At 37.4% G+C, this 210055-nt stretch overlaps 8 protein-coding genes and 2 long non-coding RNA genes across 15 annotated transcripts; 7 read left to right on the forward strand and 3 right to left on the reverse strand.

Annotated features, from left to right (window-relative positions):
* Positions 1-33676: 33676 nt before the first annotated feature.
* On the forward strand, positions 33677-40933 carry LOC115426264 (microfibril-associated glycoprotein 4-like). The gene is made up of 5 exons (XM_030144265.1): positions 33677-33702; positions 36232-36432; positions 39430-39526; positions 39603-39770; positions 40312-40933. Exons 1-5 carry the CDS (start codon positions 33694-33696, stop codon positions 40578-40580), a joined length of 744 nt encoding a protein of 247 aa, XP_030000125.1. The 5' UTR covers positions 33677-33693; the 3' UTR covers positions 40581-40933.
* Positions 40934-44265: 3332 nt separating this feature from the next.
* On the forward strand, positions 44266-84676 carry LOC115425851 (cdc42-interacting protein 4 homolog). Of its 2 annotated transcripts, XM_030143660.1 has the most exons (15): positions 44266-44580; positions 59171-59286; positions 59386-59439; positions 60736-60883; positions 61015-61077; positions 63335-63439; positions 63727-63855; positions 64069-64215; positions 66973-67134; positions 69420-69443; positions 74483-74592; positions 79373-79505; positions 81163-81230; positions 84061-84167; positions 84250-84676. In XM_030143660.1, exons 1-15 carry the CDS (start codon positions 44557-44559, stop codon positions 84393-84395), a joined length of 1536 nt encoding a protein of 511 aa, XP_029999520.1. In that variant the 5' UTR covers positions 44266-44556; the 3' UTR covers positions 84396-84676. The 2 variants fall into 2 exon arrangements, with proteins under 2 accessions (XP_029999520.1, XP_029999531.1); XM_030143671.1 differs by lacking the exon at positions 69420-69443 and having other exon boundaries at positions 44267-44580.
* A 925-nt stretch (positions 84677-85601) lies between these two features.
* On the reverse strand, positions 85602-111489 carry sh2d3a (SH2 domain containing 3A). Of its 4 annotated transcripts, XM_030143622.1 has the most exons (19): positions 111311-111489; positions 111044-111135; positions 110807-110924; positions 106451-106509; positions 106039-106196; positions 99937-99976; positions 99679-99795; positions 99426-99569; positions 97369-97640; positions 97186-97271; positions 95541-95660; positions 94597-94754; positions 94278-94475; positions 91983-92144; positions 89563-89678; positions 89278-89449; positions 89077-89188; positions 87245-87430; positions 86974-87161 (listed from the first exon to the last, which is right to left on the reverse strand). In XM_030143622.1, exons 2-19 carry the CDS (start codon positions 111131-111133, stop codon positions 86974-86976), a joined length of 2496 nt encoding a protein of 831 aa, XP_029999482.1. In that variant the 5' UTR covers positions 111134-111135; positions 111311-111489. The 4 variants fall into 4 exon arrangements, with proteins under 4 accessions (XP_029999491.1, XP_029999482.1, XP_029999499.1 ...); XM_030143631.1 differs by lacking the exon at positions 111311-111489 and having other exon boundaries at positions 85602-87161; positions 111044-111133; XM_030143639.1 differs by lacking the exons at positions 106039-106196; positions 106451-106509; positions 110807-110924; positions 111044-111135; positions 111311-111489 and adding an exon at positions 102588-102720.
* A 6595-nt stretch (positions 111490-118084) lies between these two features.
* On the forward strand, positions 118085-142688 carry vav1 (vav guanine nucleotide exchange factor 1). 2 transcript variants are annotated; one of them, XM_030138896.1, is made up of 29 exons: positions 118085-118257; positions 118752-118847; positions 118950-119066; positions 123349-123465; positions 124948-125006; positions 125167-125232; positions 125428-125536; positions 127231-127323; positions 127430-127498; positions 127589-127692; positions 127777-127876; positions 129365-129460; positions 130409-130477; positions 131340-131426; positions 131518-131603; positions 131694-131829; positions 131942-132051; positions 132878-132979; positions 133084-133178; positions 133284-133306; positions 133875-133908; positions 134985-135121; positions 137309-137374; positions 137657-137688; positions 138358-138468; positions 140567-140654; positions 140788-140917; positions 141444-141595; positions 142095-142688. In XM_030138896.1, the coding sequence occupies exons 2-29, from the start codon at positions 118761-118763 to the stop codon at positions 142146-142148; spliced, it is 2529 nt and encodes an 842-aa protein (XP_029994756.1). In that variant the 5' UTR covers positions 118085-118257; positions 118752-118760; the 3' UTR covers positions 142149-142688. The 2 variants fall into 2 exon arrangements, with proteins under 2 accessions (XP_029994756.1, XP_029994747.1); XM_030138887.1 differs by having other exon boundaries at positions 118086-118257; positions 127228-127323.
* On the reverse strand, positions 128619-150179 carry LOC115422545 (uncharacterized). The gene is made up of 3 exons (XR_003935852.1): positions 150169-150179; positions 149160-149169; positions 128619-128723 (listed from the first exon to the last, which is right to left on the reverse strand). It is a non-coding gene; the product is annotated as an uncharacterized LOC115422545 (long non-coding RNA).
* On the forward strand, positions 145380-150004 carry pin1 (peptidylprolyl cis/trans isomerase, NIMA-interacting 1). Its single transcript, XM_030138904.1, is given in 6 exon segments — positions 145380-145546; positions 146963-147045; positions 147448-147556; positions 147639-147713; positions 147716-147748; positions 149243-150004. Coding segments are annotated over 6 exon segments (465 nt in total). The 5' UTR covers positions 145380-145491; the 3' UTR covers positions 149353-150004.
* A 2159-nt stretch (positions 150180-152338) lies between the features above and the next one.
* Positions 152339-180808, forward strand: LOC115429786 (uncharacterized). Its single transcript, XM_030149508.1, has 11 exons — positions 152339-152600; positions 153533-153916; positions 156364-158181; positions 160407-160492; positions 161627-161685; positions 161806-161972; positions 167772-167943; positions 168032-168223; positions 177066-177287; positions 180408-180567; positions 180645-180808. Exons 1-11 carry the CDS (start codon positions 152558-152560, stop codon positions 180717-180719), a joined length of 3378 nt encoding a protein of 1125 aa, XP_030005368.1. The 5' UTR covers positions 152339-152557; the 3' UTR covers positions 180720-180808.
* Positions 180809-185573: 4765 nt separating this feature from the next.
* actb1 (actin, beta 1) lies at positions 185574-189842 on the forward strand. Its single transcript, XM_030129019.1, has 7 exons — positions 185574-185716; positions 186654-186779; positions 187206-187445; positions 187923-188169; positions 188261-188452; positions 188647-188828; positions 189157-189842. Exons 2-7 carry the CDS (start codon positions 186657-186659, stop codon positions 189298-189300), a joined length of 1128 nt encoding a protein of 375 aa, XP_029984879.1. The 5' UTR covers positions 185574-185716; positions 186654-186656; the 3' UTR covers positions 189301-189842.
* Positions 189843-192372: 2530 nt separating this feature from the next.
* On the forward strand, positions 192373-200883 carry fbxl18 (F-box and leucine-rich repeat protein 18). Its single transcript, XM_030146323.1, has 7 exons — positions 192373-192524; positions 194321-194515; positions 194648-194997; positions 195716-195851; positions 196433-197511; positions 198298-198516; positions 200305-200883. The coding sequence occupies exons 1-7, from the start codon at positions 192471-192473 to the stop codon at positions 200459-200461; spliced, it is 2190 nt and encodes a 729-aa protein (XP_030002183.1). The 5' UTR covers positions 192373-192470; the 3' UTR covers positions 200462-200883.
* Positions 200884-202973: 2090 nt separating this feature from the next.
* On the reverse strand, positions 202974-208974 carry LOC115426274 (uncharacterized). The gene is made up of 4 exons (XR_003936324.1): positions 208410-208974; positions 208029-208092; positions 205294-205344; positions 202974-203686 (listed from the first exon to the last, which is right to left on the reverse strand). It is a non-coding gene; the product is annotated as an uncharacterized LOC115426274 (long non-coding RNA).
* Positions 208975-210055: the final 1081 nt, after the last annotated feature.

Raw genomic sequence — 210055 nt, forward strand, 5'->3', positions numbered from 1 at the left:
TTGTACTCAGAGCAACAACCATCTGCATGTTTTATCAACATTATAAAAAGAAATCATGTTTTGGAGGCAAAATAAGGTCAGTATTTTCAGATCTGTCAGGCATTCTATTCATTCTGGCCACCACTTCATATGTAGAAACAGTTCTATAAAAGCAGCACGCCCCAAGAGAATTAATGATTTTAGTGAGGAAATAGCAATTTTGGTGCAACCAAGTGTTTTAGGCACTATTCTGAAATCACTATTAGTCCCAGCCTCATGGGATTTATTGCTTTAGTATTCCACAACTCCCCAACAATAAGAGGTAGAAATAATGCATCACTTTGTTGGTGCCAGTGATTTTATTCATGCAGAGAAGGGAAACTGAACAAAACCTTAATGACCTGCAGTTGTTGTTTTTTTTTTTCAAACTAGCAGATCCTTTCATGTGTGTTAAGGTTTTGTGATCTCCCATTAATCCAAAAGTGTCGATTGTGAAAGTTTCATCTCCTGTCGGCGCATCATCTCCCCCTTCACGTATCTTTCAGTGTTTTCCATCATGGGACTTAGTTGACTGAGCCGAGCTGTGACGAGGAGCTGCACTATCTCAGCTCCACTGGTTTTTCCATTACCTTCCTCACCTTGATCAGTGTGTAAGGGGTTTCTAACTGCTGATGTAATCAGAGCGATGCATTTCTCCATTGGGATTAGATCAGCTGATTGTGGGTCTATTTTAAAGCTTCCAAAATACACAAAGAAGGAAAGAAAGGGGAAAAAAATAGATCCCTGATACTTCTCTATGGTGTGGATAATAACACTTTTTTAAAACTTTATTTAGAACAGCACAGTTTACATTACAAATATAGATTTTTCATATCAAACATACAAAGGAATCAGTCGCAATAGAAGTCATTATGTAAATGCTTAATTATAATCATGTATAGAGAGAAAGGAGAGAAGAAAAAGAGGATAGGAAAGACAGGAAAAAGAGAAAAAAGTATGCCAACTTATACTAGGGGTGTCAAAGTTCAGATGAATATATTAAGGGAAGTACAAATTTCAACAGTTTTGACCGCCTCTCACTTTTCAGAGTACTTAATTGAGAGAATGTATTGTTTGAAATTATTATAGAATTGCTGAGTATTTACAACAATGAATGTGAAATTTCGACATTAAAGTTAAAGGATAATAACATATTGAGGCCATCTGCAGGCTGTGATGACATGGTTTGAGCTGAAACAAAACCATCACTCAGAATATGAAAAATGCTTTAAGTACTCGGTTGTTAAAATAAAACTAATTTTCCTAATGGCTTCCACGTTACAACTATAACTGCAATTAACCAGACAATCAGAGACCAAAGCCGAGCTGCTGTGGATCATATCCATCAGGCTGAATAATCCCTCTATGTTGTGAATCCCCTCAAACGTACAGTCCATTCATTGACCATTAAAATGTCAGACTGAAATGAACAGGACTTATGCTGCATTCCAGAGTGCTGGGAGATGAGAAGGTTCTGATGTTCAACTCGGTAAAATGCATTGGAACGCCTGTCTGAGCTGGAGGTCCTTGTTGCAAAATGGGGCCAGATAGAAGTGTGCAAGTACGCAATGAAAAAGAAATTCACAATGTATAATTAGCTCATCCGTCATTTCGCCTCTTCCGTCTCGTTTGTGTATATGACAACACTGTAGTGCTGACAGTTAAAATGCCTCTTCAGTAACAAAGCAAATAGGAGCTTAGATCTGCAGTCTCCATGTTTGTTGTTTATGTTCAGCATAGATCATCTGGAATACTTGGAGGTGGGATGTAGTTAACTCCAAGTGAGATATATTCTACCTCCCAGAACTCTGCAATGCAGCATAATATGACAGAAAAACACCTAAATACCGAATCTAAATGGCCTTGCACTTACATAGCACCTTCCTACCTTTAAAGGTGGGGTGTGAGATGTTTTCCAGGAGCATTTTTTACTATATTGCTTAAAATCCCCTTCAGACCCCGATTACAACCAATGAATTAAATGCTCTAACACAAAAATTTAAAAAATGTAGTCACCTGTGGAACGGACAGGACTAAAAAAACACCATCCAGTCATTTTGAGCGCCCAATCAAAATGACTGAACAGTGATATGTCTATCAAACTCAACTGCCATTTGTCCCTCCCCCTCCCCCCTCTGCTCATACCCCTCCTCATGCATGAATCATGTGTTCTCAGAGGTTTGGAGCAGTTGTACGGGAAACAAAGCCAGAGCCAGAGCCAGGCTATATTAGCTATATTAGGATGTTTTGTCACTGAGATAAATCACTAGGAAATGTAACGTTAGTCAGATAGGCATGAACTGGGGCTGTTCTGTAAGAGCGGGGGTGTTGGAGGAGACTGAATGAGGTATACATGGATCAGGGCCGGAGCTGGAGCTGGGCGAATTGTTGCTGTGCAGCACTCGTGAACCCTCGAGAACAAGCATTGCACGTGCCAGTACTCTGTAGGCGTGACTTCGGGGGGATGTCTGAAAAAAGGGGTTTGGACCTTTGAATTGAGTATTTTCAAAATGTAGCTTGCTCAAACCCTTTTTCTAAGATCTCCTAGCCCACCTTTAAGTACCCTGTCACACAACAGTAAAATAGTTCCAAAAACTCAGCATTCAGTGTCTTTGCACCAAGAACATTTCAATAAGGATCCAACCAACCGTCCTGTTTTTGGAAGCCCTTCTCTACCGAGTGAGCCACAGTCGCCTCGAAATCGGAAATGTGAAAAGACTGTATTCAGTACTGGGGTCAGGAACAGCCGCGCAATCTGGCAGATGTAGAAATTCAATTAAAATACTTTTTCACTTCTGAATCATCTTCAGGATCAGCAAGAAATCAATCATGCTGATAGATGTTGTTATGCATCATGTGTGAAATAGCTGCCTCCATTTCTGAGAAAATCATAAAACGTCAAAAAGTACCCCTATGTCCCAAAACCTCCATATGGTAAAGACTTATCACTTGTAACTTTCTGAGTTACGGCTGCAGATAGACAGACTAGACGCAAAAGCCCAGTGGGTCGAGGGTAGAAGAATTCATCTGAACCGTACTCTGCATGAATGTTGAGGAAGAGCAGAGCTGAGGCCACGCCACTGTTCACCCACTGGAAAAACCGACACAGAAAAGGGTGAAAATATTCACATGTGACAGATACCAAGAAAGGCACCATCTTAAAAAAAAAAAAGATGCACAAAAACAACAACAGAAGAAGAAATGAGAAGATGATGATGATGGAGAAGAGAAAGATGATGAAGATGGTGATGAAGAAGATGATGATTATGATAAAGAGGAAGATGATGATGATAAAGGTGAAATGAAGAAAAAGATGAAGAAGAAGAGGAGGAAGATGAAAATGATGAAGATGATAATGGAAGTGGAGAAGGTGAAGAAGAAATGGAAGATAGTGATGATGATGATGATAATGATGAAGAAAATGACGATGATGATAATGATGAAGAAGAACATACTAAAAAAAATTATGGAGAAAGTGATGATTATGATGGTGTGTGTGTGTGCGTGCGTGCGTGCATGTGTGTGTGTAAAATAAAACATCTCCATATAATGAAGTAAAAGTGAAGCTAAGAAAAGAAAGAAGGAGGAGAAAGGAATCATATAGAAAAGAATAAGTATATAAGAAAATACTGTAAAGACTCATAATATTAATCATAGCACATGTATCCTCTCACCCCATCACTAGCCCCGCCCCCTACGGCCTCTAACAGCACTGGCAGAACACGTCAGATACCTGAACTTCAACTACAGCGTTCATGAAATAATGCATTAAATAAACAGTAGCTGTGGACGTGTAACTGAGCTGTAGAGATGTCTGTCAATCAGAATCCATCTGGCAGATATGGACACTCACCTGTCAGTCACAGAGATCACAAACATAATTATAAATAAATTAAAACTCAGACTCAGTTTAAACTTTACTGTCTGTAGAGTTTCCATGAGCAGCAAAATTAACTCTTATGACTAAAACTGCTGATGTTGATCCACTGATATGAAGACAACTTTATTTTCAGATGACAGTACAGACGAGTTTATCCAAAGAGTCAAACAAAGTACTGCAGGTGCATCTATATATTCTATTATTTGTTGTTTTATTCTGTTTCCACCTTATTATATTTTTTTATCATCTTTGATTTTTTGCATTTGTGTATCTGGATTTTTTTTGGGGGGGGGCTTCTCAGTGTGTGTATACATATATACATATACATATATACATATATATATATATATATATATATATATATTTATTTATTTATTTTTTTTTTTTTTTTTTCTTCATGCACACACAAACACATGAAACATGCAGGGACACACTACACACTGCAGATGAGGAACAAATGGGGGGGAACAAGCTCCAGCCTTTGTGCTCCAACCTTCATGGTCCACCCTTCATGGATGCAGATTTTTATTTCATTTTAAAGGCATTTCTTTTTTTTTTCTTGTGGTTAGTTTGAATCCTGGAGGTTAAATCTGTGTTACAAGGGCGATGTTTTCACTGTGAGCCTGAGGGTTAATGACTTGGATTAGCTTTACCATAATAAAAACATCTGAACTTCTCCATTAAACACTATTTCACCAAAACAAACTGTTGGTGTTTGGTTTCACTATGCACCTCCTCACCTCATAACCGTTACTGTATTGCACTGCTGCTGCTACTGTAAATAGACTGACATGTGCACTTTATTTACACTATTTATTCCTATTCTTGTTCTATTTTACCTCTTTTTTTATGCATGGCATTTAACAGGATGAGGGAGAAACAGTATTTCAATTCTCTGTATGTTCTGTACATTTAGTGAACTGACAATAAAGAATCTTCGAATCTCTTGGATGAAAATAGGACCATTAATAGAATATTTATTACATATATTTAATATTTACTCGGACTCAATACAAAACTTCAAATCACTGCTCAAAACTCACCTGTTCAAACTTGCATTTTCTTGAGCCGCTTTGTTCTTTTTGTTTTGTTTGTTTGTGATGCGTTTTTGAGTGTCCAAAAAAGCGCTATATAAGAGTGATGTATTATTATTATTATTATTATTATTATTATTATTATTATTATTATTATTATTATTCATTTGGTGTCCAATTATTCTTAAAAAATTATTATTATTCTTAAAACAGTACAACTGCTAATATTTTCAATTAATTTTAATGCAGTTTATAACTAATATATTCTGTTTTAGTGACCCTGCTGCAGCCTGTTAAAGCTCATGTCTGTGTCTAGTCTTTCAGTTGGTGATGTTATCCGTGCAGACATGTTATATAACCACTTGGCTTTCATTTCAACTCTGCTATCTGACACAAGTGAGCATATTGTTGGATTTACTTTGAAAAGACTAAATGTTTAAAACCCATCATCCTATTTCCCTCCACTCTTTCTGAGCTTCTCTCTATATCTTTCTGTTTTTTTCTCCTTTTTTTTCCCTTTTTTTTTTGCCATCCTTTCTGCTGTCTTGGCGAAGTCCCAGTCTGTCTGGCATCGTCTCTGTTGTAAGCTTCCCTTCTCTCCATCTATCAGCAGCATTGGCCCTGGTTTTCTGCATCGTGGAAGTGCTCTTCCGGATGGCCCGCCGGAATTCCACACAGGGATACGGAGTCACGAACACTCCTTGGCACTTCGGAAAAACGCCACTCACTGAGAAGATACCGGCTATATCATTTTTACCTTTTTATTTATTCATCTCTATCTGTCCATCTATCCTTTGGCTTTCGTCTCCTGGGCAGATATCAGCCTGATGAATAATTTACTGTGGCTAACGGAGACCACCTGAGCGGAGAGGTAAAATGAGGAGGGGCAGATAAGGAATAAGATAAAGAGCTGAGGAAATAAAACCCAGATATGGAAGGATAAACGGAAGAGTGGGATGTCTTTCCTAAATGTCGACGTAGCGCTGAGGCCTGTGATCATGTTTAATTAATGACAGATGAAAGATCAGTCTATAAAACAAGGACACAGGCTGAAACCTGGGAGAAAAACACAGACGGGTGGAGGTGAAGGTCAGGCCATCGACAGTTTCAACTCCTTTGAGGGGAAAAAAAAGACGCCACAGAGAGAATAAAGAGGTCTGACTGAAAAAGAGAGGCTTCCGGTTTCATAGAGGCTCGCCGACTGTTCTATTAATAGCAGCCGGAGCACATTGGGGAGGGGAAACCAGCCAATTAGAATAAAGCTGCACTACCACACCGACACTCACTGAGCTGTCACACTCAATGTTGTCATTTATTGTCACCTGCATATTCTCTTTAGGCACCTTCAGGAGAAGTTGCACCAACCGCTGGTAACCACCCTCCCTCACCGCTGTTTGGTTGGCAAAGTCTTTACAACAGTTCACATCCTCTCAACGGGGCCCAAGGAGCTGTGAAGTGAAGCATTAGGGAATTCAGTGGCGCTATGGAATGTAATTCAGCAGCATTTTCAGGGGGTAAAAGACAAATTGGTACACAAGATATAAATCTAAATGTAAATGTGTAGGGTGGAGACAACATGTAGCAATCCAGCGGTGAGAAATCTACTCATATTCTTTACATAAATAATGGAAAAACTCTAAAAACCTGCACAGGCAAAGACTGAACCAGAATGTTTATGATTATGAGCTTATTCTATAAATGTAAAGCACATAACAGAGGTTTTCCTTCCCACTGTTACCTTGGGCTTGGATGATTTGTTCAGTTTCCTTATTGTATGGTGTTTTGGGGGTTTTTTTCTTGTTTTTTTTTACAGCCTTGTGTGTTAAAATAATCATGTGTTTACAATTAGCGCTATAGAAATACAACTGAATTGAACTGAATGGCCTGTGACCCTCTTGAGCACGGGTGTCAAACATATGACCCGCGGGCCAAAGCCGGCCGGCCAAGGGGTCCAAACCAGCCCGTGGGATGGATTTGTGAAATCCAAAAATTACACTGACTATATTAACAATCAAGGATGTCAAAATCATTTTAGTTCAGGTTCCATATTCAAACCGATATGATCTCAAGTGGGTTGAACCAGTAAAATAATAAAATAATAATCTAGAAATAATGTCAAATCCAAATTTTTCTCTTTTAGTGTAAAAAAAGTAAAATTCCATGAAAATGTTTATATTTATTAAATATATTTTCACAAAAAATGTGAAAAACTTGAAACATGAACAACCTGAAACACCTTAAGGGCAGTCAGTATAATTTAGTAATACTCTGCCTGTTACTAAATGTTTTGTGTATTTGTAAATGCACTGTGATCTGTAAGTTATAATCTACATGTAAATGATAAACTGAGGCATAGTATTGTTAAAATTGCAATGATTTTTCACAAGGTTTTTCATGTTATTTACATTTTAAAGACAACTCTGTAGATGTAAACATTTTCACAATGTAATTTAACTTTTATCACTCTTTTTACTAGTTTGGCCCATTTGAGATCATATTGGGCTGAATGTGGCCCCTGAACTAAAATAGGTGAATGAGTAGTTTTTCCTTGGAATTTATGAACAGACTGTTCACAATGCACCCCTCTGCTCTACACAACTAAAGAAAGCCATGAAACAGCAATAAAAAAATGGTATTTTCTGATAACTGTCATATTCTAAAGCAGGGGTGTCCAAATCCGATCCTCAAGGGCCGGTATCCTGCATGTTTTAGATACTTCCCTCTTCCATCACACCTGGAAGCCATTACATCGTTATCAGTCTTCTGCAGAGCTTGATGATGAGCTGATCATGAACTGAACCAGGTGTGTGTGAAGAGGAACATATCTAAAACATGCAGGATACCGGCCCTCGAGGACCGGATTTGGGCACACCTGTTCGACAGCAGGAATTAAAGGTAGGGTAGGGGATGATTTCCTGGGGCATTTTTTACTATATTGCTTAAAATCCCCTTCACACCCCGATTGCAACCAATTAATTAATTGCACTAACACAAAAATAAAAAAATTTAGTCACCTGTGGAACAGACAGGACTGAAAAAACACCATCCAATTATTTTTACTGACCCATCAAAATGATTGAATGGTGATATGTCTATCAAGTTCAACTGTCCCTCCCCCCTCTGCGCGTACCCCTCTATGTGCACGAATCTCGCATTCTCAGAGGCTTGGAGCTCTTGTACAGGAAATAAAGCCAGAGCCAGAGCTTGGCTAGCTGTATTAGCTAGTATACCAAATTAACCCTTTCATGCATAGTGGTCACTACAGTGGACAGTTATTCTACAGCTGTTCTCTTGTATATTCATGAATTTTATTGTTTTAGTTCCATATCAGCCAACACAGTGGACGCCTATGTATCATCCCATACACTGCAATTCATACCATTACTGTAACTTTGCTGTTCTGGATAAACCTGATCTGCAGGACAGCATGTTTGAGTGTAAATCAAGTGCTTGTTATTGTTATTAGACTGTAATTAACCATTTTTCTTAAAAAGTTTTAATTTTTTGCATATTATCTCCATAAACTGAGTAATAACTAATTTTAGAGTATGTTAAAATGTGACAAAAATCAGATTAGCAGCATTTTAAAAAATGTATTTCATAGTTTTCACACAATATATCAGTAAATGCGTTTCTTTGCTTCAAAAATTAAATGCATGGTGTCCAGCTGAGTGGACATTTTTGCAACTCCACAAAAAATAGGTTCATAAAAAAAATTCAATTGCATTGTTTTTTTGTTTTTTTTTTCATGCCTAAAGAGGAATAAAAACACTTAGGAAAAAAATCTTGATTAAGGTTCTCATAATTCATGCATGAAAGGGTTAAAATACAGTAGACACTTGTGCGTTAGGAACATTATGGCAGAAAAGGTGCCAACAACGGGTCGAAAAACAAAAAACTGTATTTGAGAAAGGCTACTGTTAAAAAAAAAGCTCCTATGTTAGTAATGCTGTAGCAATTTTTTACCTGGCTAATTCTGCGTTTTGTGGGGACGCGGATATTTCCTGAAACAAATCTGTGTTTATGAAGCACTTTTTTGGAAAACAAAGAAAAAGATCGGACAGGAAAAGCTGCAGTTTCGTGTGGACATGGCCTACCTGAGTCCAAGGAATTATGGTAGCTGGATGCAAAAAAACCAACAAAATTTAGTGAGCCGCTAGCCTAACATCAGTCGTACTGCCATCAGCTGTTCTTACTAGCCTGAGATGACTTAGAATATGTATCTAAATAACAAGTGTAAAGTCCAACTTCTAACCTAATATACCGATAAATGGAACTTGAAACAATAATCATGTTCGTTGTTTAGGTTCATTATGATGTTGTCAGTTATTTTCTTACCTGTAAATGAGCCATGAAAAAAAGTAAAAAAGTTAGCAAAGGTTAGCAAAGTGGTGATGCACACTCGTGAACCCTCAGGAACAAGCATTGCACATTCTGGTACTCCGGAGGCGTGGCTTCAGACGGAAGTCTGAAGAAAGGGGTTTTACTTTTGAATTGTGTATTTTCTAAATGTAACTTGCTTGAACCATTTTTTCCAGGATCTCCTAGCCTACCTTTAATACACTTAGACCTTCATACAGTACAAGCACAAATTATGATGAACTGAACATGTTTTGTCGATACTCAAAGAAAGTCTATTCATTGGTCATTTATTCAAGGTCAGGGTCGCTGTGAATTCATAAAGCACCTTTTCACCACATATTAAAATTTCAGATAATGACACAAGGACAGTGAATGCACCTGATAGGACTTCAAACTCTACTCAGTTCAGTTTTAGTCACACAACATCAATCATAATACACAAATTCAGGTCAGGACCGTGAAAATAAATCCTCCAGGAGCAAACCCAAGGTGACGTTTGGGATGACAGACTTCTTTTACTGGAAAAAAAAAAACAACCTTTGACACGGGGTTATGGTTCTTGTGTATTTCAAAGATCAACACCAGTGCAGGTTCTGAATATGAAGAGAAATAAAATCAGAACAACAAAAACCAGAATACACGATAAATTACTAAATATGACCTAAGATGACCTAATACACAGGTGTCAAACATGCGGACCGGGGGCCAAATCCGGCCCATCAAAGGGTCCAGTCCGGCCCTTGGGATGAATTTGTGAAATGCAAAAATTACACTAATATATTAACAATCTTTTCATTTCAGGTTCCTCATTCAGACCAATTTAATCTCAAGTGAGTCAGACCAGTGAAATACTATCATAATAACATAGAAATAAAATAAAAATAATGACAACTCCAATTTTTTTCTCTTTGTAAACGTAAATAACAAAGTTTAATTTTGCAAAAAATGTGAATAACCTGAACAAATATGAACAACCTGAAATGTCTTAAGAGAAGAAAGTACAATTTTAACAAAATTCTGCCTGTTATTACATGTTTTGTGTATTTGTAGATCCACTGTGATCTGTAAGTTATAATGAACATGTGGAAATGATACACTGAGGCAGAATATTGTTAAAATTACACTTATTTTTTTAGTTCATGTTATTCACATTGTTTGAAAGGATAGTTTGTAGATGTAAACCTTTTCATAACATTAATTTATTTTTTTCACTCTAAAACATAGAGAAAAGTTTGGAGTTGACATTATTTATATATTATTATGTTATTATTTTACTGGTTCGGCCCACTTCAGATCAAATTTAGTTGAATGTGGCCCTTGAACTAAAATGATTTTGACACCCCTGACCTAATACAACCTAAATAAGAACTCTGAATGTCACATTATATACAAAAAAGACAAACATACTCACAATAGTAGAAGGGCTTATAATTAAAATAAAAAGAGCAATGGAATTCTATGACTTTGAACAACATTGTAAACATCCCACTCACTATTTACTATGTTTGGCCAATGTTCATCCAATGCCCTTTTTCGCAACTTTTTAGTCAGTCATGGCTGCAATTGTCACATTTTGAGACACTGCTGTGTAGTAACATCTGTCAGTGTTTGTGTTTTTGCTTGCCTGATCACAAACGACACCTGTGAGTGATGTAAAATGCTGGAAATGTACTTAAATTTCCTTTGCACTGCCGCTTCAGTTTCCATAATGTTCATCTACTGAACCACATCGTAGTCCTGCTCCCGCCGTTAATTGTTCTTCCCCATTTTTCTAAAAGCTCACTTAAATATAAGATTAATTGTTTTATCTGCAAAGATTCAATTTTAAGGTAATAAAATTTGAATTACAGCACAAAGGATATGCATACATAAAATAAACCACACACAGCAAAACAAGCAAGGTACCAAACTTTATGTAGACAGCAGTAGCCTCTTTTCAGATGAGTGATGATGATGGACTTTCTATTACTGTGACCTGCATACAAATGCCCTCATACCTCATACTGAATATATCTGCATGGGCAAACAACATACGCAAATAAATTTCATGCACAATCAAAGCAGACTGCATATTGTCTGGTGATACTGCAGTCAATAAGAGAACATACCAGCTCATCACATATAATCACATTTCTAGATCTTAAAGGGCTGCGGTGGGCTTTTGCATACCACTTACCCATTAATAATTGTGTAAAACCATAACTGTTTTCCATGCTTTGAACATAATCTTTGCTTTTAAGTCCTACCACTTGAAAAACTGGCTATGAATGTCGAGATTACCCTGTTCTTATGTTACCTCTGGAGACAAACAGCAGAAGAATTTAACTTATTTTCCTTGATTTTTAAAGCTCTAGCTGTACAACACTGGCAGCGTAACCCATGGACCTCCTGTGATTTGGAAAGTAACCCCTGTGTGTGTTTCATGAGGTGCCTTCACACATGATAAGTAAATTCCTTTTTTTTTTTTTTTTAAATTTTCTAATATTATTCTCTGGTTCTGATGTCAAGGGCAGGTTCACCAGTGACAGAAAACTATTGAAAGACAGAAAAATGCTCTTTACTGTGGCTGGCATGCATGTCATTTTTCTAATTATCTTTTGAGACGTCACTTTTCTGAAAGATTTAAATGTACTCTTTCAGTGAATATCCATGCTATATCATGAAAACCTCCTGAATTAAAAAATTTTGTAAATCATTTATCAGTACCAGTGCATCCTCCATAATCCTTGACCAAAAGAAAGGCTGAATAAATGTGCAGAGGGAACGAAAACTGTTGCAAATCCCAACTCACTGAGTTGATGATTTTCACAGAACTAATATTATCACGGGGCATCTATGTTTACTGAAATAAGGTATGTCAGTTTTCTTTTTTTTTTTTTTTTTTTCTTTTTTTAAACCACTTTTACAGTTCAGTCACCAAAAAAAAAAGACAAAAACACAATACAACAAGGGGGGGATGCTGTTCTTTATGCACTCAACTACTTTTCCGTATCAGATCTGGTATAGAGAATTAGTGTCCTTGAATATGGTCCATTTCTCCCATCTTCGCTTAAAAGTTCCAACATTAATCCTGAGATGAAATGTTAATTTTTCCATGGTATATATTTCCTGTATGTCCAGCCATTGCTCTGGTCGAAGAGGGCCACTTTTTAACCAGTTCCTTGTTGACAACCTTCGCAGGCATGAATTAAAATTTTAAATAAGTAAGCTAATAATAATAATGGATTAGATTTATATAACACTTTTCTCTGAACGCATACTCAAAGTGCGTACAGAAGATCCATTATTCATTCGATGCACATTCTCCCTCTGGTGGTGGTAAACTACATTTGTAGCCACAGCTGCCCTGGGAGAGATTGATGGAATTGTGGTTGCCAATCCACACCTACGGCCCCTCCGATCACCACTGAACATTCATACACATTCATACACCTGTGTGAGTAGCAGCACTGGAGGCAAGGAGGGTGAAGTGTCTTGCCTAAGAACACAACGGTACATGGACAGAGCGGGATTTGAACCACCAACCTTTCAGTTATTGGATGACCTGCTCTACCATCTGAACCATGGCCGCCCCAAAGTAAGTGTTTTCTCTTTTAATTACATCATCAGGTATTAGACCCAGGTAGATAGTCTGGAGGTCCATTAAGATATGTCAGTTTGATGTAATTGTTCACTTTTTAAATTACACTCACGACCGATTGAGATCATAGTCAAACCCTGCAGCTGTTACAAATTACCTGAGGTCACCAGGTTATACTCGTTCCAAGCAAATAGGGATAAAGTTTCTCAAGCAGAACGAAAAATGGATAAACATAAAGCAAATGTGTAAAATGTCTCCCAGCCTAAAGTCCTGACCTCTGAAGCCAGGACAGGAATGTTAAAATCTGCAGTTCATTGAATACCCACTTGGAGTGACTCGAAAAGCAACCAAACTGCACCCTAAAAAGCGAAGTCAATGCAGCACAATCAAAATCTGTAGTAAAGTGGATGACCACTGGGGGGAATAGTTCCAAAAGGGGCTGAGTCCTCATAGACCCCAATGTTGAAATGTCATTTTTCTAGCCTGGTACAAAACAGTTTTGTTCTCTACAGCGTATTTCCTTTTGTGACAAATGTACAAGGGTGAATTTTGACATAATTCACTCATGTTTAGATTATCAAAAGCTAAGAGGTTCTGTATAATAAAGGGCTTTATGGGTTGCTAGTTTCTTCAATGCTGCGTAATCTGATGTTTGCATTAATCCATATTGAATTATACGGTCTGTTAGCTAGCCTGCTAATTAAAACAAGTAGCTGTAATTAGTACACATTTCTGCACCAAACACAATAGCATGTGCTAATGTTTCTTAAGTAGCTGATAATAGGTGATGGTGTTTCTCATTGCACAACATTCCAGTTTAATCCCTTGTTCTTCTTCAACTCCCTCCTCTTGTTTCCCAAAAAGCAACATGGCGGCACATTTCGCACATCTTTTGGCTTCATAATTGTAATTTACAAACCAAAAGGTGACACCATGGAGGGCTCGTCCATTATTTGTAGGAAAGCAGCTCAGTCAACCCCACAGACCACCATGTTAAACTGTCCAAGTTTACAGCCCAAACAAATATATTTACACTTGTGGACCCTGGAGCTAATTTCCCTGTTCCCTCTTTCCCAGAGTATGTCATAAATGTAGAATAGAATAGACTTTTATTTGCCATTTGCACAGATACATCACAGTTTAGGTACATTGGAATTCTTGTGCGTTTCCCTGAGTCACGGAGTTAGAAAAAAACATGAATAAAAAAAGAAAAAAAAACTATAAACACAGCTAAAACATTCAGTCGTTCATTATCTGAACCCACTTTATCCTCACTAGGGTCACGGGGGTCGCTTGGAGCCTATCCCAGCTACATAGGGGCGAAGGTGGGGTACACCCTGGACATTTCGCCAGTTCATCGCAAGGCTGACATATAGAGACAAACAATCACTCTCACATTCACAACTATGGGCAATTTTTTAGATTAACCAATTAATGCATGTCTTTGGATGGTGGGAGGAAGCCGGAGTACCTGGAGAGAACCCACGCAGACACGGGGAGAACATGCAAACTCCACACAGAAAGGTCCCACCCCCTGTCGACTGGTGTTGGAATCGAACCCAGGACCTTCTTGCTGTGAGGCACGAGTGCTAACCACTGCACCACCGTGTCGCCCCAGCTAAAACAACATTGTTTACTCCAAAAATGAATATGCAGCTAAAACATACATATTCATTTTTGGAGTAAACAAGTTTCAAGCTAGAACCTGCACGAAGAACCAAAAACAGTAAAGGGAATTCAGTTTAGTTCAGTTCAGTTGACTAATGTCGCTACAGTTAATGTCGGCCTCCCAGTCTAGTCTGATCTAAAGGAAGAAACCCAGTGGCCAGCTATGTATGTCATGTAAAAACAGCCTTTCTATAAGAACACATTTTGGACTGGGGGAGGACGTTATTGGTTTTATTCTCGACCCATAAAGACCCAAACATCCACTGGTGACCAAAACCCTCTACTGATCTAAGCTGTTTAATACCTGTTGATCCACTAATCCTATCCTTACATGTAAATAATTGGTGTAAAATACAGTTTGTCATCTTTTCGTGGTCATCAGATATGACCCATGTGGACGTTCAGAGGCTCCGTAGTGAACGTAGAAACACTGTCATCTTCTACAACATTGATTCACCGGTAAAACCCATGGTGTTCGATAAATGGCAGTGGATGGAGACACATGTTTTTACATTCAGTTATTGAAATCTTTGCTGAAAAAGTCACTTTTTCCTCAGTTTTCTCTGTTTTAATATAATCACCTTTGAATTTACTCAGTATTCATGAGCATCTAAATTAAGCATAGGAAATTAAATACAGGAAAAAACAGGATTTACAGCAAAAAATGCAAAATACAGAGGATAATGTTACAATAAATGGTGATACATCTTTTAAGTAAATATTAAATGCAGAGAAAATACATTTGAGAACTGACATAAAAACTTAGCACTGGGTCTTTAAGGGTTAATATGTCATTTTTTCCCTTGACAGCCGTTTGATGATCCCTAGATTATCTTGAGAGCCACTTTCTTACACAGTGTTGTACTCTCCACAGTAAGCATGCAAAATTGAATGTGTGAAATTGGCAGAATTCGCTGTTGCTCGTTTCCCACATAAACACTGTTTATGCACATGACTGACATTCAAGTAGCGTCCGCTGCTTTGTAGTGAGCATTTATCACAGGGCCCTGAGGTTCCCTTTCAGCCCACATTATTGATTCTCTGCATTACTCCATCTTCGATACCTTCCCCCTTGTTCCCTTTCATCCTCTAATTTGATCTTTCTCCCTCCCTCAGAGTCTCTCTTCATTGAGATGCCGTCCCCTTCCCCACATCCATCAGAGCATCGCCTCCTTCTCCCACTCCTCTTATCTCATTACTCTCTCTAATTAGCCCCAAACGAGCCCGTAGGAACCAATAACACGCCTTTGCTTTTGCATATCAATGAGATTCACACACATGCACATCTGTAAAGTCACATATGATTTGTGTGTGTGTGTGTGTGTGTGTGTGTGCGTGCGTGTGCGTGTGTTTTTGTTTGTTGAATTATTCTCTAATATGTGGATTTGTTAATATGGACATGACTTTTGGCAGACTTTACTTTGTTTGATTATGTAAGAGAAACCGAGTGTATTTATATGTACATATGTGTATGAATGTGTGTACTTGTGTGACCAGCTTGTATCTCAGTTGGAAATAGGAAATGTGTGTTTGGTCAGGAACAGATGATTGTGCAGCTCTCAGTCCCAGGCAGAATTATGTAGCAGGGGGTGGTCACTCTGCACACACACACACAAATAAACACACATGCACTGTTCGGAGAAAAAAAAAACAACAACTATACACACAAACAAACAGGCAGGCAAGCAAACAAGTGCAAGGCCATTCATGCAGAATAACTCTGAGCCTCAGCAAAGCTAATGAAATGTTTTGTTTTTGCACATTTGCACCTATAGACTCAATAATTGTGTTTTTCTTCACATGTGTAAGCGCATTTATTTGACACTGTAATTATATTTTTTACAGTTTTAACTAGTGTGTGAAGGGTCAGGCTTTTTATTACATGATGAGGACATAAATCTCCTCCCATAGTCGTATGTGGGGACTTGCCTCTAATGGAAACAAACTACACCATAACTAAATAATTAAAATGAGTTGAGGGTTTAATTCACAACATTCGCAGGTGTTCATGGGTAAAGCAAGGGTTAAGGTTGTTGACATTAGATAACTCCATTTTAACTGTCTCGCCGTCCCACATCTACAGGCGTATTTTAACGTGGTCTTAACTTATTTATCATTTATTTATTTATTGTCCCTTGAGTTGTTCATTTTATCATGTTTTTATGTTTTTATCATGCTTTTAACAGGTTTTATATTGACAGTTTAAGGAATATCTGGTGACTTTTATTTATTATTTATTTTTTTATTTTTTTATCCTTTTATTTTTAGCTTGTTTTAACCATGATCAGTGAGCTGCTGGGAGTACCTGTCCATGTCTTGTGTCTGTGCTGTTTTTAATCTGTACCTTGTATGTGTCCTGTGGTTTTAATGTTTTTTTGTGTATAATATTTGAGACGCCCTCTCCTATCAATAAAGTCACCTTCAACCTTGATAGGAAATTTTTTTTTTCTTCACAAACATCCTTATATTTGCTACATGTGAGATAGTTTGGGCGCTCTACACACTCAGTACTTAGTAGAAACCCCCCTTAGCAGATATCACAGCATGCAAACACTTCTTGAAACCAGCTAAAGGTCTTTGAACTCTTGTGTTTGGGATTTTCTCCTATTATTTCTTGCAAAAGGCCTATAGTTCTTCAGTATTCTGTTGTCATGCACAGCCCTTTCAAGATCTACCCAAAGATTTTCAGTGATGTTTAGGGTTGTGGACAGTGGGCGCCTTTCCAAAACCTTCAGCTCATGTCTCTGCAGGTAGTCCACAGTGGATGTTGAAGCATGTTTTATTTGCCATTTGTAGAATCCATCCTCTTTTAAGCATCACCTTTTTTACAGACTGTCTGAATGTTTTCCTCCATGATTTGCTGCTATATACTTGAATCCATTCTTCCCTCTATTCAAGCAATGTTTTTACTGCCACTGGCTTCAACATAACCCCACAGTTTGATAGATCCACTGTCATGCTTAACAGTTGCCAGGTTGTTCTTTTCATGAAAAACTGTTGTTGTTTTTCCCTAAATATACCTCCGCCTATTGTGGCCACAGTGTTCTATTTTAACATAATCATTCCACAGCACTTGTTCTCAAAACACACCAGGCTTTTATAGATGTTCTATTGCACACGTCTGATGTGATGAGGATGCAGTAAGATTTTCTCCTATAGATTCATTCCATGAAGGTCTTCTTTGTGCAAGAATGCTGCACTGCCATTCAAGTGGAGGATTTTATTTGTCCTTCTGACCAGCTTATGAATAGTTCTATTCAAGAGCTTTCTTGAGCAATCTCGTCACATAAAAGTAGGGGGCAATAACAAATATAAAAATAAAGCAAATGATAATTATGATTAAATCACATTGGGAACCTGTAAAAAATGTGATACTGGATTATTATTATTATTATTATTATTATTATTATTATTATTATTATTATTATTTAGACCCTTTTAATCTACTTTGATCCATCCACATGAGATTCTAAACACTTCACATAGGAGACAGAGGATGCACCATTTCATACCATTAGTGTTTATATGTAAATGTAAATGTACAGTGCATCATCTTTGACAATAGAGGATCTTTGGTACTGGTACCCTGCAACCTATTCTTGGGTGACTCCATACGTATATTCATGAGAACATGCAGGTTTTAACACACAGTCACCAAATAAACCTGTGTAGATTTACATCCAATCAAATGCAGATACATTGCCCCCTTCTGACAAAGAAAATTATTTGCCCATCATGTGTCAATTAAAGTGCTGTAGAGTTTTTAGTCAGTGACAGTGTAACACTGAGCAATGTCAGCAGGGTAGCAAACATGCAGCAGATTTGACATTAACTGCAACAGACAGGCCAATAAAAGGCAAAAAAATAAAAAATACTATTCTCATGTGGAATAGCAAATAAAGTTTCTTTTTGTGCAAGTAGGCCACACAGTGAAAGATGCAACACTGAGAACCATTTCACAGAATTCTGCAGCATCTTTACATTTAAACTTATTCAGTAGGTTAGAGGTCATCTATGTGAACAAATTTCACTGATAGAATAAACATGAATAAATGATGGCCACTTTTATTTTGTCAAATGGTTTCTGAGAGGAAAAACTGTTAGAGACCGTATTGAGTGTCAAACAAATCATAAAAATTGATTTCTATGTTTAATAGATTATGTGGAATTCAAAGCAAAAGCCTTCACACCTCAGCTATTTGTCCTGTTCATGTAAACTCTTACCATCCAGTTCAATTTTTCAACTGATGCTGTTATAAACTGAGAGGTAGAGGAGGAAGAGATGTAAGATGTAACTCTGTAAGTCCCATTACAGCATCATCCACTCCGTGTTCTTTGTATACAAACTGCAGGGGGTCCAGTGCATGTTGGACATGGGGTCTCCATGGCCACTCCAGGGTCTTCCTGATCTGTGATGTTAGGCCCAGTGTTGTGCAAATTACTTCCAAACTGTAACACATTACAGATTACTTGTTACTGTTATTTAAAACTAATGCCTTACCTTACAATATTACTGTCTCAGAATTGTAATGTATTACACAACTCCTATATTACTTTTAAGTTACATACAGACTCTCGTCATAAATGACACGTGAGCAGTAGAACCCAACCCCCCCAAAGTAAAATAGTAACCCCGGCCCCCAATCAAGGTTATAATAGTTTTGGATTTTTCATTATAGTTTAGTTTTATTTAGTTTTGACTTTTTTTCTGCTAATTCAGTTAGTTTTAATTAGTTTTTATAGCAGGTTTTCTACTTTTTATCAGTTTTTGTTATTTTCTAAATGCTTAGTTTTAGTTTAGTTTTAGGTTTTTTTTATATCTTTTATCTTCTTCAAATAAATCCCATACAGGACTCTGCTGCTTTCACCCAACTTTAGTCTCCATGTTTCCAGGTAGAGTGGGGATGAGAAGACGGCTCTGAACCACAAGTGACGAGAAGTGACGGACCGTTAAATATCATATGGTGCCACCAGCTAAAATTGCTTGAGGGAAATAAATCAATTTCATATCAATCCAACACTGACGAAGATGAAAACTAAGGGAATTTTATCCATAATTTTTATACGTTTTAGTTAGTTTTGTAAGCACACAATACAGTTTCAGATAGTTATCATTTTTTTCCTTTTAATTATAGTTTTTATATTTTTCAGTTAATGAAAATGTTTTTACAATTCTAGTTTTTGTCATTTTGTTAGTTTTCGTTAACAATAATAACCTTGCCCCCAATACAAGAGATAGGCATAAATTTGCACCCCTAACCCAAAGTACTTGTGGACAGATAGCTCAGTAAGTAATGCTACAGTCTATGATATTTGAATCCCAGCAGGAGCGCTTGCATTTTTGTCAACATTTTACATGTTCAAACAGGGGGCGTGGCCCTGAGCACGCCAGTGTTGAGCTGAATTTTACTCCCTGCCAAAAACTGCTCCTTCTTCCAAAGTCAGCCATGAAGAGGACAGTGTGCACCAAATTCACCCTGTCACAACTTGCTGAGAAATGCTCCCTGCTCACCCCAGCTCATTATTTTTTCTCCTTTCTGACTGCAGGCTATGAAATTAATTGTGAATAATTCAACCTCTTAACACCATCGTAGCTCTGTAGCAATTAGGTAATTAATACTATGGTAAGATATTGCAGTTATGTTTTGTATCTGTTTAATATTAAGCTGTAAGGTGATTAAACTTTCAAAAGTTAAATCTTAGATACACAACACACAAAATATACAACAATAAAAACAGATACTGCCGAAAACTACATCATCCGTGGCTAGGGATGCAGTTTTCGGTGCCAGGTACTGCCGAAAACAACATCCCCCATCAGAATAAGCTTGCGAAGCCAAAGGAGTGAAATGACTTTAGCAGCTCACATTTGGAGCTATTCTGGTGTGACAGGGTGAATTTGGTGCACATTGTCCTCTTCATGGCTGACTTAGGAAGGGGGAGCTGTTTTTGGCAGCTGCCTGGCGATGCAATTTTTGACATGGAGTAGAATTCGGCACAACAGCCGGTTGATAAATCTGCAATCTGAGATCATGCTAACTAGCTTTTTAAAACAGGGTAAGGGTTAGTATTGAGCATCCATGTGGCCAAAGTACTGTCTTCTGCCGTCTTCACCCAATGGCTGAACACCAACAGGAAATACAACTTTAGGTCTCACGGGCTTGCTGTTGTTGTTGGGATTTTTTTTTTCATTTGAGCAATTAAATGATGGGTGAAAAGTGTGTTGTAACGCAAGCACTACTGAACATGTACTGAGTAAAATATGACGGAAAATTGATTAGTAATGCCTTACACTACTGCGTTACAGCAAAAAGTAATCTGCTACTGTTTCTGTGACTGTGCTGCTGGGGGTGCTGGAGGTTGTGTGGGGGGTTGGTGTCCTCCCCTCCTCTGGCTCTGCATGCTCCACCCCCCCCCCCCCCACCCCCCCCCTATAGCCATATTAATTTAAATTAATTCATATAAACTCAAAACAGATAGTAACTGATACAAATACATTATTACAAATATTAAATCATTTAACTCATTGTTGTATTGTGACTGCCTCCACCGCTACCGCAGCCACAATAATGCTAGCAAATTAGACTACTGGTATTATTATTATATATTTTTGTATTATTATTACAATTATTATTTTCCCCCTCACTCTCCCCTCTCTCTTTCTCACTTTCATTCACACTCTCCTCTTCCCCTTTTCCCTATCGCCCCTAACCAAGCTATATTGTTTAGTTGCTCTTTACATTTAGGATCTTTTTCATTGTAATATGATGTTGTCGTTGTTGTTTGTCAATACTCTGTTGTTATTTTGTTTGTTTGTTTGTTTGTTTGTTTGATTTTCCCTTTGTTTTTGTTTATGTGTTGTTGTTTTCCTGTCCACAATGTCTTGTTAACTATCAATAATAATAATTATTATTATAAAATTAATCTGTTACTGCAATGCATTACTTTTGTAACATGTTACTCCCAACACTGGTTAGGGCAAACTGGATTCATTTTAGTTCAGCTGGACGTCCTGCTTTAGGAACTGGTATAATTTATGAAGTTTTCCAGAAAGCCAGAACTCTCCCCGACTATAGACTCAGGTTGAACAACATTTAAAGAGCTTCACACACTTAGTACAGTTTTTTAAGAGCTTTAAATATACATCAGCTGGGTCAGCTGATTTTACCCAGGACTCAGTTTCTGTAGTTGCATCCTCAATCCTGCTTCTGTTACGAACAGAGGTCTTGTTATGGAGTGAATATTGGTTCTGTTGAGATGTTAGAGGAGGCTGGTATAATCCCAATCTGGTGGAACAGTATGACGATGGAGCTGCTGCTGAAGTGGGTGTGGGCAGCTGTGGCAGTGACAAACCTGGTGAAGAACTGCTTGAGTTCATTGGCTCTGTCCACTGTTTCCTGGGTATTTTTGTCTTGTAGCCAGTGATGGTATTAAATCCTTCCAGTCCTCTCATGTTGTTGTGCTGTAGCTTCCTCTCCTTCTTTGCTTCCTTCAGTTTCCTCTTCACACATGCAAACCTTATGTATCAAACCATAACTAATTCATATTGATAAGGTAAGGTAATAATTCATATTGATGAGGTAGTTCATAAATTATATTGATAAAAAGGTTCTTTATAGTGAATATTTTAAATATTAATATTAAGGTTATATTGCATTTTGTTCCTCAGCTATTGTGCCAGATAATAATCACTTAAGAGAGTTATTAGAACAAGCTGAGGTGTTTGTGTATTCTTTTGAGGAAAACCGCACATTAGTTTGCATCTAAATTCTGCATAGATGAGAGTTTGGGCAGTTGTGATACTTAAGGTGAGGGTAAGGGGCTATGAGACGCAACATGAGTGTCCTCACTGTAGTATTTGGCACAAATGTGTGTGGATGTGTGTTTAATCGTTGTGAGACGGTTTATTAGTCAGCTGTGTGTGACTGAGATGGGAAGTAACCCAGGCACAGCTGCAAGTGCAGCTAAACAAACACTCATACATAAAACATGAGTTCCTCTCTCCTTCTCTATCACATTCATGCACACAGACACACACTGGCACACACATGCACCACTGCATCTATAAGTGTTTACTTGAGAGTATTGACGAATGTTCTTTTTGTAGGATTTCATTTAGCAGCTCTTTGTGTACTCATGAACTGGACAAACATGGCTCATAGGTTGTGTTCATTATTTTAAACACTGTGTGCACCTGTGAATATGCATCTGGATTTATTTCAGTCTTTTTTCGCTCTCCTCTCCTCACCCAAGGCCTGTGGATGTCTGAGAGGACACAAAATACCTCGAGGTGTTTTTTATCATTGCCACTCAGCTATGAATCTATGTTTGTGTATGAAATGGGTTATGTCGTCTCCCCGAGCCTCTGCTTAGCCAGTTTGCCGTTGTGTAATGAATTAAAAGCAATGCATATTTCCACTGCAAGCAGGTCACAGGAAAATCAATATTATCTGTGGAGTGAAAGAAAGGGAAATCTCCCATCTTTTTCTCATGGATGTATCTGCCTTTTCCTTTGTATTTGAGCATGAGTCTGTGTCTATCTGTCCACCTCCTCTCCCCTCTCTCTTTCCCCCATTTACCCCCAATGAGTGACTTGAAGGGCAGAGGGTGAAGACACAAATTAACCACAGAGCAGCAAGTGAATGACAGAGGCAGAGAGGAGAGGGAAATGAAGGGAAAGACCATGTAAAAGAAATAGGAGAAAGAGATTGTCTCCGATATTGATCTGGTAATCCTCGTCGTGCTCTGTGGCGATTCTAATCTTCCTCCTACACGAGATGAGGAGACGCAGGGAAAGGGCGAGAGAGGAAAGGAAGCATGGAGGGAGGGATGCCAATGCACAGGGGGAGGAGGAGCAGTGCCATCCAGTGGTGCAGTGGAATGCTGCAGCGCAGACTGGTTCATGTATTGTTTCAGAGATAACATCTGGTCCTGTGCTGTTCTGTGTTTGTGTGAACACACACAGCTGCTTATCCCTGATATGAGGAAGCAGAAAACGGCCGCTACTTTGAGCATTTGGATCAAAAGAGACAGAGATAAAACAGAACATATGTTCAATCTGACCTTGACCTCATTTATTAGGGTCATAGCTTCATAGACTCACACAAAACACACACAAAAACCCACAGATACCAATAATTGACACACGTATAAAACATATTTTCCATATTGTGTAAATGTCAGAGATGGATATACATCAAAATCATCATGTCTTCTTACAAACACTAATCAAAAAATTGTTTTATAAAATACCAAATACTGGTATTAAAATGCACTTCATTTAAAAAAAAGTAATTATTTAAGTATTCTGCCATTACAAAAATAAATTCCACACAAAATGATAATGTATGGCTGCACAAATAACCACTGAAGATGTACTATAATGGTTAATTATGGTTAATTCACAACAGTAATGTCCAACAGTGTATACTGACAGAATAGGCTGTATAAAATGTGCACAACTTGATCAGAAAAATGTAAGTCCTACACAAAATATTGTGCTGAGCCGTCTTAACTGTCATTGCCTTTTGCACTAAATACATAAGCATCCCAGCGTCCCAATAAATGTCACAACATTTATTTTCCATCCAGAGTGGCAGTATTTTTATTTCTTTATTTTTATTTGTCTACTTTTGCCAACTTACAGTATTAATGATGGGGGAGTCGGACCACTGTGTAAATTCTTCTCCATTACTTCCCTAAGGTTCTCAGCAGTGGGGTTCAGATCTGGATTCTGTGATGGCCAATCCATGTGTGAAAAAGATTTTCATGCACACTTTAGCAATTTTAACCAGATGAGTTCTTATGTTGTCATTGTGAAATATGTCTGTGTCATCAGCGAACAAAAAAAATGAAATGAAAATGAAAAAAAAAAAATTTCAAGTAGTCAGATGACCTCATTTTATGGACATTGTGCAACCCTATAGCATAACACTGCCCCCACTGGCTTGTACTATAGGCACTAGGCATGGTAAGATGGGTAATCACGTCATCCACCTTTCTTCTCACCCTGATGGACCATCACTCTGGAACAGGGTCAATCTGGACTCATCAGACCACATGACCTTTTTCCATTGAAACACAGTTCAGTCTTTATGATCTCTATAAACTGATGTTTGTTTAAGAAATGAGAAGCTCCTCACTGCATCAGTTAAAGGATTAAAAAACTGAAATATGTTAATCACTACAGTAATTACATCCCCGAAATCGAGTTTCAAGGATATAATGGTTTTACCCCGAACGCCGCTGCTGGATCCACCACCGGCAATCCTTCATGTGAATCCGATAACTAGGACAGATTTGGTTGGATTTTTTAATCCCTTGATAACCAGACTGATCTCATGAAATCGTGTCATATGTCACACCAGTTCTTATTGTCATATCAGTACTTGGACTCTTGTATGTTTTGTCTGTCTTGTGTGTCATTTCCTGTTTTATTTTGTTAATCCTCCTCTTGTGTCATGTCTGGTGTCTTTGCTTCCTCTCCCTGATTGTTTCACCTGTGTTGATTACCTGTCTCCGCCCTGATTTGTTCCACCTGTGTCTCATTGTCTTCCCTCCCTTCTGTGTATATAAGCCCTGTGTTTTCCCCTGTCCTGTGCCAGTTCGTATTCCTTCCTTGTGTTGTGTATACTTACCAGCGATTCTCTGAACCTGTTCGTCTGCCTGTCTGTTTGTTCCTGACCCAGTTTGTTCCTCGACTTCTGAGCCTGCCTGATCCCTGCCTGTACCTCTGCCTGATTCTGCCTCACTGGTTTTCGACTTTTGCCTGGACTCACAGTTAGTGCTTTGCTTTATCCCCATGTACCGTTGCCTGTTTTCTGGATCCTCTGTGTATGACCTGGTCTGTCCCCTGACTCTCCTCTGTTTCCTCCTAGTCGGGTTACCCTCGTGTGCTCCCGACCCGGGCAGAGAGTTTCCCTTGCTGGTCTCGGACGCCGTGACGAATTCACACAGTCTGACCTGCGAAGACTCCTTAACGAAACCTTTTTGTGAACTGTTAATTTTGTCCGTGTTTAATAAACACTCTTTAACTTTATTCCTGTCTGTTGGTTGTGCATTTGGGTCCAAGTCTTGTGTCACTGGTTCTAACACTTATGGCATTTAGCGTGCTATATGTAGGCATTTTCATCCTTTCACATGTTATTCAGCGCCACTTGATCGCATGCCAATGTGCGCCAAGATCTCCGGTTTACATATCCGTAACTGCTAACCCTAACCGCTAAACGCATGGTATTATAATGCGCAGAGATAACATGCCAATTAAAAGTGGCATGTTATCTGTACGCAATTCATGATATCACATTGTGATCACCACAAGAACCCTATCGATTTCAGCTTCTCTATGAGTATTATAAGTCATCCAAATGCTTCAGTTGAAACAGTTTTTTGGATATAAATCAAGCAATAATAGGCTGATTGAGATCAAATCTGGTTCATATTGGTCCATTTTCTGTCTACCGTCCAGAGTTCATATGGTGTCATTTTCATTCACTAGGTGGAGTTTTGTGGGGAAAAATTGGTTCTGGGGCCATTATTCTGCCACTATTAGGCTGATGTAGCTCAAACTGAGTTCATATCCATTGTCTTAACAATTAGCGTAGATAGATTTATACATAGCAGAGAACTGGGGGGATTTCGAAGATATGCCCTTGCTGTCGGCTCCCAACAGTATAAGCCTCGTTACCCAATGGAAGGCTCCTAAGTTGTGTGTTTCTTAATATATGGAACAATCATTAAGTGCAAAAAGATATGATTGGGTTAATTATTGTACAGTCTTTTCTGAAGCTTAAACCTCTGGAAATGTCATGCTGGTAGAGGTCTGGATGTGTGAATTGTTGGATTATCATATTGTAAATATTTACACAAAAGGACCTCATTCATCTGGATTGAGTCTGTGAATAAATGCATCTATAATATAAGTCATGAATAACTTTTATCCACTTTCAAATTGGATCTGAGAGGAAAAAGGTCAAGGACCCCAGCACTATCGTAAGTGATTATTTCCACTATGGACTGTGTTAACACATTTAACACATTAGTTGCTGTTTATTTTTGAAGCTGAATAACTAGCAACTAACAGGTTCTATGTGGTAAAACTACAGTTCTGTTGTTTGAATCTGGTAGAGGTGACGAAATCTATGTGCAAAGTCTGTGTTTTTGGTTTTATAATCAATAGCAAAGTAAATAGTACTATATACAGCATATATTTAAACTGATAATTACTGTGTTGTTGTAGGTGTCTAAATCATGTTACGCTGCTCTCTCCATCCACGTGCTTCTTTACCGTCACACCCCAGCACCTCAGAGCAGTGGATGTTATGAATGGGGACAGTCCTCATCAGCCGACCTTGCTAATAAATAAGAACAATTACCCAAAGCCAGATTCTATAATATCTGTTGTTGGCTTTTTAAGTCATATGCAGTGCCACATACTTCTGGTCACATAGCATCAGTGTACTCCTACTTGAACACTCATTTTCTCTCTCCTGCACTCACACCAAAACCCATTTTCTGCCTGCCTATCTATGTCCTACTTTTCCTCTGGCTATATTGTGATGAAGTGAAGAGTCAGTTATTAACATGGATTATATGTCAACAAACACAATGCTGAGCAGAAAACCAGCAGTAACACCCCTGTCTGAACCGACCACGGTGACCTGTCACAGCAATAGAGATAAAAGTACAGAAGGAGGGAAACGAGAGAAGTGAAGATAACATCAGCTCTCTCATGAACTTCTGTCTTGCTTTATTGTCAGAAGTCTTTTGATACAGAGACTTGTGTTGACAAGTTACATCAATACTTGTATTAAAATTGAACAGCTTCTGACTGTTTCTATTACCACACAGATTATATCGTTTTTGAGTGGAAGAAGTCTCCAAGATGCTGCCCGTTGTTTTGTTGAGTGGCGTGTGGAAGCCTTGAGTTTTGCATCTTGTTTCTGAAAATCAGTGTGACTATATTTGGACATGGCTGTGAAGCTGTGGCAGGAGATTTGGAAATCGCCAATGTAATGCTAACTTTGTAAAAACACAAAGTATGGTGCCACCTAAGGTTTGCATGTTAGTTAACTAAAGCTCCTTTTACACAGCACTTCTGTTCCGGGAATATTTCACCTTAATTCTGGAATGATGTCTGTGTAAATGAAATGGTGGGATCATTTGGCCCAAGGTTATAATCGTTAACAAAAACTAACGAAATAACGAAAACTAGAATTGGAAAAACATTTTCGTTAACTGAAATAAAAAAATACCATAATTAAAAGAAAAAAAACGATAACTAACTGAAACTGTATTGTGTGCTTAGAAAACTAACTAAAACGTATAAAAATTATGGATAAAATTCCCTTCATTTTCATCTTTTTCAATGTTGGATTGATACAAAAGCGATTTATTTCGCTCTAGCAATTTTAGCTGCTGGCACCATACGGTACTTCACGGTCCGTCACTTCTTGTCACTTGTCATTTAGAGCCGTCTTCTCGTCCCCACTCTACCTGGAAACATGGAGACTAAAGTTGGGTGAAAGCAGCAGAGTCCTGTATGGGATTTATTTGAATATGACAGCGAAGAAGATAAAAGATATGACAAAACTAAAATTAATACTAAAACTAAACTAAAACTAAGCATTTAGAAAAAAACAAAAACTAATAAACACTAGCAAACCTGCTTTAAAAACAAATCAAAACTAACTGAATAACAGAAAAAAAGTCCAAACTAAATAAAACTAAACTATAATGAAAAATCCAAAACTATTATAACTTTGATTTGGTCCCACCTGTCACAGCTCTGTAACACCTCTGGAGGTAGTAACAGAGCCATGATAAAGGCGGAATAATGATTCTGGAACGCGATGTAAAAGGAACACCTCCCATTCCGCAACCAAGGCGTGATGTTTTGATGACGTATTGCATATGCGATCTTCACACCGGGGGGGATTTAAAAATACCCTGTACAGTAAACAAATATATCAATGCAACCAGAAAGATGTCGAACTGGGGAGACGCCGAGATCCATGAGCTGTTGTCACTTCGAGGGGACAATTCTATCCATTTGCTGCGCTCAGTTCATCCTCATTTGTTGCTTTGAGAGCTAACACCACTATGCTCAGGGTGTTTCCAACGCACAAGTTATACATCACACTATACGCTGCGCTGCGTCACCGCCTTTTTGATTCTGGAATGCAGGTCTGCTGAGTAAAATTCCAGCCTGTCTCACCTCTGTTACTCCTTTGGCTTGGCTGTGGAAATCAGTCAATGTTGTCAAAATGTGGGATCATCATGTCATATTTTTTCTATGATCTCTGTGTAAAAGCAGCTTATCATTCAACCCCACTGCATTTACCAAACCAGATCTTAATGGATTCTGCTGAAATATAATATTAGGCATATCAGTGTATGCAATTTGAGTTTTGTTGGTCACCCTTTTATCTGTACTATCCAGTTCAGGGGAAGGTAAAGAAAGTAATGATTGACATACATTACATACATATACACACCAGTGATGCATCACTGAAAATGGACCAATAGCTTAAACAGTACTGCGTGCTTAAAATTTCAATCTACTGCAGGTAAAACACTTACCATGACAAACGGAACTAATCTTTGTACTTGATTGTCATTGTAAACAAGCACACAGCTGCCACCAGTGGTGAATGTTGGACCCGTAAAATGACTTTTACAGCACCATGACGTCAGACTGAAGAAGCACAATGTGATGTTAACCTTAGTACAACTGCAGCTACAAGTGAGGAAACAGTAAAAGAGGATGGAACTTAAAAATGTAGCTAATAATTCCCAAAATAAAATGTTATATTGACACTTTTCAGGAAAGAATATACTGGCACACTTACACTTCAAATTTATGGTCAATTTATCACGATAGAGCCAAGTTGAATGAAATTTTTGTATCATTTTATCTTGCTTGCAACCTCAATATAGCAGTAAAACCATAAATCACCTTGGTTTATGTTGTCAATAGCTGCACTAAAGATCTGTTTGATCTGTTATCCAACAAACAAGGGCAGAACTGTCACAGTTTAGTCTGAACTGTGGATCAACAAACAGCAACTTACCAGAGACGATAACATCACATAATAACTTTACACCTTCATAAGCCTCAGAATCAAACTCACCCATGTAGAAGAAACACTGACATTTCAGCATCAAATTCTATTCTTTTTATTTACAGTTGTGTCCAGTGGAGAAAACCAGTGTCACTTTCTTTGACTCTAAAAGTTGTTTCTTTGTGGTTCTCATCCCATCTGGTCACTTTCTGATGCTTTGGTCAAAGGCCCCATGGTGTTAGTTTTCGTCACCATGGGAGTGGAGTAACTCACTACTCCCTCTAGTGGACACATAAATCCCCCCAACCTGTTACTGTAAAATAAATTCATAAAATCCAGTACACTGACTTCTTTAGCAGAACTTCATAGCTCTTTATTCTAAATACTCTAATGACAATTTTGTAATATTTGCAAGTAGAAATGCTACATACAGCCCCTTTAATTAAAACAAGATGAGTGTTTAACAATGCTGACTTCCCCAAAAGTCACATCAAATGGAGAGCAGAGGCCTCAGTTGTATGTAAAACATGAAACAAAATAATGAGATAACAAGACAAAATACTTCAAATGTAAAACACAGAAACTGTGTAAAAGATGTATAAAAACTGAAATCATGCAAAAGAAACAAGAAGAAAACATGGGCATAAGAAAGACATTTTCAGGGACTGTTTTGACAGTGGAGGAGTCAGGAAAATTGTAGATCTATGGCAACTCATGACATATTTTTGTAAGTTTGGTTCCTGAGGAGACTCTCTTTAAGGTGTCAAGCTGAAAAGGTCTGGGAACCACAGTGGTAGAGGAAAGACGAGTATTTATTTATTATCTGACTAAAAAAGCCACATTGAAATATTAACTTTGAGTAATTGATACACCCCTGAAAACAGGGGAGATAGAATCATGAGACTGATTTATAGTTGTTTACCTCAGGGTGTAGTTGAATGCAATTCCAACAATATTTACATTTGAGAAATAATATTGCTGTCACAATGTCACATGACATCAGAAGAGCTTATGTAGCCTGTATAAACATCAGTGGCGGCTGCTCGTCTTTCAGACAGGGGAAGCTCATTGTCGGCTTACATCAAAAAAAAAAAAAAAAAAATTTGTCAAGTTATTTAAACATACATTCAGCCCTCCGTTCCTTTTTAAGAAAATGGTCAGTGATCTTATCATACCAAGTAGGCGTCTTTTCCAGGGACTGGACCAGTGTCCTCTCAATGTCCAGCAGAGCTAGGCTGCTTAGACGGCCTTGGCCCATTGTGTTGTGGGTGTAAGACTTCAGCCTTTTTAAACAAGAGATGCTCCTTTCACTCCGACCTAGCCGACAGTTTGATTGATTTAACTATCTACAAAACGATATTAAACTCGAACAAGAAATGATTAAATTATATAACTGAAACAAGAAAATGTTAAAATTATGTTAAATTGAAACAAGGAAGTCCAATGAGTGTGTTTTATTTACAGTGCAAGAAATGAACGAGTAATTTCATAGTGGTTTCTCTGATTTCACAGCAGAATGTGCGACGGTATTAAACTGAACTGTGTCAGTGAAGGAGTAGATCTGAAAACAGCTGTCAATCAAACGGGATTCAGCCTTTCGACTCATCCTCCAATCAGCACGTGGGGTTCTGGTGTCCAGCCCGGCCGAGCTCCGCCCACAGCTCCATTCACCCCCAGAGATGCCCGGCGTCCGGGGGCGGGACAACATCGTGGCATTTATCCAATTACTGTCCAGTTTTGAGGCAATGAAAAAAACTGTTCCACTCAGTCCCATTGAAGCCCAGAGACGCCCGTAGTCTACAGACAAATGCACTGAGCAGAGATCAAATGAGAAAACAGCGCAACGGGAATGGAGGAGAAGTGAACAACATTGCATCCATTGATTTGTGATAAAGCTGATTCTGAATGAACTCATCTATGAGATGAACGTGTTCTAACACATTTGTAGTCAATGAAATGTCAACACAACCGTACATACTTAACCATTTAATTTTCGTAATTTTAGGGGAAGCCGGGCTTCCCTTGCAGTCTATGAGAAATCGCAACTGATAAACGTGTAACTAAAATAAGCAACAAATGAATTGTGAATTAGCATCTTTTAGCCTCATACATTAGCTCCATAAACATGTACAGACACAAGATGATGGAGTGCACTCAAGACACGGTGCATGATAAAGTTCAGTTACTCAGTTAACAACAATAAAACTTATCTTAACCTTGCAAAACCCATGATAAACAAACAGTTTTATGTTTTAACAATATACATTCCACAATATAATCACGGTTGATCACAATTACCTGAAAACAAGGGAGATGGAATCACGAGAGCGATTTATGGTTGCTTCCCTCAGGGTGCAGTTTAAAACTGCGTACGACTTTTGTCACCGATTTTTCATTAAATCTGTAAAACTTGAATCATAGCCTAAGTATCACAAATCCGAAGTTTTTCCGTGATTACACACCCTATATCTCTTCGCTCATGGTGAACAATTTCGAAGTCTACTCCAACCATAAATGACCCATTTATTTACAAACAGAGCCGGCAGGTCACTTGGGCGTTTTCAGAAATTTGTCACGACATGCATTGAGGGAAGCGGAGCTCCACGCAGCTGCATTATGGCCACAGTGGAAAAAAAACACAGAAACGGCTTCATTGCCTCTTGTTACTGCAACTTCATGGAGTTCCGCTTCCTTCATTGCACGCCGTGACAAATTTCCGAAAATGCCCTTGTTCCCTGTCGGCTCTGTTTGTAAACAAATGGATTGTTTATGGTTAGGGATGGGAATGGAAAACCGGTTCTTCTTGAGAACCAGATCCCAGTAGTTTGATTCCTTGGAATCGTTTGCCTGCCTGCTTAACGATTCTGCTTATTGATTCCGCCTTCGTTTTGCATGTGCGATGACAACGTAGCCAACATGGCGTTGAGGCAGAAACGGTCTAAAAAGACGACACCAGGGCCACTGGAACACTGTCAAAGCTTCCATTTCTTCAAAATGGTGGAGTCCCTCCAATATGTTCAAACATTTGTCCACAGCATGTGATTCATTTACAGAAATGTCACGTATTTGATAAGCTACTTAGCGGTGCTTGTGAATCTAGTGGCAGAGTTAATACCAGCTCGTCATCCGGGCCCAGTTCTGGTTCTGGTTCCGGTGTGGGCAACAAACATTATACTCCCTCAAATACAAGTTTCTGAAGGTAGGGGAGAGGAAATGAGGTGCACAACAAGGAGAGACAGGCAGAGTCAAACTGGCTACACGTAGTGGAAATGTGGCATTAGAGGAATTAGTAAAGTGTCTTTAGTTTCACTTTCACTGTACGCCCCCCCCCCCCCCCCCCCCAAACCGGGCCCGGCGTCATCTGTTATTATTATTTGTACATATTGTATATGTTATATTTTCTGTGCAGAGATGGAAATATAAAAGACAGTTAATGCAAACACACCCGTTTGTACTCTTTTATTTTCTCACCCAATGAGAATCGATAAGGAATCGGATCAATAAACAAAACTGATAATGGAATCAGAATCGTTAAATTCTTAGCGATTCCCATCCCAATGTATGGTGGGGTACACTTCGGAATTGTTCACCTTGAGGGAAGAGATTCAGGCATACTAGTGGATTGGATTACCTTATATGAAATGGCAAAGATATTATTGTAACATGAATATTTTACCTGTATTTACATTGTTTTAAGGCTTATGTGAATTAATATGAATAAATATTTATTGCAAACATTTGAGCTGTTTTACTGTTCATAACTCTTAATGAATCTTGTAATGAACTGAATCACTGTAATCCTATGAAAGGCATGTAGTGTTATTACAACCAAACCTTTCACATAATCAGTCTAGAATGCTGACAATTTGTTTAAAGAATAAATCCACTCAGTGTCACTAAATATGAATATGGTATAAATATTGGCAATAAATGATGATTACAATCTTTATTCCAATGTTGACCTATTTAAGCATGGTGTTTTTCCATCATGGACTTCCCCGGACACGCTCTGTGTTTACAGTTTAAAAGGGCTTCCCTTGACACCAACATTTATTTCAACACACACAGCAGACAGAGTCCAACTCCAGGATGATAAAGGTAAGAGATAAAACACACCAGCAACCTGCAGGGACACAGAAAAACCTTCAAATGTTATATAAAAATCCAGATTATTTCATAGGACTAACACCTTTTTGTTACTGTGAAAATCCAGAATTACTGTATGATCTAATGACTCTTAAACCAGTACTAAACTGTAAAAATGATCATGATCATAATACATATAGTAGATGTGCATATAGTTTATTTTTCTGTTTTAGTTCACTCAAAACAACTACAACTTTGCTGGGCTGCAAGTAAATAATGACACTGTTTTCACTTGATATGTTAAAGTTTACAGTTTTTAATGAATGTTATTGAGGATACTTTTATGAATGTACTGTTTTGTTAATGTCAGTTACACAGTAACTCCAGTAACAGTGTTCCAGTGTGAGTAAACAAGTTGGGGTTTTTTTGTTCAAAATTTGTGTTTTTGTTCTAAAATGTGCTGCATTTCATCAACCAAACCTGAAAAATCAACCTCTGATTAGTAGTGACTAATTGTAAACACAGCACTGCTAGGATGTTGTAATCCAGTGAGATGTCACCGAGCAGGGAAAACCCAAATGTTGTAACTGTTGTGACAGCATTGTACACTGAATGTACAGGTTAATTATTTATTAAATAAGGTATCAGAAACCTGCCTTGGCTTTTATTGGCTTTGTTTTAAAACAAAGAAATCCACCAAAACTTTAACTTTGGAAAACTTTAGTGATTTTCTTAAATTTAAAAAATAAAATCAAATCAATGATTGACCACTAGAGCAACAGCCAAATCACAGCAGTTGATTTAGTAGTGACATGCATACGAAAAACTATTTACTTAACCCATAAAGACCTAAAAACATTAACCATCTACCGAAACTACCTACTGATCTAAACTGTTTAATACCTGTTGATCCCCTAATCCTATCTATACATGTAAATAATTGGTGTAAAATGCAGTTTGTCATCTTTTCATGGTCATCAGATATGATCCATTTGGACGTTCAGAGGGTCTGTAGTTACCATGGAAACACCATCATCTTCAACAGCATTGACTCACCAGTAAAACCCATAGAGTTGGATCAATGACAGTGGATGGAGACACTCGGTTTATGTTCAGTAAATGAGAGATTAGACTGAAAAAGTCACTTTCTCTTCAGTTTTCTCTGTTTCTGATATAATTACCCTGAACTTTAATCTGAGCTTTTATGAACATCTACATGATCAGTAAATTAAATGTAGGAAAATACCTGATTTACTTTGAAAAAACACAAAATACAAAAGCTAATATTACAATAAATGGTGATAAATCACTTAAGGAAGATTAAATATAGACAAAAAATTAATTTGGGAACAGCCAGAAAAGTAACACTTGGTCATGATGGGTTAAATATGTTCTATTACCTTCATGACAGTTTTTGTTTTTTGTTTTTTTTTGTAAATGGTATAAACAGAGTCAGCCTAGGCCTCAGCTGCACTAATTACCCTTAACTATTTTCTGTCTTTGAAGGAAATGTCTTTTATTTATGACAATGCCAAAGAGTCGAGGACTGTAAACTGATGTCTGATGTCCATAACAAGGCATCTAAACAAGTCAACAAGTCCATCTAAATGTAGAACAAATGTTGAGAAAATCTGCCAAAGAAATTTGTGAATTTATGTTTCCATTTACTACTTTAATGAAAATATTATGAGTTGATTGATCATAATCATCATCAACATAGTTTAACACATCATTGCCTTTTTTTCAACTAATATGATATTTATGTCTTGTTCTTGTATGAAATTATGTAATACTGCAGTCTTCTTATTTGTCTACATATGAAGATACATGCATATAATTACCTGTTTCCAATGCAGTTATTCATATTTAGCTTTTATAGACATCAGGGCTACATTATTATGTTATATAATAGCAAAGGTCACCAAAATGATACAGATATAGGAGGATTTTGATGCAAAACTTGAAAATTTAAAAAAAAAAAAAAAAAATCCCCTTGTCTGGCAATATTTTGTAATTAGTGATACTGAACAGAAAAACATTCTTCATAACACGCACAATCAAATTATGCAAGATCAGACTTCACTATTTTTAGCATTTTTAAAGAATCATACATTAAATTTGTATATGTGACTTGTAATTTCTAAATGAGTATTTTCCTCGATGACCAAGCAATTACATCAAAATGCCATATTTCCCCCAATAACTGCAGTATGACTTTTTCCCCAAACTGTGCAGCCCTAATTGAGACACCAGCTTTTCCACCTCACTTCAGCATAATAACTTTTCACATCATCACATTTCTGCATGATTACCACTGGCATAATAAATCACAAAAAATAAATAAAAATGGAAAATATGAAGCATTCTTGTTTCAAATTTCAAGGGCTCTGGGGGCCATGAAGTAAAGAGGCACTTCATATGACTGTGCCTCAGGTTGCCCGTGGGGAAAGAACAATTCTGCAAAAACACAACTGAAAACACTCAAAATACTAAATGAAGGAGGGGTCTGAGTTAGTGCTCTATTTTCATTTGTTTCTGTAGGAAACGCTGACTCTCGTGGTTCTAGTGGCTCTGGCCGCCTTAGTCCACTCCGACTCCCAGTTTTATCTTCCAATCGACTGTGACGACATCTTTCGCCATGACAACAGGAGTTCCAGTGGGATATACACCATTTATCCGGGGGGTCCGACCACACCCCTGAAAGTCTACTGTGACATGAACACTGATGGGGGCAGATGGACTGTAAGTACACATTAACCTTTAACATAATTTAGGCAACATTAGTGCTTTATTTAGACTTTATGAATGGACAAGATTGAGCCTGTTTACATGACTATAAGAATAACTGATGATAACGGTTAATAATCAGATAATCGCAATAATCAGACATGGAATTTTTCAAAAAGCAAAAGCTGTTGTTGCTGTGTTAATGGGTACACTGGTCAGGAGGTCCTCTAAAGTCTTTACCATAAAACTATACTAGAAGGTCTCACAGCATCTGTCTGTCTGTCTGTCTGTCTGTGTATGTATCTTCATGGTTCTGAGAAATTGAGACATTTTTAACTGGCCAATTTGGTACCTACAGTTGAAGAATAGTTCCATCTGGACATTAAATATCTTGTTGCTTTAAATTTTTTTAAAGTCAGGAGAGACTGATTTAATTCACGCTGCTAAACAGGTACCGTTATTTTACGGCAGATCAACTGTATGTCACGGAGGACAAAAGTAGTTACATACCTCCTTTTTGCTTTTTAAATTCTTAATTTTACTGTTATTATTATTTTTTAGTAATTATAATCTAGATTATAAAAAGGAAGTTGATGCTGTTTGTGTGGTTGGTGTGTGTGTGTGTGTGTGTGTGTGTGTGTGTGTGTGTGTGGGCATCACACAAAATCCAGAAAGAGCTGACCGCTGCAGTTTGGCATTGTTACAACCCAGCTCCGCTAAGGAGTTAGAGCAGTGGTTCCCAACCTTTTTTGGCTCGTGACCCCATTTTAACATCATGAATTTCTGGCAGCCCTAGACATTCTGAGACATTTTTTTATTTTATTAAAATTAATTTGTTTCTGATCATGTTTGCTATACTATGTTGCAAATAAAAATTAATTTTAGAAAACATTTTGTCTATATAATGTATATTATCATGGATGGAGGCAGAAAAGCCAGGTGTAGATTACTGCATAAAGTGAGAATTTTATTTTCCTTGGTCAGGATATGTACAGTCAGTCCAGCTTGGATTTACAAGGCTGACAATTAATACTGAACAAACAAGAACTCAAACTATGAATTATGAAAGAGCTGCAGCATCTGAAATGGACCGCAATGAGCATTTAAAGATAAACAGTACCACAGTGCTTCAGTGTCAGCTTCACAGTTTGTCATTTATGTATTGGGATTGTCTGCCTCAACTCATCATATAGTAGTTTTTATTTTTATCAATTACTAGAAATTCCAGGTGACCCCACATGGGGTCCCAACCCCAAGGTTGAAAGACACTGGGTTAGAGCAAGTAGAGGCAGTAACAAAAGAAACCAAGAGGTAGCAGGTGTAAAGTGCAATTTTCTTTTATTTGTAGCACTCAGTTTCAATACTCAGAAATAAACACAGAAGAGAAAGAGGGCTGAGCAGGCACTGCCAAAAGAAACCAAAACGAAGCTATCCTAACAGGCAAGTGGTGAGCCCAAAAGAAACATTCAGTAAGAAAAAGAGAACCACTTCTAACCAACCAAATAAAGAACTACAACAAAGAGGGGGCAGTACCTGGTGGCTAACCTATACTAGACAAAGGGAAACTTCAAACAAAACAAAACAGCTACTTCTTCTCTAGAAGGCCACTCTTGTTAAAGTTCCAAATTTACCAAGATTTACTATAACTATAACACAGGCCAGAAGGGCAAAACAAAACACTACACTCACGCTGTGTACCAGTGGGCACAATCTACAAACAAAAAGAAAGCTCATCAACCAAAACTCGCAGCAGCTGCTGGAACACATTCACTAGAATAGACAATCAACAAACTAGTCTTATCAATACAAGTCGAGCAATCGGAGTTCAGAACAAGACACAAGCAGAATGCACACACAAAGACTTCTAAGGTGAACTGAGCCATGAACACACTACAGGTGCCCAGAGCAGTCAGCTGGAGGTGGTTAAATATGATTAGCTGGTGGGCGGGGCTCAGGTGGGTGCTGGCATCTTCCAGTTGGCTTTCTCCCCATCAGAGGAAAGGCGGAAGGAGGAAGGAAGTTTGGAGAACCAGACTCAGCCTTTCACAATATAAGCATAGGTTAATGAAGACTTACAGGAGGAGATGAGGCAGGACAGCCCACCAGCTGTAACAGCCATACTTATGTATTTTTGGTCAAGGAAGAGACTAGCAAAAACAGCAAGTTGATAGGACCAATATTTTGGGAGATATTAATAATTTTGGAATACAATATCCTTACAATCACGTTGCTATGGCCAGAATGATGTGAATGCTTTGGCGGTGACTGCTGGATGAACGCAGGTCCCCAGGATACTGCCCCTTAGGGTCCTGAAGTGGATTTTAAAAACATTCCCCCTTCTCACATCCCACCTTCAGTATTGACAGTGATGAAGTCCAGGATCTAGAACCTGTGGTTCCCCCACGGGTCAGTGTGCTAGTATGGTTCTATTTCACCAGTAAAGACGACAATAGAACCATTTGTTCCAGAGCATCCACTATGACAAAGGTTTAAATTCCTCCAACATGTAGAAACATTTAAAGGTCCTGTACAGAGAATTTGTTTTAAGTGGATTGCAGCGACACCTTCGGCTGGAATTGGTGGTGTTTTTAAGGGACAAAGACTCAGTTTCCCATGAGCACTAGCACCTGCTGTTGTAAGGGCATATCTCTGGCCAAGGCGTGCATTCTTTCTGAAGCTAATGACTGAATGTCAACCTGCTTTACTATTGTTTATAAATAATCTCCATGTCCTATAATTATAGTTAGATGATGAGGCTCAGAGGCTGCAGCAGGTAGATCTAACACTCCTGTAACTACACCTTTAGAACCCTTTATGAAGTCTGTTCAGATCCAATACACAATATTAGTACATACTTCACATTAAAGAGTTAATACAAACAAAGCCATTTGTACCGTAGTTTATTCCCTAATACAATGAGAATTGATAAGAGCATCGAATCAATAAGTGGAACCAGAATCGCTAAACTCTTATCAATTCCAATTCATAACTTTAACCTTTTAACATTCTCAGGTATTTCTCAGGAGGTTGGATGGGAGTGAAAACTTCTTCAGACCCTGGAACAACTACAAATCTGGATTTGGAAACGTAGCTGGAGAATATTGGCTTGGTGAGTGTTTGATAGAGGTCTATATAAGGAACCACGACACACTGCTGTTTGGGTTAAAACCTGTGTGTGTGTTCAGGTTTGGAGAATATTTTCTTGCTGAGTATGAGGAAGAAGAATGAGATGAGGGTGGACATGGAGGACTGGAGTGGAACGACAGCCTCTGCAAACTACGACTCCTTCTCCATTGATTCAGAGTTGTCGGGTTATCAGCTTCACCTGGGCAGCTTCACCGGTGGATCAGCAGGTGAAGTTTTGCTTCAATGTTTGTAATATTTAAGTCTAAATATTTTTATATTAGTATGAACAATAGTTATGGGAGAGTTCAATGGTGGATCTGTACAAATTTTTGCCAAATATAGTTATTTTAAAATCATCAGTGTAATTAACTATGTGCTATACTATTTTCTTCTGTATTAAATATACTGCATAACGCAATAAGTTATAACCAAGGAAGGAGAGAGGATGGATCGGCTTACCAATACAAATAAAAAAGGGAAAAGAACAAATGTAGATTAGATTAGATTAGATTAGATTAGATTAGATTAGATTAGATTAGATTAGATTAGATTAGATTAGATTAGATTAGATAGAACTGCCCCTTTGGCTCCTCAACAACAGTAGAGTTACAGCCATTTTTCACTTAGAAATGGACTTAGCTACGGTCAACAACAAGTTCAACAAGGTCAACAACTAACACAAATTTCAAGTAAGCACACAAGCATGCATGAACCTCACATACTGAATATTAAAGATGCCCAAACAACATAAATGTTTTCTTTTCCTAGGGGACGGTTTGACTAGTGCAAAAGACATGAAGTTCACAACTTATGACAAGGACCAGGACACATGGGATTATAACTGTGCGCAGCATTTTATTGGAGGGTTCTGGTACGGTTCCTGCCATGGTGCAAATCCCACTGGCATGTATGCACCTAATGGCGCATTACCTTTTGATAATGTCCAAGCTCTCTGGTCCACGTTTAAGGCCCCAAACTACTCCCTGAAGAGGATTAACATGAAGATCAGATCAATCTCTAAATGTTACTGTAATTAGTAATTGTGATACTTAAACTTACTCGGATCATACTCATATGTTAATTGTGACACTCAAAAGCCAGTATCTAATGAGAAACACTGCACGGGGAATCTGTCAAATGGATGATGGAAATCTGTGGGGATATTGGACCATATTTCAAAGTAAGACAGCATACAACTAACATTAAAATTCAACTATTAATCATTCAACATTATCATTTGAGTGATATATTTATTGAGATATTATATATAAACATGTCTCCATCATTTTTCTAGATTATCCTTAATCTAGTTAAACAATTTTTAAAGAACTGATGATTGTGTGATTGTAATTGTACCTAATTTTTTTATTGTAATTTGCTGATGCACAATGACTATTCACTTATGAAACAATAAAGAAAATCATTTTAAGCTGTGGTTCTTGATAGTTTTTTTTGGTGTTGTTGGGGGGCTGGATGTTTTTTCTTTTTTTTTTTTTTTTTTTAATCAGTTTTGGATATGTCAAAGATTAGCCAAAATACACTGGACTACTGACTTTGGTGTGTGGCTGGTGACCATTCAGATTCAGGTCTCACCATGGTCACCCCCAGAGAGTCCAGCCCCTCTCAAGGACCCAACAGCCCAAGATAATGGTGGAGGTGAGTCTGATTGTATGTAGCCGGTGTCTCCCAACCTCCTGGACCAGCTCGGGCTCTTTCCCCAACGGAGAAATGATATTCCAAGTTCCGATGACCAGTTTCAGCAACTGGGGAGCCTTTGGTTGCCGTCCAATTCACAATGCACCGGACCCGTACCACCCCTCCTGCAGGTGGTGAGTCCAGGTGGTGAACCCTGCAGTTCACTCAGGTTTGGTGGTCACATGCAAGCTCCTCCCCAAGGTCTGGCTCCAGGGCAGGGCCCCAGTTTCCCTGATCTGGGAGAGGTGACAGGTTTCTTTGTTTTCTTCATCATGAGAGCTATTGAATCACTCTTGGTCTGGCCCCTCCCCTAGGACAAGTTTGCCATGGGAGACCTTACCAGGGGCTAGATGACCCCAACATAGGGGGCACACAAACCCCTCCACCACAATAAGGTGGTGATTGAAGGGGGGGGAATTATTTGTCAGTTATTAATTTGTTGTTGTTATTATTATTATTATTATTATTATTATTATTATTATTATTATTATTATTATTATTATTAATAATAATAATTAATAATTATTTTTTTCTTCCAATTTTTAGCCATTTTATTCAGTTTTCTTGTTCTGAATTTTGTATTAATATTTATTACATTTTATTTAGCAAATGCTTAATAACAAACCATTTCACTATCACCACTGCCCCATTTAACCCAAGTATAACTTCCTAAGATGGGAAAACATGATCAATACACACAATGATATTTACTGTTCAAAATTATTAATGATTTGTCTCCTCCTACACTCAGACAGTTTGTAAACACAAGAACAGCCTTGTACTGTATTACCTCGTACCTGCATAGTTCCTCTGAGAACACTGAAGAAGGGCATTTGGTCTGGTCTCATTTGCAGTTACAGCTGCACAGGAGTGGAACTCTATTCCAGTGGCAATCAGAGAACTGACATCTTATATTGAGTTCCAAATGCACCTAAAAAAGTGGTACACTGGGTAGCTGCCAACTTTAGAAATAAAATACCCTAGCCATAACACTTATGCAACATAACTAGTTTTTTTTTGTCTATATTTCATAAATAACAACTGTGACTTCAAGTAATCAAACTGGCATTTAAAGGCTTAAAATCCTTCAAACAATGTAATGTTTGGTAGTTTTGAGGTTTTTTTAAAGAGATTTATGCAGAAAAAAATATTAAAGTGTTTAATAGCGGTTTTTTGAAAGTGGACATTTTTGCCCAAGATGACTCAGGAGGGTGGTAATTTTTCTGATGATCTATTAGAAAAATTTAAATTAGAATTCTAAACTTTGTCTAAAGAGAGACTGTGTTTCAATAAATTGTGTCATATGCACTAATACAAACTAAATGATGCCAGATGAAGAGGAAAAACATGTCCAGATGGACAAAAACGCCTATAGTGACACATGAGGTTTTATTATTTTGCCAATTTTAGTTAACTCTTTCATGTATGAATTAGGGAAACAGAGACAATCTGACATGTTTAATTGGATTCAGTTCTTATTTTGAGTGAGATACACAACTGCATATGATGGTTTGCATGTAGTTTAATGTAAAATATCCTATTTTGTATAAACAAGTTCATAAACACAGTGGATTTATGACTGACTTGTCTCATCTGTAGCCACATTAATGACTTGATAATGTATTAAATAACTTAATTAATAGCAAACAGACTCTACTAGAATAACCACCACCCCTGGTCTAATGGACCATGCAGTCCTTACCCTATCCCAGTGCAATAACTGCAACCACTCATGCACCTTGTTATTAATTTGTACATATCCCATATTACCTGTATATATATGTATGTCTATACATATAAATATATGTATAAATTCTTTATCTGTAGTATAGAATTGGCTTTTTGTACAGGCCATTTTAGCATTTCTTAGTTCAGTTTAGTTTAATAAATTAGAAATAATGCAGATTGCAAGAAAACATGAAAAACGTCTTCTGAAAACAACATATGACTTCATTTGCATATTCGAAAAGGAGAGGGAGGAAGTATAACTTACAATACTTGCTTACAAAACTTTGTAGTTTTGTACAGCCTATTGTCAGTATATTTCAGTATAATTTTATGTGATGTTTTTATACAGTCTTTTTGCACTTTAACTGGTTTAAACTGATTCTCATTGTTCCTGTAACAGTGACAATAAAGACCTATTCTATTCTATTCTATTGTCTAAGTTGTGTTTATAAACTTATTTTTGTTCATTGATTTGGCTTTTACTTGATATATATTTATATCAGTTCTGCTTTTGTTAGATTATTTATTATTTCACTGGTCCTGGGTGACATTTTTCGTTCCTCTATGTTTTTTAAACATGTTTGAATGACAATGAAGGATTCTATTCTATTCTATTCTATTCTATTCTATTCTATTCTATTCTATATGTGTTAATAGTAGTGTGTATCGCATTACCTTACCATGTGTAAATGAAGGTATTTCAGTATACTGTACTATTAACACTATTTGTTTGGACTACATATTCTAAATAATGTGGTTTTAATGGAAGCTTGAATAACTGTTGAATATGCATGAAGGGCTTCACTGTCCTTTCTGTTGCTGTGGTAAATCTGTGTCTTTTTGGTTTCACTATGTACTTCCTCACCTCATAAATACCACTGTATTGCACTACTGCTGGTACTGTAAATAGACTGAAAATGTACACTTATTTATTCCTATTCTTATTCTATTTTACCTCTTTTTTTCTCTCTCTCTCTTTTGGTGATAGAGAACCAGTATGTCAATTCTCTGTATGTCTTGTACATGGAGTGAACTGACAATAAAGAGTCTTTGACTCTTTGAATTGTGTCATCAGACTAAATAAATATCCTAAACTCTGAAGTCTGTAAAAGTAGACTCAGGTACAGTGTGTCTAAAAGTCACCGCCTTCACTGGGTTTAACTCTTAGATAATCCATGCAGTTTATTGCATTGAATGTTCCTCTTTCTGATGAGTGAAACCTCCAGCTGCTTCTTTAAGATAAAACAAACACAACATACCTCTGGGAAGTCCTCCTCCTCCCTCCTCTCCCTCCCTCCCTCCTTCTCTCTGGGACCTAAACTTGTTTCAGGAAAAAGCGCCTGAACATATTTTTCTGTGGGAGAAACAGGACAGACGTCGGTGCCAAGGAGAAGGCGTAGACTTCCTCCAAACATTTCCTCCGCCATCTCCGCTTTTCAAGACTTCACGAGCCTTCGCCACGAGCGGACTTGGACTTTGTTTTCTTTCCACGCGCGAACACTAAACACACCTGGACTCTTGTTTGCGCTCGTGTCTCGGTTGGTGCCGCTCGGATCTGGGTCTGGATCTGGAGGTTTTTGTTGTGCAGACATGGACTGGGGATCGGACCTTTGGGTAAGTTGACAGCTCACTCACATGAACCCACGGCGCAGATTTTCGCCAAATACCTTCAACATCCCTGAAGAGCAGTGTGTCCTGCTATTGTTTCAGCCGATACAATGTACACTGTTGTTTTTCCACTGTGGGCCTGTGTGGATTAAGGAACTTAGAGCTGGATACAAGCAGCAGCAGGGGACTGTCTTAAAGCCAGAGGATTTCGCAACTTGTTCTGCATACCTTATCATAAGCACAGGCCACAGGCTGGTTTACTGCTGCTTCTTTCCACCTTAAGAACTCTTATCTACACACTGGGTTCTCCTGCATGCTTTTCCTCTGCCTTCCTCCCTCCATGTCCTCTTATAACTTTTGCCTTGCTGTGTTTTATCCTCTTCTGAGGCTCTCTGACGTCCATCCTCTGTTCTGTCACTGAGCTTTTTAGGTGAACACACACCTGACTCCACTGTGACCCTGTATGTGTTTGTTCTGTTCTGGTGTAAAACTGTCAGGAACATCAAAAATTAGCAGCTGATTACCTGTCATCGAAAGAACTGCAATGGATTCCCTGCAAAATCATTTTTATGCTTTTAATTTAAACCATAAAACCTCAGAACGACTTTTGTGTCAGTTCCCAAATGACTTTGTGTCTCTATTTAATCTTTCTTATGGGATTTATCACAAGTTATTATAATATTATCCTCTGTATTTTGCATTTTTTTCAGTCAAAATCAGGTATTTTCCATTATTTAATTTGCTGAACAACTGCAATTGATTCCCTGCAAAATCATTCGTATGGTTTTAATTTAACCCCTAAAGATCCAGTACTACTTTTGTGTCAGTTCCCAAATGACTTTTTGTTAATCTTTCACATGTGATTTATCACAATTAATCATAATATTAGCCTCTATATTTTGCATTTTTTCAGTCAAAATCAGGTATTTATCATTGTCAGATATCCATAAAAGATCAGAATAACCCATAAAGGCCCAAACATCCTCTGTCAACCAAAAGCATCTACTTATCTAAACTGTTGATCCATTAATCCTATCAATACATGTAAATAATTGGTGTAAAATGCAGTTTGTCATCTTTTCTTGGTCATCAGATATGACCCATTCGGACGCTCCGTAGTTACCATGGAAACACTGTCCTCTTCTACAACATTGATTCACCAGTAAAACCCATGGAGTTTGATCAGTGACAGTGGATGGAGACACTGGGTTTATGTTCAGTTAATGATATGTTTTACTGAAAAAGACACTTTTTCTTCAGTTTTTTTCTGTTTTGAAACAATAACCTTTGCCTATTCTTTGAGCTTTTATAAACATCTACATGATCAGTAAATTAACTATTGGAAAATAGATAATTTTCATTGGAAAAAATGCAAAATTCAGAGGATAATATTATAATAAATGGTGCTAAATTGCTTAAGGAAGGTTAAATAGAGAGAAAAAATCATTTCGGAACTGCCACCAAAGTCACACTGGATCCTTATGGATTAAAGTTGAGGGTTAATGTATGTGTGTGTGTGTGTGTGTGTGTATATATATATATGTATATATATAAAAGACTTATACAGTAAAATGTATCAATAACTGAACGTAAAAACAAGTGTCTCCATCCACTGTCATTTATCAAACCACTTTCGTTTTACTGGTGAATCAATGTTGTAGAAGATGATGGTGTTTCCACGGTAACTACAGTGCCTCTGAACGTCCAAATGGGTCATATCTGATGACCATGAAAAAATGACAAACTGCATTTTACACCAATTATTTATGTGTATAGAAAGGATTATGGGATCAATAGTTATTTAACTTTTTATATCAGTAAATGATTTTGGTTGCCAGCGGGTGTTTGGGTTTTTATGGGTTAAACAGGAAAAGTCTTTGAAAGAGTGTCCTGGACAGAGCAGCAGACGTTACAGATAATAGAGATTTCATCCATATGTCTGCACTAAAATTGTACATAAAACACATAAAACTCAGCTCTAAAACCACACATAAAATATTATACTTAAACACCATCAATAATTTAAAGGGTAAGAAAAGGATACAACAGTGTTCCTTAAAACATCTCAAAACAGAACCCGATTCAATCAATTAGAAAAACATCTATATCCAGATTTGTCCTTTTCCTGTTCATTTGCGAATAATCGGTTTTCCGTCCTTCTGTAGGTTGGTCCAGGCAGTGGAAGCAGAACATCTAAAAGCTTTTCCAAAAGTCAAAACACAACTAGGAAGGAAAACTTTTAAAGCCTGTGCATGTCAGTCTTCAGACTTCACAAACACAAAATACACTACAAACAAAAAGTTAAGGATATTTTAAATTTTTGGGCTATTTTTTTCAGTTGGGATTCTTGCACTCTTGCATTCTTTTTACTTTTTTGTGTGTGAATTGAGTTGAAACACATTTTTTTAATGACCAGACATAGTTTTCTTTACAAATGGCAAAAATGACACACAAAAAAAATGACAAAAGAAAAGAAATATCCTAAACTTTTTGTTTGTAGTGTATGCATTTTTTTCATTTTATGTTATTTGTGTTTGGGAAAATGTAGGTTTTATAGCAACTCGGCACAATTGTTGCCTGTGGGGAAAAGGCATTTTACACAAATTCTTCAATTTGACCTATTTACACATATAAAAATGAAGAATGACATGTAATTCTAATGTGTAACATATTATAAGCAGCTTTGGTCACAGCTGTATTAGATATATCCTCTTGAGACACTCCAATGTATTTTTGTCCTCTGTAGGGAAAACAAAACTGCTGTCCACTGCAAAGGACATTCTGTAAAAAAAATAAATAAATAAAATAAAAATGTATCTGAAAAATTACACAATTACTTAATGGGAAAAAAAAGCCAAAACTTTTACTTTCTTGCTTCTCAGGACAGTATACTGACACCACGGCGATGCAAACTGAAGGGAACTAACAGTGACAACAATGTAATTACTGTATTTCATAGTCTCATAAAATAACCATAGAGCAACTGTTACTGGTGGAATTAAATATGGTTAATGATGTCTATTAAGTTTTCTGTTCATTTTATGTCACAGAGTTTTGGGGGCACACCGAGGGGAGTTTGTATAGTACAATTATAACCCTGTAGAAAAAAAAAGTCAGAATATAATAGGAATAAAGTCAGTAAAATTCTGAGAGTAAAAATGTTTAAATCTTACAGGAGGAAAAAAAAAAAAAAAAAAAGTAAGAATATCATGAGAATAAGGTAATATTCTGACTTAAATTTTCACATTACAATTGCTGTAATGTTTTGAGGAAAAATAATAGATATATGATTTTATCTGAATGAATTTTCTTATTAGAACTTAAACCATTTAGCCTCACAGATCGCTGAGTTTGTTTCATTTGGGAATTTTCCAACTTTTTTTTCAATCATGATAGTCTTTTTCTTTTGTATAATTAAAAATATTTTTCATATGTGAAATTAACATGTTTCTCAAAATAGTCCAGCTTTATTCTTGTAATATGACTGAGAATATGGTGGTTTTTAATATTGATTTTGGTTAACCTCAGTGTGGCCTGAAGACTGGCATTGAACACAATAGCTAAAAAAAAAAACCCAAGGGTTTCTCTTTGCTTTTTAGGCTTTGCAAACCAAAATTGCACTAAAATATGCAAAGAATTGATGACAGGAACCAACTGATGTGAAAGGTCTGATCATGACATTATTGAAAGAGAATCAGTCAAAATTTTAAAGTAGAAAACGATCTGAAAATGAAGGTGAAATCTGATATTTATATTCGTTTCATCCGGCTGAATGGGAATGATTATCACGATTATGCAAAATAATTACAGTTAACTCAAATAATTGCGATAAAGTGGTTATGTAATAATTGTAATTGACTGTTGGATGTGCATAAAATATAAAAACACTTTAATTCCCTTGTGTATAATGAAGGCTTTGATTATCGTAGGGTAATTTGCTCCACAAAATGAGACAAGATGTAAAGTATTATCAGTTTGCATGAAACATTTCCAGAATGTAAACAGTTTTATTGAGCAAACTGTAGTGTAATGGAAACAGAACTAAACAATTCATAAATATGTTTTACAGCTTTAACATTGCTTAACATTGCTCTGAACATTGCAGAACAATATTTTAACAAAGTTCTGCAGTGACATTGACACCAGTGGCACCGTCTTTCTGAACCAGAGGGTCTGTAGTGGTACCACTGTAGTTGGAAGTGTAACATACTGCTGATGTTTCAGTCATGCTACAATAACTACATGAAAACTTCACATCATTAGTCATTCTGAAAGTGGTGACTGGTTCATCTGGTTAATCAGCCACCAATGAGTAGTTCCTGCCGCTTGTGCTATGTTTACTGGAATCAGATGGACAGTATATGATTGAAGTTCACTTTGGAGTGTTAAACCATGAAATAGGGACTGCATTTTACAATATTAAAAAAGAGTTAATGTGGTCCTTCAGACTGATGACTGCCTAAGAAACCCAGATCCTTTCATTTACAATCACAACATACGAAGAAAAGAAAGCAAGTTTTCAATTTAAGATTCATGATAAAAAATTGATGCCATTTTTAATCAGTACTAGAAGCACTCGGAGAGCACAGACCTCCGCCAAGGCTGATCAGTGGCCCCCCCCGTGGGCCCCCCCACCCCCGATCACCACCAAAATTTAATCATTTCTTCCTTATCCCATTTCCAACAAACCCTTAAAATTTCATCAAAATCTGTCCATATCTTTTTGAGTTATGTTGCACACTAACGGACAGACAAACAAACAAACAGACAGACAGACAGACAGACAAACCCTGGCAAAAACATAACCTCCTTGGCGGAGGTAACTAGAAAAGCAGATCAGTGCCCCCCCGATCACTGCCAAAACTGAATCATTTGTTCCTTGTGCCAGTATCAACATTTCCTGAAATTTTCATCCATATCCATCCATAACTTTTTGAGTTATCTTGCACATGGACAGACAGACAAACCAATGCTGGCAAAAACATAACCTCCTTGGTGGAGGTAATAATGAATATATCTGTAAATCAACACGATATTGACGTTCGTCGCCATGTTTATGGAAGAACTTCTCGTGTCATCTCGCAATAATAAACAAAATCATCAAACCGACATTACACACTTCTTTTTTTTGACATTTAGTAAATATTGGTAAAGTTTTGCGCATATGTCCACTGGAAAAGCAACCACTGTTATATAATTAACGAATGACTTTAAACCGTAACTGGCTTTGACATGACCTAGGTGCAGTGTAAATCATCATCAAATAAATGAATGATTAGTTGGGTCTTAACCACAACCCTGTCCTGACTTTGGTTTCTGTAACTGCTGCAACAAAATGCTCATAATGAAAAATCAAACATCCTCAAAGTGAGACATGATGAGATCAAATAGACAGCAAGTCAACTTTCAAGAGAAGAAAATGCATAAAACATAAAGTACAATGAAACATGCTGTATAATGTAAAAGATGAATCCATAAACTTGTGACATTTTATCAGAAACATTTACCCATGTTTTTCTTACATTTCACTTGAAACATATGCTGCTGTTCAACAATCTTTGACTGAATGACAGAACCACTGACTAGTAAAAGGTTAAACCCACTGTGTACATGACTGGAATGACCATCCCTCACCAGCAGAGGTGGTTGACGTCATCACCGATCAGCTACAATGCAGTGTCAGTGTCCTTCCCCCAGGCAGTGTAAGGGCTCATTTATGCTCTATGTTAAAGACACAGACGGATACGGATGGAGCGTTCTGTCTGTCCTCTGTGTACATTCCATAAGTAGTTCTGTCTATTTTCTGAGAGTTTGTGAATGCGTACCGAGGTGGAGAATACAGAGCAGTACCACCAGGAGCCGTGGAAGCAGTGTTGAGATTTAAAGAGAATAATTTCCATAAATAGCGGAACTTTTCAAAGAGCGACCGTGTGACTGTGTGCTTTTCTTTAAAATGGAATTATGTAGTTTAAAACATTTCCCTGTGGTCTACATAAAGTGTAAATGCTATGCTTGGGTCTAAATTCTTCATTAATTCAACTCCACAGGTCCATCCTCAACCCTATTTCTGAGTAATGACACCAAAAAGGTTGTTTTGAGCGCTGTCCCTTTAAATGCAAATGACCCCACCCCCTCCAGGTTGTTGATTGTGCTGCTCTGTCCCGTTCAGTCAACAACTGAACATTTTAGGTCATCAGCTCAAAGTTTGGACATTTTTTTCAGTACGGACTACAACCGCTGCTGCTGATAAACAGTTATGTCGTACTCTGAGAAATGTTCGTCGGAAGTCTTGACCTTATATGTGCAAATGTCGTGACGTAACTAGTTATAGATGTAACAGAATAAGGAGGAATTAAAACAGGTTGTAAAAATCCACTTGATTTTTGCCAAAATGAATAGAAAGATAGCTTTGGAGCACCTGGAGGTTTCAAATTCAAACTTTATGAACTATTAGGGTCCAAATACACAAATAAATGTACTAAAGACAAATAAAAGTGGGTTTAGCAAAATATGACCCCTTTAATGAAAAACTACCGACATATTTATGACAAGTACCCTTCTCAATATTAACATTATTGTCCACATTAGTAATACCTCCTTTGTCATTGCCATGTGTGTTATTATTGACTATCTTCTTCTCAAAAAACTTTATTGTTCTTCGTGGTATTTTTTTGTCCAGTATGTTAATTAAGAGTGGCGCCCTCTGGTGGACTGATTGAGAAACGCTCATTTCAACGCATTGGACACACAGAAGTATGAAGGCAGTGACGAACCTATTTACATATGTAAAGCGAGCATAAATGAGCCTTAACACTCGTGCACACCTTGACACATCACATGGTGGTTGTGTGGGAACTTGTCCCACACAATCAGACCACATGTGAGTTTCAGGAGTGTAACTACACACAAGTGACCTTCTGACCCTCTACACATTAACAACACCAGGCAGTCAGAGCCACACTGATGCCTCCAGGGCTGAAAAATGAAGTCATCACATAAGCATCAAAACCTGCAGGTCCTCAAATTGCTAGAGGAGGCGGATTGAAAGGCAAGTTAATACTTCAATATAGGCTTTCAAACAATTCTTGACTGCACAGGTGGTGAAATTTATAAAACTCACATACTGAAATTATATTAACAGGGTTCTTGCTGGGTCTTAAAAAGTCTTACAAGTCTTGAATTTACAAATCTGAATTCAATACCTTAAAAAAGTCTTTCAAAGGTATTAAATTTGAAATGGTATGTCTTAAGTTATGTTGCCATGAACGTGTTGGCTGTATTGTGTTTAAATGTGTCGAAGCTGCAAAGAATGTAACGTTAGTCGACTCAGTTCCACCCGCTCCAGCCCGACTACTTGTATTTGAAGTTAGGAACCAGTTATCGCTAACTTTGTAGCCCCCAGTGAGAATTAACTTGGAACGGTGGGAATCAAGGCACTGGAGTAGATAAATACATTTTCCTAAATTCTAGGAGTCATAAATTTTTGCCAGTATAGCCTTGAAATAGACTGTGAAATGAGCATTAAATTCTGTACCAAGTAGTCTTAAAAAGTCTTAAATTTAACTTGTAGAAACCTCCAGGAACCCTGATTAATGTTTAAAGCTGTGATTAATAAAGGGCGTGGTCACTGTGAGTGAAAGATGAATGTCATCTATATCAGCAGTGATTGACAGCCTGAACTAGACGTATGGAGCATCTGTGTGTTTATTAAAACATCCACCTACTGTAGTTGTGGACAAGATGTACACTAATGCTGGTTCCACACTGCTGGTCTGGTTCACTTTTTCCAATAATCTGTTGTTTTTTTTCTGATTTGATCTGTAAACTCCTCTCATAATCCAGTCCAAACAATGAGACCAACCAGCCTCAAATTAGAAAGGCCAACTTGGGGTGAGTCAGGACAGAGTTTTAGTTTTCAGATCGAGTCTTTGCTCTTCTGAAGTACTTGCAAACTGGTTGTAGCCACTTCAGTCATGTTTGATGTTTAGGAGAGAAGATGGTGAGGATTACCTCAGTATTTAACAAATGGAACCACAACTGCTGCTGTTATTGTCATATCTGCTGCTGCTTTATTCCATTATGCACGTCCTCATCTCATAACCGTTACTGTAATACATTACTGTTACTATTGGAAATAGGTTTGATTTATATCTTTTATTTTCTATAATACCACTTATTTAATATTATATTTTTACCTCTTTTTTTCTCAATTCTCTTCATGTGGCTACAGTTAGCTACTTTTTTTTTTTTTTTAACTACAGGAAATTTCTTGTAGCGGACCCAAGAAACTTAATATCCTGTAGTGTGTAATATGTCTGTATTGTCAAATCTTATTGTGTGTGAAGTTCTGACATTAAAGAAATGATTATTTGTGGAGATTCTCCTTAAAGCTGCAGAATCTAACATCAGACGAAAATCATGGATTAATCTGTGAAGTTACTTTTACAAGTTACTGTGTCAAGCTATGATGTTGAGTAGCAGAGGCAACAGGAATCCTTACTGCCGTCTAGAGGTAGACCGATCAGCCGGCCAATATATCGGGCCAATATGTAGATTTTTTTTAATGTCGGCCATCTGCCTTAATTATTTTTTAAGGCCAATACTTGATCAATAGTAAAAATATTATAAGATATTAGATCAGGCATCTGTGTGGGCAGCTTTTGAAGTTCAATAAATGTTAAAAGAGTACTATGTATACGTGTATTAATAGTTCCATTTATATTTGCAGCATAAAAATCTTTATCTGAGTGTTTCAATAGTATTTTACAGTCAATGTGCTTTTACAAAAAAAAAAAAAAAAGGGCCTTAAATATTGGCCTCAAAAATTGGCTGTGGATATTGGCTATCAGCTGACCAAATTTTTAAAAATCGGCATCAGCTTTCATCCCTAGAAAAACCCATATCGGTCGACCTCTACTGCTGTCAGTCAGGTATCTAATCGTAATAAATCCTGGGCCATTTGTTTCTAGTGGGAATCATTTCAATGTAACACAAAACAATGGAGTAACTGATAGCAGAAGCTTCATATTAAATTAAGGTATGATCAGAAAACATCAAGGATAAGACAAAACAATATTATTATGAGCATCTGAGTTGTGTGAAGGAGAAAACTTGATGATACCGTAATACAGATGTGTCTAAACCGTGGGCTTTATACTTTATTAAATGAGTGAAACAATAAATTCATATGTGTAATATTTATTTGTTATACTTGTACATGATGTCTGCCCGCTGAAGGTTGTTGGATTCTGTCATTAATAATTTATTTGTGGTGTTTAACAGTGTTTTGCAGCAGCGTGGTTGGTGTTTACCTTTAGTTAATGTTAGCATTAGCATTAGTTTCTGCCCTCGCACTTCCCCAGCTCCACCCTTTTGTCCAAATATGGGCTCTTCTGGCTGAAAATGTGAAACTCAAGGCTTCAGGCCAGGGAGCATCATCAGAGGTGAACCAGCTTCAATGATGAACATGACTTACAGTTTATTGTTGAGAAAACTTACACTGGACTCTAGACAGAAAGGACTTTTGTTGCTGCAGCTGAGATTATGATGAAGGAGAGTTCTAATCTGACCTCAGATGAGCCTGCTGTGTTTTGTCATGGTTTGGGGTGGGACTAGTCTGACTGGTTCCAGGATTTGGAGAGGCCCCTGGGACATCCGTCACAGGGCGGAGGTTCACACTGAGCTAATGATTATCTCATTCCTGAGCCTTTTCTGTCTCACTATCAGTATTTCCTCGTTTCAAACATGCGCTGCAGTAATGCAATGGGGCGTAGCAACAGAAGTGGGGAATGCAATGTATGCAGGAGTACAGTAACTCAATGATTCTTTTCAAACTTTACAATCTCCTCCTTGGTAAATAGCAACTATTCGTCTCTCAAAGATCTTATTTCCTCAATCTCTTCTCATCGTAGTTCAAATTTGTTCTTGGTAAACTGTTTCATTCAATCAACTGCTTATGTTTTCTCATTTCCTTCTTCCTCCTTCCCTTCTCTCCATCTTTCACGTATCCAGGACATTTCTAACTGTGTTACTGTGTGATCTCCATTTAGCTTCCTTACCCCTGGGGACCCACTATCTGCTTATGTAAAAGACCCTGCAGCCTCTACACATTCACACAAACCCACAAAGACAACTGAAAGGTGGAGTCTTTCTCTGGATTTGTCAAGGGACACAACAGAACCACCCTGTTACTGTGTTTGTCGATCAGTCTGTGTACACATGTGCATGTAATGAGTCCTTTTAGTTCAGTGGTTGCATTTGTCCTCTAGAGCTCTTTACTCGAAGTCATGACACGCTGTATTTATAAAGTGGTACAGAAAGGACAAATGTTACCTGTCCAACAGGTTTCAGCATGTGTTTTCAATTCATGGATGAATGTAGGAATGTTGAAAGGAGTGTATTGCTTGTGTTCATTTTTGTTCAAGTCACTGTTGTACTTCTATGTGAGAAAGAGCTCAATCATCAAATGGATGGCATTACTATTTTGAAGTTTCTGGTTTCTGTGTTCAGCAGTCATACAGCCTGATGTGTCGCCTGCTTTATTTGATATAGTTGATACTTAAGCCCCACATCTGCTGGAGTTTGAGCTTCATTGTGTGGTGTTTGTGGCACCCTCATTAGTTTGGGCAGTCAGTGAAATTAACCTGAATGTGAACTGTAAGTGAGTACACGTTGTGTTCACATACTAGTCACTTTTCCATTGACCCTCAAACTGTGCAAATATAACTTGTGCATAAAAATTTGCCTAATGGGAAAAATGACAGTTTTGCCAAAACTGTCATTTTTCAATGAGAAGTTTTTGCGCTTGCAAGAGATGGGTTTTTGGGCTTAGCGAAATTGGTATATCACGCAAAACTGCAATGGAAAGACATTTGTGTACAACTAGAATCACATGAACAAAGAAAATGTTGATGGATGTTACAGCAAGTGAAGAAGAAGAGTTTTAAAACAAACAGTGCGGTATGTATGGACACTCGAGGAAACCGAATAATTTTGGAATTTAGTACGGGATAGAGTACTGTAGAGTATAGAGTACTATATATCTATAAATCAACGTGATATTTATGTTTGTCGCCATGTTTATGGAATGAGTTCTCGTGACATCTCACAATAATAAATGAACAAATCATTGCATTTGTGATTTAATGGAAAAACCGACATTACACACTTCTGGTTTTTTGACTTTTAATAAATATCAGTAAAGTTTTGCACATATATCCAATTTTAAAGCAACTACTGTTGGCTGCAGATGTCTGTCAGTGCAATTAGCCTAAAGGTACACAGATTTTTACCACTTGATGTAAAATCCAGGTTAATGATCAACATATTATGTCTGAGTCTGTGCGTGGAAAGCCTCTGTAAGCTGTAGACAATAATAAATCTTTTGCACGTATCTTTTCATGCTAAACTGTTCTATGTACTGTCATGTCCACAGTTCACTTTTTTGCATCATGTGTTCTTTACCCTTATGTAGTATTAGCAATGCTGCAACACCATGAGTGTAGTGGATTAATTGGCTGAAAACAAACCCTTGTGTTGAAACTCATAAGATGTGAATGGATAAGCGATGCTCTGCTCACTGTTCAAAACAAAAACTTTTGTCTCCCTTTGACACAGTATTTTGTTAGATATGTGACAGCTGTAGGCCATCGCATAATAGGAAATTAAATTGAATATCTGGTTCTTTCCAGATATATGTCACCCAATTGTCCCTCACACTTGCACTGCTAACCCACATTGTCGAAAACAATCAAAACAAGATGCAAAGCAGAATGAATGTAATATTCAACATGTAATTGTGATCACAAACATTTGCTTACATTTGCCATTTTATTAGGTACATAATGCTTGTACCTAGTGTACCTAATGAAGTGGCCGGTGAGTGTATATGCCTCTGCTTTGGTCCATCTGCAAATAAATCGTGTTCAGAGATGGCCTGGCGTTGCTGTTTCCTTTTTGTCAACTCAAACCACTGAGGCCAGTCTCTTCTGACCTCTGGCATCAACACATGCATTTTTGCCCAGAGATGTGCCACTCGCTGGATATGTTCTCTTTTTCAGACCATTGTTTGTAAACCCAAGAGATGATTTTGTGTGAAAATCTCAGTAGATCAGCAGTTTCTGAAATACTCAGACCAGCTTATCTGGCATCAACAACTATGTCAAAGTCATTTCAGTCACCTTTCTTTCCCATTCTGTTGCTTAGTTTAAACTTCAACACATCATTTTGACCCTGTCCATGTGCCTAAATGCATTAAGTTGTTATTAAATATTTGCGTTAATATACAGTTGAACAGAAGTACCTAATAAAGTGACCGGTCAGTGTATATTCAGATTGAACTCCTTTGCACTTTAATTAGTAACTGTTTATACACTACAATTAATTTGTCAGTAACTGGAACAGATTTCAGTTATATTTATTATGTAATTAAATACATAAAATTTACATGTAACTACAGTAGTGACTCCTGTCTTTGATCTTATGTGACTACACTCAAATGAATCCAAAAAGACCCAAACAACAACGACAAAAACCATCTACTGATATAAACTGTTAAATACCTGTTGATCCACTAATCCTATCAATGCATATAAATAATTGTTGTAAAATACAGATTTTCATCTTTTTATGGTTATCAGATATGACCCATTTGGACGTTCAGAGGCTCCTTAGAGAACATGGAAACACTGTCATCTTGTACAACATTGATTTGCCAGTAAAACCCATGGAGTTGGATCAATGACAGTGGATGGAGACACTTGTTTTTATCTTTGCTGTAAAAGTCACGTTCTCTTCTGTTTTCTCTGTTTTTGATATTATAACCCTCAATTTTAATCTGACTTTTTTATGAACAGCTACATGATCAGTAAATTCAGTAATGGAAAATACATGATTTTCACAGAAAAAAAATGCAAAATACAGAGTGCACATATAGAAATGATGATAAATTGCTTCAGAAAGGTTGAATAGAGAGAAAAATTCATTTGGGAACTGGCACAAAAATAGCACTTGGTCTTTATGGATTAATATATCTGCTGTAATTGTATTAAATCAGTATCAGTCAAACATTGCCTCTGTAGCTGTTCTATGCATGTTAACATTAGCATTTAGCCTCAGACTGACAACCTTTAATAAATGGTTGCAAATAAATTCACACAGCCAGGCTAAAAAAGTCCCACGCTGTAACATTTAACCTTAGTCTTGTTTTCGTTAAGCTTATGCAATATAACATGTATTTCCATTATTTTACTTTATTTCCCATTTTGTGGACACATAACGTTGCTGAACCAACCTGACCAACTGAAGCAACTCCAGATCATAACATACCAGTACATAGATATATATATAGGTATACCAGGAATTCTGTCTGTCCTTGCATCCGTCTATCTGAGACTTTTGTCCATCCCATTTGTCAGACACCATTCACCCAAATCTTTTTAAACTGGACACACACGTGCATCATTTGGTGGCTAAATTTCAATTTTGGGATTTTTGTAAATAAATGTTTTAAAATTTCAGCTTAGACAATTTGTCCAACCAATTTCTCTGACATTATTCACCCAATTCTTTTCAAATTTCACAGACATGTTCTTTACATGTGCATTTCTCTCAAGTTTTGTACTTTTTTTTTTTTTTTTTTCAAATTTTTGAAATGTTGTTAAAAAGATCTAAAGTTAAGACTCAAAATTAATCCCTTGGTAGGCAGGGTATCAGTGATCAGGAGGGGCAAAGTGTTGTGTAACTGGGTAGGGGTATTAGTGAGCTTTGCTTACTTTTTCACTTGAAATATTTTAATCACTGCAGTAATTACCCAGTGGAAGGCTTCTATGCCATGTGTGTTTTAATATATGGTACAATCATTAAGTGCAAAAAGACATGATTTGGCTAACTGTTGTACAGTCTTTTCTGAAGCTTAAACCTCTAGAAATGTCATACTGGTAGAGGTCTAGATGTGTGAATTGTTGAATTATCATTTTGTACATGTGGAATTTCTCCTTGTGGGACTAATAAAGGAATATCTTATCTTATTTTACATATTCACATAAAAGGAGCTCAATCATCTGGTTTGAGTCTGTGAATCAATGTTACTGATATTATAAATCATGAATTGCTCTTGTCTACTTTCATTTTGTCAAACTGAATCTGAGAGGAAAAAGGTCAAGGACCCCAGCACGTTTGAATACTGGGCTGCATTTACATGTTTGACACATTAGTTCCTGTTTATTTTTGAAGCTGAATAACCACTATTGAAACACAGTCCAATCTTTGAGCTCTCTATCAAACTTATGGTTGTTTAAGAAATGAGAAGCTGTTCATTTCAACATGTGAAGTCAACAGCACATTTTCAGCAGTTGTTGGATTAATGTCAGCTAACTAAACTAAAACTGACTAAACCCTGACTGAGAGTAAGGAAATTTACACAGCTGTCATATTATCATAATGTAAATTCTCCTGAACTGAGACAGGTCACTGCCCCGACACCTGCAGCCTAAACTGGGGGAGTTTTTCTTTGACACATGTCAAAAGCCTTGTCTCATCATGTGTCTTCATGTGTTTATATGTAAATAAGTGTTTTTCTGTGTTGTTTCTCTCATAGGACCAATATGATGTCATTGACAAACATACGCAATCAGGTCTCGATCTGGTGGAGCGTTACATAAAGTTCGTGAAGGAAAGGACAGAAATAGAACAAAGCTATGCCAAACAACTCAGGTGTGTCTTCAGTGTCTGTGATTCTTTTTACTCTGTGATTGTCATATAATATACATGAGTCATAGTACTAGTGCAGGCTTTTGTCTGTCTGTCTTACAGGAGTCTAACAAAGAAGTACACCAAACGAGGGAGCAAGGATGAGCAAGACTGCAAGTGAGAGAACATTAAAATGTCCATCTTTTCTCACTTTAGTCTCTTTAGGGATGGGAATCAAGAGTAGTAGCTCAATCCCAGTAGCTCAATTCCTTAGAACCATTAGTCTGTTTGCTCAACAATTCCACTTATCCGCTCTGTGACGTGATCGTTTCATTTCTGTATTTTGTTTCAGAAGCCTCTAAAGCAGAGGTCTCAAACATGCAGCCCGAGGGACAAATCTGGCCCCCAAAGGGTCCAGTTTGGCCCCTGGGATGACTTTGTGAAATGAAAAAATTACACTGAAGATATTAATCATTTTAGTCCAGGTTTCACATACAGACCAATTTAATCTCAAGTGAGTTGGATCAGTAAAATACTATCATAATAACCTATAAATACTCACAACTCCAAATTTTTCTCTTTGTAAATGTCAACATTTTCAGTTCATTTTACTGTATTTACACTTAAACAAACAATCATTTCACAAAAAATGTGAATAACCTGAACAAATGTGAACATTTTGAAATGTCTCAAGTACAAGTTTACCAGTGTTCTGCCTGTTATTAAATGTTTTGTGTTTTTGTAGACCCACTGTGCTCTGTAAGTTATAATTTACATATTTAAATGATAAACTGAGACATAATATTGTTAAAATTGCACATAGTTTTCTTAAGAAATTTCAGTTTGTTCATGTTATTTACATCGTTTTAAAGGATGGTTGGTAGATGTAAACATTCTCATCGCATAATTTGACTTTTTTTGCTCTAAAACATAGAGGAAACTTTGGAGTTGTCATTACTTGTATATTATTATGTTATTATTTCACTGGTCCAGCCCACTTCAGATCAATTTTGGCTTAATGTGGCCCCTGAACTAAAATGAGACACCCCTGCTCTGAAGTATGGTTCTATTCCACCAGTAAAGATGACACTAGGGTCGTTGGTAACATTACATTTAGATGATGACAAGGCACAGAGGCTGCAGCAGGTAGATCTAACACTCCTTTAACTACACCTTTAGAACCCTTTATGAGGTTTGTTCATATCAAATACAAAATGTTAGTGGAGGTTTGACATTAAAGAGTTAATGCAAACAAAGCCATTTGTACCATAGTTTATTCTATAATCCATTGAGAATTGATTAGAAAATCGATAGGGAATCAAATCGATAACCGATATAATGATGGAACCAGAATCATTAAATTCTTATCAATTCCCATCCCTAATTTTCACAGTTTTATCAATGTAATAGCTAATGGATCTCCAGCTTTAATGAGTAGATGACTTGATAAATTGTCCCACTTTCTTACTGCAGATTCAGCAATCATGCATCATTCCAGGAAATCCTGAATGAGTTGAATGATTACGCCGGCCAACGGGAGCTCATCGCCGAAAACATGATTACTGGCATCTGTGTCGAACTCACCAAGTACCTTCAAGAACTTAAACAAGAACGCAAAACAGTGAGAAAAGGAAGAAAGAACATGAGGGATGGGAAAGGGAGTAGGCTATTGTGACAGGCTGCAAGTTGACACGGCGTATCATCTTCTTAACTGCAGCACATTTATGTAAACCTCTTTGTTTTCTTCCTCAGCACCTGTCTGACGTCAAGAAGGCCCAGCAGAATTTAGAGGCCAGCTTTAAACACCTAGAAAGTGTGAGTCACATGTTGCACCTGCTTAAAAGTGTTTTCATTTGGTACCATATCAAAATACACTGGTTGCACATTTTTTATGAATTGTAACAAGTGACTCCTTTAACCAGTCCTCACAAAGCAGAACCACATATCACCTATACTTCACAGTAAATAAACTGGACCTGAATGTGACGTTACTGTTACATATGCGCCTCATAATCTTCATAGTCTTGTTTGACGACGCGTCATCCTTCAGTTCCATGGCTTGGTCATTTATTTGTCCCTTTTTATACGAAACACTGTGAGGCTACAGGTCAACAGACCCATCATTGTTCTCACATGACATCTGTTTTACACAAATTATACAGGGTGGGGAAGCAAAATTTACAATGAACATTTAGTTGTTTTTTCTCAGCAGGCACTACGTCAATTGTTTTGAAACCAAACATATATTGATGTCATAATCATACCTAACACTATTATCCATACCTTTTCAGAAACTTTTGCCCATATGAGTAATCAGGAAAGCAAACGTCAAACAGTGTGTGATTTGCTGAATGCACTCGTCACACCAAAGGAGATTTCAAAAATAGTTGGAGTGTCCATAAAGACTGTTTATAATGTAAAGAAGAGAATGACTGTGAGCAAAACTATTACGAGAAAGTCTGGAAGATACTATTAAAGAAGAATGGGAGAAGTTGTCACCCGAATATTTGAGGAACACTTGCACAAGTTTCAGGAAGCGTGTGAAGGCAGTTATTGAGAAAGAAGGAGGACACATAGAATAAAAACATTTTCTATTATGTCAATTTTCTTGTGGCAAATAAATTCTCATGACTTTCAATAAACTAATTGGTCATACACTGTCTTTCAATCCCTGCCTCAAAATATTGTAAATTTTGCTTCCCCACCCTGTAGGTACTCATTGTACTCATTCATTCATGGTGCAAAATCAACCTTGAAAATAAATTAATCCCAGGACAAAATGCCCAGTGTGTAAAGACATGAACTGATGATTTATCATAAAATAATGTTTCAGAGAGCACAAAGGAAAAAGTGTCTACTGATCAGACAATATCATGTCCTGTTTTACCTGACATACAAAATCATAATGATTTAATGATTTTATTGAAAGTGAAACCTAAGGGCCATTTTAGATATAGGTAAATATGACTTGAAACAGCATCCAAGTACAAAAACATGTAGAATCTGTCCAAATGTACACATTTTTAAAAATATATATATTTAAATTTTTTCTCAATATTGGAAAAGACATTTAAGTTCAGACCACAAAAAACATGTCTGTGGTATTTTTACTGCTGTTAAAGGTATCAAAGCTTTTCAACATATTAACTTGAGCAACAAAATGTAAAGTGGACCACTGCAGCCTGTTTAAATGTTCAATATAGGAGAGTACAGTATATGTTGGAGTCCGGTCTGTCATTTTCTAATATCAGCTTAATCTGTTTCTAAACAAACAGCTCTCCTGGCTTATATAGATATCTATGTAGAGGACTTGACTGGCTTTTCCAAAAGCAATAATCTTTCTTCAGTGTCTCTCTTAAGCTCCTCTACAGTGGTAACATTGTGCAACACTAGCTAATGTAAACAACCAACTAACACAAACTGTATATAATCAAGCAAGCATATGTTCATGTGGTATTTTGAACCTTAAATATGGGCAAATATCTAATTTTCCTTCTCCTGTTGGACTTGAAATGACCTATGTGAAAAGGGGTTTCCATAAATTAGCTAATGTTAGCTATGGCAGAGAAATTACAGCTTGGAAATTAATGGTGAATTGGTGATTTTTATGGTTATATCTTGAGATGAGATTGAACTTTATTCCTCTCTCAGCAAATTATTGTGCCGTATGTTGCTTGAACTGACAATTAACTACAAGAGAATAAAAACAGTAAAACAAGAGCAAGAAAAGCATTTAAAAAGAAGAAATAGGAAGTATTGTGATGTTGACAGTGATAATTAAAAGTAAGTGAGGTGATAAAAGGTAAGATTGACTCCATTGTTAACATGTTTAGTAAAGCGTAAGCTCTCTGTTCTATATGATACACAATAACATTACGCACATAAACTTTTCTATCCTAAAATAAAATGCGAAAGAAAAACCCCCCACTAAAATAGCAATAACAACAAGCACAAAAACCCACTCTCCACTACAACTCATCCTGCAGTCCTGACAAATACAGATACAGATAGGCCTGTTCTGAATATGTTTATTGAAATGCATGTGTTTGTGTGTCTGTGTTCATGCCTGCAGACTAAGAAGCGCTTTGCCAAGGAGTGGGCGGAGGCTGAAAAAGCGACACAACAAGCAGAGAAAACGGAGAACGACCTCAATGCCACCAGACTCGATGTTGAAAAAGTAAACACGCATACAATAACACCAACATCTGAGCGATGATTTATGTCACCTTTGTTTTTTTTTACTTAAGTTATTTACAGCCTAAATAAATAAATGAATAAATCCCTGAACTGTCTGCTCGCCCTGCTTTCCCATCTCCCTCTGTTTTTATTATACATCCCATCCCTCCCCGCATCCCCTCCTACATTCCTCACACTTTGCATTTTTGTTTTGCATGTTTTTTATTTCTTCCTCTCCGAATCCTCTTATCTTTCCCCTTCTTCCATCTCCACTTCTGCATTCTCAAGGCCAAGCATAATGCCCATGCCCGCACACACACAGCAGAGGAGTGCAGGAGCGACTACGCTGCACAGCTCCAGAAATACAACAAGGAACAGAACTTCTTCTACTATACAGAGATACCGCAGATTTTCAATGTGAGACAATGACACACACAGATATATATATATATATAAACACTCTCCCAATGTAATATGACTGGGCAGGACTCATACACCTGCTAATGGGGCAGAATACAAAGCAAACCCTTGTATTGTCTCAGTGTAAACCTTCTCCAGTCTGTTATGCATTTAAAAGTATAATATGGATATAGTGTATAATTAAAGGTTAATTCATGTGTTTGTGAACAGCAATTGCAGGACATGGATGAGCGGCGAATCCGACGGCTGGCAGAGGGCTACTGCCAGTTTTCAGACATTGAGAAAAACGTGCTGCCCATCATCTCTAAATGTCTGGAGGGAATCTCTACAGCAGGGGGCAAAACTAATGAGAAACAGGCAAGTGTGAGACTTTTCTCAGATACTATGTTAATGAACATCTAATGCTGAATTTTATGCGAGATTCTTATATTTTTTTAACGCTCCCACAGAGTCGGGTGTACTGTGTGGGCACTCTCCACGAGCACTGTTATGACGTTTGAGGTTTCATAGTCAAGTGTACCAATTTCACATTTAAAACAGGTCGATGTGAAGACTTGCTGCTGAGCAGTCTATTGTGTGACACCAGGTACGCGTATGCAGAGTCTGCGTGGTTGTAGAAATTTAGCTTTGCACGGACGCATTCGTTGGACGTCCACATTGAGTCCACCCCGAGTGCTCGCAGATGTCTGCAGAGTCAAGTACACCCGACTCTGTGGAGGCTTTTACACATAGTATAAGGGAGCTAAATTTGTCTATCTGGGTAGAGACATAAAAAAATCAAAACCTGTATGAAAGAAGTGTACATGGTTTGTTGACTGATAATTTGGAAACCTGAGTTTCAACTAGGACATAGAGTAGCTTCAGGACACATCTAATACATGATACACCCATGAGATGGTTGGGTTTGCATTTAGTCACAGAGAGAAGCCTGACACAATTATTATATAATCCCCTTTGTGCTAGCAGTGGATAGCACTGTCGCCCTACAACAAGAATGGCCTGGGTTCGATTCCAGCACCAGTTGACATGGGTGGGACCTTTCTGTGTGGAGTTTGCATGTTCTCCCCGTGTTTGCGTGGGGTCTCTCCGGATACTCCGGCTTCCTCCCACCATCCAAAGACATGCACTGATTGGTTAAAACTGGTCAACCTAAAATTACCCATAGGTGTGAATGTGAGAGTGATTGGTTGTTTGTCTCAGTGTCAGCCCTGTGATGAACTGGTGACACATCCAGGCGGTCCCCTGCCTTCACCCATAGGTAGTTCGGATAGGCTCCAGCACCCCCATGACCCTCTCGAGGATAAAGCGGTTCAGGGGATGACTGACAGACTGACTGACCTTTGTGCTGACAGGAATTATTTTAGTCTCCATTAAGATACTGCAAAACACAAACATCGCATTTCATCACTAGTTCCATTTGAGAACCTGGATTGTACCGCCATTTTCTTTCTCTGTATTCCTGGTGATGGGGTTTCTGTTTTTAAGTTATTCAGAGCAGATAGGTCCTTGTGCAATGTATGTTATAAAGGCAGAAAGACAGTTTTAATTTGTTACAGTAAAAAAAAAAAAAAAAGGCTATTTGGTCACAGTTATCTGTATAATAAAAATGTTCTTAGTTGTAGTCTGTGAGACACCTAGATTCTTCTTCCAAGTCATTATATCTGTTGCCATATTGTTTTTTTTTTTTTTTGGAAGCACATAAAGAGGTTAAGTCCCGCCCATTCCATTTATTCCTCATACTTATTTTGTAAAAAAAACAATTGCATCACAATCAGTGGGGAGAACCAAGTACTTTTTTGATCTCATTTAAGTCATAGCATCATTTACACTTGTTTGTCAGTGTCCAATATAATTTTACAAGTGTGAAGGTCATTGATTTTCATCTTTTTTAATAGTGTTTCATCTGAGTCTCACATATGCCAGAGTACTGGTTGTTCTGGTGTTAGTTAGATGTTACAAAACTATATCTACCACAAACTGCATGTTTTTTGACTTATAAAATTATTTACATTGACAGAAATCATACTGTATCTGTAAATAGTTCACTTTTTATATTTTTCCCAAAGTTAAAACTAAGATATAAAACATAGACTGGAAATTGTCAAGCTAAAATTAACTTAGACTACATTGCTACCTAGCACTGTTACATTAGACACCACCAAGTAATTTCAGCTAGTTACCTGATAAATGTTAGCGCATACAGTTGTATTAATAACTGTAATGTGAGCTTTGCATAATAGAGTTTTAGACATGAGTAGACATGAGTTTTAAAAACACTAGAGAAAGACAATAGACATTAGCTTTAGCTGGTTTAGCAGCTTAGCTCCAAAACTGAATCAATGCTCATATCAGCTGTGAATTATGCTAACAGCACGATTATTGTGTTAAAGTACAAGTAAACTTTATTGGTCTTTTTAGTGTACTTTTTAACCAGAAATACATTAGCGCTGTCTGTCAGGAATAAAATACTTTTTAAGAAAGTAAACAGAAGGTAAACAAACAAACATCTGACTTAGCACGCAAGCTAGCTGTCAATCATAGCTATTAATTATGCAGAACTTTAAGGCTTAATGTAATTTAAAGGGGTGAGTTACATAAAAAATAACCTCCTTATTGTTGTCATAACAGGGAAATGAGCTATAATGAACAAGTTTTTTGTATCAGGCTGTAAATATGTTTTGTTTCTGGTGGGTCTATGTAGAGTCAGCCTCGAGTTGACATTAGTGAAGTTGTAGGTTTTGGCATAATTTTTCAGTCTCAGAGGTCGGAGCATGATAAAAATAGTTACTCGGACATGGACCGTGCTTAAAATTCAACATACGATGCTGATTATTAATAAATCTCTCGCAAAGGTGATTTCTGAATTGTATGGTAAATACTGTCATGCTTCTGTTAGACTTATGACAAAGTAATCCCTCTCATAAGCTTTTGTTCCATATGAAGGGCTTGTCCTAATTGAAAACTCCAGTGAATGATAAAGTCCATGTTCTTCGGTAATTATAGCATCATAGTTGCATCTTAATAAATGTATTTGTTGCTTCTGAAAAGTAATTGCATGAACCTCAACTTTGGTCCTTCCACAAAACCTAAAACCCCATGTTTTTCTCCCTGCAGGACTCAATGCTATTCATCGAGCAGCACAAATCTGGTTTCGAGCGACCTAGTGACGTAGAGTTTGAGGACTACTCCCAAGGAATCAAACCAGCAACCTCTGACTCCAGCCTCAACCCACCCAAAGTGCGCGCCAAGCTCTGGCCTTTCAGCAAGAAGCACAAGGTGAACTTAAAGTCTGTTGTCTTTGGACTTGACTTTGAAAAGGCATTGTCTTCTGGACTGGATTATTTTCAGCCTCTCCCTTCGCTGCTCCTCCTGCCTCTGTGCGTGACAACCTGAATTTCCTCTCTGGCCTGTTCTGCTTCCTGTTCATTAAATGTAGCTCTGCTAATCCTGTTGGTCTAAAATTATCATCTTACGGGTGATTTCACAGCCTTTAATCACTGCTGAAATTAAAGCAATGTGAATAGAGAACGAAAACCACAGTCAGAATTCCACTATTTGGATGAGTGTGAATCATGCACTGAAATATCCTGTGGCTTGTTACTTAAATATATTATCTTTAAAGTAGATTAAACATAATTTTAAAGTAAAGGACTGGAGTCATGATCAGTTGCCTTAGGTAAATATTTGCTACGTCAGAATATATATGAAAAATTTCCATCTCTTTTTCTGAAAAAGCCAAAAATCATTTCAAACATTTGGATACATTTTAAATGTTTTAGAATTTTAATATTTCCTTAACCTTTTTTCCATTGCCCTGAAGGCTTCTAAAGAGAAGCTGAGTGGAAGTAAATTAGGACAAGACATTTTTTTTGAGTCAGCAGTTTTTCAGTGGTTATGTAACATAACCATGTAATGGTAACTATGAGGAAGCCTGGATTGTTTCAAATTTGAGGTCTTGTAATACATCTTGTGTCAAACCATCAATTATCAACTTAAAGGCTCAGTGTGTGATATTTAGTGATATCTAATAGTGACTTTGCAGGTTGCAGCTAAATGTAAACCCCCGTATCCTCACCTACAGTGGCTACAAAAATGCAAAGGTTAATTATGAGGATATCAACTCCAATTTTAGCTACTGTTAAAAGATTGACGCTGCTACATAATGCACTGTATGAACAATGGTCAGCTATTTTTTTTTAATTTATGTAGTAGTTTATATAGTAGAGACAATGCACATTAATGAACACCTGTATTGAACAACATCCAATGTAAATGTGCCGGATTGAAAAAACATTACAATTAAAATGTACAAATACAACGACAAAAGTACAACACAATAAAAACACAACACATTAAAAGGTTAAAGGTTAAAAATGATCACATCACTTGTTCTACCTGAACAATGGCTTGACTTGGCTTTTTTCAGCACAGAAACTTAGGATTTGCATGAGACGTAAAGGCCTCAACTCTTATATGTTGTTTGCACACGTATGACTTATTCCCACCTCTGCATATCGCTGAATGAATGGGGAGTTTTCTAGCACCTAGCAGCTAACAGTCGTTCATTAATTTGGGTGAGAGAGCTGTCTTTATGATTGTTTTGCAGATTAATTGCATAATAAATGTCCACTTTATCCAACATCCAATTCAAACTCAATATCAGTCTTTTTTTCCTACTTTTTGATGCTTATATAAGATGCTAAACTGCATAATTAGTTGAAGACTATCGTATATTTAGGTTTTCAGAAACCTTAAGGCTATACAACGTAAAGAGCAGAGGCCAACGTCAGCCTTGGTTGAAGTGTTAAGTGAACCGTTTATGGATTCATCACAATGCAATAAAACAAACACAAATTCTTGAGACCGAGCACACATTCCTCTCATGTTTTAACCCACCGCCCTGTTGCCCTCGGGGGCTGATTCTAATTCCAGTCAGCTGCACAGACTTGCCCACAAACACCCCTCACTCTTTCTTTTTGTCTTTGCCTCCTTTAAAACAAACTGACGCTCTTTGACTGACTTTTCCTTCTTTTCCTCTTCTTTCCATTTTACACCAGAGTCGTTTCCTTCCCTCCCTGTTCCTACACTTTGTCTTTTTTTCAACCACTCTTTAGTTTGCCCGGCCTTCTTTCTCCCCTCCTTCTGCTCTCCCTCCCATCAGCCACCACCTCCCCCTCCACCTTTCCCTCCCCTCCTCCAAACTACAGTGCTCCCCCCTCTCTGTCTGTCTGAGGGAATTTAGTCGCTCTGTCAAACCCAGGATTTCCACCTTAAAGATTTTACACAAACCACACCTGGTGAGTGACGCTCCAGCTTCGACCCAGTTCTTGGCTCCACCTTCTCACAATTTGTGTTTTATTCCTCGCTCTTTAAGTGACTCCTCCCTCATTTTCTTGTCTTATTGATGATATTTACGTACCATAAATATGCTGTTTGGCCTCTGCATTCCTCACTGTCTGTGTGCTTTTGGACACTAAACCTACTTGTTTTAATATTTGGTTTCTTTGTGTTGTATTTGTTATGCACCTGTCTCATATGGTCTCTTGTTTCTTTCTGTCTAGACATCGCATGCTGAAAAACACATGGTAACATTCCTCATAGTTTCATAGAGACTACTTGAAAATTAATGTCACTTTAATCTGGTGCTGGATCGGTTTCTACGGGAAATGGTTGTTTAAGCATTAACTTCACTTTAGATCACTCTGCACTGATGTCTGTAGGTAGAAAAATGTGTTAAAGGTCATCAGAGGGTACTGCAGGCTTGGTGATGTTGGTATTATTTGTGTTTGATGAGGTAAACTGGCAGACTGGTAATTAGGAAGCTAACAAGTTGGGAAATTCAATCTCCAGTATTTGATTCTCAGGATGTAACATTTAATTTATTCAGAAGAGTAAGGGTGTATACCATCCAGGACAGAAAATCAAGTTTATCTTTATTCTCCGTCTGCCACTAAGTACAACCAACTCCAGGGTAAAAATGGCCAAAAATGTAAACATTTTACAGAATGAAGGGCAGTTACATTTTTTCCACCATATTTCATAAAGAGTTTTATTAAAGCTATATGCTTCATATATATTTGTGTACAGCAGTTCTTACAGGTTTCCTTAAAGTATATATATTCCTATATTACTTTAGTGACCTTGTTCATAGAAGCTCAGGTTATTATATCAAACAGACAAAAAAATATCATTAACTGAACATAAAAACAAGCATCTATATCAACTACATGGGTTTTATCCAAATGGGTCAAATCTGATGACCATGAAAAGCAGAGAAGCTCCATTTTACCTCAATTATATACATGTACTGATAGGATTAGTGGTTCAACAGTAATTAAACTATTTAGGCTCAGGAGAAGCTTTTGATTGCCAGTGACCACAAACATTTATCATCCATTTCTAGTACATTATCAGTGATGTTGTAGGAGAATTAACCAGTCGTACGTGTAATTGATGCATGCAAGTCAAAATGAGAACATCATGTCATACTTAGAATTTACAACTTGAGGCTCTTGCATGATTATGACTCAAGTTATCATTATAATGTGATAGATTTTTTTCTGATATTGACTCATCTTATAATACTGACCGTCAAGTTGATCATGATGACTTTTAGGCTCAGTCCACACTAATACCGCCATACAGGTTTTAGTGAAGTTTCAGAATTAATCTATTATAAGCTTGAATACATGACGTGAGCTGATGATGCTGCTGTACAAAGGAACTGTTGAAACGTGCTCAAATAACAGCTTGCCTGCTGTGAATGTAGCCGGTAAATAAACAAAACAGAATGTAATGGTACAACAGCTGCTGAAAGAGACGAAAAGGACAGAAACAGCTATGTTTCGGTTAAAGTGAAGTCTTTTTTTTTCTCTTGGAAGACATTGCTTTGTCTGCAAGGAATAAGAAAAGGACATCTGCCAATATGGGCTGTTATACTGTAGATACCACGAATAATTATTTATAATCAAAGAACCTGATATCTAATAAATGGAACCAGTATACATTTACATTTGCAACCCCAACATAAAATGTCGTTTAATTGTATTTAAAGATACAAAAAAAGTTCAACAATGTCAGCTTTCACAGTGAACTGATCGAATACTAAATAAAATTCTATTTGATACTTTAATACTCGTGATATGTAACCAATTAAATGACTGTAGACAGAAGTGGATGCATCAGAACCAAAGCAGAGCATTAAAAATAAAACTGATGATCAGGGGGAAAAAAATCTATAACATTAGTTACTGCCAATAATCAGTCTATACGGACTGATAAGATATTGTCAGGCAGTGAGTATGGATGTCTGTCATTGTTTTCAGAAGTCTCAGTTTCTGTCCACATTACAACACCATCCCAGAGTTAAAATGAATAAACCAGGGGCAGCTTAAGTAGTTTGGGCACTAGGTGTAATTATAGCACAAGTTCCCTATTTTAATTACAGCAGTCGATCATAGATTTAACTCTGTTACTTCCCTGAAAACACCATCACCAACTGGATTTTTTACAGAGTCTGAAGAAGGAAACATAATTCTTGTTTCCTCTTGTACAACTTGAATTACAATATGCTCAAAGATAATTATAGATTTTTTTTCTCAGTGATGCCAAAACACTGCGAAGTATTGGTTTAAATTTAATAATTACTATCTCATAATAATGAGATAATATAGAATAATAAGCCTTTACTACGACATAATAAGTCATATTTAGCTTTTTTTGTTAATATAACATACTATGTGACTATTTTTTTCAAGGCATAATTCAAAGAGTTACTAATAAAAAAGATAGTTGGTGCTAAAGTTGGTCATACTTTTAGTTGTTACCACAGAAAACGCAGCATTTTTCAGACATGTTAGAAGAGCAGACAGTACATCCTGCCATAATGTAAATACAAAATATGTTAGAGGGAACCTGACCTCAAGGTATTGCCTGGATTTATTACCTCCAACAAACACATCATAAACTGATGAACTGACCAAACCCTGCAGTCACCACTCATTTGCAGTGATCTGACCACACTATAGTTTAACTATAGTTCAACTTCTGGGAACTTATTTCTTCTGATGGTAAAAAAAGAACAGGGAACCAAGTCTTTCTTCTGTGATGCCATAACAATATACCACTTCTAAGGCAAATGCAAGTATTAACAGAATTATCATTTGAGTGATTTCCTCTTTATTTCCTATGTTGCCATGAAGTCAGAGAGGAGAGAGAGAGAGACTGTAATTCTTACTTGATAAGTTGTAAATAATATAAAAGGGAAGCTTAAAGGTTCAGTGTGTAAGATTTAAAGAGGTTTAAAAGGAAGTAATTTCTGAAATTGATTATTATATTCATAATTATGTTTCCATCACTGTATAATGTCCTGAATATAGGAGGTTTTATTACCTTAGAATGGGTCATTTTTGTCTCCAGTGGGATCCAGTTGCCTCTACAGAGTCCACCTCATTTCTACAGGAGCTCAGAGCAGAGCCCTTGCTTTTATTTTCCTGTTTTACAGGTGACATCCAGCATTAAGGACCATTACTGTCACCTACTATGTTTAACTGTGGACCCATTAATTAAAACTGGAAAAACAAACTCTGGTGCCTATCAAGGTTATAATAGTTTTGGATTTTTCATTATAGTTCATTTTTATTTAGTTCTGACTTTTTTTTCTGTAATTCATTTAGTTTTGATTAGGTTTTAGAGTAGGATTGCTAGTTTTTATTAGTTTTCAGTTTTTTCTAAATGCTTAGTTTTAGATTACTTTTAGTGTTAGTTTTAGTTTTTTTCAAATCTTTTATCTTTCTCGCCATCATATTCAAATAAATGCCATACAGGACTCTGCTGCTTTCTTCCAACTTTAGCTTGCATGTTGCCAGGTAGAGTGGGGATGAGAAGCCGACTCTAAACCACAAGTGACGAGAAGTGACGGACCGCAAAGTGTCGTATGGTGCAGCTAGCTAAAATTGTTTGAGCGAAATAAATGAAATTCATATCAGTCCAACATTGACAAAGATGAAAACGAAGGGAATTTTATCCAAAATTTTTTATAAATTTTAGTTAGTTTTTTAAGCACACAACACAGTTTCAGTTAGTTGTCATTTTCTCTTTTAATTATAGCTTTTATTTCAGTTCACAAAAATGTTTTTTCAGTTCTAGTTTTCGTCATTTAGTTAACAATAATAACCTTGGTGCTAATGAGAGCAATTGTTGTTTTTACCAGTCATTGTAGATGAGGGTCAGGGAAGTTTCCATTTGGCTGCAATTTACAAGTTCACCACTAGATGTCCTGAAATATTACACATTGAACCTTTAACAGAGAGAGGTCTGACTGCAGTGAGCTCAAATTATGTAGTTTTGAAGCTGCACAGAATTTAGTTGGATGGACATGGTCAGAATTTTACAGCATTTTCACAATAAGAAGAGAAGTTATGGTGGGTCCAAATGTGTTTCATGTATTATCTTGTAGGGCTCCTATATGGAATTTCATACCACAATAACAGTTTATAATGCAGTCATATTGTAAATTTAATTAACAAATAGTGTAAAAGCCTCATCCTTTATTTGGACCTTCTATGCAAACAGTTCCTATTCTGAATAACTGCATTCTGTGTCACCTTCACAGTCCTCCATGTTTGTTTGTGTTGCATTCATGCAAATTTCCTGACTGTATGTGTTACAGAATGCAAAATTGTCAAATGCCAAAAATATATCTGTAGTGAATATAACACACAATGAAATGATGGACTTTTTCCCCTCTATTGTCACATCATATTTACTCTTGTCTCACACATAGAGGTGAGGAATCTGACAATCATATACCCAGGATAACTTGTTATATAATCTGCTTTTCAGGGGGAATCATACAGATTGCATCATTAAATAAATACAGACATACTATAAATGCACTGGCCAGATTTGACTAATATTAATTTTAAAAGGACGTATTGCCTATAAAAGTGTTTCTGCTCACTATTGTAATAATATTTTTTGCTAAATGATGCAACAAGATAACAAGAGTGCCCTAACACCACATTGTGATTCAGACTATGCATTGTGTTTCTACCTCAGAGGATCCTCATATGATTATTCCGATCACCCATTGGTAATCACACAGTCCTATTCCTCTTGTGTGAAAGTCACATTTATCCCGGATTTACTGAGTTCAGTGTATGTTATTATGGCATCACAGTTGTTCCTGTCTCAGACTGGTTTGTAGAATATGCAGGAGTTCACACCATGGCACTGCTGAGACTCCTCTCCTCTGGATAATTCATGTCAGATAAACCTTCAGGAGTGTCATGGCTCTGAACAGTCCAGGTCATCACTTTATCTGTCCATACCCGTGTGAGTTGCTGTTTCCCTTCCACTCCTGTCATATCTTGCACACCTGTTCACTCTCAAGGCTTATTTCATTGACACAGAGAAATAATGTGGCTGTCATTTGTGAGGTGACTAACAAGGTCTAGTTACATTATTAATCTGTCACTCTGAGGATTGTGTGTTGTCATAGTGGCGCTGGGGAAGAACTGTAGACAGACAGGAGTGACATCTGGTGGTGAGTTTTGATAAGGTTATTACATGACCTTTAAAGATGTTCACTGTATGTGTGTGTTTTTGTGATTTGTGCATGTAGCTGCCGGCCGCAGAAGATTTCTCTCACCTTCCTCCGGAGCAGAGGAAGAAGAGGCTGCAGGGAAAGATTGATGACATCAACAAAGATCTGCAGAAGGCACAGGACCAAAGGTGACAACATTATTAACAGCTCAGCAGCTGTCCCTGGAAAAAAAAAAACACCCCAGACACTCGCACTTTTTATTACAGTCCAGACAAGAGTTACTCCACAAATTGACGGGGGCATTGGGGGGAATCTTAAAATATACTTGTTGTGCGTCCAGCATCGCCTCAGCATGCTAGGCTCAGTTCTGTCTGGTGATAGCTGTTCTCTTCCCACAGTCCTTTATTTCTATTTCAAATGAAGGCAAGGATGCCAAAAGCACTTAGCAGGGGATTTGTGAGAGCCATGAAGAAATGAATTGGTTAATTACCTGACAGTCTTGGACTCTATCCAACACCTTGGGCACTGATGAGAGAAGTAACCAGTGGTACCTTACACACTTTCTTCAGTAATATTTATTCAGAGATAGTGATGTCTATAAACTATATGGACAAAAATATTGGGACACATCATAGCAGCTCATAAGATGTCCTGTTTATGTAGATTTGAGATGTAACCATCAATATTTCCTCAAAGTTTGATGGAAGATTTTTATTCCTAAGTGAGGTATGAAGAAAGTAGATGGTTAGTTTTGGTAGAACATTATTATATTCCTGAAATCAAGTTTCAGGGATATAATGGTTTTACGCCAACCATCGCCACCAGATCCGATATCCTTCGTGTGAACGTGATAACTAGGACAGATTTGGTTGGATTTCTTCTCCCTTGGTAACCAACGTAGGGGACCCCTAGTGGAAGAACCCCATGGATTTCAGGTTCTCTATGAGTATTATAAGTCATCCAAATGGGGGCACTTTAGCTGAAAATCAGTTTTTTGGACATAAATCAAACAATAATAGGACCATTGAGATAAAATTTGGTTCATACTGATTGTCTTACAAATGTCCATTTTCTGGCTTCCATTCAGAGTTCATATGGTGTCATTTTCATTCATTAGGTGGAGTTTTTTATAGGGAAAAAATTGGTTCTCGGACCATTATTCTGCCACTATCAAGTCGATGTAGCTCAAATTGAGTTCATATCGATTGTCAAACAATTATTATGGATAGATTTATATATAGCAGAGGATTCGGGGGATTTCGGAGATATGCCCTTGCTGTCGGCCCCCGACAGCATAAGCCTCGTTACCCAGTGGAAGGCTCCTAAGTTGTGTGTTTCTTAATATACGGAACAATCATTAAGTACAAAAACACATGTAGGGTTAATTATTGTACAGTCTTTTCTGAAGCTTAAACCTCTGGAAATGTCATGCTGGTAGAGGTCTGGATGTGTGAATTGTTGGATTATCATTCAGTGAATATTTATACAAAAGGAGCTCATTCATCTGGTTTGAGTCTGTGAATAAATGCATTTGATAATATAAATCATGAATTATCTTTCTTTTTGCCACTACCTTGAGTTTACATGATGTCATATTTTGACACCAGGTGTTGTGTTTTGTCCAAGTAGTTGGGGGAGCAGAGGACTGGGGGGATTTTGGGGATATACACTTGCTGTCGACCCCTGACAGCGTAAGCTTCATTATTTACAGTCAGAGCATGAAAAATGTTGTTGAAATTTAGAGGTAGAACATTTAAAATCACAGTCATGGATAAAAAAAAATGTAAAAAAAAAATCAATGTTGAGAGAAATTAAGTAAAAACCATCTCTGAGGCATTTTGGAAGCAAAGGTAACAATTTAAACCAAACTAACCAATGCAATGCAATGATAGTTATCACAATATAAAGGTATTTTGCGACATTTATCATTATTGTTTTATATCCCAGACCCCTATTAGAAAAGAAACACCTGAATTCAACGTGTCCCAATTCTTTGTCCATATAGTGTAGATTTAAGTAAGAAAAAGCACTTGTACAGTGTGAAGAGATGGAAGCTCTGAAATGAACTCAAAGAATAAAAGTAGTATTATAAAGTAGGACTGTGGAGGACATTTCTGTTGACTGTTTCTTTGCAAAGCAAATTTAACCTCACATGGCTTTAATACAATTTGAAGGCTGTTACACCACTGTAGCTTCAAATAAAAGCAAAACCAACACACTGAAAATAATGAACACTATGTAAATTAGTTTTCAATGTCAGCAGCAGTACTCAAATCATTAGCACACCTTTTCTTTATGATCCAGCCTCATTTTACCGTCTGTTTTTTCTTTTATGTTGCTTTCATCTCATGTTTTATTGCCAAAGACCTGCCACTTGCTATCCTATGGGACTTTACTGTATTAGAGTCAAAGCAGAGAAAGAGCACATACACATATGATATCTATCAGTTTAAAAGCAGTCAAAGTTGTAGACTGTTGTAAAACTGTTGGAATATCGGACTGTGAAAATACGTAAATGTGAAGACTACGCACCCAGAAATCACGGAGGTGCTATCATCGTAACTGTTCAGAGTCGCTAAAAATGTCTCTGTGGTTTCAACATGACCACAGTTGTAGTGATTTTCACCTGTTTTATTATTCTTCATAGATATGTCCTTGGTCATTACCGATATTTAAAATGACATGTTGATCAATAGCTGATGTCACTTTCAATTTCTTTATTTTGTTGTAGCTGTTATTAATGCACCCTTAGCAAAGAAATTTTACTCATAAATATAAAAACTGTTTATCTTACAGCCTTCATCACTTTTTTTTTTAATTAACGCAGATTCAGACTTGCAAATTATTGAAAAAAACTTTTAATATTACAGGACAGATATCTATGAGTCCAGTCAAGCAGTAATACATGGACACATTTCATGTTCAACAGTCCCTGTCATGTAGGCAGAGTAACTTATATGCATGTATTAGACATATTTGAGTGGGTATATATACTGTATATGTACTTTAACATTATGTCTAACAAAATTTGGGGAGATAAAATTTCTAGGTGAAAAATGTCAAAGTACTGCTCTGTAACATGTGGACTGGAAACGAACATCAATTTTTTAAGTTTTACACAAACATTCAAAACATGCTGTTCTCCACAGAAATTCTTATCAAGTAGGACAAAACCTTTTAGATATTATGTTCAACGATGCTGAAAATAAATTTTGGAGTAAAATATTGAAAAGTCTCTGTTTTATTGACATAAGAATGTGGTAACATGTGGACAGGTTGCCATAGTAACATGTGGATGACTCTTTACCATTGGATGCATCACCCAAAATGTTGACTTATTTGTTAAAACAACAAACCAGATATAATCACACTCACAAATAAAGAGTAATTTCTCAGTAACAGTTCACAGATAGTGTTTTTAAAGGTGACCAGTGTATGAATTCACAAACTTCATCATTCAGAATTTGAATTTCTCAAAGTAATAGACAGTCTTTTGTCTTTTTGTTAATTTAATGCAGCCTAGCAGAAGGTTCAGAACTTCTCCTGTACTGTGTAAGAGGTATTTTAAAAAGGATAACAGTTTCATCAAATAGAGATCTTTAGCTAAAAAATGAGCCCACTCGATAAATGATGTGTGCAAATTTACTTTTTCATGCTGATGTTCACTTTTGCCTGATCGGACCCATATATGTCACTGCCATCTGTGAAAAGATGCCTTGTATATTGATACTGATACTGATCAATATCGGCAAATATCAATTGATAATGATGTCTGGCCAATATATTAGTGCATTCCTACTTTTATTATCTAATGCTGAAAGATCGAGGTGAACTATGGTTGTTTTTGTGCAGTCCACAGAGCCATTTCTCACTAAACTAGATGTTTCATTACTAACAATACCACAAACAGCATCTTTTATTGACCATAACACTCTTTTGACAAGCATCATATGTGTAAATGGTGGTTGTAAATTGTAAATTCTTCATATTTAAGCTTCCATGAGTCATACTGGAAAGGGCGGGACATCAGCTCTCTACAAGGCTTTTTATTTTGCTGATGTTGTTAATTTTGATTTAATGTTGCAAAAACCAGAATGGAATCAGCAAAATGAGTCACAAGGCATGAAATCAAAGGCTACACATGTGTTTTCATCTTGTGTCTTTTACATGGAGATTATATCTTAAGACTACTTTGTAAAATCCTCCCTATGGAGGTTACGAAGTACAAATTAAGTGTAAAAGCAACAGGGTGATGAAACTCTAATCACTGAAAAATAAGAGTGAAGCATCTATTTACAGAACGAGTTGGTCCAAAATGTTTCTACAGTTTATAAGAACAGAATCCCTTCTCTTTTTTATGTTTTATAGCATCTGGTATCCAGATTTAAGATGTGATGCTGTCAATATGGTGACAGTATGTTTTATCCACTTGAATAAAAAGCAATAACCAACAAATACTACCTATGACTCTTGAGGTTGTTTCACATTTTTATCAGCCACGATTATAATTTCACTACTACCGCTAAAGATTACATAATGAGCCTTTAAATATCAGAGCTTTTGTCCTTTTCATGTGCTTTGTATGGATGGATGTTAGCTGCATTTTGATGTAAAGTCACAGTTAGACAAATCACAGGCACAGTTCCTTCCTCTGCATAAATGGAAGAAGTGGTGAAAGAACTTTTAATGATTGACAATAGTCAATAGTTTCGATAGTGCCAATTCAGTGGGGATCAAATTAAGCCTGTGCTCTGAGAGTTGCTCATACCACTTGTCTTCCTACACTACTCAATATTTCTGTACTGTCTGATTTCAGATGAAGGCAGGCATTCCTAAAAAACACTTAAAAAGAGACATTGTGTCTGCACGTCATGTCTCTTTTGACAAGTCTTCACATGCAGAACACATCCTAATTGAGTGGTTGCATTTTAAAAACAATAACACTTTTCTCCCCGTGTCTCATTTCAGTGATGCACTGGAGAAGATGAAGGGCGTATATGAGCAGAATCCACAGATGGGAGACCCTTCCAGTCTGGAGCCACAAATCACAGAGACTGCCCAAAATATAGGACGCCTGAGGGGGGAGCTCGCCAAATACGAGGTTAAAGCGCTCAACACATGCACAAAGAACACTATATAACACCCAACATTTCATGTCATATTTAGCCTTTTATAGTTGCATAATATTTGCTTCCACTTTGGGAAAGCTGTTGTGTCAGTGTGTAGCTCACTGAAGTTTAATTTTTCATAATCACTCCAAGAACCATAAGTTTACTATTATTGCATCAGCAGCATCTCAGTGATGAAACCCACCCTGCTGAGTTTCAAATAAATCTGACTTGAAAATAGCTGAGAAAATCAAAATTTCCCTTTATCGTCTTCTGTGGGAAGCAGAACTGTTGAGTCTAAACTTGTCCAAAAGATAGGATATAAAACAGATGACTGGATTACCGGTTTAGAAGAGTGACTCATACAGGGGGATCTGTATACTTTATGTTTGCTGTGATGAGTCTATTTCAGTGGAGGTATTATAGTGTTTATGTGACTGTGGGAAGTTAAAGATACTCTGTAAATGCTGAGCACACTGAAAACAGCTGCAGGACAACAGAGGCTGGAAGTACTACAAGTACAAATACTTCAATCTAGTATTTAATCTTTATATGTTGTTCATTTTCTTTTCTTATTTTAAATTTTGTTTTTATTGAAGCATAAGAGACACATCTTCCAGTCTCATTAATCTGTTACATATTCCTCACAGTGTACATATTTAAAAACACATTCTCCATCAAACAAGGTACAGTGAGGCTAGTACGTTTCTGGTTGTCTCTGTCCCACTGTTTTAGGGATTAAAACTGATTCTCTCTTTTTTTTTTTTTTTTTCAAACATCCAGAGAAAGAACACCATGGACATATCTAGCTTTGTAACACATTCAATGAAAAATAAAGCTTACAAGCAATAATAATACAGAATAAAAATAAAAAGTAAAAAAAGGACATATTAAATCGAGTAGTCTCCTTTTATGTCACCAAAGTAACATTTGGCCTGTATTGTTTCACAGTTTACCATTTTCCCCAATGTTTGACAAATATTTTTAATTTTAAATGAACAGTGAAGGAGATTTTTTTTTTTTTTTTTTTTTTTTCATTTTTTTTAAATGTCACTGGTTATTTGAACCCGTTGCTGAATGTTGTTCATTTTCTATACGTTCATAGTGTGGTCCAGGTTTTGACTCAGCATAAGAATACACTTTTTTATATCAGTTGTTAAAAATCCACAGTGAGAAAACTAAATAAATAAATAAACTTTTTATGCCTGAGAGAGATGGAAAAATTGGGGTATTTTTAGAAGGTGGAATGCAAATAAGTGTGTGTGCATGTGTGGCCTAATAAGGAGACTAGTATTCCTCGATTTAATACAATAAACAAACATAAAAATACTAAATGGGAAATAGCCCTGTAAGACTATCGTGTATAGAGAGCTGCAGAAACAAACATTAGACAAAAGGTTTGACAAACCGATGGAGAGTGTGAAACAGTCTTTTATGATCCAGACCAGTGATCTGATTCATGCAAAAGCTAAAGCTTCAGGTTTCAGAACAAAATAGAGCTTATGCCCGTCAGCTCCTCAGTCAACAGCTCAAAAGAGTGATATTGTCCAGTTAGATGTAATATTTCATACAAGTGTTGAACCATGATGATGACTGACAAAATGGACATTTTCTAAAATCGTCTTAACCCATGTTACTTGTTCACAACAGTCATGGCTGTCAGAAGCAATAGGAGGAGAGGAATCATCCAACACCATCAACAATAACACACAACACAGGTAAAGTGTGTATTTTAATGTAATTTTTTTTTTTTTTTTTTTTTTTAATACACCTGTTTTAGTCTACATCAGGGATGTCAACCCGGACTACCAAAGGGTCCAATCTGTGTGATGAATTTATGAAATGTAAAAATTACATTGAAGATATTAACAATCAAGGATATCAAAATGATTTTAGTTCAGGGGCCACATACAGACCATTTCAAACAGTAGAATACATAATAACCTATCAATAATGGCAACCCCAAATTTTTCTCTTTCTTTTCATGTAAAACTAGAAGCACTCGGAGAGCGCAGACCTCCGCCAAGGCTGATCAGTGGGCCCCCCCGTGGGCCCCCCCACCCCCGATCACCAGCAAAATTTTATCATTTCTTCCTTATCCCATTTCCAACAAACCCTGAAAATTTCATCCAAATCTGTCCATAACTTTTTGAGTTATGTTGCACACTAACGGACAGACAAACAAACAGACAGACAAACAAACAAACAAACCCTGGCAAAAACATAACCTCCTTGGCGGAGGTAAAAAACAATGTGAATAACCTGAACAACCTTGAACAACCTAAAATTTCTGAAGAAACAAGTGAAATTTTAAGAATATTCTTCCTGTTATTACCTCCGCCAAGGAGGTTATGTTTTTGCCAGGGTTTGTTTGTCTGTCTGTCTGTTTGTTTGTCTGTCTGTTAGTGTGCAACATAACTCAAAAAGTTATGGACAGATTTTGATGAAATTTTCAGGGTTTGTTGGAAATGGGATAAGGAAGAAATGATTAACTTTTGGGGGTTATCTGGAAGAAATCCTGGATTCTGGATCACTTTGAAATTTTCGTTAACATTGTGGTAAATGGGGCCAAAATTTTCGTTTCCCAATATCTCGCTTAATTATTGACCAAAACTCATAAAATGTAACTCAGGAATTGACAATGGGGTCCTCTATCACATTTCAAAGGCTGATCCGGATCTGATCCAGAAGGCGGATTTTATCTCAATTTATTTAAAAAATGGGGGTGCCCTTACTTTTTGGCCTACTGTGCCTTTAATATTAAAGGTAGAAATTTCTGACAAGTGCCATTGTGTAGCTCAGTCAGTTCCGCATCGGGAGTATGCCACCGGATTTCATGTAGCTTTAATACTTAAGGAGCTAGATCCAGAAGAAAACCGCCATTACGAGAAATGTGATTTTCAAAAAGTTATGGATGGATTTGGATGAAAATTTCAGGAAACGTTGATACTGGCACAAGGAAGAAATGATGAAATTTTGGTGGTGATCGGGGGTCGGGGGGGGGGGGGGGGGGCACTGATCTGCCTTGGCGGAGGTCTGCGCTCTCCGAGTGCTTCTAGTTAAATATTTTGTGCCATTGTAGATCCACTGTGACCTGTAAATCCTAATGCTCATGTGTAAATGATAAGTTGAGGCACAATATTGGTAAAGTTACAGTTGCTTTTCTTCTTTCAGGTTGTAGATGTAAACATTTTCATCAAGTTATATTACTTTTTTCACTCTAAATCATAAAGTTTGTAGGAGACAAATACCTCTTTAAAATTCTTATAATGGCTTCCAAAAAGGCCATTACAAGGAACTGGCTCAAAACTGATGCACTCTGTTAGGATCGGTGGCTATATTAGAGGAAATCTACTCTATGGAAAGATTGACTTATTACCTAAGGCTCACGGAGCATACCTTCATAAAGTGCTGGAGAAAATGGATGGACTATGAACAAAACAAAGCATAATTACTACTGTCTGTCATTTAAATATTTTGTGTTCAACCAGTGACCTGTAGTTTCTGTGTTGTATTGTCTGTTGATAAAACAAATAAAAATACAAAAAGTACAAAAAAAAAAGACAAAAAAACATGAAGTTTGTTGATGTCATTTATAGGCTATTTTGTTATTATTTTACTGGTCCAGCCCATTTGGGATCATATTGGACTGTATGTGACCCTAAACTAAAGTGAGTTTGACACCCCTGGTCTACATAGGGGGAGTTACATGTGTCTTTTGTTGTACGTGTGGGTTAACCCCATAAACGTAATAACTCCCACAAATGTAATAAACCGCATACGTAATAAAAATTTGCAGTTTTTAAAGTAATAATCCCGCAAATGTAATACCAGTCGCCTACCACAAATGTAATACCTCATTTTCCCACAGTGTGCTCCTACTCTTTCCACTGTTTTCATAATCATATCCAGACATTTTATTTACATGGTTCAAACATTGGCTTCTGTTATACTTAATGAGAATAAATAATACCCAGTTCATACTGAAGTTTTTACAATAAAACCTTTACAACATCTGTTTTGTTCCTCCACTTGTATTTGTAATTAAACACCTGTTAAACCTAATGAATGATGAATAAATATTCATGCATGCATTACTTAAATGTATGTATGTACTAATTTCTTGTATTTGTGGGAAGTTATTACAGTTTTGGAAACTAAAGATTTTTACCATCCCACAAACGTAATAAATCCGCACAAAAGAAATAATTATTATGTTTGTGGGAAATGAGGTATTACGTTTGTGGTAGGCAACTGTTATTATGTTTGTGGGAAAGCTTTGTTTCTGTGGGATTATAATAATAATAATAATAATAATAATAATAATAATACATTTGGTGGCACCTTTCAAGTCACCCAAGATCACCTCACAGACAATAAAAAGCATAAAATAACAACATCAAACATAATTAAAATAAAACATCAACCTAAAAACAAGTGTAGTGTACAGTGTCCAGTCAAAGTGAATTATTATATTAAAAGCTGAACATTTTTATTACGTTTGCGGTTTACTACATTTGTGAGGTTAACATGTGCGCATATCTCCAGTGGTGTAGCTGCTGACCCGACTCAGAATATCTACACGGAGTTTGACGACGAGTTCGACGACATAGAAACTCCCATTGGCCAGTGCACGGCTCTGTACACCTTTGAAGGTACGTTTTAACACCCTCACTCGTCACAGTCACAAACCGATCTCTTGTTGGTCTTGTGGGTAAATGTGTCGTGTATTTACAGGCAACAGTGAAGGCACCATTTCCATTACGGAGGGAGAGCTGTTGAGTATAATGGAAGAGGATAAAGGAGACGGATGGATGAGAGTCCTTAGAGCCAGTGGAGAGGAGGGTTATATACCTTCCTCTTATGTCAAACTCACCCCATAATACTCACTCAAATACACACACCTTCAGAGCCTGTGATGGAAAACAAGTTAAGAGCCAAAGGTGAAAACAAAGTCAACCACGATAATTGGAGCTGTTCTCTACATCTTTTATCTCAGCCAGTGCCGTGTATGATGAGATGAGAGGGAGTGATTATAAAACTTGTTATCGAGGCTGATTCTCATATCATGCAGTTCCTGTTTCTGCTCGCTCTGCCTTAACAGATTGCCTCTGAGAACAGGCTGTCTGATCTTCATAGATTTCAGTACTTTTAAAAAAACAAACTTTTGAATGTATACCTGAGCATTTTTGTCACAGTGTTTAGTGACGACCTGTGTATACTCAGCATCATAGTAGCCTTCTGCTACACTTCGCTGCATCACTATATCCATCCACTTGACTTTCTCATAGCCGTTTTTAATAACCTGCTGAACTTTTCCTTTGTGTTACTGGGCTTGGGATGATGATAGAACGGATCAGCCTGCTGTGATTGGTTTTTATGTGGTTAGGTAATTAGAGGGACAGCCCGCTCAAAGGTATTCTGACTAAAGACGAAAGATTCTAAATATGAGTAAAACACGTCCAGACCACAGGCTCTTCTGGTAGAATGGAGTCCTATGGGAGAAGAGGCTCAGGTCAGGGAACAGAAAACTGTGGGTATGTAACAGTCAGATGACTTCTGTGATGAGCTTTGACATTTCATCTATTCACAAATTGTGATTCTGTGTGATAAGGATAATTTTGAGAGTCATTGAAGTGTTTTGAAGCCCATTTATGGCAGCTCTGTCTGCAGAACAGAGACATTTGTTTTCCCAAAATTACATAATTTTGTTCTGGAAGCTTGTTTAGAACATCCGAGCAGAACTTTCTTTTTTTCTTGTGTCGAGTTGAGAATTATTGTGTGATTGGTCAGAAATTTTGAACTGGGCATGGTTACTAAAGGTTAAAGGTTAACTTGCTTTATTATCCCAGGAAATTGCCCAAACTAACTTTGCTCTTGTTCTTGCCACCTCAAAAAACAAAAAAAAAAAATTGCTGTTCCTGTGGAGTATGAAATAGTCTTAAGTCATAGTACCACATACTTTGTTAGTAGTTAATGGAATAATCACAGCTGAACAGTAACCAGTCACAGCAGAATCTAGCATCATCCCAACCCATGCATTTTAGCATCACCTTTGAGTCCCTGTCCTGATAGGATAATGTGAGTTTTTTATTTTTTTTAACCATAGAGATGTGATGTTTTATGACTTAAAAACTGGATGAAAACCACTACTCTATGTAGAGTGCACAAAATATAATATCCCTAAGTGGACTGTTAATGTACTCAATGTGTAATAGCTTTTCTACTACAGCGAATACTTGCAAGAAAACTTGCTTTCAAAATTTCCTTTAGGTTTTTAACAGGATGGACAACAGAAAGCACAAATGACCAAAGCTTTTGGAATATGAAAATACAAATGCAGTTTTCTCACTGGGACAAATAGCCTACTTGTCCGTGTTATGAAGCCAGTGAATAACTTTCACTTTTGACCTCCAACTTGGGACAAAAGTGGCAGAGCTGTAAGTGTATCTACAGTTTACATCTGTTATAACTGGTCTTCTTCCTTTGTTTCTTGTTTGAATTTTTTTTATATGGTTTACTCATGTTTCCACTTTCCAAGTATCAGAGCTTCTGAATCTTGCTGATGTATTCCTCAAATCTTATGAAATTATAGCTGTTTTAAATTTTTATTGGTTTCTCTTGAAATCTTAAATGAGGAGCTCATCAAAATAAACCACAACAGAACAGTTTAGAACCATCAGAAATGTGTTTTGAGTTCGCTCCTCACTGCAGTATTTCATGTTATAAAAAAAAAAGGTAAAATGTGATAGTTTGTCTCACTCTGCATAGAGCCAAATAAGGTTTACCCATGTATTTTTCTACCCTTCTGTCCTGCACTAGTCAATTTTTTCTTTAAAGGGTATTAATGTATTTTCCATTTTGTTTTTAAAATGTCTGTATTTACATGTATAATTTGAGTCATAAATGTTAAAAAATACAATTTCCTGTCTACATTGTTTCTTCAAGATAGTGATTAGAAGAGAAACTGCAAACACAAAACAAACACATTTATTTATTTATTACATCAGAAACACTGAAAGGAAACACAGTTTCCAGTGTGGCCCAACAGCAGTAGTTTATGGAACAAAAATGTTTTTGCCGGATTTGGAATGTCAAGTATAAATGATGTGGATTTACAAAACAATGTCAACAATGCACATATGGAGAAGTAAACAGATGCAAACAAAGGTTTAAGGTAAACAATTCCTAATTTCCTGAAGACGGAAAATGTATGACAGTCCTTTTCACAGTCAAGGACACCTACACGTTCAAGATGTAATTCCATTTTGTGTATGTGTTGTCTGTTGACTTCTGGGAACAGTCACTGAAATCTCTGCTAATACAGAGAAGCACAACTTCTCCCTTTATGTTTGAGGCCACCACAACACACCACATCCTACTTCTTAGTTTTGCATTTTCCTCTCACAGAAAGTGCTGATTTCACTGTTCTCTAAGCAGAACATGCCCTGAGGCTCAGGTTCAAGGGTCAGGTTGTTGTGGGGTTATTTCAACAGGTTCCAGTTTATCTGACAGGACACAAAGAATCTTGTCGAACTTCTCGTAGCGCTCCTTCTGGTCCGCCTCTGCCCCAGATTGACCCCAGAAGAGCCGCAGTGCAAACTCTGTCCGGAAAGCCTCGAGCAGCTCAGGAATCGGCTCCCAGCCTCCTGTTGAAGTCGGGGTCATGATGTGAATATACTACTAATGGACCCACAGGTGGACGGAAGGTTAGAATGTACAGAGTGCGTACCTGTGAGCAGAGAGTGTGCATGCTGCTGATATTCTTTGGCGTGGAGTGCAACACTGCGAGCTGATTGGAGGACATTGTAGAGGAGCTGACAGCCTCGCTCACTGTTCTCCACCGGGTCCTCGCCCTCCATCACCATCAGCAGAGGCACCAGATGTGGGATGGTTATGGGACCCTGGATCACAGAGTCTATGGTAAAACAATTAACAAACCTTGGAATTAGAATTTTAGGTTGATTTTTATATTGACACCCCCCCAATAACAACATTTTGTTCTGCACACTTGCAACACAGTTTTTTTAAATCTGTTTTTGCCATGATTTGTATTCTTTCATAATACTATTATTATTCTACAGTAAAATTAGTGCAAAGGTGTGAGTTTAATATGTAAAGACCAGAACTCTTCACAAGATTTCAAGACATTCAGGCTGAACAACTTGTGAATACATTATACATTCAAATATGCCATATAGTAAATTGTGTCTTCATTTTTTCCATATACTCCCAAAATATGCAAAGCAGTTTTTTCAAATGACTGCATGGGCACTTGACAAACAGTGACAAATCTGGTGTTAAACAAGTGGTGTTAGGCACAACAAACCCCGCCCTTCACACGTAGCTTATTTTGGTATCGATCCAGCTGATGTCATCATGTCTATGGGTGTGCTGATGTAAGCATATCAGTTGCCTCTATATATGTGCCGAATTTGATGTAAATTGAAACAAAATTTATGTTTTTATAGACATTCGAAATTTCACCCATAAGGGGAGAAAATTTTTTTTTTAAAAATTCATAAAAAATTTAACTTTGTCCTCCTTTTCCCAAAATGTAAACACATCTATTCTGGGTCACTGGCAATCTATAAACCCAATTTGGTATGAATTCAACCAATAGTTCTGCTGCTACAGACATGTGAAATTTCAAGCATTATGAGTAAATGGGGAAAAAAAATAATACAAATTAAATTCATAAAAAAAATTTAACTTTGACCTACTTTTTCCAAAATGTAATCACATCTATTGTGGTGACCCGGCAATCTATAAACCTAATTCAGTGTGAATTCAACCAATAGTTTTGCTGCTAGAGTGTTAACAAACAAACCGAAGCAAAAACAATACCCCTTGCCTCTCCTTTGGGGGGCAGGGTAATAATTCTTTGGAACCTTAAAAATAGCTATTGTGCCCTTTTTTTTTATTTTATTTTTTTTATTTTCTATTTTATCTGTGGCTGTACATGATGTTTCATTGTTTTGTTTCCCTTTTAACTTCAGATAATCTCTAACTGACATGAGAACAGAATAAGCATGTCAAGTATGTGATTACATTGGTAGACAAAATTTGGTTAAATGCATACTTTTCAGATACTTATGACAATGTTCAAATTTTATATATGCAGTATCTGGAGATCCATAGTATCCAATTCAATATAAACTGGTGCAACTGTTAAGTTTTTACAATGAAACCTCGTTTAGCAAAGTTTTGGTGCCAAAAGTAGCGGGTTTGATCTGAACCTGTATTGCCATTAAATTGGTTTTATATATGTTTTTCCAAACAGTTTTGATGAATAATTCACAAACTGTACATTGCAGATCCCAATACTCCATGTGTTCCTTGTTTGAAGCTGCATCTGTTGCTGTAGGTCACACCCTCATCGGTCTATAATTTACTCACAACCAGCCTGCAGATGTCCAAACTTGACAAACGTGACAAGCTCTCTTGCATGAGGATTCTTTACTCAGATCAGCTTAAGGTCTGAGTTGTGTGGGGATGCCTGGACTCCTTTATAGCATCTTACAATCCCAGTTTCATACTCATTTTTTTATGAGCAGTACTCACCATCTCCCTCATTGAGTGAGTTCATAAAGGGTTTAAGTGTCTTCTCAAACAAAACTGCACTCTCGGTGTGGTTCCTCCTAAGGGCTCTCCACGTCATCTCCAGCCGCGTTATCTGCACACACAAACATACCTGAATACCAGTTTCTGCTTGGCATAATTGTGCAGAAAGCGACCGTATTTTTTAAATTATTTTTACACCACCTGAGGCATTTCTAGAGCTTTCATCATGGCGGAGAAGGAGAACAGGTTGTGGGCATGTTCTTTAAGAGCCTGAGCCAATAAGATTAATTTATGTACACAAGTCGCCCTCTGGCTGACAGTCCCTGTGCAGCCCAGGATGTCCACGGCAACTCCCAGAGCTAAGAGATGATGCCTAGAAAATGAAGGATTAAAGACTTGGATGTGTGTGAATGGGCGCATGATTACAAAATAAATTTGATAAAGGAGTTCATAATCACACCATCCATCTATGTCAGCTGCACATACCTCTCCAACAGATCCTGTCGTAACTGGTGCCCGTGTGGCAGAGTGATAAGCTCCAGCCCAGATCCAACTCCCATCATCCTCTTTTGCTCAGGTGTAACTCCAATGACACGTGCCACCTTCAGGACCACATCAGTAATAGTAAGTCAGGATTCGCATCATGTTCATTATCAGTTTATGAAACATGAAAAACAAGTCATTCTACTTTTTCTCTGCGTGAACTCAAAACACAATACAAAGCTATCGCACACTGAAGTGCTGGAGAATCAACATTTAATGATTATAATTGTTTTTAATGTTCTATCTTTAATTTCTGAAATATCCCATGGGTTGGCAAGTGTTTGTCACATTCTGACAATGAAGAATATTGTAAAACACAAAATTTGGTATTTGTTGTGGTAAATATCAAGTCACATGTACATTTTGAACATGATTACATTTTCTGCCCAGCCCTCATATAGATGCAAAAGTTGCTGCAATCTCCAAATTAAAGATAATTTAATACATACTCGTTTATAGGGTCACCTTGATTTAAATATTAACATAAAATAAATGAGTAGTGTGCAGACTGCGGTATGGTTTCTGACATCCAAAATACCACAGATCTCCTTAGTTAAACCTGCAGTCCTGGATAGTTTTTTGCCATTATTGAGCAATCCATAATTTCCTTTCAGCATCTTATAATTTAAATGGTTAATAAACAAGAACTCTACCCACCACTGTGTACTAGTGAGCTGCAGAGAATTTACCCCATGACACAGACCTTAGCTGATCACAGGTGCTCTTAGGCAGGTAAAGGGTTAAATATGTGATGAATAGTTAATATAAACGCCCCACGTACAGTATTTGTGTAACATGAGACGCGCGGCCCAAAATTAACTCATGATGTCTTATAATTGTAAAAGATGGTTATTCTCTTGATTTGTAAACAAACTTTGTGTCCTTCTCTGCGGGTGAGCACTTGTTTAGTGATCCAGTGATTCTACCCATAACATAGGTGTGGCCTGTCCAGACACTGCTCCAACAGTGTTACCAGTATTCAGGCACTCCTTATACTGGGGACAGTAAAAGGACACCTCAAAATGTCAAATTTCATCAGACGTCACCATGTCACAGATGTCATAAATCATTCGGGAACGTGCCATTGGCATGCTTGATGCAGACACACATTCCACAGCCCTCGAAGAGGAGTGGAATGACATTCCACAGGCTACAGCTGACAGCAGTGTCAACTTGATAAGAAGACGATGTGTCACTCTACGGCAGGGGTCACTAACCCTGGTCCTCGAGAGCTACTATCCTGCATGTTTTAGATGTTTCCCTCTTCCAGCACACCTGACGGGTCGTTATCAAGCTTCTGCAGAGCTTGGTGACAGGCTTATCATTTGAATCAGGTGTGTTGGAAGAGGGATACATCTAAAACAAGCAGGATAGTAGCTCTTGAGGACCAGGGTTGGTGACCCAATGGTGGACACACAAGACAGGGTACTTGCGCAGGTCTTGAGTCTTAAAAAGTATGGAATTTTGAAATGCTGTTTTCCAGACCTTGAAAAGTCTGGAATTTGTGTTCAAGTCTTAAGGATGTAAGTATGAAAAAAAGTTTCTCTCATAGTCGACTTTTGTAATATGCTCAAAGGCACATAATCTTGTGACATAAGAAAAACATGAGGAAAGTATATAAAAAATTTGATATGATTTGGCTCACTGGTCGGTACTGGAATGATTCTAATCTAGTGAAACTTGTTTGTGTGATACTCATGCACTTTTGACATTTTGTTTGTCAGTAAAACAGAATTTACTGCAAATAATCCATTCATTCATTCATAGATTTATTAAAATGAACTTTTCTACTACACACAACAGGTGCAATCTCAACCAGAAATGTAGGCATGCCAGTATAAAAGTACTAGCACTAAAATGGCAGTTTTGGAAAAGTCTGGAATTTGTATTTGGATAAAGACCAAGAACCCTGCAAGATCCCCAAGTGGTGAATTCTTTCAACCGGCCCCCATCGTGTCCACATGAATGTCCCTGAATGCCAGACGCCGCTATCTTTTCTAACAGATAGTTATCTGTACCACATTGATCAACAAAATAGACTGAGTGTGATTTAATATATTGTACAAAACGTAACACTAATAAAATTTTAAGTGTCACATGGGGTGTTTATATTTTTGCTCAGTGCATAATTAGTAGTCACTTATCAGATGAAATTAGATGTGTCTGTGCTGCTTCACTATGATTTGACACAGACGCTTGGAGAAGCAGCTTCTCTTTTCCACAGCAACATTAAAGAGTGTCAGGTCATCTGCACTTATATTTTATCCTTTAATTTGGACTAAGAAGAGAGAGCTGCAGGAATGTGTTTTTTCTGGTGCAAATTCTAGAGTTTTTTTTTTCAGGTTCTGCAGCTTTAGACTCACCTGGCAGTCAACACTGAGCATGTGCAGAGCAGTAGTGTTGGCATCAGCACGGTTGAAGAGCTCTTTGAGTGACAACAGGACGCTGGATTCCAGAGGTCGGTTGTTCTCCGGTAAAAGCAGCGACTCAAACTGATCCAACTGGAAGCAGGAGGACGACTCCACCTGGTGAGAGATGAGCATCAGCACCTGTTGCCCTGCTGCAGCAAACATCAACAGAACTGCCACAACAAGTTCGCTCTATGTGGTGCATCCTGGGGTTGGTATTTTTGAGTAAATAACCTTTACATACAGATGCTAAGGATTGTCTTGGTGCTTTTTTTTTTTTTTTTTGCAAAATCCTTATGCTCACTCCTAAACTTTTCAGTCCCTCTATATTTCTACTCCACAATGGAGACACTGTACACTAGTATCTACTGTTGTCTTAGAGCAGGGGTGTTGAACTCATTTTAGTTCAGGGGCCACATACAGCCTAATATGATCTAAAGTGGGCCGGACCAGTAAAATAATATAAATAAGAGGATAAGAACTTAGAAATAATGTCAACTCCAGAATTTTTAGCTAAGTTTTTGAGTGAAAAAAAGTCAAATTCCGTAATGAAAATGTTTACATCTACGAACCATACTTGAACATAACATGAACAAATATGAACCTGAAAATTCTGAAGAAAAATAAGTGCAATTTTAAGAATATTACGTCTTAGTTTATCATTTATACATGTTCAACACAACTTACAGATCACAGTGGATCTACAAATACACAAAACATTTAGTAACAGGCAGAATATTGGTACAAGTCCACATATTTCTCTTACGAAATTTCAGGTTATTAACATTTTTTGTAAAAGGTTAGTCTGTAAATGGAAACATTTTTGTTTAATTTAAGGGTTTCTTTACACTGCAACAAAGAGAAAAAATTGTAGTTTTCATTATTTTTAGGTTATTATGACAGTATTTCACTGGTTCTGACACACTTGAGATTGAATTGACCTAAAATGATTCTAAGATCCTTGATTGTTAATATCTTCAGTGTAATTTCTGCATTTCACAAATTCATCCCAGGGGCCAGATTGGAACCTTTGACAGGCCGGATTTGGCCCCCGGGCCGCATGTTTGACATCTATGTCTTAGAGACACAGTTACCCAATGTCAACCAACTACTGGCAACTTCACACACAAATCATGCACATTTATCATTTCAATGTAACACAAAAAAATGTAGCAGCTGATAGCCAAAGTCTCATTCATATGAAACCAGCAAAGGAAATTCATAACAATGGCATCATAAGGCATTTGCATTTATTTTCGCTGTTTTTTTTAGCTTATTCAATGAAGTTTAGAGGTAGGGAAATAATACTTGTTGTGTTGGATCTGCTTATTACCTCACCCCCCAAAGGGTTGTTTCTGGTTCAGTTTGTTTGTTTGTTTAACACTCTAGCAGCAAAACTATTGGTTGAATTCACACCAAATTTGGTTTACAGATTGCCAGTGACCCAGAATAGATCTCATTACATTTTGGGAAAAGTAGGTCAAAGCTTAAATTTCTTATGAATTTTTAAAATCTTTTTTTTCCCCTTTATGAGTGAAATTTCACATGTCTATAGCAGCAAAACTATTAGTTGGATTCATACCAAACTGACTTTATAGATTGCCAGTGACCCAGAATGGATCTCATTATGTTTTGGGAACAGTAAGTAAAAGTTTAAATTTTTTATGAATTTTTCAAATCTTCCCATTTATTTATGATGGGCGAAATGCATGAGGGGCAGGGTGTGTTGTGCCTGGGACCACTTATTGTTAGCTTAAAGTGCAAAGTTTGTCTCATTGTTCTGTTTTATGAAATCATCCATGACATAGGCAGGTCTCAGACTGTTCGCTTGTCTTAGATATTTGACCAGTTAAGTGCTTGTTGTTTGAGTTGTGTTCTGTTGTTTTGTTGAGGTGTTAACTGACACTTGTGGATACGTGGATGTATAGAATGTGTATATTTCAACAAGCATCACATAGCATTACCATGGTGACACGGACCAGTACCTCAGTAAAAGTGCATTTTACCACTTAAAGTTATACTCCAGCAGTGTTGCATACTACATTTTACATTATACAAACCAATGCGTGAGTGGAAAATCACAGAAAACACACACTGAAACTGTATAGTGTGCACTTTTAAGTTAAAATGAAGTTGAAATTAAATTAAGTTGAACACGTGAGAAGTAAACCTGGTTTGTTTATACGTCTTGAGTACTTGCAGAAACAGTAGTGTCGCAATTATTTATATTATTGAAATATTTATACAAACATGTGGTCGCTCAAAATGCCAGTCGTCCTCTTCCTCTGCTGCCTTTAGGAGATGTTTCTCAAACGGCAGCTGGGACGACGCCTCATTGCTCTGCGCCTCCAGGAAGCCAAAGGAAGTCTCTGTGAGGCGTGCCCGACTCTGCCACTTCTCTTCTGCACGCAGTCGATCCACGTGACCCCTTCGCTGGGTCTGTGGCACCTGGACAAAAAAAACCAAACAAAAAACAAGCACCTTTAAACTCTGAAGAGGATTTGGAGAGAACAACCCCTATGATGAAAGCTTGTCTGGGTTAAAATCGAAACAGTGATTGATTTTCTACCTGAATGACCAGCTCATCATAGAACGAGGAGGGGTCGTCATCTCGGTCTGTGGGTGGAGGGGGGACCGCATTGGGGAAGACAGCAGAGACTCTGAGAGGTTTAGGAGGAGCTCTGGAGTGTAGTTGTCCATCTGAACCTCGCAAAGTCACACCACCTCCTGTAGGGGACACACAGGGAAGTTGTAAGTGAGTCAGAGTTTAGCTGCAGATTTGAAGTTTGGAATACACTCTTGATGACACCAGTCTAGTGTGAATAGTTCAGTTCAGTCGAGTTTATTTATCCCACGGGCATTTTGTCTGTGGCCTCTTAGTCCAACGGGATACTTGAGTAGCAGGCTGTGGAGTGTCCACAGAAGTTTGACTTGTTTAACTAGTTTGACCTGGAAACAAATTCTCTATTTTTCAACTCACAGGGCACTACCCAGGATTTTAGGAAAGCTAAGGTCAGAAGTGAAAGTCCCTCAGCTATACTTATTATCAGGACATGTGTTAGAAAAACATTAGGAAATCATATAACTTTTAAAGCAGCCTTTTTATTTTATTTCCCTTTAAGATTTAAACAATTGCAAACCACTTTTCACACACCAACACACACATTCTGGTGGAAAAAGCAGAATTGAATCTTTCCTAAAAAAGGAAGATTTGGTTGCAAAAAGAAAAGTGCCAATGAGTTGTTTGGAATTATTTCAGTGACAGAAGGGATGATGTTGCACAAAAACAGGTATTTTGTTAACAGTACCTTCATAGTGAGTCAATGAGTGTATTAAATTATCCACTGAATAAAACTTATAAAGGTGATATTTTCTGTACAGATAAACTTTCATCCATAAGATGGAGGTGGAAGTGAAAACAGCTGCTATGATCCCACACTACCTCACGATACCGTGTATAACTTTTGATAGTGTTTTGTGACAGAAATCCATTGAAAATGTGTGTGAGGTTACCTGGAGGCAATGGCCGTGTATGCCGTGGCCGTGGGCTCAGCAAGGGTTCGCTACCTGTACGAAATACTGGGGAGATGGGAGCGGGGCCAATGTCCTCTGATGGACTGTTCTGTGGAATACCTGGATGATGATAAGAAGCATGATTATTATTATCAGTATTTTTTATTGTATTGTTATGATCTATATTTCAAGGATTCCAGGGTTTTGTCCATTGTTTGACAGTGCACTTTTCCTATAATTCTTTTTCTTTTTTATTCAAATTTTTATTCAAAACAGTCTCACAATATGTTTCTCAGGATATCATGTATACAAAGTAAACTGTTCTCTAAAAAAAAGGGGTGTCAACATTGCTTACAAAAAGAAAGAAAAAACAAAAAAGTAATTTGTAAATCTTTGTTGCATGTATATCATCATACAAATATAGACTTTCCAGTGCAATACAAAACAGAGGGCTAATTTGTGAAACATCAATGCTTCTCATGGCCATCCTACTTTTGCCAAACAATAACTAGAATAGTAATAAAGATTAGCTATATATGTAAACAAACATATATATATTTACTTACCTGCACACACACGTATAGCTACTACTTTTCCTAGAATTCTATATATCAAACAACCTAAAAATGAATCAGTGGAGGCCGAAGACCATTGACCTAATGACTATATTTATAGTTGTCTTTATTCTGATAAAGACAAAAATTCCAGTTTTTCATTTTCACTGTGTGTGTGTGTATGTATGTATGTATGTATGTATGTATATATATATATATATATATATATATATATATATATATATATATATATGTGTGTGTGTGTGTGTGTGTATGTATGTATGTATGTATGTATATATATATATATATATATATATATATATATATATATATATATATATATATATATATATATATATATATATATATATATATATGTGTGTGTGTATGTATGTATATATATATATATATATATATATATATATATATATATATATATATATATGTATGTATGTATGTATGTATGTATGTATGTATGTATGTATGTATGTATGTATAGCTAAAGAAAAGTTGCATTAATATTCCCAGTTATGTGCAACTGTGTACAAGCTTACTAGAAAAATTGTATTTTTTCCAGTTTTCCATTACTGTTGGATGTTCCACTGGGTGAACTCATTCATTCAACAGCTTTTTGACAACAGATTTTGAATATTTTTTTCAGATCCAAAAACCCCCTGCCCCGTCTTTAATAATATGGACTTTCGTTGAAGTATTTTTGCCACATTTGTCTCTATTCCAACTGACTGTAAACAGGGGTTGTCACCACCTGTGGTAAAACCCACAATTTAGATGCATATTTCATATGCACCTTGTAAAAAGTTTCCCATAAAATCTGAATAATATGAGCATACCCCACATGTCTGAGTTGAGAGAGGCACAAAATGCTCCACTGGGAAAATGGCCTTATTCAGACGTGAAGTAGGTAATAGAGCAGAGGTAGGTTTACAGCTGCAGAATAGATGTTAACTTCACTGTCATGAATAATGTTGAATTATAGTACATAACCTGAATTATTTACTATGCTAGCAGCCTCCCAGGTACAACAAAACCCTTTCTTCCCACTGTTTAAAAAAGAGGAAACCCTTTAATACCTGCTCGTAGATTGCTGTCAGATTGTGCTGACTGAAGTGACGGCCTACGACCCACATTCTCCAAGTTCGCAGGCTGACTTCCACACCTGTCACACAGTAAAAAAAGGTCTTGAGCATGTTCATTGATATTTGTCTGACTAGAGTGAATGTGTTTTAGCATTGCACACCTACATACACACTCACCTTAGCAGTGGATTGATGACCTGCAGTGTGTCAACATGTGTAGAGCTGAAGCTGAGTCTTTTGTTGCGCTCAGATTGTGTCTCCCTGTTACTTTTGCTGTTTGCCTGTCGCTCAGTGATGACACGAAGAGGAAGAGTCCGTGTGATTGGGTGGAAGATCACAGCACGGGAGGCCTGGGAGATGGGCCGACGCCCGCCAACATAGTACCGGATCAGAGCAGGAACATTGTCAAAGCGATCCTCCTCAAACTGGAACAGCTCCCGCGAGTAGCCCTGTCACAAAGATGGAAGCACAAGAACAGAATTACACACCAAGCACAGCCTTTAAAGGAATAGTACAACAAAAATCTATCTTCATATCAAAAACACAGCCCTGGAGGACAGAAATTAGGCTTATGTAGGTCTGTGCATAAGGTTTGGTGGCTAAATTCATATGGTAAATGGTAAATAGTAAATGGACTGCACTTATGTAGCACATTTTCTACACCTTCATGGTGCCCAAAGTGCTTAACAAAGCCTCACATTTACCCATTCACACCCACATTTATACACCAGTTCATAGAGATTCGTTAATTTATGATAGTAACTGATTTTCAATTTTTGTAGATATTTTTGAGGCGGTGTTTATAAAAATCTAAATAATTAATTCCTTCAGTCATTTTAAAAGGCATATTAAAAATACTTTGCATAAAACAAAAAATTCACTTAATAAATTCAAAGAATCTTGTTACAAAACTGTTGAAATAACATCTTCTCATCAGTGGTTTTTATGCTGGACACTAGATGTTTTCTCCTTCCATAAAAAAGTTTGTGCATTGGTGGCCTTAGGTTTCCATACTAGAATGACCCTAAAATATCTATACTATCACAAATCCTGCTGGTAGATCCATGGTTTTAAAACTGATTGCGGTGAGGACTTTCCTGTGTCAGGAAATTCATGTAAGAAAAACCATCGATTTGGCAAATTCTGCAGAGTGGAAGTCAAAGATTACACCAAATGAATGATCCACATTATTCATTTAAAAACAGACATGCTCGTTTTGAGTGCAGAGGGTTTTTATGGAAGAGTATGTTCACTGATTATTCACTAAATTCCTTATTTCAGGCAGAACTTTAGAATTTGTTAAAGTATCAATATTGTGACTTTGGATTATCATTGTAAGTCATCTGCATCTGCTGTGAATCCAAGCTTTTCAAGTCTACATGAGTTAAATGTTTAATAAAATAGATTTTCAGTCTGATGATCTGCTCAGGAACTGTATTTCCACTTTTAGCCTTCTTTAAAGGTCAGAGCAGTGGATCACTTGATAGATAGGATGGTGATAAAGTATCAATCCCATCATTTAAATCTTAAGCCTTTAACCACAATTATATGATTTAATTTTCTTGGTAGGTGATAAAAAAGGTGATAAAATTAACCAGTGGAAAATAGATTTCTGGGCCACATGCCTGAAATCAGTTTTATCACTGTTTTATCCCCATTGTTCTCAAACTTGGGATAAATTGTACAATAAGAGCTAAAGTTTTGTCTACACCATCTAATGCAACCCAAGAAAACTTTTCTTAACAAACTGAAATGGTCCTTCATCTCAACCTGCTGGCATTTTGTTGCAAGTTCAAGAGAGGGAAAAAAATAACTAGCAGGCTGACAGATTATCAGATCTGATAAATATACACTAATATTATTTTGCTCTGATACAGCTGTCTTTCTGTATGTTGTCACATCACTAGGGTCTTGAGCAATGTCCCACCAACACCACCATCTGACAGGATATACAAGTAATAACTTCTCGACACTGAAATGAGAAAATGACATATCTAATACTAGTATTTATTATTTGTAATCCCCCCAGTTCAGTGTGAAAATGAAAAGTATTCTTGAAATATTATTGAACTGTACTTACTTTGTGTTATATACTTTATTTAAAGGTAATTCAACCAAGATTTGTGATGGAATCGCTGACACAAAACTTGACATCAACACTTCCAAATATTGGCAATCTGTATCTGTCTCTACCCTGAGGAAATCAATGCATCCCCAGTAACACACAGACGTACCTTTTTGGGCCGAAGAACTACTCGTATGATCTTAAAGTGCATTGGATCGTTCTTCCAAAAACAGCTCAAAACGTAGTCACCAGGAGCAGAACTTGACTCACGGACCAGGAAGTCTCCTTCTTTCTCCAACAGAGCCTCTGCAGACTGGACACAGGTCAGCAGGTTAAATCTGTCAGTTGTTACGGAGGTGTGGATGTGCACTGCTTGTATTATGTAATTTACAGAATCTAAATAAGATCAATCAGTTAAGCACCTCTCTGCTGATTGGTCCATGGAACCATGCATGGCTCCTCACATCATCAGTGCTGAGCTTCAGCTCCTCCTCCAGCTCTTTCTTCATTGAATCCATCTCTCTGCGACCACCAAACACCTAACACAGCAGCAGTAACTCTGTATTAAGTCCTCTATGCTCATATTTTGTGAGTGTGGGTGGGAAGGGAAAATATTCAGAAATGAACTGCAGCTTTGGACAGTGAGTGAGATACAGAGGGCAGTTTGCTTAACCTCTTACCTTCAGCTGGCTGAGGTATGCGCTGACACTCCTTCTCTTGCTGAAAAACAAGAACAGAGAGGTGATTTGGAGCTGCTAAACTAAACCCCCAGGAGCCGCAGATGATGGTGTTGTGTTTTCCCTCTAAACAAGGACAGGACAAAGATGGAAGTCCACTGCCAAGGTCTAGGTCGGTCATTAAAACCAAAGAAAACTAACAGACTTTTAATAGCTTGCCTCGTCGCTTTCCTCCTTCCTTCCTCTTAGCGTCCACCTTCCTGCCTCTCTAAACACACGTATCCCAAATGAACGGCTCAGGGAGTGAACAACAGGCCAGCAGCAGAAAACTCCCCACCATCACATGAACTACAACCTCTAGCAACATTGGAACCCGTCTTTTTCTGAGTAGGCATGTGGAACAAATCACATGCACAAGGACTGCTCGAGGGGAATGTTTTCCCTAACTACCCAGAGCATCCACTGAATGAAAGAATTGCATTTTATAACTGGGTAAAATAAAACTATTCTGTGGAGCTCTTACTCTTCCAAAAGATTCTGTGTTTCGGGTAACCCCTCCAATGTTAGCAATTTCATTTTTCTACTCAATATCTGCAGTTTAAATGATTTACTGTGATGCATAGTTATGAAAACTTTATCAGCATTTGGACAACTATCTCACAACCTTGTATCTAATCTCCAATTGGTAATACATCTTCATTACCTTTTTTGATTGAATCTTTCAGTTTGGTTTAGGTGTAGTTCTGCAACTGCTAACTGCTTTTACAATAATAAGGAATTGGTTAGTTTTAGTTTAATCTGCAGATGATGATAAATTAGGATGAAAGAACATGACATCAAATGTGTTGATGTCCATTTTACTGTATTTTGGACATTATGAGCCATTAACAACCTGTTTTGTCTCTGTAGAGTCCATCATAGTCCTTTTATTCTTTTCCGATTTTTGTAAACTTAATATTTGATTTCAGTTCAAAACTTTACTCTTAACTGTTACTGACTGCATCAGTTAGAGTTAAATAACCTGTTACCGCTAAAACACTATTAACCACTGCAGTACTTACCGATGGAAGGATCTGAACTATTTGCTTAGTTAAATCCAGGCAGTTACTTTTTTTGGCCAGGCTGTTTATTTAACTCTAACTGCAGTAAGTAGCCTCTCATTTCTTTAACATCAAAAACATTAGACAATGCCAGGATTGATCAGGATCATCAGGCTTGTGACAGAATGGTTCAGGGAAAATGAGACATCATTTTCACACATGGGTTAGCCTCCATAAAGTCCAAACTCTAATTTGGGATGTCTGATTTTTCATCTTCAATAATCAAAAATTAATGCAACTATGGATGGAAAAAATATTATGAACCTTATTGTGACACTACATAAGCATTATGTGGCAAAAAAGATGTGACGGTGAATGTCTCCTGTAATCAAAACCAAAGGTGGTGCAGTCAAATATTGCATGTGCGACTTTTTTTTTTTTTTGGTATAATGTAAACTCCAAACTTTTCTCTTTTAGACTGAAAGAAGTAAGATTACATTATGAAAATGTTTACATCTACAAGCTCTACTTTAATAAATGTGAATAACGTGAACCTGAAATTTCTTATGAAATATAAGTTTAGCAATTTTAACAATATTATGCCTTAGTTTATCATGCACACGTGTGCATTACAACTTACAGATCACAGTGGATCTACAAAGGCCCAAAATATTTAGTAGGCATATTGTTGTCAAATTTTGACATCCTTGATTGTTAATATCTTCAGTATAATTTTTGCATTTCACAAATTCATCTCACAGGCCAGATTGGACCCTTTGGTGGGCCGTGTTGGCCCATAGGCTGCATGTTTGACACCCCTGGTATAGGTAATCATCTGGTCTATAAAACACTGGAAAAACAGTGAGAATACTATCACAGTTTTCTAAAGCACATTTAGGAAACTTATTTCTTGTTTGATGCTAAGAGGTTAAAACATATTAAGTCCAGTTAAAACTCCAGATGACACTGCATAGGTAAGTCTGAAAAGCTTGAGCAAGGCTCCTAAATAACCTGAAGCAATATCCTGTGAGACAGACGCACAATAATACACAAATCACAGTTGTGTTATGAGTAAAGCAGCAGAGAGCAAAGGGTGTCACATCCTGTTGAAGGGGCGTTGGCCCAGACAGCTCAGCACAAACACCTGTGCAATGAGCCGGACAGACACTATTGTGAAATGCAACCTGACACCATGTAATAACCATATTTTTAACAGTTTAACTACATTTTCGCCAGGCCACTGGTGTCCCTCTGTTTAACACGATCATGTAAACTTCAGAGACACAAGCTAATAACTCTGCAAAGTCGTCAAACTAGCTTACAAGTCTGAGTCAAAACTTGTAAGAGCCGCAGAATTGTGCAACAGGTAACTTGTCTGGCAGGGTTACAGGTAGTTAGTTAGCGACAAGGAACAACCGTCGACATTTTTGAACCTGCTCCATTTAATTCTTACCGTTAAGTCAGAACAATAGGCAGACGTTAGTGAGAAATAATCAGAAAACCGCAAAACTTCGAAGTACAGCCATTAAAACCACAACAACATCGGAAATCTCGCGTTAACTCACAAAAATAGGCGTTATTTGGATAAATTAAGCGCGACCCCCGCAGTCCTACCTGTCACCGCTGGTCACAGTTGGGGTTTGTCCGACATGTTGGACGGTTTGTGGTCCAAACTAACGCCACCAGATAACAGCTGGAAGTGGAGCTGTTCGCCGCGGTCCCTCCCAGCCCCCCTGCTCCCTCTCTTCCATCTCCTCACCCTCCTCCCTGACGTCTAGGACGAGTTCCCACAAGTTGTTCCGAGCTCTCCTTCCCGTTCCCCTTCTCCCCGCCCCGGGCCCCGGTGCTGGAACACCGCTATCTGCCTGGCATTCCTCGGATACCGACACAGGCCGAGCTGACACATCACCCAGCCCAGTCCAAATGACATGGTAGGTGTTCATACAGAGTGGAATATGACGAAGAATCCCACATATGGGGTTGGTTTTTGTTAGAATAGACTATATCATCTCTCTCCAATATTTTATTACAAAAAATAGGGTTATGCCAGGGGTGTCAAATACACGGCCCGCGGCCCCAACCCGACCTCCAAAGGCCCACCTGATGAATTTACAAAGATAACAGAGAAGACACTGACAATCAAATAGTATTGATCATTAAGTTAAATCTGTAAAGTGTAACACACGTGTGCATATAAAAAGCTGAGGCATAATATTGTTAAAATTGCTCTTATTTTTCGTAAGAAATTTCAGGTTCAAATTTTTGTTTAACGATTTAATTACTTTCATACTGTAATTTTACTTACTCTAATCTTTACTTGTACTAAAACAAAGAAAAATTTATAAATAGTCAAGAATGCAACAAATCTGAGTTATTTATTGAACAAGTAAAAATATGTAAAAGGCAAAGTAAGAAAAAATATTATATAGAAGAGGAAACAAGTTGAATCAAGAAGAAACAACCTAACTAAAGAAAACAGTAATGTAACAACACAAAATACCTGTAGTCTCTGATTTAGTGATTATTTAGTTCATTCTGATTAAATGAACATATTGGGAATGGTTACATGATGTCTTTTAAACCCGATTTATTTTTCCAGAAGAAATTAATTCAGAACTAAAGTATTTTCTCTTCTGTTTACATGGAAATGTTAAACCCAAATAAAGGTTTACATGAGGTGTTAATGAGGTAGATAAGTGAGCAAAAGGGTTTGCGCTGCAGTGCTCACATTGCCTTGTTCTCACAGCCCTTCTGTTAGCTTAGCTTAGCATAGTCACTGCATTTCCATGGTCACACATAGCCAGTTTATTAAAGGTGATTTGTTGTCTTTTGTAATCGATTTTGTGAAATCCGATCCTCCCTAATTATTTCTTTAGATCTGCGACTTACTGCACTCATACAATCTTGGGACTGTTGTGTTGACGGAAGTTGGAAAATGTTTTTGTTGGAAGGGATGCATGCGCTAATTTACCTTTGCTTTACCATTTTAGCTTTGCATTAGTTTTTATTTCCCAAGATTTTATTACTGCAGTAAGTCACATCGTCATGATTTGAGCCTCAATTTATGATCATGTTGACCCCACTGGACTAAAGTAATGATTAGGGAGAACTGAATTTCACAAAATCACTCATAAAATACTACGGATCACCCATGAAAGCCTGGCTACATCTGACCAGAGGAATGAAGCCATTATGCTAAACTAGGCTTAGCTAAGCTAACGGAAGGGCTGCGAGAACAAGGCAATCAGTGCACTGCAGTGCAAACTGATTTGCCCACTTATCGAACTCATTAGTACATGACAAATTAATTAATAACAAAACAGGTGATGAACTCTTCTCTCAGGGTTTTAGAAGCTGGTAGATCCCATCAGAATAGCCCACTGGAACGGTTTGGTAATACTATACTGCATTGCATATTCTTCCGCCAGCGCAGAATGTGTGCGTCATCGCGACAGGACAAGACAACGAGCATGCGCAGAATGGCAGGAATAAAGTCCAAACAGAATAAGGGCTTACATGTCCAAGGAATAATTCAGATCGGAATGAAAAGTGGATTAAACCAGTGACCTTATTCGGATTTAAATTTATTCCGAACTATTCTTTTTCAACTGGAATAAGGTGTTTACATGGTCATCTTAAATAGGATCTAATGTTTATTCAGATTAAACCAGGAATAAAAATTGTCATGTAAACACACGGATTGAGTGTAATCTGAGTTCCCATCGAAGAAGATGAAAATGAGGTAACAGACAAAACAAGATAAAGGCTACATACAATGTAAGAGGGGATTCTTTTATACTTCTGTTCTTTGAGTAGATTTCACTGCATGAGTTTTTTCACGGAAAGTAAAGTTAAGTAAACTGAATCAACAGGGGTTTTTTTTGTTTTGTTTTTTTTTTAACACATGTACTTCTGCTGGAGTAAAAAAAGGTGTGTACTGTTATCATCTCTGTTAGTTGTTACCTGTTATATACATTCATATGTGTTACATTCATGTATAATATTTTCTGCGTACATCTGAGTCACCCAGAGCAAGGGGCTGGGATTATCTGCTTCTTTGAAACACATTTGGTTTACAACGAGTTTAACATTTAGCACTTCACAGCTGGTGAACACAGACATGCCTCAACATATCAGTCTCCAATTATGCATTTAGATTTTTCCATTAGTGGATAGAATTTCCCATTCTCCCTGACTATAGCTAAAAAGAGGTTTCACAAGTCAGTCCACCTGAAGCACACACTTATAAACAAATAAAAGCAAAATGTCACTTACCACGAGTGATAGTTTAGATTTTATGTTTCAGATTTTGAGATGTCCCTCTCTGAGATTTCTGCTACAAACCAACACAATTGAAGTCAACTTTGTGTATGGCACACGCCTACTGAAGCCACACTGACCCACTCTCCCATGAAAATGCACATCACAGACATCTGAGTGTTCCAAAGCAAGTGTTTCTTGGAAAACAGGTTGCGGTTGTAGTTTTCAAAAGTTAATTTACACAGCCTTCAGCACCACATATAGAATTCATTTCACACCTGTCTCATTGATGGAGGAGCAGCTCTTTTAGATCCAGATCTTAAAGCCAAGAGGATTCCCTCAAGGCTTGAAACTACTGATTATGTCTTTGTTACGGATAAATTGCCCTCGTAATGCTGACTTAACTTTGACACAAACAAAAGGAGCCTCAGTCAGTGGTTGACCTCTTGGTCAGAAGCATGAAGGAAGTGTAGTCATATCATCAAAGAACTAAAGTGTGTTTCATATGTGAGTCAGAAAAGTCGTTGTTTTCCTGGATAATGTTGGTTCATTACATCAAACTACTTTTCTTTCTTGTCATCTGTTTAGCTTCTACAAATACCTGATTTTCTTGTTTACCTTCTTTGTCCAACAACCAATGGCATTTTATGAGGCTGTGGTTAATTATAAACCAAAGTTGAGTAGAGTGCTTGGGAGAAAGTTGGCCTTTTTCCTGCAGTTTTACACAACTACACTTCACACACATAGACAGAACTATTGCACACACTTTCACAGACACACAATGCCAGTGTGGGGGTCTGCCTACCTGCGCTTGCTGTCCTGGTGGTGGTCTATGTCACTGATAGCGTTGTCCTCTGTCAGGGGGCGGAGCTGGGAGCAGGAGGCAGAGAGGCGGTGCTTTTTGTCCGCACGCTGGAGGCGGGGAAGAACGCTCTGGCGAAACAGATCCTTTCCTGGCTTCACCTGCAGGAAATGGTACAGACTTGTTTAGATGCTGTTTGCGTGGTCTTAAAGATAGAGTCAAAATATTTCAGATAAATCCTAAAGCAATGTTTAACTTATTGTATGCACTCTAATCATTGTAATCATTGTTCCTTTTCCTTTTAGGGTTTTAAATCAATGGAGTATGTGGTTTAGATATTGGTCCTTCTACTGGAGTAACTGAGTGTTTCCTCTACCACTAGAATAACAGCCGTTCTGTGCCAAATAGTCCTCACCAGGTCCATTGATGACCCCAGGGAATATTTTCGGCTCACTCTGCGCTCCTTTTTAACACCTAAAGAGAACAAAATGGTGTCAAAGAGTAGGGCTGCACAATATTGGAAAAAACTGACATTTCAATTTTTTTAACCCAACAATATATATTGTGATATGAAAAAATACTCAGGAGGATATAATAGCTGTTTGATGCCGATGTAAACGGTCAAACAAATTAGTTATGTTTCTTCTCGTTGTGCCAACACAGAACACATGTTTTAATATCATTCTTCTTGTGGCTGAAATAATTGCAGATAACTGAAGTTGTTTTTCTTTTTGGCACCAAGTCTTCATTTTCAGTGATTTTCTCTTGTTCGTTGCTCATTTTTCAATGTTGTGACCAACGACTCACTCCATGTGCAGGGGCGTGGTCTGCCTCCTCGAACTGATTAAGAACACTTGTGATTGGTGGATCGCTGTGCGCAGAGTGTGTCAGGTACCCAAGTTGAAATTAGATGAGAACATGTTGAGTTCATTTGCCTCCTACATTGCAGTACTTGCGATGTGACTACTGCGCACACATATATTATGATGACGATTTTCAAACGATATATTGTGCAGCTCTAATAAACAGTGTGTCCTGTCGGTGTATCTTTTGATATTTGGATTTACTTTTCAGAAACAAAAGAAAAACTAGTGGTCAATTGATTTTCATCTTAAAATAGAAGAATTAAAATTGAATTTCAAGGCATTTTTCTTTTTCAGTGTCAAAACAGATAAATGAAATTTAAAAAACAGATTGATTTTTCTTTTCTCGTTCCAATAATAAAAATAAAGTTACTACCTGACAGAAATTGAAAAATGGACCAAAAACACTTTTTTTCCATTTTCTGAGACTAGATGTTGTCATTTTGAAGGAAAAAGCGCTAATTCCTAGGTCACAGAGATTCTTACAATGTGTTTGTACATCTCAAGCAGAAACTTTCTGCGTCACACACCTGAGAATATTTGTAAGAGACGCGCAGACAATGTGGCCGACATTCAGGAGCTCCTGGTGGTAGAAGTACAGAAGTACAGGCACTTGTATAATTTGTCACACCAGGACCACCGCAACAGCCGTGTGGTGAACAATTCATGGAGGGAAATTGCAGCGACAGTCAGCAAAGAGGAGGAATGAGCAAAAAAAAAACCTGGAAAAACATTCGGGACAGATATGTGAAAACAAAAAAGACAGCCTAAGGGAGAAGTGGAGACCCAGGGGGGAGCCCAAACGTCCCACGGATTCTGAGAGTTGAGCTGGCTCTTGAATTTTATTAAACACAGGGAAACAGACACAAATTTCCCTCCGGAGGAGGTAAATTTATTAATAACTATGTGAAAACAGAAAACTTTTCTTCTTCTCTGGTTTTTAACTGTGATAGACGTGCATTTGTGGCACACCGCCCCCTGTAGTTGGGGAATAGACGTCACGCGGAGCCACCCGGAGTATAAAAGCACCACGCATACTCTCATGCCAACTCCCCGCGTCTATTTTCCACACGTCACGTTCGTGCAGCAAGCATAACCCAGCCTTAATATGGCCGTAAGAAACTAATGTTCCCTCCACGAATGTCTATGAACTCCAGATTTCCTACAAACTGGAAGATTCACACAAACTCACTGTCCGCAAGAATCTCTGTGACCTAGGCATGAGTGTTCTTTCCTTGAAAATGTCAACATCCGGTCTCAGAAAATGAAAAAAACAGGGCGTTTTTGGTTCATTTTTCCATGTCTGTCAGGTAGTAACTTTAGAAAGAGAAAATGAAAATCAATCCATTTTTTTTAAATTTGGTTTGTCTGTTTTGACAGTGAATAAGAAAAATGCCTTGAAATTCAATTTTAATTCTTCTATATTAAAACAAAAATCAAATAACCACTAGTTTTTCTTTTGTTTCTGAAAAGAAAATCCAATTACCAAAAGATACACTGACCGGGTACAACATCAGACTTTGTTCAGGCTGTTCAACACACATTATGTAATTTCTACCTCAAGGGATCTGACAATGACAACAGTAACAAAAGCTGTAGTATTTAACAACAATATGAAGTAACATGGGGTATTGTGAGTGTGTGTATTGTCCAACAAATTAAGTAATGAAAGTGAGGCAGAAGTGGTGTTTACAGAGGGGAGAAATCAGACACTATACTGAAACATCACATTAAAGTGTATTTAGCAATGACAGTAGACATTTTTAGTAATTTTCTTTTTTTTTTTTTTTTTTTGGTCAAATTATTGGTTGGTTTTAAAGGGGTTATATCTAGTATTGATATCTTATCTTATCCTAGGGTTGATGAGTTGAAATCACTTTAGGGACATGGTGGAGCGAAACCGCACCCCCGACTAAATGCGCTCACATATGCGGGTTGGTATCGGTCCGGTCCTGGATGGAGTGTTTTCCCTGGAGGTTGGTCTAATCCACAGTCATCTGGATTATCTGGTCAGTGAGACAGAAGTTGAACATCCTCCAGGCTCCTGATCCAGGCCACAGTATATAAGGTGTGTCACAGGTGTGCACAGCATTTCCCCGCCAAAATCTCGCTCCATCATGTCAGGTACTGATGTAAAGTCAGAAATGCCCATGTCTTCTAAACTGCCCCTCTTCAGATCCATTTTTTTTTTTTAATTTCTCTGCAGAATTTATTTTGTTACACTACATAAATGTCATGGCTTGTACTGTATCCCTAACGGTACAATAAATCAGTCATTAAGGAATATGACATGCTTTTTTCATGAATTACATAAACAGTATTTAGCTTTTATTCTTATAGATCCTGTTGAAATAGAAACTCAGGTTCTCAGGAAAATTGCCGCTTATCAATTAATTGTTTATCGATCGATAAGGTCAGTCAACTAATGATTAATGAATTAATCAATAATTTGCATCCGAAGTCCTTTTTTTTTATATTTTAAAGAAGAAATAAACACTACATACACTTTCTTAAGATAAATGTGTTATTTGAGTGTTATGTCATGTGTTAGAGATACAGCAATACTACTGTGTGACCAAATGCTACATACCAATACACTGACTAAAATTACAGAGTTCTGTGATTGTCAGTGCTGTTGGCAACATTTAATACTGTGCACAAGTCAACCAAAAGGTAGCGCTCGCAACATAACTTTTAAGTCAAAGCTTTTCATTAATGATCTTGTGCAGCATCACATTGATCTTGGATGATTTCAGCAGGAGATAGAAATTGGCTTCTAACCTTGAGGGAAAATAATTGCTCGAATGCTAAAAATCATTCCATATAGATTTGTCCATGGTTAGTTTAATATTTAGCTCCACAATTATTGATTAAATATTTTGAGTTTAACGTTCAGCTCACTATTTTCCAAGTTATAATGAAGTTAAAGATACTTTTTTGATACATGCATAATGCATTTTAGTGTCAAATGTAGGCGTTGTCCAAATCATCTGGTACAATTCTAACTCTAACCTTATGAAACCAAATTCCTCTATGTTTACTGCAGTACAACAAGGTGCTACATGTGACGTCTGTCTTTATGTTATTTTGCACATTGGATGCAGCTCATGACTGTGACAATTTCATGCTGCAATCTGATATTTTAAATGATTATGTTTGAAAAAAAATGTGACATAAGGGCTTAGACATAGCCACTTATTTCTCAAATTGATTGAATTCTGATTCTCAAGGTTCCAGTTTGACTTGATATCCAGTTCAGTTTGATTTAATATCAGTTCATTTAGGGATATTTTATCTACAGAGCCAGTTTTAATTGAATATGAAAGACACACAAAAAATTCCCCCTGGGATTAATAAAGCATTCTGATTGTGACATTCTCATGCAAATAATGCTGTTAATTTTATATACAACCTCCGAACCAGGTTTGTGATTAAAATGATTAATTTGTGCATTAAAATTGACCCCAAAGCAGCTCTAATAATGTAGTGTAGAATGATAAAGAAGTGCCAATAAATGCTTTCTTTTGTGCAAAAGTAAATGATGGAGTTACACCTCAGGCTTTACATAAGAAAAAGCAAAAAAATTACAAATTAGCATAAGTATATTATGTCTGGCTGTATATAAATTCAACAAAAGTCCAGTACTTGAGGTGGGTGGGAAGGCAGTTGGATAGGAACTGGATACAACAGTTTCATGTTTAAGTTGTATGTTTCTTGTTGTAGATTTGAAAATTTAAAATAAAAAAGACCTTGATCAAAAAAATTACAAATCAATCTCGGGATTCTTGTGGACAGCCTAGCATTAAAAAACCAGGTCTGAGCAGTATATCTGAATCAAGCTCTTGGGCTTACAGTGGGATGTGTAGTCTCAGTGTGAATGTGTTGTTGTAGTGTCCAGTTTGTGTGACCTGAGCGTGGGTCGAGTGTCTGTCGATGTCTTGCAAGCTGGCTGAGCATAGTGTCTCTGTGAGCTGGATCCTCTATCCCTGCGTCCTTCAGTTCTTCATCTGTTACATTCAACAAACCCTGGAGAGGAAAAAAGGAATAAAGAATCTGTTGCTTGTGAAACACTGTGACAATGTGATTAAACCACAGAACATAAAAGAAAACAGTTATCACACGTATACATGCACTCATACACATACCTCCAGACCATAATATTCACTCTCCAGGGTCTTTGTGTACTGGGGGAGGCCGATTTGTCTCAGCCACCAAGCGATGGAGCGATTATTCATGTCTGAACAACAGAGAAAAGATAAAGATTACATAAAAGCAAATGCACACAGGCTTGTACATGCTCCAGTGAAAAATAGTTAGTAAGAAAAGCAAATAAAAAGTAAGTCCTGCTTTTCAGCCAAGCTGTGAGGCCTTGGGTTGTTTGCCATGCAGGAGTAATAGTATGTAACACTTACCTGCTTATACACCACACCACACAAGGCACTGTGGGATATCACTTCTCTCTTTCCCCTCGTTATATTTCTATCTCATTGCGTCCTTCTCACACCTTGCTTTGCTACTGCTCCCGTCTAATTTACAAACTGTCATTAAGTCTTTCTCTGTTACTCACTTTCTCTTTGTGGTTGCAGTGGAAACCCGCTCCCCCTCAAACCTGCAGGGTCACTCGCAAAACCAATCAGATTGTACAGAGGGCACACAGTACCCCACTCATGTCGGCAAATCACAGAGCAGGAATTAGCATGAGCTCCCAGGAGGTGGAGAGCGCAAGTCCAAGCAGATCCCAGTATGTCATGAGTGAGACACGGAGTTCAGAAAAACAAGGAAAAGGGAGGATGAAAATGTGAGACAGTTGGGCAAATGTCAACATGTCAGTTCAGAGATAGGTATGCATCCACAGTATTCTCTGTCAGTTGGGTTCAGTATCTGTAGGAGACATGATGCTGTGTATAGCACTGACCCCTAGTGATAATTTAGAGCAGTACCATATGTTTTAACACAGATGGTTTATGTATTGTTTAACTGTAACCTCCTATTTTTTAGGTTGCTTTCTGAGACTTCAAAAGCCTGGTGTCAGGATGTCACATCTGCTGAGATGAGTCCTGCCAAGCCTTGTCTTGTTATAAGATAAATCTTCATGGACCAGTGGTTCAAAAACCTTAATCCAGAATGATTGGGATTTGGAGATCCCATGTTTTGATCTCCAGGATCAGGTAATTCATTTCATTTTTGTGCTGTTTTTCTAAACATAACCCCTGATACATAGACAGTCTTTTTTGATCCCCAAATTCAGATTAGTAGTGCTTTAAAGTTGCAGTGGTGAATAGTTTTTTTGGTGTTTTTTTTTAGCTTCATTCCGCAAAAATTCCATAATTACCCTTCAACAAATTTTTATACAATGATCTTAGAGGACACATGGCTTCTGCATCTACTCCTTGTCTGTGTTTTCAAGCTGTAGAAAATTTACCCTGTGACATCTGGATTTTGTGTAATCACTGGTGTTTTAAGACCGGTAGGAGGGTTTTGATAGATGATTGACAGCTGTAATTACTGGTCCCTGATCAGTTTCTGTCACATGCAACCTGGACATAACTCTACAGCTCTAATCTGTGTCTCAGCACAGAAACGGAAGAGAAGGAAGTCGGCTCATTTTTCAATAACAGTATCACAGGATTAGGTGATCTGTATTTACTAGTGTGTTGACATGTGGGGATCCACGCTTTTATAATTTTGGCTTTTATAATATAAATACATAGTCTTTGCATTTGGACTAAGAGGAGAGAGCTGCAAAAAGAACATATGTATTTCTGGGGTTTTTACCCCCTGATTTTTGCTCCTGCAGCTGTAAATTGGACTTCATATCATAATGCAAGTTACTCCCTCTGTAAGGGACTACAGACCGAATAGGCAGCATGAACTCAGCTCAAGTGTTTTTATGAGAGGAGACACAAAACAGCACAAAAACATCCCATTCTTTTTTCTGTTGAATTGTCAAACACTTGTTTGATCCACAATAACAGTCAAGTATTGACACTAATTTTGTCTCTGTACACCACCACAGTGGAGTTGGAATCCGACAATCAAGATGTATTGAAGTGTTCCTATTTGACGCACCAAGGTGCGTCACCAAGCTCATCTTACGGTCTTAAAAACGGAGATAGCTTTTCTAACTGAGGCCCACATGCGCAGGTCACATCATAACAGTCTAAAGCAGGGGTCTCAAACTCCGGTCCTCGACGGCCACTATCCTGCATGTTTTAGATGTATCCCTCTTCCAACACACCTGATTCAAATGATAAGCCTACCATCAAGCTCTGCAGAAGCCTGATAACAACCGTCAGGTGTGCTGGAAGAGGGAAACAACTAAAACATGCAGGATACCAGCCCTCGAGGATCTGAGTTTGAGACCCCTGGTCTAAAGAGAGGTTGGCTTGGACAAGACTCCTACTCAACTTTTCAGAGTAGGACCAGGGGAGCTAGCTGCATTCTGGTCTTCAATATTTGAAACATATTCAGCAATTTCAGGTCTGACCATTGACCCCTGCCCTTTTATCAGACTTTTATCAGACCATTAGAAGATCTCCCTCTACAAAAGCCACAATTAAATAGTATAGCCTACTCCTCCCTTTTAGCATGGCAACTCATTCTTTTAAATTGGAAGAATGACTAACCCCCCTCCTTTGGCAGATGGATATGTGATGTCATGTTTTTCCTTAAAATTGAAAAGATTAGACACACATTGAATGGATCAATGGGAAAGTTTAATGTGGTATGGCATCCTTTTATTTCTTATGTAAAACAGCTGACAATCCACCTTGACTCTGGATAATGTGTGCTGTGTACAAAGTGATTGAGTAATTAGAAGTGCACAATATATCATTTGAGCATCGTCATCACAATGTGCGTGTGCGCAAAAGTCACATTGCAGGTACTGCAATGTAGGAGGCAAATGAACTCAACATGTTCTCATCTAATTTCAACTTGGGTACCTGACACACACTGCGCACAGCGATCCACCAATCACAAGTGTTCTTAATCAGTTCGAGGAGGCAGACCATGCCCCTGCACATGGAGTGAGTCGTTGGTCACAACATTGAAAAATACTCAGGATATTATACCCTCCTGAGTATTTTTTCATATCGCAGTATATATCACAGGGTTAAAAGAAGTCGCAATGCCAGTTTTTTCCAATATCGTGCAGCCTTAAACTACATAGTGGACCCCTTTAAATTTTTTTGTTAGCTTGTTTTTTTTTGTTTGTTTTGTTTTGTGGCATCTTATACCTCTGTTATATGTCTCAGTGTTTGTCTTATTTTTTTTTGTATGTTTGAAAGACTTAATAAAAATACGTTGATCAAAAAAAGATGTATTGAGGTGTGGACTTTGAGCTTTATTTCAAGGGGCTAACTTTTTTTTTTTTTTTTTTTTTTGCATTAATCATTTAGGAATTGAAACCATTTTAAACATAGTCCCTCCATTTTAGGAGGCTCACAAATAATTGGACAACTGACTGACTCATTCATGTCCAGATGTGTCCTGTTTCCTGGTTATTCTATGACAAATGAAGCAGATAAAAGGTCTGCCGTTGAAGCCAAATGTTTAATTTGCATTTGGTGGAAAAAATAAAACAAACTAAACCTCATTCCTCTAGAGGTCTTAGTCAGTAAAAAGTATAAATGTAGCCTGTTTACTTCTTGCACAATATTAATATTGAACATGTTTTTCCAGTCATATATAGCATACAGTTTTAGTGTTGTCTTCTGTTGTTTGTGTAGGCAGAAAACTATGGATCTAAATCATGAATTGTCCCTGACAATGAAAAAATCTAGATTTGTTTTTGGCCAAATTGACTAACTCTTGCTGATATGATAACAGTTGCTAACAGGAAAAACAGATAGCCGATACACTGACTTATATCAAAAATCTGTTGAAACAAATGTACAGTTTTTGATTTTATTTGAAACTGGAAGATGTGAGTCAAATTAAGGGGAAAATGTGAAATAACACTTAACACTAATAATAATTAATCTGGAACTGAAAAGGCTAACCACCAAAAATCTAGTCAGTTGGCAATTCCAGTTGAGCTTAATATTAGCTACTGGTCACTGTTGAAGCCAAATTCTGCAGATAATGAATAAGTTACAACAATTAATTTATCTATCTATCTCCATGCAAAAGGTAATTTATTCATTCAGTCATTAATTCATTTATTTTCTGAACCACTTAACCCTCCGGAGGGTCATAGGGATGCTGCAACCTATTCCGGCTACCAACAGGCAAAGGCTGGGTACACCATGGACATGTCGCCACTACATTTCAGGACTGACATACCTCATATTCACACCTCTAAGCCAAAGTTCCGTCCCTAAAATCCACCCTTTATGCAACTTTTTTTCTTATTTTTTCTTTTAGCTCCCAGGTATCCCAAGCCTAACTTCAACAACAATTAGTGTTTCAATTAGATTTCAGGCTCCCTTTTTATTTAGAACAACCAGTTTTCAAGATCTGATCCAGTCAACAGGGCCCTGAGGCAACAACCTGAAAATATGGTGTGAAAGTAGCCTCTGAGTATTGACTGAAATGCTGTATCAGTAGAGAGCTCAGGGATGGTGGTATACTAGTGAGTATAGCTGCCTTCCAAGCAGTTTATCTTGATTTGATTCCCAGCCATCACAGTGCTGTTCTTCTCTGGTAATGAACATAACTCTGACAGTGGAGTTGGACTAGTAAAGGACTGTCTCATGTAGTGATGTAACAGTTTTTAATTAGTCCTTATGGTAATTACATTCTGCACATTACAGCATATTTTCTTCTTCCAAATGAAAAGTTTCAGTTATCTATACCCTTGTATCCTCATACCCTTTCTATTAGTCTGATGTTTGACCAGACAGAAGTGGCTGATACTGACAGTTCTCTGTGTCTGCTGTTACTTTTATAATGTTTTTGTAGCCACAGTTACTGGACCTCAAGGTGTGCAGACGTTTTGAAACCTGGTGTGCAGACGTTTTGAAACCTGCTTTCTCCTTGATACAGCCACAAACAGCATTTAGAGACCCTTACAGCCATCATACATTTAATGATGGTAGACGAGTCTGGGGCATTGGTATGCAGGAGAAATCTCAAAGCTGTCAAAATGATCAGATCAGGGATGTGCATGAGTGTCCGAGCAGCTGCTTCATTATTCATGGACCAGCTCCAAGATTTGTGTTTAAATGTTATCAAGGCAACGGCAGAGGTGGCAAAAGTACGCACAGTCTTTACTCAAGGAGAAGTACAGATACTTGAGACAACAAAGAAGAACTGATTCAACTCCTTTAGTGCAATAAAATTTAACAAGAGCAGGCACTGAAATGTACTAGGCCTTTGATTTACATTTATTCCTGCTTTTTGTTTGCAAAGATAAGTGAACATCACATTTCAAATCATTCTAACTTCAAACTAAAGGAAGCTATGCTCTTAAAATAAGTTAAATAACTTAAAATGCAAATCAATTTTCTCTGTCAGAACTAGTGCTGTCAAACAATTAAAATGTTTTATGCGATTAATCACAGGGTTGCTGTGGATTAATTTTGATTAATCCCGATTAAATATTATTAATTTTTAATCTATATTAATTGCATTTCATTTTACATGAGCAAACTAGAAGCACTCGGAGAGCGCAGACCTCCGCCAAGGCTGATCAGTGCCCCCCCCCCCCCCCCCCCCCCGTGGGCCCCCCCATGCCAAGGAGGTTATGTTTTTGCCAGGGTTTGTTTGTTTGTCTGTCTGTCTGTTTGTCTGTCCGTTAGTGTGCAACATAAGTCAAAAAGTTATGGACAGATTTTGATGAAATTTTCTGGTCTGCGCCCCGTGGGCCCCCCCACCCCCGATCACCACCAAAATTTAATCATTTCTTCCTTATCCTATTTCCAACAAACCCTGAAAATTTCATCCAAATCTGTCCATAACTTTTTGAGTTATGTTGCACACTAACGGACAGACAAACAAACAGACAGACAAACAAACAAACCCTGGCAAAAACATAACCTCCTTGGCGGAGGTAACAAACTCAAGAAAGAAGGGAATAAATATGCACTTAACGTGTTTATTCAACATGTTCATCAGTTTCAACAAAACAACTTGAAACAACTGTTCCATCTAGTTTTTTTTGTCCTCATATTTCCATCCAGAGGGCCAATGTGCTGTTTAACATCTTCCATCTTTATGGGTTGGTTCTACTGCCTGTCACTACCGGATCAACTGCCCATTTGTTCATGCGTGACAGTAACTCTACTTGGACAAACTGCCCCAAATGTGTTACCAGAGATGTTCATAGTCATTTTGTGCTGCAGATGGGTCAATTGCATTAAAGTTTTTATTCAGATAAATCATGATGATGGATTAATCTTCGTTAATGCTTTAATTTTAACAGCCCTAGTCAGAACACTATTCAAAACATTCTGACATCTTTTCTCTTTAATGCTTCTTTCATCTTTTAAGTCATTTTCATCTTATTTAATTTATTATCTGTGATACACAACAATCTGTTTACACAGGGATGGCCTTCTCTATATTTTTCAATTCTTTTGGGTTCAAATTAGTCTTTGTGGACAAGTCATGCAGTTATATAAAAAATATGCTATGACGAGTTTGTTTTGGACATGGAAGTTGTATTAAGTACAGATATTTTTGTTAAAATATATGGAGTAAAAGTAAAAAGTAGAGTGCCAGGAAACTCAATTTTACTGAAATGAATGTTATTTACTATGTCTTGATGACAGACAGATTCCTCAGTCTGTGTGTAGGAGAAACATTACAAAAATGTTGTACAACATTTTAATCTGAGAATTAGATTTTTTTAACTAAGTCACTGAAACAGTAATCTTTGCTTCTTTCTAATCTGTCTCATATTGTTTCATTAAAACTACTTTTAAAAGACCTAAAAGTGAAAGTAATCAAACACTGAGCTGCATATCTTTGCTACATTTGCAGTTGCATCCAGAAACTTTAATAGAGCCAATCAATAGAATGCTACCGTCCTCAAACAAGATAATTAGCATGTGGTCTGGCCTAAATAATGCTGTGGTTGACCTCACATTGCAAAAATGATGTGAAGAGACGCTCACCCTCACTCCATTTCAGAAAACAGATCTCACAGTTATTATCAACTTGCAGCAGCAGCTTTGTGTGTGTGTGTGTGTGTGTGTGTGTACGCATCTGTGAGTGCAACTATGTGAGGGTGCGTCAGAGAAAAAAGGAAGTTGCGGGATGAAGTTAAAAGCCTTCGACACACTGCAGCTTTGCAGACACCCACCACGGAAGAAAAGGCAGAACAAGAGCACAAGTTTGACAATGAGACTATGAGAAGAAGGCAGAGAGGTGAACATCAAGAAAGAAGACATAACCAAGCCAAGACAAACTGAAGGTAAGAGCTTGAATTTTTTAATCCTCATCCCATTCTGACATGCTGTCAAAAAATTTTCAAGTATCACTATATGACACTGAGTTTTTATGTTTAGTTTTGTTTACTGCGTTTAAAGAAGTCTGTCCTAAGAACTATATTTGTGAAGGAACTATGTAACAAAGAGCATCGTGTCATTGTTGAAAGTCAGCTTAGATGTAAAAGTCAACTATGATATGATTTTAGATCCAATAAATAATCTTTGAAAGTCTGTGTTTCCAGATTCTGTGAGGAGTAATGAGAAAGGGGGTTTTACTATGTGAAAAGTGACTCCGGGTTGGGGAACCGAGGGAAGAAAAGACCACATTTTTTGAGAAGTTTTTTTTTAAAATGTAATCAATTTTAAACAGAGTAACAGTGGTGAATGTTGCAAGAAAGGTTACAGCAATATATACACAACACATATAAATCTATTGTACATACAAAAATATTTCTTTGACTTAATGATCTATTTACAGAACTCAAACATGGAGTTGTGGCGTCAGTGTGCGATGTGGCTGATTGATTGCAGAGTTCTTCCTGAGAACCACCGAGTGACGTGGGACAGTGCACAGGTAAGTCAGCTGTGTCACATACACTCACATTCATGCATTTACACCAGCACTGTTGGTTCTGCTTTAATCTGTGTGTGTTTGTGTGTGTATGTTGCCTGCCAGGTGTGCGACTTGGCTCAGGCTCTAAGAGATGGCGTACTGCTCTGCCAGTTGCTTAACAACCTGCTGCCTCAGGCCGTCAACCTCAGAGAGATCAACCTACGGCCGCAAATGTCCCAGGTAACACACACAAAACTAATCCTGCTCCATTTTCATAAAGCTATTTCCATAGAGACCAGCAGACTGAACAAGAGCCCGAGGCAGTCTGATAGGAAAATACTGATCTGTATCTGTTCACATTCGGGAGCATGTCTATTGACCTGAGGGGCAGAGGAGACAAAGATGAAAAATTACATAACAAAACATGCAATACAAAAAAGCTTTTCAAGTACATTATGTGTGTTACTGAACTCTAAAAGTCCCAGAAGCCCCTAGATAGTATATGTACAAATACTATAGATACTGAGTAAGACAGATACAACAGAACTCATTTTAAGTAACACATGAAGTTTGTGTTAGAGTCTGTGATGTGCAAAGTTATTTGTTGATGTTAGCATTTGTTAACTCCATCATTATGCCGATGACTGTTTCGATTGCCTTCATCCGTGATAATGATAGCAGCCTATGCAGTGATTTTTATGTACAGCTCTCAGGTCATTTTTTTCCCTCTCCTCTGGTATAACGATGTGCAACACTAAGCCCCATTAGCATAATGGAGCCTGCTAACATCAACACATGACCATCCCCCAGCATAACACACTTCACACAAATCTTTTTTTTTTTTTTAGCAGATTAGAAAAGCACATCTTTGCTCAACACTACAGGAAGGTTCTTAACAAACCCTGAAATCCTGAAAAAATTGGATGTGATGCGTGCATGTTTCATAAAATAGATTCAAAAGGTGATTGATGAAATGCATCATGATTCACTGAAATACATGTGAAAAAGGCAAAGGTCACTATGGGATATTTCATTCCTCCCTTTTTCAATTACAGTTGTTGACTACCACTTGTGTTTTAAAGGTTCTATTGTAAAAGATTCATGCATGCTCATGTATTAATAGGAAGTTTGTGTTGGAACCTATATGGTGTTGAGAGCAGGTTTGTCTTTTACATTAGCTTACTGAATTTCTAAGCGAAGGAGAAGCAGAAGAGAGACGGTGACAAACTGCATTTTTGCAAAAACTCTAACCTAATTCCTCTGTATAAAATAAGCCTATTGTGGCTGTTATGATGGATCCTACAGAAACATGTCTGAGCTTAGTAATAAAGTGAGCTATTGTAAAAATGACCAGGTCCCAGCACCAAACAGACAACACAAACTTCATATAAGTTGACAAGCAGGTGTGAATCATACATATTGAAATATGGCCCTGTAGAGGTTTTGTTGATATTGGCTTATTGACTTGAAAAATGTAAATGACCATTAGGGCAGGGGAATAATTTACAATGAAACCCAAAAGTTCAAGTTTTCAAATGGTTTTTATTTCATATTTCAGTGCATGGGAAATTGATTTATACAGAATCTTAGGTCTTTATGGGTTAAATTGTTTTTGAAGTACATTTTCAACTAAAAATACAAAAATAGTGTAACAGTTCCAAGCCACAGACAGCAGCAAGAACCACATGAAGATAGAAAACATGAGATAATCTGTCAGAGAGGGAATCAGGCTGTCACGTGGCAGAACTTCTTCAGGGAAGTCCTCTTCACATCATATCTCACAGAACTCACCGTGATGTCTAAAACGCGTGAGCTCTGACTTGTGTGTGTGAAACTCTGGGAAATCCTGTGAGGTCAAGGAGATTGGTTCAGACACATCCGGTGTTTGACAGAAAGATCAGAGTCCACTCTGACATAAATAACACACACACACACACACACACACACCTGATGACATTACTCAAGTAGAGGATCTTCCCAGTAGGGATTACTACACTGGGAGTTACAGTGTGTGTGTGTGTGTGTGTGTGTGGGGTGTGTGTGTGTGTGTGTGTGTGTGTGTGTGTGTGTGTGTGCGTGTGTGTGTGTGTGTGTGTGTGTGTTAAGAGTAAGTCCTGACAGAGTGATGTGTGCAGCAGTATCAGTCAGAACTCAACATTTCCTCTTTTCTCAAATTAGAGTTCCTCATTTTCCACTGCTGATCAGACACAGACAGAAACAGACAGCAAGAGAAAGAGCAAGCAACTCGGAAGCAACAGGAAGTTATGTCAAACTGCAAATGTCTGACCAACGTGCAGTACGCTGCATTGAACTCTGTGGTTTCTTTTGCTGTCAGATTTAGTTAGAAAACTTACTCCCTCTTTTAGAATCAAACATTCTGGTATCCATTTATTACTCTTCATCGCCTGCATAGCTGATTATCTACATCAGCTTATTTATCTGCTGCTGTTACAGTTACAGTATACAATACCAGAAAGTTACAGGAAGTACAGCCCTGGTCACAGCCTGTGCGGTTTGAAATTAATACTTCACCAAATAGAATTGATGTAAGAAAGTAAAAATAGTCTCTGAATTGTTTGCTTTGTCTTCCCCTTCAAAATTTGCACCTGACATCAGATCGCATTTTATCTTTTTTTTTTTTTTTTTATTCAATGCAGTGGTGGAAACTAAGAACATTAAATCAAATGCAGCTCCTAAGCAGAGATGTGAGGTGTTTGTACTTAACTTTTTCCATTTTGTGCTGCTTTGTACAACATTTAATTTCAGGGGTAATGTTTCCACTTACAATAAATTGTTACTTTTATAACATTAAAAATATCTGTTTAGAAGACACATTCACATACTACATAAAAATGCTTTTATATGTATTGGTAAAAGTTCAGTGATTAATGTTCTGTGATGATGTAGTACTTTAAAATACACAATGATTGCTGATAATACCCCTGTACTTTTACTTGTAATATATTATTAATGCACTGTGGGATTTCTAGTGTTACTGAAGTACAGGATCCGAGTTCTTTCACCTCTGATGGATTGTGTTTCACAGTGAACCAGGGCTGGGCACCGAAACTTGTTGCCTAAATGTAAGATGCATTAAATGTTTAAAGATAAATGTGTGTAAAAGGCGAATACATGAAATATGAGGAAGTATCTGGAAAAACATGGAATACATTTAATTGCGTAGTTAGGTTTTATCTCTAATATGTTAAATTCAAGTTACAATATCTTTCCTGGACTGGGACTATTTAATATTTCTCCTGACTCCTGTACATATCAGACATTCCTTAAAATGTCCAAATTCTATGTAATCCATAACTCATACACAGCTAATGACAGTTTATGTGGTTGCCTGTTTCATATTCCCTTTGTTTTGTTTTCCACATAATGAATATGTGTATATCATTTCATAAATATGACATAAATATGTCCTTGTGCAGATATAATACCTGATTACTTTCAAATATAAATATGTATGTAATAAGTTTTACACAAAGACAATCTAATCTAAATTATAGGGCAGTAACTTTCAACACAATCTTACACTATATTTGGCCAAAGGGTATTAGAAGTGTGCAGCACGTTATGTTTTATACTTCTTTAAGTATTGTTAGTACTGATGTGGGAGCTAGATTGACTCAAGGCTCTACATTTACACATTGTATGACATTATCATTGACTGTGCATCAGAGAGTTTGCAGTAGGCGAAGAGTCAGAATACATCCTTCCATTTTATTATCCAGTTGACTTTGAAGTGACAGTTATGACGAGCTACTGGCACCCCAGAGAATCTTGATATATGCATCTGGCATATACCAAGTAAAAGTTTGTTTTATGTGATCTTATCATCTTAAGTATTTCAACTTTTTTCAATCTAAAACAATAAACGTTGACCTGTATGTAAAGCTCAATAGCTAGTGCTGGCACTGATTTGTCTTGACATTAGATAATATATTATTATCGATTAAATCACTGTCATTTAAAATGACATCAGCATATTTGGCCACAGCTGCCGAGAAAGGAAATTCAGTTGGTTAAAGTCATAGGCTTTCCTCAGTCAGCTGTGACCTCCAAAGTCAAGTGTCCAGTGGAAAGGCAGGATGTATCCACTGTCCAGTGTCAGATTTACAGCCAATCAGAACATGTATAGTAATTGGTAAACACAGAATCTCAAGCTGATCTGGTACCTACACCTGTATCAGAAACAACTCGAATGATCTTGATTGTCTGGACCATTGACTGTCCACATGTTAATATCAGCTCCAATGTTCACCATTTTAATTCACTGCATTAGGTTTGACTAGTTAGTGTTACTAGTAATTACAAAGTACAACTGAAGTAGATGGAAATCTCATAGGTTTTGGGGTATTTAGTCATAAAAAAACAATAGAAATATAGAGTTTGACATTACATGATAATAACAGCAGATAAAAACAATAGCTTCATCAACAAGTATTATATGAAGTGGCTCAGTTTCCATGACTGAGCTACTTCATATAATACTCATTTTTCTGTTTGTGCTCAGTTCCTGTGTCTGAAGAATATCCGGACATTTCTGGGAGTCTGTCAGGAGAAGTTTCATCTGAAGAAGAGTGAACTGTTTGAAGCCTTTGACCTGTTTGATGTACGAGACTTCGCCAAGGTAATTTGTTTCACTGTACTGATAATTCTTCTCTGTGAGAGAAACACTGCATGCATGTTCGCTACCCTCATGATGGTGCAAATCAGAAGTGTGACTTGACTTGAGTGCAACTTCCAGACACCTACATACCCCCAACAGGAAGCAGCTTGGTGATTTTCTAATTGAAGAGGCTGAGTGAGCACATGAATTTATTGTTTCACAGTTCCCTTTCACTTTCGGTGTAGTGCATGCACTGCACTTTGGTGTGAACAGGAGGGTGATCTGAATGTGCCCTTGTTTGATTTTTATGCACCGAGTAAGAGGAAGCAACAAGTTAGAGACGAGGAGTTGGAATTAAACCACATCTCTGACTCTGAGGTCTTTGTACAGTTTGTTCAACAGTCATTGAGTTTCTCATTTTAAGTTATTGCTTCTACTCACTTATTCAGTACCTTTTTACCTGTATTTATTAGTTTTAAAACCAGGGAGTGTTTTCAGAAAAAAATATGTATCGGTGTAGTTAAATGTTAAAGCACTGAAGTTGAAAATATTCAGGTTATAAAATTGCTGTGAACATATTTACTGTATGTGTATCAGTCCATTCTAGGGCTTTGAACTTCTCCTGCAGTGTAGACTTTCACTTCTTGTTTTGTATTTCCTTCTCTCTCTGTTTTAATGTAAGCAGAAATCAGACTCAGCAATACTGTACACAGAAACTGTTAAACTTAACAATAAAGTTATTTTAATTTGTTTTAGTTATTGCAGTCATAATAATGAAAGGAATAATTGTTATTAATAATTAATCACTAACCAACATGTTCAGTAATGATTTCCTTAGACTGGACACCTAGGTAACTACCTGTTAATTAAATAATAGATAACTGGTAAATAATGGAAATAATGTACAAAGCAATACCTTGTTTAACTTGAGCAGCATCACGAAATGATTTGTACTCACATTAGTAGCTTTAGTAACCATCAGTTAATGTTTATTACTGCATAGATTGATATTTTTAGAAGTTGTTTAAGTTCTATTGTGAGGATTTTGACTAATTTCTTTCTTGTAGTATTTATCTAGTATTAGTGTTAATTTATGTTTTTGAATTCTACTTGTTTATTGTACCTTTGTTATGTTTTTTTTTTTGTTTTTTTTTGTTAGCAGCAGCAAGAAAAAATACTAAAGGTGAATCCAAAAACTCAGATTCCTTACAATTTTAAACCTAGCATACATGATACTAAGAGAAGCAGGGATATGAACATATACTGAGATAGGGTGTTGCTTAATCAGAACAACCATCAGTTTCATTTGCCACATCTGCGAGGGTTTCTGGTCTAACATGAAATTGGCTATCTGAGATGGCGCATGATGAAACAGCAGTTCTCAGACGCTCAAACAGTGCGGGAACAGTAGTGAAACCATGTCACAAGGCAATTCTTCAGTGCGGTGTAGGTCTTACTGTTTATTTAGTGGATATTCTTTGCCTCTGTTTGTTTGTGTGTCAGGTCATAGAAACCTTGTCCATCCTGTCTCATTCATCCATCGCTCTACAAAGAGGTCTCCAGTAAGTTTTTATCCTCCACTACGTGTTTGAAGTGTTAAAGCAGCTTTTTAATTTCACAGCTCTTGCCACAGTTAATGTTTAATTGAGTCACATATTATTGTACAAACCCATTTTCCCTGCTTGTCTTCCTCTTACACCCTACATTATTTCCTGCCTCAAGGCCTTTTCCTTTAGAAGGATGCACTCCTGATGAAGAAATCTACAGCGGCCTGTCTGACCAGATAGAGTAAGGCTTTTACTCAGGAATGTTATCATGATAAAGTTGCAGAGGAGGTAGTAAAAATGTGCAATAATTCTTGAAGAAAGCAATGCAGTCCAGATCTTCATGTGAACAAAAGACACCCCTAAATGTTTTTTTTTAATCTACAGTTTTAGCAACCAAGGTTATGAAGGTAACAGTGTGTTTTATTATGTGTATTAGTGACACTGTGGATGAGGATGATGACTTATACGACTGTGTGGAGGACGAGGAGAATGAAGGAGATGAAATATACGAGGATTTGATGAGGACTGATGAACAACCTGAAGCTGTGAGTGGAAAATGCAGAACTTTAGCATCCTGTCACATGTATAGTGGACCACAATTTAACATATAATCGAATCAACAATCTAAAGTCAGTGGTCAACAGTCTAACCATATGTGTGCAATTAAAAAAGAACACTTACAGAACATTAAACAACCATGGCTTGAAAGTGCAAGCAGTGTGGAAGTATTTGAAAGTATAAAACCACTAGGTACTGGCTTCAAAAAACCCCTCAGATTTACATTGAACCAAACTTGGGCTTTTTCTTTTCCAATTCTCGTTCTGGTCTCCACTAGTAGGTTTACTGATGGTCTGTTTGTATAATATTATTCCGTTGACAAGATTTTAGGTCTAATAGAAGATTATGATATCTGCCGTGTTGGTCTTTGACAGATCTCGCATTAGCATTAGCACACCATCACTCTTCACACTTCTTCACTTTTGGTTTTTATCCTCGGCCATACTGGCCGCAGGGTATTGTCATCAGTTGGTCGTCCGTCCGTCTGCCTGTCCATCTGTCTGTCTATCTGTCCATGTATGTGCAAAAACTTTGGCATGCACCAGTGGTTCTCAACCACAGGGGACAGCACATAGTCAGCAACAATGATCAGGTGAGGGGAGCTCACTTTCACTGTCTCACAGCTTTATTGACCCGTTGTCCACATACATGTCCAGATTGAGGACGGATTGAGCTCCGTGAGGCGCGGGGGGGGAGTCCGGCATGTCGTCCATCCGTCCACCTGTCTGTATGTGCAAAAACTTTGGCAAAGACTGAAGGCCAAGGGTTTTCAAGTGCCCGCACGTTAGGTTTATTATAACTTATGGCCAAAAAGCCAAGATAGGAGTTGGCCACTACGAAAACCCAAGGCTTCAAAGTAGCAGTCTAAAAACCGGTGGGTGCCATCATGATTGCTGTGTCCACTTCTTTTATAAAGCCTGTGTGCTGAACACAAGCAACAGAATAAGAATTAAATTAAGAAAGCAAAAACACATTTGGTGCAAATCAGAACTTATATGATGCTAAAGTAAGCCAGCATGATAATAAGCCTGACCTTGTATTATTCAGAAAATATAGCTGAAACTAAGAGACAAAGTGAAACAAATACAAGAAATCTCTTTTAAAACCAACTACAAATACAGCCCGAATGAAATGAATGAATGGAATGGCAGAGTTTAGATAATTAGTGCTGAGATTATGCTGCACATATACAGTTATGGAAAAAATTCAAGGTTCTGTACATAATGTTCCTGCATAAAATGTGCAGTATTATTTATTCATAAAACTCCTAACATTTATCCTCAATTTCAGGTAAACGAATTGTCATTTAGAGAATTTATTTGTAGATGATCTCAAATAATGCAAAGAAACATTCATATTCATTGTAAAACAGCATAATAATAATGTTTGAATTTAGAAAGAGTCAATAAATCAGTATTTTGTGCAATAGCCATTATTTTATGTTGGTGCTTGTAGTGGTTATTGCTGTAAGCTGCTTTATATCACCCATGGAGCAAAAGGACAAGAAACTGGCCTTGGTTCAATGGCTGTGACTACCCATCTTTTAGAGAATCATTTTTCACAGTTTTCAGCCGGGATTAAGTCTGCATATTTTGAGTGGGATCCTAATTTTTTTTCTTCAGTGTCTTTGAGTGTTGATTCTTTACACATCATCAGTCTTTTTTTACTCTCCATGCAGCAGCAGAAGACTGGTGTAGATAAACGAGAGTGCTGCCTGCAGGAAATCAGGCAAACAGAAGAAAAATACTCAGAAACACTGCAATCTATATTACAGGTGTGTGCATCATGTTCGTCATTGAAATCACACGGAACACAAGTGAGCAAACTGACATTTGCATGCACTTAAAAAAATAAATAACACTGCGTTTATGTTCATACAGCACTTTATGAGGCCTCTTGAACGGTTTCTTCAGGCACAAGATATTGAGAGTATCTTCATCAACATAGAGGTATGAATAAGAAATGATCTGTACTCCTGCTCACATCCACAGGTTTTGTATATCAGCCTGGTTTACATGTTTTATGTTGTTTTTCTGGAGGATTTGGCCAACACCCATCGGAAATTGTTGGAGGAGGTCCGTATGTCTATCCTAAACTTTGGAGCGAAGACCCTCTATCAGGTGTTTTTGGACTACAAGGAGAGGTATACCACACCACATGACTGTTTTTACTATAGGATGTATACTAATTATCTTCTAATGTGGTTTTACTCTCTCCCTCCCATCAGGCTCTTATTATATGGTCGTTACTGTAGTCAGGTGGAAGCAGCAACAAAGCACCTCGACAAGCTTTCCAATGTGAGGGAGGATATCAGGATGAAACTGGAGGTGAGAAACATCACAGCAGCACAAAGCAGCACCAATGTATGATAGACGAAGACCTGTTGAAAAGTGTTGCCACTGTATGGTAAAAATGCGTCTTGTATATAAGTTTGAATGAATAGTAAGTGAAGTCAGTCCCTGGTAGCTGTAGCAGTCCAGACTGGAGGTAACAACACAAAGGCTGTTGTTTTGGCATCGCTCAAGGACAGGATGCTTCTGATTTTTTTGAAATACTTCTTTATGTAAGTGAATGAAGGCCGCCCTAGAGATTTATCTACAGATGTATGCTATTTGTGAGTTACAATATGATACACTTTATTGTCCCCTTAGGGAAATTTGTCTTGGACTCCAAGAGCTGCACATGGGAAACTGCCAATTAATAACACAGAAATATTAGACTAGAACAAAGATGCAACCACATAACCCACATACAGTATATTGCATATACCAGCCCCACGACTGTGGAATGAGTTACTTTTGTACATCAAATAGGCCAGCTCCTTAAATGTGTTCAAATCCAAATTAAAAACCCATTTTTTCTGTTTGTCTTTTAACCATGTATGAGATGTGGATTGTATTGTTGTCTTGTCCTTGTTTTTATTGAATATGTTATTGCTCTGCTTCTTAGTAATATCTATATTTATTTATTGCAAATGTGTACAGGACTTTGGCCAACCTTGCTGTTATTTTAAAGTGCTTTACAAATAAAATTGGAATGGATTGGATTGGATTGGATACCCATATCGCACAAGACTCTCATAGATACTTAAAAAAGAAACATGCTAGCAATAAATAACAATGACAAGAAATAAAATACAGCAAGATAAGATGAGGTAAAAGATAAGAGATAACACTGACAAACAAACAAAGATGCGATGGAAAATTTTTGTTTGTTCATGGGCTTATGTGGCATTTGTGTTAGACTCTGTTTTTTGCTGTGAGCCGGTTATTTTTTAACATTAGCTAATTCCATTTCTAACCTAACTATAGCAACTGTTCCTGCTGTAGAAGAATAAAAGAGGCACTGATGATTTTGGGAGCAAATATAAGGATGTTAATAGACAAAAACAACCTTAACCCTCAACATAGAAATCAGCGTCCAGACTGTTACGAATGTAGGTAACCAAGATAGTCAGTAGTTTAGTAATGAAGTTAGCTAATTAGCACAAAACAGAAAGCAATGCAAGGAACATGGAAATTACAGGTCAGGCTTTTGTGTTTTTGAGACATGCTCAAAGTTTCACTGTTTTTTGGGGTTTTTTGGGGGGTTTTTTGGTCATATTGTTTACATAAATATACTTGGGTGTCATCAGCATAACAGTAGAAACTTGTGCCATATTTCCAATTAATATTGCCAAACAGAAGCATGTATAAAGTATTGCTCCTACTCTGTAGAACTGTAACTCTGTAGAAATTCCACTAGCTGTCTTCGGTTGAACACAATATTCAGTATTCATGGGTGGGTTCATAATTTACTGCACTGTGTTCCCTCAGGAATGTTCAAACAGAGCCAATAGTGGACGTTTTTCCCTCAGAGATTTACTCATGGTCCCGATGCAGAGAGTCCTTAAGTATCACCTGCTGTTACAGGTATGTCTGTAAAAATCTGCATTTTCAACAGTATATTGTCAAAAACTTAAGCACACTGCCATTGTCAGTTTTTTAAAGGTGTAATATGTAACATTTCCACATTAAAATATATAAAAACAGTTAGGCTCACTGGCATCTTCTATATTTTGCTGACTTGTGTACGTATATGTGTCACCTGAAATAATGTTCAGATTTAGAGAAATTCCTATTTCTACCCAAAGTCTGATTCATTTGGTTACCTGTACATGGATGTACATCTCTTCACCATCTGTTATTATGCTTAAAGAGGCAACAGAAATTGACTGCTGCAGTAGTATTACTGGACATCATGTTTTGTTTTTGTATATAACCACTGACATTGTATATCACAAAGAAAAGCTTAATTAGGGAATATTTCAAGGGCTCTTGGGGGCCATGTGATCCCTTAGTTCGCTCATGACACCTCTGTTAATGCTTAAGTTGCTATAAAATAAGTTGTCTCATCTAATGTTAGTTTTGTGTTTAGTATTACATCACATCATTGGTTGCAGATATAACTTGAACATGTTTGAATATGTGTATATATATATATATATATATATATATATATATACACACACACACACATTACTTATCACAGAATGACTAAAACTTAAAGACATTATCTGATCTGTACATGTGATTTTTGCCTAAGTTGTGGCAGATACCGTCTTACTGACAGTGGAGGTGAAAACAACAGCTCCCTTCTTCTCACACAAATTCACAGTATCATCACACCACATCGTTTGTCATTTTCTGATTCAGAGACCCCTACGGGCAGTCATTATGTACTGTGTGTGATTGAGATTTACACTTTAATTTAGAGACTCAGTGGGGTTGTTAATCTTTTGACCAATATTGTTTGTACGTGTAGTTTTCCAGCTCATTACATCCAATAAATATAATTTAATGTGGTTTGTTTGTGTGTAGGAGCTGGTGAAGCATACCACTGACCCAACAGACAAGGACAATCTCCGCACAGCTCTGGATGCCATGAGAGTATGTGGATTACACATTTTCACTTTTTTTAATATCTGACTTGAGTGATTAAATGTTTCACATATATTGAACTTTTTTGTTGCAGATTTATATATTATTGTATTATATATTCCATTCTATTACATATAATATATCATGAACCATGCAGATGTATGCTTTGAACACAACAAATATCAGATGAAGTGAGTCCTACTGTTTTTATCAACATTTAACTTTAATATTGCCTTAATGAACAGGGTAGGCCTTGTACATTCAACAGAAACACAGCTGTGTCCTAAAACTCACCATCAGCATTAATTTAAAGCAGTGTATGACTTTCATCACAATTTTTTTTTCAAATTTGTAAAACCCCAGTGATAGCCTAATTATCACTAATCCATTAGTCTTTCTGTGCCTACGCACGTGAATCACTTCCCTTCCCCTTGAGCCCTGCAAAAAGGGCAGGGCTCAAGCCCCCTTTGGGCCCTATGTGTGTACGTACCTGTTTTATACGACTGTATACAAGCAGTCAAGGAATAAGAAAGGCTTATATTGTTCAAAACAGAAAGTGTTATTGTTTTCAGTACAGTGATAAAATTTGCTCCTACTGTGAAATTGAGATTTGCTGACAAGCAAAATAAAAATATAATTTGGGGAGAAAAAAAAAAACAGTTCTCTTTACACACAAAACACATTCTGAAACCATGGCCCAAAAACCACAGTACTGACCATACGTTGGGCTACCTGTACTGTTGCACCCCAAGTAGATGCGCCATATATTTTCCTGCTTTTTTGTCCTTCACCAATCACACCTATGGTATAGCAGGTCATACAGTATGTTAAACTGTAATAAAGATTGTTTCTGTCTTTGTGTGTGTGTTAGGACCTGGCACAGTGTGTGAATGAAGTGAAACGAGACAATGAGATCATCAGACAGATCACCTCTTTCCAGCTGTCCATAGAAAACATGGTACATTTACATCTTTGACTTTTTGCTTCTCTGCAACGGTCTTTCTTATTTTCCTCTTTGGCCCATCTCACCCTCTTCCTCTTCTCTTCAGACTCATTCGCTGGCACACTATGGTCGACCCAAGATCGATGGTGAACTGAAGATCTGCAGCTCAGAGAAAAAGTCAAAACAGGACAGGTGCTTGTCGTACAGTGTTTATACGCTCTACTCTTTTTATGTTCATCATCCACGTCTGGTGAAACTTGTATACATTTTGTTGTCTGTCAGGTATGCATTTCTCTTCGATAAGGCCATGTTTGTGTGTAAGAAGAAGAGTGGAGAGACATTTGAGCTAAAGGAGATCATTGAACTGCAGCACTACCAGATACGAGATGAATCTGCTGGAGAAAAAGATAATAAAAAGGTCCTCTCGCCATTTCACTTTGCCTTTTCTTCACCTACTCCTACTTGTCTAATTACACTTGACATAACTATAATAATGCTAATGCTTTATGTGTGTCTATTTGTGTGAACAGTGGTCCTATTTGTTCCTTCTCCTGGACTGCTACGGGAGATGTGGGTATGATTTATTCTTCAAAACCAGAGAGCTAAAGAAGAAATGGCTGGAACAGTTTGAGATGGCTCTGTGAGTTTTCATAGATGAACAGACACAAAATTTTAGATAAACAGAAGATCTGTGGTGAACTCAGCTACAACATTTAAGCTATGCTACTAGTTTAGAAGAGTTACTTATTGATAGCACAGTTATTAATAATAATAATGATAATAAAAATAAGAATATGATATATCCACATAATAAAAACTTCATTTTTGAGATGTTGATTCCAGTCGTCTTCAAACAAATGGTCACATATGTCTATAGTTTAGTCATCTTTTAAAACTGGTTGACAGTCAGTGACTAGTAAAATACTCAGTTATAGTTTCTTATCTTTTAGTTCATGTTGCAGTGACGCTTTTTGCTCAGGAAACCATCAGACTTCCCTTGATTTGTAGATTATTTTACTTGCAATCTCCATGAACCTCTTAAATGAGAATGGACTTTGAGTAGAAAACGTACCTTTAGTTTATTGAAATTCTGAGTACATTGTTATAGATTTACTCATTCACAAACAAGTAGTGCCAGGCACAACAAAAACTGCCCTCGCACATATTTCGCCCATTGTAAGTAAATGGGAAGATTTTAAAAATTCATAAAAAAATCTTAACTTTGACATACTTCTCCCAAAATGTAATGACATCTATTCTGGCTCACTGGCAATCTATAAAGTCAACATCATCAAACTACATATTTGTATTACTTTGTGACAGAAATGATATATAGTGCATTTAAGATTAAAGTCCCTGTTGTAGAGAAAGATGTTGATTTGCTTTCATCGCAGTGGTACATATTAAAATTGTAGAAGTGTGAGCTGTGAGCACATCTCAAAACAGTTGTACTTCATGGTTTCTAGGTCAAATATGTGTCCAGAGAACTCTACAGCCAACAACCATGACTTCCAGATGCACAACTTTGAGGAAACCACCTCCTGCAAGGCCTGCTCCATGCTCTTAAGGTCATTTTGTCTCCTTTGATCTCTTGTTCAGCTTCTTTCACATCTTCAGTTAAGACAAAAAACAACCAAACTTGAGGCTGAATATTTCCATCTGTCCTCTGCAGAGGGATATTTTTTCAGGGATATCGCTGCACGCGGTGTAAAATGGCTGCACATAAAGAGTGTTTAGGCAGAGTCCCTGCCTGCGGACGGAACTCAGGTCTGTACAAGTATATTTGTCTGGTATCGACTCGAATTAATTAAACCATCATTCAATTACAGTTATTGTAAATCTTCATTTTATTATTGTCCTGTCAAATTTCAGATCATTCAGCCACTATAAGGAAGGTAAGACCTGCTATAGTTTGATATATCTTGTTTAAATAGGTTGCTTAAATAAATCCCTATAAGTGTTTTACCAGTAAGTGTTAATATTACCAAACAAATTCAGATAAAAACAGTGCTGGATGAAGATTTGTGGAAGATTTGTGGATGAAGCAATCTGAACAGGAACTAAAGCTTCAGACAAATGTAGTGGAGTAAAAAGTACAACAGTGCTCGTGTTAAGCTGCAGAAAAAGGAAATACTCATGTTAAGAATAAGTATCTCAAATGTAAGGGTATAAATGTGTCGTGAAGTACACCACTGCAGTAAAAGATAAGATGAAATGTTACTGATCCCACAACTGGGAAATTCACTGGTCAAGGCAGCAACTAGTGCAAGAAATGTGCACATATACGGTAGTGTAAAAAATACTAATAGTAATAAGTCATAAAAGTCTATAGGTTATATACATATTTACATAAGAGGTACAACTGCAGTATGTCAGACAGTAAAGACATTACATAGCTACATTCCACCGCACTTCATCAGGATGAATCACTTGACGTATGACCACCTTTCTTCTTTTCTCTAGAATAAGACGAGGTCGTCTGGACATGCAAGTGTTGGTAAGAAATAATGTACACCATCAAACTGCACATTTTCATGTATGGGTCCAATCAAACGAAAGTGAACATCAGCATGAAAAAGTAGATTTGCACACATCATTTATCAAGTGGGCTCATTTTTTAGCTAAAGTTCTCTATATTATGGAACTGTTATCCTTTTTAAAATACCACTTACACAGTACAGGAGAGGTTCCAAACCTTCTGCTAGGCTGCAGTGAATTAACGAAAGACGTGCAACAGACTGTCTATTCATAACTTTGAGAATTTAAAATTCTGAATGATGAAGTTTGTGAACTCATACACTGGTCACATTTAAAAATACTATCTGTGAACTGTTACCGAGAAATTCCTCTTTATTTGTATTTTACCTATATCAGTATGGACCACCACAAGTTGTAAATAACAATGTGTTAGTATTAAATACATTAAATAAAACATTGTGATTATATCTGGTTTGTTGTTTTAAAAAATAAGTCAACATTTTGGGTGATGCAAACAATGGTTAAGAGTCGTCCACGTGTTACCACATTCTCATGTCAATAAAACAGAGACTTTTCGATATTTTACAAATAATAATAATAATAATAATAATAATGATAATGATACATAATAAATCAGAATAATTGAACATATCTACTTCATATCAATTTCTCTCGTGAACCGCATGTTTTAAATGTTTGCATAAAGCTTAAAAAATGTATATCCTTTTCAAGTCCACGTGTTACTGAGCAGTAATTTGACATTTTTCCCCTAAAACTTTTATCTCCCCAAATTTTGTTATACAAAATGTTAAAGTGCATATAAATACCTACTCAAATATGTATAATACATGCATGTAAGTTGCTCTGCTTACATGACAGAGACTGTTGAACACCAAATGTGTCCACGTGTTACCGCTTGATCAGACTAGTAAGTAGTTTAGGATTTTGGAGCATTTACTTAATTTGTCTGCATTTGTTCTTTTAAATGACAATCTAAATGTCTAAAGTGATTTTAAAAGTGCCATCAGAGCTCCTCCTCTGCATCTCAGCATCTTCTTTTTCTTTTCTTTTTCTCTATACTCATCCCTCTCTCAGGCTTTCCTAAGATGGAGGTCTGCCAGGAGTATTATGGTCTGCCTCCACCTCCCGTGGGCTTCGGCCAACCACTTCACCTCTCCAAAGGCGATATCATTGAGTTGACCAAGGCTGAGGTTGACCTGCCGTGGTGGGAGGTAAAGCTGAATCTAAATCATACAGATTCCACTCAGAGCCGAGTGGGCCACATATTTTTTCATAGCAAACATAAGCCCTGTTCCTGTGGTTAATGTGTGGGTGTGAAAAGCTTGTTTTACTTACATTTCCCTCTCTGTGTTTCTTTCTCCACTGTCTTGAACTTCCTCTCTCACATTTGATGTGCATGTCTGTCTGTCTTCCTTGTCTTGTACAATGCAGCTCCTGTTACAATTTTTTCAAGCCTTTGTATCTCACTAAAACAATCTAGCACAGCAACTATTCCTCCATGAAACACCTCTTTTTAATGTTTTGACCATTAATTAGGTTTTTACCACAAAAAACAGTGCTACAATTATCACTTTCATATTGAGTTTACATGTAGTTCTTTGTATAGAGCTAGATTTGCTGAATAGACCACTCACTTTTCACTTAATTTTACTGGCAAAAGCTAAAGAGGACAATTTCATTTTTTACCTCTAGATAAATTGAAGGCGTTGTAGTTGGGGCTGAGTGACGAAATGAAAATGACAGTGATTGCAATATAATTTTAGATCATATCTCAATTTAATTCCTATATTGTTTTGATTTTCCTCATAAATCAGTGGTCAAGATTTTCATAAAATACTATTATAGTGTGATGATTTTTATTACAGTGATGTATATTTATTTTTGTTACCCCACCCCCCAAAGGGGAGGCCAGGGGTATTGTTTTTGGTTTGGTTTGTTTGTTAACACTTCATCGGCAAAACTATCAGTTGAATTCATACCAAATTGGGTTTATAGAGTCCCAGTGACCCAGAATAGATCTCATTACATGTTCAGAAAAGTAGGTCAAAGTTAAAAATTTTTTTGATTTTTTAAAATCTTCCCATTTATTTATAATGGGTGAAAAACGGGCAGGGTTTGTTGTGTCTGGCACCACTTGTTTAGGGTTTATTTTGTGTCCGTTAACAAATAAAACATAAAATGTTTCAAGGTTTTGTTATTTTGCTTAATTTTGCTTCACTTCGCTACTTTTGTTCATACATTTTATATTTTTACCCCACTATTTGGTCACCATAATTTTTTTATGCTAAAAATATGTGAAATCTTCCGACCATAACAAGACTTTAAAACCCTTTAAGAACTAGAACTATTTTTGTGGCAAATTCTAAATTATTTTTTCTCAATATCTACCCTTTCCAAAGCAGTTTGTTACCACTAATTTTGACAGATATATTATTATATTATATCAAATAGGAAAAACTGAAGAAAAAGTGACATTTGCAGCAAAATATACCATTAACTAAATGTGAAACAGGTGTCTTCAACCACTGTCATCAGTCAAACTACATGACTTTTAGTGGTTAATCAATGTTGTAGAAGATGACCTTGTTTCCATGTTCACTACGGAGCCTCTGAATGCCAAAATGAGTCATATCTGATGATGATGAAAAACTGACAACACAATTTACCACTATTGTTTTGTTAGGATTAGTGGTTGAAAAGTTATTAAACATATTAGATGAGGAGATGCTTTTGGTCACTGGTGGCTGTTTAGGTCTTAAAACTACAATAACCATCTTCTATGCAGTTTTCATCTGGTCTGTGGCTTTTATAAATAATTTAGAAATACACTTAACTCATTCCAGCATAAAGGCTGATCTACCATTTTTTTTGCCATGTCGCTCAGCCCTACTGTAAGATCACTCTGAATGTGGGTCTATATTTCATGAGGCTGCTTCACTTGGCTCAGCGTGGCTTTGGATTTGAATTGCGCTTGGCTGCTTGGTCCATGTTTGTGCAGCTTCTTTCTCATTTAATGATGCTGGTGTTAAAATGGCTAAAACATGCAAAATACTGATAAACACTGAACAGGAGCTCTATGTTTGGTTAATAATTACACATCTTGTTTTTATAATGTTTTTAGTGTGGGATTATAAACTGTTCACACGACTTCTTGTTCATTTTATTTATAAATCCCATAAATCCTCACTTGTCATCAGCACATATTAGTTCCTGTTTTTCCAGGTTATAAAGTCCTGTCCTTGCAAACAGTTCTGGCATAAAGACTAGACTCCATAATATGACAAATTTGTTTTAGGGTGGTGTTTGTGTACAAGTAACCTGATGAGTCATTTTTGTGTTACAATGACCACTTGGATCAGCCAATTCAGCCTTGGATTTGCTTTTGTGTTTGTCACCAGGGCAGAAACCTGACTGTTGGTCAAATAGGGTGGTTCCCCTGCAACAAAGTCCAGCCCTATGTTTCTGTGAGTAAATCCAGCAGCTAAAATGATGATTCACCTGAAGTTTATCTTAGAATGAACCCACTACAGACAACTGTAGTGGAATTTTGGTATTTGTGCAAAATGTTAGAAGAGTAAGAACATGCATCATAACTAAAGGGTCCCATTGTATGTCAGGTTGAGAAAGTTAACAGCTGTTCAGTGAAGTGAAACCCAGATAAACATTGCCCGGAAGCAACCACCATAACCACAGGGTTTTGCAAAGTTTTACATCTAATACCTTAATGTGATTTCACCTTTTCCCAGAGGCAGACTTCTGACCTGTCTGGCTACAGCTGGTGAGTATAAACAGGAACTAAGTTAAACCACTCAGTCACCACACCACCATTTCTTCAGAGATTAATTACACTGAGCCCTGCAGAAGGGATCACTGAATGTAGCATAAGTACTATCATGTTAACAACACTGCACTGCTATGGCTCGTTGGAGTATAAGCACAATGCACATTTTGTTTAGGAATGACTGTACAGATGATATAATAATGATTCATACTCTCATAATGACAGAGCTTAAAAATAGTCTGAGTTGCCTGATGAGAAACATTGGAATTGTTGCAAATGTTGTGGTTTGGCACCATCTGGTGGTAGAAATAAATATAACAAGGACTTACCCCAAGGTTACCAGTACGTAAAAAGATATAGGACTAAACAAAAATCTATCAAGCTGTAAATGTAAGAAGTAAAAAAAAAAAAAAAAAAAAAGTCCTGATCACTGATATTTTGTTCCACATTGTTTCTGTGGTTGTTTGAGGTTTCAGCTACAATGGGACTTCTTCATATGGGAAGAGTTTTTACTAAAAACAGGAACCAAATAACAATGTGCAAGTATGTCAGCATTTGCGCAATTTATTGTGATCCAGGATGTGTGCCTACAACAGATTCTACAGCAGTCACACAAAAACTTTATTCAGAGCAACTTTGAAGCAACTTCTCTCACTGTAATTTAAGGTTTGCAGGGACCATGGATCGAACTGCTGCCAAGAACCTCCTAATGTCACGGTCTGATGGGACCTTCCTTGTTCGACAGAAGGATGGAGGAGAGTTTGCCATCAGCATCAAGTAAGATTACTCCTATTTTTCTACAGTGGGATATTATTCAAGGTGCTTCTTGTTAGTTAGACAGTATTCCATTAGTGCGAGTGTGTGACTTTGGTGTTACAACACATTAGTCTGGATGAAAACTTACAGGTCAATACAGTCGTAAACCATCAACTCCCATGTTCAAGGACAAAATACTACTTTTGTCCATGGAGACTGGTGGCTTTGGGGTGATGTGGTTGGCTCACTTTTAAGCAATATCCTAACACCATTTTTAACACAGGTGTCAAACTCCGGTCCTTGAGGGCCGGTATCCTGCATGTTTTAGATATTTCCCTCTTCTATCACACCTGGAAGCCATTACGTCATTATCAGGCTTCTGCAGAGCATAATGATGAGCTGATCATTAATTGACCCAGGTGTGCTGGAAGAGGGAAATGTCTAAAACATGCAGGATACCGGCCCTCGAGGACCGGAGTTTGACACCCCTGATTTATAATGTTAAAACAGACATATCACATCCTGCAGAAGCTAAATGCCTCTGTATTTACTCTATGTTAGCCATGTGGTTTTTGTTACTTTCTTCTTCAAGTATGTTAAAGTAATTATACAGTATGTGATTGCAGTATTCGCACATATTCAAATGCAGTCACAGAGCAAATCACAACCATGAAATGAAACAACCAGCAGAGGGTTCTTCCTGCAGATCCAATTAAGTCCCAACTGTGGATGTGTTATTTCTCCAATTACATCCATGAACCCAATGTAAATAATTGCACTACATCTTCTACTATGTGTTATTGCTCAGTTGTCTCCGTGGCATAATTGGTCAGTGTATTTGGCTGTTAACCGAAAGGTTGGTGGTTCAAGCCTCTCCAGGGATGATGGGACTTAACAATATCTGTTTTACTATGCATAAGACAGATGAACTGGTTTGATGAAATAGGGTGAGGTGCTTATGCTCATGTATGCATATCAGAATCAGAATTGCCTTTATTGTCATTTGACTGCACAGTAGTACATCAAACGAAATTAAGATCAATGATTAGGGACATTGAGCCACTGCAACTCCAGTCGCGCCACCACAGAACCCTTTTCTTTGAAATTTGTAGTTAGGAAGAGAGAGGATAATGCAAGCACATACATAAGACATCGTACAGTTTTCACACATTACACGTGGACACATGCTGGAACTTTTTCAATGGATTGAAAAAAAAAAAAACTCACCTCACCTGGAGGTAACTACAGCCCACCTCAAAGTATTCCAGGTGATCCATGTTGAACATAAACAACAAATATGGAGATCACAAGTCTAAGCTCCTATTTGCTTTGTAACTGAAGAGGCATTTTAACTGTCGACAGTACAGTGTTCTTATATACGCAAACAGGATGGAAGAAGCAAAATGAAGGATGAGCTAAATATACAATGTGAAGTTGTTGTTTTTTTGTTTTTTTTTTTATTTCGAACTTGCACACTGTGCGCCACCGCTGTTGTGTTGACGTCATGTTGTTGTTCATGGTGAGGTTGGGGTACTTCGATCTGGCCCCACTTTGCAACTAGGACCTCCTGCTTCGACAGACATTCCAATACATTTAACCTAGTTGGACGTCGGAAACTTCCCACCTCCCAGCACTTTGGAATGCAGCATTAGTATGCTGACTGGTGTGGACGTTTGCAGTAACTACATGTGTGTCTTTAATGCTGACACCAAAATTGCTTGACAAAACTGATAAATTTACTTCATTTTTCATTTGTTTTAAAGTAAATGATTTCATATTGTCTCTATCAAGCAATTTTAGGGATGAGAGGATGAAGCAAGAACATATTCTGCATATTGATTTAAAAAGTCTAAAAAAAAAAATAAAAGAAGTCTTTACAATATATAACCCAGGTGTTTTCAGCCAAATTCAGCCTTAGTTTAACTCCAGCTGTGATTATTGAGTTGTGATTTTCATCCCGTTATGAGCTCAGGTGTTGATAGTTACTGACAAATAAAGGACGTTTATCTTTGGCAAAAAGTCGATTTGTAAATTCTGTAGTTTCTCTTTATCATCATTCATATCAAAGCATTGCCTCATGTTTACTCTGTTTAACCTGTAACCCTCTCTGATCCTACAGATTCAACATGGACATCAGACACATTAAAATCACCTCCGCCGAAGGCCTGTACCGCATCAACGACAAGAAGGCGTTCAGGGGTTTAGTGGTATGTCTCACAACCTCATCTGGTCAAAACATAATAGCATCAACCAGAGGAAACATCTCACACCATATCCAGCTTCTATCACACTTCATTCACATTTCCTCTAAACTGTCAATATTTTCACATTGTCTTTTAGGAAATGATTCAGTTTTACCAACAGAACTCTTTGAAGGAATATTTCAAGGATGTGGACACCACTCTGCGCATACCATATAAGCAACCAGAGCAAAGCAACTCACCTAACAACACACCAAACTCCACACCAGGTAGGGCCAAAGAATGTTTAAGACAGCGTTTTGGTCAAATGTGGATGAAGTAAAGCACAGTTCAATATACAGTTCAATATGAAACATTTCCACATTTGTTTGCTTACATGAAGTTTATACTGGAGAGTGTGTTGTGCTAGGAGTCTGTGTTAACTAATTTCAGTTCCAAGCTAAGAAGAGAAGCACTGAAGCACTTGTGAGCAAACTTAAGGATTTTTGAGAAACTAGACTGAGGCCTCAAGCTACAAATAATTATGTTGTGGCTGTTTTGAATGAAGGTAACAGTGAGTATCAGTAGTTCAGTAATAAAGTTCTAGTTTTTCACCTGGTATGTTGGATCCATGTCATTTCAGCAAGCTGTAGTTTGGCAAATAGATAACTGTAGTTCATCAGGACACAAATGAAAAAAGTGCATTTTTTCAGTGAGTATATCTTTCATGATAAGTTGTATGACACTTGTTGATAAATGAGTGGTATCAGTACTTTTGATTAAGTCAAACTAACACTTGATGTTTTTCTCTGACAGGTGGCAGCATGCGCAGTTTTGGAGTAGCTCGGGCCAGGTACGATTTCTCTGCCAGGGACCGATCAGAACTGTCACTGCGGGAAGGAGACACCATCAAGATCCTCTCTAGGAAAGGTCACAGCGGCTGGTGGAAAGGGGAGGTGTATGGCCGGGTGAGGACTTCATTTAAGCTACAAACAAGTGGTGCCAGGCACAACAAACCCCGCCCCTCATACATATCATAGCTTATGTTGGCATTGATCCAGCTGATGTCATCATGTCTATGTGTGTGCTGATGTCAGCATATCAATTGCCTCTATATATGTGCCAAGTTTCAAGTAAATTTAAACAAAATTCATGTTTTTATAGACATTTGAAATTTTGCCCATTATAAGTAAATGGGAGAAAAAAAGATTTTAAAAATTCATAATAAAAATGTAACTTTGACAAACTTTTCCCAAAATGTAATATCTATTCTGGGTCACTGGCAATCTATAAACCCAATTTGGTATGACTTCAATCAATAGTTTTGCTGCTAGAGTGTCAAACAAATCAAACCAAAAATAATACCCCTTGCCTCCCCTTCAGGGGTGGGGTACTTAAAAAAAGAAAAAAAAACACAAGGTTTGAGGTATGTGTCTCACTTTTAACTTGTTGTTCTTATGTTTCCAGGTTGGTTTATTTCCTGCCAACTACGTAGAGGAGGATTATTCTGACTACTGCTGACTTGACCCACAGAAGAGACACGTAGACCCTTACAATCCCAGTCTAGGTCTGCACAATATGTGGATTCCTCTGACTGCATTAAACTCATATGCATGTGTGACTGAGATGCTGTTACTTTTGGTCTAATGACTGTGTAGTGATGTGAATAAAACTTGTGTTCAGTTGAATTCTGCACCTCTGGATTATGTTAGTACACCAACCAACATCCACAGTATGGCCTAAAATATGTAAACAACAAAATATTCAAGTGTTGTCTCACTTTACTTTGTCTACATAATGGAGACAAAATGTAAGAATATTAAAAGTTATGCTTGACAAAAATAGCTGCTGAAGTAACCAGTGAAAAATTACAGCATAGTACAAGTGTAAAATTAAACTCCAGTGTAGTGAGGGACCAGCCAATAAAGCAGAATAAAACTTTTGAGAGAACATAAAATCTGTACTTGAATATGGTGGAGCAGAACACTTGAAATCTGTATTTTTAACATTTGTATGAGGAATATACACACAAATGTATTTTAGGCTCATTCTGTTTAAGAAAAGAAAGAATAGCAACTAAAACTCATTCTTATGGTTACGTAAATATCAGCTTTAATTCCAAAATATCAAAACAAAAATAAACGGTAAAACAACAACACATCTTCATTTAATTTGAGCAAAAATTACCAGTTAAAACTGATGTCTTTGTAACATCAGTCCTGAAAAATGTGTGTGTAAAATAACAAAAAGGTTCATCTGTGTAGCATTGTGGTCTTTGTGAGGTCTACTGGTAATACAGCTCCAAGTTCATCCCGTCGTGGATTTCATCTGTATGCATCAGGTTAAGGACATCACATCAGCATAGACCAGTTCTGCACCACTAACACTCATCAGAAGACACAAACTTACTTCACTGTTTTCAAAGGTTACAGTCCCATGGGCAAATCAACTAGAAAACAGATGAAGACTGAACTAAGGAGGGTTTCAACACTATGTTCAGAAGCACACTAATGATCAACTATTACTCTGAATTTTATAGTTGTATGCAGAGCATTCCATTTGAATATTCTTGCTTATATGGAAGAACTGATATTCCTGTATTAGGAGCAAATTTGGCCAATCAGAGTATGTCTCCATTGCGGTTTTTAATCACAGGTTGATACACAGCCCCCAGTAAAATTTTGATTAATTTAAACAAATGTTTGGAGATTAAGCATGTGTTGCTCTTCTTTATCACATCAGAGAAATATTTATTCTCTTCCTTGAGAGTACAGACATCAAACATTATCTGATCATCAGTATTTTCAGATATACAGATCATTACTTAATGCAACAACACTCACATTGTTCATGTTCACTGACTTGCTGCTCTATTTGGTTCTTTAGCTCTGTTTTTTATTGTCATGACATACTGCTGATGTTTCTCCATCTGATTTCAGTCCCTACATGTCTTTCTAAATTAACACAGAGCTAAAATAAATAAAAGGGTACCTGCACATACAATCTTAGATTGTGGTATGATGAGAGTTATCCATTTGCCTCCATCACGTATTTAGAATTTGTTTACTCCCCCAACCTACAAAAATAGAAAGGTATAAAATCATCACTGAAATGCTGACAAAAGGATACAATCACCCAGGGTTACCTGGTCCTTGAATATGGTGTACCTGTGAAGACAGAAAAGGAACACTTGTTGTCAAATACGACAAACAACCAGATTAACCCATAAAGACCCAAACAGCCAATGGTGACAAAAACCATCTAGTGATGTAAAAGTAACTTCTGCACCATTAAACCAGTCAATACATGTAAATAATTGGTGTAAAATGCAGTTTGTCATCTTTTCATGGTCATCAGTTATGACCCATTTGGACATTCAGTGGCTCCGTAGTGAACGTGGAAACAGTCATCTTCTACAACACCGATTCATCAGTAAAACCCATGGAGTTGGATCAATGACAGTGGATGGACACACTTGGTTGATGTTCAGTTGATTATATATTTTACGGTAAACATCACTTTTTCCTCACTTTTCGTCACTATTTTTGATATAATGACCCTCAACTTTAATCTGAGGTTTTACGGACACCTACATGATCAGTAAATTAAAAATATAAAAATACCAAATTTTTTAGATAAAATTGCAAAAAAAAAAAAAAAAAAAACTTTGCATAATATTAGAATAAATGGGGATAAATCACTTAATACAGGTTAAAAATAGAGAAAATTTCATTTGGGAACTGACACAGAAGAAGCACTGGGTCTTTATGGGTGAAGTCAGAGTCCTACAGGTGCAACTTACCATTTCTTTAATACAATCTTGTCGTATCGTGTGCCGGTCTGTGCAGCTATTAGCTTCTTCAGATCTCCAATCGTGTCATCTGAGCTGAAAGATGGAGTTAAGGACGGAGCAGGACAACAGAAGGGACATTTTACAATGATCTTAATAAAAGTGTTCTCGTTTTGGAAGGTGAGAAAGTACATATTAACAGCGTAGAAGGTTTTAAATAGAAGATCACAAAGTTGACGAAAGAAGTGTTTTGGTGAAACAAAATCAACTTTGTTTCACCAGTTCAGGTTGAATTCACATACATTAAAGGTAACATTACATCCACAGCTTTCCTAATGCTTCAGTGAAGGATACTTGCATTTGACACGGACTTTCTTGCCCAGACGATCGTTACAAACCACCTCAATCATCTTCGCTTCCTGGCATATGAGGGGAATTAGTTCACGTTAGCAAAACATGACACATATCACGGTTTTATTGATTTACATCTCTACTTTAAAAGACAATAACACATATAACATTCAAAGGCATTGCTAAATTCACGTGGTTAACTCATATTAACACCGGAAAGCACATCCATTCAGGTTATCTAGTTGTTTTGTTTAGCCAACGCTAGCTTAAATTGGCAACAGGCACCACTATCCAATGTGCGTAATATTACACAGCATATGTGTACACCAACTCGATGCGCTAAAAATATATCAAACGTGTTACATCTTTAGTTATAATGAGTTACATCTAACTTTCTTACCTGTAAATTATAAGATAAGAAAGATAACAAATATTCTCTTTTCCCAGGTATTTTCTAGAGCGCTCACAACACTGCTTACCGTAAACCGGATTTAACTACCGTTTACCTCTACGCCAATCAAAACGGCGTATTGAAGATTGACATTTACTTTCCGCCTATAACCGGGTAGATAAACCAATGCGAGGCGGGCCTGACTCTGAAAACAACTCACAGCGTAAACCCGTTGCTCACTGTCGTAATACATCAGGCGGCACTTGAGACTTTAACACGGTGGTTACGGGTCTGAAACAACATTTGAAAAAGCGTTTGCAGCAGAAACAGTCATGGCAGACGAGGAGCTACCGCCAGGATGGGAAAAAAGAATGAGCCGCAGTTCAAGTAAGAAAGCAGAAAAACCCAAAGGCTAAACTATGCTAACGAATCCAGTAGTAAGGTTACTTAGCTTTCTAGCTAGCAGGTCCAGCATCGTGCTTTACGGTGAGAATGGGGCAGGGGAGTTTGAGCTAAGTGAGAGCAGTAGGCGGTCACACCTTAATTAAACGGTGTACAATGTGTGTTTCAGTAAATGTAATGGTTTTGTGTTAATCTAGCATCATGCTCGCGCCAGAGCTGCTGCAGGGGCCTGCATGACGTCATCTGGCTCAGCCCTTTACCTGCAGAGACGCATGCAATGAAATGTGCCAAAAAGCAGGAAGAAAACTATGTAAACTGGTTTTACGCGGTAACAGTGTAGGTTTTTGTCAGCTGTCCACACAGACGTTTACAATGCAGTATGGTTAAGAAAAAAAAAAGACTGGGGTAGGTTTAGTTGTTTTACCTAAGATCAGCCTTTTATTGAGCTCACTGTTTGGTCACCACCACCTTTACAGAAGAATCCAGAACAGTCCTATCCTAGTGACCAACTTGTTCTCTTTATTTGTTGATATGGACAGTGTTTTAGAGGACAATATATTGTACTGCAGTGTGGGCAAACTGACTGTACATAAAGATAGACACCATGACAACTCCTTAAAAGTGAATCCAACATGTCTTGATCTCCCCTTGTGGCCAGTTGTGTTGTAAGTCATAAACGGGGGCATCAGATCAGAGTTTATAGTTTAGATTAGATTCACGTTCACAAGCATTTAAGCTGTCTCAAAGATTATGTTTTAATGTATGTCACACTAATTTATGTTGAAACCATCATCGTTTCGATAAGTTTTGTTTTTAAAAAGGTATTTCATTGTATAACATGGGTGACTGTCAGCCGCAGTGACCAATCATGCTTCCAAATTCATTGGATATGGAGAATCCAATCAGGCTATAGAAAAACAGACAGATCTCCACTGCCTCTTCTCAGTTCCATTTTTCCCCCTTCTCACCTTCTTGGCTTTTTAACTCCTTGATGCTCAATTGTAACCCAGGAAAATCTCTCTCAATTCTCTAAAATGTACATCGAGGTCTGAGGAGGATGGCTAAAGGAGCTGTAGTGGGAGGGCTGAAGAGTCAAAGCAAGGAGCTACAACTTGAGAATTGAGAGGGGGGCTTGGCTCCTAATTGCATAATACAGAAGTGCCATGGCAGCTCTTGTGATCACAGGATTTTGGCATCATTATTACCCAGTGTGTGGAAAGAAACGGTGTGGCAGTGTTCATCTTTGCAAATAGTGTGTGCATCATTAAATTAAAAAAAAAAAAAAACATTTCACTGCATGTATTTCTGGAAACAAGTTGCCACTGTAATCTTTTCTATTGTCTCAAAGTGGCCAAAGATGTTTGAGTTCAGTTTTAATTTCTCTGTATCTTTACCCTCCAGACAGGGTGTATTTCTTCAACCACATCACCAACTGCAGCCAATGGGAGCGTCCAGTAGGGGATGGCCGTGGAGAGCCAGAGAAGGTGAATATGTATTATTGGAAAAAAGGTGACGCTGCAATATTTTTAGGTGGTCTATAAGTGTATTTACTGTTGGTGGTCCTAGTCACGATTTAAAGCCGCGGGTACTGTGACCTGTCACTTCAGAAATGAGGCAGTTTAGCTGACTTTCTGATCTTATAGTTAATTTTTCTTTATTATTAAAGCTTCAGGAAACGAGAAAGGCTCAGGTTTGGTCTTGTTTTTTATGAAACTAGTACTAAACACAGACATTCACACAGAGGATGTAACTTAATTTTATTTTATAACAACCTCAGCTGTCATAGTGGGTAAATCAATGTATGGGGGCGAAATGACTAGTTACTGATCTTCATTTATTTCATGATATTTTGATACTGATTAGTTTGTGTTTTCTGCCTCATTCAGGTTCGCTGCTCTCACCTCCTGGTCAAGCATAATCAGTCACGTCGTCCATCCTCCTGGCGAGAACAAAATATCACAAGAAGTAAAGATGAAGCCCTAGAATTCATTCAGAGTAAGTTGAGGAAGACAGGAGGTGATTTTGACAACATCTGATTAGTATGTTAATGTGGTTTTAATTCTCTCTTTCTATGTAGAATATATAGAACAGATCAAGTCTGGAGAGGAGAAGTTTGAGTCTCTGGCTTCTCAGTTCAGTGACTGCAGTTCAGCTAAAACGGTGGAGACCTGGGACTGTTTGGCAGAGGTACACCATGATAAACAACCCTTTCTTTATTGTTTTATTATCAGTTTACTCAATAATAAAAGAATTATAGGCTTTAAAATTTATTATGTATATATATATATATATATATATATATATATATATATATATATGTGTGTGTGTGTGTGTATGTGTATATATATATATATATATATATATATATATATATATATGTGTGTGTGTGTGTATGTGTATATATATATATATATATATATATATATATATATATATATATATATATATGTGTGTGTGTGTATAATAGATTATAAAGTTAGACTTGTGTTGATCAATAAAAAAAATGAGTGTTTGATTCCAACATGGAACCAGTTGCAGCTAACACAAACTGTCCAGTCTGATCAGAAATTTTCCGAACACAGTTTTCATCAGCAAAACCCTAGCTCACTCCAGAGGTATTGCAGTAAAATAGATCTGTCAAAATTGTGGAAAAATAAAGTTCTCTGTAGAGGTGTAAAAACTGTGCTAAGTCTTTTCTAATATAATATTTACTTTTGAAGTATCAACATTCTTGTAATTTCTTGAAATGTTTCCCAAAATATTAACTTCATTCTTCTAATAACATTTTTCTCCAAATATTGCAGCTTTATACTCATAATATTAAAACTTTATTCTTGTAGTAATAATTTAGCATTTAGATCTATTTCTCATAATATTAAGACTTTAGGTGGCAGTGGCGGGTTGGCAGTTCGAATCCCGCTCTGTCCTAGTTGTGTGCTGTCATGTCACCCACCTTGCCTCCAGCACTACTCACACTAGTGTATGAATGTGTATGTCTGTTTGGTGGTGGGAGTCATGCTTCTGTCCGTTTGCCCTGTTGCAGCTGTGGATACAGATGTAGTTGGCCACCACCACTGTGTGAAAAGCACTTTGAGTGTGCAAAAGAGAAAAGTGCTATATAAATTTAATTCATTACCCTGCCTCCCGAAGGGGAGGCAAGGGGTGTTGTTTTTGGTTAGATTTGTTTTCTTTTTTTGTTAACATTCTAGCAGCAATACTATTGGTTGAATTCATACCAAATTGGGTTTATAGATTGCCAGTGACCCGGACTAGATCTGGTTACATTTTGGAAAAAGTAGGTCAAAGTAAAACATTTTTATGAATTTTTAAAATCTTTTTCTTCTCCCATTTACTTATAATGGGCAAAATTTCAAATGTCTATAAAAACAAGTTTTGTTTCAATTTACTTCAAACTTGGCACATATATAGAGGCAATTGATATGTTGACATCAGCACATGCATAGACATGATTACATCATTTGGATTGATGCCAAAATATGCTACAATACATGTGAGGGGTGGGGTTTGTTGTGCCTGGCACTACTTGTTATTTTTATTATTAGTTTTCTCGATTTGTTTTATTCTCTTGAGTATGAACCCCATTTCATCTGTGGCTTTTTATTTGTCCATGTTAAATCATGTGTCAGATTGTCATCAAGAGTGTGTGTGTTTCTGTTTCAGGTCAAATGCAGAAGCCTTTCGAGGATGCCTCGTTTGCTCTCAAAGTGGGTGACATGAGCGGCCCTGTTTTTACGGACTCTGGGGTCCACATCATCCTACGTACCGGTTAAAAGAACAAAAGCCTGTATAACCTGCTCTCCTTTTCTTTGTCTACACACACATACAAACACAAAACAACCGATGACACATACCACTCAGTAAACAAAGCTTATGGGCTGAAGCATGATGTTTAAGATTGATCGTAACACGTATGAATGATTGAACATCTCAGTGTTGGATTATTCTTCTTAGGTCTGTATTAATCATGTTGATGCTTTTTTATCAGAATGAGTGCCTGTGGAAGTGATTATTTTTTCCACACGTGTCTATAAAAGTTTGTGTTTTTGTCTGCATGTGTCTTCAAAAGGACCATTTACTGTATTTAACATCTTCCCTTTTCTACTTTGTGCCAACAGTTCCTATGTGTTACTGTTCCAGAAAGCAGATTCATGACACGTTCAAGGTGTTATTCTTAGTTTCTACATTTTGCATCGACTCAGTTGTTTTGTTTCTTGCAGATAGCCAGATCCAGTCATTTCTTTTCATCATCCATTTGGCAAAGTGCATGTTTTCTCCTCTGCAGGACATGCAAAGATGGCACAGCAATGAATTTACAGATTTTAACAATCAGCTCTGCAGCTTTTAATGCATTATAGTTAAGGTCAACTCTAACACTGTTGTCATTGGGGCTCTTCCATCAATAAAAACCTCTTTTTTTTTGTATGTTTGTTTGTTGTAAATTTCTCAACATGTAGATAAACATCTGTAAAAGAGATACTGAGATGGAAATAGAGGGTTTCTACTGTCATTAAAAAACTGTCAAAGGCATTAATATCTCTTTCCAGGTCTGAGACCACTATCATGGGATTAGGGTTAGGATAAATAACGATTGCACAATTAACAAGATAATTCTATTTATCCCACCGTGGGGAAATTTCAGTTTAACAGCACCATTATACAACACAAAAGTACAGAAAAAAAAAAAGCAACTGAAAAATGAAATACGAAGAGACAAATAATAAATATGGTATTTATATGAATTTAAATATTTACACTGCGGTTGCACATGTGAAGGGGGGGTTGTTACTGGGAATGTATTTTTTGTTGCATTTTGTGATGGGAGTTTTCTAAATTATCCACTTTGGCTGGAGTTTAAAGAAATAATGGTTCTCGATGATATAAAGCAGAGTTTTTATGTAGATGAAGGACAAAAATACCTGTTTTTCTGGATAGTGAGCCATATGGAAGAGGATTAGGGCACTGGGGGAAAAATAAATAAACTGGAAAAGCAGTAGGAGAGCGCAGACCTCCGCCAAGGCAGATCAGTCCCCCCCCCCCCCCCAAACACCACCAAAATTTTATCAGTTGTTTCTTATGCCAGAATCAACATTTCCTGACAATTTATTGAAAATCCGTCCATAACTTTTTGAGTTATCTTGCTAACAGACAGACAAACCCTGATGAAAACATTACCTCCGCCATTTCACTTGGAGGAGGTAATAAGGTCCTATATATTTATATATATATATATATATATATATATATATATATATATATATATATATATATATATATATTATGAGATTAAAGTCAGAATTCTGAGAAAAAAATAATTCTGCCTTTTCTTTCTCAGAATAATAATGAAAAACTAGAAGCACTCGAAGAGCGCAGACCTCCGCCAAGGCTGATCAGTGCCCCCCCCACCCCCGATCACCACCAAAATTTAATCATTTCTTCCTTATCCCATTTCCAACAAACCCTGAAAATTTCATCCAAATCTATCCATAACTTTTTGAGTTATGTTGCACAGTAACGGACAGACAAACAAACAAACAGACAGACAAACAAACCCTGGCAAAAAACATAACCTCCTTGGCGGAGGTAAATATAAACTGGACCTTTATTTATTTATTTATTTTTCCCAAGTGGCCCTAATCCTCTTCCGTAGAGAGCCCCTAGTGGTCGTCAGCGGTATTACACCTTCACATACTTCACTTGGAGCTGCGGTTCCTGACCTTTGACTTGAGCCCATTTCTGTTGCACTTCTGCCGTCATGTGGACATGAACAGCCATCATGTCTCAGCAGCAAATGACAGGAGCTGAGTTATGCTGAAGAAATCCAGAATCGGAGTGGTTGGAGGTCTGAGCCCGGGCGCAGTGGGGTGTGCATGTGGACGCACTAATGAAGCGCCTCCACCCTCTGCTGTCCTCAGACCTCCTGCGGTAGAAGGCTTCCTGTGCAGGTTCAGTGTGTTCAAACCTCCGCCCCCTGGTCTGAGGACATGTGTCAGAGGTGGAGGAGCTGCACACCTGTCCTGTCTCTGTGCGTCCTCCAGGGCACACGTGCGTCTCATTTAGGTGTCTGTGTGTGTCTGTCTGTCTGCCTGCCTGCCTGTCTGTCTGTCTGCCTGTCTGTCTGTCTGCCTGTCTGTCTGCCTATCTGCCTGTCTGTCTGCCTGTCTGTCTGTCTGTATGCCTGCCTATCTGCCTGTCTGTCTGCCTGTCTGTCTGTCTGCCTATCTGCCTGTCTGCCTGTCTGTCTGCCTGTCTGTCTGCCTGTCTGTCTGCCTGTCTGTCTGTCTGCCTGCCTATCTGCCTGTCTGTCTGCCTGTCTGTCTGTCTGTATGCCTGCCTATCTGCCTGTCTGTCTGCCTGTCTGTCTGTCTGCCTATCTGCCTGTCTGCCTGTCTGTATGCCTGCCTATCTGCCTGTCTGTCTGCCTGTCTGTCTGTCTGCCTATCTGCCTGTCTGCCTGTCTGTCTGCCTGTCTGTCTGCCTGTCTGTCTGTCTGCCTGTCTGTCTGCCTGTCTGCCTGTCTGTCTGTCTGTCTGCCTGCCTATCTGCCTGTCTGTCTGCCTGTCTGTCTGTCTGTCTGCCTGCCTATCTGCCTGTCTGTCTGCCTGTCTGTCTGCCTGTCTGTCTGTCTGCCTGCCTATCTGCCTGTCTGTCTGCCTGTCTGTCTGTCTGTCTGCCTATCTGCCTGTCTGCCTGTCTGTCTGTCTGTCTGCCTGTCTGTCTGTCTGTCTGCCTGTCTGTGCGGCTGCTGCTCTGTCAGCGCAGCAGTTTCCGTTCGAAGGAAATGATGGAGGAGGAAAGTTTCTGACGCCTCTCTCTCAGTTCGGCTGGGACTGTCCGCAGGAAAACTAGAGGACATTTCAGCTCTGCGGTTTGCTTTCTTTTTCCTCTTGACATCGCACAGATAAAATAAATTTGAAAAAATCTGCATGGATTTAGGATTAACAGGGTTTTTGTCAGTGAAATGTCTCAGAAGTGGAAATGCTGCTCCACGTTTGTGTGTTGCTTTACCTTATCACAACAGGTAAGGGCATTTTCTATTGGACTGTCACACTTTAGTTGACACATAAATGATCATACTCGTCTAGCTTCATAAGAACTGAATTTGTATTTGTTATTTTTTGGTTGAAACTGTCCTAGATCTTGTATGTGATCATATACCAGACTTTTCAAAATCCTTGTATTTAATAACCTGGGCTCATTTCTAGCTCATTTTTAATCTTAAACTTTTTTTTTTTCTTAAAGTCTAGTCACACAGTAGAAATAAGGGGCCATTAAAAGATTACAGTGAAAACGGCAAAGTTAACCACTGTTATCAATAATAATAATGATATGAAGAGGATGAATATACTTGTTTTCTGACTCTAAACTACTGTATATTATGAAAAATAAGGTTCTGAAAACATTGGAATTCCTGTTTTAATTTTTGGTGCAGGCCTTTTTTATAATCACTTATGTATTTGACGTATTTTTCAGTTAACACTGCCACAGATCCTGTTTTCTGTTCATCATGCTGTTATTTTTCAGTTAAATACTCCTGTGCTTCTGTGGTGTGATGGGAAATAAGTTTAGGTGTAGCTTATATTTCTAAACTTCATAATTTGTGGTCAGTTTTTTTTTATTTTTATTTTTTTTTACCTCTTATACCTTTAGCTTGGTGATAAGTGGTCATGAAATACAAGGGAAAAGAAAGAAAGAACTGTTATTTTAACTTTAATAAGAAAATTTTTCCTCCCCACTGTCACTGCTTAAAAATTTATGGAAAAAATGTTTTCCTCTTCTTTCTGTGCCTCAAGATCATAAACATGTGCTTATCTGTTAATGAGAAAACCTCTTCTGGTTTGACAGAAGTTTTTTGAAATGTTTCTGTGTTTTTACACCATATCTCACATCTCTCAGAGGATTTTCACCCCACTTTAATGCCTTTTTCCATCAATGTCTTTTTTCTTTCCTCAGATAAAACACTGGCTTTGTTTCACCACCAGTTTGGTGGAAATGTCAACCAGGATCAAGAACCGGCAGCTCACATCAGTCTCAGCTTACAGGGCCTTTTTACTCATACCAACAGGCCAGAACCCATGAAATATCAGACCGACAACACCCTGCCAGTTGGAGTTTACACTAAGACAGTAGATGTTCCTGAAGGTCGGACGGTACTTCTACAGTTAGTGCGGCGAGAAAGTGGATCGAGCATATCTGTGAACTGTGTTTGGGATAAGAAAGACCAGGTCCTGGAAGTCGGGGAGGTTGTCCTTCTCTCTGACTGCAACCAAAACAAAGCCACCCTCACATGGACAGGAGAGGGACATTCCACAAATGCAATTCAGCTCTCCTACCATGGTGAGAAACTGTTTCAATTATCCACTTGGATTTATTAGCCCCACATGTCCCTGGTCACGAGAGTGTGATGTTAAACACTGAATCAGATTATATTAGTGCTTGTTTTCTTTTATGTGTCATGTTGTGGTTCCCATGGGTGTCGGTTGAGGATGTACGTCATAAAAGGACACATGAAACCGTTGTCTTAAGACATTTTGAGCCTCACACACTGCAGTTCTTACATTTTGATGAATTTGTACACAATGTCTGCATACTGGTATTCTGTGAGTCATTTAGGTGTATTGTTTGGGAGTTTAAGAAAGTTTAGCATTTTTCAATGAAAAAAATATGCAATTTAGTGTAATTTTGGACCATTTTAAAGTCGCACATGTGTACAAAAATATAGAAAAGCCTCCAAAACATCCAAAAAGCTTAGCACTAAATGGTCATTAGATCTGGGAAAAGTAATTTCAACTAGTTTTTATGCTCCTGCACGTTGATTCTACATAAATTTGGTTTAGGTGGTGCCAAAAATGGCCTGGGTGCTGCACCTAAGCATTATAATCTCTTATAGTTGTGCTTTTCAAAAAATGTTTTTGTTACCTCCGCCTAGGAGGTTACGTTTTGCCAGCGTTGGTTGGTTTGTCTGTCTGTCTGTCTGTGTGCAAGATAACTCAAAAAGATATGGATGGATTTGGATGAAAACTTCAGGAAATGTTGATACTGGCACAAGGAACAAATGATTAAATTTTGGTGGTGATCCAAGTGCTTTTCTAGTTTGGAAAAAAGACAAAGGCAGCAGCTAACACTTTAAATATAAGTGAATATAAGCCAAAAAGACTTAATTCCCCACTGTTTTCAGATAATTACTCTCCTGTAGATCTGCTTTTGTCACTTAATATTATCCTGATGTACTCTACTCTTTTTTTTTGTCTCATCACATCAATGATAAATAAACTGATTTTAGTTAAAGAAAAAAGATTAAAGATTTGTGCATACAGTTCCACAAAATAGGGCCACTGAGTGCAAGGTTTTTTGTGGAAAAATGAAGCTAATTCCTTTACACAAAATGCAGAATACATGATCATAGATGTAGACAATGAGACTCCAACAAAACTTCACATAAACATATGACCATGAATGATTGTCACGTATTGTAGCATAATTCATAAACCCCTGAACTTTAATAATACACTGTGTTTCAACAAGAATCTGTTCATGTTCAAACCACACTGCTCATCATCACTTAAAAGAAGTTTGTGACTCAGTTTAGCTACATGGATGTACAGACCTACATCCATGATATCAGCCTGTGCACTGATTTCCACATGAAGGACTCCAGTCAGTTTGTCACCAAAAGGCCTGTTCCTCTACCAGGACACCAACACAAACTTCATGGCACAAATCTTATATACTGAAGATTTAGAGCAAGGATACAATCCATCAGAGAATGAGACATTGTTTTCCACAATGAAACAATGTTTGTATAAGCTCATAATTCATATTCAAATGTTCAAAGTGGGAAAAAAAACCCTGTGTTGAAGAAAAAGACGTCTCTCTGTTGGACTGATTGTTTTGTTTCAGGTTCCTAAAAATAAAAGTCCTCTACTTCGTTCATGTCTTAACCCATAACGACCCAAATATACAACGTCGACCAAAATCAGATACTGATGTAAATGTTTAATACCTGTTGATCCACTAATCCTATCAATACATGGAAATAACTGGTGTAAAATGCAGTTTGTCATCTTTTCACGGTCATCAGATATGACCCATTTGGACGTTCAGAGGCTCCGTAGTTACCGTGGAAACACTGTCATCTTCTACAACATTGATTCACCAGTAAAACCCATGGAGTTGGATCAGTGACAGTGGATGGAGACAATTGGATTATGTTCAGTTAATGATAGATTTGGCTGAAAAAGTCACTTTTTCTACAGTTTTCTCTCTTTTTCTTATAATAACCCTCAAATGTAATCTCAGCATGATGATCACAGTATATGATCAGTAAATTAGATATCAGAAAATACCAGATTTTCACTGAAAAGATGCAAAATACAGATGATAATATTTTCATAAATCACTTAAGAAAGGTTAAATAGAGAGAAAAAAGAATTTGGGAACTGACACAAAAGTAGCACTGGGTCTTTATGGGTTAATTGAGAGGGGCAACCCCCCCCCGAAACCTATGCCTATGTTTATGTGCCATGTTGTGGTCCATGTGAATACTTTGGTGGGGTGGTGAGAGTATATTTTTGTTTATAATAGAACAGGAATGCTTTGGCTACATTGACCACACAGTGTGGAAATATGTTGGAAATGTCCCATGAGCTGTAAATGTGTCAGTTGGAAAGTTTTTATCACATTCACCACAGTGTGAGAATCATAGAGATGGGATATTGTTGTGGTTTCCACTTTATCTCTCCTCACCCCTCTGTCTGTTTTTGTGTTTGTTCCTGGTAATCCAGTTCAGGAAGATCAGAGGAATTCCTCAGACACCAGCCCACACTGGAACCAGTACCTCTTAGGATGGTCTCCAACAGGAACCAGCTTTACAAGCAATGGGCAAGATGTGGTGACAGCGACTGAAGGAGGCACAGGTCACCGTTCTGAAGGCATGGAGTGGACTACTGGGTCCTCCACTCAGGACCAAGGGGCAACGCACCACTCCTCAGCCCCCCCAGGACTCAGCGTGGCTGGGACGACCGATAGGGAAACTCTCCCTCTTCCTGAGGAAAGACAGAACAATGGAGCGGATACATCTGGATCTGATGGTTCCACTTCTGCCAGAGCGAGAACACACCCCTCTTTTCAAACATTTAATACAGACGCAACATTTCACACATCACACACAACAATCACAGAAACAAACTCTCACCATCCACTCACGTCATGGACAGATCACCCCCCCACAGCCCACATGGCTTCAACACAAATGGCCAACAGCAGCTCCAGCTCCACTCTAAAAACACATAAACATGAACCTACAGTCAGTCACTCATCTGAACATACAGAAAAACATGAAACAACACAAACTCACCCCACATCATCCAGCTCAGAGGTCTTCCCTCTTGCCTCATCTCCATCTCAGCAACCCTCCTCTCCAACCTGGGAAACTGGAACCATTCTGATCCCACATGATGGAGGGGAAAGTGGGACACCCGTGGAGAAACATCCTGATTCATGGAGGAGCCAGAGAAGCACAGACAGACGTGTCTATGACCCTGTCACCCTTGACCCTTTGAAATCTCCCACTGAGTCCGAACAGGAAGACTTTAACAGCAAAAACACGAATACCGATCTGTCACTTTCATCGCGGGGCGCCATCAGCACAGGACAGTCATCCACCTCTGCTGATGGAACAACTGTGGCTCCAACATTTCATCCAGACATCAGTAAAAATGACTCATTTCCATCTGCTGCACCAGAAATTCCCATTCAGAATGTGACGCTTCATACAACTTTCACTTCTGAGCCAAGTTCGACAAGCTCTCCGCCTTCTTATACATTAACTACAGACACTAACAGAAAAGAAACAACTGAAATAACACAAAGAATTAATACTTCCATTACAACACACACTGTTTCTTACTCTCCTGGCATCACTGACGATCAGACTTTCACTTCCTTGGGTTATGATTTTACAACTAGATCAACACTGACGTCAGGAGATGTAGTCCAGAATTCAGCAACGACAGAAACATATTCGCCACCTCCTACATCTACACCCTCACGTGACATTTCATCTACACACATGACCTTCCCAGGGGGTTTGTCAACTGATCTACCACTGAGTAAAACCACATTCACAGTCCAAACACACGATAGTTATCTCTCAACAGCACTAACCACTCATACACCCCTGGCTTTAACTTCATCTAACACCGTATCCACTGTCGTCAAATTCATGACCGTACCTACACCTGAAATCACCTCTCCGCACACATCTCCACCCTCTAACCACCCCCCCCCCTCATCGGCTTCTACACACAGACAACCACATAACTACATGACTACCACACGTGGTCCTCTACCATCATCCACAACAACTGGACATAATGATGTGGAAGCAGAAAAGGCCAGTGAGTCTTGGCAGCGGTCAAACACAAACACTCCCACAACTGGACTGGCACCACAACAAACACCGTCCTGGACTCCTGGACCATCTGTGGGCCAGGAGAGCACCCGGACCACCACACCATCTGCTCTGACCTCTGCACCCAGTTGGAGCTCCACGAAGAAACCCAAGTTCTACATTGTACCCGACCAACCTGCAGCCATTAGAGGTACACACCATCTTTTCCAGAGTAAATCATTAGCATGTGCATATCTATAGGGCCGCAACTTATTATTTTCAGTGTTTGTTAATTTGATAAATTTTTTGTAATCGTCTTGTCGTCCATCACTGTCTGTCTGTCTGTCTGTCTGTCTGTCTTTTCAACGACATAATTGCATTATCTGAAGAATGCATTGAGATATCTGCACCAAATTTATACAGTGGATGCATCTTGGCATGGAGCAGCAGCCTATTGAAAATATATGACCTTGACCTACTTTTTCAAGGTCAAATGGCATTGTGCCTTGTGCAGATGTAGTATCTGAGTACTTTCAAATATAAATATGTGTGTAGTAATTTTTATACATTTACTCCCCTATAATCTACAGTCACTGAAAAAATGATGAGACCACCCCTTGTTTTCTTCAATTTCTTAGTCATTTTAATGCCTGGTACAACTAAAGGTACATTTGTTTGGGCAAATATAATGATAACAACAAAAATAGCTCAGAAGAGTTTAATTTAAGAGCTGATATCTAACTATTTTCCATGGTTTTCTTGATAATAACCAAAATCAATTCAGTTCTTGCATCAATAACAATGGCATTGCACTACCAAAAACAGTGCTTTTAGGAATTCCATGTTTTCTTTTCTGTCTGTTTTAGTCACATGATACACACAGGAGTTAGTACTTGATTGCATAACCATTGTTTTTGATGACTTTTGATGGTCTATTAATTTTTTTTCTGTGACTGTAAATTACAGGGCAGTAACTTTTAACAGAATTTTACACTATATTTGGCCAAGGGTTTTAAAAGTTTGCAGCATGTTATGTTTTTTAATCTAATACATTTCTTGATTGGTCTTTTACTTGTCAAAAAACGGTGAAAAATATTGAGACTATATCCTCAAATGTTTTGGTCCACAAGCCAAACATAATCCATTAATGGCCAAAGTGCACACAGTATTCTGATTTAAGAAGGTAGATTATTTGGAAATTACTCACACATTGAATGCTGTTCAGCTCTCTTTCCCATTTTGTTTTTTCGTATGGTACTGATTCTCCACTTCCTCTGAGAAGCTGGGTAAAAAACGGAGATATCCCTAATCTTCTTCTGTTTGTGTGCATCCACCTTCATGCCAGTCACATGATTAAGCATTTCTCCTGGTTTTAACTCCATCATCTGGGAATTAGTTTCTTAATTGCAAGGATCTAGAAAGAAATATATTTTGGAGGCCATACTTTGCCTTGAGATCCCTGAAGCTCACTATTTCTGAAACTACACAGCACTATAAAACTTTTTTTTTTTTTTTTTACCCAATCTTTGAACTTTAAACCTTGAGTCATTTGTAAACCCTGTCAGTTGCGTTTTCTAAAGATAACAATAACAATTCATGTAAAACACTTGATGTGGGAAATATTGAGTTAAAAGAAGACTAGATGGTATATTGGAATATTTAATATGTGAAATAATAAGTTTATTAGGTGAATAATCAAGACAATTTAGGTCAGTTAGTTGTGATGTCAATATGGGCCTTCCACCCAAACCATAACAACAATAACTAGAAGCACTCGGAGAGCGCAGACCTCCGCCAAGGCTGATCAGTGGCCCCCCCCGTGGGCCCCCCCACCCCCGATCACCACCAAAATTTAATCATTTCTTCCTTATCCCATTTCCAACAAACCCTGAAAATTTCATCCAAATCTGTCCAGAACTTTTTGAGTTATGTTGCACACTAACGGACAGACAAACAAACAAACAAACAAACAAACTAGAAGCACTCGGAGAGCGCAGACCTCCGCCAAGGCTGATCAGTGGCCCCCCCTGTGGGCCCCCCCACCCCCGATCACCACCAAAATTTAATCATTTCTTCCTTATCCCATTTCCAACAAACCCTGAAAATTTCATCCAAATCTGTCCAGAACTTTTTGAGTTATGTTGCACACTAACGGACAGACAAACAAACAAACAAACAAACAGACAAACAAACAAACAAACAAACAAACCCTGGCAAAAACATAACCTCCTTGGCGGAGGTAATAAAAATAGGACATTTGGACATAAAATACTCCAGTACAAGTAAATGCTCAACATCCATACCTTAAAAAGAAAGTATAGTGCAGGAAATCTGTAGAAAAAAGTGTTCTCTAAAAACGGTTTTTAAGGGCATACCTAAAAGCTGAATAATTAAAAGTAATGAGTTTTTCCTCTGAATTAATTTGCTTCTGTCTAGTGGAGTCCATTGAGCTGCTGCTGCAGATTGTTGTTGAAGAGTCTATGTCAGACATTACTGGTTTAGAGGAGGACACTGCTAAATGGGTAAGTGGTAACTTGTACACACCAGCACAATCCAAAATGACAGGAGTATTTTCATTATTCATTGCAATCTTTGACTTTAATTGTGAAAAGTGTGAGGGTTTATCTCATGTTCAGAGCCTTCTCAAGCCTTCAGAGCATAAATACTGGACATCCACAATAGCAGAGGAACTTTAGAAATTAATGCAATATTTAGAGAGTTTAGATTTCCATTTATGATGATGGACATGATGTCAACTTAAGTTCCTTTGTGTAAGATGTTGGAGGATTTTTTGGAATCACTTTGTGGAAATTAAATGTATGTAATGTTTATAATTATGTTTCTTTAGTTTAGAATGGAGCAGTTCCCAATGTGGTGCTGCCATGCTTTTGTAGTGGCTCTGGATAGACTTCCCCTTCTTCATTTTTTTTTTTTTTTTTTTTAAGTTTTACAGCAAGGGGCATCAGCATTAAGGTCAAGTGTGAATTAGAGTTAATATCTCCTTAACCAGAAAAACTAGAATTGACTAAAACACGAGGGTATAAGGGACTTGTATTTTTTTTCCAACTTATTTAACTTCAGCACTAGATGTCAGTGTTTCTGGAAAAAAAAAAATATATGCAACACTCGAATTACACTGTTTGTTTTTTGTTTTTTTTTTTAAATAAATGTTCCAGTATAAAGAACCAGTAAAGTGAATGTATTGTAATGTGCAGACAGTGTTTTGAAGTAGATGTGGTAGATCTGAGACAAACATTCCCTTTGAGTAAAATCAATTAAATTAATTGGAAATGAGAATCAGCTCTGAAATAACTTACCTGGTTAGATAACAGTTAAGTAAATAAATTCTTGTTAATTCACAGAATTTCACATTTTGACCCAAGACTCTAACCTAGAAACTACAGCCAACCAGCATTTGGTCTTAATATTTAAGTTTTTAATATTATGTCTGAACAATGTGACTGAAGAGGGAATCTTAGCCAAGTATAAGCTAGTTTTGCAAATAGTTAAAAACTTCCAAAAGAGTAATATCTGACAATGTTGGGTCTTAATACATTGACAATGTGCACACTTTGGAATGCATATAATCACTTCTAAACATGGTATCATACAGTCATGTTAGCGGCTGCAGAGTTATGATTCTTGACTTGTTTCAGGTGGAGCCCTACCTTCTGAGGGCTCCGGGGTTCAACAGGCTGCTGGGAGTCTGGAGCAGGTGAGGTGATAGACTGTTGTGATGGTCAAATGTTGGCGTCTTTTGTTATTGTTTGTTGGATACAGAAATGACATGGTATGACATACTGTATGTTTAATAGATGTTTCTGTTGTTCTTTAGCGGCCATGCAGTGCAGAGCCTTATGGAGTTTAAGACCAGCGAGGCTCTGAAGTGGCTCAGTGACACAGGATCATCGTCTTCTCTGTTTGAACAAACTGGACTGGCTCAGGCTGTTCGTGAAGGAAGGAGCTTCAGATCATCTCGTATCACTAACATCACACTGGGAGGTGAGTCTGGACTAAATAAGTAAATACAGTATGTCTGCTGTCAGCTCTCTTTACTGTTGACATTTTAACTCAGACATTCAGTAACACAATAATTTAGATGCCAGTGTAGCGGTCAGCCACATTCGATATATTTACTTGAGGGAATTCCATTCTAAACCCAGCAACTCAATTAACCCAGTTAGAGGCACATTCATGTAAACACCCTAATTCACTTAGAGTCATTCAGTTAAATTCAGTTTTGTCAAATGTGATTAAGATGCCATATAATGTGTCATTCGGGTATATAATCATCTAACTTGTTTTGCTTCCACTTATTGTCACATGCATGTTTTCAAACTGTTTAAAGGTTTTTCTTATGCCTAAAAATGTGCTACAGTCAGAGGGAGGAGCGGCTGTTTTTTGTGATGTTTTGATGTGGTAAAGAGGCATAACAGATTCTGTTGGAACTTAATTTTTATATTTTCCTTTTTCTACATAAGTTTTATTACATTTCCACAAGAATATATAAACAATATACAATGCAACAAGTTGTGTGGAATTTATGCTGAACATTTTGGTGTAGTATATACATCCAATTAGAGAGTTTCTGTATCAGTTGTCATAAATATTACATTTTTTCAAGTTTTTGTTGAAAGTCCTTTTTGGTTCCCAGCATATAAAGCAATTTGTCCTTAACAAAATATCTGGGACAATTTCCAGCCTGATCTGGCTTTAGAGTGTTCACATTGAGCCGTTTCCTAGTAACATCATTTTTATTATTGAGAGTCAAGTCAAATAAATACCTTCCTTTGTCATAATGTCCACAGTGTTCTCAAGATATGGGTCAATAACTAATTGAAGGACTTTTGAAGTCCATGGGTTATATCTCGCATACATCTTTATAAAAAGAAAAAAAAAGTAATATTTTTTATGTTCATTAAGATCATGTCTTTAAAAATTCTATAATTATCTAATTACAGAAACAATCACTTACGAATAAATGACTAACAAATAATTAATAAATGACTAGATATACTAAAATGCCAACTAAATAACCATCCAGTTAATGTATATAAATAGCCACCTTCTAATTTGCTACATAATAATAAAATGAGCAAATTCCCAAAAGGTTTTGATTGTGTTCTTTTATTAAGTTGAGATAATCATGACAGATACTTCTTTTTGGCAATAAATCAAATTTTATATGGAAAATGATAAACTGTATCTGTGTCCAAGAAATCACATTCAACTAAGTTACCCGTTACAAAAACAACTCTGAAGGAAGTGGATTGATTCTAAATCACATGACCTGCTCCACGTGATGTCATTTCCTCCTAAAGAAAACACTGGCAAGACTCCAAGATATGTTCTTTCTCCTCTTTCTTAGTTATTTAATATAGTGTGTGAGTCAAGTGTGTATTCATCACACTCCTATATCAACAGTGTTACTACAATGTCTTTATAAATAGCTTTCAATTTAAATTTTACTCAGTAGTATGTATGATATTTAGAAAAATCTTTCTGTAAAAATCCCATGTGGTGTTATGGTTATGTTGATTTTAGGCCCAAAAAAAGCAAAAATATCAACTATACCTGTCAACTACATTGCCCTGTAAAGGTAACTCAAAAAGTCCTTCAATTATATATTGACCCAAACATCACCGAGCAGGTATTTGGAATTTCATAAACCAAAATGATTTTAATAGTCACATTTACATTTTGCCAATGTGGTCGTATAGTTGTACAGTTCAAGATAATATGTGAATAAGGAACAAAGAAAATGGGGGACTATCATTCCTAACTTTCAATATTACTACTGGGCAGCCAATACATGCATAATGCTGTATTGGCTTAAGGTTCCTCTTATCAATTGCCCCAAATTGTTGACCCTTGAGAATCTATCATGCCGATTTGGTACTTATGCTCTTTGCTTTGCTTAAAATTACCTCTGTCTCGACCTATATCTGAACTGTCTTTAAACCCAGTGGTCAAACATTCATTAAAGATATGGAGGCAGTTTAGAAGAAGTTTATCACTGAATGATTTATTAGTTTACTCTCCTATTGTAAAAGATGTTGTGTTTATTCCATCTGTTATTGATCATTCTTTTGATATTTGGGCAGCAATAGGACTGAGAACACTGAAGGACAGGTGTGTTTTTATTTTAGGCATTTATTAACTCTTTCCCCGCCAGAGCATTTTCCAGTGAGTTGGTAGCCAGCGCCAGCCGTTTTGGTCATTTTCACTAATCTTTGGAGGGTCACTGAAAATGTTGTGTTAGGAGTATGTGAACACTGAATACATCAAAAGAAAGAACAGAACTTCAACTTTTAAACACAAAAAACTATTTTATTCTATCTTTATTCATTCGTGAGATATAAACATTTGAATATTGGTCATTTTCAGGAAAAAACTGAATTTTGAGCAAAAAGCTGTGAAAATTGCATTTTTTTCAAAGATATTGATTTTCAAGAGAAAACTGATTTCCTATTTACATTTTTGACTCTTTCTTATTTACCAACAGAAACACTGTCTTCAAAATCACAAAATAAAATAATAATAACAGCAATAATAGTAACAAACAGCTCTAAGATATCCCATCATTCCACAAAATGTTAGGGGAATCCACACCAAACTTTAGACCAAACATCTTCTAAAGCACCAGGTTCCTTCTACACTTTGCACATTTACATACATCAGTTATAAGTCTAACACATAGTAGTTTAGCTTTTGGATATAAACACCTCAATATTCCTCATTTTCAAGAAAAAAAGAAACAAATGCACTAAATACTGTAGATTTCTGGCCTTTGGCTGCACCAGGTCCTCCTGTTGGACCAGCTGCTGTGTTTGATCTGGAAATAATTCTATGGACATCTAGTTATTTATCTCTGTATGAATATATGTATTTATTTATTTCATACAAAAGCCAAATCCAACAGTGTCTTCCCTGTGTCCTGCTGACATTCTACAGCTGAATCTGTTCCATGTCCTCAGTCTGAATCTGAACTCACTCTAACAGATGCAGACTAGCTTTCCTTTGTCTTGTCCCATGTCTGTATGTCTGTCTTCTCCTTGAATGTCCTCTACAAATGTCTCTTTTCTCTTCCTCCTGTCTGTCATTTTCTCCGTGTTGCTCTGTGCCCCCGCCCCCCCCACCCGCACCTCCGTGTCGGACCTGAGCCGCTCCTTGTTTCCCGTGTTCCGTGTCCTTCACCTTCTATTTCTCCGTTCCTGTCTCTAAATGGTTCTTCTGTAGCTCCATCATATATTGAATTGTCAGACTCTGTCTCCATAATCATCTTTAAGGCTTTTGAAACTGCGCGCGGTTCCTGCACAGTCTGCATTTCCTCATTCAGTGACTGCCGCTGGATGCGTTGCCATGGGATACGGAGACTCCAGTGCAAAAACGTTAAACCCGGCCCGTCATTTTTCCGAAAAAGCTGCTTAATTGTTTGTTTTTGGACTAAGGAAAGTAATTCACATGATCCACAACACCTCCAACTACGGTATAACAGTGAAAACACGGATTGACGGAAAATCTCGTCATTGGCGGGGAAGCGTTGGGAAGCAATTGACGGAATATCTCGTCAATGGCGGGGAAAGAGTTAAGAAGCACGTTACATACTTCCAATAGAATTCCCTCTGTTTTGTCGTTTGTAGGTGTAGATTGTGGCTCACACACTGAATGCCATTCTTCGTCTGTAATGTGGAGGTTCAGCTGTTTCCCATTTAGATTTTTTACATATTAAATTGATTCACCTCCACTTTCTCCCACAGCCTGGTTTCAGCCTCATCTTTTGTGAAATAGCCTCTTAATTGCAAGCATTTAAAAAAAACAAAAAACTTTATTTTCTAGGCAATACTTTGCCTTGAGATCCTGATTACACACAATTTGACCATTTTCTGAAACTGTACAGAGGACTATAAAGCAAAATGGCACCCAGACCTGTTCTTATTGGGTCATCATTTGGTAATGTCATCAGCATAGAGACAAGGCAAAAAAAAAAAAAACAGTCTGGGAGGTTTTCAGTAGACCGTGTTTTGATGCAGAGCAGTGTCAGTCATGCGTTTATGTATGCTGATGTTTCATTTGTTTGTATAATGTGTCTGTCAGTTGGTGACTAACTTGGTGCTAACACATCATGTCAGTGTTTGAAGAGGTTGCTTATGTTATCCCTCCATTGTTGGAATTCCAACCCTCTGTCTCTGACTCACCTGCTCCTTCCTAATGTAGAGCAGGGAACAAAGGCCCTTTACTCAGCAGTAAATGTAGATGTTGCAATTGATCATGTATTTTTGTAAGTTTGACAAAGGGGTATGCATCAAATTTCAGTTTTTGGGGTTTGTTTGGGTGTTCGACTGACCAGGGCAGATCCTTCATAGTATTGGGGACGCTTGGTAGCAGTTTATTTGATAATTCAATATGAAATTTGCCAATTTTGTTGGTAAAATTAGTCATTTAATTCAGTTCAATAGATAAAGCATGGATATGTATAACCTTATTTTGTTACTTTGTGACACAGATTATATCATCTGTAACATACAAACCAAATAGACACTCTATTTAAACCATATTTTACACACTGACATGCAAGAAAAAGCAATGGATGGATGATCCTGTTGGTGTTTTATAGTCTTTATTGTTTTTAACAATGGCAAAAATAATAAATTCTTCAAAAATTCATGGTTCATATTTGTTGTTTTCAGAATAGGTGTAAGTACTGTATATTAGTTATAACAAATAGTACTGTATAAAAGTCTTATGCTTTAAACTTTGTTGTTTTTGGACTAGATATATTTATTTCTCATTCTCTTTTCTTCAGATATAACAAGAACATTTAGGAGATATATGCACAGCTGTAAATGACACATGAAACTGAATGAGTTCGTTGCTATTTAGTGTGACCCCTGACCCCATGACAAGAACCCCATGGCAAACAGAAACATCTGACATGTGTTGAATAAAACCTGGTATAAAACATCAGAAAATAATGCAATAATACTAATATTATTTTGAAGAAAAGGTTAAAGACATGTTAAGTGCAAAGGGAGGTCACATTAAACATGACCACTTTGATTTACAGAAGCTGTTTTTACCCTGAAACTTTTGTTTTTCCTGCTGTACATATTTAACATAGATTTGGATTGGCTCTAAACACAGAGACAAATGCATGTACAGTATGTGGACGTTAGAACTTTACTAAACCAATAAACATAATGTTGGACGAGGACTTTTGCACAAGACTGTATAGTTTCTGTATATACTTAACATGGATATAGTTTGTGTTGAGTTTTACTTCATTAAGGTTTAGGTTCTCTTTTTTTTCTTTGTTCATTAGGTGTCATTTTTGTTTTTTGTCTTTGCACTCAAAGCTATGTACATGTACTCATTTATGTATTTACAAAAAAATCTGACTTTGACATCCATACATATCGACGTTTCATTCTTTTATTTATTTTATCTTTTTATTGTCACTTATTTGTATCTCCTTCAGTTATTTGCTTGCTGTTTATACCTATTTAGGTGAGATAATTTTATAAACCTCTTGTGGTTTTTGTCTGACCTCCACAACTGATTATATTTTGATCGTTTTTCTTTCTAGAATTTTTTCCATTGTGCAAAGAAAGGGGGAAAAAAAGTATTAATTAATTAATTAATTTATTTATTTATTTGAATTCTTCTTACTCCAAAAAGTATTGCAGTTTAATGTGAGGCAATTCCACATATATTGTCCTTCATGGCATATAGTAACAAATTCCCAATTCAAGTAAACATTTTTTTAATTGACAGAAAGTTGTGTTTGCACACGTCTTGCAGGTGTACAGGGGGATGTGTGCGGCTGGCTGCTGGAGTGTCCATCAGGCTTTAAATGTGTGTCTCATCCTCATCCTCACGCTGGAAACTACAGCTGCTCCTCCGTCTGCCGCTCTGACCACTGCCACAACCACGGCATCTGCACCCACCACCCAGGACAACCCCCAGTTTGCCGGTAAAGATGCACCGGACATGTGTTTTGTGGGTCTCTATCAATCCAAAACAGTTTTCCACAATGAAATGTATTATTTCTTGTGCAATAGCTGCCTTGTTGGAGAAGACTTCTGGTACATGGGCCAGAGGTGTGATGTGAGGATGACCAGAGCCCGGCTCGTGGGGGCGTGTCTCGCTATATTACTCATCATAGTGACGGTTATTGGTGTTTTGGCATTTGTGGCAGTGAGGCGCTACCGAGCTCTTCTGATTCAAGCCAAAGTCGATCAAACTCGGAGCAGGTAAACACTGCACACAAAGATCATCATCCTCAAACATCTCATTTAAGAGCAAGAACTATTCAAGTTTCAGGGTTGGACATTTTTTGGTGCCAAAAAGAGCATAATTTATTTTTTAGTATTGCGATTTAAATTGTGATTCAGGGGTGTTTTCAGACAGGTCGTGCTGACAGACTTGGACATTACTCTGCTACTCCAGTTCATGGCTCAATATGGATGCTCAAAAAGTGTACTCTCTTTTTTCCAACAACATGAAACATCGTCCATATTTTTATTTAGTCTTTTGATTTGAGCAGACAGTTGAAGAAGGAAGGCATATTAAGTTTTGTTTCTTCCTGATGATGGCTCCTGAAGTTTTAACGGGATGGTCTGATGTAAGGGTGTCAGACTCCTTTTAGTTCAGAGGTCACATACAGTCCAAGTCGATCTCAAGTGGGTCAGACGAGTAAAATAATAGAATAATTACCTAGAAATAATCATTCAAATTCTTTTTGTTTTCATGTGAAAAAAGTAAAATTGCATTATGAAAATGTGAATAACCTGAACAACAATGAACTACCTGAAATTTACTAAGGAAAATAAGTGCAATTTCAACAATATTATGGCTCAGCTTATTATTAACACAACTTACAGATCACAGTGGATTTATGCACAAAACATTTAATAACAGGCATTATATTGTTAAAATTGCACTTATTTCAGGTTCATGTTTGTTCAAGTTATTCACATTTTATTGTGAAAGGTTAGTTTCTAAATGTGTGTGTTTTCATAATGTCATTTTCCATTTTTCACCATAAACCAAGAACAAAATTTGGAGTTGCCATTACATGTAGGTTATTATGGTCTTTTATTTTTTATTTTTATTTATTTTTTTATTTTTTTAACCTGTGATCACATTTGGCTGTATGTAACCCTTGAACTAAAACAAGTTCAACATCCTTCATATTTAACGTCTTCAGTGTAATTTTCACACTTCACAAGTATGTTTGACACCCCTGGTCTAATGAATGATAGAGGGTACACTGTTTGGACCTTAAAATAATACTGTGAGATCACAGTACATAGACAAACAATACTTATTTCATCAAAATGCATTTGAGTTAACCCATAAAGACCCAGTGCAGCTTTTATGGCAGCTTTTAAATTGATTTTTCTTTCTTTTTTAACCTTTTTTAAGTGATTTATCACCATTTATTGTGATATTATCCAATGTATTTTTCCTTATTCAGTGTAAATAGTGTATTTTCCCCTATGTTTAATTAACTGATCATTTAGATGTTCATGAAAACTCAGAGCAGATTCAAAAGTTATTGTATAAAAATAGAAAAAACATGAACATGAAAAGACGACAAACTGCATTTTACACCGATTTACATGTATTGATAGGATTAGTGGATCAACAGTTATTAAATATTAGAGATAAGTAGACGCTTTTGGTCACCGGTGGCTTTGTGGGTTTTTATGGGTTAACATAACTCAAAGCCATATTACTGTCTTCAGATGAACAACATGACAGTAACACTGTCATCACCAGGGCTTTATTTCAGGAAATAGATTGTAACTTCAGTTCAACCTCACTTTGAACTTACTTTGAGTTGATGAATGATGTATGTTATTACTGAGTTAAGTGCATGCCTGGCAAATGGAAAAAGTTAAAATAAATAATGATGGGATGATAATTCATGGCAACAACTAATTGAAAGAGACAGCTGTCATGTTAACTCAGTGGAGGTAAAAATATGATGACTCTGTCCATGTGTCCTCAAGTTCAATAAGCAGCTCTAGAGCAAAGGCCATCATTAATTTTTATTTATTTAACCTTTATTTACCCAGACAAGCAATTAAGAACAGATTCTTATTACAAATGCAACCTGATCAAAGAGCAATGGCTCCTTTGGGGGTGGGGGGGCTAAAAGTAAAAGTAGAAAAAATCTGTATATTAACATTAGTAACTTAGTTAAAGCTGGTTATATCCTTAACTGATTATGAATCGGTCGGAGCTGTGTTCATTCAGCTCTAACCTGACAGAAACAACATTCACCAAAAGGCAACAAAAGGCTGTAGAACAAGAACACTGCAAACAACAGACATGATTTTGGACTCTATTGTTGACTCTATTTTACACAATCAATTTACACATACTAATTTAAGCTGTGTAGGTGGTTAATTTCAACCTGTTAAACTGAATTTTCCCTCACCTGTAATTCTGCCCATCATGACACATGATTATTCAATGACCACACAACAGATATTCACAGTAGGTTCAGTAACAGTACATAATCATGACATTGTTAAAGCATAAAAATGGTAAAACCAGGATGAAAACTCATAGATTTCATTACAAGTTCAGAGTGAATGTTTGCAGTGTAATGCGTTATTGTACTTACCACACTATAACAGTAACATAAAACTAATGTAAAACACTGTGATCTCCCTGAATGTGTTTGTAGCTATATTGACCACGATATGGGTGCTTTTATGAAACTGGGTTCATTTTGGTATCTGGCACTTTGCCAGCTTTTTAGACCCAAAAATAAAAGAGAAATTTAGACATATTTCCCACCAGGATGTACCCAATGATGACCTCAGATAAATGCATAAAAAGTATACTCTTGCTCTGAGCCATCCCAAAATTAATGAATTTTTAATAAAATATGGGGCCAAAAACAGGATCAAAATTGGGACTTGAAAAACTACCTAGGTGTCAGTGCATTTGATCTGGAACACATGGCTGTAAATGGTTTTATATACCGCTACAAATAAACACACTGTTAAATGTGAAAATCCTAGTGGTTTTTCTAACCCAGACATGTGGGTTTTTCATGAATCTCAGTCTCATTCCAGGTTTCGCGCGTAACCCATCATGTCCACTTGTGTTACATGCGGAACCTGCCCATTTAAACACAAATAAATCGTGAGTGATTTTGCAACAGCAGTCATTTTTGTGAAACACTCTGCCTTTTGCATAATTACTTCAATTCCCAAAATGTACCTGTGAGAGAATAAAAAGATATTCAAAAAATAGTAGTATATATATATATATATATATATATATATATATATATATATATATATATATATATATATATATAAAATATATATATAATAGTATATATATATATATATATTGTATGAATGACGAAATGAAGCAGCGTATCAAACACAAAAACACTACAAGGTCTATAATTCCAGACTATGCACTACATACTCAGTATCTATACTAACAGTCGAGATACTGGTGAAATAAAAAGTATGATGTATCTTTGCAGCACATGGCTCACGGTGTGAATTCATGTCAGACTTTCTTCCCAGTCGGTATCATGTAACCTTGGAAACCAGCCAGTGTTCTTTCTACAAGCATCTGTGTAATACTACCAAGGATGTATTATTTTTGTTATTATACAACCCTGAATACTGCTGACTATCAGCTACTAGGCTCTGTTCACCTTCCACCATTGTCTGATTGTTGTTGTCATCTCGAGTGCATTATATTGTGGGATGTTTTTGTGAGTGAAGTATCCAGTTCTTGCATCCTGCCATGAAAATAGTATGACATTCACAAACTGTTGGTTTCATGCTTCAGTTTTGGACATAGACAAAACATACATACTCTCAGTCTACTTAGTGCCTTGTTAGTGTGGAATTGGAAAGTTGTCATGGTAACAGAGTGGTGCTGAATTCATTTTGTGGCACTGAAAACTATGAATTTCACCTCTAGGTTATGAGTAAAACCACTAGAAACAGAACCCAGGGATGAGATCTTGCATGTTGTGCAGCGATGGGTAGTAACAAAATAGTAATACTTATTGTTACTGTACTTTACTTTTTTTTCTTGAAACTTACGTTCTACTACTTGCAATTTCCAAACAAGCTCATCATTTTAGTTTTAATGCATTTGAGTGGACTTATTGATTATTTTATATTTTGCATAAAAATGAATTCTCACAACATTAAGAGACGAGGCAAGGCAGATTTATTTGTATAGCAAAATTCATACACAGGGCAATTCACGGTGCTTTACAAAAATGGAAAAGAGACAGATTAAAAACACACAATTACAATTAAAACATAATCAATAAAACATAAATAATAATCAATTAAAACAAAGTAAAAGAGAAGAGTGCAGATAGAATCCTTTCAGTTGTTCTATGCACAGTTGAACAGAGCTGTTTTCAGCCTGGACTTAAACATTGTCACAGTAAGAGTAATTACATTACATTACACATTAAGAGTGATTACAACCTAAATGGAGGAAAAAGAATCTGTTTACATCACAAATGAGAGGACATAAACAGTGTAAAAGAAGCAAATAGTAAATGGACAATAGATGATTGAGAGAAAGCATTTCTGACCATGAAAGCAAATTTGCATATTGGAGCAAAGTAAAAATATACTAATATGACATAAAATTGAGTTGATCTTTGCACGGAAAAACCTGGTAATGTCTTTCAAATGTCTGCTTTTTGCTTTTATAAATTTCAGGTCAATTTCAGAGCCTGTACTCTTATAATAGTCTAATAATTTTAGCTATGTAATAGTTTAAAAAAGAGCCGTTTACAAATCAGCAGACAAAGCAAAAACCTGAGCTTCAGAGATAATTCAATAATCCAAAGCACAGGTTTTGGATTATTGAATTAAAAGGTTTGAAATGAAGAAATGCTGACACAAGACGAGAAATGATGCTAAACAAGCAGTAGCAGTAATTTTAGATATCAGCTAGAAAAAAAGGAGAATAAAGAGAAAATGAAAATATTTAGATTTTTACTGCAGCAATGAAGCTGAATCTGTACTTATAGATTCAAGATTCAAGAAGTTTATTATCATATTCACAGCAGAAAAGCAGTGGTAATACACTTACTAATGAAATTCTTATTTTGCAAGTTCCTGTCACAAAACTGAGATAACAACTAAACTAGACTAAAATAAAGGAATAAGACTTTTTCAAAGGATTCAACTATCAAAAAACTACAGGCTTGGAAGCACGACTTAAACTTAGATATTCAGAAAACAGATTGGGAAATTGCTTGTTTTAAAGCTCAGAAACAATCTGTTAACACAAAATAGAGATTGTTACAATACAAATGGCTTATGTGAACTTACAGTATATCACACCAAGCAGGTTTAGTCAGATGTTCTTGAATATTTCAGAATTCTGTGTGAAATATATAGAGAAAAAATGGTACTTTATATCATTGTCAATGGGAGCGTACAACGCTACAGCGATTCTGAAAATCTGTGATAGATTGTATTAGCCTTGTAGTTGATATGGAAGTCCCATCATTTGCTGAACTTTGTGTGCTGGGCATATATCCTAAAGATGTTGCTGTAATGTTGCAGCAGTCGCTACTCATTGACTTTGGACAAGTTAGACGGATAATTGGACTTTTATGGAAAAGTATGGACATACCTTCTATTGGCTTGTGGATAAAAGAACTGTCTGCTAGTCTTGCCTTGGAAAAGCTAACAAATATTGTTAAAAAGGACAAGAAATTTGTTCTGTTTATGGGGTCCGTATATGGCTTTCTTGAAAAACCACAGTTCTGTATCATTTGCTTTCCTATTCTGAGCTACAATTGTACACTAGTATGGTCTGATTTTATAATTCTATTATTGTATTGTCATTTTATTTTATTTCATTTATTTATTTACTATTTCTATTTATGTAGAAAACCCTCAATTTTATGGTAATTACTTTTCGGTATGTATTTTCTGTATGTGCAGATTTGTATTTTTCAGCCAGGATTGGGGTAATGGTATTTCTTTTATTTGTTAAAGAAAAATAAAGGCGGGGGGCGGGTTATAGGAATAAACTTAAATCTAAGCATAGAAAATAACTTTTAAAAAAACTGTACTGTGTACCAAGGGGTAGAGTGCAGTCAACAATATAACATTCTAATATTTGTGTAGAAAACTGTTTGTGTCACAGTGGTAAGACATCAAGAATGTGCAAATTATACTTTTATTTCGGATTTTATTTAATTTTTTTTAACACATATGTCTGTATTTCTACTGGAGCAAAATGTGTGTTTATCTTCACCACCTTTTATTTTGCTAACAGGGAAGTGATAGACAGATGGTGTTAAAAAGAAAAAAAAAAAAAAAATAGAGCAGCATGTATCATAATTGTAAGTTCATTAATGTCCACTAGGTGTCATAGTTTGATAGTGAAACCACCATCTCTAGTCAGAACTCCAAACTGAAATACTGAAGGGATGAAAGCTGCCTCACAGCCTCTAAATCAGCCAACACAGGGAAGATCTTGTCTTCCTCTGCAAAGGGGCTATAATTCATCCTCCAGCTTTGATGAAAGTCTAATACTGGACGTGGACGCAGAGAGAGGTCAGAGAGGAAAATATGTTTGAAGTTGAGCCTTAGATCCACAGTGTCTCTTAAACAGCGGGGAGTGGGCTTCTGTCCATAGAGAGTCGAATCCTGAGCATTTCTTTCTTCAGCTGGTTTGATCATAGGAGATTCAGTAATAAAATATTAGTATGTGATCAATCATCATGTAGTTTCAACAAACTGTGAATGGATTATCTCCTCCTTCCTTAACCCTTTATAGTTCACTCATAGAAATACTCAAAATTTCAACCTTAGTATTAGTGTTATTACAGGACATACCAAGACTTTATTACGTTAGTGAAATTAAAAAAAAATAAAAAAAATGAAACGAAAATAAAGGTCAGTGAAGTTACCATTTTTAGTTCCTTGCCCATAAGTGGCAAACAAATAATAATAATAATTCCAAGGAGTAAATGTTTAAAAAAAAAAAGAAAAGAAAAATATAAGAAAGTCACTTTTAGAACATTACAACAACATTTTTATAACATTAGACCAACATAAGTGCTGGTAAAATCTGAATATTACTGTGAACGTAACAGCAGTCAGTGTATGTGTCTTTGCATTGTATTAACCCTTTATAGGACAATCATAAAAATACTCTGAAATTCAAAATTTTACTCTTAGTGAGTTATCGAAAGTCATAACAAGACTTTATTACTTTTGTAAAATTTTTCCTTTTTTTTTTTTTTTTTTTTTTTATTGCTGTGTAGAAAATCAAAGTCATTGAACTTATCATATTTGGTTCTTTGCTCCTAAGTGGCAAAACAAAAAAACACAAGAAGTGAACATAAAAAAAATACAAGATAAACGCCTATAATATGTACAGGAACATGTATGTTAGGACATTAGAACATCACTTTTAGAACAATAGACCAACGTAAGTGCTGATCCAGACACCAAAACTACAAAAACAAACAAACAAACATACAAACAAACAAACAAAAAACTGTCCACATCCACATTATGTCTTTGAACATCATTCCTTACATTAGTACCATTACTTCATGAACCTAACAAAGCAGGTACACTCACTGTTCATACAGAGGTGGACCTTACAGACCCTGTAGACCACATTGGACCTGAGACTGTTGACTCACTGTCCTCACAGAAACTGTTGCTGTCACTGTCTTGTAATTTGTGTGGAAATGACCAAAAATAGTCACTTACCATATAAAGGATTAAGTAAGCCTGTTTACTGAAGTTTATTAAGGCTTTAAAGAAATCAGACATTGGAAGCTAATTTTGTTTAGTTTTGATGTATTTGAGATAAATTACACTGGGTTACAAAAAAATGTTTTTTGCAAGTTGTCTAGGTTTTTTCAACTGAATTAGGACCATTTTGCACCGCTAAATCCAAAAATGACATCTGTTTTTCTCAATCAGGTCAGGTTTTTTTGCTAATTTGATTTTGAAAAATTTGATCTTCTCACAAAATTGATTTCATTTTTGTGACTTTATCAGTTGATTTTTTTTTATATAGTTTTCACCCAAAATAGGTTTTAAGAGAAAAAAAAATCATTTTCTAACAGGATTCCTGTCAGGTACAATGGTGTATTCACCGCAGATGTAGCAGAATACATCAGGCTTATTTTTGCAAGATCTTCTAGTTGAAGCCATTTCATTCACCTGTAATATTAAAAAAAAAACATTAATCATAAATTGGCAAAAGTAAAATCTTCAGAACTCGTTTATTGCAAGAAATATGAAAGAATTTTGTATCATATGATGTGAAAATGCCCATAAATGTAAGCAAAAATGTAAAAAAAACAATATGTAGCATAGTTCAGAAAGTTGACCTGATTGAGCAAAATTAATGTGATTTTTGGATTCAGCACACCAAAATGATCCTAAATCAGCTCAAAAAACTTAAACAATAAATTTGTTGTTGCCCAGTGTTATCAATTATTATCTATTATATATCACTGTTTAAAAATAAACGAGGCCATAGCACAATGGTAACATGATGAAAACTACATGAAAAGGAATGCAATGTAGAAGACAAAATGAGATGAGAATGGCATGCAAGACAGAACAAGACATATCAAACAGACACAGTGGTGACCTGGTTATCACAGCATTAAATTTAAATGAACAAAATGAGTGCAATCTGAAAACAGAGCATGACAAAAAGATGCAACAGAAAAAACAAACAGTAAAGGGAGACTGGAGAGGGAGAGAGTTCTTAATGGTTAAAGTTCTGTTCTGATATTGAAAACTCAATTGTGATGTGATGTTCATTTAATTTTGCACAGAAACGGACAGTAGAGATGTCCTTCAAAGGGCTTTTACACATTTCAGAGCCTGTACTTTTTTATTTTTACTGCAGGGAGGAAGTTGAATCACTCATTACTTGTACTCATCTCACACTAGTATCTGTTCTTTCACCTGTGTCAATAATGCTAACTAGAGTAAAACTGCAAAAGGCACTAGAGGAGCAGCTCCAACTCATCATTGTGTTTTGAAAAAAAAAACACATTGACTTGAATTGTCTTCTTCTGTGCAGCTATCGCAGGTTCAACCATTTCGATGAGCTGTCTGGTCGCTTCTGGTTGCGTTCTTGGGCGGGGTCTGCAGACTCTCTGGATAATCCCGCCTTCACACGCTCCGACGAGTTACTGCACCTGCGGGCACTCGACCGTCCCTGCTGTTACCATGACGACACGCTGTCACTGCCGTCTACTTGCCCCAGCCACGGCACACGCATTAATACCATCTACCCCCACAGGTACTGATGCACACAAACTGGTAAAAGGCTGAACATTTGTGGTCTTGTGTTTGTTATCTGATCTTTCACATTGCATAGATGGTTTTCCCCTCCGAGTCAGTTCTGCAAAAAAAAACATTCTACATAACCTGCCCCAGTTTTCTGTCAGAAGTTGTTAGTTTTCCTAAATTTAAAGTGATACTAAAGACTAAAACACAAGTATATATGACTTACTCGTGATGAAACATATCAATACTAGTAATAATGCACCTGAAAACTGTGAACATGATGAAGCAGAGACAGTCATTTCACTTCAATCTGAGTCATAAATTTTATATTTTAAAAAATCTCTTTTAAAGGGGTCATATTTTGCTAAACCCACTTTTATTAGTCTTTACATTTATTTGTGTATTTGGACCCTTATAGTTCAAAAAGTTAGAATTTGAACCCTCCAGGTGCTGCAAAGCTATCTTTATATTTATTTTGGCAAAGATCAAGTGGATTTCTACAATCTGTTTTAATTCCTGCTTAATTTGTTATGTTTTATAACTAGTTACATCACGACATTTGCACATATAAGGTGAAGACTTCCGACGAACATTTCTCCAAGTATGACATAATTTTTTGTCAGCAGCAACGGTTGTAGTAAAAAGTGAAAATATGCCCAAACTTCGAGCCGATTACCTAAAATGTTCAGTTGTTGGTTGTATTAATGAACACAAATGGCTGAACGGGACAGAAAGAACGGTCAACGACCTTGGGGGGGGGGGGGGGGGGGGGGGGGGCGGCATGAAGTGGCTCATGTGCATTTAAAGGGCCAGCGCTCAAAACAACCGTTCTGGTGTCATTACTCAGGAATAGGGTTGAAGATGGACCTGTGGAGTTACATTAATGAAGAATTCAGACCCAAGCAGAGTATTTACCGTTTATGTAGACCACAGGGAAATGTTTTAAAATGCATAAGTCCCTTTTCCAAAAAAAAAAGCAAAATATCAGTCCTTTAACATCTCTAATCAGATGTGTTCAGCCCATCTGTCCTTAAATCAGACTCTCCTAAACCTTGTTCATTTTCCAGTGAATGGAACTGAAGCCATTTTATTGTTCTATTCTAAACCACCAGACACTCAGGAGGGAAATGATGTTGCTTTGTAGAACTGGTGTCCTGATCATTAATAACATATTACAACATCACCCTGATACAACCACACAGACTGCAGAACTGCACTTTTTGTCAGAGAGCAGTTCCCCCATGACAAAGGATTGTACAATAGACAGAAAAAGCAGCAAAAATATGACAAATGCAGCCTTCACAGGGATAATTATTTGTATTTTTTATGTAACGTTTGCTTAGAGCTTCATATGCCTCATTCTTAGATGTTTTGTGATTGTTTGTGATGTTCGTCTGTGGACTGCTTTTTTCTCTCACGTCCACACCTGTACATTCAGACACTATCCACCACCGTCTCAGGTTCTTTTCAACTTTGTACCAGTTTCCAGAATCATGTAGTAGGTGGAGTTCTCAGGGAGTAAAGTTACACTCAGTGTCTTTTTTTAACCCATAAAGACCCAGTGCAACTTTTATGGCAGCTCCTAAATGGAGTTTTCTCACTTTTTAATCTTTCTTAAGTGATTCGTCACCATTTATTATGATATTATCCGATGCATTTTGCATTATTCAGTGTAAATAATGTATTTTTTCCTATGTTTAATTAACTGATGATGTAGATGTTCATGAAAACTCAGAGAAGATTCAAAAGGTATTATATGAAAACAGAGAAAACTGAATAAAAAGTGACTTTTTCAGTAAAATTTAGCATTAACTGAACATAAAAACAAGCCTCAAAAACCACTGTCATTTGTCAAACTCCATGTGTTTTACTGGTGAATCAATGTTACAGAAGATGACGGTGTTACCACGTTCACTACGGGGCCTCTGAACATCCACATGGGTCATATCTGATGATCATGAAAAGATGACAGACTGCATTGTACACCAATTTTCTACACATATTGATAGGATTAATGGATCAACAGGTATTAAACATTAGATATGAGTAGATGCTTTTGATCAGCAGCTTTGTGGGTTAAAGGGTTGAGAAAATTATACTCTCGTTCAATGTGACTGCTTCTAAAATTGCACTGGAATCATTTCTGGACTTGGTCCTTATTTGATTATTGCGACCAAATATGGCATTTATTCATTTGTGCTGTCTGAAAGTTGTTCGTTCTGTCTTTATTTATTGTTGTAATGATGTTGTTGCCACCAGCTAACTCTTGGAAAATAATTTTTTAACCTCAGCCAGCATTTTATCTGGTTAAAAACAGGGACTAATTGGTTATTTACCCTTTAGTTTATGTAGCATTCTGCTGTAATAATCTGTCATTATGTTCCCATTTCAGTCTTCTTTCCCTTCTCTTCTAATGTCTGTTCAATCCCCTTCAGTATGTAGAAGAGTAACATTAACCTCTGAACAGCAGCTACTAAGACTGACAAAGACACACATCTTTTAATGTGCCGTTTTCTTTTGCAGAGATTAGATCATTTTAATACCATGGCTCACTTCCCCACATGCAAACGTTCCACCAGAACAACTTCTCTTCTGATGTAGTGTAGCTGCAGCCTAAGCTTAGTACAGGTGTAATTAATTTAAAGAAATAATAGATAAACAACCTAGAGTATTTCAAGAACAAATAGCTTCCATGTCTTGTGACTCACAGTAGATAAACAAGACACAGAAAGTTTTATTGGATTTTCATGATTCTTAAATTCAACATTAATATTTTTATGTGAAATTTCTTTTTTTTTTCCCATTCTAGAATGATAATGGATGGATCTCTGGCACTGGTATGACATTAATAAAGTGTGAATGTAGGTTCTGTGAGACTAGTACAGCTATATGAGGTGCTAATCCATAATTGGTGTATTATCTAAAGCAAATGGCACTTGGAGAAACAGGAAAAGGCCCCAGTGTAGGTCCCAGCTCTGCCAGATTGTCTCCGGGTCCTGCTGTTACAGAATATGTCACACATTATGTTTGACTTGACTCATCAGACTAGTCACTTGTAAATGTAAAATACTAAACATGAATCATTACCACAAAAACAAAGACGATGTCTGTGGTGTTCCCTGTCTCCCTGCAGCTCTCAGTACGGTTGGAGGGGGAGCGAGATGAGCATGGGGGACGGCGTGCTGGACTCGGGTAAGGCCAGTGACCTCTCTGTGTGTAGCTGGCCTGTGGAACCAATTCAGTGGACTCCATTCCCACTTCTGCAACAACTGTCCTTACACCGGACACCCACGGTGAGTGTTTGACTGTGTGTGTGCGGTAGAGGTCCGGTTACATGATGTGATTATGTGTTCTTCTTTTCTGAAACCAGGTGAGGGTGACGAGGCCGCGGTCCTATTGTGAAGGCATGGAGCTGGTAGACCTGGGGAAAAGCTGGACCGCCTGAATCAAACCTGTTGTTACACTGATATTTACAGCTTCCTTTTGATTTCAAATGCACAGATATTCTTGTTTTGTTAATAAAACATTGTAAAACCTCCGATACAGGTGTATGTAATATTTTTTGTTGCAATAGTGTAAAAATTAATGATATCACTTGTAGGTGATATATCACATTTTCTGGTCATATATAATAGCTCATAAAAATCAGTCTCAACCTCAATCATGGGGAGGATGAGAATTCTCTTGTGTTTTAATAAGAAAATAAATGTCCTCCAAGTAAAATGTACCTCGGAAGTCAGAGCTTTGCAAAGATATTAAATTTATGTACCACTTCCCAAGCACAAAGGTATAAACTGTATTACATTTTACAAACACTGCTTTATGGTTGTAGGTCTCTGTGAGTTAACATCCATGTCTGAGATGCATAAAATATGTAGTGAAGACTGTGAATAAATTTAATAAACTGTGTTCAGTATATTTTTAGTTAAGTGGGAGATGCCGCTATATATTGGTATGTATGACTCTGACACAGGAGTAAAGTTTAATGCACACTGAAGTTTTTTTTTATCTTTAAATATTATGTTACAATGCAGATGACATTTGGCCCTTTCGATATGAAACTGAAATTTCAGAGTGATTTTTCCCTTTTACACATTTATGTAGAAATTTTTTAGATGATCAGGGTTACATTACTGTAAACAGTAGGTTTATGGCTGAAGATCTGTTCTGTGAAGTCTGTGAATGACCCTTGACCTCTAAAATCTGATCAGTCCATCCTTGAATCAGAGTGAATTTTTGTGCCAAGTTTAAGAAAAACCTCTCAGATAGACCACTCACAAAAAATGAAGTTGTATTGTGACCTTTGGATGAAAAATTTGATTATCTCATCATGTTACCCCGTTAAACATTTGTGCGGTTGACTTTCAGGGACATGAGTTGTTCCCTGACAGACAATCACAAGATGCAGAGCTATTAAAGCATCTGAAAGGATTTGGAATCATATCAGGATATAATGTGGGGGAGATATAGCGATCAGCGAGTCCATCTGTCTGTCACAACAGAAAAACCAAGATTTTTCAACCAAACTTGCTGCAATTTATCAGCTGTGTGTTGAAGTTGTGTCTTTCTTTCATCTGTCTGTCTTGTACCTGTGTCATTGAATGATTTAAGGCCTATTTTCTATTCCTAGGCAACAACTCAATTCCACCAATGTCTGTGGCGAACATCAGTAACAAATACCACTTTTCTTTTTTTTTATTATTAAAATGTTTATTGCGAACAGTCTTATAAGATATTATACAAGACATCAATGATACAAAGTACACTGTTGTCTTTTTTTTTTTTTTTTTAAGAAAAAAAGGGTATCAATAATGATCATTAAAAGGAAGAGTGAAAGAGAAAAAATAAATAAATAAATATATGTATAAATAAATAAAAAGAAAGAAAGAAAAAGGTAGTATAAGTAAATTAAATAAGTATGTAAAAAAATGGATAGTAAAAATGATATTAACAAGCCTGTACATTTGGCCAACCGCACTTTCAGGAAACAAGACAAAAAAAAAAAAGAGATGCATAAATACATTTATATGTACACACACAAGGCAAGGCATCATTCATAGTCATAATACAAAGAGAGAAAAAAAAGAGAAAAAAAGAGCCTAACAAACAAATACCACTTTTCAATTCTTACATTGTTTGGTTGTTGTATTAGTTTTCCACCTAAAAAGGCCGACTTATAAGAAAAATATCAGGTTAAGCGTGCACTCTTTTCCTGTTGTTTTCCCCTCTTTACCTCACCATCAGCAAGCTCTTTTTGGCAGTGATTTGAGGCCCTGAAGTGCTCTTCAAACCCACCACACTACCTTAACAAAATGGCAATTTTGCTTTGCGGAATGTGTGCCTTGAATGGCTAGTCTATTTTCTGTCTTTTGTACTTTTTGTCCAGACACATTTGAGCCTAACATTTGAGCCAGCTGTTTTGTCCAAGGTCTGGACAAAACAGCTGGTCTTTGGTCCAACCAAAAGAGGTGGTCTTGGGCCAGATCAAACTAAACCATTGTTTAATTCAAGTACAGCATGGAAACATTTTTGGAAAGTTTGGACATTTGGGGCAGATACAGGAGTTGAATTAGTTATGGTGTCACATTTGCGTTAACGTGAGTTTATATCCCAATAATAAATTGTCCGATCAATCCAGGAGGCTATTTAGTCAAATTAACATTTTGTTCCAAAGTAGTGGCATTGATGAGAACAATATAACACTTTTATTTCACTCTATTGAATAATAAGGTGATGTAAAGTAAATTTTTTACAACTTAGTAGAGAAAGCAGACCCACACATTTGGTGGGTCTGCATCAGCATCAGATTAGACAGGATCAAGATAAGGTTGAAACAGAAGGTGGTAGGTTGAGCCAGTTCCACCCATAAAATATACACATAAATATAAATAAAGCTGCAACTTCATATTCATTTGGGACTCTGGTATGAGGAGTCATGTAACAGTTGAAGATGTATTATGACATTATTATGACAGAGAGATTCATAGCCAAAAAAATAGTTGCTGAATTTCCTAATATATGACACACTAGAAAACCACTCAGACCTGAAAACTACCTTTTTCAATTTTACCCACTTCCTGTTTATTGCATTCAACGTACTTCACATTCTGCACCCTCTTCCCCTTTCTTTGTCATTTGAGTACAAAGCAGCCACACCTCTTCTCCACTGGCCATGAAACTCAACTTGAATGTGATGTGCCTGCTTCACCAGACAGAAGATCTTATATCACACTCCTGTATTTCTCCCTACAAGCTTTGTAAATGAATTAGGGGATGATGGATTCTGAAAGGGAGGAACTGTGTCAAAGAGTGGAAGAGAGGAAGAGTGAATATATATTTAAGAAAGAGGGAGAGATGGGGAAGGGGATGAGTGAAAAGTGGACAGAGGCTACCTGCTAGCTTTTTCCATATACGGTCTTAGTCAGAGCTGTGAGCCAGGCTTGCGAGTTTCTCTGACTGTGTGAGTGAGCAATGCAGGGAGGGAATTTGTATGTGTGTGTGTGTGTGCTGTAATGCATGCATGAGTCATGCACGCTGAGTTTTGAAATGGCTTGAGAAATGGCATGAGTGTCCTGGGGAAATTCTGAGAAATCTCTTTTGGGGAGGAGTTGGTGAAGCAGAAGTTACTTTTTCTTTCCCAACATCTGTGCCCATCTTTACATGTGGGGTGAAAGATGCAGAAACCAAGGTGAAAAGTACACTAACCAGGAGCAACACATATGCACACACATACTCAGCCTTAAAAAGGGAGATTCATTCATTTCCTCAGACTGGTCACATGACCTTAGCAGTGCATTCTTCCCCCCCATGTGACTTGCTCTGATATCTCCTTATATGGATGTCATCCAAAGGAACTCTTAAAGGGATGGATGTCCTGCCCTGGGTCTATACTTGGTGTATGTGTATGTGTGTGTGTGTGTGTGTGTGTGTGTGTGTGTGTGTGTGTATTTAGTGTCCATCCAGAGCAAGAATTACCAGTCGGGAGGAAAAGCCAATTCCATGATCGGCTCATTCACCTCCCTCCCCCTCTAAGTTGTCCTTAACTGCTCTATACCTGCTAACATGTGGTCACTTCCTGCGTGCATGTACAGAGGTCAGGCTGTGTAAAAACCTACTTCCTGTCTTTTACGGTGAGCTGGCTCCTATATATCCTTATTAGGAACACATAGAGCCACTGAGATCTCCTAGTGTAAGTTTATGAGTTTTCATCCGGTGCCCTTATTGAGTTAAAGCAGCGCTGTGACCCACCCACTTAGCCTTTGGTCAGGTTAAAGGATGAGCTTATGAAATCTATTACTATCAAAAAAAGCCTCTGATAGGTGCAGTGACACTGGGGTGTGCACAGGTATGTAACAAAATGACTCACATCTCTGCAAAATGATTTCATAATATCAGCCTTGCTGTTTAACTGTCACACCAAATATAGGTATGTAGTCACCTTTGTCTCCACTGGGGTCACAAAGGTTAATCTGCACCATGCACCTATTTACACAACACCAGGCAACTGATGAAAGGTAAAAGATTTACAGCTTGTAGTAGATACCTGAGCTTGACCACATGTATGAGTGTCACTTATCCCAGAATGTGTGTGTGTGTGTGTGTGTATGTGTGTGTGCACTAGTGTGAGACACTGGTATGCAGGGCAGACATGTCAGTCATGGTGTTAACAGCGCTGTCAGTGAGTCTTAAGATCCACCCATGTGTCTTGGCACTGCAATGAGTAATAATGATCCACTAGTAGTAATGACATCAACTGTCTCATTATAATCCTTGGAGTTTCTCCTTTCAAAGCAATTAATAATTTGAGTATGTCAATTTTGCACTTGTATACACCATTCCTAAAAGCAGAGACAAGATATAAGCAAATCTGGAGAGTGGTTGTATTACGGATTGAAGGCTTTGTTCTAGTTGAATCATCATAAATTACAGGGCTGTTTTCAAATGCACACATGATACTACTGTAACTGATGCACCATCCAAAACTAGCTAAAAACTACTGATGCTAAATGTCTTTGAACATAGCATTATACCTCTGCTGTAGTCTTTAAAGACCCGGCTGTTTTGGGGTCATGAATGTTGCGTACTTACGTATCATCACCATTATGATGAGGATAATTAAGAGTGAAATGCTAAATGTGATAAATGAATAAATATACAGATAACTGTACATTTCCGTGCTGTCGGTTACTTTTCGTGTCGCTTGTCCCCTCTGTCTTGTCAAAGCTCAACTATCTGCATGCGCCACACCCAGTGGATGCGGCAGAACCAATCAGAAGGCGCCGTGCGGAAAGTTCTCCTTTTATGGAAAGGGGTTGCAGCACGAGCTCTGATAAAACCCTGCAATTTACTGGCCTCCATTGCAGTCAAGTGCAGACACTAAACCCTACCGGAGTGTAGCGTCTCAGTCAGTCATCCTTAAAGCGATAACCCTCCCTCACACAGGTAAGAAAAACACTGAATTAAGGCAAAAGTTTCTGTCACATTTAACATGCATGCATCTGTGTCTGTGGTTTATATTTGAGTCAATAAGCTGAGGTGACGTTATTATTATTATTATTATTTTTTGGTGGGTTACTTGCCTCTGAAGTTGGCTGGACCGTTATTCGTTCATTGTATTTTGCTCTAATGATGCTGCCGTTAATGTTTCTATGCCGGCAAGTTTTGCTTTGGAGTTGACGACTGGTTCAACGAGGTGTGGAATAACCCGGCTGTTCTAGGTTGTCATCACTTCATCAGTTTAACAAATCAGACTGATGGTAAAGAGCTTGACCTTCTCGTTTACATGTAAGCATCTGCTCTGGCTCCGGTGTCCGGTGTCCGGAGCTCCCACGCAGACACATGTATGCAGATTAGGCGGATTACAGTTAAAATAATGAACTAAAATTGCAGCATTGGCTTCGAAACGTTATTTATGTGGCAGTATATCTATGCAGTCCTCTATCATAAAGTTAATGTTAGGAAGTTGGTGTTTCTTTGAAGTGCATAACCTTGTAAAGTGGTCACGACCTGATGAATGACAGGATGGGAGTTAATTCATTTAAAGACCCGCTGTGACAGGGGTTTTTGAGGCTGTAGGTTCAGTTCTGCTCGTCCCTGTAGATGGGAGTGGCCGTCAGTGGCTGTCATTTGAGGTTTAAACGACACACAGGGCGGCTTCCCGGGCCGGGCTGCCGCTGTCTGAGCTGCTCTCACTTTTGCCTTATATGGCCATGGCCAGACGAAGGAGAAACTGCCTTTGTTTCTCCGGGTTTGGGCTGGAACCTGCGCCGTGGCGACATCCCGTGTCCAGTGGCCGGAATGACAAGGATGGAGTTGAAGATGACAACGGGTATTTTACAGTTCGTGGGGTTTTAACATCCTGTCTTTTCTTTTTCATCAGAAAATGGAAGACGAAATTGCCGCCCTCGTTGTTGACAACGGATCTGGAATGTGCAAAGCTGGCTTTGCAGGAGATGATGCTCCCCGTGCTGTGTTCCCCTCCATTGTTGGACGCCCCAGACATCAGGTAATTATTTTTTTCTACTTCTGTTTTTTTTTTTTTTTTTCCTTAAATACAAGGTTTGAGTTTAAATTATTCATTGTAGTCTTGCTTATTTTTAGTAAGAACTTCACATTTATCATGATGCTTAACTTCATGGGTTAAATGCTAAACTATTGAGTCATTTACAAATAAGTATAGGTTGTGTTTCTACATTCCTCATTACCTGTTTTAAAAGCCCAGCTTCAGCACTCTCACTAATGCAAAACTTACCTCAAATCAGAATGATAGACCATAGAACCTACAAGATCAGTGCAAAGATGGGGAATTGTAGGAAAATACAAAGACCCTTTTAATTTTAAAGGGTGGCATTATTCTAGTGCTATAATGTTGCTTTGTTACAGATTGTTCTAGAGCCTTGTGTCAAAATGTCACTTCCTCTTTTCTCCCCAGGGTGTCATGGTTGGTATGGGCCAGAAAGACAGCTATGTTGGAGATGAGGCACAGAGCAAGAGAGGAATCCTGACCCTGAAGTATCCCATTGAGCACGGTATCGTCACTAACTGGGACGATATGGAGAAGATCTGGCATCACACTTTCTACAATGAGCTGCGAGTCGCCCCCGAGGAGCACCCAGTCCTGCTCACAGAAGCCCCCCTGAATCCCAAGGCCAACAGGGAAAAGATGACCCAGGTAACAAGAAATGACACACTCAGAAAAATAATCTGAATCTACTTACAGCAGGGTCCTGAAATGGGAAACTGTCAGGCGTTTCTCCTCTTGCTCAATCTGTCCATTTCCCTCCTGTACTGTCTTCATCCTGCAGGTTTCCTCTGTCTTGAGCTGATCTTTGAACTCTGGACATTTCAGGTTTCTATCCGTCTGCACTGTCTCAGGAATGATGGTTGCAGCATGATGACTGATGTTTTCAGTGTCCAACTAAAATGTCTAACTGAACTGTCTGCATGATGCAACAGTTTGACAGTAGTGTAGGATGCTACACATTGAACATGAGGACTAAACTGCAACTTATTGCAGTGACTAATTACCTCAGTGTTTCAAAACAAACCAATGTGTTCTTCAATTTGACTGTACTAATTGATAGTTTATTACTAGTTTTTGTTTTTCCCACTCCTGATTTGGTAACGTCTCTTGTTCTCCTTCCTCTAGATCATGTTCGAGACCTTCAACACCCCTGCCATGTATGTGGCCATCCAGGCTGTGCTGTCCCTGTACGCCTCTGGTCGTACCACTGGTATTGTCATGGACTCCGGTGATGGTGTCACCCACACAGTACCCATCTATGAGGGGTACGCCCTTCCTCATGCCATCCTCAGGTTGGACCTGGCTGGCAGAGATCTCACAGACTACCTCATGAAGATCTTGACTGAGAGGGGCTACAGCTTCACCACCACAGGTAAAGACTTTAAACAAAGTTCAACCTGAGCAAATGCATAAAAATGGGGAAAATTATGACAAGCTAAAGATGAAACATTGTTTCTTTACAGCCGAGCGTGAGATTGTCCGTGACATTAAGGAGAAGCTGTGTTACACTGCACTGGACTTTGAACAGGAGATGGGCACTGCTGCCTCCTCCTCTTCCCTCGAGAAGAGCTATGAGCTGCCTGACGGACAGGTCATCACCATTGGTAATGAGAGGTTCCGTTGCCCCGAGGCCCTCTTCCAGCCCTCTTTCCTTGGTAAGTTATAGAACTATGGATTTTTCATTGCATAACTTGTAGCAGAAAAGGCTTGGCTAATGTCATCCCTGAAAATAGGAAATTCAACACTGACATTGGATTACACCTTCCAGAAATTGGAAGGAGGGGGGCAGAAGTTAATGTAATTTTTAAATTCAGATTATTTATTGTTAATTTTACTTTTTTGTTTACAGGTATGGAGTCTTGTGGTATCCATGAAACTACATTCAATAGCATCATGAAGTGTGACGTCGACATCCGTAAGGACCTGTATGCCAACACTGTGCTGTCTGGAGGTACCACCATGTACCCCGGCATCGCTGACCGTATGCAGAAGGAAATCACTGCCCTGGCACCTACCACCATGAAGATCAAGGTAAGCAAACAAAGCTGCATTTCTATTGTGCAGAAGTTTGGTGTTCAACAAATCATACAACCTTGTTAAAACAACTGAATTGATGTATGTAAATTCAACAGAGCAGTGAGTTAAAGCTTTAAGAATGAACCTTAAAAAGGCTAGGTACCACTCCATATTAGCAGTGCAATGACTGATCTAGAAGTTTCTATCTCTTCTGCCACCTAGTGGTTGACCAGGATTAAACAGTTGAACTTTAAGTAAAGCTGTTGTTGCATTTCAACTTCAGATGTGGAAGTATAGGCTGTTGGTGCAGTCATTAACAACTCGTTCATGTGTTGTCCTGTAGATCATTGCCCCTCCTGAGAGGAAATACTCTGTATGGATTGGAGGCTCCATCCTGGCCTCCCTGTCAACCTTCCAGCAGATGTGGATCAGCAAGCAGGAGTATGATGAGTCCGGCCCCAGCATCGTCCACAGGAAGTGCTTCTAAACAGACTGTCAAATTCCCCCTCCCTCCCCCAAAACACACTGCTACAACCCAAACGACTGGCTCTGCATACATACCTACACCAACACACTGGTGTGTGCTGAGCCCACAACACCTTCCAATTTCCCCTCATCACTATGGCTAATGGCACCATGCGCCCTGATGGGGAGAAACTCTGCAGGAAGTCCAGAGCGTCCCAGGCGGTGTGAATGTGTGAAGGAACATGATGTCCATTGTCGTGTTTGTGTAGGTCATTCCAGATGTCTTTGTTCACCACCTTATTTGCCTCTATGAAGGTTTATTCTCTGGTGGGCCCACTGCCCAACAGACCTGTAGTATTGCTTAATATGTAAATTATGTAATCTGAATCTTGTTTTGTTTTTTGTACTTTCAGCCTTAAATGATACTTGGTCCAGTATGTTTGTCATTATGCAAAAGACAAAGCTTCCGCCTTGTATTGAGGTATATGAAGGTTTGTGCATAGGGCGTCATGCCTCTGGTGTACACAAGAATCCAATAAAGCGCACATGTCTGAGTCCACTTTATGTACTTGGTCTTATTGATCATCAACATACCAGACTTAAATCTTTCCAACTCTCATAACTACTGGTCATCAGGCTTTTTGTTTACGATGGAAGAACTACAACTTAACATTTAACTGATGTTGATGCTTTCAGATACAGGTGACTTGAATTTTAGGTGAAAAGGGGGGGTAGAACTTAAATACTGTATCACTGCCGCTAAGTGTGAAAATCCATACCACTAAGGTTTAAATCTTGGTTCACTTTTTAAATGACCTGGATGCAGAATTGTTTTTATTTGTTAATGCAGCCATGATTTTAATTAAATACTTTGTCATTGTGTAAAAACGAGTGATTCAAGCATCTTTCTAACTGGCAGAGCAAGTTCAAAAGCGCAAAGAATTGGCATCAAATCATAAGGACACTGAATGTAATCATTCTACTAGAACTCCACACAGTCACCTGTAAAAGTTCTGATGACACCACCATTGTTGGCTGTACATGAAGGGAACCAACATGTTGGGGGCGTCATACACTTTGTGGACTGGTGAGCAATAACACCAGCAAAACCAAGGAGATTCTGATTGATTTCTGCAGGTCACCCCCACAACACGCACAGGTGAACATCTGGGGCTTGGACACTGAAATTGTTTACTTCATTAAGTACCTGGGTGTCCAGTTCAATAAACTGGACTACACAAACAATACAGACGCAATGTTCAAGAAGGGCCAGAGTCACCTCCACCTGTTGAAACTGAGGTCCTTCAAAGTGGACAGGGCTCTTCTCTGGACATTTTATGATACTGTGGTAGTCTCTGCAGTACTCTCAGGTATCATGTGCTGGGGAGGGGGCGGTACAGGAAGAGACTGAACAAACTGGTTAAGTCTTAGGCTGCCCGCTGGACTCCATCAAGGAGGTGGTGGACAAAAGGATGTTGGCCAAGCTGACATCCATCATGAACAACCCCTCCCACCCCCTGCATCAAACTGTAGAGGCCCTGAGTAACTCCTTCAGCACCAGACTTTTACATCCCCAGTGCAAGAAGGAGCGATACCACAGGTCATTCCTCCCCACAGCTGTCAGACTATACAACAGTTCAGTAACCCACCCCCCCCCCCCCCCTTCACACCATGTGCATGTGCAACCACAATGTACATATGTAAATATTTAAATTAAATTCTAATTCTATATTCATATAAATATTTATACAAACACAAAATTTCTTATTTTTCTCTCTATATTTAAATTTCTACCTGTCTTTTTCTCTGCAGTTGTTGTATGTTGCTGCTGTTAACTGTGAAATTTCCCCCAAGTGCAGTGGTTCCAACCTTTTTTGACTCGTGACCCCATTTTACCATCACAAATTTCTGGTGACCCCAGACATTCAAAATGAAGACATTTTTTGCTCAGATTAATTTGTTTTTGATCATGTAATAGTTTGCTATACTATGTTGCAAATAAAAGTTAATTTTAGATGACATTTAGTCTATATAATGTATATTATTATGGACGGAGGCAGGAAAGTCAGGTGTAGATTACTGCACAAAGTAAGAATTTTATTTTCCTTGATCAGGATATGTACAGTCAGTCCAGTTTGTATTTACAAGGCTGACAATACTGAACAAACAATAACTCAAACTATTAATTATGAAAGAGCTGCAGCATCTGAAACTGACCACAATGAACATTTAAAGATAAACAGTACCACAGTGCTTCAGCTTCAGACTTTGTCATGTCTTTTATGTTTGTGATTGTCTCTCTCAACTCACCATATATTTTTTATTAGTTTTTTTGTTTGTTTGTTTTTGTTTTGTTTTTTTTAAATCAATTACTCGAAATTTCATTCGACTCCATTTAAATTCCAGGCAACTCCACGTGGGGTCCCGACCCCAAGGTTGAAAATTACTGCTCCAGTGGGATAAATAAAGTCATATTATCTTATCTAATGGTATGCCATTAGTATTTTCTGTCAGTTAAGTAACATAACACGATCATCTTGTAAAATCATAACTTAAGGGTATTGTAAAATAACTTTTCAGAAATACCTTAATTCATAGTTTTAATAAGACTTGTTTTGGAATTTGGTGTTTTTCAGACTACAGTACCATACATGTTTTCATAATGTACATTACACTCAACACATTACTTCACACCTGTTATCCACTTATTTGTGTACTTTAAAACAATTGTTTTCTCCATGTGCTGCTTTAAAAATTTTGCAATACGAGCAACAGGAACAGTGATGTCTTTGTATACTACATTAAACATGCAAAGTTGATTGTGAAATTACTGTTGCTTTTATATTAAATGCGTTCATTGTCTGATGTGAGATCAGAAATTAGACAGTTTGAAGTTTGTTACTAATCTTATCTGGGACGCTTTTGTCACATGTCTGTAATATCAGTTTTTAATTCTGTAAAATAACGTTCAAACTGGGGATAAAAAAAACTTTAAAAAGAAAAAGTTTAACATGCTGAGAATTAGCTGCCAACACCGGAAGTCCGTCACTTAAACACTTCCGACTTTGTGCAGCAGCAAACTGTATCCGCCGAGTCGACGATTGGGTATCGAACAGTCTGTGGTTCAGTGTAAACCCGGTTCACTGGACCATGAAGGGCTGACTGCATGAACCCTTCACAGTCCTACGAACCATGAGTGGGGTTTCGTGGGAGATTTCAGAGGACATGGATGGACAAGTTGTACAGGTGAGTCGCGAGGTAAACTCACCTTAGTTTGGAAATGGTAACGCAGATCAGCTGAACTAGCAAATACTGTTAGCTAATAAGGAGTTATGTTTGACTAGCAAATATAATACATTTGGCTTCGTTATGCTAGCCTTCAACCTGAGACATGGTGGACAGTCGTGCGTTTGGACCTTTTTTCTCATTAAAAATTACACAATAAATAGATAAAGGGAATTTTTTAATATCGAAAATATCTCTTTGGTTTGCTGGTACTCAGATTCATGTTAATACTATAATTTTGTGGTTTTAAAAATTCCACACTGTCTGTCGACAACAGAAATGTCTATGTACTATAAAAGAACTGAGCTAGATGTAAATATATATTTTAGTTAAGTATAAATGTAGGTTGTCCATCACAGAGCTCTCATACACTTATTGAATTTAGCCCCAGGTTAAAATCGTGTAAAGTATGTATAAAAATTTAAAAAAGAAGAAGAAGAAGACAGACTCCTTTGCAATGCTGCATGATGCAACCAAAATGTGTGATGTGGTATAATCAAGGTTTTCTGTGTACAATCTGTATTCAAAAGTTTGAGCTTAAGTTGTTAATAAATAAACATCCAATAAACTTGAAAACAAAACGTGGTTAACGTGTCCACTGGAGACCAAATTCAACATTTAAATTTAGGGAAAGTAATTTTGTTTGTTTGGGTGTTCTTTGCAATAATTTCACATTAATTTGACATAGATGATACAGTTCCCATAATGGCTCGGGGGTGCACAGCCTGTTAATGGTACGGAAAATACTGACCTAACATTGCTCAGTACAGATGGTACTGAATTGCAATAAATAAAAAGCCTAAAAAGCAAGTTTGTACACCTCTAGGCACTGGAGTTTTAAGAGCCATATAATTAATGTGGTTTTTCCTACCATTGTAGAAGTAGATAATAAAAATGATTTTTCCCAGATTTAATGTTTGTAGTTGGTCTCCAGTTGATTTACTTAGCAATTGTATCATCTGGCCTATCTTTACAGTATGTTTAATGTATATTACTTTACATGTACGGTAAGTGTCAGTAAGATAAATTACTCATATCAAAAATATAGTTGTTTAGACAGGATGGAGATAATAAATGACAGCAGAACATGGGAGAGAATTCTTGGAATAGCTTTTAGTTACTGAAATGGTATATGTACTTGTAGCTATGTAACTGTTGGGTTAGGTCAGGTTTCCCTTATCCTATTCCGTATGCAGTAATTTATTAGCTTATTACTGTGATGCATAATAAATGCTTGTATTAAAAATATTTGACTTGTTTTCTAGACACATTGGTCCTTACATCATAATAGGATCAAGAATTAAAACCATGTCACTATGCCCATATAAACCATGTTACTTTAAATCTGTGTCAATAAGGCCAAATGTTTCCAACACATTTCCCTAAACTTTGATGTCAGTGTACCTTAATATGTTATTTAACACATCATAGGCAAATTAAAGTGACTTTCCAGTGGGAACCACATGTTAGGCACTTTGGTGTAAACTTTGTCAAAATCAGTGACATTTTGATGAAACCGTGTTACTGAGCACATTTTAAAAAATATATTTGGTCAAAAATTTTATTTTATGCAATCATCATCCTTACTATGTTTAAATACTTACAAATACCTACTGAAATATGTAATATACATAGATATAGGTTATATATGTACAAAGTTAGAGCCCATTGAACATGAAACATGTAACCATGTCACTGCTTGACCTGACCCTGTTAACAAAACATGTAATACTGACATTGTTTGATATCCATCTCAGACTATTGGTGGTGAGGAGAGGACCTCTTATTCTGTGGGAATATCAGATTTGTCTGATGAAATCCTGCTCTGCATCCTCCGTCATGTTCCAGTGTGTGACCTGCTGCTAAACGTGGCAAACGTCTGCCAAAAGTTACGCATGCTTTGCTACGACAAGACCCTACTCACTCAAGTCAGCCTTTCTGAGGATTATATGGTATATTGTATTTCAGGATAATTTTATAGATTTTCTGTTAATATTCAAATGTATGAATGAGTGTGGATATATTTCAAGAACATTTCTTTATTATTACAGTTAATGAAAACCTTTGATATGATTTCTCTACAGGCTGATGATTTCATGGTGGTGCATGCAATAGAGAAGCTGGCCAGTCATGTGCAGTCTCTGAGCTTGAATGGCTGTTACTGGCTCTCTGGCTCTGTCCTGAAGTATCTCACCTGCTGCAGAGCGGTGACGCATCTCGATGTCACCGGTTGTCGCCTCACATCCCTTCGCCTCTCACGCCTCCTGTCCTCGCTCACTCTGCTCCAGTCACTTGCTTTTGATGTGGTGTCGACCTTCAATGCTGCTCAGCTCAGTTCAGAGGCGGTGGACACGCTGAGCCGCTTGTCCGAGCTCAGACAGACCCTGTTGACACCTAGTTATGGTGTGGTACCGTGTTGCGCCAAGCTTCGGAAGTAAGGACCTTGTTATGATGTGGTAATGCCACTAATTAGCAAGAGTTGTAGTTTTTAATCACTGGATATATGTACTTATGGAAGATGTCTTTAATATAGATCTTTCTGCAAAATATACTATACAAGTAATTAAGTAATCTAAATATCTTCATTTTGAGTTGTATAATTGCTAGTGGGAATGTTATTGTTGATGTCTTCAATTCCCCTTCTAACTAGTAAGAACACACCTTTTGACTAAAATGCTATCATGAATATCGACAGCGGTGGAAAAAGTTTTTGGATACCCCATGTATTTGTGATGTATTGCATCAAGAATCACTCTAAAATCATTGAACTCTGTCAAGTATTGTTACATTGTCCAAACCCACATGCTCTGTTCTGTTGGGTTAAAACCGGATATTTCGGCAAATAATTAAACACACCCAGGACAAGGCATGTTGAAACTCATAAGAATTTAGTTGTTTTTTTTCTTATTAACATTAAAAAAATGCATTGTTTGTGTCTGATGCAGCCACAACTTTTGAAACACAAACAAGATTTTTTCTGCAAATATTTAACAATAATATTTTAGATTGTGTAAAATTTTGAGGGTGTCTGAAAACTTTTCCAATGCATTTACAGATAGGAGTGTGGATAATTAAATACTACTACAGTTATACTGTTGTGCGGGCCAGATAGATTGAAACTGATTTCTTCTGTATGTGTTCAAACACTGTAGATTGATGCTGCAGTTTGACATCTCAGATGTAACCAGAGAGGGTGTTGGTGTTTGCTGTCAGTTAATGGTGGGTCAGAGCAGTGTGCCTCACTACCAACAGCTGGAGGAGTTCACTGCCAGACTGGCCCCAGGAGAGGTCAGTGGGAAATGAATCAGGGGCCTATGCTACAAAACAACTTCAACAAACTGTGTGACCAAATAAACGTAGACAGGTTTAGGGTCGCATATGTCTCCCACAAGATGAACAAACTATTATAGTTTACCAGATGTACGGAACTGAAAAAATATAATGCAGGTTAATTGCAACAGAACTGAAGGAAACTGTCAAAAATGTTTAAAATATTTTTATCAATATCACATCATTAAGGCACCAGTACATCAATGTTTAGACATAATCTTCTTGTGTGTGAGACCATTGCAATCATAGTATATCATCTGACATGCAAATGGTAACACACCACATAGTTATTTTACTAGTATGAGCCCAGAATGTGAGAATCGGTGCATCCTCACCGTTCAGCATAAGTTGCCATGAATTTACCCTTCAGTAAAAAACTGAAAAGCCATGACACTGAAAACTCTGTTAAATCTGAATTGACTTCACCGTACCTAATTCCTGCTTTCATAGTATAAGCCCCTGTCTTCATAAAGAATCAGTGCATACATTGTAGTGATGTGTGGCCTGTATTGAGTGTTTCTCTCTATTTATGTTTTCAGGTAAACCAGACCTTGCTTCTTCTTTACCTCGCAGTCTTCAGTGTTCATGTTCCAGACCGTCTCCGAGTTTTCCTCGTGTCAATTCCTGGTCCAAATCCAGCTCACTGGCCTGCTGCGAAGCCCCTGGCCCAGAGTCTAGGTCAGCGGGGGGACCTGGAGGCCATGCAGCTTCCCCGGTCTTGGCTGGATTCCTTTTCTCTAAAGCGAGCCCTAGAAGGAAACAGCCCCAAGCACCTGAGCTTCAGCCGATGCCCGGCTTTATGGCCTCAAGTGTTCCAGTCTCTGCTGGAGGGAGGGGTCAAAGATGCCACACAACTGACTACTCTGAACCTCAGTGGTATTAACCATGTTCTTTACACAGACTGTAGGAATGTGGAAGATCAGCTGGTGGCATCCACAATGAGTCGGTTGGCAATTGGCTGCTCCAACCTGAAGCATCTGAACCTCATGCACACTCACTATCACCATGAAAAGACTCTGGGGTTTGGAGGCGAGACTCACCTCTGTGCCAGCTTGGCCAAACTCAAAAGTTTGCGTTCGCTCACTCTGCCTGCCTGTGCTCTGTCAGATGGCTTAAACACAAATCAGAACTCTTCAAACAACACCTCTCCCTCGTCACTGCTCCTGGGTCTAAAGAAATCTGCCCGTGTCGGCCTCCAGAATTACAAGCCTGACTCAGAGCCTTCCCTGTTGGGTGACAGCACCTCAGGGCTCACTCAGCTTTTAGCTGGCTGCCCTTTTTTAGAAACCTTAGAGCTCATTGGTCCTGGTTTTGTCTCTGTACTGCCTCGGCTTGAGCCTTGCACTCGTGCCAGCGTGGAGCCTCGTGGTATGTGTGCTTGGGCACGAGGAGTTGGAGATGCACATTTGGCTGTGCTTGAAGCATTGCCTCGATTACGTTGTTTGACTCTGGCTGGGCTTCCTGGGGTTCTTAGGGGGACCGGGCTGGTACAACTGGCCAAACAATGCAAGGACCTGCAGGTTTTATCTCTGGCCAACATTGGATCATTAAAAACCATGAACTACACCCCTATGTTGCTGGACACGCTTAAACACTGCACACAGCTACAGGAACTCAGGTTAGAATACTTGAACCCTTACAATTCAAACCCAACATTCTTTATTAAAGGTTTAAGTTTGAATATTTGTGTGTGACTGTGTGCTTAGAGTCTGTGTTGAGATACTAGCGGCTTGTTTGTTGATGATAGAGATCTGCATTTGTAAGCTAATAGATCTATACAGTGTTAATGCTGGAGAGAAATTGTGAAGAATTAAAGATTTCAGAACTGAGTTTAAAGATGTTAATGATAATAAGCACTCAAGCCTACACAGATTCTTCATATAAACCTTTATTTTGCTTTTATGCAAGGAGTCAAGGTGGATGGTGCAGTAGGTCTATTGCAGAAAAATGAGAGCAGTCATTTTAAAAGCAAAACAATCTGATATTCTCTGAGATTATGAAGTCGTGTAAAACAAAGCTCAGATATTAGTTTTATTCAACCAGTCAGGGACATTTTCTTTGGAGTCTGTAATTCTACAACCAAACCTGACCCATAACACTATAAAATTTTACCAAACATACAGTACATGCTAGAAATCTACTTTAATATTTCTCAACTAATCGGAGTTGGTCTGTTTCTGTTTTTTGTTTTTCTTTTCACACATTTATGACTTGGAGAATATCAGTTATTTTCTTGTAAATTGAACTTTTTCTCATGGAATATTATCCCCCTGGCTCTTTAATTCTGTTTTTTTTTCTAATACATCATCCTAGAAGCTTAATCCCACTGCTCTGAACTAATTTTAGGCAATGAGTGTGCGTCGTTGTCTTCCATTGGATCTGATGTTGTGTTTTTTTCCCCCAGGTTAGAACAGCCCTACCTAAATGCCAATGCGTCATTCTTCGAGGCTCTGTCTTTCTGCACTTGTCTGCAGCGTGTCTGCCTTATCTCACGTAGCGGCACCTTTGACCCATCAGCCACAGAAACCTTCATGGAGCGATGCTACCACGTCATGATGTGTCATATGTTCATGGGAGGCACTTTGGTGGCCTGTCGCACTCTGCAGAAAACACTAATGGAGAGGTCAGTGATTGTGTGTGTAACATTAAAAGTCAAAAATTTTGTTGTTCAGCAATATAAGACAAAAATCTGGCAGACAGGAATGTACTGCTTGACAAATTCTACCGTATAAGGAAATAAAATAAACTATTTTAGTTCACGGCAACAGCAACCAGATTTTCCAACTACTAAGTAGGCTAATATATCAATTAAGAACATCTGATGTTGAAAAATAATTGAGACACAATTTAGAATCTCAGAATGTGATGTCGAAGGACACAGAAAATTGCAGGTGATTTAATAATTATTCCCAAATAATTTTTGTGGTGAAATGAAAAAAATGAATTGAGCATTTAATTAGAATGTTATGGCGTTGGTGTTTACTGCCAAAGTTTGTTAATATGAAGACAGCCTTTTGTGACGGGAACTGAAGCCCACATACAGAATTGGGACATTACTAAAATAAAATCTGTCATAATGCATAAGTAGGTTGCAGGTATCAACATAGCTTTGCTTACAACCCCAAACTCCAAAGATGCTGGGAAAAACAGAATGCAGTGATGCAGGAAATTACTTAAACTCATATTCTATTCACAATAGAACATAGGAAATGTATCAAATGTTAAAACCAAGGAAATTTTTTTAAAATTTGATGGCAGCAACAGGTTTCCATAAAGTTGTTACTAGGCCATGTTTCCCATTGCGTAGCATCCTCTCTCTTTTTTTTTTTTTTTAACCAACAGTTCGGAAACATCTGAAACTAAGGAGTTGCTTGAGTTTGGTGGGATGTTCTTGTCTTGCATTCTAGCTGCTCAACAGTTTGTAGTTTTCTTTGTCATATTTTCCGTTTCATAATGTGCAGAATGTAAACTTTTGAAAGGTCTGGACTGCAGACGGGCCAGTTCAGGTCCCGGACTCCTCCACTACAAAGCGATACTCATTTAATAAAAACAGAATGTGGTTTAATCTTTCTACACTTTCCTGGAAAAGGTGTTGTCGGGATGGGAACATATGTTGCTCTAAAGCATGTTTATATCTTTCACTACTGATGGTGCCTTTCCAGATGTGCAAGCAACTCATTCCGCACAGATTAATGCACCCCCGTACCTTCACAGATGCAGGTTTTTCATTTGGTAACAAACTGGATGGTCCCTCACCTCTTGAGTCCAGAGGATGTAATGTCCATGGATTCCAAAAAAGATTTCCACATTATTTAAATTTAACATTATTCTGAAGTTGTGTCACAATTTTAAGATACAGCTTTTTGCAGATCAGTGAACCTCTGCCCATCTTTCCCGTCATGCTACAGACTTGTTGTCAGTTAACTCGATTAATTGCTAAATGTTCCACCAGCTGTTTCTGTTTAGTACCACTTAACTTATCCAGCCTTTTGTTTTCCTTGTATCAGGTTTTGGAAGCTCTCTTAATGCCATCAATTGAAAATTCACCTTATTTCTTTCTTAAAATGGCTCATTTTCTCATCTTAAACATGTGATTTGTTTTATTGTGAATAAAATATGGGTATAAAAGATTTGCAAATCACTGCATTCTGTTTTTATTTACATTTTAAACATTACAAATTTGTTGGAATTAGGTTTCACTTTTACAAAATATAATTACTTTGGTCTGTGATAATACTGAAGATTTTTTTTTAACTTGTGAGTTAAAGGTTCAAAAGAATTTACAAAACAAATTTTATTTCTTACTGTAGTTCAGTTTTAGAATGTAGGAGTGTAAGTTCATCAATCAACTTGCCAACGTTTATATTGTGACGAGTAATGTGTGAATCCTGTTTTGTTTGTGGTGTTTTAGGTTTTCAGGGGAGCGCTCGGCCCTCAGTGTGGTCATCTATCCTTTACAACACGAGGACCTGCCTTCAGTCATCAGAGACATCCCACTAACGCTGCTGGATCGAATCACTTTGTTTCAGAGCCACGTAGCTCAACCACCTCATTTATCACCTTTGTGACTTCAGAAAGTGTTTGTGTGAGTGGTGCTCATCGACAGCTGAGGTGCTTTTTTTTCTGCAGGAAATAAAGTTTACATTTTAAAGACAGACTGACTGTGATCTTGTGATCTCTGATTGTATGAACATCACTTTGTTTCAAACAACAGTACATGAATAATGTTTGTTTTGCATCACATTGTGTCAATTTTCAAAGGGAAATTCGCTTAATATCACCTCAGCAGAAAGGTGAAAGATCAGGGCCTGTTTTACAATCATATCTTACGCGTGGTTTCTCAAGTAAAAGGTTATTTGCGTTACTCTGTCGTGCAGCCATTTTGAGTAAGTGCCAAAAGATCGATCATGGGATGTATTTGTCCGAAAACATTGTACCATGGGTCTGAATCAAATACTGTTGTAATAAAGTCCATATGAATTATTTTTAATACTTGTTTGTCGACCATTTTTGCAATTGTTCTAATCAGGGTTCCCACTGGGTCTTAAAAATCTTGGATTTCCAAATCTGCTTTTAATACCTTAAAGTCTTAAAAAGGTATTTAATTTGATATGGTAGGTCTTAAGTTATGTTGCCATAAACTTGTTCCCTGTGTTGTGTTTAAATGTGTCTAGGAAATGTTCAAGCTGCAGAAAAAGTAACGTTATTCTACTCTGTTCCACCCATTCCAACCCAACAATTTATACTGAAATTAGGAACCAGTTACCGCTAAATTTGAAGCCCCCTGTGAGAAATGACTCAGAATGGTGGGTGCTGAGGCATGAATCAAAACATTTTCCCAAATTCTAGGAGTCACAAATTTTTGCCAGTATGGCCGTGAAATGGGCATTAAATTCTGTTCTAAGTAGTCTTAAAAAGGTCTTAAATTTAACTTGTAGAAACCTGTAGGAACCCTGTCTAATGTTACTTTTTTAAACAACAAAACTTAATTACTTCTACTCATAGTTTCATATATAGTTCACTGCCATGTGTTTTTATTCCAGTGTTGATTGTAAACTTAATGTCTACTAAATAGAATATTTCATGTTATCAGTATCAACTAAATCCAGTCAGTAACTGTAACCAACTTAGATACGTTAATAGCACCAACCTAAATACTTACTGTTTAAGATCAAATGTCTACCAAATTCTGAAACTCATCTGCGTCAGCTCTGCATATAAAAACAGATTTTATACATTTTTTTTTATACAAAACTTAATGTTAAGGTTCATATTTTCTTGTAAAACTGGTTTGACTGGTAAAATTCCAGGTTAAATAAAATACTAAACTAGAGTTAAAACATCAAATCGCTTTAAGTTTCTATCACTGAACTGCTCTGAGTATATAAATGCCATACCATTTCTACACTTCTTAAATTTCTTTTTGTTAATTGAATGGTTATGTGAAGAGGACACAGAGAGTCAAATGCATATCTATTTGCATCAATCAAGTGTATTTTTTTCTGGGAGGTGGATATTTTTTGATGTTCACAGACTTTAGTTCTGAGGTGAGGATAGCTGATTTTTGCAAGTGACGCAATGACGAAGGACTTTTGTTTTAAAACGGACCTGATTCCTCTTTATAATCAGTTTACATTCTGCTATTATGGATGTAGTCAACCAAGACAATCATTACCTTATCAACTGAACTGGCCAACAACAAATGACCAGCTCCAACACAAACGCCTGTAAGCAGACAAGCACTCACAAATGTACAATCCGGAACCTTTAGAGGTTTTAAAAATATCGAGCTGCACACTTTTAAATATAGTGTAAGATTCTGTTGAAAGTTACTGCGCTATAATTTATATTAGATAGTCTGTGTAAAACGTATTACATACATATTTAGATGTGAAAATACTCAGATATTAGAACTGCACAAGGCCATTTGATCTTGAAAAAGTAGGTCATGGTCACCTATTTTCAATAGGCTTCTGCTCCAGGCCAGGATGCATCCACAGTATAAATTTGGTGCAGATATGTCAATGGGTTCTTCAGATAATGCGATTATGTCGTTGAATGGACAGACGGACAGACAACAAAACAAATACAATACCCCTTGGTCGAGGGGTAAAAAGTAAGTGATCGAAACTTAAACATCTAAATTCAACAAAATACAAATTATTAGTGTGACTGAATCCAATCTGACTTTTAACAAGATTTTTTTAAAAAAATCAAATCAAAATCAAATGCTTTTTCCCAGGCTTATATGCATCTTATCTACTCCGTAACTTTACTCCATGCACAGCAGGAGTGTCAAACCTATGGATTCAATCTGTTCCACAGGATGAATTTGTGGAGTGCAAAAATTTACAGTTGAGGGTATCAAAGTCATTTTAGTTGCAAATTCCAAACTAAAATTTTAACCATATTATGCCTGTTACTAAATGTTTTGCACCTTTGTAGATCCACTGTGATCTGTAATGCACATGTATAAATGCAAAGTTGAGGCATAATATTGTTAAAATTGCACTTACTTTTCTCAAAAAATTTCAGGTGTTTCAGGTTGTTCACATTTTTTTGTGAAAGCATAATTTTGTTAATGTAAACATTATCATAATTTAATTGTACTTTTTGCATTAAAACAAAGACAAAAATTTGGAGTTGTCATTATTTATAGGTTATTATGTGATTATTTTACTGGTCTGACCCACTTGAAGTCAAATTGGACTGCATGTGACCCATGACTTAAAATGAGTCTCACACCGCTGATGTACAGTGTTGTTGAAGGGTTCACTCGGGGTCGCAGAGCTGGGCGCTGTCCGCCACCCACAGCCCTGGGTACAGAGGTTCTGTGAACGTGGTGTGGACTTTGTGTAGAAGCTGCAGCCTCATGTCAGTGATGCAGTGGAAAGACAGTAGACCTGCCTTATGGTCCAGGTACACACCGACTCTGAAGGACAGAGGCTCCGGCACCTCGGTCTCTTCATCATTGTGTCGGAAACACTTATTGTTCTTGTTTAAGTCTAAACTCCAGGACTTGTCATTGCAGCCGAATGCACACTCGTCATAATACCCTGTTCTGCTGAGATCTTTATAGGCCACAGCGATTTCTATAGACTCTTTCCACTCCACCTCCCAGTAACAGCGGCCGGACAGAGGCTCTGCACACAACACCTGGTACAGGTGGGAGAACCTGTCTGGATGGTCTGGATACGTCTGAACCATATTCGTCAGCTCTGCTTTCCTGTTGTCCTCGGAGAGAAGCAGCTCTCTGTACGCTGTGTTTGGGTCCAGAGTCAGGTGACAGTAATCTAACAAAGGACAGAAACACATGAAAAGATGTGCCAACCCAGATGTATCCACTCATTCAATAATACATTCATAACTGTATATAATATAATACAGTATATAGTAAAGGCAGTGCATCCCCCCATATTCAAACAACGTACCATTCAATATATTGATTAAAAATATTAACCCTATCATGCATACTGGTCACTACGGTGGACAGCTATGCTACAGCTGTTCTCTTGTATATTCATGGATTTTATTGTTTTAGTTCCATATCAGCCAACACAGTGGACGCTTATGCATCATCCCATACACTGACATTCATACCATTACTGTAACTTTGCTGTTCTTGATAAACCTGATCTGCACTAACATGTTTGAGTGTAAATCAATTGCTTGTTATTGTTGTTAGACTATAATTAACAAGTTTTTTTCACCATATTATCTCCATGAAGTGAGTAATGACTAAAATGTGAGACAACATCAGATTAGCTGCATTAAAAATGTTTTTATTTCATAGTTTTCACGCAGTATATCAGTAAATATGTTTCTTTGCTTCAAAAATTAACCCTTTCATGCATAGTGGTCACTCCAGTGGACAGCTATTCTATAGCTGTTCTCTTGTATATTCATGGATTTTGTTGTTCTTTTCTTTTTTTTTTGTTTTGCTTTTTATTTATTTATTTTTTTACACATGTCTTTATTAAAGTTTTAAGACACTACATATCTTTTCTGGCATGTATTGGTAACATTATGTAGATCTCTCCTGAACATAAACCCCCAGAATCACAAGCCCTCTCCATAGTTTTCACACAATTTATCAGTAAATACATGTTTCTGTGCGTCAAAAATTAAACGTGTGGTGTCCAGCTGGGTGAACATTTTTTGCAACTTCATGAAAAATACGCTCATAAGAATTTTTTTTTCATTACTATTATTATTTTTTTAAATTATTTTTATTTTATTTATTTTTCAGAAGAAAATTTTCAATCGCATTGTTTTTTTCATGCCTAAAGAGGAATAAAAACACTCAGGAAAAAAATTTGATTAAGGTTCTCATAATTCGTGCATTCAAGGGTTAAATGCATGGTGTCCAGCTGAGTGGACATTTTTGCAACTTCATGAAAAATAGATTCATAAAAATGTTTTCAGTTGCATTGTTTTTTTAATGCTTAGAGGAACAAAAACACTCAGGAAAAAAAATCTTGATTAAGGCTCACATAATTCGTGCATGAAAGGGTTAATAATACATATAATTCATGACATAATATATAACATTTCTGTGGTGCAACATTCAACCAATCACATGGTTGAATATATTTAACTTTTTACAATGAAATTCTGAAACGTTGATTCTATTTTGCTTTCACTTAAACACCTCAGTACAATACAATTATTACTATACATTATTTTACGACCTCACAAAAAACACAGCAGCTCAAAAACCCTTTACTGAACTGTGTTCCTGCCAGATACATGTGTCTCCACCGTGTCTTTTACACCACAAAGATTAAATGGTAAATTCCTAACATTTGACCTGACCTGTCATTATTTTCTGTTTGAGCTTTTTCTACAGTGTCAGGGTATGTGAAGTGTTATCACTGATGGTTTTGATAAACTCACTTACATTTTTGGAATTCTGCTCTGGTCTGGGGTTCTTCTGTCAATGAAACATCCTCTAGAAAACACATGACAAATCAATGCATGTCATTTATCAACAGCACTACCTGCTTTGCTCTGTATTCAGAGTGGCTGTAATGAGCTAAAGCTTCAGCGATACCTTTTCGATCACTAATGATTTATTCCTGTAATTTAGTGCCTTGTTGTTTCATGTATATTTCTGTCTGCATTTACTCTGAGAAAGTTTCAGCAGAGGCCAAAAATAAACTACTACAGAGAACGGCTCTATTTATGTAATAAAAATATGCAGTAAAATATCTGATACTGCGCTCTGTTCAGCCTGGAGCCAAAACTGTCCTTAACAGACAATCTGATGTTTTTACTGCAATGTATCTCAGATCTGTTTTTCATAACAGTGTGAACACATTGTCTAGACTCAAAGTCATCACAACTCTTTACTGGTGGAGTCACTCAACTACTGTTAAATACTTCAAATGAGTTCAACCATAAACATCTACAGCAGTAAAACACAACACACACATTAATTCAGCTGTGAGATGAATCATAAACATCCAGTTAAACACTGATGAGAACCATTTCATAAAGAATAATTGATGCCTCATTATATTTTTACTAAAAACTAAGGTTTACTTTTACCTTTACTTGTATTTGAGTATTTTTACAGAGTATATTGGTACTACTTTAGTACTTCTACTTATGGTAGGAGTATTTTCACAACTGCTTTTACTGTGATACAATATTTTCATAGTGTATATTACTACTCTGAGTACTTTTACTTGTAAGCAGCTATTTCCACAGTGTGTATTAGCACCACCCATCCGTAACAGTGACTCTCTCCTCATATTTAAATCCAGACTCAAAACTCACCTCTTCAGAATAGCCCACCCCCCATTAATATCACTCTTCATCTTACTTTGTACTGCACCTCTTCATTTTTTCTCCCCTTGTATCATTTATGTTTTGTAATTACTTTTTATCTATTTATTTATTTATTTTGTATTCTATGAATTGTCTTTTTTATCCTCTGCTGTACAGTGTCCTTGGGTGTTGTGAAAGGCGCATATAAATAAAATGTAGTATTATTTTTATTCATACTATTATTATTATTATTATTACTCTTCTGGCACTAGAATATTTCCACAATGTATATTAGTATTTTACTTGTAGTAGAATAATTTCACTGCAAGCATTGATATTTTGGTACTTTTACTTGTAGTAGAGTATTTTTATAATGCATATTAATACTTAACAATAATAATAATAATATACTGATAATTGCATTTGTAGTGGAGTATTTTCATGAAAAAAGGTAAACGACATGCACATCCAAAATAGGAGGTGTGCAGGATCCCAAAAAATTAACCATGAAAAAATAAAGGAAGGTCCACACAACCTGTGAGCTCCCAAACCACTTATTCAGCTACGTGACGTTTCGGGCCAAGGCCCTGCATCAGACTGAGGACAGACAAACTTACACAGGTGTTTTATATGCAGCATCTAATCACAACATGTGACCTGCGATATAAGCCATTTTGGAGTAACAGAAAAAAAAAAAAAAATCTTTTAAAACTTATCAAACATATGATCAATTATAAATGATCAAGAGTCAAACATTTCAAGTGTCCACAAATACAAATTACACAGGTGTTTTATATGCAGTGTCTGACCACAATAGCATGTGATATGCAATATACGTCATCTTAGAAGAGCAGAAAATAACTTATTAAACCTTATCATACATACAATCAATCATAAATCGTCAAATGTTTCAAATGTCTACAAATACAAATAATTTTTAGTGATAAGACTGCTTTGCACTCATATTTATAAACAGGTATTAATCAAATTTCTACAGGTCCATGTAATTATACTGTCCATCTAAATGTGGTGACAAACACCCCAGCATGTGTGCACAGTTCTTATTGACAAAAATACAAGAACAGATTTACAAAAATGGATTTGCAAGAGCAAAAACAAAAGCAAAGAAAAAACTATATTGGGCAACGCTGAGATACATCCAAATAGACATCTAAACTACAGTGTTGGAGTGAGGATATATTTGTTTGTTTGTATATATTGTTTGACTCTTGATCATTTATAATTGATCATATGTTTGATAAGTTTTAAAAGATTTTTTTGTTTTTCTGTTACTCCAAAATGATGTATATTGCAGGTCACATGTTGTGATTAGATGCTGCATATAAAACATCTGTGTAAGTTTGTCTGTCCTCAGTCTGATGAAGGGCCTTGGCCCGAAATGTCACATAGCTGAATAAATGGTTTGGGAGCTCACAAGTTGTGCGGACCTTCCTTTATCTTTTCATAGTGGAGCATTTTCATAGTGAATATTAATACTTTTACTTGTGGTAGAACATTTTCACTTTGAATCCTGTATTAATACTCTTACTTTTGGTAAAGAACCTTGAAAGTATGTATTAATGCTTTTAATTGTAGTTAAGTAGTTTGCTTGTAGTGGGGTACTGTCACAGTATATATCAGTACTATCACTTGTGTTGGAGTTTTTTTCACAGTTAATATTAATACTTTTACTTGTATATGAGTATTTGTGCATTTCTGTTAATATGAACTCAACCTCACTCTCCTTAGATTTTCAGATATAAACCTGCAGTATTGCGGATTGAGAGTGTGTAACTGTATTGTCTAATATATTAGACTTCTTCGTTGTGTGTATTAGTGTGTTTTTGTGTTTGCATTGTGTACCTGAAAATGGAGTATTGTTAGACAGGGAACAAGGGTCAGCAACTTATTGGTCATGTCCAGGTTCCTGTAGTTTAATGACAATATAAAAACATACAGATTATAATAAAAATGTTGTTTGTTTTTTTTTAATCTCAACTCAAAAAGGTGAGAACAGTTGGATATGTACAAAATGAAAGGTCGGTTTAATTCACTGGACTACTGAACCTCTGCTGACAGAGTCTTACAAATAGTTTCCCTTAAATGGTAAAATAGACTTTTGGTCCATTTTTGCCAGATTTACTCATGTTAAATGAAAACATGTGAATAAACACTTCTATAAACTCAGGAAGAAGCGGATCCAGTTTAACGGACACATATTTAGACTATCTGTACATGTTTTACCACCGTCTCTGGAGCTGTTGTCGCTTCTTCCTCCTCCATGGCTGCAGCTCTTTGCTTTGAATCCAGATAATCTACCCCGGCTCTGACAGCTTCTGTCTCAAAGTGGATCACATCTGTCTCATGTCTTATTCCCGTCTACACAGCCTTTATCCTCGCCTCACCCCGACTTCACTCCAGGAAGAGAAGGGAAGAGCTGCAGTAGTGTTGTGTGTCCAGGAGGGGGCGGTGCAGCAGTCCGAGCGGCGCGCGCAACTTGTTCGCCATCTTGGACCGGTCAAAACAGCAAAAGTAGCGGCTTTTCTCAATTAAAACACTATAACATTATATAATTACTTACTATCTAATTCAATTGAAAATGCAGATCATAAGTGTGAAGCATGGAAGGAAGATCTAGGTACAGATATCTCATTAGAAGACTGGCATTCTGTATGTACTAAGGTCCACACCCAATCAATCAATACCCGTTTTAGATTATTGCAGTATAAATGGCTAATGAGAACTTATATCACGCCAGTTAAATTAAATAAATATAATCGGAACATCCCGGATATATGTACAAAATGTATGGAGGTGAAGGGAACATTATTCCATTGTGTGTGGCAATGCAGTAAGATCAAATCTTTTTGGGAGGAGGTTAAAATGGAAATAGAAAAAATGATTTCAAAAGCGTTCCAATGGATCCTACACTTTTTGTTTTAGGACTTTACCCAAAAGGTCATAAATACAACAAAAGTGAACAATTATTAATAGATATGTGTTTTTTACATGCCAAAAGATCCATTGCAATGTTTTGGAAAAAGACCAGCAGGCCAAGTATTACGTACTGGGTGAAGCAAATGTTGACAACTTTTCCTTTGGAGAGACTGACGTACATACAAAAGGTAGGCAGGATACGTTTGAAAAAATATGGGAACCTTTGAAGATATTTGTTAAAAATGTTGATTTAGCAAATGACAATGAGGAGGAATAAATATTCAGTTGTGTAAACCTTACAACAGGGTTAATGAGTTCAAATACCCATAATTGTAACAGGGCATTAAATTATGTACAAATATTTATGACTGAGAAGTTTGTGATGTGTATGTGTATTGTTTATTTGTATTTGTATTTTATTTTATTTTTATTTTTTTGTGTGTGTATGTGTGTGTTTACTTGTAACACTTGTGATGTTGCAGGTGCCTTTGTTTGTAAGGTACAGATCTACATGTGTTTATATTTACAAGTGTATGTGTGTATATAAAAAAAAGTGTTAATAATTATGTTGTTAAAAAAAAACACTATAACATTTCTCAATCAATTTAAGGGGATATTTTATATTAAGACATCTGTCTTTTGTACTGGATAAAACTGTTCGGTTTTGTTTGTTTGTTTGTTTGTTTGTTTTTTTTTACCCCTTATATATAATGAATCTAAATATATAAACTAGAACCGTAACATTTTATGCACTTCGCCTTTGTAGACAGAGTTTTGACCTGTCCAAGATGGCGAACAAGTTCACGTATCACAGCAACGGACTGATGCGACTCACGCAAGCATGCCCTGAGATCTGCACAGGCATTATAATTTACCCCAGATGTAGTCGATTATATTGAGCCGCAACCTTAACAAACACAGCGTATTGACTGATTTAATAAACGCTGCATGGA

The sequence above is a fragment of the Sphaeramia orbicularis genome, chromosome 1, assembly GCF_902148855.1.
Source record: "Sphaeramia orbicularis chromosome 1, fSphaOr1.1, whole genome shotgun sequence".
NCBI lineage: Eukaryota > Metazoa > Chordata > Actinopteri > Kurtiformes > Apogonidae > Sphaeramia > Sphaeramia orbicularis.

Bases quoted from the DNA above. Each gene is read 5' to 3' on its own strand.
- LOC115426264 (XM_030144265.1), top strand. The intron at 39,527-39,602 runs GTGAGTGTTTGA...GTGTGTGTTCAG, and splicing joins AGCTGGAGAATATTGGCTTG to GTTTGGAGAATATTTTCTTG. The intron at 39,771-40,311 runs GTGAAGTTTTGC...TTCTTTTCCTAG, and splicing joins CTTCACCGGTGGATCAGCAG to GGGACGGTTTGACTAGTGCA.
- LOC115425851 (XM_030143660.1), top strand. From the start codon at position 44,557: ATGGACTGGGGATCGGACCTTTGG. The intron at 67,135-69,419 runs GTGAACTTAAAG...CTTTCTGTCTAG, and splicing joins CTTTCAGCAAGAAGCACAAG to ACATCGCATGCTGAAAAACA. The intron at 74,593-79,372 runs GTGACAACATTA...GTCTCATTTCAG, and splicing joins CAGAAGGCACAGGACCAAAG to TGATGCACTGGAGAAGATGA.
- sh2d3a (XM_030143631.1), bottom strand. From the start codon at position 111,133: ATGAATAATCGCTCCATCGCTTGGTGGCTGAGACAAATCGGCCTCCCC. The intron at 94,476-94,596 runs GTAGAAAATCAA...TTTTTTGTCCAG, and splicing joins ATGATGAGCTGGTCATTCAG to GTGCCACAGACCCAGCGAAG. The intron at 89,189-89,277 runs GTGGTGTAAAAA...TTGTGTGTGCAG, and splicing joins AAGCTCTAGAAATGCCTCAG to ATAACGCGGCTGGAGATGAC.
- vav1 (XM_030138887.1), top strand. From the start codon at position 118,761: ATGGAGTTGTGGCGTCAGTGTGCGATGTGGCTGATTGATTGCAGAGTT. The intron at 131,427-131,517 runs GTACATTTACAT...TCTTCTCTTCAG, and splicing joins AGCTGTCCATAGAAAACATG to ACTCATTCGCTGGCACACTA. The intron at 133,909-134,984 runs GTAAGAAATAAT...TCCCTCTCTCAG, and splicing joins GTCTGGACATGCAAGTGTTG to GCTTTCCTAAGATGGAGGTC.
- LOC115429786 (XM_030149508.1), top strand. From the start codon at position 152,558: ATGCTGCTCCACGTTTGTGTGTTGCTTTACCTTATCACAACAG. The intron at 153,917-156,363 runs GTGAGAAACTGT...CTGGTAATCCAG, and splicing joins AATTCAGCTCTCCTACCATG to TTCAGGAAGATCAGAGGAAT. The intron at 168,224-177,065 runs GTAAACACTGCA...TCTTCTGTGCAG, and splicing joins GTCGATCAAACTCGGAGCAG to CTATCGCAGGTTCAACCATT.
- actb1 (XM_030129019.1), top strand. From the start codon at position 186,657: ATGGAAGACGAAATTGCCGCCCTCGTTGTTGACAACGGATCTGGAATG. The intron at 188,170-188,260 runs GTAAAGACTTTA...GTTTCTTTACAG, and splicing joins CTACAGCTTCACCACCACAG to CCGAGCGTGAGATTGTCCGT. The intron at 188,829-189,156 runs GTAAGCAAACAA...GTTGTCCTGTAG, and splicing joins CTACCACCATGAAGATCAAG to ATCATTGCCCCTCCTGAGAG.
- fbxl18 (XM_030146323.1), top strand. From the start codon at position 192,471: ATGAGTGGGGTTTCGTGGGAGATTTCAGAGGACATGGATGGACAAGTT. The intron at 194,998-195,715 runs GTAAGGACCTTG...CAAACACTGTAG, and splicing joins TGTTGCGCCAAGCTTCGGAA to ATTGATGCTGCAGTTTGACA. The intron at 195,852-196,432 runs GTCAGTGGGAAA...TTATGTTTTCAG, and splicing joins CCAGACTGGCCCCAGGAGAG to GTAAACCAGACCTTGCTTCT.